The 251633-nt window shown below is 42.0% G+C and overlaps 2 protein-coding genes across 6 annotated transcripts in view; one reads left to right on the forward strand and one right to left on the reverse strand.

Moving 5' to 3' along the window:
- The window catches only part of ntm (neurotrimin), a 180424-nt gene extending 85109 nt beyond the window's left edge, over positions 1 to 95315 (forward strand). The window contains exons 2-10 of one of the 3 annotated variants that reach the window (XM_047043335.1): positions 38955 to 39045; positions 71534 to 71766; positions 80242 to 80367; positions 87450 to 87578; positions 88101 to 88221; positions 88702 to 88853; positions 89183 to 89218; positions 92034 to 92090; positions 92468 to 95315. In XM_047043335.1, the coding sequence (XP_046899291.1) occupies positions 38955 to 39045; positions 71534 to 71766; positions 80242 to 80367; positions 87450 to 87578; positions 88101 to 88221; positions 88702 to 88853; positions 89183 to 89218; positions 92034 to 92090; positions 92468 to 92574 (1052 nt within the window). In that variant the 3' untranslated portion in view covers positions 92575 to 95315. Of the gene's footprint in view, positions 1 to 38684; positions 39046 to 71533; positions 71767 to 80241; positions 80368 to 87449; positions 87579 to 88100; positions 88222 to 88701; positions 88854 to 89182; positions 89219 to 92033; positions 92091 to 92467 lie in introns of those variants that run through there. The other 2 variants (XM_047043334.1, XM_047043336.1) reach the window with 2 other exon arrangements.
- Positions 95316 to 103409: 8094 nt separating this feature from the next.
- Positions 103410 to 239818, reverse strand: opcml (opioid binding protein/cell adhesion molecule-like). Of its 3 annotated transcripts, none has more exons than XM_047043376.1 (10): positions 239738 to 239818; positions 238008 to 238112; positions 229873 to 230004; positions 180822 to 180897; positions 147965 to 148200; positions 138121 to 138246; positions 107310 to 107444; positions 106827 to 106947; positions 106017 to 106168; positions 103410 to 105786 (listed from the first exon to the last, which is right to left on the reverse strand). In XM_047043376.1, exons 3-10 carry the CDS (start codon positions 229931 to 229933, stop codon positions 105686 to 105688), a joined length of 1008 nt encoding a protein of 335 aa, XP_046899332.1. In that variant the 5' UTR covers positions 229934 to 230004; positions 238008 to 238112; positions 239738 to 239818; the 3' UTR covers positions 103410 to 105685. The 3 variants fall into 3 exon arrangements, with proteins under 3 accessions (XP_046899332.1, XP_046899333.1, XP_046899331.1); XM_047043377.1 differs by lacking the exon at positions 239738 to 239818 and adding an exon at positions 239207 to 239269; XM_047043375.1 differs by lacking the exons at positions 229873 to 230004; positions 238008 to 238112; positions 239738 to 239818 and having other exon boundaries at positions 180822 to 181521.
- Positions 239819 to 251633: the final 11815 nt, after the last annotated feature.

The raw sequence follows: 251633 nt of genomic DNA on the forward strand, positions 1-251633 counted from the left end.
AAAGGTTCTTCCTAGTAGCTATGACAGTAAGTGATCATTATGAGTGTCATTCCCCACACACACACACACACACACACACACACACACATACGCTTCTTTACGTCCATCATAGTTGATGATGACCATGGCACATTTTATACACACACATATTCCAACAGTATACTTCACATTACTCCTACTCACACACACACACACACATACGCTTCTTTACGTCCATCATAGTTGATGATGACCATGGCACATTTTATACACACACATATTCCAACAGTATACTTCACATTACTCCTACTCACACAAACACACACGCACACAAACAGACTGAAACAGAGCACGTCCGTGCAGGACCATGTAGTCCCCAGGGAGTTGTCATCTCCTGGCCAGCTGTGGGCCCACTGAGGCTACCCTCACTCCCCCAGAGGAGCCATACGTTTCATCTGAATGAATTTGATTCATTTGACTCTCAGTTCGAATCTCCCGCTTTTGGGTCCGTGTGAGTTAGGAAATTAATTAGAGGGAAATTAAAAGCAGATTTGTCACATTTAAAATTGAGTCTGGACCCGCGACTGCGGGCCTGTCGTTGATGCACAGTGTTGGAATGAGATACCGTTTTCTCCTACTTCATGGCTTTGTTTAGGCTTTGAGACGGAGAGTAGTTCTCTGGTAGAACACACTTGGTTGGGGTAATTAAAATATTAAAACACTTGAAACCATTGTTCTCACTTGGCATTGGCCTATTGGTAAAAACCAAAACAAATTCCGAATCGCAAAAATGGAGTCCATTGCCAGTCTAGTGAAGTGTCCCAGAGACTGCACACCACATTTGAATGCCATATCAGATGCCCATTAGTGATTGAGCTTTAGACTATCCAGACTATCTTTCAGAGTGCATTGTGGAGAGTGTTTTGTTGTTCCCATATTTCAAGCCATAACAAAATGGAGTGTAATTGGATTTTTTCAGTAAAGTGCGCCCTCGTGCACGCCAAAGGCAACAGACAAACTAACTCACATTCACATCTCTCCTCTGCTTTATCCCCCCCTCCTCCCTTTCTCCCCCCCCTCCTTATTGCTTGCATTAGCAAACTTTATCTTTATTTTGAATTCAATTAGAATTTTTGGGAAAAGGAAAACTATAAAGTGATTTCGAGAAACAGACCATGAAAAGGAATGACGATGTTTAAAAGGAGCATCAGTTACCCTGAAGGATAGTGAGCGTAGACGATGATTGTTCCGTCTTGGTGCCACATATCAGAATCACACGCCTAGCTAATGCACCAGACCGCTGCATGGACCATTATGTGCCGATTGCTTTATCCTAATGGGACAACGACATCAGGGTTTGCAGTTAGACATTATACTCCATTAGCTTCTACATTTTATTTTTAGTTGTGTGCTCTTCAGCGTTGTCCGATTCCACTGCGGTACTTTACAATAAATAAATCATACTGTAGGTGGTTGAAATTGTGTGAATCAAACACCTGCCCATGCTGTATATATCATTTATATCTCTCTAATATGATTGAGTCTGTAGTTAATTTCGCGGGTATGTGCCCATCCTCCATCCTCTGCTTGACTGAGATACTGAACATCACTTTTTCTTTGGTCACATTAGCATTGAGCAGACTAATCTCAGAATAGAGAGCTCATCATCTTATTCTGTTAGCTGGACTCCTTTATGCGTTTACACACTTGTACAGATGTTCCTTAAACCATTTGGCAGCAAAACGCATTGTAGAAAAACTTGCTGTCGGTGCACAATGTTTGATATCGCTGATCAAAGCCATGAAAAGATGCAGTTGAACCACCATGCTTTTAGCAGATAAACTTGTCTGAGAAAATATTAGAAAACGACCTTCTCCTTCTTCCCATATGGACACCGCTGTGGCTTCAGCCCAGCATGACGCGGAGCAGATAAACATCCTGTGTGGGTATCTTTATTCAATCTCTTGTTTTCTGTGTTTTCCGCCAGCAACCAGCTTCCTGGAAGCCTTCCTCCTCTCTGCCTCAGTAGAGTCACACGTCTATACTAGCCTCTCTTCCTGTGGGCAGTGCGACCCGCGTCTCTGCTAGCCTCTATTCCTGTTGGCAGTGCGACCCTGGGTGATGTCCTTGAGTGAGGCTTAAGTAAGGAGGTTGTATTGCACACAGTCGTAAAGGTTTAAAGAAGCCACTTGAGAAAGCTGAAGGGATCTGCTGGATGTAGTGTGGGACTGGGTGGGGGTGGTGGGAGAGTGTGTGTATGTGTAATGATTTGGGTGTGCATGTGCGTGTGCATGTGTGTGTGTGTGTGCTTGTCTGTGTGATTTGCGTGTCTGCTAGTCTGTGCAGCCGTTCAGAAAGTCTCTGAAAACAGCAAGACAGAAATATAAAGTGACGCCTTCTTTTAAACGCAATTCTCTTTTCATGTCACGTGTTGAGAAATCAGAACACCTCTCTAGGGATGGTTAATTTCAGATTAAGTTGATTTGGAGCTAATTAGGATTCATGAGGAACTGTGAGTAAATGTCTAGTGATATTTAAGAGGACTAGGAGATAAACCAAAACAAGATGGCCGTCCCAGCGGACTCCTGTTGACTCAAATTCTGTATCAGGAAATGGAAGGTTGACTGGAATTATAGAGAAGAAAGTAAAACGTTGACCCAAAACGTCTCAGAACGACAAAGGTGTGCTGATAAAAACCCTACGGCCAAAAAATGACTGCATTTATAGAGCGCTCTTTTCTACCTTAGCGGCACTCAAAGAACTTTACGTTTGTCGCCTGTCATTCACCCATTCACCCTGACTGAGGCTGCTATGCAAGGCATCGTAACCCTGCAGGGAGACCGTTTCTGAATCATCCCCCGATCCCAAAAAAGGCGTTGCAGGCAAGTCAGCGCATTGTAATGTAAAACGGCCTCACCACCGGTTCCTCTCAGACTGAATACCACACCTTACCATCACCCCACTGCAGCAAGCACTCAGCAACAACATTCTGCAGAATGTTCTGGGATCACCCTACACAATCACTTGAGCGGGACAGCCAAATCGATTGAGAGTACTGCCTTCCTGGTTCAACGTGATTGGCCGGGCTGTGCTGACTCGTGACCCTCCCCCCCTCCTCTCCTGTCTCTGTCCTGTGGAGGTGACTGGGCCCGGGCCGACGCCACGGGAAGAGAAAAAACAACAACAACTAAATGGATTTTCCATTGGTCTCCAGCCGGGGCCCGCGGCCTAGTGGGGGAGAGGACCTGCTGGGAGAGAGAAGGCCTGGGAGGCGGACGACTGATTTCAGAGCCCGCTCCACGCTCTCCCTCCTGCCTGCCTGTCTCTGTCTTTCTCTCTCCTGTCTTTCTTTCTTTCTCTCTCTCCTGTCTCTCTCTCTCTTTGTCTCTCTCCTTTCTTTTTCTCTCTCCTGTCTCTCTCTCTCACCCTCCCTCTCTCCTGTATGTCTCTTCCTCCCTCTCTCTATTTATCTCCTTCTCCCTTCCCTCTGCCTCTCTCTGTATCTCTCTACCTCTCTCACTCCCATCTCTCTCTCTCCTTACTTACCTCTGGAGAGGAGAGTGGACTAATGCCTAGCTAAATCAAGCTGTAGAGTAGGCAATGGAGAGAAATTGAGAGGTTTCCCAAATCCACCACCCCAATGAGCTTGCCAAGAATCTCTGAAGAATATTACCGATTCACTGTTCTCTTCAGTCTTTGAGAGGGGTAACTCATTATGTGGGCGTTGGAAAGGGCTTCAACTACACCATGGACAACAAACATTCCGGAACACACACACATTCATGTGCATGTGCATCTGACAAATAAAAGACTTGAACTTGAACATTCTGGAACACACACACATTCAGAAAGACAAACAAAAATTCAGAAACATACATGTACAGTGTGATGTCTTTAGAGAAATACAGAACAGGTACACACAAACTCCTCTCTTCACCCTCCTGATAAACGCCCTGCACTTGGGCAACCATGTCTGAAGAGAGGACCTTTTTCTGGTTCTGCCTGTGTTCACACACGCCGGATGACTTACTGAAACTGTCCCAAGCGGCCTGGCCTCCTCTGAAGATAAACCTGACCTTAAACTACAGGCCTAGCAGAGTGAGGTCTGAAGGCATGAGCACTGACTCGTGGGCATGTTGAAAAATCCTGTGAATACAAAAGAATATGGTGGAAACTATGATAAATATATGCGTAGGGAAGCCTTAGCCCCATCTGGTCCTTCCAGATCAATTTCAATCGAGTTTGTTGGGAGCTAAACAAGGCCTGTTTCTGGATGGGCTGAGATTCTGGATGTATCATTAAACCTTCAGTCTCATGTCCACCCCCTCTCTCCCCCCCGCCTCCTCCGCTCTGCCTAATGCTCCGCTCTGCCTCTCATATGCCTCCTCTCTGTCTAAAGTGTCAAATACACCACATTTCCCCACTTTTTCACTCCACACTTGACCACATTTAGACGTGCATAGTCTGCAGGTCTCTGGGTAGCAAATGGATCCCTTACACAGAGTCACGTAGTTACTGCTGTCCCACATGGTGTGACTACCGCCTTTGAGTGTTCCCATTTTGAGACTTTCGAGGGGTGAATCGAAACAGTTTATTCTCTCGCTGTGTCTTCCACACGCTGAGAGGTCAATCTAAAACCTATGCATGGTCTTATGTTCCCCAAGGCTGACTTTAGACCGGTGAAGCGTTGTGGCTGCATTAGGGATCAACCAAGAAAGCTGATCCCAACACCTTGCTGTTTATTATGCTGTGGATTAATACAAGTGCGGGGCGAGCAGTAAGCCTATTACAAAAAAAAATGTAGTGCGGATCATCTATATAGGAAATGACTCGTCTTTTCCAGGAGCGATTGTCAGATTTCCTTCCTTGTTTTTTCTGTGCTTTGAGTCGCATTCAATCTGTGAGTGATTTAGCAGGAGCATTTTTGGCGTGGCTGTGATTCTGAGATTTAGCCGAAGTGAAAAGAAACTCTACGCTTGCGAGATGTCCGAAATATGCTTTTAGAAGTCTTAAAAATCCGTTACGGATTCCCAGTGCCGTGATATATCGTACTGTGCCTGGCTGTGTCCGCATACCGTAATGCAGACAGCATCTGAATGCTAATGCCTTGAGCTGAGAGCTTCGTCTCTGTCCACAATTGGCTGGCTTTCATAGAAAGTGGTGCCATACCGCCACCTAAAGGAATATACAGGTCATTACTACTGACTGACTCGGCTTAACCCAAGGGCATTTGAAGAAGAATGGCACCAGACGGTTTTGTTCACCTTTATTAGTCCGCTCGACGCCCACAGTGTATATCTCGCAGAAATCTAAGCGAACTTAATGAAAACATTTACGGCGGGGACTTGTAAAACGTTAGAAAGCACTGTAAAACTATACACTCACGACCCTAGTTTTGACCTCATTAACAGGATAATAGGCACACTAGTGGGAACTGGAACGCTCCAGCCCTGCCTTGTCAGGCATCCCAGGGGAGAGACAGGGAGAATACATTTAAGACCTTCAACCTTCGCTATTATGCATAATTACAACCAGGATATTAGGAATTCAATTAACATTTCAATATGTCCACTTCTCCTTTGCTACGAAAGCCGGGATGTCGTTCAGATAAGGACAAGCTCAGTGTGTCTTTGGTTGTGAGAGAACCAGAAAAGCACATCCAATCTATTCTCCCATGGATGTACAGTACAGTCACCAAGCTGTGTACGTTTGCTTTGAACCATGGGGATACCAGCAAACCTAGTCTCTCCACAGCTAAATCGAAAGTAGGTAGGCTACTGTTCGAAGCCAAACGCAAACCCTCCATCAGTTCCGGTTTGGCAGCTTCTCTAACAACAGAAACCGATGCTTGTCCGGTTCTTTGTCGAGAATAGCAGCATAAATATAGGGTCTCTCTCCTTCAGCTGTTTGTTCTGCCAAGAAGATTCTCTGCCTGTCTACCTTTGTAGCTTAGCAACAGCGTTGGAATGTGCTGTGGAGTTTTCAGGTTGAGCGGAGGGTTAATGGACTGGGTACGTGGGACTCTCTCTCTCTCTTTCTTTCTCAGCCTCTCCCTCTCTCTTTACCTCCATCTCTCTCCCTCCCTCCATCTCCCCTCATATGCACCTCCATTATTATCTCTGATCACTAAAGCTAGCTGGAATCACTCTGTTTAATGGAGGGTGTTCACTCTTAATGACACATGCATCATGCTGGCCTTCATCACTCATCAGCTCTCGGCAGATGTCAATAAAGACCTGGCTTTAGGAAGTACGCTTCGGGTCATCTTACGAACACGCTGCCGTTGAGTGATTGGAACCGTATGGCCAGCACCAATTCTGTAAAAGTTAAACCTTCTATTCAGTCCCCAGAAATTACTTATTGAAAGCTCAACTCAAGCAGATTTACACTGTCATGTCTGGGTGAAGCAAAAAGTTCAATTAGAACAGAGAGGATTCAGTCTGTTAAATCAGCACTCAGCATTGATAGAGCAGCACATGTATGTTATGTTTCTGCTTCGTCATACCGTATGCATTTCGTACGTTTACATGATAGAAAACACGCTAGTGGCTTGTGAAGAGGGTCCATGCATGTGCTGTTTTATTGTATTTACTCAGAGATAAATAAATACTCAAGTTCAGATGTCTCTCTCACAGATGGCTTAGGAAACTCAAATCGCCACCTCCAGACACCAAGGGTTTTTTTTAGCCTTCAACTTTTAGGGGAATCTATTGTGTATTGCACTCAAACATAGATGAGAAGGAACTTCACGTTTCAGAACAGGATACACATGGAGACACTCTGACGCTTACCTCAACCATTCAAGTTCACTTCCTGAAAGGAAAAGAGCCACAAATGGTCCAGCCGTCAATCACCTGTCATTTCAAATCGATTTTAGTATCGAGCGGACGTGCTAACCAAAGAGGATTTGATGAAGGCGACGGGAGAGATGCTCAAATGGGCGTCCGAGGGTCTGTTTTGACAAACCACTAGGGTGAAAAGGAGGCGGTATTGAACACGGCAAAGTGAGGCGAGGTAGTACAGAAAGGAGCCTCTTTTCCCAAGCTCTCCCCATCGCGGCCTTTCACTGTGCTCAGCGGTGTGTCAAAGCCATTTATATCCTTTTGAAAACTCACCAACATTTAAGAAAAGGCCAGTTTGGGAAGCTGCACATTACAGTTGAGGGTATGTTTTATTTATTTTGTATTTATTTTTTAAGGGGGGAGGTGAATGCCTGGACATCCAGATATCACCGTTTTCTGGACATTAGCAAGTAAAGGTTGTGAGGGGAAAATAAATACCGGAGAGAGACACTTGATTTAATAGTTCATCAGCTCCATCTACTGTTCATGTTTGGGAAATGCCACAGATGAGTGTGTGAAACAGAGACTGCCCTATTATCCTTCTCATGACTCATATTCTGCATTACAGCATGTTAGTATAGGCTGTGATATGCTCCAATTAACCCAACTACATTGTTAAAATAAATCTGTGGGTTGGTGAATAACACGCTGGGCATGTTGTGGATGACACCTGAGTCACCTAGATGTAGGCGTTCTCTGTTGACGATTCAGAACGCTGCAACTCTTTCAGATACAAAAAAACGATCTCCATGCTGCTTTTGGAATTGCCAAGCGCTTCAAAATACAATCTGCAAAAAACAGTAACCTGCCAGTAGTCTTTAAAATCCTTGAATTGATTATCGTGCAAACCAGCGGCAGGCTTTGGGGGCACAATTAGGGGTGCTCAAATGAGGCCTTCACTAGCCCCTGGTGGCTATTGTGTATCTCTTATTGACCTGTGAGGTCACTACTGGTTTCCAGGAAGAAATCAGATCCCGATAATATGGATGCCTGAACGAGACTCATTGTGAACCTCAAGGCTTGGATTTGAATACTTTGGCAATGGATGGAATACATTTTAGAGAATCTGCTTGAATAATGATTTTTTTCTTCTTTGTTTCCTCTTAAAAGGAATGCAAAGAGGAAGGCTCAATTGAATATATGTTTTGCGTTATGTTGGTGGAAACACTTAGTGTTGAAGGTGGACGTTTATGCAGGCATGCAGTAGCTCCTGGCACTAGATGCATATATTGATAAGCTGGATGTATATTATACTTGCTCCAGTAGCTCCAACATTCATAACATATCTCTGACTACTAGCTTGTAAAGACTAGCTTGAGTTTTGCTTCACGCAATTTACTTCATACAATTTAAAAACCATTGCAACTTCCAATAATCTAGGCATTAGCAGATTCTCATTATGATTCAAATCAATGCCATTTACCTTTAGGCAGTGAGTTATACAGATAATCAACTGCTAAAGCCATAATGCTAATGACTAGGCCAAGAGATTCGTGTTATTTTTTATCTTCATCAGAAAAGCTAACTGTCTGGTCCAGCGAGTATTCAAAAATAATGTTCCCGTCAGGAAGTTGTGTGACCATCTCTCTGTACCCAAACTGCTATTTTGCATGGCGTTACTGTACGTGTACGAAGCCCAACGTACAGTATATCCTGTAACACACACGGATGATCCTCTTTAACTATCTTTTTGTTCTTTTCTCAATTGCAAAAGAAAAACGTCTTTAATGATTCCTGGCAGAATCCCCGCGCGGTTTGAAACAGGAATATGCTGAGAGTGAAAATAGACAACGCATTCCCTATGATTTATAGCAGAACCCTTGACACTCTCTGTACTAATGGAGAAACTATCGGAGAATCAGTTAGTGAAGTTCAATGGATTGTGGACTATAAGCATCTATCAGGCCAGCGCTGGGTTGACAGTTAGGAGAAGTTCAAAGTCTCTTCTTCTTCTCTTCAGTCAAGTTGAGTTTCACTCAACTTCTAATTGGGTCAGATAGTCGCTGCAGCTCAAATGTCTCTGGTCTATTTTGATATTTTTTTTTTTTGACAATTCTGTACTGGATCTGTAATATTGTAGTTTCTAGATGCTTGAAGTGGTAATACTTATCAGGAAGTGTGATACGAGGCAAGTAAGATGAATAACCCTGCATGTTTCAATCGACAGAGTTGGACTGCGATGATAACATCCACTGCGTCCTTCTCCTAAAACCAATCGTTTCTCCACTCTCCTGAGTCGCGATGTGGGGCTGTAAATTGCACTTTTCCAGGAAACCAAGATCCTTCTCCACAAATATCCCCTCCCCAGGTATGACCCAGAGGCACCACCCAGTCTCAAGTACCCACACTCCCAAGCACTTTCAATTGAATTCTTCGTTCCTCCAGATCATTTCCTCCAGGGACACCGAAGGAGACGGCCTAGTCCTTGTTAACACCGGGCTTCCCACTGGCTGCAGCCACAAAACCCCATTACTCCTCCACCTAATGTTCATTATCATTTTTTTTCCCCTTTCGGTCCCTTCGTTCGTTATTATGACTACTCTTCCGCTGTATTCTTCTGGGGCTAAATGTCAAATAAAGGAGGAGGGGGGGGGGCGGGCGGGGAGGAAGAGGGGGGGGGGGTTTCACTTGGAGGAAGGGCAATTGACACGAGGTGAGGTTTAGGTGTAATCAGCCGATGCCGGAGGTGTCTGGCAAACCATTGCCCCAGAGTAAAACAGCTTAATAACGGGCTCATTAAGAGAATAGTCCATCACTGATACGAGGTCCCTCAGGATGGACTAATTAAAAAGTGTGAGGAGAAGGAGGCGGGGAGGGGAGGGAGGCAGTGTCAGAAGGTGGAGGTGGGGAGGGGAGGGAGGCGGTGTCAGAAGGTGGAGGCGGGGAGGGAGGTGGTGTCAGAAGGTGGAGGCGGGGAGGGAGGCGGTGTCAGAAGGTGGAGGCGGGGAGGGGAGGGAGGCGGTGTCAGAAGGTGGAGGTGGGGAGGAGAGGGAGGCGGTGTCAGAAGGTGGAGGCGGGGAGGGGAGGGAGGCGGTGTCAGAAGGTGGAGGCGGGGAGGAGAGGGAGGCGGTGTCAGAAGGTGGAGGCGGGGAGGAGGTGTCAGAAGGTGGAGGCGGGGAGGAGGTGTCAGAAGGTGGAGGCGGGGAGGAGAGGGAGGCGGTGTCAGAAGGTGGAGGTGGGGAGGGGAGGGAGGCGGTGTCAGAAGGTGGAGGCGGGGAGGAGAGGGAGGCGGTGTCAGAAGGTGGAGGCGGGGAGGAGAGGGAGGCGGTGTCAGAAGGTGGAGGTGGGGAGGGGAGGGAGGCGGTGTCAGAAGGTGGAGGCGGGGAGGGAGGTGGTGTCAGAAGGTGGAGGCGGGGAGGGGAGGGAGGCGGTGTCAGAAGGTGGAGGCGGGGAGGGGAGGGAGGCGGTGTCAGAAGGTGGAGGTGGGGAGGAGAGGGAGGCGGTGTCAGAAGGTGGAGGCGGGGAGGGGAGGGAGGCGGTGTCAGAAGGTGGAGGCGGGGAGGAGAGGGAGGCGGTGTCAAAAGGTGGAGGCGGGGAGGAGGTGTCAGAAGGTGGAGGCGGGGAGGAGGTGTCAGAAGGTGGAGGCGGGGAGGAGAGGGAGGCGGTGTCAGAAGGTGGAGGTGGGGAGGGGAGGGAGGCGGTGTCAGAAGGTGGAGGCGGGGAGGAGAGGGAGGCGGTGTCAGAAGGTGGAGGCGGGGAGGAGAGGGAGGCGGTGTCAGAAGGTGGAGGTGGGGAGGGGAGGGAGGCGGTGTCAGAAGGTGGAGGCGGGGAGGAGAGGGAGGCGGTGTCAGAAGGTGGAGGTGGGGAGGGGAGGGAGGCGGTGTCAGAAGGTGGAGGTGGGGAGGAGATGGAGGCGGTGTCAGAAGGTGGAGGCGGGGAGGGGAGGGAGGCGGTGTCAGAAGGTGGAGGGCCCACCGTACTCGGGCAGACAATGGAAATGGGAAAGTTTACGCGGTCAGACAATAGGCAGTGTAAATTTCATTGTGTGCCTTATTTCTCCTTTGTGACGGTGTGTCGTGACCCGAGATAGACTGTGCGGGGGGCTGCTTTGACTCGTGCTTAAAACTGCCTGTGCTTAAAAAGTTGAAAAGGTTGAATTGGTACAATGATTTAGCTAAATTAGATTTTTTGTGTGTGTGCATGTGTCGGTCTTCCTTCCCCTCTCTGCGAGGGGGACTTCATTGTGTAGAGGAAGTCCTGTGTGCAGGTTAAGCTGCAGGTGTGTGTTTGTGCTTGTGTCGCTTCAGGCTCACGTGTTCCGCCGGCACATGTCGGCACATCAGCATGTGTGTGTGTTTACCGGCCGACCGTGTGTCTGACTGCCCACTTGGTGGCAGAAGAGCGTTTCTCGAACTGCGGCAGATTCCGTCAGTGTTTATTGTCAGAACATATCACAGGCATCATTTATCCATATCAACCAGAGGGCATACAGTGTGCGAAACTGCAGCTGCAGGAGTCATGGACGATCTGGATCCATAGCTATTGTATTTAATATTCCATGGTTTGGTGAATGACATTTGTATGGCTGATGAAACACTTTGTCGTGGTCACATTCATTAACGAGGACCCAACCTTCCAGTTTCATAATCCCCGTCATCAACTCTCTCTCCCCAATGCAGAGAAATACCTCCAAGGTCGAACTTCCACATGTCCACATTTACTTAACACAAAAGATGTACTCTGATAGATTCATCAATGTTCATCCGAAGAATGGACGTCGACAGTTAGTCCTGCATGACGTCGATCAGGGTTCGATTCCCCCATGGGCCAAAGCAGTAGATATTATAATCCACATGTCGTCCAACGCCATGCGACGACAGTGTGACTCCCACCAGGGGCCTGTGAGGACGAGGAGCGTCTAACGAGGACGAGGAGCTGGAGATCAAGGACATCAAACACTGATCCAGGAGATCACGTCAGAGTCCCAGACACTAAACCACACTGCCTACCTAGTTCGAGAATCCAGAAGAACTGTACTTAGGAGCAGATTGAAAGAATTATGGATTTATGTTACCAGACATGCCGAAGCTATGCTATGCTAGGCTACAACATGCAATGTTTATGGTTTCATATTTCATTCAACGCCAGTCCACCTGTCCCCTTGAGTGGCATCTCGATTCAGATTCCTGTTTGGTATTTGTCTCCACACAAGCCTGATACAGTAAAAGCGAACAGGAAGATATGCTCTTGTTGTACAACCTTCTTCCTTCAAGCGCCAAAACAAGATGGTGAGGGCAAGGTCTGTTCATACACAAATAGTTTCTCTTCTTGGGAGGAGAAAGAAAAAACTATTGATTTAATGACAACAAGCACTGGCCGCAAATCGATGGGGCAAAAGGAGGAGCTGCATTATGAAGAAAAAAGGACAGATAATATTGGATCACACCATCATCTCCATCCCTCTAACTAGCGTCCTTGAAATGACATCCCTTCACACTCCCAAAAGCTAAGTACTGTAGTTTAGTTCAAGCTGCAGTGGGAGTTTTTTTGTTTTGTTTCATTTGTGTCCTCAAATCAAAGATGAACGATTTTAAATGGCTTTATATTTGTTTCCAAGGCTTACAGCACTGCCCTTTTCAAACCCAACCGTTTCTGAGAGTTCGAAAAGTGTTGTCTCCCTTCCTTAATGGACGCCTGGTGGCCAGAGTCTTGAATAACTGTCGGCTCACCGTCTGAAATAACCACACGCAACCTAGAAAATATCCTGCTCCTGATTACAGAGCTTGTCATCACTGTCACTGTGTGTCAGTGGACATCGTGGGTTGTGAAATGTTCCCGGTGAACAAACAGCAGACGTGTTCTCTCCTCTCCTGTTTTCTTACCCATGAAGAAGAGCAGCACTCCTTCTCGAATGTCCAAGTGCTGAGTGTTTGATTGGTGCTAATTGTATCTGAATGACTGTGTCCAGAGCATACAAAACTGTAATGTGTATACAAGCTGGCCGTTGGTGGCATGACTGAAAGGTGTTTTCCTCACCTGTCATTTACATCTTACTTTCGCCCCCAAAACAATTTTGATTGACAACAATTAGTTTTTTTTTCCACCAGCTGATCCACCAGCCGAACAAAGAAGTACTTTCTCAACTCATCCCATCCACACTACTGTCAACACAGCTTCTGCCAGTCTAGAACTGTTTAAAATATGCTTTTTTGAACAACTGTACTCTCCCTGGTGGATTCAGGCCTGCCTATTTTGTGATGTAGAGTTATTGTTCCTTAAATAAAACAGTGATGGCTTCTGTTTGAAGCATCGTCATTATCATCACACGCAGACACTCGAAGATCATCTGTTCTGTTTATGACACCTTGGCATGTTTGCCTAACAGGACAATAGCGCCCCTAACAAGGAAAGTGGGACACTAGGAATGCAGAATGTCACTCTTTCATCTGTGACTTGACGTCAGCCTTAAAGTAAACACTTCACTTGTGACGATGTTGCACCTGAAGAGCTGAGAGTGCTGATGGCGTAAATTGACTGATACTACTAAACACAGCCAACCCAATGATGTCACTGGTGGTGAGGCAAGTAGCATAAATGTGAAAGGTATTACTTTCAAGAGTGACACACAGACACGTTTGTGTAGTAAACCTCTATTCACAGCAACGGCAGGTTGATATTCAAACCACTAAGTTCACAATGCCCAGTAGCTTGTGCTCATCAACACCCAGAGGCGTCCACAGCCTGGGTGAAAAGCAACACTCTCCCTCCAAACCTTTCCTGAGTGGTTTCCCACTGCATGGCTTATACCCAGGCACTTCACCCTCCCTGTGTTCCCAGAGCTGCCTAGTGCACAGGTGTTGGTGAGGAACAGCTTGCACGATAGCTCTGTGATATTGTGATGAGGCGACAGCCTAGGATGCTTTCGAATTCTGCTGCGGCGAGTCTGGGTTCCCCAGGGGAGGGGGGAGGGGGGGAGGAGGGAGGGGGGGGGAGGTTTCTTGGGTTGGCACAGCTGGCCGCGGCCCTCACCAACCGCACCACAGATGTCCGAGGGACAGGAGACGGTGGCGACCTCATCCCAGTGGCTTGACCTTGTTCGCCGGTGTTACCGCAGGTGAATGAGAAATGAAATGTAAATACTGGCTGCCAGGTTGATCCCGGTTGCACCTGGTCTCTCGTTAGGTTTCCTGGGAGTCTGAACCACAGATCGGCAGGGTTTGAGTCCTTTACAGAGCCGCTGATGAGGTTATGGGGCAAGGGTCTTTTTCTAGTTAGTCGTGGAGATGGGAGTGACATAATGCCCAGAGACAGAGGAGGGAGGCTGTGATACAGAGAGGAATTTGTACGGCCATTTTGTTTGGTGCTTCCAGAGTGGTTTGAGAGACGGCGTTTTCTAGGAATCGATAGATCGGATATGGACCCTGTCTGTGTGTGAGGATAGAAATATAAAGATGCCAAAAGAGACAGACAGAGAGAGAGACAGAGAGAGAGAGAGAGAGACAGACAGAGAGAGAGAGAGAGAGAAAGAGAGAGACAGACAGAGAGAGAGAGAGAGAGAGAGAGAGAGACAGAGAAAGAGAGTGTGCATACTTTATTTATAGCATAGATTTTTATGTGGGTCAACTTCATATTTGTCAATTCTTTATGAACAGAGAGCAGAGCTGTCTGAACAGCAGAGGGCTCTATGCACATTTTGAATAAAGCTCTACATTTTCCATTCTACACATTGCTACCCCAAACAAGCTGTTTCTCTCTTCTGGAGCCAGAACACATCTCTCCTTTCTGCAACCCTGCTGAACAACATTTGTTTTCACAGTATGACCTGTCAACACCTTCCCAACTAGCATACTTCAAAGAAAATCGAGGAGATCAAATCCACATTAAAGGGTGGATAGCAGGTGGATGTTGGGTAACTGTATTTTGTATTCAATATTTGTAATCTCTATTTGAAATAAGGCTGCCAAATTCTTGATAACCATTTAATGAGGAATTGGGAATGAGAGATTTCTTTTGTATTGCAAGGTAACCTGAACAGAATCCAAATAGTCTCCGGTAATGACAAATAATGCTCTCAACATGCTGATTGAAGAAATGCTTTCCCAATGCCAGCATGTTTAATATCTTGAAATCCATACTCCATAAGGGTCCACCAATGCAAGAGGCCCTTTCCAGTTTCCAAAGAGACAGAATTCACGTCCCAGGTTTTCAAACTGGAATCCTCACCGAGAATCAATTTCTTAAAAAAGAATTCTCCTATAATTCCCTTTTTATCAATTGAGCCTGCTCTCAAGATTGTCTCCAGCAATTTCATTACAGTCAATTAGCCAAGCTAGAGGGAGCGTCTGTGCTCAGCGACAGAACCGAGATGCACACAACATGCGTCACAGACGCTGCATGTTAAGCAGCAACGGCAGGCAGCCAGACGAGCATACTCAGAATAGCCGCAGACAGACAGCTCCAGGTTTTATTAAAGCCCCTAATGACACCAACGAGAAGGGGGTGACAGAATGGACTCTGACTCAAAATCGAAATGATGACTACTTGAAAATTACACCACAGCCCTAATGATCAGGAGAAGGGGATGGTTTCAAGGGATCTGTTTGTTGTGTGTGGGTGTGTGTGTGTGTGTGTGTGTGTGTTTCTGTGTGTCAGTAATCGATTCCTGTTTAGCATTCCTATCGGCTTGTGTCGTACCGTCATTAGAGGTGATCAGAGAGAAACCGATCTTTCCTCTGATTTTAGTTGTCTCCCAGGTTATTTAAATACATATTCTATTCATCATGGCCCCTGGTTATAATTAAATAAAAAATGATTTGGCTTCTATTACAGCTATTAGAATGACTGGCTTTATCTTTTCAGTTTTTACAGTAAATGCTCTGTCACTTGTTAAGAGGACTAAAGGCAATGTAATATAATATTCGTTCTTTTATCTTTCATTCTTTCAAATGCTTTTGTGTTCAAACAATTCCCATCTGGAGCTGCCGTGATTTTCTTTCAGGTTCGTTATTCGAGTCAATCTTAACATTCATAAATCAAATACATGCTGATAAGGTTATTGTGTGGGCTCTTCACTTGATACATTAGTCTTAATTAGCCAAATCTGTCTCATACCTTCTGATTATCACCAAAACGGATACTACGGAAGAATACCATTATGTCTTTGACATGGAATTGGCTTTTATCAGTTCCATCACAATAACATCAGCTTGTTGTTGAGCAGGTAGCTGTCCAGAGACTCTGGAATATAAGAGTTTCAGTGTAACACCAACTCATTTCCACCAAGATCTTTCCGGAACCTTGCGTCTCACAGTTTTTTTTTTTCTTCTTTGTTTGTATTTTTATTTTATTCCGCCGTCAAGTTTTTTCTTTTCTTGTGTCAGCCCACATCTGTCAGCACACAAACCAAGGCTGTTATGCAAATTGTTGGGGTCCATTTTAAGTAAAGTGTCGACTGGGGTTTACTTCAGTGAGATTTGCCATCGTTTGTTCCTTCCCCGTGCTGCACAGGATGCGAAGGTGCCCGTTTCTTGGGCTGTACCATAGAGAGCCGTGGCGACAAACTTTATTTCTCACACCAACCCCATCCCCCCTTTTTTTGCTCTTCATGAATATCTAGTTTCTTTTTCTTCCCTCCCCTCCCCCCCTCTATGACAGATTATGCGTCATGGTTTTTAATTGATCCCTCTGGGTGAGATTGTGAATGTTGGGGGGGAGAGTTTAGCCATACTGCGTGGTTTGAACCCAGACACTTGTGATTTTCAGGCAAACAGAAACGCTGGAACACCTGACTATAAACTGAATTAATTGGTTATACCACCATATGTGAATGTTTCTAAATATGTAAGTACTCTCAGGCACACAATATAGGGCTGCTGTTGTTAGTTTGTTTTGGTTTTTTTACAGATAGGGAAAATTGCTGTGGAGGACAAACTGTGTTGATTTGGGCAAGAGAGAGGGATACTGTGAGGGGGAGGGAGACTGTGCAGCACTGTGAGGACTAGATATTAGGTTCCGAACAGGAACAGTCCCCTCTTCATTTCATCCTTAATCTGAGGAGCTGGTGCTGTGTAGAGGGACACCAGAAGTTTAATCTGCTTCCTAATGCCAAGCCTCACCTACGGAGCTGTGTGTGTGTGTGTGTGTGTGCCTGTATGTGTGTGTGTGTGTGTGCCTGTATGTGTGTGTGTGTGTGCCTGTATGTGTGTGTGTGTGCCTGCCTGCCTGCCTATGTGTGTATTTCATCCCTGTGTACATATTTCAGGACATCCAGACCCTCTTTTCTCTCAAGCATGACTCATCAGTTTTGTTAGTCTCCCATCATGCCTCAGGGGTACTCGACGCGCTTCGTACCTCAGTCTTCCTTCCCAGATGATCTACGCTCATTAAAGGCACGCAGGCCGAGGCTGTATGTCAGCGCAGCGTCCCCTGTCCTTACCGCACGGTCCCAGAGAGAAACCCAATCTAACAAATCCTCTTATGAAGACATCATTCTCATATGATCGGACCCGCCATCCCTCCCTGACGTCAACTCATCCCTCCTCCTCCTTCCTGTCACAGCCGCAGCATCGATCAGAGACAGGGGGCCGCGAGGCAGGATGGGCCATGCGGACGACTCGTAATCCATTAGGAATATATTTTGCAAAGCATTTGGTTCAGGCCCCTGACACAGGAGGTATGCCGGTCAGAGTTAATGTGGTCTCGTTGGCATGCAGATGAAGGGTCGGATTCCCATACCATCAACTACAATAATTGAACTGTCGTCCAAAAAGCTGTATTCCCCCCATGCATACAATTAGCATTAGCCAGCTACACACCAACCTTCCTGCTATTAACCGCTCTTGTATGAATATATCAAAAGCCTTTAATGCCGTGTATATATATATATATATACTTTGTTTTCTGTCAGTATATATATATATATATACACATTTCAACAATCAACAATTCACACGCGTTAAAAAGCCACACCATGGTAACTGGAAATGACCTCAATGAACCCCAGAGTAGCCCAGATGATTTTAATGATGTCATTTCCCGTTTCTTTTCAATCTGACATGGCTGCTGGATGACTGATGCTGAACCCAGGGTGAGAGCGATCCCTCTGTGGGTGGTGACCGCACGTGACGGTTCAAGGTGAACACGGCAGCATCTGATACCAGGCCCCTGGGAGAGATACATGGAGTGAGATAGCATCTTGTTGGTTAGACAGACAGACTGGCTCTGCTTCAGGAAGATCGCTGGTGTTGTGGGAGAAAACACGACTCTTATTTTGGTCAATCCAGCAGAACAGTATGGGAGGGGGGGGAAGGGGGTAGTAAGCAGAACTGGAATGTGGAGATATACATGGTGCACATATGCTTCCTTCCGATTTGGACTCTCCAATTAAGCATCCCTGCTGATAACCTAATTATGTCACATCTGGTAATGAAACATCGTTAACCGTGGAATGTATACTTCCACAACTACTTGTGCTTTGTTTGCATTGTGTATCCCTTATTCACCATTCTCACACATTTTAAATCAGTCACAGTGTATAAGTCAGGAGTCAGGTGGCTGAGCGGTGGAGAATCGGGCTAGTAATCAGAAGGTCGCCAGTTCGATTCCCGGCTGAGCCAAATGCCATTGTGTCCTTGGGCAAGGCACTTCACCCTACTTGCCTCGGGGGGAATGTCCCTGTACTTACTGTAAGTCGCTCTGGATGAGAGCGTCTGCTAAATGACTAATAGTATAAGGGAGGAATAAACAGGGCAGGCTTTTGTTCAGTAAATCTAAAAAATAAAAAAAAGTAGACCAAGTCATCGGGCTCAAGGAAAGTCCAATAAATGTATTCTTGCCAGCAAGGAAAAAGGTCTGACTCGGTTCAGAGTTGTCTCGAATCTAGTTTTCATGCATGATTATTAATACAACATGGGTGAGAAGTCTCCTCCCCTGCATAGCAGCTGCCCAGTTGATGATAATGTTCTTTCTACGGGTGATAATTTAGCTCAAGGAACTAACAATGTTTATCGCAGGTTGCGGATGAAACTGGGAGAGAGACCTTGAGTGTTTCATATCTATCTTGCACGCCCAGAGTAGTTTTCATAACACATTATTTAGGTAGGAAATATTTCCACACCGTGTTCTTTTGGTGCAGTATAAAGGTTACATCCTTAGTTTCTCCTAAACACTTTAAAACCTTGCAGAAGCAAATAGCGGTTGCGAGTCCTTGAATTCAGCGTCTACATCAATAAAGTGAAGAGGCAGCAGATGAATGGATCCTAAATCTAAGACCGTGTCTGATGTACATCCAACCTCCCTCTTTTTATGCCAGGCATCCAACCCTGGCTTGTTGGAACACAAGGTCAAATCATTTTTACATTCCAGGCCATTCTCTGACCTTTGCTCAACTTTTTAGAGCAAAATTGCTTGTGCTTGTTTGGCTTGAATGTGATTAACACACATCTGTTTCACGTATTAAGTATATTATTAAAATAACTGTTCATGTCCCTGATATCTCGGGAGGAAAGTAGACGGTATTTCAGCCGTGTACCTCGCGAAAAAAGAAAAGAAACCAACAGAAAAAGTCTCTGGGAGTATTTCGTTGTCATGGAGGATTGAAAAGAGGGGGGGGGAACCCACTCCGGCAACAGTAACAGGAGCTCTTGAAGCGAATGTGTTCAGTCCTCCAGGTGGGGAACAAACTGACACAATCGAGAGTCCCCACGACTTCCCCCCCGACACTCAGCCGGGACGCGGGTTACGCTCTGGCATCCGCTCGTCTGTTCTTTACAAACACAACCGCTAGGAGACCGCCAAGACGGCAGAGAGGGAGGCCACAGCGCATACAAGTGATCCTTCATGATGTTATCCACGGGGTCGCTCTTCTCTCTGCTCCACGCTCATCTCCCTCTCCTGCATCTCTCATGCTTTATTTGATTTGTGTGTTTTTTACAGGGTGCAGGGGAAACTCTCTGGCTGCCATCTGCTCCAGCAGGCTCAAAAAAGCAACAGCGTCAGACTGTTAAATGACAGTTTTTTTTGTTATGATTATAAAAAGGTAAGAAGGGTCTTAATGGCAGCCGAGGGCCCCGATATCTCCCTCCCCTGTCTCTCCTCCTCTGCCTCAGCCCTATGAATACGTCTCTAATAACATAGATGAGGATCAGGCGTCGTTGAGATTCGTTTTCCAGGTCAGAGATTTTGGACCCGTCAGTTAGGGTCCCAAGGCTCTTTTTAGTGTGAACCTGGCTTGAGAGATTACATCTCAACTGACACACTGGAAGAACATCTCAAAATAATAGTCTAATGACACGTCTTAACCCAGATTACGAGTTTTTATCGCACCCCACTGAGCAGTTTAAAGGGGGGACAGCCAGGGGAGTTTTATTTTCCAACAGTATTTTCTTCTTTTTTTTCACAGTTACACAGACCATATCACACCCCATATATATACAGTGCCCTCCAAAAGTATTGGAACAGTGAGGCGAATTCCTTTATTTTTGCTGTAGACTGAAAACATTTGGGCTTGACATCAAACGATGAATGTGAAACCAGAGATCAACGTTTCAGCTTTTATTTCCAGGTATTTACATCAGGATCTGATGCACAAATTAGAAAATATCACCTTTTTGTTCGAACCCACCCATTTGTCACGTGAGCAAAAGTATTGGAACATGTGACTGACAGGTGTGTTTTGTTGCCCAGATGTGTCCTATTACATACATTATTCAATCAATAAATACCACTGAATGTCTACACTCAGGTTCAGATTGGGTAAGATAGGTTTTGTCTATGCAGACTGTATTCAGAGGTGAAAACAACATGAAAACCAGAGCGCTGTCTTTGGGTGAAAAACAAGCAATTGTGAGTCTTAGAGAAGATGGAAAATCAATCAGAGCCATTGCAGAAACATTGGCCATAGCCAGTACAACCATTTGGAATGTCCTGAAGAAGAAGAAAACTACTGGTGTACTAAGTAACAGACGTCGAACAGGTAGACCAAGGAAAACATCAGCAGTTGATGACAGAAACATTGTAAGAGCTGTAAAGAAAGACCCTAAAACAACTGTTAGTGAGATCAGCAACAACCTCCAGATGGCAGGAGTGAAGGTATCACTATCTACTGTTCGCAGAAGACTTCATGAACAAAAGTACAAGGGCTACACCAGAAGATGCAAACCACTCATTAGCAAGAAGAATAGGAAGGCCAGGCTGGAATTTGCCAAAAAGTACAGAGATGAACCTCAAAAATTCTGGGACAAAGTTTTATGGACTGATGAGACAAAGATTAACTTTTACCAAAGTGATGGAAAGGCTAAAGTTTGGAGAAAGAAAGGAACTGCTCATGATCCCAAACACACAAGCTCATCTGTGAAACACGGTGGAGGTAATGTCATGGCTTGGGCTTGCATGGCTTCTTCTGGGACGGGCTCATTAATCTTCATTGAGGATGTAACACATGATGGCAGCAGCAAAATGAACTCGGAAGTCTACAGAAACATTTTGTCTGCCAATTTAAGGAAAGATGCAACCAAACTGATTGGCAGAGCCTTCATCATGCAGCAAGATAACGACCCAAAACACACTGCCAAAACAACAAAGGAGTTCATCAGGGGCAAGAAATGAAAGGTATTAGACTGGCCAAGTCAATCTCCAGACTTAAACCCTATAGAGCATGCATTTTACCTGCTTAAGAGGAGACTGAAGGGAGGAACCCCACAAAACAAACAACAACTGAAAGCGGCTGCAGTGAAAGCCTGGGAAAGCATCAAAAAGGAAGAATGCAAAAGTTTGGTGACGTCAATGGGTCACAGACTTGCTGCAGTTATTGAAAGCAAAGGATTTGCAACTAAATATTAAGTCTTATTCACTTAAATATGTTTTAAGTATATCTGTTCCAATACTTTTGATCACATGACAAATGGGTGGATTCAAACAAAATGTGATATTTTCTTAGTTGTGCATCAGATCCTGATGTAAATACCTGGAAATAAAAGCTGAAACGTTGATCTCTGGTCTCACGTTCATTATTTGATGTCAAGCCCAAATGTTTTCAGTCTACAGCAAAAATAAAGGAATTCGCCTCACTGTTCCAATACTTTTGGAGGGCACTGTATATTATTGTGGTTTGATGTTATATACAGTAACCTTCCTCTGTCTGGCACATGATGGATGATTTCAATCTGTTGTTAAAACACTTCAAAGTCCTCTTCCCTGCATTCGAGCGCCACGTCCCTCCGTCGCGGTGAGAAGAGAAAACGGCATCATGCAAGCAACAGGAGGAAGTCAGGGAGAAGATGGATGTGGAGGAGGTGGTGTCGGCTGTCGTAGAGAAACACACCAGTCGACCGAAGGGACCGCGCCCCCCCCCCCCCCGGCCCCCCGGCCCCCCCCGGCCCCGGCCCAGGCTGCCCACAGCTTTTGTGTGTCTGTCTCATTTCACAATTCATCAGCCGGGCACAACTGTCAACCAGGCCTTCAGCTCAGCCGATCCATCAGGTCCTGTCAACCAGCCATCAAAACTGAGAGATGAGACTCCCCTGTTGGAATTCCATTAGTCCCAGAAGCAGCCGGCCACAGCCAGCCGGCCAGCCACCCTGTTCAGGTCTCAAAGAGATAATAAAACCATATCGGCAAATCAGAGCAGTCCCTTCCTCTCTCCGCCCATCCCTCACGTCCCCTTCTCTTTCCTACCCAGGGGACGTGCTGAAGCATTCGAGCTGTATTGACTGACATTATTTTTCTTTTCAATCCTGGCGAGGCTTCACTGTTGAATGAAATATTTGTGATTTTTCTCCTTTCCCCCCTTTTTTTGTCTTTCCTCTCTCCTCGTCAACACATCCTCTTTCAGGGCTGCAGGTAGTTTGGCCTCATCTCAAATGAGATGGATCGGAACTTGGTTTCGGCAGTTTGTCGTCATGATGCAGCTGTGCAGTAGTTCTTTGAAAGCCCAGCATGGTAACATCCCAGTAGTAAAATAATGGTACCGTATGGTCTAGATGTATAGTCCATGATTTCTTGTTGAGTCTTCTTGATCTATGTGAAGGTTTCCAGGATTCACGTTGTAATATTTAACAAGCAAGAACAGAACGGGCACATCAACTTAAGATGACACCATCTTGTCCGGCTTTTTAAGCTCACCTAAGAAATGCCTTGTGAGAAATCCCACAACCAGGATTCAAACTTGCAACTTCTTCATCAGCTGTCAGACGGTCTCCCGCTGGTTGGGGGTAGAGGTGTCAATCCCTGGGCTTGTAAACACACGCTGTTTCACTCCCACTTGTACAAGGGACTATAATGATGCTTGATTACGTCCTTTCTCAAAACCAGCTTCATCTGTCAAATTATGCAAATTAGAAGGGTATCATTAGCATAAGGCATTGCTTTTCAATAGCGATAAACGTAGTTGATCGATGCATTAACAGCATCGGAAACGTCATTGTTAAGTGGTTAAATCTTAAGAATAACACAGTGTTTGTGACAAAGAGGCATTGTTTATAGAAAAGAACAAGCAGTCCACTAGACGTTTTCTTGCCTGCAGTGCAAACGTCTTGTCTGCTTTCCGATGTGTGTCTGGGGAAAATGGGATAGTCTGACTCACTTTAACTGCCCACTGTGAGGTGGAATAACTGCCCGAGAAGCAAATATCATGGTTGTCTGCTAACAAAAATGGACTTCACCAAGGTATTAAAGAGAAGGCAATTTCACATCCGGTTTCCAATAAGACAAATAAAATCGATTGACACTATGCACAGGGTAAGCACCTGAACTATCCCACTGGGCATGCTGATAAAAATCTAAACCCTGGCTGCCGCTAATAACCTTGTAAATTGCTGTTAGGGCAGACAAAATTCAGCAATGCGCTAGTTCTCCGAAATACCAGATCTGCTTATGGTTCTTAAGAAGAATGCCACATATTTAATTCTGGATATATATATATTTTTTAAATGCATATTGTATGTGGTACAGTCTGAAATACAGTATAACACCTTAGCAAGGGTTTTCTCTTTAATACACAAATGATTCACTCATGTTAACCCCTGACTGTACATGGCGCCATCGAGACAGAGACAGACTACCTTCTCTGGTCAAGATGAAACCAGCCAATCAAAACAGCTGGTTCATAGGAGACTGTTTGAGCCCTGGTGTAACTTGTGGTATTTCCATGCAGAAGGTCTCGCTTCTATCTGAAGCCCAATCCTTCTCTGGAAATTGATTGAAGCAAATGTCCGATTCGCTGACTTCCTCACAATGCCCCTTTGTGACAGGATTACGTCCTCTCCCGATCTCCCGGTCTCTCCGTCCCGCGGTGCGATACCCCAACCCCTCGGAGCGAGCCCCGAGTGTTTAAGAGGGTGGAGAAGATGAGCAATGTTGTCTCGTCTTGGGCAATGGCATTACCCTTTTTTTCCCTTAATCCCTCAAATGGACCTTCAGGCAGTCAATTTGCAGGCAGCAGACTGTGAAGCGCTGTAATGATGGGTTATTGACCCATTTGCCGTTTTGGCGACGAGGGCAGAGGGAAACTTAAGAGTTCCTATTTTTCAGCCGTCAGAGGCCATACTGTCAGACTCTGCAGCTCTGTAGTTGAATACGTACATAAATTTCAATGAAGGAAGATGTGTTTTTTTGGGGGGGGGGGATTCTTTTTCGAGACACTTGTTTTGTCCGTGTAAGGGCCATCGACTTCACAACAGGATGTGGTGGAAGGCACTTCCTGTTGTAAAGTCGTGGCTGCCTTCACTCAGCCACTGGGCCTGTAATTGCATGCCAAGCAGATGGAAAAAATGCCTTATCATTATTTATATTGATTCATGCAGTATGTAATTGAATATGGAAGGTAGAAAAATCTAATTTGAAAGGAAGCAATGGTATAAAAGAAGGGTATGTATTGTCTTACATGTGATTTGTCTGTCCAACATCCCTTTTGATGGTTTTGGAGATGAACAGCGATGCTCTGTTATGGCTCAGGCCCAGTTAGTTTACTGCATCCTGTTGTTGAATAATCATTCAATTATACGATATTAAGCTTTTACTTATCTGGTTGAAGACATGACTTAAATCTTGCAGCAAAAAACTAAAACGTAATGACATCTATTAAAGCTGTTTAGATTCATTACCATTAAATCAATCACTATTATGGTGTCGTATCTCGTCTCTGTCTCTGTCTCTGTCTCTGTCTCTGTCTCTGTCTCTGTCTCTGTCTCTGTCTCTCTCTCTCTCTCTCTCTCTCTCTCTCTGTGTCTGTCTGTCTGTCTGTCTGTCTCGCTCTGTCTCTGTCTCGCTCTGTCTCCGTGTCTGTCTCCTTCTCTCTCTCTGTCAATTTGCTCTTCCACGTGATTCCATTTAAAAAATAAAGGGGGCAGAATATCACCAGACACATTTTTCTTCTGAAAAGTTGTTTGTGGAGACTGCCCTTCAAGCCCCTCCTCTCCCCTCCCCTTCTCTCCCTTCCTCTCTCTTCGCCCCTCCCCTCTCCTCTCCCTTCCTCTCTCTTCTCCTATCCTCTCCGCTCCCTTCCTCTCCCCTCCCCTCCTCTCCTCTCGTCTCCTTTCCCTTCCTCTCTCCTCTCCCCTCCCCTCCTCTCCTCTCGTCTCCTCTCTCTTCTCCCCTCCCCTCCCCTCCTCTCTCTCCTCTGCACCCTCGTCCTCTCAGTCTCTCCCACTCTCTTCCCTCCTCTTCTCCCCTCGTCTTCACCCGTTAATGCTGCTTATTTATCTAGATGGCCCTCTGCTCCTCCCTGACAGGAGGGGGGGGGCTCCTGGGGGCCCCTCTCTCCCTGCGTCTCCTCGTTCGCCCACTGCTGACACACCATGAATAAAGAAGCCCCTTCCATGTCACTGTCGTTAGAACCATAAGGAGGGGCTGACCTCCGGCCTTGATATGCATCGTGTGTGTGTGTGTGGAGGTGCACCCTCGCGCGTGTCGGAAAAAGATGGGTGCGGTCATGGTATGGATTTGTGGAATGGGTATTTGGCCTTAACAGATCACTATCGAAATTAACGATAACAAAATTATATATGTGCTGTTCATTATTCTCTTATTTCCAGTAGCACCAGTCACAGGGCAAACACAATCTCTCCCGGATAACCTGGGGTTACTCTTGTTGTCTCATGACATAAATCAGTAGAACATGATTGTGAGCTAACCGCGCTCTCACTGGTTCTGTGCTGTAGATTGATCTGGCTGGCAGTGGATCATAACAACCATGCAAGAGGGCAGGAGTGAGTCATAAACCCTTGGGCTGATATGAATAAACCATTGTGTGTGCGTGTGTGTGGGCTTTAATCACGCTGTAGGTCACAGGCTTCCATGCCAACCATAGGTTGAATGTAGCAACTGATTATTCCTCGCTGTTGGGTGTTGTATACCCATCAATATTGTCAACGTTCAGCCGAGGTTGTTTGGTGAATTCGGCGGTTGCCAGTGCTGGTTTCTTGTCTGGAGATTTCTGGGTGAACTGTAAATGTTCCGGAGGCCAGTGGGTCATCTGTCAGTGCTGCTCTGATAAGTTGTTTTTGAAAAACCACAACAAAGCTACTACCTGTATTTAGAGCCTTATTCAAAAGCACTCATCCTTTACAAGGTATGTTTTATGTTCAAGAGGACTTTTTAGATTTAGAGCTAAATATGGACAATATAAATCATGGACATAAAAAAACATGGACATTATAAACATGGACATTATAAACATGGACATTATAAACATGGACATTATAAACATGGACATTATAAACATGGACATTGATGGAGCACAGACATGCATCATTACCTAGCTCTCTGGATCCAGTTATTGTTGTTCTCAATAAGCATTGGTTCGTGGTACAGTACACTAATGAACAAGCCGTGCCATAGGCATACGCTCATGCTAGTTGGACAATCCACCCCACAAATCTTAGCATCACATGGAGTAAAACGCTGATTATTTTTATTATGAGATGGTAGTTTAATTGACAAAGACCCTCTATGCGTGCAGTAATATAGTGTGGTTACAGTATCCAGGGATGGTGTTGTTAACATGGAAAACCAGCAAATTCACTCAAGACTACCAAAATTAAATCTGTGTCAACTCAAATAAGTCACCTTCGTTCTCTGCTGCTCTTGGCTGCTTGGCTGATTACCCGGAGAGCGAGACAAAGTTTCATGTTTCATTTAATGGGCTGTGGCTCGAAGCAGTGGAGAGGGCTCGCACCTCTGCCTGTTAGAGTGACAGGAAATGGACACTAGGAAACGCAGGGAGGGTGGTGGTGGGGAGGGGGCGGGGGATGAATATCCAATTAAATTACTGTGACACTGGCCATGGTATGGAGGTGTATGTGGGGCTGAAACGCTCTGCCAAGCCCCTTCCAGAGGACCGGTTTCACCCCAGCCCCTGTGTCCTCAGTCAGCCTTGGGCCCGGCCTTCATCACGACCCCCCTCGCTCGCTCGCACACACGACATCGCTCCCTTTGATCACTTCAAAGCACCTGATCTACTGTTCGGACCATTAGAGCGAGACCGAGAGAGAGAGAGAGGTACTTATATTTATGTCCCTTTCAGAAAATTAACTGATGTTTTTTTTCCGTAGAAAGTAAAGGTTTGGGGCTAAGAGGGGGTGGGGGGGGGGCAGGCAAGAGGAGCTTCATGCAGGAGCACGGATCGATTTCTTTTCAGTTATCAGTTGGTTTTTCTGTGATTCTAGAAGCTGTTTATCGAAAGTGTGTCAGGTAACAGCTTAGAATGATGTCTGGATGAGAAAGGGGGGAGTTGGGGGAGGAGGATGGGGTGGGGGAGGGGGGGAGGGGGGGAAGGAGGGGGGAGAGGGGAGGAGGGGGGAGGGGGGAGGACGGGGGAAGGGGAGGGGGGAGGAGGGGGGAGGAGGAAGAGGGGGGAGGAGGAGGGGGGAGGAGGGGATCTGTGATCTGATCAGTACAGCCTTGACTCTGATCTACGAGTTTAAGTGAGCTGCTCCTCACCTTGGCCTGACTTTGTTGTTAGGGATTTACTACTCAGGAAAAAACTGCTGACTCTGTGTTTCTTTTAATTGAACATCACCCAGCCTACATCCTCCCCTCGTTGCTCACCATCCACCCCGGAAGTGCACCCCAAAACACATGGGAAAAACAGGTCAAGGTGATGAGGACTCATGTTTAGCAGACCGAGAAAGCGAGGGCAGCAAGAACAGGCCGTCTTCCCCTCTCTCTCTCTCTTATTTCCAGTCAAAACAAAACAAAACAAAAAAACAATGGTGTTGTGACAAGATGCAATCAGGTTCCGGCAGTCGCTTGCTGTCCCCTTGTTGAGTAGGGTCTTCTGTTTCCCCAAGCCTGAAATGATCGGTTCAGTGTCCGGCGTCAGTGTCCGCTCCGGTTCTGCCGGGGCTGAAGTCCGTGCATTATTAGAGGAGAGGACAGCTTGTCTGATATCTCTGCTGTGTGCGTCCTCCCCCTGCTGCATGACCATCACTCCTGGATGCCTGTCCTACCCCACAGCGGCCTACAGGTCTCACGACTCGCCATGCCTCCTCCGTGGTCCACAGGTGACGGAACAAGCTTGTTTCCGCCAATCCCCGTTAGCGTGTGGAGCATTTCGATTAGCAACAACGTGCACTTATCTGCGTGCGTTGTCGGCTGTTGTGTCACGGTATTTCAGGGATTATTCTAAATCTGCTGTGATTTTTTATTGTGTCATTGAAAACAGTTTGTGAGCTGTCTTGTGTTAAGCTGTGGAGAGAGATCATTGAAAGACGTTAAGTATTATTGCGGTGTTCTGTTTGTCCAGTACCCTTCAACGGACTCCTATTAGCGTTTGTCAAGCTGTCCGTTTGTCATTACGTTTATCAGAGAATGGCTGTAGTTATCGTTGCACATATGGCTGAAACCATCCAGCATAATCAGGTCAACATAACCTTTTGTAATGATGTGTATGTTGGCTGCATAAGGAGTGGGTTTGAGCACATTGTACACTGCGCTGAATAATAGCCTGTCTGAAAAGGCTTCGGAATCGAAGCCACAGAAACTATTCAGACTTCACTATTCAGTAGACTGACTGTGGGTCGTGGTTAACTGTAAAATAGTTATTGTGGAAATGACAAAAAGGCAGATTTCTAAACATTTCACATTGAAGGCAATGGAGGAGGAAGATGTACACACTGCATGTACACACATGTAAGGCACACTCAGCAACTGTAATCGCATTGTTTAATCCCAATTTATCTCAAAGCTTCGCCCCTTTCCATCCTCCTCTCCTCTATCTCCTCCATCCTCCTCCCTCCCTCCCTTCCTCCCCATCCCCTCCTCTCCTCCTCTACTCCTTCTCCCCCCTCCATCCTCCTCCCCTTTCCTCCTCTCCTCTATCTCCCCCCTCCATCCTCCTCCCCTCTCCTCCTCCTCTCCTCTATCTCCCCCCTCCATCCTCCTCCGTCCAAACAAACAAAACCTCCCACCTGATTGTTCAGCCTGAGCTGAACGCAGCATCTCAAGCCTCGCTCCTTGGCGTTGGCCACTGCCGAATCCACCAAGGACGGATTGGCCGCAGCCGAGGAGTGGCCCTGTGTGAGCCCAAGCCGACCCTAAGGCCTGGCCCCGAGGCCGGGACAGAATCAGCCGCGGCCAGCTTGTGCTCTGTGCAGTAAGGATTGGTCCCATCTGCCGAGGGTGTCGGGCTGTGCTCCACCCCTGGCTGAATGTTGGCCTCACTTCAGACAGGAGGTCAGAGACAGCACACCACTGTATGGAGTTCTCCAGTGACTGTGTTGCAATGGTGTGTGTTGGCGCATGTCGAAGTGGGGGGGGAAGGTTAGCTCAAAACACAGGGATTGTTGGTGTACAACTTTGACCTCTTTGACCACCATGAGTCCAAAATATTTGCAAAAAGAAGCAAATATTTTGGGTTGATAATTTAAAACAGAAACTGGTTTTGTTGTGGGTGATTAGTTAACATTTCTGTATGTTCTTCCTCCTGCTGGGGACAGGTATATTTACTTTATGGCAGAAACATATAATAAACAGACACATATTGATTTTCCAAGGTAATTAAAATGCTTTTAAGCATCTTAAACGTTGTACACAAGTTTCAAATAGAAACCCTTATACGGTAGCTTCAATTCCAAGATTAGCATCTGCAAGGAAGGTTAAGGAAATGATACAGCTTGAGGGAGTGTGTCTGTATTTATATTGTTTCCTTTTCAATTATAATTCCTCTGTTCAAGTTGTACATTTGAAAAAGGAGTGAGACGAAATATAACAGACTAAAGCAGTGAAGCGCAGTGAAGCGAGTCTTCAGTGGATGGTGTCAATTGAATGTAGAAGTGTGTTTGCAGCCACAGTTAAAACTCAGTAGGAAAGTAGGTCATGATTCTATTACAGTCATTTAAGATACGTTTGCGAGGCTAAAGAGAAAGGATATTGGTCCAATAAATATTCAACTGATACCACTGGGTCTAAGTAAACCTATCTATCAATCCAAACTGACAGAACCAAATGTGATGTTTGTAAAGTAGCTTTTTTGTGCCGATGAACAATGTTTTTTTTTCTTCCTCTAAATTCTGCCTTGAGAATCTCCCATTGACAGAACCAGTTCCTTTTCACCATCAGTTGCCAATCGGCAAATATGTTTTTAGAGGCTTTAAATTCCACCTTCCAGTCAGTGCAACAACTACAATGTCACTTAATTCTTCCAAATCTGATTCAAGGTTAAGTGTAATAGCCCTTCAGTGTTGCCGGGGTGTCTGTTGGATATGCCAATGGTCCAGACACACACACACACACACACACCTTCTTCAAAAAATAGTTTTACTTGTATTGACTGCTACTGGGGAAATAACATTTACCAGTTTATCAGTTTACCACTCCTCAAACCTGTTATATATAAAAGAGTAAAGCCTTTTTATTACCACTCCTCAAACCTGTTATATATAAAAGAGTAAAGCCTTTTTATTAAAAGTGCATACTTTAGAGAGTAGGCATGTAAAGATTACCTGCAGCATGCTGTACATTGTGTGTGTTTCTCAACGTATTATTCTTTCAAAGGTTCTCTATGGCAAGTTTCTTGCGCTTCTTCTGAGAAGGACTTTATGGAGTTATGGCAACTGGCTCTTAATAATATAGATGGATTATAGCTAAAGAAGTTTCCCTTTTTCAACCAATGCAGCACTTGAATGTGCAGCTTATTATGTGGTACAAGTAAAGAAAGGAGAAGTCAATAAGGGAAGTACAGGAGGAGCAAATTTGGAGAATGTTGTTTTAACAAAAGCTTGTAAGAAATTGTGATGAATGCAAGGGAAATTGAAGTATAGATCGTTTTTTAACAGACACACAGTTCACTCTCGGCTGCATTCCGCTCATGAACAAATCTCCCACTGTAGGTTCATATTTAATGACATGGCAGAAAGATAAACGTAGTTTCCAGGTACTTTTTTCGTGCTCTCTTGTAGCTTTGTGGCCGATCAACGGTGTACAACTTCATTTTGAAATGATTGATGTTCCTTCAACATATTTTTTTTTTCTCCCCGGTATTATAGAATGTGCCGGAAACCTGCACTGCAGGATGAGGATACAGTAGGGGATAGGAGGCATTGCGGTGTCGAGTTTTGTTCTTTGCAGTCTCTGCCAGGAAATAAACAACACTGTACAGTAGACCTGTCTTCAGTACAGTATAGTACAGCTCTCTGGAGTACAGTACAGTACAGCTGACTAGAGTACAGTACAGTACAGCTTCCTAGGGTACAGTACAGCTCTCTAGAGTACACTACACCTCTCTACAGTAACATCACACATGCTGCAAATGCACACCCCGTGTTTGCCCTGTGAGACTCTCATTATAAATCAGGGCTTACAATCTGCATTGCCTTATGAAAGGTGCGCTAGGATCCCGAACTTGTAATTTGATTTTGAAATAATGATGAATGAAGGAGTGGAACAGTGGAACAGGGAGATCTGGGAAGGTAATGCAATACGTTCCCTGTTATTGGTTTCCTTCGAATTCCCAAGGTGAAATAAATCCAGGGAAGATGCCTGTAGACAGGGCAGGTGTGTGTGACCACTGTGTGTTATTGCTTGGAGACTCACATGACACAGTGGTCTTAGATACTCATATGAAGATTTCCTGATTCCCCATTCTGCTTTGCCAATTACAGCTCAATATGGAAGATTATATTGTATTTGCCCCCGAAATGGAATCATCCTTTAGCCACCGACCCGGTAGATCAAAAGCCAACAAAAGAACCAACTCGTGGATTTAAGTAGGAGATGAAAAGAGACGAATTTCACCAGACAAATATCACCATCTCTCCCTCGTTCGTCCTCTGCGAATGAAGAGAGAGAGAGGTGAAGAGATGGAGAGAAAGAGGGTATTAAGACTAGAGTGTGTTTGTGTGCGTGTGTGTGTGTGTGGGGGGGGGGGGGGGGGGGCTAGTAAGACAGGTAAATCAAAGGGGGTTGTGTGTGGATTTCCTAAAGCCAAATTATTCACCCCACGGATGATCGGTTTTACAGCCCTTTTCCTGTATTTCTATCCCCACACAGGACGGCTCTGTGATGGTGAGGCCCCGTGCGTTCCAACGCGAGCCTCCGTCGTGTTTCCGTGTCAGACCCGGGAGTAAATCCCACCTGTCTCTCATGAGCCACTTTGTCAACCACAAAAAAATGAAAATAAACATTATCCCTGAATGTTTTAATGGAGTTCTTATCCATATTTTCTTCAGTGGGAGAAAAAAAGAAGAATAAATGAATTACTAGAATGTTTTCTCAGTTCATGGCCCCCCTTCACTGTGCTTATTTGTGCATTTGAAGACGGGGAGGCGACCTGAAAAGCGGGCGTTGGGCGGCTGTCTGTTTTCCAGTGCAGGGCTCTGCCAGTTCCTGTGCTAGTCTGCCTGATCCTGTGCTAGTCTGCCTGTTCCTGTGCTAGTCTGCCTGTTCCTGTGCTAGTCTGCCTGATCCTGTGCTAGTCTGCCTGATCCTGTGCTAGTCTGCCTGTTCCTGTGCTAGTCTGCCTGATCCTGTGCTAGCCTGCCTGATCCTGTGCTAGTCTGCCTGTTCCTGTGCTAGTCTGCCTGTTCCTGTGCTAGTCTGCCTGTTCCTGTGCTAGTCTGCCTGTTCCTGTGCTAGTCTGCCTGTTCCTGTGCTAGTCTGCCTGATCCTGTGCTAGTCTGCCTGTTCCTGTGCTAGTCTGCCTGTTCCTGTGCTAGTCTGCCTGATCCTGTGCTAGTCTGCCTGTTCCTGTGCTAGTCTGCCTGATCCTGTGCTAGTCTCGCATGTGTTTGCAATTCATACTACAGGCACCTCTGAACATGTTTCTCTGGAATAGATAAAGAAAGAAATAACAAGATGTCTTGAGTGTTTTTTTTCCCTAGCCTGGCGTGGTTCCTACTTTCTGCCTCCTTACCAAGAGTGTTTTGACAATTGCGGAAAAGGAAACCGTAATTGGTAATGTGTGGTACGATATGTCGTGGTGTTCAGAGTAGATTGGGGGAGATCAAGCATTTGCCGCTCGCGTTCTCTCTCCTTCCTGTGGTGCAATCTCATAACAGGCAAAACCCACAATCTCTCGGTTTCGATGATTTTGTCGCTATAATGCCATCGGAGATAGTGAAAAGCAATTAAGAAGGCCTTTGTCTCAGTGGAAGAGGTGAATGAAACTAAATATTTTCTGGAAGTGGTTGGGCGTGGGAGAAACACTGAAATGTGTTTGGTTTTTAATTTGTCTTAAAGCATATTTTTTACATGACATGTCTATTTAAGTGGATGTTTGGAGCTCAAAGGAGGAGCTCATTACTGCTCTTCCCACCATACTACTGTGTAGGGTCTCCATGGTGATTAGGTAGAGAGCACAAGTGGTAGGTTGTTGCGTTTTCCACTAAAACGTCCTCTAAACGCAATTTAGAGTCAATTTAGTCAGTCTACCATCACATAACTGTATGGATGGAAAAACAGCATTGTGTCAGCAAACAGTCTGTGTGCATGGTGGAATGCCAACTCTGAAAAACTCAATATGTTCACTTCACAGATCCAAGTCCAAATCAACGTTTGATATTTTTGGAAACAGTATTTAGCAGTACCGTTTATGTGGGGGTTCACACCTGGTAGCATATGAATTAATTCTCATCAGCACAATGACAAAAGCAGACGTCGTATCTGGTTCTTTCAAACTGACCTTGGATCCTGTTTTCCAGAGCTGAACACCAAAGTTGTCTGAAATCCCCCAGTCATCCTAGACCAGTTCTCTCCTGCGCTTCCTTACAGGCTGTCTTTGGAGAGCTCATTTGACCGGCTCACAACAACCAAACTAGGGGAAGACTCCATTCAAGGAACAAGCTAGGGAGGGATGTTGCGGTTTTCAATCAAAAGCACATTAAAGAGGGATTGACTCATCAAAGTTGAGAGATTACATGTGGAAACACTGTGCACTCCTCCACACACAAGTTGTATATGTTGTACACATAAAGCTGGCTATATATGGAGATTTGTTATTAACTTCTACAGGAAAACTTGACCTATCCGTTGCAATATGTTAGAATCAGAATGAGAAGGATTTTAAGAAAAGAAAGAGGTTAGAGTCAGACAGGCTAGGACTGGAAGTGACTCATTTTACACTAAACCAGGATGTTGTGGGATTGGTCACTCCTTTTACATTTTTTTCAATTGTAAAAACACATTTATTGTCGCTGAACCAATTATATAAGATTATAGTCGTTTTTGATTCATGAGAGCAGAGTCATAGATATTGGTAGGGAGGCTGCACAGATAAATAAATAACATGTTGAACCTGTCAGAGGCATAGCATTGAAATCAGCAAATAACAGTTTTGTTAATGCATCAGAAGTGGTTTACAATGTTGAGTCACGATTGATAGCGAGCATCACTTCCCCTCTGTTTGAAAATGTTTTAATCCCCAAACAGTTTATCAATGAACAGAAAGGAACCATATAACGAATGGTCGCTTGAATCCCCCCGTCTCAAAATGACACTTTCACAATGATTTACTGCAGAAGCCCTTAGAACAGCAGAATGTGTTTATTAAAGTGCACGCTGTCGAGGGATGCACTGCAGGGGGGCCTGTTCACTGGGTGGTGTTTGCCATTGGAAAGATTACCCCCAACAACAATCACACACACACCCTCCTGCACCCACCACGCACACCCTCCTGCCCCCACCACACACACCCTCCTGCCCCCACCACACACACACACACGCCTCCCGCACACACACCCTCCTGCCCCCACCACACACACACACACACACACACACACCTCCCCTACTCTACAACACACACACAAACACACTCACACGCCTCCCGCACACAGACACCTCTGTCCCCCTCACAGTTTTCTCATAATTCTCATGAATATGATCTCCTTCCATTAGCCCCCAGCTGTATTAGGCTGTTTACCCACATTACAGATGCTGAGAGGAAGACCGTGTTGTGATCATCTGCAGCCAAGACATCCAGACGTTTAACGGATCCTTCATCCTCCTCCTTACTAGAACATGCTTCTGCAGTCTGAGTCACTCTACAGTGTAGAGTCTACACAGGGCATCGCTTTGCCTCGCCTCCTCTTCCCCTCGGTCAGGTTAAGGAGAAAATAAGTAGTATGGGAAACGTAACTTCCTGTGGGGGGGGGGGGGGGGGGGGGGGCGTTTCTTCCTTTTTGCACGGCTCTTTTCCTCAAAGTGTTCGATGTGGATGTGTCACTGCAAAGTGCACTTAAACGGCCTTTTCAGTGGGCCATTACTGACGAGTGATGAGAAGTAGTTTGGTCTGTGTTTAGCATTTGATTAGAGTGTAATGGTCACTTCTTCTCTCCCCGAGCCCTGCATGCTAAAGGCCAGTGTCTGGTTGACTGCTGGAATCTGTTGGTTCAGGAGAGTTAGATGCTTGAGAATGTATTCCTTGTGAACGTGTGTGTTTGTGTGTGGTTTACTGAGTGTTTGAGTGTGTGTGTGTGTATGATATCAGTTTGTATGTGAGTTTGTGTGTGTTTACCTGTGTATACCAACAATGAGGGCCTATTTTAGAATATTGTAGGATGTTTTCTGTACGTGGCGGGGTTTGCTGTCTGCACCAGTGCATTCCAGTGAAAGCCTCCTGTCAACCACACACACTATCCTCCCTCTTACGCCTCTCCCTGTCCTTCTCAGAGTTCAGACCTAACTATTGTTTTCCTCCAGGAGTTTAAACAGTCTGCCAGACCTCTCTTCTGGTTCACCAACAATTAACACGAAAAACTAAAAAGGTCCTCAGAAGATCCACATGCATCTTGAGGCTTCGGTCTGGGTTCTTGAGCTTGTGTTGGAGGTTTGCCTCGAGGTTTCTTGCTCATGACATCGTTTGCGTTTCCGTGCCGACAGTATGTGTTCACTTGTGTGCGCCTCTGTGTTGGAACAGCGTGGAAACATTTTATGATATCTGAGGATAAGCTATATGTTTGGAGTTGTGTGTTCAGTTTCCCTAGCTATATATATATGTAATATTGGTCTTCCATAACAAAGTAGGATTAAATTATGTTATCGCCTGCTTCTGCTAAATTGAGAACTATTAATAAAACAATTATACGTCACTTTATTCAGTGTGATCGTATCAGATTAGTCCGTGTCCTAACTTGCCTAGTTTGGTTAAATGCCCTGGGACAGTATCTATAAAAAAATAACCATAAAAATAAGGATTCCCTTAGCACCAACCCTGGAGCCACTGTGTCCTGGTGTTTCAAAGGCGTATCTCAACCAAGATCTCATTACCCATAATTCCCTTGTGGACAAACACACATTAAAACATGGAGGCAGACCATCAGGATCTCTGAGCCGTCTGTAAGAGAGCAGACCTGCTAACGTGCTCCTTTGACCCCTGGCTGAACATGCCTCATTTCATCCACATCTGGTGTTAACCGTCGGTAATTACATCATAAAGCAGTTTTTTTCTTTTATTTACCCTGCAGTCTTTGAAGGGCCAAATATTAAAAAAAAAATGTGCAATTGGAAATCATCTTTTCTAGAACAGCTTTCAGTTGTTTCTTCAGCAGGAATTATAAAAGGAGACTAAACATAACGAGGGGAAGGCTCTAAGCTATTTCAGCAGCATTTCATCTTTGGAAAATACTTTTTTAATACTTTGTTAACATACAACTTTTCTTTAAGAAGTACTTGGCTTTTTGCATCCTTAGTTCATTATGTTTTCTAATGCCTTATTAAAGGAAATGCTAAAGCATACAGCAGACTTAGACTTTGGGTGTTCCAACTCTGAGTAAAAACCGACAGTCCCTGACATCCCCAGTGCGAGATTGCTATTGCCGCTTGGATTATAATCTCTTGGAGATTAAATATTTAAAACCGTGCTGTGTAGAAACAAAAGAAGGGAGAGAATCCTAACTGCAGTTTGGATATTTACAAAACATTGAGGAGTGTTGAAACAAGAGCTTGACATGCCAAGCTGCACAATCTTGAACCTTTTGATGTTGGCTTGGTTATATCAGAAAAGTGTATAAAATATTCTATTACCTGTGACTAATTTCTTGCTTTTGTTCCGGATGAATGGGATGGGTAATTATCAACCGTAGTCAACTTCTATAATGTTAGTGATTCTGAGTGTCTTTGAAGTTCCAAACGTATTGCTGTATTTTTGACATCACTTATAATGGCTATTTCAATATGCATCATCTTGTTACAGGAGTCTTCTTGAAGCTAAATGAAACATTATTCACTTAAAACAACTAAAGTGTGCTCTTCATGTCTGTAAAAAAAATTCCAGCTTGTTTCTTTGTGATGACAAGATCTTCATGCAGACATGTATTTTTAGGAATAGTGAGAAAATAAATCCATTTCATTTTGGCATTTGTTTGTTTGCACATCTCCATTCAACACATGATGCCTAGTCTGTCCTAATTGCCCGTTACATTCATAAGTAGCTGATTTGTCACCAAACTAGTCTTACCTCTTAATTGGCTGTTTTGCCTTTGTGACTGATGGACACAGGTGGTGGTGATTAAAGTCAATTAAGAAAGAAATAGGTGGTTGTCCTGGTTTGTTTGTGGTGAGTCCTTTAATATGCTGAATTGTTGTGGCAATTCTGTGTACAATATACAGTGTACTTCTTCACTGACACCAGCATGGCTGGGGGAACTCTCTCTCACACATACTGATTGGACATAAACACACTCCCGCCAATATATTGACCAAGGGCACTTACGGTAATGATAAACCACAGCGAATACAAAGCATTATTCTTGGGGATAAACTTCTGGTAGTTTATAGATACTGTTTACCCACAACGTCATCCCGTCGGTTAATCCAACCAAACAACTGGTCTGAATGTGCTTTTCCTATGTTTACAAAAATGAGTCCATTATTGCCACCAGCAAATAATTCTTAATTAACAAGTATCATTCCTCGTGCCCCTGTAACATCTGTACAGCTATTCGTCGCTGCTGCCATGGCAACCTTTTTTCTATTTTTTTTCTCCATATCCCCCCCACACCATCCCACTGCCGGATTTGAGTTATGTCAGGGGTTCTAAAAAATAAATAACCTCAAATGGCAGTGCCGTGCGCGTAGTTATGTGGGCAATTTGGAATCTATGAACCTTGGATTCGGTTTTTGTTTTAGAATGAAAAATGGATCTGCAGCTGAAACAGTTCCCCCCCAGTAGCATACACTGTGTACTTCAAATTCCCATAGGCTCTCTTACCTAGGAAGGTGCAACACCGTAATGCTCACCGATCGTGATATGCATTGACCCAATCATTAGAAACTCAGCTTCTTATTCAGACAAAATCATTGCGCAGTTGTTGTTGTTTTTATACGACACGATCAGAAATAGATTTATCTGGGTGAAAGTTTTGCAAGGTCAGAATTAGACTTGCTCTTTACAGTGTCCAAAACGGCAACTGATGCCCGTTCATTTTCAGTGAACGGGAGAGAGTGCGTGCTCACAGGCAGCTGCTGGACCTCTCGAGGAGGAACAGTAAACAGCTCCATTCTGTGAGCATAGAACTGCGCAGGGTCTTTGCTTGCAAAACTGCACCTGGGAAAGAAGATTTGGATTAACAGATGAACTGAATTAACTATACACCGCGCACGCACTCCACCGGACCGTTCACTCTTTGCGCTTGCTTTGAAAAAAAGGACGCGTTGTGTGTCGACACTGGGATTTTACAACGAAGATGGGTGTTTGTGGATATTTGACCGTGTCTTGGAAGTGCCTAGTAGTTCTGACGTTTAGGCTTCTGTTTCTTCTACCTGCAGGTCTACCTGTCCGTAGTCAAGGAGATTCCCAATCCGATAACAAAGTGATGGAAAATATAACCGTCAGACAAGGCGAGACAGTCTTCCTCACGTAAGTGTTATACCTACTCATTTTCTCTCTCTCGGTTACAAGCGTTTGAAAAGTAATCCATGAAACTATAGTTTGCTTTACTAATTGAAAGTCGCAAACCAAAGCGTGTTTAATGTAGGGTAAAATAAATCGACTCGAGTGGTGGTTTTCACCGTCATGTGCATGTGTCATTGAGGTGGATTCCAGGGGATTAGCCTTGAAGACACTTCATTCTGAGGCAATAACCCTTGACAGTTGTTAACAAGGAACTCCTGATGATCATTGTTGTGTAACAGCGCTGAACTAAGGTGGTCACGGTCCAAATCTTCAGGGACAGGAAAGTTCCCATATGACGGCAGTGAATCTCAACACAAGCAGTGAGGATGTAAATGTTTTAGTCTTCAGGAGAGGTAAAAAGAGATAAGAAATACTGTAGCGGTCGTTCAGAAACAATCTTAGGTATGTCAGTGGAACAGCATAGAGGAATGGATAACGGTACTTTAAAACGGTATGTTTAAATTGGTAGCACCGATACCACACGCAAATACTTTCGATTTATTTCTTGCATAGCTGTTCAATCCTGACCTGGTTTTAGTGATGACCCCTACGGACAGGACAACATGGCCTAAAAAAAATTCTCCAGCCAAAAAATAAGGATGCCACCTGCTTTTTGAGCAACCTCAATTAAACTCAAGATCCTCTGTTGAATTGATTACAGTGGCTTTTATGCCTTCAGAATGACCTTTCAGAAAGGCCCTATTGAATGGCAAGCAGTAATCTAATGGTAATTAGTATCTGTATTGCAGAATTAGGAATTGTGAAGTATTTTGCCTTGAAGATCATTGTAGTCATTTTTAGTTTTATGTCTATTTTATCTTTTTTTTTAATAAAAATAAAATATTATTGGATTACTGATTCTCGGACATGACCAAGAGTATATATTGTCTTCAGAGTTTCAGATTTTGAGTTTCAAATCAAAGTATTTTATCTCTCAGTATCCTGTCCATGTGGCTGGCCTACTTTGCACTCCTGATCAAAAGTAGTGTCACTCCACTGTACTGTCATTCACTCATGTTTAAACATTTAGTACATTCTCCATGTACACGGTGCTCGTATGAATGGACTAATATGTCACTTCAATCAAATGAATCATAACTGTTCAATACATTGACCTTATTCGAAATGCTGCAATCAGAACCCTGTTCATTCATTATTAAGGTAATACTTGGGCAAAAGTGTTGAATATTATATGTGGTTGTATAAGAGGCATCTGTGAACCCAGCTGTGTGTTCTTGAGAGTCAAGAGGCTAGAATTCTATTTCAAGAAGGAAGAGACATGCAATTGTGACAACAATTGTGGCAGCCTGCCGACAGTATTGTACATTATGTCCCTGTTTCAGAGCTGGGCTTTTGAAAACCTTGCAATGTGTCTCTTACGTTGTTGTGATTCGACTTTGGAGATTCTTTTCTCTCTCGGTGATGAAGATTCTTCCCCACTCATACAGTTGTTTGCCTAAATGTTGTCAGCTGGTAGGAAGAGTGTCATGAATAATACAGAACCTATTAGTAATCGATGCGTGCCATTATTGGTCAATTACCCGGTGAGACTTCCTCCTGAATGACCAATGGAGTATCAGTGAGTCGACCTATCAGATGTGCATGATTAGGGATTATGCAAATGAAGTCGTGATTTGGATGTCATGATTGGCAGGGGAAAGATGAAATTGCGAAAGGTGTGTAAGTGGACAAGTGATACAAAGTTTGTCACCTGTGAACAGCAAGATACAATCCACAGTGTTTCTACAGTGTACTGTAGCTGGCTTCGGTGAACCACTTGACTGTTTTATCATCAGATCTATAATCCAAGTTCGGAGACAAGAGAATAGAGCCGCTCATCCTGGCTGTCAACAAATCTTAATTGTGGGGTTGCCTTCAGTTGAGGAAAGCTGAGAGTAGCTATTTTCATATGGCAGTTGAGTCCTGCTGTTTTTCCTTCGATGGTTAGCGAGAGGAGAGGAGATGTGTGAGGGGTGATTCACAAAAAAATAACTCTTACTTAAGATGGATTCTGGTTGTTGAGGCTTCACCACTGATCTACACGAGGGGAAGCTCATGACCTGATCCATTTCATGATCATAACAATGTGGTAGAAGGGGCATGGTTGTACACCACCCTTCTCCTCTCAGATACTTCCCAACACTGTCATGGTTTGGGGAAATATGACACTATTTGTTTCCACCACCATGAAGGTGATTGTCTATTGCATTCGCCCTGTTGCTGCAAAGTGATACGATTGTCATTTTTTTCCTTTCATTATAAAATAGCAATGCAGGAAATCGGCCCCTGGACCTGACAGCATATGACAAGAGTTGGTGAAAACAGGAGCTGTTTTGCTCTGAGAAAGCTACTGTATGTTTTCTTCACTGGATGTGACATCTCGAATATTGTTATATCATTTTTTCTTAGTTGAGATCAAATCTACACTATTTCTTTGTATTTTTTGGGGGTTTGGTACAGTCAGGCAGGAGATTTGAGACTAGAGAAATGAGTGGCTTATGAAAACGTTTGTCCTTGGAAGAGTCGTTTCGGATTATTATTTCCTTTGAATGGTCAGTCGGGTTAGTTTTGTGGAAGGCTGAACATAAATAATGACGTGGGATTTCCAACTGTACTAACCCTCACATGTTTCGATATCATCTTTTCCCAGCCTGAAGCCCTTGTCCCTCTTGTTGATGTCTAAACTGTTTCTTTTTCTCTCCCCCCCCCGAAAAACACAGCTACTGGACTGAATCAAAGCTTTTCAATCTTCCAGAGGCTCTCCTCTCTGTCTCAAGCTCCTTTTTAAAAACGAGACCAGCCCCTATCTGCCACTCTGGTCTGTTTTCAGCGGTTCTCATTTCAACTGCAGCTCGAATTCAGTGTTTAAATGACTCTGGGGAGTTGCAGCCCTGCACAGTCCCAGGTTGCGCTTTGGTGTTTGCGCATGTGCACCACTAAATGAATTATGAGGCATTTTGTGTTCGGCCCCTTGCCTGTTGCAATCTGACAGCACAGAGGTTGAGATTAACACCGACTGTGGATGTCACCATGGTGACGAGGCTGCGCCAAGGGTGGTCTTAGTCTCTTATCTGCGTGGACAGACCCCCCCAGGCCCTGCAGTCATGGGACTTGTTCAATAGCGGGGGTACCATATCACCCTCACCTTGCTGATCAGCAGCTGCTTGACCCAGCTGGCGGGATTTAACGTCTGTGAGAATGTGCTGCTGCGGTACGAATGTGCTGCTGCGGTACGAATGTGCTGCTGTACGAATGTGCTGCGGTACGAATGTGCTGCTGCGGTACGAATGTGCTGCGGTACGAATGTGCTGCGGTACGAATGTGCTGCGGTACGAATGTGCTGCGGTACGAATGTGCTGCGGTACGAATGTGCTGCTGCGGTACGAATGTGCTGCGGTACGAATGTGCGGCGGTACGAATGTGCGGCGGTACGAATGTGCGGCGGTACGAACGTGCGGCGGTACGAACGTCCTGCGGTACGAACGTCCTGCGGTACGAACGTGCTGCGTTGTCAGGAGCCGCACACGAAAAAAAGAGTGATTTAACATAATGGATGTGGAGTATTTTGGTGCTTGCAGTGGTGAAGAGTATACACTTGGTGCCAGCTCTGCATTCCTGACTATGAACATTGCTTTGCCAAACCTTGTCAGCCACAAAGCTGTTAGACCCTTCTTCAAAGGGATATTCAATTTCTTCCCCAAATTACCTTGAGGGCAAGATTGAGAAGGTGATCATTTGATTTCACAGAAACATTTTAAAGATTCCCTTTGTAATTCCATTTTTCCTCACCTTGCATCATCTGCTCCAGTGTCTGTCATCTCCTGCAATTTCACAGATGTCATGTGAAAGGATTGGTCAACACAGACTTGGGGAGGGGAATGTAGTTATGTAGAACACAGCTCTTTTGAATTGGGCTGTGGAGACTGAAAGGATGTCACGCTGTACTAATACACTGGATTCTCCTGTGATCCTTAATGTGCCATACTGTTTCATTTTTGATGTGAAGGTGAGCTGGTTTTGTGTTGTCCATCAGTGATAAATTACCTGAGGTGTCTGCTTCCCTGTTGTGACCGTGAGATGGACGCTTTTCTTTGCCAGGGCAGGTGTCAAGGGCCTCTGCTATTTGACATTCATTTCCCAGATCTGTCTGGGAGCCAAAGTACTCCCCATCTGAACCCTGGCTTGAAATCCACTACAGGTCTTTAACTGAGGAGGTTGTAGATACGACACTAAACCACAGCAGCAAAACACACCCTGGACGATAGGTGGTATCGCCCCCCCCCCCCCCCCTCCCCGCCAAAGAGCAAAAAAAAAATCCAATCACCAACTTTTGAAGTCATTAACTCCTCAGGGTGTAAAATTTGAAATGTTACGTTCTTTAACGGGGTTATGTCATTCCCAGGGGCATGTTGACCAAACACGGTCACTGTCATAATTGGCTAGCTACCTCATGACACCTTTGCATGATTTCATTCCTTTAATGCAGTCCAGAGGAGTGGTTTGGCGTTGCCCTGGTTACTGCTTAGAATAAATTGCATTTTTCTTTTCTTTTTTTAAAGAAAACTGGTGCCAGTGTTTGACATCTGCTGTCAGAACAAATGGTAACATGCCTCATCAAGGAACCCTTTCGTAAAGCTATTATGAAAAGCATGGTGGGGATGTGGAAATGATGGTATTCTGGCAGAGATTTGACTGTACTGACCATATGTGGCAGGAGGCTGCTTTGGCCTGCATGCACACGCTTGCTTTATTGTTGATTGAAATAATCTCATATCTCCTGTGGATTACGCGACTCTGGGACATTCACTAAGGTTAGCTGTCCTATGATTTCACCACCAGCTCACCAGATTTTGCTTTCCAGGATAGAAATGTAATTAAGTGTGAGTGATTTGAAAAATACCCTTGTCAAAAATGTTCTCTTCTTATAAGAAATCATGTAAGGATTGTGCAGATTGATTGCATGCTCCAAAAGCAAAAACAACAATTGTTTGTGTCTGAAATGTCACAGACAGGCTTGTTTTTTTTTTTTTTTGCAGATCGTTATTATTATTATTATTATCAATTCCAGAAAGCGGATCACTTTAGATCTGAACTGTTCCTTGAGTGTTGCTGTACTGTTGGTTTCCAAACCTGATAGGAAATTATCAAGTTCAGCTTGTCAACCGCCTAGTTACAGGACAGAAGCTTTCTGTTGCAGGAGAGCCATGCTGTAGATACTGCTCCAGAAGATGTCACGAAGCGACGGTATCGGCAGCCTTGAGAACTCACTGTAAATACTGCCTGTCAAGTCTGAAAGCTACTTTACATTTCCAACCTTGTGTATCTAGCGGCGGTTCGCTACGCCAGTTTAAAAATAACCTCAAGCAGACTAAACGAAGCGCAAGATCTGGTAACTGTGCAGAATACGCCGGTAAAGATTAAACTTCCGGGGGCGTGTCAATTTGCCACATCAGCGTGGTGAAAGGGCGCCAGTTCACCCCCCTAGTGCAGGTGAGGGGTTAAGAGAGCATGTGCAGCTGGTAGTCCGTCTTTCTAAGCTGGGTGCTGGACTTCTGCCCAGGTATTAGTGGGCCTGTTGCCTTGGGGATGGGTGGGGGGAAGGGGAAGGCAGGAAAAGAGGTGCTGTAGATAATGTGCTTAAGAGGTTCACAGGCTGGCCTCTCCTTCCCCAGTAGGATGATCACTTTTGAAAGGCACACGGGTGTGTGGAGAAAGGTATACAATCTTGAGATGCACACATGCACACACAAGTCTACACACACACACACACACACACAGTGTATTTACCTACTCAGATTAGCAGGGGATTGGCTAGTCTGACTGACAGGCGGGAAGGTAATCCAAAAAAATAAGGGCAGCGCTGTATGCACCAAATACCCTAACAGTGCATTGTCCTCTGCTTTTAACAGCAACACTAAACAAACACACTTTACGTTACGGTTACGTTAACAATCATGCAACGAAGATAGAGGAAGACCCATAGCAAAAACACGGTAAGGACAAAGGAAATAATATAAAATGTAATTGAATGGGATTGTGTCAGCAGCAAAGGGTATTAAAAAAGTATAAGGAGGCCCAGTAGGGGGAGGGGTGTGAAGGGTGAGTGGATGTTAAAGGGCTAGTTGAACACACACACACACACACACATATATATATGGTACACACACTGACAACAAAGAGCCCTCTGCAGTGGTGTTGCAGCAGTTCACCTGCCTGTGAGCTCCACCCTCATCTATAATTAAGCAGGTTATGGATCGAAGTTCCCCCTCTTCCCGCCGTACTTATGTTAACATTTGTTGAAGACGGCAACCTTCCGCCCATTACCATTCCTAAACTGCTCTCCAGAGTCACACACAACAAGATCATTTGGCTTCCCGATGGTCACCTGAGTTCAAAAGTGTCAGAGATACTTGAGGAGCAATGTTTGGGGTCCATCCGTGTATGACAGGAAACCGGAGGAATTTAAGACATGATCTCCTCTAAAATGACATTGACATGCAGCTCTCTTGGCAACCGAGAGCTAGAGAATTCCCCACACTGTAGAGACTGAGGGTCTTATCTTTTTAACTTGTGCGGGGTTAGAATTTTGAATGCTGGGTACTGGCCCTGATGACAGGCTCATGCATGATCGCTTGAGTCTAATACTCCAGTATACATGGTTTTTCTGTGACCTCTGAATTCTATTGTTAAATCGTCCCACTTTAGTGATCCCTTGTCAGGCTTTTAAATTACTGTAAATATTTAGACGTGTGTCGAGTGCATGTTCTTCGGTTATATTCAGAAGCAAAGAGATACAACTTGTATATATGTACATATTGTGCCGGTGGTTATGGTTGTGTGTGTTGGCAAAACCCACATATATGATGTTATCTGGGCCAAATATTTGCATTGAATGTGTTAAAGGCAGAAACATGCCACATTCAGTTTCAGACATTGTTCCTGTAATACTTGGTTGCTGGTCTTGTTTACTGTTTGTCAATTATTGCCACTGGTAGCTTACAGTTTTGGTGAAATAGTCTAAGAAAAGTACCACGTATGTGGGTTATAAATAGTACATCTTTTCTGACAAAACTTTACTGTCTCCTACAGAAATATTTATTCCAAATATTGGCATGTCATTTCAAGATTTACAATTGCTAAACTGTACATGACGTTTTTTGGCAGCCAGTCAGTTTTCAGTGGGAAAATGGCACAGGCTGTAACCCTCTTGAGAAACAGTCGGACTAAGAGTTCAGGTTGTGCAAAGTGCATCTTGGAGCGTCGAGTTGATCCCCTCCACCTTAATGCACTCTGGGAAGGCCTCAAATCCACCATCCCCCTTCCTCCTATGTGGTATTATATGGAATAATAATTATGAATTTCCTTTACCATCACACACTCGTTCCTGTAAGAAAAAAGATGATATGATGCAAACTATGCTAAGGTATACGAGCAGTTTCTTCCTCTCTGCCGCATTTGAGCTAATTAGTCCCCTCAGTCTGTGCCAGTACAGTCTATTTGTAGAGTCAAGTGTCTTTCAAGTCCCTGGGAAAGCTGGGTGGCAAAGACGAGAGTTGACAACCGAAGAATCAATCTGGGAATTTTCACATCACAGAGGCCCTTGAGGCGGGCGACGGCAGATAAAAACGTAGTTGTCTGATGAGGATGATGAAGACCCAGGTGTTCCTGCAGCGCGCCTCTAATCAGCGAGGTCTCCTGGATGGAAACCTCCGGTGCTGTCCCAAGCCGCCTGCCGATGAAAGCCGTCTTTGTTCACTAATCAATGAGCAGGAGTTCCTGAGCCAGATCTGCAGCCTCTGCATGGGGTGTGTGTGTGTGTGGGGGGTGGGGAGTGTGGCTCGGCAGAATGTTTCAAACTTTTGAAGATGTCGAGTCAAAAGGGATGAATTTCAGTACGCTTTAAAGATTCAGCCTTTATTATCGATTGTCCTCTGCGGGGATTATTGACGAGTTCAAGCCGAACTATTTAGTTCTCTCACTAATATGTACATTTATTTTTTTCCTATTAATTGACACTGCCATCAGCATGTATCAGCCATAACCTTGTTTTAATGTAAAAAAATATAAACACTACCTTTAAAACAGTTGATTAACCAGTTTTGGTCTAATACTGTCTACTTGTAACATTCCCACAATAACTAACATGTCAGCACAACAGTGTTATTATTAAATGATCCTGTGGGTGCTTATGACTAGCAGTGTAGCTTAATGTACAAACTATATTTTATTCAGTATATCAACACTGCTTAATCCCCATGGAAAGCTCTCGGATCTATAAAAGTATAAATGGAACTCTGTTCAAGTTTCTCCTCATCGGAATCCAAAAACTCAGCTACTCATTCATTGTAGAAAGAAAATACAATTTTTTATTTTATTTATTTTACCTTTTTATGTTTTTCCACCACAACTAAGGATATACTTTTTCTTTTCTTTCTCTTCCAGAGACTATGAAACAGAGGGTTTTAGAGCTGTGTGGTTTGGTCTTCTGTGCCTGGTGCAGTACCAGGGAGGCGGTGTGTGTGTTTGTGTGTTCTTCCATGGAAGATCAGGAAGGTTTTCTAACATTGCCTCAGCCAGATCCAACTTGCTTCATGTAAATCTTTGCCGGTCCACAGCCAACGTTGGTGTGATTTGGGACGTGCCAAAGGATTGTCTATCACCTGCTCATCCTCACTGCCTGGTCTGAACTTTGAATATTTATAACTTGCATTTTTGTGTGTGTGTGTGTATTTTCTCCACACACACTTTGGGGGAGGGGGCGGTGGTTGAGTCTTATTTGTTGTGAGTCTATCCATCAATAAGAAAATGTAATTCGTACTTCATCCCCTGAACACAAATGGAAATTAACTATCATGGAAAAATCCAGTTCATGGGCGATTTGAGTTGAACAAGACACTGTATACCCATGTGGCCCTCTGCTTGGTTTCCTCTTGAAGGTTAAGTGTTTTATTTTTCTTTCTGCTTCTGTTGCATTCGTCTGGCTACATAATTACCCGTTGTACTTAAAAAAAAAACATTTCTCTTCCTGTTGCAGAGTCTTGCTCAGTAGAAACGGCTAACAGACGTCCTACCGCCAGTTTAGCCAGGCTGGTCGCAAACAGACCACTTAATGCCTGAATCTTAATACTCCAGCTCCCGGTGTCTTCGTTGCTGTGCTTTTGGTACGATTATTTTTCTTTGACTGTAAACCCAGTTCACATGACAACAAGAAGCCTAATTAAAGCTGTTCTAATGTGAGGTATACATGTATCAACGAATGTACTTCAAGGAAGAAAGTAAGGGTCAATTAAGCCATTACAGTGTAGCGAGGACCTTTATTTGCGCACTTGTGCAATTACAGACCTTAGCTGCTCAATTATTGCACAATTCGATGTTGCCATGTTTTTTGGGGCGTACATGCACAGTAATTATTGACATTATTATTTATGTATGATTAATAAATATATTTGCCACTGCATGACCATGAAAATATAATGGCTTTCACATAAAAAAAAAATCTCTCAATGAGCAAAAAATTCTCTGTTTTGAATGTTTGATAAATACACATTTGATAAGTACGCAATATCTGTGACCCTGTAGCTATCTTTCAGCGTGTGTGTGTGTGTGTTTGCCTGACATGTTTTTCAAAAGACAGACTTGAGATCAATGGCTACAGGGCTTTAAGGATGACCAGATACACTAAGCCAATTAGTGCCTGCCTGGCTTTGCAGATATCAATGATAATTGAAGAAAACCATCTGCACTTGACTAGTGACCAGTGAACTCAAATTAGAGTGTCTTGGGACTGTAAACTATTGCAGTTAGATTTTATCTTTCATAACATTCAACTCAGTGAGCTTGAGGAATCTGAACTCTGAGTTCACAACCAAGAATGGAGATGGGACGTGACCCATCTGCCTCTTTGATTTGCTTTATAAGCAGACAGAAAGACATGAGGTCACTATAAACACTGAAAACTGTTAGCACATTGCAAGCAACAGCTATGTAGTAGGCATAAAAAAACAAAATCTAGAAAGGATATAATAGGAACAAATGAAAAAATATAAAAAAAATATTGCGAGGTGCTTTACGAAAGCGACAACAAGTCAATCCAATATCTTTATTTATTATTTTTCCTGTTTAATTGAAAGAAGCAGAGGCCATCACTTCTAATAAGGTATGATAATGCCAAACTCAACAGAGCTGAGCCCTGCTCGACCTAACCACCTTTCTTGTCTTAAGCAATCGCCCTGTTTCAAATCCAACTGCACTTTCTGCGTCTCACCGATAAACAACACCCTTACCCTTCATGGCCCATAGCTTTTGTCTTACTTGTCAGTGGCTTGTCGACAAGAGAAATAAGCACCCGTTTTCCAACATTGTCTCATCATTACAGCTATTTACTCACTGGGAACAAGCGGGTTATAGCGTGTGGCATTTGGATTGAGTTTGAGCTATTTCAAATAAAAATACAATACAATTTCATATTTTCTCTTGTCAGTGTCTGCCTGAGGCTGCCTCTGCCTCTACGCGAAGCAGAAAGTGCCATTTTAAGCCCGGAGCCGAGTGTGTGGGCATAGGATCAACCCAAGGCGTGTGTCTGTAGTGTACCCAACACAATGCCATGAAAGCTGGAGACAAATCCAATCCTGTAACACTGTACCAGAAAGCAGGAACTCGTACAGGGAAACTGATAAATATAGTGGAGTTGAATCTCGTTAACACTGCATATAAATAGGAATGCGGGGTGCCTTCACACTTAGAAAAGTATTAAGGCACTCAAGGGACTTTATTTTCATTTTTATAAAAATGCTAAATATGGTACAGCACTTGCGTCAAGGATGAATAGGGAGCTAATTAACTGAAATGTTGTCTCAGTATGATAAATTATTAGCATAATACAGTCATTCTGCTTGCAAGTTTCCTGCCTTTTTCAATCATTGGTCTGACAGGTTTTTTAACATAATGATTCACTGTGGACATTTTGAACTTCAATCGATTTTTTTTTGTTGGGAAACCAATGGGTTTTTAAGCCCTAATTGAGTTCAGCTTGCCTAGATACAATTTACCTACAGACCTACAGTATAATTTTGGAAACTCGTTTAAACAAAGTTGTGGAAAAAACACTTAAGAGATACGATTAAGGCCATAAACTGCTTTCTAAACAGTACTGGTTTTGACAAGCACCAAGGGCAGGGCAAAACCTCTGGCTAAGGGAGCACAAGTCTGTGGCTCTAAAAGCATAACAAGTGAACACTTCTCAGCAATCTGGTCCTATCAGAAGGATGTTGTGGAGCTTTGTGGGAAAAATTATATATTTTGGAGTACAATGGAGTCACACTAGACTATTCCTTCTGCATATTTGGGAGTAACCTCAGAGGGAGGAAGGAACTCACCCTTCTAACTCATCCCTCCTGTATCAGCGTTAAAAAACATGGTTTGATTCTTGCATCTCCCGAGCTTGCTGTGTTTGTGAGGGTTCTGAAACAAGTATACTGTTATACGCTCCCCTGGTGTCGTCCTCCATTTTGTAGGACCATTTCACTCCTCAATTCCAGTCCTAGCACATTTGGCACCCTAGGCAAGATTTATCACTCCTCGTGTAACAAGGCTGTAGGGCCGTATCACTCCTCGTGTAACAAGGCTGTAGGGCCGTATCACTCCTCGTGTAACAAGGCTGTAGGACCGTATCACTCCTCGTGTAACAAGGCCGGGTGCTCTGTCTTATTAATGGGATGAAATGAAGGGTCGACATATAAAAGGGTAGAATTTACATTTGTAGACATGATATTCGGTGAAATTACTAGGGAGTGCTGTCATCTTGGAGAGAGAATCCCAACACACACTTCATCTAGCAAGGCAATTTACTGTTTGTTTTTTTACTCTTTTTGTTCCCCCCCACAGAGATTAGATTATCCGGGAAGTCATTTTCATGATTTGCTTGTAGAAGTATCTTCATTTAGTCCTCATATCTTAATATAAAGAGTTCTCTGGAATCATCACCTCGTGAAGTTGTGTCCCATTATTTGGCCAACAAAGCTAATTGGCAGAGAACGGGCATATCATTAGCGTTAACTGTGTGCTTGTAGACAACTTCATGTACAGTATAGACTATCTGAGCGCAATTTCTCGTATGTATGAAACTGGCATTGGGTAATAATGTAATATTTGCATTCACTGTGTTGTTTGTCATTGTCGTTGGCTTTTATTACATTTGCATTGAGTGGACTGGCGGCATTCAGCTGAACGAAATAGCATTCAATTGTACAATATTTCCAATAGGAAATTGTGGATTTTTTTGGTTAATATAAAGGAAATATATAAATATAACTGATTTCCTTTCGCTTGCGGTGCAGATGACACACATTTGGCATTTTCCATGCAAACATAACTAGCAGTGCCTTCATGCTAGTGAAGGACAAATCAACCTACTATTCAAATCTGTTGATGACGCTTTAAATACTGTTTGAAAAACAGCTGTATTTTCTGATTGCATCTTCTGATTCATCTGCCAAGGGAGTTACAGACAGTCGAGTTTTCCCTTTACAGTAAATCAAGTGTTTTTCCTCAAAGATATATACTGTAGTGTCAATACCTTCACAGTGCATTCGTAATTCATTCGGGAACTGTAAATATGTATTCAGCCATTTTATTAAGATAGGACAAGGCCCATGGAAATTGCAAGAAGGAAATTAATTGGGATTGAGTGTGTAGCATTGATTTTTCAGACTGATTTCCTGTTATTGGACCTTATTTATACAGGAAAAAACATAACATTCAGTAGGGTTTCCTTTTCAATGAGCCCTGATTACATAAAATTGAAGGCTGATACTCATTCCAACGCAATCTGACAAGCGGCAAAAACGGGCCTAGCGATTCTGAGGTGGACTGATTCGTGTGTGAGATGGACTCAGTCTGAGATGGCTGATTAGTTGCATTGGCACGTTTTAAGATGCGGCTGAATATACTGTATTTTCGTTCCAAAACATGGGTGCCAACTTGTTAAGTGGTGATAGTTTTGCTTCACATTTGTTTCAGCGCGTTGCAGGTTATCAAATGAAGGTACGCTCACGTTCACCCTGTGTTAAAGGGATCGTTTTGGCTTCCCACTTTTGGATTTTTTCTTTTTCTTTTTCATAGTCCTCTGTGATATTACCCGATTGATGGAAACACTTCAAACTGATGAAATAAATGGTAAATCAAAGGTTTGAGTTGAAGCAATTGAGTCTCTAATAACTCTTAATTAATCAGCCCCTGTCATGTTTTAATGGTTCAAGTCCGAAAGCAAAAGCAATTGAAGTTTGCGCCTGGGAGAAAGGTTCAAGCACTAGAATGATTTTGTACATCTTTTCAAACGCTTTATGAAGCAGCCATTCACTCTGGGAGCTAAAGCACACAAATGGAATTTGTTCAGTTCATCAAGCCTCAGTTGTTTGTCATTCCTGTTACAATTGGTTTAGGATCAAAGTAAATACATTTGAAGACTAATGCAGTTTGTGGTATTTCTAGAAATATTATACAGTAAGCTCCAAAAGTCATTGGACGTTGACATTTTATTTGGTGTTTTGGTTCTGTGCTTTTGAACTGTGCATGACAGATTGTCATATCCAGAAGGTGTAAAATGTCAGTTTTAGTTTGAGGGTATTTTTGTGCTTGTCGAAAAAAACTGTTAAAATTATGAAACATATTTCCCCTATTGTAGGGTATTAAAAGGCGTTTCACACAATGTCCAATGAAACAGTTCTATTTAATGTTTGCAGATTGTATATGCATTTGCATGCAAGGTCTGTCTAATATCTATAGTCCATGAACACATCACTAGAGACTGGATGTCTTTGACAGGAAGTGTTCTTCCAGTGAGTCACTTCAAGGCTTGTGAGGAATCCATATTCAACGACCGCTTGGTTTGGGGCATTTTACTTTACAGCTTCCTCCTCAGCATGGCAAATTGAGTTCACTCTAGAATAAGGAAGGATAAGGTACGTTCCGTCCACAGTACTTAGTTCCGGCGGTCTTCAAGTGCCTCTTATTTACCGTTTAACAAACTACAACTGGTTACTACGGCTTGAGAGTTGTTTGCAAATCACAGTCCGCCTTCTGAGGTTTGGCTTGTATACGGTCGAAAGATACATCTGGACACAAGTTAAAATGGGGAGTTTATTTGCCTTGTTTGATAGTATATTGATAGTATTCTGACTAATGCTTACTTCCTTGGTCTGGCATGTCTTTTGACACCTTAGCTCACTAGTGTTTTTGCCTGAACCTGATCTGAAGAGATCTGAAGTCTTGATGTGCATTGAAAATATGCTTGAAATGAACATTTTCCAAAATGTCCAAAGAGCTCAAAGACGGGACAAAAATGACTAAATATGTGGCCATTTTTGTGCTCACCGGTATCCATATGTTTCCATATGGTTTTTCGCGATTAGTTAAAATGTTGTAGTACAGGAGCTATTAGTATTAATCTTAATATGCTTGGATATGTCTTAATCACAATTCCACGAGAGCTTCAGTTGTTAGCCTGTTTGGTTCTGCTTTGTGACTTCAGTAAAACAACAACTACAGCAATGATGATTACGGCACGGCAATGAGTTAATTAACGCTCGTAGACATGTAAAGGCAAGTGGCAGTGAGGAAATATGTCTCTTTCTCCGAGGGATTCTTGGGGACAGCAAATCCACATGACAGGAAAGTAAACAACTCACTCTGGATTATATACCGTATTAAGATGCAGCATTATTCTTCCCAGGTATGTTGGTTCATGGCAGAATAGCTGAAATTAATTTATTCCTTAAATTCAGCCAACTAACCTGGAAATGTGAACAGTTTGATAAGTTAAAATGTTGTTTTACAAAATGAGGACTGCAAAAATATATTTTCAATTAACAATAGTTGCATCGCTGGGGCTTTTCAGCAAGCCTATAGACAACTTACGACTCTGGGGAATAGTCTTTCATAGGGTTGTTGAGTGTGTTTATCTGGCTCCAAATGTTCTTCTGCCATGTAAACAACCTCGACACAGCTCATTTTACACAGTAGCTACTAAGAGAGGAGAATACAGGTGCAAACGACCATATCTGTGTTTAGGAGACACTAAGAAGTCAGCTATTTGCTTCTAACGTCCTTACAGAGAAGCGAAACCTGATTATCCAGTCCTTGAAGTTCCTCGGTAAAAATTAGGCCCGTGAATGTATCCTTTCTGTATTTTTTATTTTAGGGTGGGCTGTTAGGAATACTTTCCTCCACACCACACATACATTAACCAACAGAGGGCAACCTCCAACTGCCAGTCTCCAGTTTGGTCACAAGACAATCTTTTTATTTTTTTAAATAAGGTTTATGTTTTCATAATGGCTCACACACGTTGACATGACATGAAAAATGTCGACCAATGTGTTTTCCTCTGAGTCATTTGTTGGATACTGTTACATTGTTCTGAACCTTACAGGGATGTAGCCTAGGAACGGAGGCACTCGGAAATTCATCCGTGCCCAAACAATGAAGCCATGTAGGAGGTATTGCATATCAATAAGTGCATCTGTAATGCAATCTTTCAAATGCAGGCTGTGAAATCAATCGTTCTTCCTCTCCTCTCTCCTCTCTGTTTCTCAAACAAAATCCTTATGGCCATCTCTCTCTCTCTCCTTCCCTCTCTCTCTCTTTCTCTCTCCTCAATCACTCTCCCTTTCCCACATGTATGTACTATAGAGCACGAAAACATAAGCTCATAAACCCACAGCTTTCTAACCCATAATGCCTATAACCTGACAATCTGAAAATAAAACACTCTGCTTAAGTAAACATGATGTCACTGAGGCTTATGCTGTCGAGAACAAACAAAATGGCCCATGCAAGATGCTCACATGCAGGATCTCTTCAGGGATATGCCCTTGCAACCTGCCCAGAATCTCTGTTGGGACTTAATATAATATATTAATATAGTATAATATTAATATATTAAGTATTATTTCTCGAGTTGATTGATGTGAGTGGAAAGAATCAAAGTTGATTTGATTGTATCTGATTACATAGTGAACTACTTGGTGTATGTATTACTTGTAAAGGGTTAAAAGCACCATAAGGCGTTGCCTAGGACTCGTGACATATTGCTAGCGCCTTCAACACCCAGGGGGGGACTCATTCACAGTTGCTTTAAGTAGTGTTGGTCATGTATTGTGAAGCATTGTAGTGCAGGGCTTGGATACCAACATTACAAGAAGTGGCGTTGTGCGTAGCAAGTACACCCACCCACCATCTCATTCATGTTGGCATGTCGCCCTAGCGTAGGTTTATCAACACGGCATAGTTACCTCTGTCCACTGTGGCCTGGGCTTTATCGCGAGGTCCCACGGACAAGAACAACCCTGACGTCCATCTTCCAACTGGTCTAGCGATGGGGGACGGAGCAGGGCTGGGTCGGTTAGGGTTAGGGGGAAGGCAGCCAGACAGACCGGCTGGTTATAGGAGCTGTTAGGGATCCCTGGAGCCCCCAGCCCCGCCAGCCCCTCTCCTCAAGGTTGAAGAGGAGAATTAACATGCGCTTGAGTACCATCCCTCTATGGAGTCCAAGGTTCCTATGTACTTCTGTGTTTTAAAAAGGGTTGTATGGAGAATGGTGAGCATGTTTACTTGATCAGACTTTTCAGGTTTTTGCCTTTTTTCAGACAAAGACTAAATTCTTCATTCCATTTACGTGGAATACTGAAAATTAAGATTCAACTGATATTCCCATTTACGTAAAACCAGAATTATGATGAACTTATTCCAAAACTAGAAAATACAAAATTCAGAATATGGCAGAATTCAGAATACCCAAACGGAAACAATACAGTTTACATGACCTTATCAAATTTGGCATATTGTCATTTTCATAAAACGTACTCGGTGTGGCTGTGTTTGTTCAGTATTGAGGAGCCAGTCACCAGCTCTTCTTGACAGTTGATGGTCACTGATTTCGTATGAAGCGGGTGATGTTTCTTTCCTGCGTTCACGCTCACCCGGGCTTCCTCTCCCTTGAGCCCCGGCGCGCCTCATTGGCTGCACAGCTGCTTCCCTCCCGAGCTTTGATCCAATGACCCTGAAGCATTGACGCAAGTGCAGCTCTATATCCAATCATAATCAATCCTTTACGGTGATGCTTGTGCCCCTGGGGCACTTGGGATATGGGGTTTGAGATAAGTGCTGCTTTCTACTTGTTGGCAGCCTCGATACAAAACAAATGGACTTCTCAAGGGTAACACTTTGGCATATCGGAAAGGGATGCAGAAGTTAACAGCTTCGCCCATACAAAAGGGATGAAGGCCATGCAGTTGCTGTTTGTTAGACTGCTAGACACAGGGAGAGAGGGCTTTGGTCGTGGGTTCTCAAAAGGACAAGTTTCGGGGTGGTTGTTGTGATGGAACTACCTTTAAAATGTAATGGCTGTTCTGCAGAATAGTAATCTGGAAGTGATGACCTTTGATTGCTATTTGTGCTTTTTTTATTATAAGTGATGCCTAGTCATCCAGTATCAAGTGTGGGTGTGCGAGTTGAGTGCTGCAAATATGCGTCCATTATTTACCATTAAACTGGTAACGCAGAATTTAGTTCAGTACTGAATCATATCAGAGAAATATACTGGAGAAACATTTTCCCTTTCATTAAAGTCAGCGTTATCTAGATGCCTCCCTGTTAGACATGTCCTGAGGCATCTTCAGCCATCACTGTGGGTGTATCTAACTCACCCTTTAATGCTTGTATTGTATTGATTACCTTACACCTGGTTGCTTAACCCCCTGCTACCTCACTTCCTTTCTCCGATAATGAAACATGTCAGCATTAGACAGATAAACAAGCCGGCTTATACCGTTCAACTAATATGCATATTCCCCAACCCTGAGGTTGTTTACATGAGCTGATGGCATCGTTGCTTCACTTCCTTGTCTTTTCTTTTTCTTTCAATTTTTTTTTTCACCCTAGTGCCTGAATCGATGTTAATCAGACCAGGTCTGAAGTCACTGTATAAGGGCCGACAATTGCATTTTATTGATCGCTGCCAGACTTATTTAAAACGCATATGGTATTATCAATATCTACACCTGGTGTATATAGACTAAACCCACACAAGGTCATGAGCCTGGCCCAGGGCAGCTGTTGGGCCGGTCTGTGAGTACTTGGCAGCTGAATAGATATTAATGGAGAGGACTAGAAGAGGCCTATACAATGCGTTTACAGACGGGTTCCATGTTTGCTTTGTGTGTGTGTTTAAAGTCCTCGCTATACCTTAATGGATCGTGAGGGTCATGTAGTTTTGAGAGATGAAAGGAATTCTTGGGTGAAACTTTCCTTGATGTTATATTAATTTTCCTGTAACTACATAGCAGTATCTATAGTAACAACATTGCAGTTGCATAGTAACTGCTATGTAATTATACTTCATTGTAGTTTAGAGGTATTAGGCAAGTTATTACACAAGTTAAACTTGCTATGAGGCAGGTTTCATTTTCAACATCTAGCGATATTATTTTACACAAGATGAGCAAACAATAATACTAAACAAATAAGGAGAATTTAAAAATATAATTCAGGCTGAGAGCAACACAGTAGCTGCTGCCAAAGGCTGGAAGGAAAGCTGGCAAAAATGTCCGAGTATGTAAATGCATTAGATAATAGGCTTATCAATATCACTGCCCCATCATTAAGGCAGGGATAGACTTGACTGTAATTACAATTGTGTATTACCTTAATCAGTTGTTTAAATGCGTCCTTAAGACGTGTCTGACATTTTAGCCTTATTCTTTCAGCTTCAACCCTGGCAGTGTTAAACGGTCTTGGGAGCAAATAAAAACATAGACTATAGCCTATATACGTCATTCACGTGTTGCACTGGCAACGTTACGGTAAGGTTGAACACATATTTTTTTTATACAAAGTTTGTAAAGTTTGACAAAACTATTTTTATGTGAGCATATGTAGATGAGAGTTTTCAGTGTGTGAACGTTTCATATGTGAATGTGTAAAGACAGTCTGAATTATTTCCTAAACGGCCCCCCATAGTTGAACATAAAGTTACGCACGCTAACCCTAAATCCTGCGCGGTAGCACAGGCCTCAGTATTAAATAGCCCTGATCATGTTAGCCTCTTAGCGAATGATTGACTATGATATAGCACACTGTAATTATTTAAAGCTGTTTAGGTTTTCTTCTGCTTAAAGGACTGAGTTAAGTACAGGTCTTCAACCCTCCATGGACATTGTGGATCTCTGATGTTGAATCTGTATACAAAATGAATGACACGGTAGGGTTGAATCGGTATACAAAATGAATGAAACGGTAGGCTACCCAGCAAACACAGTTGCCCTTCCGTTGCCGCAACGTTTAACAAACCTTTGTTGCCGCAACGTCATGTGTGAGCTGGGTATTGATTTATTTTCTGTGGAGATAATAACACGGACATACTCTGAACTTGTATTGTCTGTTTTCAATTTGCGTCTGAATTGTCAAAACCTTTTGCTATCACTTATGAACCGTGATATCCGTTACGACGTGATGCAGCAGGCTGCAGCTTTTAAGTCGTTTCTTGAATTCTCAGTTCTTCTCCAAAAATTGAAAGGGCAAAGAGGAATGTCAGGGCTCATGTATTATCGGCAATAGCAATTATCAGAATGAATGAGGCAGCAATTGCAGATCCAACCGTTCTACATAAAGTCCTGCTCATAATCCCTCCTCAAACTTTCCTCCAGCAATTATTACGTCGCTCCCCCCTCTCTTCCTTCCATCCCTCCATCGCATCCTCGTTTAATGCCTCTTTCATCTTTTTTTTCCTGCCAACTTTTCCATCATATTCATCCTGATTAAGAGATGGAAGGGTGAAACAAATTATAGGGAGGTCGTCGAGCCAATGAATTTACAGTTAAACGACTAAGAGGTAATGACTTGTAGTCAAACGCAACCTATCATTTGGTCATATCAGCGTTGAGTTCTGATATTGTTCTCTAAGCGTGCAGACTTAATCTTTTCTAAAGTTTTTTTTTTTGCCGTAAGATGAGGAGAGAGGATATGGTTGAATTGACGAGAAACGCCCTCAAACCGAATCATTCAAACTTTAGCGATTGTAATTATGATGGTTATAGGCGGGTTAGAAGTCTTACTATCATAATTGTATGAAACATTTTACCTGTTGACTTTCATGCAAAGAGGGTACGGAGATACTGAATATCATTGTAGGCTACAGCTCTTTGTGTTAAAAAAAACTCTTGCTTGCAATGAAAGGAAAAACGGTGTGCCTTCAATAGCGTCTGCAGTACAACAGCAAATATGCATTACAAAAGCATCGGCAATTCAACAAGGTTAAAAGGGCTAGTGGGAAATTGATATGGTACAACATTTTCCGTATTCCCTTTTGACATTCATCGCTTGCAAATTGCGCCGAGGCTTTGACCCCCCCCCTCTGTTTAGAGTCGACCTCCAAGTGAATTCCGCTTAGCGTGGCGGCACTGGTTGAGTTACATTATTTAACAGTCAGGTAGCACAGGGAGCAAATAAAAAGCAGTCATTTATCAAAACCTAGTCCCACCTCAAGCGATTACGTGAGCTGCATAGTGGCAAGATCACATAATTAGTCCTCAGAGTGCCGGTTGGGGGGGGGGGGGATCCCGGTGAATTGTGTGATGTAACTCACATATTCTTCCAGTTGTCTGAGGATCCAAACCATTTGTTCCTGAAATATTTATTATTTTGATTACATTTTCACACCTCTAACCAGGACTTGATGTAAACCACCTTATGCACCACTTGGAGTGTGATGACAAGCTATTTGACCAGAAATGACCTGTTATGAAGCGCTTAGTATTGGTAAGATGTAACTGTAGGCTACGTAGGCTACATGCCCAAAAGTGGGGTGACATGTCCTTGGATCACCTGTAAACAGTGTGGTGTTATTTTGCAAAGTTACTCTTACCCAGTCAGAAAAACAGGCCGCAAAAGAACAGCAGTTTACGCCAAGAGTTATAACAGAATGCAAAACCTTTTAGACTTGGACAGGTTTGTGCGCTTGGTCTCCACTTACCTGAAACATTGACGGTAGGTCAGGATTTGCATCGTGAAGACGCCCTCAGGACCGTTATCCTCCAATAGACACATCTGGCAGAGCCCTCGTGTTCCTCACAACCATCTGTTGACCACGTGAGCAGAAACTCTGAACGCTTCCATCACGGAGGTAACTGACAATCATTCTGACAAGGGAAAGCAAGAGGAGGATGATTTATTGAAACCAGAAAACTTAGCTCTGGTGCTTTTATCGGGAAAAAGTCAGTGGAGGCACCATCTCTCTGGTCAAAGTTGTTGCAAAGTTTGTTGTTGGTACTGTTATTGGTTTGTCGTGATAATACATTTTTAAACGAGGAGTTGTAAATGTTGCCTCCAATGTAAAGTTTTACCGCTTAATAACACGATTACACCCTGGCCATATTTACTCATTGACTTAAGCTTGATTGTCAACCCTGGTACACAAAACCATTTAGGTTTCAAGCTGTTCACAATTAAGTCTATGAGACGCATATTCATTAACCACCTACAGGGAAGCAGATCGCAGATAGTGATTGTATGTTCCTGAACACTACCACCTACCACGATGCAACTGTAAGAATATGTTATATTTGTAATGATAACATTGTTTGCGCTGCTTTTTGCTAATGACTACAGTGTGTTTGTGACTCGAAAAGAGCACTGCTGTGCTGATTATTCAGATTTAAAGATCCTATTTTGCTGAGGGAAAAGTCGTTATATTTGGGCGCAAGGAACCACATCTTGAATTGTAATCCTCCTAATTTTCTCGGTAGGTTGTGGACTGCTGACATTCAAATTTATTTTTCAATAATAAATTGTGTCACCTTGAAGTGTGATACGTTGTAACTGGCACACATTTTCCATGTCATTATCCTTGGTGGCATAGAATAACATTTGATGCAATATAACTTTATTTTCCATTTCTAGAAAATGTTTGCCTTTGGCTTCACAGATTGAATACAGTGTGAATAAAAAAAACAGCGCAGAACATATATAAATATGTAACGCAGGCCACCCACGACACATACATTACAAACACTACAAAACGACAAGAGTTTAAAACCAGTTCTCAAAGTGCAGTTCAAAAACTCTCAGGGTTACAATCTGGCATGCCACTTTATATGTACTGAGAAGAAAACAATGTTTGATTCTTTGTATGAAATACAAGGGCAGAACCACACTGTGGCCTGTTTGGTATCACACAGAACAACACCTTCCTTCCTCCAGGTCAATTTCCTTTTTAAATGTCTCAGAAGTGTCTGGAAGCTCCAGAGAGGTCATCTCCCCCACATCCCCCACCTCCTTTGCTTTCCCTTTCAATATTAAGGACTCTTAAGATGCTTAAGTGGACTTTAACCTTGTTACCTTGGCCCTTTCCCACCCTCAGCGATGCTAACTGCAGTGTGCAGGCATCAGATAAATGTCACCTGGCCGGTGGCCTCTAAATCTCTGTCCGACCCTGGGAGCTGACCTGGAGCCGCCACATCAAGATGTCAACTCAGGAAATACAACCGTTGGTCCTTTTGGGCACAAATTAAGTTGAGGGCTTCATGGGAGTTGCTTGAGAGGTGATCAGAGACATTTTATGTGCTGCTTGAAGCTGCTATATGCAATGGGGGAGATATATATTTATGTGTGTGTGTGTGTGTGTATCACTTCATATTGTGGAACTCTCAAGCACAAGCTTTCACACTGCAGTGCAGAAAACTTTTTTTATTTTATTTTTCACACAGCTGAAGGACAGCCCAGTTTGTCAAGCCTTCTCGATACCGTTTCTCCTTCTTCTCCCTCCCTCCTTCCTCTCCCTCCTAAGCAGTAGAGTTAGTTAACCTTGTCCACTGCAAACCTTCCTCGCCCCACAGTCACCTCCAGATGAAGACGAACCTCTCACGGCAACCAATTAGGCCATGTCATTTTTTTTCCAAGATGTGTGGGCCCCTGGTTTGATAGATCATGTACGGGGAGCCGAGGGGGAAGGAGAGGGAAGCAGCCAGGCGTGGACACGGGTCAGTCCGTTCGGCACACAGCTGGCCCCGGCAGGTCTTGGCCAAGGCTCTTGTGATCGATGGAGAGGAAACAGGGCGTCGGTTATTTATAGGATCGGCAGGCCATTAGACCCATCTAGCCGCTTAGCCTTTTGCTCTGCCTGGTTCTCTGTGCCAACTGGGAGAGAAGTGGGGATTTAGAACAACTGGCAAAAACACAATGTAGAAATCCACCCCCTTGGATTTCTCCCACGGTCCTTTTGCGGAGGTAAAACGCTGCTTTCCCATCGTGTTAAAATCGACTACGTTCTCAAGTCAAATGTTTGGTCTGAAAAGAGAGGGTTTGGATGTGCGAGGACAGGTGTCATGCAGTGACCCTTTTTATTCATTTATATTCTTGAGCGTTTGAAATAATCGCCTCTAATGCCTCTAATTGAGCTTGATCTAGATTGGCATGGGTCCCTGACGAACCAGGTTCACTAGAGCATGCTGGGAATTTAAACCCAGCATGCCAATCGCTCTCCAAGCCCCCCACCTCTACACGCCCCCGGACTCGATGCTTTCCAAGGACCCTAATGGGTATTATTTGCAAAGGACACCTTCATTTGCGGGTGCGTGTGTTCTTGGGTAGACAAGGTGATATTCAGCTGCAGAGCTAATCTGGGAAGTGCAGTGAGAGGTCTGCCAGACCCTTGAACTGGAGATGCTGCGACCGTAGACGGTCTGTCACACTTGTTTTTTTGGGCCCGACCAAAGCCAACCGATTACTTAATAGTTCATTAATTGCTGATTTATTATTTTCTATCCCATTCGTTTCCATTTATTTCACATCCTTCCTCACTTAAAAGGTAACAAGGTGACTTTCATGCTTCCGGTGGATGTAATTATAACACAATTACAAGTTTGTTCTACAGCAACAGATGTTATGGTACTAGTGGAGGTGTGTGTGTGCAGCCCATTGTTGATTGAATGCACAAAAGACACCATATTTAATGATGCATCGCAGTTATTTATGTTCAACATTCAATAGGGTTCTCCAAAAATCTATGTGTGTGTTTGTTTAAATCCAGAATCAAGCCTCTAATACCTTTGCATTTCCCTATTCACCAGCTAAATACAGTTAACTAAATACAGTTAATTTAGCTCCATTTTTGTTTTAATATTTCTCAAAGCATACTTATAAGAGCCATCTGCGTGTTAACCATCCTCAAGAAACATAAGTAAAAACCTGAACTGTGAACCAGTGAAAAATAACACAAAAACAACACAAAACTTAATTCTGTGAGTTCTGTTGCTGCCATTCCCTGTTAGTATTTACTGTTCAGGATGACTTAACCAGATGTTTCAACGCATAAGACAAAGTGCTGCAAGTTAACCCAACACACACAAGGCTTAAAAAGTATAAACAAAAATAAACTGAACCGACTATCAAATTCAGGGAAAGTCAATACAAGTCTTACTTTACCGCTTCATAGCAGGAGATCAAAAAATACAGCTTATGTTGCGTTTCATCAACTTGGATTTGTTAAGCGACGATTATGGGATGGAGAAGCGAGCTTCGTGAAACTGGGAAGTGTGTTTAAAGTATTAACTCTCACGGCGTGCGGTGAGAACAGTGAGCCTCCAGCCACGTCCAGAAGCTCTCCGGCCAAGCAGCTCTCCTGATCTGCAGGGTGGTTTTTAACGTTTGCGTGTTTGTGTGTGTGTGTGTGTGTGTTTGTGGCGTGTGCTTCGGACCATTTGTAGGGATGTGAGCTAACTGTCCTGTTTTTATGTGTCGATTTGGGGCACAGTGGGGACTGTGTGTGTGTGTGTGTGTGTGTGTGTGAGTGAGTGAGTGAGTGACTGTGTGTGTGTTGGTTAGGGATGTGGATGTTTCCTGGCTGTTTCAGTTACTCTGAGAGTTATCTTCATGGCTGCATAGTTCTGGAGAACAGAGAGACATGGTCAACACAAACACACCCTCACACACACACACACTCACAGGCACACACACAGTCTTTCTACTCACGGGGAAGGAGTACAGGAAGACTCCAAAGAAGAGGGAGATGATGAAGAGGAGGATGAACCACTTGAAGCGTCTCCACAGAACGAAGCGGAGAGTCTTATAGGGGGAGGAGAACCAGAGGAAGGAAGTGTCTGGACGCCTGGGGGGAGACAGAGAGAGAGAGAGGGGGGGGAGACAGAGAGAGAGAGGGGGGGAGACAGGAGTCACAGATGCAGGTTAATCAGTGATTGATTGGCTGACTCACTGTGGCTCCTCCCCTGCCGTGTGATTGGCTGACTCACTGAAGACAGCTTTCAGGGACACATCTCCAATTCCCCAAGCAAGTGTTATTACATTTAAGCTCCCTGTGAGACTAGAACATGCTAGCTCAATCCCGTGACCCCTGAAATGTGCTGGAAGAAACAGCTTTGTGTTGCTTCCATCCTGGACCGCATGCTGTAAGTTGGAGTGAAAGCGTTTGGGGCGTGCTGGCCTCCTCTTTAACACACTTTTTTTTTTTTTGTACAGTTTCACAAATGTAATTGTAGATCAAATTGTCATTTGATCTAGTTTTCATCTTATTACTGATCTTTATATCTTATTTTACCAGGAGGGGGAGGGGGGTTTATAGATGACCTATAAGTATAGTCTTTTGCCATCATCCCACAGTTGTCAAGATTCCCACAAGGCGTAGGACTTAGTTCTTCCAGGTTATCCACCTGGACGCCCTGTGGCTGGAGCCTTATTACCTACCGATGTGTTAGGTTGGGGGGGGGGGGACGTGTCTCCCTCCCCCCCAGAGCTGTCAAGGTAACTCACCCCCACCCCTCACCCCCCACCCCAGAGAGCAATCACCATAGTAACTACAGAGAAACTGGCTTGCGGGGTGTTTAAGGACGCGGTCACTGGCAGGGAATCGATGGGGTCAGACTCGCTCCGTGAGAGCTACCCAGTACAGCCGTCTGTTATGAACATCTTTTCATTTCAGCAGGCGTTGCGTTCAAGGCATTTGTTCAGATCTTTCGGTGTTGTTGTTAGGGGCAGGATCAAGTTCAGAGGAAGGTCTGGTTAATAACAGGGTTTCACGTTCTGAGCTTGTTAAGCGCGACTGTCTTCTGTTTATCACAAACATGACCCAATATATGCAGGACTGTGTGATCTGTGTTGCTATGCCAGGACATGCTCGATCTTATTTTGATAAAAATCTATCAATTGGGGTTCACAACCTCCATGCAACATACTCACGTGACATTACAACATGTTAAGTTTACACTGGTTTAACATGGATATTGAAGCGAAATGGACGTTTTTTGGGGTTGTAATTTCTCCTTCAGCCCAGAGGTTTTCTGAGGAACCTGATGAGAGCTGAAAGCAGAGGTTAGGGGGGGTGAAGGGTTCTTACTGATGGAAACTCCCTTCCTCTTTACCGCCTGACTGGAAAGGCCTGAGAGTTGGGTTTGAGTGGTGCCGGTGATTTCGGGACGCACGCTCGACGGCTTCATCTCTCTTGCTTTTCTCGGTGAGGACGTTATGCCAGGAGAAGATGTTGAAGGGGGTGAGGACTGATTGGATGAGTGACCGAAACACTCCTGTTAAAAAGTTTTGGTGGTCGTTCAAACTATTCAGCCTTCTCAGGAGAAACATGAACTGTTGGACCTTTTTTATTTTCTAAAATATATATTTTTAGAGCATTTCTGCTTCAATTGGATAGGCAGTGAAGTATGACAGGAAATGGAGAGGGGAAAATGCAGGAAATGTTCAGAGCTGGATTCAAACTCCTTTTGGGAACAGGGAAGATGGTTGTGTCCTTCCAGACCCCGGGGCCAAAGCTGGTGTTTAGAAACAGCTGGGACACAGCTGTGCCATCTTGGTTGCTGTGGTGACATGATCCTATAGGTCTTTATTCTTACTGAGGGACTGTATGGCTAAAACAACCAAGACATGTACAGTGGATGCATTTTGTTACAAAGCAATCATGACCACTGACTTTAAGCCCTGTTTACCCAAAGTATATGTCCAAGGTGTCCATTGCAGTAACTGGCATTTCATTGATTCTAAATCTCACATCGCAAAACCCTCTTGTAGTTATCCATCAGAATTCATGTCTCTGAGTCTGAAGTTGTCACATCTGGCAAACTGCCAGTTTGTTCTGCACGTTCAAGCGTCCCTGTCATAGCCTTTCTAACTGTAGTACTGCAGGAGTTTCCATTTCCACCTAGCAGATGGTTTTATCCAAACCGACAAAAAAGTTGAAGATCAAGGATCAGCAGTAGCGTAGTTCAGATGGCTGTGCTGTTAGGGAATCGGGCTATTAATCAGAAGGTTGCCGGTTCGATTCCTTGCAGTCAGTATCTATCGCACCTGTTTGTTGTGGTTCTAATCTAGCCGTATGCTAAGACTAAGCTCTTTTGGGTCATAACTCAGATGGTTCACCTAACAAGCATTTCAGTTGTTAAAAAGACGATTTAATTGGCAAGCAGAATTTTGTTGATTGTCCCTAGATTGACGTGTTAATTCACACGTTCAAGCCTTAACCTTGTACACATCCTGAATGTGTGAATGTTGTTGTTTCCTGATTGGTGATTGAAGGATCAAACTGCGGATCGTCTGGAGACAGGAGGACCCAGGCTTTCCTCTGCCTTCTCATCCCAGAATGAATGCACACTCGTGTGCGATCGTGAATCGTTTAACAGCTGACCATCATTTCATTGTACATACATTTTTACATTCAGTAGCTCAGTTAGGGCCTGGTGAAACGATCCCATGTCCTACATATTTGGCCTGAATTTTGTTTAGAAAGGTTTTAGACTAAAGTACGTGTAGTATATGTCATATGTTGTGCTCACATAAAATGAGATTACCTTTCAAATATCTATCATGTCAAGTAATTTTTCAATTAACTGGTAACTTAGAGCTACAACAGGTAACAAAATAAAATAAAAAGGAAAAAAAATAAAATAATTATTGTTCGGTCCTTGACCCTTGACCTCCAGCTTGAGTTTGATTGTTAGAACAAGGCGAGGAGGAAGGCAAAGGAAGAGAATAGTCTGAAAAGTAGCAGGCCGCTCCAAAATATAGCGGTTGACATTTCACCAGCACTGGCATGTCTGTAGCTAAACAACTCTCAAAGGACCTCATTAGCTTACACAACGCGTTTTTAGCCAACAAAACTTGAACTTTTTTTATTGCAAAAAATCGTAATTGTTGTATCTTTTAGGGCAAACCTTCCTTGGATGAGATTTATGTATTTGACAGGTGTTATTTTGTATACACATCTCTTGTACTGAAAAGCAGTCCCGAGTACGTTTTCTGAAATCATGTCATAATAATGGTATCTATTTGTAAGCATTTAAAACTGTGGAAAAAGAATTACACCCATGTCAAAACATGTATTTCCCAAAATATAGAATACCTTTACAAAGGTTTTAAAAGAATGAGCATGAACCGCCAACAGCCAAATCTAAAATATGTATAAGATTAAAAACGGTTTTGTGCCTTCCTGTTGAGAGCAGACCATTTTATCTACATATTAACCAACCTAAATTCATCTTTGTCTTTTCTAGATAAATATTGCTTCTGACATAGCCAAACGATAAGAAAGCATTAAACATGAACTCTATTAATCATCGCAGTGAACAAATTCTACACATAGCCTTCTAATTGTGAAGCAAGAGCAACCATGTATTTTTAATGATCCACACACACACACACATGCACACTACTGCGTCAGAGTGCAAAGTGAAAGAGGTTGAAGTTGTTTATTCCAGTGCTTAATTTTCACATCCTCCGCTCGAATCTGTGAATCCCCTTTCATGGCATTGAGAGGTTTGACATTTTATTTGGATTAAATTGGCTCGCAGTCTGTGCAACAGAGATAAGAAGAAATACTGTGGTATGAAATATTTATTCATTTCTTTATGTTGCATTCTGGGGGATTTGTAGGGGTTTTGGGTACATTCAGTCGGACGACCTTGCATAGCATTTCCAATAGCAGGGCTTTTGCCAACAACAACACCACCAAAGTATACCAGGGCTTTCCTTACTCCAGTGCGTTTCCTCTATACCCAAGAGTCCCCACACTGCAAATAAAGAAAAGGGTAAAACGATGTTTTAAAGGTGACACAGATCACAAAAGTTGTCCTTTGCTCAAAGGACGTGATGGAAGGGCAAAGGGAAACAGCTGAGATCATGCAGCTTAACTCCCCCAGTCTGTTCACCTCTGATCCTGGTGAGCTTACTTACTTATTGGTAAAATGTTCCGACTCCCAGACGAAGAACTAACAGTTTTAACTCGAAATATATTATTATTATTATTCTTCGGATGCGAGGCACTTGGACCAAACGGTTGACTTGAGGTGACATCATTTCTATTTTTAGACGAGGCTTAACTCCCTCGGGGACTTCCTAATGCACTGTAAGGCTCTCGCTTGCAACCTTGGACTTTTTGCACCCTCTGCTACGCACCCCCCCGGGGTTTCACCGGACACAAATCCTGGTGGAGGCTTTTTGGTAACAGTCACTCGGGACATATCTGTCACACTGTAGGAGGTTCACCCCCATGCTCTTCCCCAACAGGAGTGTAAAAATAGTCAGCGTTCTCGGCACATCAGAAAGGTATTATAATGTTTCGGTGACGGATGCCCTGCAGTATATCATAACACCCGGCATTCCGGTGGGAGAACACTCTTTTAATGCCGTTCTGTTACATCGAGGGGATTGGCTTCTTCGGTTCCCCTGGTAACGGGCGCCCTTGACGACTTCTTCTGTCATCTAAAAGGGGGGGGGCTGGATCGGCTAAATTTACTTACCTGGAATCCCTCGGGAGGGTGTAGGTTACTGGATGTGAAGTAAAGTAGTTCGAGGACCAGAACCGGGCCAGAGTCATCATGCAGTCATCAGGATATGGGTCGTGGGGTTTATGAAGAGCACATGCTGCAGCTAACAAGGTGGTAAGGACTTTGGGCTGATAAATTAGTCATCTTTATTCGTATTTAACATGGTTCTCCATAGGTCTCACAAGGGGTGCAGCGACGCCGAGAATGGTTCCATAATGGCGTTCTTTATAGTAGAACATGTGGAGATGTGGGGGACAGGCTTGAGGGGGACAAGCTTGTGGGGGTCAGGCTTGTGGGAGACAGGCTTGTGGGGGTCAGGCTTGTGGGGGACAGGCTTGTGGGGGACAGGCTTGTGGGAGACAGGCTTGTGGGGGACAGGCTTGTGGGAGACAGGCTTGTGGGGGACAGGCTTGTGGGGGTCAGGCTTGTGGGAGACAGGCTTGTGGGGGACAGGCTTGTGGGGGTCAGGCTTGTGGGGGACAGGCTTGTGGGGGACAGGCTTGTGGGGGTCAGGCTTGTGGGAGACAGGCTTGTGGGGGACAGGCTTGTGGGGGACAGGCTTGTGGGAGACAGGCTTGTGGGGGTCAGGCTTGTGGGGGACAGGCTTGTGGGAAACAGGCTTGTGGGGGACAGGCTTGTGGGGGACAGGTTTGTGGGGGACAGGCTTGTGGGAAACAGGCTTGTGGGGGACAGGCTTGTGGGGGACAGGCTTGTGGCGGACAGGCTTGTGGAGGAGAGGCTTAAGGGGGACAGGCTTGTGGGGGACAGGCTTGTGGAGGAGAGGCTTAAGGGGGACAGGCTTGAGGGGGACAGGCTTGCCTCTTCTGGGGAAAGTTATTTTCCCGTTGAGGGACCGTGGCTCAAATGAGGACACAGGGAAAGGCGATGGACCACATCTGCCAATCAGCAGAGAGGGTGTGTGTTCTGTGGGATCCCCTCCAAGAAAGTGTCACGTCACCCATTGATTGAATTTGCATGGGCAGATGTGTACACATCAAACACACACACACACCCATACACACACACACACACACAGGAACATGGACACGCACTGTCCTTGTAGGTTTTCTTAATGTCCTCTGATTCCTAATACCATTACAGACACACTGACAAAGTTTGAAAATCACTTTGCTTCATGCTTGTTCACCGTACATGGATTTACATTAGATACGTAATTAATATTTGTAAGTAATTAGTAGCATGAGGAAATAATTAGCCTTTGGATTTTTTTTGCAAAGCGAGTCAACCAAGAACACATTGTCCCTTTTGGAGCAGAGAAGACTCTGTGTGATGTAAATTCTGAGTACTCTTGCATAGTATTTTCACTGTCACACACCAAGATTATGCAAGACATGTATTTCAATATTGTGTCATCAGTTCCCTGCACATGCAATGTGTCTGGACTCCTCCGATGACAAGTTTACTGTGGCATATTAACTCTTCAGACATCTCTTTCACAGTGTGGTCCCTAGCCCTGATATGCCACCTCCTATCGATCACACACACACACATCTACACACACACCTAGACACACACACATCTACACACACATACTTACACGTAAACACGCTTACACACACACAAAGGCTGTTGTCTTCTTTTTCCATCATGACACCAGACATTCCCCTGGCAGACTATTATCCCCCTCTACTGCATCACCAGCCGAGCGCAAGTGACAGATGCCATGGACAAGAGTTGTGATGGCTCTCACCTTACACCAAATGTTCCCTTTATCATTTCCCTGCATTTGATTTTAATGGTTTGATGACGCAGTGCTTCCCTGTGAGAAACTTGTTTGGTATTTTTTTTAAGGGGTAAATAACGGTTCCCCTCAGATGGCTGAGCGGTTAGGGAATCAGGCTATTAATCAGAAGGTTGCCGGTTCAATTCCTGGTTTGCAAATTGACGTTGTGTCCTTGGGCAAGGTGTTTCACCCTACTTTCCTCGGGGGGAATGTCCCTGTACTGTGAGTCGCTCTGGATAAGAGTGTCTGCTAAATGACGTAATGTAATGTAATGTTGAGGTTTGACTGAGTTAGAAGCTGTGCTGTTGGATCAGTGTTGGAGAGCTTATGGTCCTGGAAAGACTCTCTAACATTGGCCTTCGTCCGTCTGACTGTTCTGGTCCGGTGTTCTGAATAAAAAGATGATTTGGGGGAATGGAGAAGGATGGCATTTCCCAGGCTTTATTGGACAGTTTTGAGTGTGTGACAGGAAAGGCAGGGAGAGAGAGTGAAGGGGAGACATGCAGCAAAGGGTCCAGTCCGGATTCGAACCCAGACAGGCTGCGGTGCAGCCTCAGGCTGCATGGTCCTCCCGCACTCCCGGTGCTGTTTAGGAGAGTCAGGTGGCTGAGCGGTTAGGGAATCGAGCTAGTAATCAGAAGGTTGCTAGTTCGATTCCCGGTCGTGCAATATGACGTTGTGTCCTTGGGCAAGGCACTTCACCCTACTTGCCTCGGGGGGCATGTCCCTGTACTTACTGTAAGTCGCTCTGGATAAGAGCGTCTGCTAAATGACAAAAAATGTCAAATGTAAATGTTTTTTAGCGCCTCATCTCTCTCGCGGTCGTCCCGCCACTCGACTTGTCCACTCACCCGTGCCTCGTCCTCCCCGTCCGCAGGTGTCCGCAGGGGGACGTGGTCACTCACACCGCCTGGCTCAACCGCTCCAGCATCCTGTACGCGGGCGAGGACAAGTGGTCTGTGGACCCCAGGGTGAGCCTGGTGACCCTCAGCCAGGAGGAGTTCACCATCAAGATCGAGAACGTGGACACGAGCGACGAGGGCCAGTACGTGTGCGCCGTCCAGACGAGCAGCCGGCCGCGGACCACGTCGGTGCACGTGCTCGTGCTGGGTAAACAATCACGCTCGTGGGACATCTGTCTGTCTCTGTCTGTCTCTGTGTGTCTCATTGTTTCCCACAGATTAGAAATCTAGTTGTGGCGGGCGTGGGGGGGGGGGGGGGGGGGGGGGGGGGGGGGGGGGGGTAGGGTTGTCCGACCGGAGGGGGGGGGGGGGGGGGTCGTAATAATTCCTTCGTTAATAATTCGCTACACAGTTAATTTGTTAATAATTTGTTACATTAAATATTAATCCAAAAAGATTCACACCTTCACAAAATTAACAACAACTAACATATCATTTCTGCATTATGCATGTATAGCAACGCTAGTGCTAAACAGCTATTTAACTGGTCGGCTCCATGACGCCGGGTAAGTAGCTAGCTCCTGAGACTTCTCACCAAAAGAACGAAGAGGAACCTTCGAGGTACCTAGCAAAAAGTAGCCTCAACTTTCCTCGACTTTTAGCTACGGCACTAATGCTGAAAGCTCGCTGATATAGCTGTCGGTCTTACTAGAACGGCGTATGTATGCATTGTTGCTAACGTGTTGTGACTGTGTGCATATGTGAGAAAGACGCATGAGTGACAGAGAGACGGAGGGAGAGCAGGGAAAAGGAAATGCAGCTGAACGAATACGCTGCGCATTTTAACCTAAATGGCGTTAAAAAAAATGTTTTACGAAGCGCAATATGTGGCGGCCGGTGTTGATTCTGTGGCGCACCGCCACAAATTAGTCTATGTGTGGGAAACACTGGTGTCTGTCTGTTTGTCTGTCTGTCTCTCTCTCTCTCTCTCTCTCTCTCTCTCTCTCTCTCTCTCTCTCTCTCTCTCTCTCTGTCTGTCTGTCTGTCTGTCTGTCTCTCTTTCTCTCTCTCTGTCTGTCTGTCTGTCTCTTTCTCTCTCTCTGTCTGTCTGTCTCTCTCTATCTGTCGCTCTGTCTGTCCGTGTCTCTCTCTCTATATATATATATATATATCTGTCTCTCTCTATTAGGCTTAGGGGATGACTGCATGGTCTGTGAAACTCTTAAATGTAATTTTGAGACTAAATTCACCAGCACAGGGCCATGTCTCAATCCACTGAACCTAATTACAGGATTTTCTGAGCCATATGTTCTGATGAAGTAGATAATAGTCTGATTAGGGGTGACCAATGATATTGGTCCTCAGTGATGCTGTGTTTTTTGTAATCAGTGGATCCTGAGTGAATTTGATTGATGACGCTGTCATTTCGGAGTATCGGAGCGTGGGGGCGGAACAGGGCAGAGCTTTGCAAAGCTGCTGAGGGGCCATAGTGCTCCGTGTCTTAAGGCACATTTTCTACCCAGCTTCTTTTAATGGCTTGTCTATTCATAAATTCCCATGTGTCTCGACAGTGAAAGTCAAATGAATGCAGTGCGCTGTTGTCTTTGCTCTGGACGCTGTGGGCGATGGTTCGTTTGGGGTAGTTGGAAGACAAAGCTGGGATTGTTCGTTTTTTTATGTCGTTGGGTGTTCTCTCTGCAGGGCTGATGTTGTCGCAGAGTGCCACACCAAAATGGCTTCATTTCAGAGACACTGTCACTCATAATAAAAAGATCCTCGATTCGTTCTGTGATCAAAATGAAAGTTAAACAAAAAAAAATTCAAGCTAATTGACAGATGTTGTCATACACCTGATTATTTTACTTCTGAATAACATCGAATAATAAATAATAAACCAATGCATGGTGTCACTGTATTTGCCAACCGTTTGGGTTCTGATGACTCTTAATATGTGGGCGTTAGGGCTCCTTTCCAGCTTAAGCTTATCAGCAAATAACTAATCATGAAATAAATCATTTCCATCTCTGGTAGATTATAGGTTGTGGAGTGTAGTTTGTTGGTTCAGGGTTTGTACACAAACAAGAAAGGAGAATACCATTTCCAGCCAATAACACACATTTCGCACGTTTCCCTTCTCTTGATCAGATACTGTGAGAGCGAAGCCCCATACAGACTGTATCATCGGCCTGTACAACATCGCTGATCTTTATCTAAATCTGTCATCTTGGAGTCCTCAGATCATTGTGTGGTTAATTGACTGAGGTCCTATCAGACAAGTGTGTGGTTATTTATATATATCTTTTTTGTTAATTCTAATTAAAAGACAGATTAAAAAGTACAGAGAGTCACGTGTTAGCCCGGCGGTGAGTGGAACTGCCCCAACAGGGGGTTGGCCTGGTTATTTAACAGCCTCTTGATTGCTTTGTTGCTAACAGTGAAAAAGACATGCTACCAACTAGGCCTGTTCCTACATTTACTCTCCCCCCCTTCATTTGGCTATGAGTTACGTAGGCCTACAGTTAAGCATTCAACCAAGACAAAACAAAACCTGTAAAGATACAAAAAGTATATGTTGCCTTGGTAACTCAAAGCAGACAGAATAGTCGGTTGATTGGGAGTACGCCCGAACACTTCAGCAGAAAAGGTCAGACATACAGCGGTTTGGAGTTCTCAAGCCACCATCTCACGCCTCACACTATTCTCGCAAACAGGATGTGAAGAATGAAATCATTTGCTATCTTATTGAAGCTTGCTTTGCAGCTTGTAGCAGGTTCTATTGATAAGAGGGTGACAGAGGCATCTCATCTTGAGTGTTTACAACCCACACACAAAACACGTTTTCTCCGGGAGAGAATTGGAAACATGCAAGAGCGTAGCCTACCTTCCCACCCACCAAACGAAGCATTGCCTTTCACATCAAGTAATATTCGTCACTGTCGTTTTTCCCCATCAGATTGCAGGTGGATGACAGTAACTTGGTCACTTAATATCATAATATTATAGTGAGATAATTTGTGTTTCAAAATGACACACCTGTCAGTGATTATCGTTACCACATCATGCCTTATTATTTGGCTCTGCATTTCCTGTATGCTAACTGTCTGAAATACTGTGCCTCCCAGGCCTTTTAATCAAGCTGCATGTCCTTTTGACTATAGAACAATTATCTTTGTAATAAAGAAATACATTACCTTAATTAAATGAATGCAATGTTTGCCTTGGCAAATAGACCATCCACAAATTGGTTTCAATTACATGTAAATTAAAGCCGCTAGCTCAAATCAGAGATGGCATTGGTGCTCTCTGACATTTTGCATTGCCTATACCTTTTAATGCTTTCAAGGTTAGCACATTTAATGAAACTTCTAGTTCCGACTCGTCACCAGGTCTCCAGTGATCGATGTCGTCATCGTTTTACAAGATTGCATGCTGAGGCTTCTGCTCGAGGTGTTGCAGCGGATTAACAGTTTGCAGCTTTCTCAAGGCGCAGCAGTCTCCGCTCTGAATCTCCATGTCAGACGACAAGCAGTTGCATCACCTGAGAAACATAATTAGTTTTAGACATCAAAGACACCTCGTGCGTCCTGTATTCAAACATGTATTTACTGTTGAAAGCTCGAATCTGGCGATGGCATTTAAATTTGCCTTGGAGATGACCCAGAAGCACATCATTGTATGCACCAGATGATCTGTAAGTGGCAGTTACGTAGTCACGTGTCTTTTTAATGGTAACGTTGCGCTGCTGATCGCACAGGAGAGCTGGCGGTGGCCTTGGTGTGTTTGCAGTTCTCCTGATGATGCATGGGTCCGGGACAGTGTGCTGTCATGGACACATACGCTGCCGTGATCATGTTAGCTTAGGCGGAAGTAACCTGGAGGAGGGTACAATTAGCTCTTCTCACCAGAGAGACTCGCCAATGATTTGAGATGTGGAGACTTGAAATGTATCCTTGAGTGGATGCAGTTCGGATGTTCCTCAGGGGATTGGAGCCAGCTAAATATTTTTTGTTGTGTTCTGTACAGTAGGCTACCTGCTAACATCCACATTTAGGTGGCAAGTCTAGAAGTAATTTGAAGTTGCATATTTGATTTTGATTCAGATTTTCTTGCCTTTACGTATGTTTGCAGCTCATGGTACCTTCCCCTGTCTTAACTTGAAAGGAGTCTCACCCTCGTTATTCTGAACTTTTACATAATTTAGGGGCACCGGGTAAATGGTAAAGAGTTATACCCCAAGCAACTTTTGAAACGCAAGATCAGAGCTTAATAGAATTGTAATTATCAAGAGCATCACAATTCAACTGTACCAGTAGTAATTCCCAGTGCATATTCTGTTAAATAAATCTGCAACAATATTGCAATTAGTAACGTAAGATAACACATGCAAAGCTCTGACTTGCTGAATGATCATTTTCACGATGAGAACGAATTGATTATATTTGGGATTGTGCATGTATTATTCCCACGCAAGCTGCATTCTCACAAGTCAAGTCTGAGATACATCAGTGAGATAGACATTGAGAGGCAGTGTTGGTAAAACTGTAGGGTTACTTCTGTGTCATGCTCTGTGACATAACCAGACTGGTCTTCTGTGGGTGGTACACTGCATCAGATTACATGCAGCAAATCTGCATTGCCTGATTACAAAATTTGCATGTAAATCAATGCCTTCAAGAGGTCATAATTTGAATGTCAAATCATCTGACATTTCCACAAGATGTAAACAGCGTTAGCCAGCTGGAGATCACTATTGTCTAATTTATAGAAAGGAATAATTGCGTTGATTTTCTTGTAGTTCCTTGTCTATTCTTTTCTAGTTTGAGCTGAAACTGAGTATAATGACAATGTGAATGAAATAGTTCCTGACATGTTTTAATGGGGAGTTTCTACTATGTAATTGGTGTAAATGAATGGAAACGACTTATTGCTATCGGTTCAGTCATGTAGCTGTTCCAACCAGCATTTTTCAGACTGTTCAGGAGTTAATACACCCTTGTAAGATTACATTTAGTCATTTAGCAGACGCTCTTATCCAGAGCGACTTACAGTAAGTACAGGGACATTCCCCCCCGAGGCAAGTAGGGTGAAGTGCCTTGCCCAAGGACACAACGTCATTTGCCACAGCGGGCAATTGATCCGGCAACATTCTGATTACTAGCCCGACTCCCTCACCGCTTAGCCATCTGACTCCCGATCTGATTAGATTATGTACTGCTGAATACACTTCATCATGTCAGGAAGCACCCACACGGTGTTTTTAGAAAATCTCAATTCCTGTAATTACTGTATCTCTCCTCCTGTAGCTCTGTGTAGAAAGCCACTGCTATCCTCAGTCTTAGAACGAGCCAGTCATACTGTATAGCAAATTATTTCAATTCATCATGGCAGCCTGTTGACTCTGGGAAGCCTTTGAAGCTTTGCAATACCCCATCAAAGTGATAGGAGGGTACAGCTCTATTAAAATGCAATTTAACATGCTTTACCTAATATGGCAGCAATGGAATACCAATCTAGTGGTAACCCACTATGCAGGGTGTTTTTCTGGCAGTGTGACAGACTGCAATATAAAAGGAAAAGCCTTTTGCAGTAAGCATTTTATTGGGTTTAAAAATGGGTTCTGTAGACACGAATGGTTATCCTCGTGCCTGGAAAATGTGGTTGGTAAAGATAGAAGAATTACATTGAAAGGCTGAATATGTTTGGAGTAATTGAACTATTGTCTGTCTCAATAGATTCAGTGATGTTTGTTGACAAACTGAAGTCAACTGCGATTGTAATGCTATTTTGCATTGTTGAATTCATTTTGGAGGGGATGAATGATTCGAGTTAGCACCTTCAATCTCCTTTAGTGTTGTTTTATGATAATGTCCTCAAGAGTCAAACATGAATATTTAAGCAAACTAGATTAAAACATTGGAAACATATGTTTACAATTTCCCCAAACATAAATACCAAAATTGTTGCCTCTAGGAAAAGGCCTAAGGTCAAAATCACAAACGGGAAATAACAAATAAGCAAACATAACATCTAAATAATTAACTTTGTGGATGCTTTGTCATTTATAAGGGTAGAAACAGGGATTATGTTAACATGTAATACATTATTTATGTCAGAAAGTCCTGCGAAACAAGTCCTATGTGACTATAAGAAGATTGAAACAGTAATGCAGCAGTTAGGACTAGTTCATAGGATGCGTGTTGCTTTGAAAATGCAACATTTTTCACAACCTGACAGGCTGAGAGAACCTAGAGAGAACAACATTTCATAATGGTTAACTTTCACACATTCTTCTCTTTAAGCACATGATGGATGCTTGAAAGACAGATATTGTGGTTTACAAATGTTTGATTTGCAGTTGGATAGCATTTGATGTATTTACAGTTGGATCATGTTTAGAATACTTTAGAAGTATATACTATTTATATACATGCTATGTGAGTAAAGTTATACTAATGCAATCTGGAAATTAAGATGTTGTTGAATTTATTCAATGTTAACTTCATTGAAGTTTGTGGCTAGGCCAGAAGAATGCACATTGATAACCCCAGCATGTGAGGAGGATAAGAAAAGTTAACAGCTACTTTTGTATTCCACTTTGTTTTCATTGTCATGGCTTCTTTGCATGAATCCTGAATCTGGAGTATTATCATCTTTATTCTTGGATATATGCTTCTTATTTTACTGAAAGTCTGAAAAACCTTTCATGAACAACACAATGTGCTCATGTTGGCACACTGGAAATTGAATTTCTCAGAATGTGCATTTCTTTTCAGACTCAAGGTTTTCTCTTACAACACTTAATCGTTTTCATTCATTTCACTTCCAAAAGGCTTACAAATTCTAATTATGACCTCAGCTTTTAGGTAAAACTGATCACACGTCCATATATATCATATACAGTCTACCGACACATTCAAGTTTTATAAACTGATACTGTAGACTTCTCCACATACGGTGGTCTATTGTTTAGTTGCTCTGCAAGGATAACATATACCAAAGGATGAGACCCTTGCCATAGCCCTTTAACTGCTTACTCAAAAGGACTGCAGCAATCTACGTTATCCATGTTAATTTGATATTGCTACTGCTGCCATTAGAATTATATTGTTGGTTTCTCTATCAAAAATGGAAATCATTAATTTAGAGGACAAAAATATATACACATCTTTCAAAACATGTGCAGGCATATATCTCTGTTCGGTAGTCACCTTGCTGTCAATAGGGATGAAACGGTACATGTTGGAATCTGTTTGGGGTGAATGACCAGTCTGTCCTTCTTGTGAAACCTCCATCCATGATAAAGAAATGGAACATGCCTTTGAAGAATTGACCTTCTACAGTTGTATTCATTTAGTCAAAGCTTTTATCCAAAGCAACACAGAAATTGTGGAAATGTTCACTTACAAGTACCAACAACCGAACAAGTTTACACTGCAAATAATATTAGTAAATTGTTTGTAAATTGTTCACCTTGTTTTGCTTCATAACCAAAACATCTCTCAGGACACTTCATCAAAATCACTTAAATTGGGCTCAAGGACTGGGTGATATTTGTGCTTTCTGATCTTTTAGAATTGCAGCACGTGTCCGTGTTTTGTGCAGGCGAATCTTTGAAGTTGTTGCATCTATAGTGAAAGCTGACATGTGTGGACAGAAATGTGTGGATAAACCTTGTTCACATTTGGCGACCAGGGTCACATTTCTCAGTCACATCCAGCCACCGCCAAAGCAAGTCTAAGACATGGAAGGAAATAAATAGTACAACACTGTTTTGGCCCCCGATAAAGTTTTGATGAATAACAAATAGCTTGTCTCTCTACCCCCCCCCCCCTCTCCAATACCATAAGGTTATCAAAAGTTTAAATGTTTGACGTTGAAAGAAAAATGTATTGTCAAGAAGGCTTGTTCTGACTAAATTCTACAGATCTTTAGAGGAAATCGTTTATTTTACATTTACATTTAGTCATTTAGAGAGCGACTTACAGTAAGTACAGGGACATTCCCCCCGAGGCAAGTAGGGTAAAGTGCCTTTCCCAGGGACACAACGTCATTTGGCTCGGCTGGGTATCGATCTGGCAACCTTCTGATTACTAGCCCGATTCCCTCACCGTTCAGCCACCTGACCCCGGCTTATTTTAAGCCTAAAGATGACAGTTAAGGGTTAAAGCTCTTGGTTTCATCTCACATGAAGGTGTCAGGAGGAAATCAGGACTCATCAGACTGTATGATTCCTGTCACGCTGTGCAAGTAATAACATCTCAGTTCTGTCTTGAAACGCCTGCAGTTCATTACTGTATGATTTGATTTTGGTGCGCCATTGTATATAGGCCAGTGTATCTGCAAGTGTATCGCAGGTTAGCGGGTAACAGTGTGCACCCAGGCCAAAACAACAAGAAGGCAAGAAGTGTTTAATAAGCCAGATTCCCTCCAGGTGAACAAGCCTATGCCACGGTTATATTTTGATTGAGGTGATGGTTGGGTTGAGGCAGAATAGCGTTGACCTTCAACTCTCAGTATGTCAGAGGAAGTCTGTATACAGGAATGCCAGTGAAAAGAAGTATTTTGTACCCCTCTGCTCTCTGGAAGCGTTCTTGATGTGTTGTATTAATCTTATACAGCAGTTGTGCCAGGATCAGTCTATCCTAGTATCTGACCGTATATTTTGTATATCTCTTTCCCACAGTGCCGCCCAAAATCATCAACTTGTCGAAGGATCTCGTGGTCAACGAGGGCGCGGACGTCACCCTGATGTGTCAAGCTGGTGGGAAACCGGAGCCGTCTCTCAGCTGGAAGCTGATCTCTCCCTCAGGTAGGACTGAACCCGACGCCAAACCCATGATAGCCACCTAATGTCCTCTTGACTGTTTCTCCAACTTGCATCTTTTACTTAGCCCCGCCTTACCCAAACACACACACACATTCTCTCTCTTACTTTCAACTTAACCTTTATTGCCCACTCCTCATTACCTCTCACACCCCTTCCAGTGTCTGTCTTGCTTGTGTACCGTTTGCTACTGTATACTTTGTTCACCTCTCATGTTGCTCAGCCGACATGAGTGACCTCCAGTGAACTGCATCACTCTGCTTTTGAAAGAGCTCATTACCTGTCGTTACCTGTCTCATAATCATTATTTCAGAGTAATGAGATGTAAGCGAAGAAACTAACCTCTGGGTTTGGGCTAATTAATTTGGATAATTGAGTAGATGTTTCGGTGGCTGAGGAGCAGTGTTTGTTGTTGGGAAATTTCACGTGCTTCAAATCTGAGAGCATAGACAACTGTTACACACGAACGCTTAGCCATGATGTCAACCTTGGAGTTGATTGTTATTCAACAGAAAATTCAATATATTTTAATACACTTCCTGATCTCCGTGGAAGACTGTGGAAAACAAACGAACGGCTGTCCCCCTCCCGATATGCGCACGCTTAACCAGCTGAATGAGTCTTGAATTTGTAACAAGTAACGCTCTCCAAAGGACCGTTGTGTGCCAGCAGTCCCCCTCTCCTTTGTGTCCCTACAAACATCTGGGAATTGAAATGTTAATAAGACAAGGATGTGACTGCCCTGTCTGTAAGGAGATAAGTGAGGAAGAGACGCCTGTGAAGGGCTTCCATTTGTAAAAGCGACGGGTGTTTTTTGGCGGAGATGCCGTAATTGTGCAGGCCCGTGCTGAAAAGATCAACTGTCACTAGCAGTGCCCGTGGCAACAGAGAATGGTTGCCTCAGCTAGATTCTAGGACGTGCATGTGTTTACCAGGCAATTACGATCTCACTTTGTGTCAATCAGTAGATGATAATACATGTTATTGATCCACAAGAGAATGCAAACCGCCAGTCGTAGCCTGATAAGTGCCTTGCGAATACCCTGGTTGGAGTCAAAGGGTTTGTAAAAATCACTATTATTTCATGACTACTGATTTTTTTCTTTTTACATGAAATACCATAGAATAGAACATGCTGCATGTGTGTTGTTTTACATTAATGATATATTGGAATTTAACTGAATTCTCCATAGGTTTAAATATTTAGATCAAGGTAATTTTACAACATCCACTTACTGTTCCCAAATACATCTCCTCCGTATATATGTATTCCAAGTTTACAGGTGATCACTTTTTGTGGATAAAAGAGATTACAGCTATTGGAAAACCTGTGTAGCACCACAGCTGGGAGTTCAAACCTGTCTCCTTTTGCATACCAGCGCTTGGTGTTCCAGCTGAACAAATAAGTAGATACCATTCTGTCTAATTACCAAAAGCTGCTTATTCAGTTATTCACTTCGATAGTCTCATCTCTCGCCCACACATGCAGCATAAAGAGAATCAGAAACAGCAAATGTATTTTAAAATCCCCCGTAAAGACATTGTGGGTTCTTTGTGGACAAGTGCGTCCCATTAAAATTCCATTAACTGCTCCTGTGCTCATCCTTCTCATCTGAGCTTGCTTGGTGTTTAACCGTTGGAGAAGGAGGCCCTTAAAGCCATGTATGTAATAGAGTATTTTTCTCTATTACATACCTTAAGACGTTTGGAGGTTCCATCCACCATTGTTTGCTAAATTTTCTAGGAGTGATTGACTCATGCACACTGTCAAAAGAATCCTTTGGTGAGCTGTTACATAATCTGGATGATAACAGGCCGCTATGTGAGACAGTGAGGAAGGAGATTTAGCAATGTGTTGCTCTGCACTGTCATGGTAAAATGAGTGTACCTTATCAATTTCAGCATTTAGTGATTCAAATATCCATGACCTTTTTTCTATAGAATTACAAGTTTTAGATTGTTTAAGGTGCAAACCACTTGAAAACATGCCCAAACCATCATAGGTATGACGTTAATATCCAACCATTTGTAGGGAATTAACAACAAACCACGCTGGTTTAAAACAAAAGCATGGAATCACTCATTGCTACTCCCTTATGATTTCCAGTTCCAATCAACTCGGGGACATTAGACAACTTCTAGATTTGTTGTAGTTTGTTCTTCCTGGGAGTTGATAGTTTGCCAAATCAAAAGCAATGGATTTGAATAGAAAACAGGAAAACTAATGGAAACCATTTCCATATAAATCAAACCGCTTTCAGAGGTTTCACGTTTATCAAAATATCTAATTTTTCTTTCTCAATGCTCTACACGATCAGAATACAAGCTCTGACAGACTGCTCATGTATATTAATATTTTTCATATATTTTTACAATCCCCAACTGAAAGAAGCTTTTGAAATTCAAGAAAAGTTTTGCTCTGCTCAAATCAAAACCAACTAAACAGCAGCGGTGGCCTATAGAATACTAAGGTCACAGGGTAAATACAGAACCAAAGACAAATCTAAATAAATAGTCTCTCCTGCAACATAGAATCCTTTCCTCCTCTATAGAATTGCACGAACGGATCCAGAGGTTTACTTCAGGGTAAGAAATGCTTTTAACAACAGATATTTGTGATATCTCATAACCCCCCCCCGCCAAAAAGTATACATACTACTCAGCACAGCCAACACTCAGAGCTGCAATCTCACCACACCAGTTCCTGTTCACCTGTTTTCTCTCCAGTAGCTTGGGGGGGGGGGGGGGGGGGGGGGTGCAGGTCTGTGCAGGTCCAGTTATTACAAGGTCTTTCAGCGTGGCAGGGGAGAAAAAAAAATAATACATAAATAAATGTTTGCCAGTAGAGCGGAGTTTGAGCATGGTGTGTGTTGTGGTTGTGTATCAGGCATGTGCGCATGCCTGGTGCGTGTGTATTTGTGTGTTGCTATGATCTATCAGATGTGTATGTGTGTGTGAGAGAGTGTGTGAGTGTGAAGACTCATGATATACCCCTGGCTGGGCTCTCGTGCAGTCCTGCTGCTGCCGGCTGCATCCCAGATAGACCGCTCAGAGGCTGGTTCTGGATCAGAGGAGATCCACCCGTCTCCCCCTGCTCCGCTACCTGACTGCCACGTGTGTCAAGGTCTGGAAGCCAGGCGGAACCCTGTCACATCCGCCTCAAATTAATATATACAAACATGACGGGTAGGTCGCCGTGGAATCCCACCAGAATCGAGTTGGCACACTTGATTGGAAATATTCATTGAAGTCGTTTTGTTGGCATTGCCGGAGAGCTTAATGTAAATTGGCGGAGCTCACTGGCATTTGATTAGTTTCTCTTGGAGGAGAGTTTTCCAGAAAGTTTATTCGCTAGAAACCTTTGCGACCTTGGTTTGTCATGGTCAGGGAGAAGAAATGTGGATTTGATCAATGTAATGCATGTGATAAATGTGTCTGTAAAGACAACCAGCTCCCATCCATCCAGAGGAAGCAGTGACTAGATAGCCAGCTCACATACCTGAATGTTTTCACCACAGGTTCACAAACCATAGCGCGTTTAGTCAGGAATGTAATGCACAGCTGATGCAGTACATCTACCTGAGCTTTTGTGTTGGATGGGGAAAAAATATGGAGTTTCTGTTAAAGAGAGATGGTTGCCTTGAGAGTAGCAAAGATTGCTAACTATGTAGGAGAGAATGCACCTGTCTCAACACGGAGAAATAAGTGTGAGTGACAAGAAATGCTTGGTTACCGGAAGAGAGGTCAGAAGTTACACAGTTCGTTTCACTTGTTGAATAGTTATTAATTTTCCATTCTTACCATCCTCATCGCAACCCACGATGTAGCAAAAAAATTCTGAGAATATATGACCTCCCCCCCCCCCCCCCAACATTAGTGACAGCTATGGTTTTCATATCGGATTGTAAGTTCCGAAAAGACGTGCTGATGGTGAAGGGTTTAAATCAAAGAGAGGCTGTCAGAACGAGTTCTCCGCAGTCGCGACGTCTAAGTAAAATAAAGAATGGCTACAGTACTGTCTTATTACAGCTCATTCAGTGCTGGAACCCCGAGCCATATTTGTGCCTCTCTGTTTGTTTTCATCAAAGAAGACCAGCGACTTCAAAGCACATTATAAAATGCTATATCTCCAAGGCTCACAACCAACCGAGGGGGAAAAAAAGACGGTATAAATTCGACATCTGCATATTTGTCACCTGCAGCAACCCCTCTGTGAAATGCCACTGTGAGAGGAGGTAGCTTGTGAACAAAAAAGCAACAGGCTTTGTTTGCACCAAATCCCACCTGAAAGCAATTCCAATCCGTTAAATTCCTCACACTGGTTTTCATATCTCCTCCCTCTCACAGTTTTATCAAGATAATTGGGTAAATAGCTGTGCCACACCTCCCCAAGTCATCTGGAGATGTTCTCTCTAAAGGCTTGTTCAGTTTTTCTTGTGAAGGAGACATGGTATATTGTTGAGGTCATGTGTTGAGGACATGCGTGCACCATGTATGGAGGACAAAACAGGATCAAAGGTTAAACGACTTAAACTTTGAACACGAGAATGCAGTGTAGACATTTCCCTATCGTTTTCCATATTTTTATTGTTTTACATCCTTTCTGACTGTCGTCTCTCTCTGTCCCGTTGGCAGGGCGCTACGATACTTGGCCCCCAAACCCCACAGAGAGGCCAGTGGGGGCTGGGCTGTACTCTGGGGAACCTTCTCCTCCTCTCTTCTTTTCACCTCCCTCCCTCTCTCTGCTGTCCCTGGTGGCCTCCTATCTTCTTTTCATCTCTCTCTCTCTCTCTCTCTCTCTCTCTCTCTCTCTCTCTCTCTCTCTGTCTCTCTCTCTCTCCCACTTTTTTTTATAAACATGGTTGTTCAGGCATAACAAACTTTTTTTTATACTTAAGCACTTTGAGATGGTGAGTATGTTTGTGTACGCGTGTGCGAGAGCTTGACGTGTTTGTCTTGTAAACGCTGCTGTGGCTGAGAGAGGGATCTGTCGTTCTCTCTCCACGCGCAAGATTGCGACGGTCAACTCGTGCCCTCAGGCACCTCCCCTCATCTTTTCACTGGCTTTACTGACACAGCGGGCGTTGGGCAAACAAGCCCAGCATGGGCAATAAGCAAGACCGCAGCCATACAGCTTCAAACTGACGCCTGGCTTTGCCCCCCTCCCAGACAAAAAGTGCTGTGGGAGACACTTCCAGCCATGCGCTGGGTTTTTATACACTTGGCAATAAAACGTCAGAGAACATTGATTTGGTGTAAACACCTCTTCCGGTCTTGACATTTCATCGCCCCGACTAGCTCCTTTTATTTTATTTGTGTTTTTATTTTGTAGTTTTTACATTAAAACCTTGTGCAGCACAACCTTAACAAGCTGGTATATTAGCTGTTACGTGTGTGGTTGTCAGACTTGGTGTCGTGCACCTCTATATGTCTAAATACCTCCCTCTAACTAACCCCAAACAAACTCCTGTTGTTCGAAACTTGCAGGAAAACTAAGCAACAACAGTCAAAATGTAACGTTTCTTAATCATATCCTTCTATAATAGTTTCATTCAAACTCAATAGTTATATATATATACTATAGTGGAGTTCATAGAAATACTTGTATTTATATGAACATATTTTGTGCATTGAACCAGTTGTGTGGGCATTTCTAAAGATTTGTATAACCAGCATAGCTGATAAAAAACATTTTAATAACTTCTGTTGTGAGTGGAACCAGGCATCCTGCCCGTAGAATCTCCAGGGGCAACAGGTGGCTTTATACTTCCTAAAAGAAGTACCGCCAGTTTAAAGAGGCAGTGGGTGTCTGGATTTGACACAGTAGCCTTGAAAGAACAAAACGAGGAAGGGGGTGAGCGAGGGGAGAGAGGGACAAGAGAGAGGGAGGGAGACTGAGAGAGAGGGGAGTAAGAGAAGAGAGAGGGAGATGGAGAGTGGAGTGAGATGGAGGGAGACGGAGAGAGAGGGAGATGGAGAGTGGAGTGAGAGGGAGGGAGACGGAGAGAGCGGTGACTCGAGCACCTGTGTGTTCCGGAGATCTCCCGATGCTTCCTGTCAGCTGATGCGAGCTCTGCAGCGACTCCTCTCATCAAGACCTCTCCCAGGTGCGAGTCGCTGTCGCTCGGAAACCTGACAAAGTGAATACGTGCGCATTCTATTACTGTCATCCGTGGCACAGGGGAGGAGGACGTTTTCTGTTCCCCCTTGATGTTGTCTGAAAGGATACCCACGTACTTGACGTTAAGTGCTGTACACAAAGGATTAGCTTTACCCCCGAAGCTCAAATCAAACAAGGGAAAAGTGTACACACTTTCTTTCCTTTCTTGGTTTTGGTGTTTGATTTGTTGACTGGATGTGTCAGTAGACTTTTTGTATGTGAGAGAAAGTGACGCAGAAACACAAGTGTGTTGGCACTGATATGATGGTTGAAGTAGAGGGGTACAGGAACGCTCACACTAAAGACACAGTCGTGTCTTTCTCTGGAAATGTCAGGTTGCTGAATCGCGGCGGGTGTAGGAGTGGAGTTTGTTTTGTGTGTTAAAAAGAAAAACCATAAAAGCAAATCACAAAGGAACTGAATGGATCTTTGGGGGAACACCGTCTTGAGGTATTATTTAGATTTGTAGAATCCGGAATTTAACTAGAGGAACAGTCTTATCTTTCAGAGATTGGTTCTTTGTCATCCATCACGTCAACAGAACATTGTACTGTAGATGTTCCGGTTTAACCTGCAATTGATTGAGACTTAAGCTTTTGTCTTGGTTAGCTGCCAGACACTGAAAAAGATTTCCTGTTTCTTAAAGTAGCTGGCTTATCAATTAATTATCTGGGCTTGGTTAAAAGCTGTCAAAGCTAGCAAAAATGATCGTCTCTGAAGCCGTTTGATCCCAGTTTGCCATTCTGGTACATGAGTGGTGATGCATGGGCCAATACTCTTTGGTTTCCTTCTCCTGTGGGAAATAAGCCAGGAAACAATTGTTGAGGCCAAAGATCTAACATACGCTACATGTTATTGATTACGTACAGGAAAACCCGTTCACTTCTCCCTCCTCACCTCTCCTCAGGGGACCTGGGGTCGGAGGAGGAGGTTCTGGAGATCCCCTCCATCACCAGACAGAAGGCCGGAACATACGAGTGCACGGCCGTCAACGACATCGGCACTGACGTCCAGACCGTGGAGATCACGGTGAACTGTGAGTCAGCCTCGCTTCCTGTCTGTGGGGTACAGTCATGTCTGGTTCTGTCGTTTATACAAGGGAGGGAGTCGAGTCAGATTGTGGTTTCGGTTTTGAATCTTAATCGCGTAAGTGAGTGTATGTAATTGTAACTAGTCATACATTAATAATCACAGGTCTGTTTAGAGTAGAAGCTTAGTCAAACGAAATGATATATGTTTACCGTTGGAAGAGTAGACATGTTTTTGATTTATTTATTTCACTACATCCTCTGATTTAGACCATGTACCAGGTTATCCATCTCTACAGCTTACATAAAAGACTATTATACATAAACATAAAAAAAATACATAAGCATTCAAAAACAGATGAACCGCAGCACTTTGTCAACAGACTGAAGGGAGTACAAACCATGTCCTGTCGTCAGCCATCTTCTCCCTTTCCTTTGACACATTGACCCTCTTAGTGACCCTTTCCTATCGTTCACATCCATGTTGCTCTGACAACCGTGCCCTCCCCTGTGCCCTCCTGCTCTCCCAGATGCCCCCAGCGTGTCAGAGGGCAGAGATGTTGGGGTGACTCTCGGCCAGAAAGGAGTTTTGGAGTGTGAGGCTGATGCGATGCCCGAGGCGAGCTTTGAGTGGTACAGAGATGACAGAAGGTAATTGGGTGTGTTCGTTTTGCGTCTTTGCTTAAAGACTGCTCGATGACTGTACATGTGTGTTCATTTCATCGTCAAATGTGTGATGATACTGCAGAGTACAGTTGTGGGTCGTGTTTAGATATCGCGGAAGACCTTAAAGACGTCCTCAAGTAATCTGTAACATACTATCGGCCTGGATAATTGATCATAAATTCAATATGGTCGGTTTGATATTCCATGAGATGGAATAACAAGGTCTCATATCTGGTGAACACTTAATTTAATCAAAAGATGAAAGTTGTCAAAGACAATCTGAAATCCAGTAAAAAGTCAGTACACTGTATCTTGATGCTATGCTGATTCATAAAATATTCTACAAGCTGAATAAATACAAATCCCTACCGGACTCCTTTCAGCAAGGAAATACCAACGTTCCTTGACTGCACGTAAAAATGTCAGAATAAAGAACTTAATAATTGTTCTATGTCCCCTTTTTAGGATTCTCAATGGTTTTGATGGCATTGACATCGAGGATTTAGGGCAAATCTCCAAACTGATGTTTTTCAATGTCTCCGAGTCAGATTACGGCAACTTCACCTGCATCGCCATTAACACACTGGGGAGCTCAAACACAACGTTTCTCTTGTATGGTGAGTACATGTGTTATCAGCCCTGCTGCAGTGGCACTAAGCGTATTATAGAAATAACAGAAGGCAATTATAAGCAGTATTAACTTTGCAAGCAGTATTTGAATACAAAGTATTCAGAACATATATACCCTACCCTAATGGTATTTATGATGGTGATGTTATCGATGATACCATCAACATCAGAATGACCACACTTGCCTGACCATTGATACATTCACCGGCCTTTTACGACATCCCAAAGAACGCTGTCAAGGTTTATTTGATGTTTGAGTTTTTTTGTTGCTTTTTTCATATATCGATATATGTATATTTGCTTTACTCTGTTGTAGAGGTAATTGAGCCCACTAGCTCAACACTATTGCAAGGTTAGTATTCCGGACTTGCATGTGTTTAAACTCCTGAACTCACCGTACACTAACAGCATGAATAAACACGGCCATTTTCACAGTCTGAATTTGGTTCCCATATCAGTGGAGTTCCTCCTGAGCATCCCTCCTCTTAACCTTTAGAGGAGTGAGTTCTAAATATTACCGACGCTGCCAGCAGAGTGAGTTATTTTTTCGAAACGAAAGCTAGCTAGCTTTAGTTAGCTTCCGTTACCTAGCAACCTAGCATAATACTCGCAGCAATGCTACTACCTGCTAGTGTTACTTGTTAGCCTCCCAATTGTAAATTTTGAAGCCATACTATAGCGTTTGTCATATCGTTTTTGTCTATCGGAAAATAGTCGGTTGGAATGTTCAGAATACTCTGTGGTACCCGCTTTCGAACAATCACATATATGTGACGCTACTAATTAACGGGTTAAACCGAGGTGGCAGGGATATTCGGTTGGTAATCCTGTAGATGAAATGGACCAGATCATTTGTACCACACTGCCTGAAGAAATGAGATGTGCAGATACTCACTAGGAAGCACGGCTGTTTTTGGACACAGTTGTTTGCTTCTTATTTTGTTTAAAGAGTTCAGACTGATCTGAGATGTTGCATCCCTAGTTTCTCGTGATGAAGAAGAATCTCATTTAAACATTTGTGGAAATGGCCAAATCAACAGGAATGCTTTTCTAATTGTTTTCCATTTTTCTTCAATCAACCTTAACCGTCTTGTCTTTTGCATGGCTTAATGTTGCATGTGATCATCATCTGTGTAAGTATTTTGTCTCTATAATTTTTTTTCGTTTGAGTTGTGTGTTAAATAGTTGTGTGTGTGTGTAGGGAATAGAGGCTTGTGTGTGAATCCTAGAAATGTCTGAAACGTATCCATTAAAATCACCCTACCTCTCCCTTTGTGAGTCAGTATCTGTTGTGTTTGTGTGCTTTTGATGTGCGTCTTGGCGACAGTAACAAAGGTTATTTGGAAACCACAGAATGATGGCGATTGTAGTGAGAGCTACTGAATGCTCTCCTTACAGTTAGCCAAGGCCCACACACATGGATGTAAAGCTAACGGGTACAAAGTTTACTAGTAGACAGATCAGGTATTAAATGTCCCTTGTAGTGGTAGGTACTTATGTTAGTTCAGTGTCACACATGTAATTCAAACGCAATGCTGGATAACAACATGGCGATCAAAGATAAAGAAAATAACGCATTACTGTACAAAGCTACAGAAACTAAGATACAGAGAAACAATACAGTAACATACAGTTATCAGGGATTTGATTGGATGAGTGGGCATACAAAGTGGAAGATATTTTACACGAAATCCCCCAAATTCTTAACCAACAATTTGTTGGGAGGCATTATGGGATGTGATGGTCGTAGTTAGGAGGAGCATCCACTAGTACAGCCATCTGTGGTCCCTCTCCTGCCACAAGAACAAGGACATATTTTAGAGGACAGCAGAGAATGTTCTTGACCTTGGCCTCATGTAAGGTTGGATTCCTAACAACAGCAAACTGAAATTGAGATGCAAAATAAAACAGTTGGATGTTTTCTTTTTTTGCAGTAAGTGAAACCAGGCCCTTTAACTGTACTTACTGGCTCTGATTTTGATTGTTAGAATGCACTATTATTCTAATTATCCACGTACAGGATTAGGATTAATCCACTGTGGCAGTATAATTGGATACATGTCCCAAAAGAAAAGATGGTGAACTCAATAAAATCCAAGGGAAATTAGAAGTCATTGTATTACAAGCTTCAAAGCGAAAACTCTAAATAATCCAGTCTCTTCCCTCTGTAATGCCTGTTTGCTGCAATATTTGTTTAAACGGGTCTTTAGCCATGTTGACCCACGTGACCCCTTCAAAGCCACGAAAGAGAGAAATCGTCCGACTCATAAAACACAAGAAAGATAGAAGATGTGCTTTGTTATTTCACGTTAAATATCAGTTTTGGTAAGGGACCAGCATTGCAGTCTCTTCCAAAACACCTGTCCCTGTTGCGCATTCAAAAACGCTTGGGCAAAGCCCCTCTTGCCCCACCATAACTATCAGACTGATTATTTTTCTCCTGCAGTTGATTAGGTTGTTTACACCAAGCTGCAATTAAGGCTGACCTGAACACTCGGCTAGTCTAGGTTTCTTCGTACAATAAGATGATGATAAGAGGTCAAGTCAACGAGGCGTATCGGCAAAGGAGGGAAGATAACAGCTGCCGTTGCAATGCAAATTTGCCTCCTAAAGTAAAAAGTAAAAGTTAAAACATTTAACTTTTACATAAACACTTAACTAAAAGTAAAAGTTAAAACATTAAGCTGCAGGATTAATCTGTTCCTGAACGAAAACAGTGTTGGGGCTTTGAGCACTTTGAGTAGCACTATTAACGAAGTGTGATATTTATTGTTAGTGAGAAGGAGCTCTCTGTATAATCACACCTTTGAGAATGCGCTTTTTTAGGTCTTTTAGGGGTTATTAACAAGAATTGATTATCTCAACAGATCTTGATGTCTCTAATAAATAATGATGTAGAGTCTGTTCATGTTTAGTTTTTGCAAATGTACCATCAACTTTTTTTTTACATTTTCGTGCGGAATTATACTGGCCACCAATCCACATGAAGTTGGAGGAGGGGGAGGGGTTAAAGAGGGGTTGCTAGGTTACGGTGGGATTTGTTAAGGAATCACATGAAGGATCCATGATGGGCAATATAATGCTGAATGCAAAATTGCTTTTTATTTTGTTATAACCACCATTTGCCACTGACCTTTATTGCAAATGAATGTCTCCTTTTTTTCTAGAGGAGTCAACTTCTCATTTAGCTTTGACAAGCTCTGAAACTTTTGCAATACAGTCAGGTTTGTAAATAATACGACCATTACCTCGCTTAACCCAAATCTAACGATTAAACATCCGATGAATAATTACCAATAATAGATCACTGACTTAGAAAACTTAACCCTTCTAAAATCTAAGGTTATTGAAAGTAGTTGTGTAAGAGAATAGATCGTTTTTTTCTTGTACAAGAGACGGTATACTTCTCTTTGGGTAGACAGTTTGTGTGATGGTTTATAGACTGCTGGGAAAGTACCAACACAGTGAATCATTTGTTGTCTGCGGATACGTTTATACAAGTCAATATATCTATCCCCTAGTTTAAACATGAGAAAGGGAAAAATCAATCTTGACTGCGTAAAATTGTCTAAGTATTATTTGGGTTCTCTCTTTTCCGCAGGACCGAGAACAGTTCAGGATGGAAACAGTGGGGCTCTGGGAATCCACACACACACGTCCAACTGTGTCGTGTTTGTCCTCTTTCTCCTCTTCCTGCTAAGGGTCTGAAGAGTGATGTCTTCATGCAGATTGTGTTTTCTCTCGCGTGGAATCGCAAACTGAACTACTACATAATGTCGAAGCGCAAAAAAAAAAGTATGTAACATACCTTTTTTTTTTTTTTTTTTTAAGCTGAAGATTTAACAATGGTTTCTTTCTTTTATTTTTATTTTTATACCATTATGGTATCATTATGGTATTATTGGTTTAGGGTTTGCCACTTATTGAAAATGTGTCACTTATTGAAAGTCTGTTTATACATTTTGTATCACAAAGTTTCAATGAGAGACCAGGTTATAGCAGGTTTGTGAGGTGATTGTCAAACATCTCAAACGTACATTGGTAAACAAAGAACACAGATTTCCCCATGAGGTCTAATGACCTTACGTGTGTTTTTCCATGTGCGTCATAATGTAAGTATTACAATTATGGTCATGAGAAAAGACATGTTGAAATGTTTCTTTTTCTGCTATTTTTTTCTCTCAGTTTTTGCTCTGCTAATCTATTCTTAGTTTAATTCCTGTTTTTAAGAAGGGAATATTATGAAGTTGTAATTATTTAGGCACAAGCCTGGTTTGATTCCTGTTTAGCTGGCGCATCTATACTCATGGTGTTGAGTGTATCCACTAGTTAAGAATGGATGAGCGTTTTTATTCATGTGGACATCTAACTTCAATAATATATTTCCATGCAACCGTCTGTCAAAGCAACCGGTGTGATAATTCTTAAGTTGTAACATATTGACATGTCATTTACATTATTTGTAGTTACTTGTGAATGGTTACTAATTTAACTATTTGTGTGTCAGAGTTAGGCCATGTCCATTATAAACATGGGGACAAACGTTGGTTTAGAAAAACCCAAAGACTACGTCACTGTTAACTGCAGACTTTGTCCTTCACTCTTTGGCTCAAACAGAACCTATAATTGGTTTGTGTTCAACCGCGATCTATGAACTGACTATGCATATTGTGCATATTTCGTCAGCAATTAGACTGCTACCACACTGTTTAATGATGTTTTGTAAGCTGATAACCTGGCTTTGAGGGGTTATCGGGCAGTCATTTATATAACCGTTTTGAACCTCCCAACATAAGTATGTCTACTCAATCCTCCTTAAGAACACACCACCTGCTGTAGTTGTAGGTCCATGAATCAGCAAACCCCTTCGTTCTGCAAAACAGCCAAGTATATGTGCTAATTTGAAACGTAAGACAGTTTTCAGTCTTTCATCCAGACTGTCGCTCCTGTGCCACATTGAAATGTGAGGTCTTGAACGCATTCAGTATCTCCAGACATACTCCCTACTGTGTCACGTACTGCCACGTTAATGTGAAGCGATATTCAGAAAGGCCTTCACGGATCACGTAAATGAGCGGTGGAATCGCTATCCTGCAGGTTCCAGTTAGGGTACGTCAGATACCTGAGTGGTCATCTCCCTTCATCTACTTCTTAACAAAGTAATGTTTGTGTGTTGGATTTAATATTACCAAACACAACAGTTGTGGATTTCATCAATAACATACACTTAACGGTGACAGACCATTGACAAATGCTTGGCTGTGGTTAAAGGGACAGTTCACCCAAAAATCTCAAATACATATTTTCCCTCTTACCTGTAGTGCTGTTTATCCATCTAGATTGTTTTGTTGTGAGTTTCCAGGGTTTGGAGATGTCTGCCATCTCTCTAATGTAATGGTACAAGATGGCACTCTGTGCTTGTGATGCTCAAAGCGCCCCAAAAATACATTTGGAAAAACCCGACAGCAATGTCTCTCTTCAGAAATCCTGACCCGGTTACTCAAGATAGTCCACAGACCTTGTTGTGAACAGTCTCAAGTAAAAAGTGACTGTTGGGTGAACTGTCCATTTAATGGGTGATTGCTTTGAGACCTATGCAGTACTTTGTCCAAATGTACAGGTCTGTGTATCTGGTTCACAAAATAATACAGAGACACAGATTCTGCAAACCGGTGGTGCTCATGATAAAGATAGATGCTGACTTTTTAATCAAAATTCACATATTGCATGATGGGGCCAGTGTTGATGTTTAGGAATGAGAACATCTTAACGCACATCACTGAAGATACAGCAATGCACAGAATGGTTAGCCCTTAAAACAAATATGTTAATAAATAAAAAGATTTGTATTTTGGCTACAGCACCACATACAGTATGCTATTTGAACTGATATTGTCTGTTTTAAGATATGATGGTTAACGCTATAGCTACTCTTTGTCTTGGGACTTAAGTTGAAGGAAAATGCTATGGGTAGATTCAATACAAGTTGTAATCATTTTGTTTAGTTTCAAAAGCAGATGTACAGAAAGGATTCAGGGCTTCTAGGAAGTCTCTGCTTCATCCATCTCTAAATACCTATTTCGATAATTTTATTTACTTTGAGCTTATATTGTACCTACCCTATAGTATAGTGCTGTTTGTGATGTGACGTGATATTTGTTTGATATGCAATGGGAATAAATTATTTTTTAATTTTAAGATATCACTGAGTTGAGATGGGTCTTAACCACTTGGGGTTAACAAAGGGACATGATGGAATTTCATGATCTTATTAATCCATCACAAATGATTAGCACAAACATTTCCCTAATAAAACAATTGCTCAAATGGTCAAGTCAACTCAAGGTACTCACTTGACTCCTGTAATGTAAAAGATGATTGGTTCACATGTATTTTCTTTTTGACGATTGTGTGTTCATATTTAAGACTGACAATAATAAAATGTTGTATCTAAATGCCTTGTTTTAGCCATATTTGAGCCCTAATGTAATCTCTTACATGGTTTTGTTCAAAAAATGTGTCTCAATTCTGTTTGTGACACAATGTTTTGAATTTTAAAAGGCATTGAATACTTCATATTGAAATTGAAACGCCACCGAATTTGTCGGTTTTAAATTCACCTTTTTAAAATTGAAATATGAATAAAATAAAAAAATGATCCCCGAATGTAATGTTCGAAAATTCTAATGGTGAAATTCAGATCCAACTTCAATTTATTTGGATCGAATTTGTTGGATGCATGTGGCATGTTCAAGCTGGTCAACAAGTAATATTTGTGGTGTTTAGTATTTATTTTATTTCATGGATAATTTTCTAGTTCGCTGCTAGTGTTTTAGCCTGGCTCTGCCCTTCTACGTACTTCCGCTCAATTTGGATTTTGCTTCTGTACTAGGTCTGGGATGTCGGTTCTGAAGTCGGTTTCCAGAAACAATTTTTTTGTAGGTCCAATCAGCGAACAGAGGGAGTGGCTGAGAACGATGACGTTAATGTCGTGCACTTGTTTGAGTAGTTCAGTAATGGCGGCGGAGAAAGATGCGAGCGAAACTATTCTGCGGTTGTGGCAACGCTGCCGAATATAGGTTAACGCCGGAGCAAGAACATTCCTTGCTGAGTTTTGTTGGTGGCCATGATGTTGTGGCCCTCCTCCCCACGGGGTTCGGGAAAAGTTTGATTTTCCAGCTACGGCAGCTAGCTCCGTTACAGTAGTGGTGAAGGAGTTGGCTAAGGCGAACGCTTGCGATTGGCTATGGCAAATCAGAGTGGCTCTGGGTGGATCCAATAGTTTTAAACTTCAACAGAGGACCCGCCTTCAAGGAAGTTAACGTTTGTCAATCGAGACATCCCAGACCCTCTGTACAAATGAAATGTACGAGGGTCTGGTTAGGACCAGGCTACTAGTGTATGCCATCTCTTAAAGATTACACATGTCCCAGGTTCGTCCTGGTCTGTTCCTGTGACAATAGCTGTGTTCGACTTAATGCTGTCGAACACACCTATAGACCAATTATTTGTTTGTAAACAATCGGGATGCGCGCGCACTGTGGCTGCAGAAAACCGGGAAAGGATAGCATTTTAAATGGCAAAAGGACCACACGGATAATACAAATAGTTAAATTTAAAAAGACCAAAAGCGTCGAGGAGGACATGCCTTTAGGAGAGAAAGCGATTACCCAATGATCTATCGCATCAGAATTTTGATTTGGGTCACGAAAGTCTTGAAATTTGAGTGAGAATGTCGCCCGGTACAGACCGCATAGTCCAGCGGCAACCATGTCTTCACGTCATGTCACAAAGTTCATAATTTTACAACATAATACATAATTTTACACATAACTTTTACAGTCAATTCTACATTTAAAAAGTCGAGCAGGGCAGCTTTCAAGAGATATGGGAATTCTGCTTTTAGTCAGCTGGTCCGATTATTTTTCTGATTTGTTTAAACTGGCAATCTGAGTGAGACTACATCCCAGTTACGCTGTTTTGACGTTAGCCTCAGTCAGACTTGCTCACTGGCAGTGTACACAATGTTGTATTTCACTCCATTCTACACCAGAAACGTCAGAAAGGACTGCCTAATGTAGATACGAGTCTGGTGAAGATAGCCAGAATTTCGGATTTCTTTAACCTGTCTGTTTCATTCGTCATTTGCCTGAGGAAGCGACCTCCGTTAGCCAGGCTAGTTTTGCCCGATCACTTGGACAGGCTATTTAAGGGTATCGGGGTCAAGTGACTTTTGTGCATAGACAAGTGAGCGTAAATGTATTTGTCCAAAGGCCAAGAGCCTCAAAAAGTTAATATCAAGCCCTGCAATCCAGTGAGATATATGATGACCTGAACGACACTCCAAGAGTAATAGAATGGGGAGAAGTTCGTCTTTTGCAACCCACATACGCAGTTGAGACTGCTTGACAGTTGTGTGACGTAGGGTGATAATTGGTAATCTATTGCTGCACCTTGCCGGTAAGAATAGTTGAATTGCGTCATAGCGCTTTACACAATCATGTTTTTCAACCAATCAGATATCAGTGTCGCAACAATCAAGTAAGACTAGCATGGCTAGTAAATAACGTCTTCCTTTTATGCCTCTAGGGTCTAGAAGGTCATTTAAAACGATTTTAAGTTAAACAAAACAACTCAAACATGGTGTAATGTACAAACTAACTGCTGTACCTGCGGGTACCTACATTATCTACAGTACAGCGAATCGTTTTTGACGTTATCCGAGTTATTGAATTAGGCTAGCTGGTGGAATTGTTTGCAAGAGCTAACCTAGTTAGTGCTAACTAGTGTAGACTAGCTCTAATCTAGCGGACGCCGGATACGGCATATGGTAGTGGAAAAACGGAAAAACGGGTTGACGGAAAAACTAAATCTGAAAACATTTTTTATGAAGTATATAACACACAAACGGGGCAAACGTGAAAGTGTCTGAATTTTGTATGAACTATAATTTAAAGCCTTTTCATTGCACCAGTTACAGTACGAAATTAGCCCAATCACTGCAGGGGTGCATAGCCTAGGTGGGGCTGCTACATACAAGCTTCTATGGAGAGCTTTTGTGCTTCTGATTTGGCTAAATTATATTTATTTCCTTCAAATTCATGGATAGTACAGATTTATAGTATATATAGGAGTATGCATTTACAATGTATTTTATTATACTATTGTAATTAACAAAAATTGGCTTTCAAAATGGGTCTTTGTAGTTGCAACCCTGCAATTTCTAACCATCCTGAACAAATATTTAATTCATGCTAACCCTCTGCAAATGAGGTCATCGGAATATCGATGTAAAAGAAAGAAACTAAGTAGATCATAATTAGCAATGACTTTGGGGTGGGAGGGAGCGCGAGGGGAACTCGTCCCTCAACACAGACAGTTTTCCAGTAATATTAAAGATCAAATTAGGGTGTAGTTAGCAACATGTACAAAAACTCAAACGGGGATTCATGTGCACAGCTATATGTTTGTAGATAATTAGGAGTTCTCCTGCTTGTATTTACTTGAGATCAGTGAACTCTTCTCAATCACTACTGCACAGCACAGCTGGCAGTCATTGAAGTAATACAGGCAGTCATTCTCTGCCTTTTAAGTCCTGAAGTATTAGCCTGGTTGTGAATCTAAGGAGTGCATCAAAACATATACTGCACATATCATAAAATATATGAATGTTTTTTGGTATGTGTCGGACAGTAATTGGGGCTTAAAACATGGACATAATAATACAGCCTAGTTAAATGTTGATCAGCGTTGACTATCAAACTATTGCAAATGCTGTCATAATGAAGATAGTAATCTCCCCGTTTCGAAATGATTTCACCATTATTACTTTTCAACACAGGCAGACAATCTCAACGGCTGGTACATTTTTTTGATTGGTCTGATAAATATTTCATCACAGACCTGTGTGGTGCTGACTGTGGGTAAGAAGATCACAGTCAAGCTGCACACTTTCTTTTATAAGAAAACCAAAGAGAGTACCATCTGTTCCGATAGGAACCAGGGTGTGGTTTCTTTCTCATAATTACAGAATGGGGATCGCACTCAGATGAATCAGGATTTTCATATTTGCACTTTCAAGTTTTTTTTCTCTCATGCGAATGGTAAAGGCCTGTCCATTTTCTTGGTGAGTGCTAATGATGTCTTAAAGGCTCTTCCTGTGTTTGGCAGCCCCAGACTTTAGCACACAGACCATCAAACAATCAATATTTCAAAAGACCGTCTGGTCCAAAACTGGATTTGTCATACATAATGTTTCAAAAATAACTGAAACAGGCTTACTGTGTGTGTACTTGTATAGTATTACGCGACTGAGGTGCAAAAGTGCTGGAAGTTAATGACCCCTGCAACGTTAACTGTGCCACAACAGTTAACCACTTTTTTCAAAGTCAGTTTCCTTGGAATAGCATCCGTGAAGTGAAGTAGTTATAGAGGGGGATCAATGCAGTATTCCCAAAGCGAAGTAGCTTCAGAATTACGCCACACTTCTCCAATATCAACACTTAGATGAGAGATACAAAAGGATGTCCTGTTTTGGTTTGTCTGTAAACTGAGTCTGACTTGAGTGTAGTGTTGTATGACAAGGAGAGCCATGTCTTAGGCACAGTATTCAGATGTGACCTGACATGTTGCCATTGAACACAGGAAATGTGCTTGCTCCACTAATTAATAAAAGAGATCTAGACTATAGCAAGACCTAAAAGAAAGATCTCAATGGCTATGCTATATGTAGCCTACATCAAACTCCCACACTCCAATTAATTAATGACAACGATTGGAAAAACATTAAAAACCTACGTTCCAAATGACTAAGAAATTAACGTGTCTTTGAATTCCGTTTCTATGCTTTATTGTGAGGTGGTATTTATACCGGGGAGATTTCCCTATGCCAAAACCACTTCAGAAGGTCAGGACACAGCTACATTCTCTGAGGAATAAGTGGATTGAAAATAGTATAATAATTAGCAGGCATGGCTAGGCATAATTAACTAGCACGATCAACTGACATCTCATATTGACATGGAAATTAATTTAGCAGAATACATTCCCTTTCCAAGTACAAATATCAAATTGAATTCCACCTATGAGAAAGCACAATAACCCTTTTACTGCACAGGTGAGAACTTTGTAGCAAGCATTGAAATGATTTAAAAAATATGTTTAGCTTTCATGCTGAAAGTCAAAGTCAGATCTATCTACAGCACATTTAAAAATAACCAGTCGGCCAAAGTGTTGAAAAATCAGCTAAGGCTAAATAAGACTCTTAATGGAATAAAGACGGTGACGGTGACTAACCTTTGACAAGCCCCTCCCTGCCTTAATAGGATCAGTTTATCAGCCCATACACTCATGATTTTCATGTGTTTTTTCACCACTGTGTTAGTTAAAAGTAACGTGTGGAAGTTTCAGCAATGTGCTGAATCTGAATGCTCTTAACTGGCGGCTAGTAGGCCTGAATATACTCATGTTTGCTCTTGCTGTTGCAAAGGCAGTAACCAAGATGCGTGGTACAGTACAAAATAATATATCGACCACTGAATCACTATGTTGCAACATACTATATTGTAAAATACACAGTCTGCATCATATACAGAACATCTGTGTGTCTTACAAACTGTATTTGTCGTGATATGAGAAGGCAAAACAACAAAACAAAAGCTGGATGTACATACAGGGTCCTCTGGGGAAGAACTGAAAACATGATTAATGATGTGACAGTTACCTACCTTGGTCCTCATTCTTTTATTCAAGGCCAACGAATGTGCTCAGAGCACAAAGGATTGAATCCAGGGAATGATCAGGCTTTGTGTAACATATTTTAACGTATTCTAATTTCCAAGTAAACAGCTGCCTCTGGTGTTAATGTCCCGGCTGGTAACCCATGTAGAATTCTTTATCTAAGGACACAGGACAGACCCAGGTGACCAAACGCAGCAACATGAAGCCTACAATTTGCATGAAGCCAAATGAATGTGAAAAGAATAAATTCATGAATGAGCATTTAAGGAGGGTTGGGTTTGTGTACACAAACTGTAATTGTTTAGAAAGGGTAATTTGGCGATTTGTTATGGAAGATGGGTCAACAGTGTGACACGGTACAATGGACAGTCATGGGAATTTCTGTTTAGACAAATAACTACAATTGTGTTGCATCTCCACTGTAAAATACATTTGTAAACTAGAGAGGGTAACATTTCTGAGGAAATTGTCAAGTGTGCTTGTGGCCATCGCATTTAATATCACCTCAAAAACTATAGTTTTAAATGAATATCAAATGTCCAAAATGTTCATACATGTGGAGAAAGAAAATAAGAATGTTTTCACGTTACTGAAATCATCCCAACAGTTACTAAAGGACAGACACACAGATGACATAATTATAGAAAAAAGTTAGATTTATTAGTGATGAAGATTGCATGGATTAAAAAAAAGGGTACAACACATATTAGAGGGTTCTTGTTTAATTTCTGCTTTTATTTTTTCTTCATAGAGACGGTGTAAAGGGACAGGAAATATAGAGACACAGAGAGAGACACAGAGAGAGACACAGAGAGAGACACAGAGAGAGACACAGAGAACAGTGTTTCCCCACACATAGACTAATTTGTGGCGGTGCGCCACAGAATCAACACCGGCCGCCACACATTGCGTTTCGTGAAACATTTTTTTTATCGCTATTTAGGTTAAAACACGCAGCGTATTCGTTCAGCTGCATTTCCTTTCCCCTGCCCTCCCTCCGTCTCTCTGTCACTCATGCGTCTTTCTCACATATGCACAGTCACAACGTCAGCACACGTTAGCAACAATGCATACATACGCCGTTCTAGTAAGACCGACAGCTATATCAACGAGCTTTCAGCATTAGTGCCGTAGCTAAAAGTCGAGGAAAGTTGAGGCTACTTTTCGCTAGGTACCTTACTCGAAGCTTCGTTCTTTTGGTGAGAAGTCTCAGGAGCTAGCTACTTACCCGGCGTCCTGGAGCCGACCAGTTAAATAGTTGTGTAACAAATTATTAACAAATTAACTGTGTAACTAATTATTAACGAAGGAATTATTACGACTCCCCCCCGTCTGACAACCCCCACCCCCCTCCCCGCCACAACTAGTTTTCTAATCTGTGGGAAACACAGAGACACAGAGAGAGACACAGAGTGAGAGACACAAAGAGAGAGAGACAGAGAGACACACAGAGAGAGACACAGAGAGAGAGACACAGAGAGAGAGAGACAGAGAGAGAGACACACACAGAGACAGAGAGACACAGAGAGAGAGAGAGAGAGAGAGACAGAGAGAGAGACACAGAGAGAGAGACTCAGACGTGCAGAAAGGGGTCCTGGGGTAGATTCAATCCCAGGCCGCTACGCTAAGGCCTTAGCCTTCTGGTACATGCACTTATCCGGTGAGCAACCAGGACACCCCAAGTGCAAATCTAGATCCTTAGTACTTATATAGTTCAGTTCACAACAATTAAATAGTTTCTTACTTGCACTTTAGAGGAACTAAACACCTCAGTTTCAGCCTTACTCAAAAAATCCAACTTTAATGGAATTTCTCCAAATGTTTTGTTAGGGTAGCCAGTATTTTTCAAAGAAGAAACTAAACAGAAAACCTTTAGCAAAGAATGTTGGAATTAAATGTGTTAAGCTGAGCTGGGTGTCAAACATAAGGTTTTAACAAAAAACAAAAATAGTTTTCTATGTACTGTATCTCTTCAAATAAATTGGATATGTCACTTTTTCCTCATTTAACCAAACATTCACAGTTTCACTTTGTCAGATAAAAAAACAGACTGCTTAAAATGATTTGCTATGTAATTAGTTTTCAGTTTGTTATTGTGAACATGTCAGCTCTCCCCAAATGGATAGTTTGTGCTGTGAGGTGTTCTGCATCATGACAGCTGTCATCGGGACAAGCATGTGATGTCCCTAATTAGTTACTTAAGATGTACTTAGGCGTTGCACATAATGAACACAATTAAACAAAAAAAGTAAATCTGAGTGGACGGTGTTGAGTTAATAGTCAGAGTTGAATTAATAACATGCTACAAATCATCTTCCTCTCCTTACCGCCAACGTTTTAAGAAGTGTTCAAAATCCCTCACAGCCTACCTCACAACACTGCAAACAAATCTGTCATGCCACTCGAAACGGTGATGTGGTTTAGTGAACCTACCATAGAGGGCACACAGCTTTAAGAGGGTTGCATAAACATTCCTAACACCTTTAATGTGTCTTAAATTACATTTTCTAACAACTTGAATTATGGCTGTGGTTGGGTGTCATGCCTGTACCTGACATGATAATCTTGTAACTGCTGTGGCAGTTTAAATTTAGGTTGATCAGGCTGTTTCTTAACATACTCTTTTCCAATCTCAAGCTAAGTTCATACTTTTATTGTAAGTAAAGCTTTGTGTTGATAGCCAGTAATATGAAAAGTGGAAAATTAATGTGTTCAATGATTTTAATTATTAACAGAATAGTAGTAGTCAAACTACCATTTGTGAAGCTAAAATATATTTCTGTCTACCAGAGTTTCAGGATAATGCAAAGTGCGTCATCAACCAAAAATGACTTGCATCAAACAACACTCCAAATCAATAAACAAGATGGAAAATGGTAATGTATCTATTAGACTAGAGGGTTCAAATTTTCATATTTTGAGGTAAATGATCGTTCACAAGTTACAGCCAAGAGGACAAAGAGGCGATCCCCTTTGTTACGACTTGTGAACGATCATTTTCAGTGTGTGATTTCAGAAATCACAGGTTATTTATTTACACGAACAACGTTTTTACAGCGCATACAAATGTAAAACATTGTAAAACAAAATAGTCAACAGAGTTATGCGTGGAGTCTTTCAGGATTCAAATTAATGCAATTTTTGTGGCCCGTCCGAAATATAGAGCCGCCAGTTGCTGCTTAAATAGGCAACATTTGGCATAACAGTTTAGTGTTTTTCTCACCAACTCGCAGCCTGTTATACACATTTGATAAATGCGTTCACGTTTCAAGTAGGCTACAATACAACTTTTCAGTCTTTATATTTTCCCAAATGCTTTTTTAATCTAACATGTCGTGTTCCAAACTAAATTTCGTATTTGTCAACAATGCTGGGCCGCTTATTCAGTTTACGTACCATGATCGAAACATCAGTGTGTTTTATGTAACTTTATCACATTTTAAAATATGTGTGATTTATACACGCTCTAATCCAATCAACATAGTTAATGGCATCAACCGTCACAGCGCATGGTAGTTGATGTACACTTAATGTAAAGGTTAACCAAATACAAAGATATAAAGTAGCTAAAATACTCTGGTACCATTAACATTTTAATAGGGGATTAAAACATTTTAATAGGGGATTAAAACAATGAAATGACTCAAACTTACTGACATCAATAGCATTTCCAACAATCTCTGATCAATACAGAAGTCTAGGGTGAATCCCTAGCTTTCGATTACAAGTAATACAGTTCATCAGGTTTTGCAAAACATAGGTGTCATTACAAAGATCACATCTGAACAACAATAAAAAGTACAAGCTCATATTTATATGCTGTAATTTAGTGCTGAGTACAAAGTGAACATTGCTGCTTAAATCAAACCAGCTACAGTTTTGATTTGTTCTTGTTCATAGGGAGAGAGGTTAGAAGTAGTCGAATAATTTGCTTGTGCATTTAATGTAGATGGGGGACATACTAGAAGGCTTTATATGGAATTTGCTAAAATGATTGACAGCAAAAATAAACTTTGAAAAGAAGGACTGGCAGAGGGGAAATAAATAAATAAAGACAATGTGAATAAAGAATTTACCAAAAATAGGAGCGTCTCACACTACATTTCACGTGTCAAAATAACACTTTTGAAACGGATGGCATAGCTTTAACACACACTGAAAATTTAACTTTTCTGATGTTGTATTCACCAACCCTTAAGTTTTTTTTCTTTCTTTTTAAATAAATAAAATACAAATCAGTGCTAGTTAAAGCCAGAATAACATGTTTTGACAAAAGCTGAGATCTTGGTGCCCTACAGTGACCCTAAATCAAGGACAGACATGAAATCATGATCATATCAATACTTTTTCAGATCAATTAGTACGATAAACACATGGAAAATGCCTACTTTTACTTCTATTACTCCATTTATACCATCAGCTTGCTTAGTATGTCCCAACACTTACTTTAAAACCATTTGTCTTTAGCTAGGCTGTTCATGGTGATACTGCCTCAAAAATGTCTACTTGTGACTAATGTCTGATTAGTGCCTTTAGCAGTTTTAACATTGGAAACACAGTAGTCACTGCTGCATGATTTTGCCTAAAATGATAGTACTATTCTTTACATAACATTGTTTATAGTGAATGGGGTTGTTACTTTGTTGCATACAACTGTAAAAATACAGTAAAATTTAACAATCACATTGCATTTTTTCCATATTTTGTCAACATAATAAAAAAAACATGGTATATTACAGATATTTAACAGGACATGACACACCAGTAATCTGAATTTACACCTCAATATCGGGCAAAAATCATTCAACTATGAAGTACATCACTTTTTTTTTTCCTGTCTTCCCTTCAAACATACAAAAACGTTAGGAAACAAACCTCCTATTACAGCTGCTCCCTTAGTTACCAGCCCACCCTCACCCCTGGCAACGGCTCATCGTCCGCCCCTCCAAAATCAGACGCAGAGCTGAAAAGAAAGAAAAGTGCAAACCAAAGGTGTTCTCGCGATTTCCTGTCTTCTTATCGGGACTAAAAGTTCATGTCTGTGGCGGATCCACACACTGACAAACTTGAGGTTGGTGTGTCAAAACTTGAGCAGGTACAACAACGCAACAGTCAGCAGGAGGCATAGAGAGCAGGGGGGGAACAGGGCGGCCTTGTTGACGTCATGCATGGCTCCAGGGCCTAGAGGAGAGACAGTCATGGTCAATATCAACCACAGAGCAAGGCCTCACCACACAGGGTACTGACACAAAAAGCAGCGTTCAAATAAACTGTTGTATTTTGAAACGATTTAAGACAAATACATTTCTGCGACACAAATTCCACGTGAAATAGTATTTACTATGTGGGATTATTCCTAGGTGTTTTTGTTGATCCAGGTATGAAGTTTTAAAACAGTAAATCTGACTGACCGTAGAGGATGATGCTGGCGTTAGTGATTCCCATCGTGTTCCTCGCAACACACGTGTAGTTTCCATAGTCTTCTTCTGATATGTTAAAGAAAATCAGCATGGTTTGTTTACCCTGGTTCTCGATCTTCACCCCATCTAGTCCATTGGAGAGCCTGCAAGAGACACATTCAAGTCACAGACCCTGTAGTTCAAAATACTCAACCTTCAACCAAGACTCACTGGAGAGAAAAAAACTAACTAGTACAAGTGTCCTTCAGGGTTCAAAACCCTACCAAGTTTACAGGAACCGCCCTCATAAGATACATACATCCATATGTAACTGTATTAAAACTGTGGGTGCACAGCACTGTCTGAAAGCCCAAAAAACCATGTGTCCTTGAAAAGGTCAAGTCTGTTACATGTGCAGCATCTCGCGTGACCTTGAACGTGCACTCAGTCACTGAGAAGAAACAAGCTTCACAAACACTCGACGCTGCTTGTTGAGCAGCTGAAGTCTGCAACAAACATCTTACGTTTTCTCAGTGGCTGCATCGCTAATATGACCATGGCTCACTGGACTGTGCCGGTGCAGAACAATATTCTTTTGCAAAACGTGCTTGTTCATTATAACTCCCCCTTCTTCTACAAGCTCAGAGGTTGTCCAAGCAACACAGCCCCATTGACAAACTAATTATGCGAGAATAATAATGCTTGGTATTCACGACTGTTATGAATAGTAAAAGATCTCTGTCATTCTGTTTCTCCCCCCCCCCAATCCACCCCCCCCCCCGCCCTAACTCTGATATAAGGAACAGCCTTCAAGACACTCACCTCCTTTCCTCCTTGTACCACTCAAAATCCGCTCTCGGCACAGCCGAGGCCTCACACTGTAATACTCCTTTTTGTCCCACAGGGGCTCCTGTACTTTTGGCCTTGGAAATCGTGGGTGGATCTGCATCACACAAGGCAGGGTTGGATTTTATTTTTCATCAAGTAAAGGATTTGAAGAGTTCTCTAGGATGAGTAGGGTGTGTTATATATGTCAGAGTTGTTTATACTGTCGGCTCTAGAAGGTTAGAGGGTTCAATTTCTGCTTGAAGTCTATTGGTGCTGAGGTAAGTTCTCTCACGGGCCACCCTCTGTGTGTTCTCCCACACTCACATGGGTTCCTCTGCTAAAACCCCCCCAATAAAAACATGCAGAACAGATCGGTGTCCTGCACATCTCCCTGACATCTGTGACACCCAATAAAGATTTCAGACCATAGACAAGCTGGTGGTGTGTGTGTGTATTCTGTGCAGTTTTGGTTCTTACAGTTGACGATAACTTGGACAGTCCTCACATCAGGGGAAGAGATGTCGTTGGAGGAGATGCATTCATAACGCCCCGACTGCTCCTTGGTCACCGCTTTCAAATCCACCACTTCTCCCTCGTTGACAAACATATGTCCTGAAAAATAGAACATGTATGCTTAAGCTGCATCAACAGCAAGTGACAGCATGCTTTCCAAAAACATAAACTGCATCACTCAAGAAGGCAAAAGGTATAACAGTCACAGGCAAGAACATCACACAGAAGACATCATAGAAAAGGTAAGAGAAAGATGGTAAACTACCCCTGGCTCTTCCCACATTAGTTACATTCACAAACAGATCTGATTGAAAACGAATCCTTATGTTGCTTTCCCCTGGATGCGTTGAAGCATAGAAAAACAGTGGAAATGAAATTATAAGCACTAATTGAATAATCAGAATCCTGTGCTCATGAAAAACATAATAAATGATGTTTAATTGCACAGGCACGCGTGTGCGAATGCGCCTGGGTGTGATAATGTGGCTAAAAAGGGAAAGAAAACATCTTTACTTGAGAGATAACCTAAACCCAATCAGTGGGAAATGTCACTTCACACAATAACTCTACATTAGCAAGATCTCATTATATTTTCCCCAGGCTCAGCCCCACAGCTCTACCAGTAGCTGATTTGGGATATTGGTGAGAAGGTTCTGGGCCGATCAGTGTGTAGCTTTTACCTCAAATGTGGGCTGGTGGGGCCATTGCGACTGGAATTACAGATAATTGGAACATTTTCATTACGCATATCTACATTTATGAGGAGAAGAAATTGGAAACTGAGCTATTGGCCATTACTTTTTTTTTTTTTTTTTTTTTTACTTTTTATGGTTGCAGGCAATGTTGGTTTGAGTGATGGTCAAGGTTATTCTCAAATAGTTCCAGTTTTGAGGGAGAATCTGGGTGTACTATTTCATCCATTACCCCAGCCAAAGCTTTGATTTGGCTGGGGGCCAAATCCAAAAAAACACATGTTTATACCTGCTGAATCTCTCAGATTGCTCTGTCTTATAAACATTCACCCCACAAGACAATTCATTATGTGTGTGTCAATCAACGTATAATATCAGCTAATGAGTTATACACTTAGTATAATTAATGTCATGGGCTTCTCCAAAGTTTTTTTTTATCATGTGTTCTTTTAAGATTATTATCTTGACCTTGTTTGATTCTAAAGATCTTTCTACAGACGTCAACACACCGTACGGCCATGACAAGCTGCACTTCCAGTATACTTTGATCCTTGACTCAGTGATGATATGTAGTTTTGTCACGGTGAGACAATTAATACTTTGTATGTTGGAAGAGTTTACGTTATTTTGCATAATCCTCTGCTTCACTCACCCTGTCCTTATTTTGCACACAACCTTGTCACAAACGCTACCATATATATATATATATATATATATTATATATTCCTTTTTCCCCACAACACTGCAGAAAAATTCAACAACTCGGGTATGCAATTAAGAATAATTAATGGTTGCTGAAACGTTTTCTGCTGAAGAACGAGTTGTCTTAGCAACCAAGGCTGTTACACTTTTCACAGTTGCTTTGGAGCACAGAGGTGGTCGTCATGCTAGTTCCTCAACATCTGAGAATGTGGAAAGTACAGGCACTGGAAATCATAATTTCTATACAATACATTAAACATTTTGTCATTTGTCTTATGAAATAGCAGGTACTTCTTAGATGTGTGGTTGCTTTTTGGTATGTCTTTTCTTTACTTGGTTTTGTCAACGCATGACTGGCACTGCCTTAATGGGATTAGGGCTACATTTCACATCAGATACATTTAAAAAATACAGTAATTAATCCACTGTTAATTAACTGTCCACTGTTAACTGACGTCTAATCTGCTGTCCAAGTCATTATCACAATTATTAGTTTCGAGGCATAAGAATGGTCTGTGGATTACACATTTTTTGACAGATCACTGCATTAAAATAGGTTCCATGGTATAAACTATAGTTTAGCCTATTGTTACTAATGTTGTACAAATGTTTCAACACAGGCTGTTCCAGTATCTTTTTTATTTTTTGTATTGAGTGAATTCTCTCTCTCCATCTACAGATTGATGTTTTTGATATCAAACATGCAACAAAAACTGAACGAGCCTTGGCGGTTGCAGATTACCTTTATGACTCTGAATGAACATTGATATGGACTTTGATACACTGTCAACACACACTAGTCATTTTACACACTGTCACATCAACTACTGGTTGCACAATCATCAATTTACACTAATTGTACCCTACTTGACTCTAGGTTGGAATAGGTTATAAGGTTAGTTCAGGATATTATGTGTATTATAGGGTTAGTTTACTGTATTGTTTATTATTTTGTATATTTAAGACGTTTATTATATTATATGTTAGCTTATACCTATGTTCTGAGTACTTATGTCATGTTATTCCAGGTTGCTTTGCTTTATCTTGTCCAAAGAATTTCAGTGCCCAGTCAGACCCCTTGTTGTTCTCTGCATCTGACAATAAAAGACTTGAAGTTGACTCACGTGGTAGGTGGTATATTAAGGTAACGCACCTAAACATAATGCATCATAGTGTACATGTCATGTGATGAAAATTGGCCGCAGACTTTAGGCTATAGGCTACACACTTTTCATTAAAAACGTAATCCATAAGACTACCATTAAACATTTTCTGGTAGTTTCTTGTAGTTTGGACTACAAACAGTAGCAGATTCACCTTCTGACTGAACATGCCACGTGAGGCCAATGAAACAGCATGCCTTGCAACAGGGGCAAATCTAGGTTCCCACTTTTGGGGGGGGCCAAGCCCCTAGATGAAACCTATAATTTTTCCTGTGACCCAGCAAAACTAGGGGAGTCTGGGGGCATGTTCCCCCAGAAGATTTTTTTTAAATATCATTTTAAATAGTGTCATCCAGTGTGTTTTAGGAAGCTAAAAATAAAATAAAAACGTTTTTCTTTTTTGTTTGGGGGGGGGCTAATGAAACTTGGGCTAGATACGCCCATACCTTGCAACATATTTACTCATACAGCGGACTGTTGCATCTTCTGATACTGTTAATTAAAATGCTAAACAGACAATGACAGTAACATGAAATGTTCTGTTCCAACACAGTGAAACATCAATGTTGCTTCCACAGTGCTGCCATAACAGTGCATTTTCAGGACTAGTTTGTTTGAGGTAAGGTTGACTGCCTGCAGTTGTTCCAGATTGTGTACCGGCGTCTAACACCTCAAAGCATCACATCCTCCTTTAATCTGCTAGTGGACCTGGAGGAACGGAACGCTGTTATCTTCTGTTTATCCAAGAAGTTTGTTTTCCTTATCACTGTTCAAAACTATTATCTCGGAAAGACGTAGAGGAATGTGTTCACATTTGTGCTAGTGAACAGATATCCTGTGTGATAATAATGGTTGCTAGCTAGCGTGTGTGATCTGCAACCAACGTTTTAATGGTAGCGCAGTGTCCGCTGGCGGCTTGTGAGATCAATGTCTCCATATCTCAGCGCGGAACAAAATGGCATGTTTGTATATTTAAATGTATATTCGTCGCAAACTGCTGTTCCTCATTTCCTCCTCCAGTACAGCTTGCCCTTCTCATGATAGCCGGCCACATTATTATGATTAGCATCAACATTACATTTTAGTCATTTAGCAGACGCTCTTATCCAGAGCGACTTACAGTAAGTACAGGGACATTCCCCCCGAGGCAAGTAGGGTGAAGTGCCTTGCCCAAGGACACAACGTCATTTGACACGGCGGGGAATTGATCCGGTAACCTTCTGATTACTAGCCGGACTCCCTCACGGCTCAGCCATCTGACTCCAGCTTAACTCAACACTCCTCAACACTCAACACTCGACTTGACTCAACACTCCTGCCTGACTCAACACTAGTGGCTCGCAATGTTACATTCAGGTGAAGCGCCGATGCTTGTCCAAGAGGTGGCGTTCCGCAAGGGAATAAGGGTTTTTTGGTTTTATGAACATTAACATGGGTTGCAATATTACACACATACACTGCCTCCCTCAGCAAAATAAACAATAAAATGATGTTAAAAATAAATGCCCAACGTGGTATTCTTAGCCTTTCCCTGCTCTGAGGTAGTAATTAACTGAGGCAGGGAACCAAGTTCTACTCAAAAGAATTCAATACAGTTCAATCCTGGCATCAAACCAGTGCAACAATCTTACTTTGTAATGTAGCTAATCTTTGTCCTCCAACGTCAGTTACTGGCTACGGCTGATAAAAAACGGTCAAGTCCTGTGTCAATTAAATCTAATTACTTTTTCAATTGTGATTATAGTTATACAGTCTTCTACTTTCGCCACTGAACTATGCAGTAGACTGAATAAGCCACTATGGTTATTAAATGTTTAAAATGTCAGTTATTAGTCTTTATTATCACATTTAGTATGAATTATTATATTTATAGACATACGTAGCCTACACACACTAGGGACTACTTGTGTACAAACTTCTTACTAGAGACATTTTGCCTTCGAATCAACCAATATATTGAAGAAAAGAAGTTCTCCCTAACAACCTTCAAAACAGACTGCTTTGAGAGCTGAGGAAGGTATTTCTGGCGTACCTGCAAAAAGGACCACACCACCCTTCTGTTCCAAACTGCAAACTACTTGGACCGCATGCTCTTAAAAGCTCAACCGGTCATTTGTTATGCTCCCCCCAGCTGGAAATTATCCTACCCTAATCCAACTGGTCACTATCCTACCCTCATCCAGCTGGTCACTATCCTACCCTCATCCAGATGGTCACTATCCTACTGTCATCCAGCTGGTCACTATCCTACCCTCATCCAGCTGGTCACTATCCTACCCTCATCCATCTGGTCACTATCCTACCCTCATCCAGATGGTCACTATCCTACTGTCATCCAGCTGGTCACTATCCTACCCTCATCCATCTGGTCACTATCCTACCCTCATCCAGATGGTCACTATCCTACTGTCATCCAGCTGGTCACTATCCTACCCTCATCCAGCTGGTCACTATCCTACCCTCATCCATCTGGTCACTATCCTACCCTCATCCAGATGGTCACTATCCTACCCAAATCCAGCTGCCATTTGTCCTTGGTATACAATACTCTGTCACCCCCCCCCCACACACACACACTTTCACCTGATGTTAGACCAACTGTAAAGTAAGGGCCTTGAAATAGACATAAAGAGTGCTCGCTAATAACGTCTGCAGGCTTCAAACCGCTCAAGCCTGGCTTGAGATGTCAACTCTTAGCTTCTGATATACTCTTGATGAAACAAGTCATTTCCATCCAGAGCCATTATGTGCTGCAAGTCCAACAGGGTTCCAGGGTTGTCATGGCAATGGCAGAAAAATCTAGCCCATCGTGCTGTGGTCTGAAGCCACATGAAAGAGCTATGGTACGGTATAGTGAAGGAAGAACAAGGTGTTCAAGTATGCCTACTGCCTACCTGACAAACTCAACAATCAGCACTGCAAACAAAGGCTCAATAGTTACAAAAGGTCTACGTACACAAGTCACAACAGGGAATGTTTTTACATTTACATTTAGTCATTTAGCAGACGCTCTTATCCAGAGCGACTTACAGTAAATACAGGGACATTCCCCTGAGGCAAGTAGGGTGAAGTGCTTTGCCCAAGGACACAATGTCATTTCAATGACCTTCAGATTACTAGCCCGATTCCCTAACCGCTCAGCCACCTGTTGTGTCATGATGAGGGACTGGTTTCAACGTCTCAATAACCCTCTCTTGCTCTGCCTCCGTGGAAGGCCTTCCTTTTCAAGGTTTATTCAATTTTTTCTCCTGTTGGGAGTTTTTCTGGGCGTTTTTCCTTGTCTTCCTTGAGGGTTTAGATTGGTTGAGGGGCAGTTCTATGGGCGTATGTGAAACCCTTTTATGACATGCTTGCGTGTAAAAAGGGCTATACAAATACATTTGATTTGATTTTCGTACGTTTGGTGGAAGTTATAACAATGAAAAACATTTCTACGATTTATGAAGACTTGAAAGTGTTCCGAGGAGAATCTTCCATGCATTGTTTACGAGCATGAAGGATGATTCAAAGATCACTAATGCATGTTTTTCTCTTCACGCATCTCACAGAACAGCCCTTTTAAAGAACGCTCGACTGAGCTTGTTTGTGGAACCCACAGAGAACCCACACGAGAGAGAACCACTCTCTCTTTTCTCAGGCCATGTTCCAGTAGAGCAAGCAAGGTATAAACAGATTTAAAATATTTCCGCTCCACGTCTGTCATTGAAACGGTTCTTGGCATATTAAAACCCTTCCTCTGAAACATTGTGTAGATTAACTCCTCCCTCGCTGCCCTTTCCTTCCCTGGCTGAGTAACAGACACAGAGGTCCTGTGGTGGCCCTACCTCTCTGTCACTGCCGTTAGGAGAAAACGAATATGAAAACATTACAGGATGACATTCTGTTCATAATGAGATTCCGGAGCGCTAATGATTTCATAATAAACCATTGACCATTATTAATGTTTGTCAACACATCTAATTGTGATATGCAATCATCCCTGGTTAGCTCATAATAGGTTTTCAAAGTGCGATAATGACTTTTGTCTGCGTAAACCAATTAAAGGATTGCTGACACATTATATGGGGGTAGTTATGCTTGAAGTAATGGGAGGGCACCAGTCAGTCCCATTTCACTGCGAGACAAAGTATTTTCAAAGCAGGATTGTGGATCCCATGATGCCAAACTGTTAACTTGTGTTCATTACACCTCACAGAATTTACTGTATATGTAGAAAAAAGAATACATGAATGTGCTTTGATGGTAAGATATATTGAGATGGCATGCTATGTTGAAAATGTATTTATCTGATTTAGTACTGTACTTGCTCTGCATCACTATTGCATGCTTCAAAAAAACCTGATGTATGTTATTTCAGGTCATTTGTCAAATAGCAAACTTTTCGTTCAGATGTACGTGAAGTGGTTGTTGCAACACCTTTTTAAAGATGAATCTCTACTATTGACCTATTGCAAGTCACCATCCATACACACACACACACACACACACCATATGATGATAAACTGGTGAAGTGCATTTCAGACATGAACCGTTAAAATACTGACATTATTGGGTGACATTGTCATGTTCTTTTTTCTTTTCCTTTTTCTCTCGTCATTAATGGTAAAAAACAAATCAAGTGTCCATTTGATTAATGGCATTGTGACATCAAGGGACATTAATGACATAGAAAGAAGCAGAATGATTTTGATTGCATATTGAGCAACTGTTCCAAATGCCAATAAAACAGTGGTGGTTACTATGCCCTGGTGGGGTGAATCATATCTCATATCACACACCACCCTCCCCCTTGCCCAATCAGCTTGTGGATAAGTAATAGGTCACCATGGTGACACTGTTCAACCTGACCAATCATCACCCTGGAAACCTTTCCTTGGTCTTCATCCAGGCTCCAGCCTGCCTCACAACAAATCGCCCCAGCGCATTTATAAATACATCTTCATTAGGACAGTCAGTCATAGACCAGACAGGGTCTAATTACAACTGGGTTTTGATTACTGACTGCCAATCAATTACTCTAATATAATGCCTCTCCCCAGAGATGCCTGGGAGAGTGATTACTGGATCATTGGAAGTCTGTCTCCAGGCTGTTGTGGAGGGGTTCATCTCAGAGGTGTAAACAGCAGGAGAGGAAGAGAGAGAGAAAGAGAGACACCTGACAGACCCTCCAGAGGGCTCTGCCATCCATTTTACCTCCTCTCCCTTTCTTCCTCCTCTGCTAGTGTGGACAGACATGTTTGGAAACATCCTTTTGTACCAGGAATAGGAGACATCAATATGATTTATGCACATTTATAGCCCAGCTGTGGCACTTGATAATTTGTGTGGTCTTTTTGAACTGAGTGAGTGTCACAGGCTTGCCAGTGGTGTTCTTGAATAAGCAAAGGGGGATGTTTGTATATTGTAAGCAGCCACCAATTTACAAACCAAAAAGGCTTCCAGTTCTTCTTCTACTGCTGATAATAACCTGATCGAGCTCCAGAACCACAGAAGCATTTGTATCTCGCCAGGTACGTATTTGGAAACGGCTAATCTACAAAACAGGCAAAGCTGCATGAGACTGAAGACGTAACTGAACAATTTGATTCCTGGGGTTTTTAAACATCATTCATTTTCAGACACTTCCAGCCTGATGTATGTATGTATATATATATATAGGGCCTATAGTTTTTAATACTGTACTTTCATGCCTGTCGCATTCTACAATTAAAGACGACGGGAGCGCTGGCGGCAACTGCATTTCCCCTCAAAAGGTCTGTACTTATCAGGTACCGAACCGGGAGCCCCACACACGCCGGAGACGCAGGGGGAAACGGTAATCCCAGGGCACGTGGTTGAACCAGCTAGTTAATCGCACCTGATGATAATTAATAACGAAGCCTGCAAGTGAGGCGTTCAAGCGACGAGGCTTTGCGGCGGCTCGCTCCTGCGGGGTGGAAAGGCACGCGGTGGGATCCAAGTCACACATTTGAGGTGGTAAGGAGGTAAAAGAATGATGCGATCTGGGAAAACGTGTTCTGTTCAGGCTTCATCAGGTATGCGACTGGTTTAATAACATGGAAAAAAGGGAGTGATTGCGCGTGAAACGCAGCATAACAGGGCTCAGTAATGACGTGGTGCGGGAGAGGTAATATGGTGGAGGGGCCCCTGAGACCACAACCCATTAGCCAGTGCTTCAGGGACCAGAGAGGTACAGTGTATTGAACTGTTCATTAAAAAATTGTATTTCCTCTGAATTCTACAAGAAAGGGGAAGTTGAGGAACACTGTAGCAAAGCTCGTGGGATTGTAATGGTTGTGGTTAGACTGGGAGAGAGAAAGGAGGTTAGAGACTATTGAGTGAACCAAGAGGACTGTCTGAAATCAAGCACATGAGTACAGTTGGCTCTCATTGAGAAGGCCGTCGGAATGCAATTTAATCTTTCAACTCTTAAGCATTCAGCACCACAGCAGAGCACAAACTGAGTGCTTTTAGTTGAATAGGGTCGTTTGTTTCGTTAGCGTTACAAGTAAAGATAGATATTGTACGTCATCCACAGTGTACCACACAACACTGCTGGTAAAGGACGACACCTGAGTGTGTAGCTCAAATCCACACATCTTCAACCAGGTTCCTCAGCAGCACTGGGAAAATAAAAAGTAACTTAACATTGAATTCTTCAAATAGTGAAAGCACCCACAGTGTCTAACTGAAAGCCTTGGAAATCCACATTTAACTGCATAATCGCCATCCCAATTAAGTCTCCCTCTTGACGTCAAAACGAAACATTGAATTTTAGTAGCTTAGCCTCAACTGGCTGACAGGCTGTGACTTTCAGGGAAAGTGACTGGAACCTGCGTTTTTATAACAATAGTCTGACAGCATCTCAGTGTGTTCCCTTTTCACCTGTCTTCAGATGGACCTGAGAGTCCCTGTCACCCGCTGTGGGGGTGGGGGCGACTGCTTCAGGACGTCGGCAGGGAGAGGACACCTGTCACCCTGGGCTTGTCACTGAGAGAGCTTTCGCTTAGCAAGAACACACGGGAGAGAAATGAGAGAGAAATGCGGGCTGGTAGTCTCTGAACTTCTGGAAATTCCCTGTGCCAAACCCAAGTCGTTTTATCAGCTTGGTGGAGAATTTAACTGTCTTATTCATGTGATATTTGGTAAATTGGTCACCCAAATTGTGAAATATTTTGTCAAAATTAGTTCAGTGTCTTGAGAACTTTTGAGCTTTGTGTTGCAGGGGGTTCAAAAACAGATTTTCTTTTTCTGCTGCAGCTCACTAGAACAGTAATGGGTCTGATTTAGCTTACCTTCTTCTGAAATCTAGTTATAGCACAATGGGAATATTAATGGGAATATAGCTAAAACCTACATGTGGTAATGTAGCACCTCTACAACCTGTAATCATAAATTTTACAACATTTAATCAATACTGTATTCATATTCTTCAAACATTGGCATGAAAGCAATTTCCCAAAATGTTACAAATGTTGTCTAGGCATAGACCTTTATCTACCCTATCAGTATCCGTAGCTAATTAACCAAGTTGCTTTCAATTAAACAACCCATTCGTATTCCACTACAGCTCTGGAGCTAACCAGAGCTATCAAACACTGCATGCATAACCACCGTACATAATTCAGTTATATTTAACAGGCAGTGTTCTTGGTTATGCATTTAACAATTCATAATTGGCCACTGACAATCATCCATTGATCTATCCAGCACATCTAAGACTGTCTTGACACGCAAGCCTCCCTCGACCATCTCAGGCCACTCTGCTACAGTGATAGGGTCAGGCTATTTATCTCTGTAAGATAACACCTTAAAAGACACATGGGCGTCCATTCACTGTAGATAAAACTTAAATAATTTCAACAAAGGCCAACAGAGGCTGCAGTCTTTACATGCAGTTTGAGACTTCCGAGACACCCCCCTCAGATTGAGGAAGACAAGTGTCTGGATAATAAAGCATGAGACAGATAAAAGTGACCAGGCGCAGACGGGTCAATACGACTTGAAAATAATACAGTTGATGAAAGAATACTATTATTTCAACTACTCCTTAAAACCCCATCAGTTGTCAATGCATTTTCTCAAACAGTGTTACTTTTGATATGGGATGTTTATATAAAAGTACTAAAAATAAATGAAAACGAGCGATTTTACTGAGAAAAGACCATAAATAATGCTTCTTTAGATTCCCACATCAAACATGCTGTATGTTGCCAGAAGCTAACAACAATCCAGACATGAGTTGAATGAAAGTCATTGTCTTCCTCTTTACTCCTGAGACAATATTTAACAATATTCCCTGAAGGGGGAAGGGAAATCATTATATAATTTTACCGTTTAAAGCAAGCCTTTTATGTTCTTTACATTGGCCCTAGGTTTCAGAATTGTTAATTAGGAAAAAAGGAAGAAAATAATGAATATTACTGACATCAAAATGTTTTTAGAAACTGACGCTTCTGAGATTCTCTAGGATAAAATGACCAAAGGGGAAATTAGCAAAGGAGTCAGTATGTGGGTTTTGGAAGAAATTAGCAAATGGGGTTAGTATGTGTGTTTTGGATGAAATGACCAAAGATGAAATTACCAAAGGGGTCAGTATGTGTGTTTTGGATGAAATGATCAAATGGGTTAGTGTATGTGTTTTGTATTAAATTACCGCATAAGAAATTAGCAAAGGGGTTAGCATGTGTGTTTTGGATGAAATGACCAAAGGGGTTCGTTTGTGTGTTTTGGATGAAAAGAACAAAGGGGTTACTATGTGTGTTTTGGATGAAATGAGCAAAGGAGAAATGAGCAAAGGGGTTAGTATGTGCATTTTGGATGAAAAAATCTAAGAGGTTAGTATGTGTGTTTTGGATGAAATGACCAAAGGGGTTGGTGTGTGTGTTATGGATGAAATGAGCGAAGGAGAAATTAGCAATGGGGAGTATGTGTATTTTGGATGAAATTACCAAAGGGGTTTGCATGTGTGTTTTGGATGATAAAACCAAAGGAGTTAGTATGTGTGTTTTGGATGAAATGGCCAAAGGGGTTAGCATGTGTGTTTTGGGTGATAAAACCAAAGGGGTTAGCATGTGTGTTTTGGATGATAAAACCAAAGGGGTTAGTGTGTGTCTTTTGGATGAAATGACCAAAGGGGTTAGTATGTGTGTTTTGAATGAAATGACCAAAGGGTTAGTATGTGTGTTTTGGATTAAATTACCAAACGAGTCAGTATGTGTGTTTTGGATGAAATGACCAAGGGGGTTAGTATGTGTGTTTTGGATGAAATGACCAAAGGGGTTAGTATGTGTGTTTTGGATGAAATGACCAAAGGGGTTAGTATGTTTGTTTTGGATGAAATGACCAAAGGGGTTGGTATGTGTGTTTTCAATTAAATGACCAAAGGGGTTAGTATGTGTGTTTTGGATGAAATGACCAAAGGGGTTAGTATGTGTGTTTTGGATGAAATGACCAAAGGGGTTAGCATGTGTGTTTTGAATGAAATGACCAAAGGGGTTGGTATGTGTGTTTTCAATTAAATGACCAAAGGGGTTAGTATGTGTGTTTTGGATGAAATGACCAAAGGGGTTAGCATGTGTGTTTTGAATGAAATGACCAAAGGGGTAAGTATGTGTTTGGATGAAATGACCAAAGGAGTTAGTATGTGTGTTTTGGATGAAATGACCAAAGGGGTTAGTATGTGTGTTTTGGATGAAATGACCAAAGGGGTTGGTATGTGTGTTTTCAATGAAATGACCAAACGGGTTAGTATGTGTGTTTTGGATGAAATGACCAAAGGAGTTAGTATGTGTGTTTTGGATGAAATGACAAAAGGGGTTAGCATGTGTGTTTTGAATGAAATGACCAAAGGGGTAAGTATGTGTTTGGATGAAATGACCAAAGGGGTTAGTATGTGTGTTTTGGATGAAATGACCAAAGGGGTTAGTATGTGTGTTTTGGATGAAATGACCAAAGGGGTTAGTATGTGTGTTTTGGATGAAATGACCAAAGGGGTTGGTATGTGTGTTTTCAATTAAATGACCAAAGGGGTTAGTATGTGTGTTTTGGATGAAATGACCAAAGGGGTTAGCATGTGTGTTTTGAATGAAATGACCAAAGGGGTTGGTATGTGTGTTTTCAATTAAATGACCAAAGGGGTTAGTATGTGTGTTTTGGATGAAATGACCAAAGGGGTTAGCATGTGTGTTTTGAATGAAATGACCAAAGGGGTAAGTATGTGTTTGGATGAAATGACCAAAGGGGTTAGTATGTGTGTTTTGGATGAAATGACCAAAGGGGTTAGTATGTGTGTTTTGGATGAAATTACCAAAGGGGTTAGTATGTGTGTTTTGGATGAAATGACCAAAGGGGTTAGCATGTGTGTTTTGAATGAAATGACCAAAGGGGTAAGTATGTGTTTGGATGAAATGACCAAAGGGGTTAGTATGTGTGTTTTGGATGAAATGACCAAAGGGGTTAGCATGTGTGTTTTGAATGAAATGACCAAAGGGGTAAGTATGTGTTTGGATGAAATGACCAAAGGGGTTAGTATGTGTGTTTTGGATGAAATGACCAAAGGGGTTAGTATGTGTGTTTTGGATGAAATGACCAAAGGGGTTAGTATGTGTGTTTTGGATGAAATGACCAAAGGGGTTGGTATGTGTGTTTTCAATGAAATGACCAAAGGGGTTAGTATGTGTGTTTTGGATGAAATGACCAAAGGGGTTAGTATGTGTGTTTTGGATGAAATGACCAAAGGGGTTAGTATGTGTGTTTTGGATGAAATGACCAAAGGGGTTGGTATGTGTGTTTTCAATTAAATGACCAAAGGGGTTAGTATGTGTGTTTTGGATGAAATGACCAAAGGGGTTAGCATGTGTGTTTTGAATGAAATGACCAAAGGGGTAAGTATGTGTTTGGATGAAATGACCAAAGGGGTTAGTATGTGTGTTTTGGATGAAATGACCAAAGAGGTTAGTATGTGTGTTTTGGATGAAATGACCAAAGGGGTTAGTATGTGTGTTTTGGATGAAATGACCAAAGGGGTTAGCATGTGTGTTTTGAATGAAATGACCAAAGGGGTAAGTATGTGTTTGGATGAAATGACCAAAGGGGTTAGTATGTGTGTTTTGGATGAAATGACCAAAGGGGTTAGCATGTGTGTTTTGAATGAAATGACCAAAGGGGTAAGTATGTGTTTGGATGAAATGACCAAAGGGGTTAGTATGTGTGTTTTGGATGAAATGACCAAAGGGGTTAGCATGTGTGTTTTGGATGAAATGACCAAAGGGGTTGGTATGTGTGTTTTCAATGAAATGACCAAACGGGTTAGTATGTGTGTTTTGGATGAAATGACCAAAGGAGTTAGTATGTGTGTTTTGGATGAAATGACCAAAGGGGTTAGCATGTGTGTTTTGAATGAAATGACCAAAGGGGTTCGTTTGTGTGTTTTGGATGAAAAGAACAAAGGGGTTACTATGTGTGTTTTGGATGAAATGAGCAAAGGAGAAATGAGCAAAGGGGTTAGTATGTGCATTTTGGATGAAAAAATCTAAGAGGTTAGTATGTGTGTTTTGGATGAAATGACCAAAGGGGTTGGTGTGTGTGTTATGGATGAAATGAGCGAAGGAGAAATTAGCAATGGGGAGTATGTGTATTTTGGATGAAATTACCAAAGGGGTTTGCATGTGTGTTTTGGATGATAAAACCAAAGGAGTTAGTATGTGTGTTTTGGATGAAATGGCCAAAGGGGTTAGCATGTGTGTTTTGGGTGATAAAACCAAAGGGGTTAGCATGTGTGTTTTGGATGATAAAACCAAAGGGGTTAGTGTGTGTCTTTTGGATGAAATGACCAAAGGGGTTAGTATGTGTGTTTTGAATGAAATGACCAAAGGGTTAGTATGTGTGTTTTGGATTAAATTACCAAACGAGTCAGTATGTGTGTTTTGGATGAAATGACCAAGGGGGTTAGTATGTGTGTTTTGGATGAAATGACCAAAGGGGTTAGTATGTGTGTTTTGGATGAAATGACCAAAGGGGTTAGTATGTTTGTTTTGGATGAAATGACCAAAGGGGTTGGTATGTGTGTTTTCAATTAAATGACCAAAGGGGTTAGTATGTGTGTTTTGGATGAAATGACCAAAGGGGTTAGTATGTGTGTTTTGGATGAAATGACCAAAGGGGTTAGCATGTGTGTTTTGAATGAAATGACCAAAGGGGTTGGTATGTGTGTTTTCAATTAAATGACCAAAGGGGTTAGTATGTGTGTTTTGGATGAAATGACCAAAGGGGTTAGCATGTGTGTTTTGAATGAAATGACCAAAGGGGTAAGTATGTGTTTGGATGAAATGACCAAAGGAGTTAGTATGTGTGTTTTGGATGAAATGACCAAAGGGGTTAGTATGTGTGTTTTGGATGAAATGACCAAAGGGGTTGGTATGTGTGTTTTCAATGAAATGACCAAACGGGTTAGTATGTGTGTTTTGGATGAAATGACCAAAGGAGTTAGTATGTGTGTTTTGGATGAAATGACAAAAGGGGTTAGCATGTGTGTTTTGAATGAAATGACCAAAGGGGTAAGTATGTGTTTGGATGAAATGACCAAAGGGGTTAGTATGTGTGTTTTGGATGAAATGACCAAAGGGGTTAGTATGTGTGTTTTGGATGAAATGACCAAAGGGGTTAGTATGTGTGTTTTGGATGAAATGACCAAAGGGGTTGGTATGTGTGTTTTCAATTAAATGACCAAAGGGGTTAGTATGTGTGTTTTGGATGAAATGACCAAAGGGGTTAGCATGTGTGTTTTGAATGAAATGACCAAAGGGGTTGGTATGTGTGTTTTCAATTAAATGACCAAAGGGGTTAGTATGTGTGTTTTGGATGAAATGACCAAAGGGGTTAGCATGTGTGTTTTGAATGAAATGACCAAAGGGGTAAGTATGTGTTTGGATGAAATGACCAAAGGGGTTAGTATGTGTGTTTTGGATGAAATGACCAAAGGGGTTAGTATGTGTGTTTTGGATGAAATTACCAAAGGGGTTAGTATGTGTGTTTTGGATGAAATGACCAAAGGGGTTAGTATGTGTTTGGATGAAATGACCAAAGGGGTTAGTATGTGTGTTTTGGATGAAATGACCAAAGGGGTTAGCATGTGTGTTTTGAATGAAATGACCAAAGGGGTAAGTATGTGTTTGGATGAAATGACCAAAGGGGTTAGTATGTGTGTTTTGGATGAAATGACCAAAGGGGTTAGTATGTGTGTTTTGGATGAAATGACCAAAGGGGTTGGTATGTGTGTTTTCAATGAAATGACCAAAGGGGTAAGTATGTGTTTGGATGAAATGACCAAAGGGGTTAGTATGTGTGTTTTGGATGAAATTACCAAAGGGGTTGGTATGTGTGTTTTCAATTAAATGACCAAAGGGGTTAGTATGTGTGTTTTGGATGAAATTAGCAAAGGGGAAATTAGCAACGGGGTTAGTATGTGTGTTTTAGAAGAAATTAGCAAAGGGGTTAGTATGTGTGTTTTAGAAGAAATTAGCAAAGGGGTTAGTATGTGTGTTTTGGATTAAATTACCAAACGAGTCAGTATGTGTGTTTTGGATGAAATGACCAAAGGGGTTGGTATGTGTGTTTTCAATTAAATGACCAAAGGGGTTAGTATGTGTGTTTTGGATGAAATGACCAAAGGGGTTAGCATGTGTGTTTTGAATGAAATGACCAAAGGGGTAAGTATGTGTTTGGATGAAATGACCAAAGGGGTTAGTATGTGTGTTTTGGATGAAATGACCAAAGGGGTTAGCATGTGTGTTTTGAATGAAATGACCAAAGGGGTAAGTATGTGTTTGGATGAAATGACCAAAGGGGTTAGTATGTGTGTTTTGGATGAAATGACCAAAGGGGTTAGCATGTGTGTTTTGAATGAAATGACCAAAGGGGTAAGTATGTGTTTGGATGAAATGACCAAAGGGGTTAGTATGTGTGTTTTGGATGAAATGACCAAAGGGGTTAGTATGTGTGTTTTGGATGAAATGACCAAAGGGGTTAGTATGTGTGTTTTGGATGAAATGACCAAAGGGGTTGGTATGTGTGTTTTCAATGAAATGACCAAAGGGGTTAGTATGTGTGTTTTGGATGAAATGACCAAAGGGGTTAGTATGTGTGTTTTGGATGAAATGACCAAAGGGGTTAGTATGTGTGTTTTGGATGAAATGACCAAAGGGGTTGGTATGTGTGTTTTCAATTAAATGACCAAAGGGGTTAGTATGTGTGTTTTGGATGAAATGACCAAAGGGGTTAGCATGTGTGTTTTGAATGAAATGACCAAAGGGGTAAGTATGTGTTTGGATGAAATGACCAAAGGGGTTAGTATGTGTGTTTTGGATGAAATGACCAAAGAGGTTAGTATGTGTGTTTTGGATGAAATGACCAAAGGGGTTAGTATGTGTGTTTTGGATGAAATGACCAAAGGGGTTAGCATGTGTGTTTTGAATGAAATGACCAAAGGGGTAAGTATGTGTTTGGATGAAATGACCAAAGGGGTTAGTATGTGTGTTTTGGATGAAATGACCAAAGGGGTTAGCATGTGTGTTTTGAATGAAATGACCAAAGGGGTAAGTATGTGTTTGGATGAAATGACCAAAGGGGTTAGTATGTGTGTTTTGGATGAAATGACCAAAGGGGTTAGCATGTGTGTTTTGGATGAAATGACCAAAGGGGTTGGTATGTGTGTTTTCAATGAAATGACCAAACGGGTTAGTATGTGTGTTTTGGATGAAATGACCAAAGGAGTTAGTATGTGTGTTTTGGATGAAATGACCAAAGGGGTTAGCATGTGTGTTTTGAATGAAATGACCAAAGGGGTAAGTATGTGTTTGGATGAAATGACCAAAGGGGTTAGTATGTGTGTTTTGGATGAAATGACCAAAGGGGTTAGTATGTGTGTTTTGGATGAAATGACCAAAGGGGTTAGTATGTGTGTTTTGGATGAAATGACCAAAGGGGTTAGCATGTGTGTTTTGAATGAAATGACCAAAGGGGTAAGTATGTGTTTGGATGAAATGACCAAAGGGGTTAGTATGTGTGTTTTGGATGAAATGACCAAAGGGGTTAGTATGTGTGTTTTGGATGAAATGACCAAAGGGGTTGGTATGTGTGTTTTCAATGAAATGACCAAACGGGTTAGTATGTGTGTTTTGGATGAAATGACCAAAGGAGTTAGTATGTGTGTTTTGGATGAAATGACCAAAGGGGTTAGCATGTGTGTTTTGAATGAAATGACCAAAGGGGTTGGTATGTGTGTTTTCAATTAAATGACCAAAGGGGTTAGTATGTGTGTTTTGGATGAAATGACCAAAGGGGTTAGCATGTGTGTTTTGAATGAAATGACCAAAGGGGTAAGTATGTGTTTGGATGAAATGACCAAAGGGGTTAGTATGTGTGTTTTGGATGAAATGACCAAAGGGGTTAGTATGTGTGTTTTGGATGAAATGACCAAAGGGGTTGGTATGTGTGTTTTGGATGAAATGACCAAAGGGGTTAGTATGTGTGTTTTGGATGAAATGACCAAAGGGGTTAGCATGTGTGTTTTCAATTAAATGACCAAAGGGTTTAGTATGTGTGTTTTGGATGAAATGACCAAAGGGGTTAGCATGTGTGTTTTGAATGAAATGACCAAAGGGGTTGGTATGTGTGTTTTCAATTAAATGACCAAAGGGGTTAGTATGTGTGTTTTGGATGAAATGACCAAGGGGGTTAGTATGTGTGTTTTGGATGAAATGACCAAAGGGGTTAAGTATGTGTTTGGATGAAATGACCAAAGGGGTTAGTATGTGTGTTTTGGATGAAATGACCAAAGGGGTTAGTATGTGTGTTTTGGATGAAATGACCAAAGGGGTTAGTATGTTTGTTTTGGATGAAATGACCAAAGGGGTTGGTATGTGTGTTTTCAATTAAATGACCAAAGGGGTTAGTATGTGTGTTTTGGATGAAATGACCAAAGAGGTTAGTAGGTGTGTTTTGGATGAAATGACCAAAGGGGTTAGCATGTGTGTTTTGAATGAAATGACCAAAGGGGTAAGTATGTGTTTGGATGAAATGACCAAAGGGGTTAGTATGTGTGTTTTGGATGAAATGACCAAAGGGGTTGGTATGTGTGTTTTCAATGAAATGACCAAAGGGGTTAGTATGTGTGTTTTGGATGAAATGACCAAAGGGGTTAGTATGTGTGTTTTGGATGAAATGACCAAAGGGGTTAGCATGTGTGTTTTGAATGAAATGACCAAAGGGGTAAGTATGTGTTTGGATGAAATGACCAAAGGGGTTAGTATGTGTGTTTTGGATGAAATGACCAAAGGGGTTAGTATGTGTTTGGATGAAATGACCAAAGGGGTTAGTATGTGTGTTTTGGATGAAATGACCAAAGGGGTTAGTATGTTTGTTTTGGATGAAATGACCAAAGGGGTTGGTATGTGTGTTTTCAATTAAATGACCAAAGGGCTTAGTATGTGTGTTTTGGATGAAATGACCAAAGGGGTTAGCATGTGTGTTTTGAATGAAATGACCAAAGGGGTAAGTATGTGTTTGGATGAAATGACCAAAGGGGTTAGTATGTGTGTTTTGGATGAAATGACCAAAGGGGTTAGTATGTGTGTTTTGGATGAAATGACCAAAGGGGTTGGTATGTGTGTTTTCAATGAAATGACCAAACGGGTTAGTATGTGTGTTTTGGATGAAATGACCAAAGGAGTTAGTATGTGTGTTTTGGATGAAATGACCAAAGGGGTTAGCATGTGTGTTTTGAATGAAATGACCAAAGGGGTAAGTATGTGTTTGGATGAAATGACCAAAGGGGTTAGTATGTGTGTTTTGGATGAAATGACCAAAGGGGTTAGTATGTGTGTTTTGGATGAAATGACCAAAGGGGTTAGTATGTGTGTTTTGGATGAAATGACCAAAGGGGTTAGTATGTGTTTGGATGAAATGACCAAAGGGGTTAGTATGTGTGTTTTGGATGAAATGACCAAAGGGGTTAGTATGTTTGTTTTGGATGAAATGACCAAAGGGGTTGGTATGTGTGTTTTCAATTAAATGACCAAAGGGCTTAGTATGTGTGTTTTGGATGAAATGACCAAAGGGGTTAGCATGTGTGTTTTGAATGAAATGACCAAAGGGGTAAGTATGTGTTTGGATGAAATGACCAAAGGGGTTAGTATGTGTGTTTTGGATGAAATGACCAAAGGGGTTAGTATGTGTGTTTTGGATGAAATGACCAAAGGGGTTGGTATGTGTGTTTTCAATGAAATGACCAAAGGGGTAAGTATGTGTTTGGATGAAATGACCAAAGGGGTTAGTATGTGTGTTTTGGATGAAATTACCAAAGGGGTTGGTATGTGTGTTTTCAATTAAATGACCAAAGGGGTTAGTATGTGTGTTTTGGATGAAATTAGCAAAGGGGAAATTAGCAACGGGGTTAGTATGTGTGTTTTAGAAGAAATTAGCAAAGGGGTTAGTATGTGTGTTTTAGAAGAAATTAGCAAAGGGGTTAGTATGTGTGTTTTGGATTAAATTACCAAACGAGTCAGTATGTGTGTTTTGGATGAAATGACCAAAGGGGTTGGTATGTGTGTTTTCAATTAAATGACCAAACGGGTTAGTATGTGTGTTTTGGATGAAATGACCAAAGGGGTTGGTATGTGTGTTTTCAATGAAATGACCAAAGGGGTAAGTATGTGTTTGGATGAAATGACCAAAGGGGTTAGTATGTGTGTTTTGGATGAAATGACCAAAGGGGTTGGTATGTGTGTTTTCAATTAAATGACCAAAGGGGTTAGTATGTGTGTTTTGGATGAAATTAGCAAAGGGGAAATTAGCAACGGGGTTAGTATGTGTGTTTTAGAAGAAATTAGCAAAGGGGTTAGTATGTGTGTTTTAGATTAAATTAGCAAAGGGGTTAATATGTGTGTTTTGGATGAAATTAACAAAGGGGAAATTAGCAACGGGATTAGTATGTGTGTTTTAGAAGAAATTAGCAACGGGGTTAGTATGTGTGTTTTAGATTAAATTAGCAAAATGGAAATTAGCAAAGGGGTTAGTATGTGTGTTTTAGATTAAATTAGCAAAGGGGTTAGTATGTGTGTTTTGGATAAAATGACCAAAGAGGGAAATTATCAAAGGGGTTAGTATGTGTGATTTAGATGAATTGAGAAAATAGAATTTTAATTTCTAAGGCACTTCAAACACAAAAGAGGACTAAATAAGGCTCAAGTACCTGTACCTGTACCTAAACTTGAAACATAATCAGAGCATTATAAAGAAACAAGTACTAAAAAACAGACATTCCTTCCTTGTTTTCATCAAGGTTCCTACATTTAGAGTTTAGAGTTATATGTAGACAAGGTAAACATGAAACCTCTCACAGTACTGTGTGGTTCTGAGGTGTTTTACAATAACAAACTACAAAACAGAAACAATCTTAACAGTCATGTTGCAGAGAGCAGGAGAGTGAGGTGAACCATTATGTTTATTTTAAATGGGTCTTCTTTAAAAACGACATTTGCTTGGGTTTGCACTTGCTTGTGACCCAAATGCTGTCTGAGCTACAAAAAAAAAAAAAACATTTGCAGCCAAGAAACTATTTCCACTTTCTTGGCGAGGGTTTCTAGACATTGACAGAATGGGGGCAGTTCAATTTGATATATGATGATAAAAATCTTGCTTTCTCAGCAGAGCATAACAAGTGGTATATTGAAAAATGGTTACACTTTTCTTTACAATGGCCTAATTATGGCAAGATAACTCTATAATTATGTTGAAGCCATTTGAGTCACTTTTAAATGAAGTCACTTGCAGTGAGGTTTGGATAAATAATGTGAAAACTAAACAAAACCCAGTAGATAGACGTTGCCTGTAATTGTCCCAGAAATGTAAATAAAATAGTTTCGCAGGAAGGCAGAGAAACGTAAAGTGCTGTAACAATCACACTGTGGAGCAGGCAGCAAAAATGATTTTTGCAGCTGACTCAGCAATACGTTTGGTTCTAGAGGCCCTTTCCAACTAAGGCACACAAACAGAAGGGGTATGATGACAAATTGATTTGGCTACAATCTCACTCCTGTGCTCATAGTAAAAAGCAAAGTCATCAAATAACTTTCTGATGGTTCAAGGTGTGTACACTGATACCGTCTCCCTGGTTTATAAATCCCTTTACAGAAAACAGGGTCGGACTGGCCACCGGGAGACTCGGGAGATTTCCCAAACGGCCGGTCAAATGGCCGCGGCATAATGCAAAAATAAATAAATAAATATTAATAATACACGGTCGTGGGCCGGTCAGTCGCAGTCCAGATCTGACAGGAAACAACGGTTAGACTTCCAAGAATTTTTGAACAAACCACCCTTGGCATCATTCGTTTTTCGACATGATGCCATCTAGTAATAAGATGGTCCTCATGGTCAATGAGTGACTGCTAAACATTTCTTACACTAAGTTCCAAGGAATTAATAAATACTCTGGGCGCACACACACACGCACACACACACCCTCCTCGCCCACCCAGTCTGACTTCATAATTCAGTTGGTGAATGCCTCCATCAATTTCAACACTCTTCTCGTTCATTTAAAATGCATGACCTTCTAGAAAACAACAGTCAATCAATGCTTCTTAGCTTCACGTGGTGCAGTTGTTCTGTTTCTCAAATCATTTTTTTTGTTTTGATTTAATGCGTTAAAAAGTGCCCTCGTGTAAATAAATGACAATTCATCAACATTTTTATTCCCAGCACCATCACTGCGACAAAGCATGAACAGTGAATTCTTACATGAATTCATAAAGTCGCCTCCAAGAAACCAGCTATGTATCCCCAAACTATTTTTTTTTTTTTTTATCCCAATAAAAGGGATGACTTATGCAAGACTAACTCCTTAAACACCAGCAAACACAGAGACTCATCCAGGGGCTAGAATGGATGCATTATTAATAAGTGCTGTTAAAAAAGCACATCTGTTTTTACATCTGGTGCACTGTTGAACAGTTTCAACCAGGTCTGGTTCCAGTCTGGTTCCCTGCTCCACCACACCTTGTGTTGAAGCCAGGAGAGGAAGCCAGGAAGAATCAGTACCTCTGGGATTTACAGCTGGAGGAAAAAGTAAACGTGTTTTGTAAAAAAGAAGAAAAAAATAATAGTTTTTACCTGTGTTTTTCTACATGTTTTGAGGAAGTGTTTGTCTTGAACGGAGTTGGATCGGGTTGGTTATAGCTCAGTAGTTAGAGCATTGAGAGCACGAGAGGTCCCAGGTTCAAATTCCCCCTGTATGTCGCTTTGAATAGAAGTGTCTATAGAAGTGTACATACAGTTTGTGGATGAGTGGTCTTGAGATTACGGCTTTTACTTTTCATAATGATCTGATATTAGACTAATTAAATGTAATTAATTGAATGGAATATGGAATGCAAATCGTTTGAGTCTTTGCTGATAGCCATTCCCTTGCTTGGAGTTTCATTAAGAGCACAACAACTTCTACTGTCTGCATTATAGTTCCAAGAAAGTGGGAATTGAATAAAGAACCTTTGCTTGCCCTAACCTGAATGAGACTAACTCTGAACCATGGCACTTTCTGCTGTCAAGGACAGAGGAATACAGTCTAGGTCCACATAACATTTTTCTTTTTTCTTTATTAAAATCATATTCACCCGCACATGCTTATAAGTGCACTAGTGTAAAAGCTTTTTCTGGTTCAAGGTTAAACTTGAAAATTCAATGAATAGAGTAGCACAATATATTGTGTGGCCTGTATACAGAAACAAACTTTAAATGGATAATATTCTGACGTAAGTGCCCAACTGTTTTCAAGGATAAAAAAAATAAAAAAACTGACATAAAATAAAGAAACAATGATTGAAAACGACAATGAACCTGGAAACAAACCACTTACACGAAAAAATGCACTCATCACGATTTCTGTTAAATTTGTGCTTCTATGTATGGAAGCTAGATGCAGCAATAGAGAAAACCAAGGACGATAACGAGATGAGGTTGAATTCCAAGCAGATCCGGGTCCTCAAGATGTTATTTCAAATCACACCTTGGGCGCTATTGTAACAGGCTAAGGTTTCATGAGATGTGTCCTTCATGCATACGTCTTTCCCAAGCCAGCAAGCCTGTCTAAAACCACACAACCACAAGACAAGACGGTAGTTGGGGTTAAAGAGGTAAGATACTGTGTTTATTTTTTCAGTGGTTTTTGATGCTGGGAAGATGCCCAATGGTGGATTAAAGTATTGACAAGTAACTGGATAAAAAAAGAGCCTTAATGGATTCACACCCTGCGGTCGAGACTAAGACTGTATTTCTTGGCTCACTTAGGAGACTCCTGGGTCTGGAGGACGGAGGACGGCAGCCCTCCCCATGCCCAACCTTAAAACAATGAGTGCTGGTTGAACCGCATGTACATCTACAGTGGGCTTACTTTCCTACAAGGGTCCTGTCCAATCAGACGTCTTACTTGAAAGCAGAACATCAGAGATGCTAAAAATGTCTAGCTTTCTGAAGATATAAACTCAAAACGTTTGAACATTTTCGCCTTTTGCTAAAAGAGCCCTTAAGTCATGTTATATTCAAGGCTGTACATTGCTGATTAGGATGTCCATTTATTATTTTCACACTCCTTCAAGTGCAGTAGTTAACACAGACACGCTTAATACAGATGTGTTCAAATGATTTAGTTTATGAATGCATTTACAGAGAGAGAACAGGCACAGGGGGGAAGTCCAGTTGAAAGCAGTTCTCCTTGAGAAATGTGCACAAGTTAAATTTGTAAGAGACGATTATTCAATTGTTTCCCACTGCCAGTAAATAAAAAATGCCCCTCTCTGACTCCAACTGTGAAATGGGACACACGGTGATGAACTAGCAACATTTTATTCGGAAATTCACTCTGAGGAATAACTTGAAGATGACATGTTATTAAGCCATAATAAAGAGCCTGGGATATGTGTTTGTGTGAGGGGCCAAGGTGCGGAGGTGAATGTGTGTGTGGGGGGGGCTAGGGTGCGGAGGTGGATGTGTGTGTGGGGGGGGGGGGCTAGGGTGCGGAGGTGGATGTGTGTGTGGGGGGGTTGATACACTTTTCATCCTAAGATCTTGCTCCTCTCTCCATTCACATGGAAACAAAAAGGAGGGGGGGGGGGGGGGGAGACACTCATGTGTCTGCAGTAACAATCCCCCTTCCTCATCCTCCTCTCTCCTCTCTCTCGGTTATTAAACATGAAAGTTGGTAAGTAATTAGCCGTGTTTGTAGTTGATTTATGATGCCGGATAAGGAGGTGCCCAGCTCGTCAGAAACACTTTGCAGCTGTCTTCTGGTTGGCGCGTCAAACACATAGCAGGTTTGGCAGGGACACCTCTGGGGGGAAACCGAAGCTTTCAAGAATTTAGTCCTTGACCCTCCATGTTCTTTCTTTCCTTCTTTCTCTGGTTTTAACAAGCTCTCAGCCTCTCTCTTTCTGTCTCTCAGTCTATTTCTGTCTCTCTTTCACCCTGTCTATCTAAGTCTGCTGGTCTCTCTCTCTCTGTCTCTGTTTCTCTGTCTCTCTCTCTCTCTCAACCCTTTTCATTCACACTACAGTCAGTATTAATCTTCTTGCATCACCGTTTTTGTGCAGTCGTGATTCAGCATGGTAACTAGCACATATGACTCGTTAAGAGCGAGAGAAGATGAGGAAAGTTGTGATAATTGAAAAGTACCACTTGTTTAAAATTCCACGTCAAAGACACAATGGAGCCTTGAGGAGCTTTGGAAACAACATCCACAACAGAAGAATCGCTTATTTCTCTGCTCTGTTGGCACCAGGGAATCATTTACCAGGGGGAGGTGTGCGCTTTGGAAAGTGGAGCACAAGCTTTAGTTTCAAACATCCTATTTTACACGCTGCATAATGGTATTAAAGTTAACTTCGAGCAGTACATGAATCTCATTAGGAAAATCAATGGGGTCTGTCATATGCTTTCAACATAGTTCAAAATCATTAAAAGATCGTTTAAAAGTAGGGCACACTCCTATGTATTTTGTGCGTAAGTAGTGTAACTGATATGACAAATTGTGATAAATACCATTGTGTTTGTTCACAGACACACTACAATGATTACTGTTAATAATCTTATTAACACAAAAGTTACAACACAATTGGATGTTGTTTGCAAAAGATTCTATTTCCCCCAAAATCTTGTTTGCATAGATTATTTAATAATTGTTATCTTGATACTTATGGTCACCTCCATTTTCCCCACAGTTACAGTCTGACCTAGAAAAATTCAGAAGACAGAAACAGGTCAAACTGTTTTCACATTCGCACAATTTAAATACACAGTTTTGTCATTCTCAGTGGCGGTGAACAGCAGAGAACTAACTGTCTGAGTGAAAATAATCTAATTCAGTGTCTGCAGGAACAATTAGACTTTTGAATGGAGTTGAAATGGCGGAACTGTTTACTCTGTAGAATGTTATTTACACATTATTGCTGCTTTAATGTATTTGATATGAATACACCCACATACATTTCTCATTACTTTTTGTGTTGCTTTTCAAAGTTCCAAATGGTTAAATGTTAAAGGAGATGGAACAAATACAATCTTGCTCCATATGCTTTGAAAAAGAAAAAGGACTGGCAATTTTTTTTATGAACAGCTGGCATCTTAAAAAATAATGTTTTGCATCAAGGCTTTGGGACATTTTGGCTGTGCCTAATTGAGTTATTATGATGAAAAAGGAGCTCTTAGTAATGCACTTAGTGAACTTTCTAAACCAATGGCCACAAATAAAGCCAACAGACAAATTAGCATTTGCAAAAAGATTCAGCTTTTTGCCAGGCCATCTTTGTAAATAAGAATTTTGTTCTTAATGATTCTGCCTGGTTAAATAACATTTTTGTTAAAAAAAAGTTGTTGGCCTTCGTTGTTGTGTCATTACAGAAGACAAAGCTCCTTCTAGACATGGACTGATGTGTCGTGCAAGATACTGAAAAGCTAATTTAGAGACACTACATTAGTACAAAGTTGATTTAACTAAGGCTGCATTGTCCTGTGACCTTCTCCTAACAGTCCCATCACACCCGCTCCAGCTATTCTCAGCCTCAGCCGGCGCTCTGTACTGCAGCAACTGTCGTGAAGCTCCTCTGATAGTTTTCACGCCCCCGTCGGTGCGTTCGGCCTGGACCGTGTGAACTCTGACACGGAGAGAGACACGGAAGTGTCAGGAGGAGGTGTCAGGAGTACCGTGAAGCGCCAATAATACATTAGCCAATGATACGTTAGCCAGTGATACGTTAGCCAATGATACGTTAGCCAATGATACGTTAGCCAGTGATACGTTAGCCAATAATACATTAGCCAGTGATACGTTAGCCAATGATACGTTAGCCAGTGATACGTTAGCCAATGATACGTTAGCCAGTGATACGTTAGCCAGTGATACGTTAGCCAATGATACGTTAGCCAATGATACGTTAGCCAGTGATACGTTAGCCAATAATACATTAGCCAGTGATGCGTTAGGCAATGATACGTTAGCCAATGATACATTAGAAATGCATATTTGTTAACATATTTTGTCGGCTACGAAGCATCTTCTTGGTGAAATACTGAAATGTATGTTTTCTCAAATGTAATCAACTTGGTAATTGTCAACTGAAAATGTGTAACACTGACTGAAGTAAAATAGTACAATGAGAACCAGTGTCCACTAGAAAGGGGTGTTTATTTCCATTTAGTGCCAGTGATAAGCAAAACGTAAAACAAAAAGTGGCACAGTGGCAAAAAGAATACGATTATTAGAATAAAATACTGAGGACAAAGTCTATTTCTTATTTCACCTTCAGAGACTTCCTCCCACATAACATAAGTGGGAGGGGTTTAAAAATAACTCCAATCAAATAACAAATAACTTATAAGCCAATTAACAAGAGACGCCCACAACAAACTATCAAGATAAAATGCTGGTAGAATAGTTAATTATTGCAAGATTACATTTACATTTAGCAGACACTCTTATCCAGAGCGACTTACACTAAGTACAGGGACAATCTTCCCGAGGCAAGTAGGGTGAAGTGCCTTGCCCAAGGACACAACGTAATTTGGCACAGCCGGGAATCGAACCAGCAACCTTCTGATTACCAGCCAGATTCCCTAACCGCTCAGCCACCCGACTCCAGATTATTTTGGGTTAGTAATTATCAGTAACAGACTAAACTTGACCTACACTCATACAAATGCTAAAGGTCATTTTACGTGAGCATGATCTATTTTCCTTGCAGTGGTGTTACTACCCGCCATATTTCACTGTGGGAAAACTCTTCTCCTAAACTTCTTGAGTGAACCTGTTAGCCATTTCCACCCCAATGATTTCACCATCACTCCCATGTCAACGTGAGCCCTCCCATACACTTATGACAGACATAAGTGTGCAAATGGTACTCCATACATTTCCCCTGCATGATAGTCTGATTGCCTCTCATCAGAAACCAGCCAACAGGCAATGACATCCATCAAGGTTGGCACGGGACTGTCAATCACATCCTGACATCCTGACACTGCCAAATTAGAGGGCAAGGAGCTAAGAGTCACAAACGACAACTTTTTATAACAACCCTCAACACATACAGACTATGAAGAATAAGAAAAAAGGGGTTGATGGACTCCTTGACTGACGGGAATGTGATTGACGAGCGTTGTCACGACGTCAATGTTGTTTCTCGTGATTCAACGTATCAGAGAGACGGAGAGGGCAGTTTGTCTCTCGTCGAGATGGTAGCGGAACTGGAAGGCCTCTGCCTACACACCGCACACACTCAAACCCTAAAATATTGAATACTTACATCTTATCTCGCTATGCGCAGTATTCACCTGTTTTCCACTAGATTTTGACAGTCCAGGTAATATGGACTCGTAACCTATTCATATGTTCATTATGTATTTTAATGGCTTGAACCGATCCATTTGGCTCACTACAATGTCCTTTGAACGCTGTGTTTCTTCTCATTCATGCATACATTGTATAATCCTTTTAGCAACCAGCAGCCAAGGATTAAGTGCACAGTGTTGAATAATTCACGGTGTCCAGATTAATTGAAGTGGGGCCATAGCCTTGTAGTGCACTAAATCAAGCTGAAACTGGGATTGATTAGGCACATATATTAGTTGGACGACAACAGGGCCTCAGTGATTACAGCCTCCCTTCGCCCTTATCCTGAACTTTGACTACAGAAGAACAAATAGGGGCAAGGTGTGTGAGAGGACAGACGATTATACTTCATCTTCAAATCAGTCTTGTTATGTTATTTAACAAACGTATTTTCTGGTTTTCGTTCAGATAAGAGAAGAAACAGGGAACTTTTAAAATAATCTCCTGAGGTGGTTTCCTGTCATTTGCCAATCCTCGCTGAGAAAGGTGAAGTGTGTTCCGCATCAGTAACCGTTCAAGTAGATTTCTCCATGTTCATGACACCAGTGAGTGTGAAGATCTAAAATTATATATAGAGTTGAATAATAACTACCAAATACCATGGCAACAGCTCCCTCGCATTCCCTTTCTGAATCAAGAATGCTATAATGCACTTGATGATCACTGATTTAAGGAAAGCTCTACGGTACATCTAAATGTGGTAGGATTAAAGAATAACTAGAATTAACTTGTGAAAAAAAAGTTATGGTTGAATGTATGAATATATAAAGAGTGGTCAATAATGGTAGGTGAGCACCAAGAAACCTTCTTGAGAAAAACCAGCCGGATAAATGCCACTTGGGAGGAAAACATTTACGTCCTCACAGCAAGGCTAGACGGCCCAAACATGGCTCACGTCTACTTTCTTTTCATTAGTGCTATACTCACATAAATGTCAAAGAAGATAACCTGCCATCTTTCCAGTCTGCTGGCATTAACACAAATACGTACACACACACACACACTCCCTCCCTCTCTGTGCAAAGGCCCACATATTGGTTTTCAGAAGTGATTCCATCTCTTCATATTTGCAGCTTTTGTTGCTGTCGCTTGTCCATCCATGCAGTTTGGTAATAACTCTTACAGTATCAACACAGTCCTCGCCTCCATTATTGTTAGTTCAGGAAACAAGATCAACATTCCAACGATAATGTGCTATCCACATTAAAGTTTCATTAACGATGTAATTAAACATTACAACAAATCTATGAATAGCACCATCTGTTTCTTCCATCCAGTTCTTAAGTCAAACGGTCTTTTGAGAGTGATCGTAGCGGACATTTCACATTTAAGTTTGCGGTAGATAATAGTTTAGGGTAAATATTGTCGGTCAGTCCTGGAATCCGCACGGTATTGAGGTATTTAAACCTGTCTGACTGTGAAAATTGGCACTGCTAGCGACGTACGGGGGGGGGGGGGGGCAACATCTGGGCTGTGGACGATCACGTTGCCCGTTGGATGATCACACAGACGGGAGGACGGGACACAAGCAGCACATGACACACAACGGAGCGTTTGGTGGAAAGTAAACCAAGGTTTTCAATAATAACATTCAACACGCGCACGTTCTACCACCATAGGCTGTCACACAGCGCAACAAACTATTTAAAAAAAAAATTCTCTGGACGACAGCCAAACCAGAAGAGTCGGTTGGAGCTTAGCGAATAGACTCTAGGTGAGTTATCTCTGTTGAATCTGATCAAACGTCACTATTGCAAAAAGATTAATGCCCCTAGCAGAATAGTACAGCAGCAAACATTGTTACATCAGACCTCCAGGAGTAATTATAAGCTGCTTCAACACAGCAGAATTCTCTGACAAAGCCATGTACTTATTCAGATTCAAACTGTTGCTTGCGTGGGCGATTATTATATGAAACAAGTGGTGTAGGTGTGCATTGGATGGGGGGTGGGGGGGATGGGTAGGCACCAACACAGTTTAGCAAGATAAATGATGTCATCCCTTTGACAACTCTGTTATGTATGTATATGTTTATGAGGTCTAGGCTATGACAGCCAACATGTTGCTTAATCAAACGCATGATTGATAATGTATCATTTAGGAAGACTAAAGATAACAGAAAATAGCAAAGAAACAAAAACAAACAAACTGTAGTTTTTTTTTAAGATGCGGGTGCAGGAGCAATGTTTGACTATTTGTCATGTTTGTGCAACTGTTAACGGAATTGGAGCATGTTCTGAAGAGCAAATTCATGCTAGAGTTTTAACAGGGTAGCATCTTACCTTTTGCAGAATGATGTTTCCAGATAATGTTGGGTTCTGGACGACCAACTGCCAAGCACATCAGGGTAACATCGCTGCCTTCATTAACCGTGACGTCTGTTGATATGTTTGTGATCTTAGCAGGTACTAAAGAAAGAGAACACAAAATAACATACATTAGTACAGAAAAACGATACGTACAGGGTTCCAGTATTTTTGTAGACAAACAAACAAGGTTCCCTTCCCCTTAAAAGTAACGGTACTTCTAATAGCAATGCACATTCAATTCACTTGTTAGGCAGTATATTTACGTATACATGCTGTATAATTGGGTCTTCCACGCTTACAAATCAAATAATACATCTAGTATCTAGTAATGAATTCATATTCATCTCATGCAATATCGGGGTAATATCTCAATTTGACATGATCAAGAAAGATTAAACTTCATGATTAAAAGCTCAAACACATTTTGATGTTGTTGTGTCCTATGTCGTGTACACAAAGCAACTGAAGTCGTAAGTTATTGTATAAGTTATTGTTGTCAATAATGATACTTTACTACACATCATGATCATTACGATAGATGAGGAATATAGGCAAGCTCTGCAGATTACACAATGAGTGATTCGCAGCTCTGCATCCCATTGACCTTTGAATCTACTGCTCTAATTAGCATGCATTGCTAATGTCACATTTTGGTAATTTGGGGCATAATGTTCAACCTACTTTTAAATGCCACTGAAGAACTTTCTCCTACCCTCTCATGATGTGCATATACTCAGACATAGTGTTGCTAGACAAGGTTTTTTGTGCTTCTTGTACTATCTGCTTATTCAATGGGCTTCTACTATACTGCCCAACTAAAGTCCTAACTAGGGCATAAGCAGTTGGGGTTAGGGATTCTGGCACCACTGATTGCCCCAAACTCGGCAAACCACATTTTTGTAACCTGATTATATAAAGAATAAGAAACTCGGACCCCATCTGACCTTTGGCAACCAAGTTTTCTGCCGTACATCTAAGGCAGGGAGAACAGACAGACTAACTGGCTCTGAATAGCGGGCAGCGAGGGCTGGATTAGCAGGAGGCCCCGGGTGCACATCCTTGTTCTGGGGCTTCCCACAGTGATAAATGAAGCAGCGTCTGTTTGGTACACAGGTGACAGTCCTCTTGCTTGATAATGTTGGTTGCTAGGCGATTGAAACATGGGCCCCTGTACTGGCGAGAATATGTTTCTCTTTTCATGTGAGCGCTGCGTGTGATTAATTGGGGAAAAAGTATTGAGGTGCTGTAAGTAAAGGGCAAAAACAGTAACCTATATGGATGTTTTCCGGTAAAGCTTTCTCTCTGTGTGGTGTAGAGGTATGTCTGTCTAACAGGCCTTAAGTTCCTTTATTGTCAAGGAATGACGAGGATAACCAACTATCCAATTACTCACTGGGCACTCAAGAGATTTTGATCTCTACCCACAGCTCTGCCTCTCTCCCTGGGGTTACAAATGGCTGCTCTTAATTGAAAGCTAATGTAAAACATGTTTTTTTACATAAGCTATGTTTTTTTTCGCAAAACAACTGGCTTCCATCTATTAACAAGGTGCAGGGTATGACAGTAAATTATACTCAAATCAAGGTGCAAGTTGTCACCCTCATCTTCCACATGAGCTGTAAACAGACCCATTTTTGTGTTTCCTCTGGCTTGGTGAGATAAAAACACAACAATGTTCTCAACCAAAATGTTTTAACGGCATTTAACAACGATCAAATTGGTGACATTTACTTTAATATATTAATTTAGCTGTTAGTTGGGGATATCATAAAGGCCCATGCTACTCAAAATGTAATTAAATAATATTTCAGACCCCAACATAACAGAAGTTACTAGTTGGTTTACATATTGACAGCAAATGCTAATTTGGTTAAAATTGCAGTTCTGGGTTTGCTGTACTGTTGTGGTAGTTGCAAGTTAGCTAGTATTAGCAAAATATCTTTTGGGGGATTATGAGAACTACGGGACATCATTGAGTGGAAAAAAACGGTGTTTCTGTCCATTTTGATCCATTGACATGCAGCCACATCAAAGGCATTGTTCCAGTCAATGTTCTCCAAATCTATTATTGATGTTCAAACTTCTCTCATTACTAATTTAAAAGCTGAACTAAAACATCAAAAGGATCACTCGTCAGTGAGCCTTTCGAACCCCCACCTCATTCTGAAAACATCACAGCACCACCTCGAGGTCTCAACCAACATGGAGCTCGTTGTGAATTCCATGGAGCACCTGAACCACATTCATGGAGCTATTGCATCTCTAAACACTGACCCTATGAGGAGGGATACAACACAGGGTCTTAAAGGGAAATAGGAAGAAAGAAAAAATGGATCCAAGCCCACGACCTGCTGGCTGCTACGAGGTAACAGGGGGATGCGCCTCCCTTTAAACTGCCAGGATACTCAGTTCAAAGACGACATTTCCCAGGGGCGTACACCCGAAGCTTCCCTGTGTTCTAGGGTGCTATCCAGATGACAATACCTCTATTGAAGTGAAACTTTACTGTTAACTTTGTGTTATAGTGTCATAATGGCATAGTGTGGTAAAACACAAACGTGCCTGATTGACTAATTTTGTTTTTGAAATATGGTGGTTTTGGAATTCAATTAGGTTGTGGAAGAAGCCACTGATGAAGAGGCTAATTTGGGAGGAAGAGGCTCTCATGCGTCGCAACTACTCCCAACACACACACAATCTCCTCCAGACACACACACAACCTCCTCCAGACACACACACAACCTCCTCCAGACACACACACAACCTCCTCCAGACACACACACAACCTCCTCCAGACACACACACAACCTCCTCCAGACACACACACACACAACCTCCTCCAGACACACACACACACAACCTCCTCCAGACACACACACCACCTTCTACCAAAACACACACACACACTATTTTGAGAAAATGTATTTGGTATGAAAAGCAGATACTTGGCTGAACATGTTAGCAAGCGTCAGCGATAAGACGTTCGCTTGAGCAGCGCTCACTCAGAAAGTTGCCAGTTATTATCAAGTTCCAAAACACATCAGCCAAGATCCGATTAGGGACTCATAAGGCCTTTTCTCAAATATTATCACGTTGAAAGGGGGAGAAAATTGCAACGGGAGCTAAAGAACTGCTTATTACATTTGTGACTGCAGTGTAGCCTGTGTGACTAACCCATCTAACTGTAAACTCTCATCGAGTTGCAAAAAGTACGAAGAATCGTTGAAGATGGATTACGTATATTCCAAGAATAGTTATGTCAATTTAAGTCCACACAAGATGTGACCTTTGGCCTTTCCAAAAACAACATTTTACCACAAGCTTGTCTGAATGTCGTACGACTTTTCACAAGCCCACGGGAGATGAACCATACCTCTAAACATTCGCACAATATTAAAATCTCACATGGCCGATAGATTCGTTTTGTGGCCTTTATCGTAATTGCTTAGCTGTTACCTCCAGGGGGTTATGAAGCTAAGTTGTTTGTGTTGTAACATGCTGAGTGAACATGGTCGTGTATTTGTATGGCAATTGCCACTTTCTCTCCCCTATAATACCATTATTAATGGGGCTGTGTTCATGGCAGGGGAATAAGATGTGGTTTCACTGCTTTTGTTTTAGTGGGTCATTTGACCCGCTCACAACATATTACAGGTGGAGGGGAAAGTGCTAAAAGTTATCACCATTGTATTAGAGAACTGCATTTTCCGACCGCAGTGAGTGGTGAGTTCGGTCTGTACTGGTAATAAAACTGGATGGACATGTTGGAGAATACATCAAGTTTTAACATGTAGGTTCAAACACAAACCAGAACAATGGGTTTTGGACCATCTGTACAACATCAGGAAGAGCAGAGTGACATGAGACATGTTTTCATATATAACATGTCATTAGTTGAATTGGAGAAGCAGGCTAGAAGAATTAGGTCACATCCCCTCAGAGCCCAGCAGGTATGAAATTGTTTCCCGAACAGTCGAGACAGGAAAATAAGTCCCTCTCTAATGTGTTATAGAAGCAAAGCTTATGGGGGTCTACTCACCAATTTCTATTCTCATAATGTTTCCTGAATATTTCAAATGCCTCATTACTTGCTTTGAGAGAAGGAGAAGAGATTTCTCCTTCACCCAATAATGACTCGCGAAGCTTATTAGACCAATGTGAATTGAATGAGAGGCCAAATCCTCATTTTTTTTCTTCCCCTCATGGTGAAGAGGGCTCGGGCCTCTAATCTAAAAGCACAGTCACATCAGCGCACTTGAAGAAACCAAAGAGGATAATCCAGTGTTTGGAGTGGTTCATAATTGAATTGAATCACTCTTGCCCTCCGACTCATCACATTGTTTGTGACATTTCGCTTAGGAGAAAGCCATACGTTTCAGAGAGGGCGTCGGAAAGGCAGCCAGAATCGACGGTTTCCCCACGAGACGTAACGCCGCCCTGGTGTGTTGCGGTCGAGTCGGACACCTTCTCTCGCTGATGTTTTCTTTTTCCGATTAGTCTGATTGTCATTTCGATTCCATGACTTTGTCCACACAGGGATTATGTGCTTTTCTGCGTGTTTTATGTAATTCTTGGACACCTGTGTGGTGTTCCAGGTCTAAACGGCTGGTTGAGAGGGGGTTTGTGTTTATTTACATTTAGTAATTTAGCAGACGCTCTTATCCAGAGCGACTTACAGTAAGTACAGGGACATTCCCCCCGAGGCAAGTAGGGTGAATTGCCTTTCCCAAGGACACAACGTAATTTGGCACGGCCTGGAATCGATCTGGCAACCTTCAGATTATTAGTCTCATTTCCTAACCGCTCAGCCATCTGACTCCCTCTTTATAATTGAGTTCAGGCACCCTTTCATCAGATGGACTCTCTACCTCTCACAGATCCCCACACGCATGTGATGAATAGCACAATATGTTTCATCTGAGTTTGTTATAGTCCAAATAATCCATACATTCATTTTATGTAGGTTTTATGTATTCCTCAAAAGTAGTTGTATGAGCTCAGGTTAATGAGGCCTGCAGGCCATAAACATCAAAATAGAAGTTCAAAACGTATAATTTGCACAAGACCTTAAGTCGGCAAAAATATCAAACACAGCATTAGATGACAACATCTATGAAAACTATCTATATTTATTTATTTACAGTCAGCTATAAGGGGGCGGGGTCCTTTTGGACAGGGAGGGAGCCCGGAATTAATTAACATGAAAGTGCCACAACAGGAGGGTTAATATGGGTAGCATCAGGCCATGCTGGGCTTCCTGCGGTCCAGGCCAAGCCTGTTCGCTGACGACATCAACACCCGAGACGACTAACAGATTAGTGAAGTCCCCTTTCACCTGATGTACCATGCTGTGCTTGCAGGCCGTGGTTTTCTAACGCTAAATGAAATACAGGAGCATAAATTGTGTCACTTAAGACACAAACTAATGTGTGAGCAATGTAAAGTTGTAGTGTCTGTTTTAAGAGCTGAAGGCTGTTTATCAATAAACTAAGGCTAAGGGTACAAACTGTCAACTAAACTACTATAACACACAACATTTCTGAAAAAGAATACAATGAAATAAAAGAGGAGTTTCTGAAAAATCCTCTCGCCATGTTAAAATATAAAGTGTGGAAAATCGAAAAATCTCGAGAGAAAAAAATACTGTGGATAATCATGAAAAATATCTATAACACACATTTCAAACGTATGTCAAATTAACTCGCTTGCGATCGCTAACCCAATCATATTATCCCGGTTAAGACAGACCCCTTTTGCTGATATATCCTTTAAAAAAACTCAAAAATCAGTTTGTGACCTATTTTCAAGGAACAAAAAATCTTCCAATTCAATTTACAGATAGACCCACATATTTTGGTGCAATCATCAGATGTGTGACCCTGTTTTGAACCATTCCCATGTGCAACACTCCCCTCTCGTCCAATTGGATCTTGGTGAACATATGGTCAGGCAGCCAAACTTCTGGCACCCCAGGATGCCCAGGCCGCAAACTCCATCCCCCTTCCTTCTCTCCTCTCACATCTGAGTAACTGTCTGCAATGGTGTGATAGCAGTGTTTCCCCCTGATATCTCGCAGGGTTATTCATAGCCAAACCACACCAGGACAGCCTTTGCTTGCAATCTCACAACAACACAAGAAGTCTAATTTTCTATTAACTCGAAGCTTGGATTGAAAATCAACACCCAACAGCCAAATTGGCTGCCCGTGTCAGTACAATACATGTTCGTATGAATACTGAGGGGTAGGAAAGTTGGAATCTAACCAGTTTACACAGCATGGGCTTGTAATTGCACAATAAATGAAATAAATCAAATTAGGAATATGTGTTGATCTAAAAACCATGGCATTATAACCAATTACCATCATTTAATTTTAATAATCCCTATTAATTATCCATAACAAATGTAACAATATTTCAAGGGATAATTGAAGATGTAGCAGGAGATTTCTTTCCATAGCAGAATTTGCACATTATCTGCTCTGTCACTTGCTATTGGTCTCTCCCTCCTCTGAATTGATATGTGGAATCCTATCCCAACGGTTCTGAAAAAATGAGCATTTTAGCATCCAAGTCGCAACAAGAAGTTGGGCCAACAACTTCTGCTCAACAATCCCTGAAAATTATTATTTCAGGCCAAACATTGCCACAGGGCCCAAGAGTTGCCAAGCTGGTTGATACAATAGCATATCAATAGGAAATTTTAAAGACTACAAACGTTACGTTTGAGTGCTTTCCTATGCTTGTCTATGCTCTGGACATACAGGATTCTCAGACCATTCATCGTGTGGGATGCAGAACACATATAACTTCCTAGCGATGGTCAAACTGACACACTGAATTCAATAACAAACAGGCGACCACATCCCAGTCTTAACAGCCGAATGTAGAAAATCCTTCCAACTTCAGCAGGCAACCTTCCTGAGGAACAGACAGCTCTTGGTACGGTATCTTGAACTGCAGTTGTTTCAAGTCAAGACTCAGTAGTGACACCACAGCAGCAGGTGCCCAGGATTCCTGTGGGGATATGTGGACAAGGTCACCGGGCTGATTGATGCTTGCCTCTGGAGTCCTTCTCTGTGTGCAAGTTAACATGGATCTCCATTTCAGTAGCAGTCCAGAGGTGAATGGCTGGAGGGTGCGGAAGGGTCCCACAGACCCCCACAGACTTCCTGATCTTTGTTGCAATAAAGGAAGGTTCCATTGGCAGGGTACTGAATCCATTCTCTAACAACCTCAGGGCAATTTCGAGGAACTGAAATGCGTGCCACATCCAATTCGAAGTAGAGTGCAGTCCAGCCAGATACATATCTAGTCAACTAAGAGAGATGCAACTTCAGTGTGGGAGATAATGGCTTCCTGCTTGGAAAAGGACATTCTGAACTATAACTAGGCTACCTACTTACTTGAGAAGTATACAGCTATATCATATGCATCTAAAGCATTCACAGCACTCATGAAGATAAGAATGGTTATTATGTGTCATGAAAGGCACATACAGGACAGAATTACCATGGATGTATTTTTCATTGCTTTGCATAATGCCATTCCTCGAAACAGAATATAATAGTTTCCTATCAATTTAACAACATCAGATGCGAAGATTGTGATCAATCCTTGTTAGTTGCAGTTTTTGAGAAACAATTAGCATTCAGGTTGAAGAAGACTTGATAGCATTTACTAGCATGCCTTCCATTCTGAACAAGACAGTTGATTTGACAGTTCTGCATACAATCATGTAATCAGCAAAATGTTTTCAATAATTTTGAAAAGCAACACAGTGGAATGAAACCTGAACATGATTTTGGTTGCATTGTGCATTATAATTGGACAATTGTTAATGGCATAAATACATCCCAGAGAAAGGTATTTATAATTTTGTAAATATGAAATATTCTTTATCTTATTGTAAATAAGTGTAAAGGAAACCTTGCCTCTATGTCTTGCCTTGGTATAAATACACATTTCAGCGTCCTGTCTGGTTCTCCTACAAAGTCAACTTAATTCTTTGTCCTCTACATAATAACCTCAATAGTCAATATTTCAAATGTATCAATTTTTTCATGCACACTGGTTTCCGCATTGATATGCATAGCGGTTGGAGTCATCCACAACTAAAATAGACCCAAGAGTTATCAAATGACATCTCAGGTTCTCCAGGACGAAGCGGACGAGATAGCCGGTGAGAACACAATTCACAGGAATTCACCAAAGAAATGTCTTGACATACTTTCTTTCGACTCAGTCTGGTGTACTGTACGTACACATTATTTGATACAAAACAACATGTTGTATTATTGCTGCTCCTAACCAATTCCATCAGGAAGGCAAAAAAAAGAAGCAAAAAAAGAAAACTGTGCCATCATGAACAAGTAACAAAAATACCCCAAAACCTTTCATATCAAAGGATTTCATGGCCAAACATAGGATGAAATATTTAAACCGGCACTGCTTGAGTGCTAGGGATCCTGTTGATGTGAAATCATGAGTCATATATCGGGTGAGTTTCTTAGACAGTCAGGAGGACTGCTTCTACAGCTTAGACAATCAGGAGAACTGCTTCTATGGGCTCCAGCGTACCTGGCAAGTGCTATCACGTCTATGACCTAAGTTTACTTAGTATTTTGTGGGGATGGATACAGGCTTAGTGAGAAGAGTATTTGACTACAGATGAAGAGATCGAAGGTTCAAATTGCCACTATGTATGTCTATTTGTATATAAAATGTGTATATTATTTTATAGAATATGAAAAAAGACAGTTAGGTACGTAATGTGTTATGTACACGTGTTTTTCTTCTGTATTTATGGCAGACACTATTTGGTCGTCCGATGAAGAGCTGGGATATGTTTAATACGTTTATTCACAACAGTTCTATAAAAGAATCATTAAGCTGCAGATATCCCTATTGATAGTGTTTGTAAATAACTTAAAACATTCATTTGTCTTGCGCTCATAGAGTTTTAATTTGATTGTTACCTAAGCTCAAACTAATTAGTGTACCTTATCTTGTAAGAATAACTAACTAGGCCGTGTTTGTATTATGCAGTATTTGTTCACTGTAATTAGTGTCAGGACTTCGAAACAATAAGGTTAATGAACAGCTGATAAACTTGTTCTATTGTCAAGTGCTTCCTTTTACCTCAAACCATAGAAATCCTTTCATAAAATCAACAGTTATTTACAATCCAAAAGGGTGGTCTTTCTCCCCAAAGATTTGTTAACCTCCCCTCCCAACCTCAGTGTCAGAGGCTTTGTAAAGGCACAATAAAACTCAGAAAATTACTCAGAATTACTGAACTTAGCTCAATTTCTAATTATATCTCAACTGAGTGTTCACAAGGGTCGGACCCCAAAATACATCTATAGGGCAATGGTGTTAATTGTTTTTGGAAACTTAGCATGAAAGAAAATTGATTCCACTGTAAATGATAACAAGTTCTGGTATCGACAGCTGATTTAGCAAGCTCTTTCACTTACAATGATCCAAGGTATTTTGCAGAGCGCTCTGTCCTGAATCAATATCTATCAACCATCTGAAATTAAACCAAGATTAAATCCTAATTTCATCACCGCGAGTCACGTTCGGCAAGTTTCATTTAATTACAACATTCCGATGTGGGAAAGTAAACGAGTTTGCTCATGTCTCTGTCAGCTGAACCGAGACTCAGAGACTGTCTGGGTTCAAACAACACAATCGCAGAAATCCAGTCTGTAAACGCAACAAATCTAGTCCCTTAACGAGCCAAATATACAATTCAAGACCCCAAAAGCCTTTATCTGAAACCTTCTAAACGCAAAACTACAAAGTAATCTTACCTTGGACGATCAGGTGAACTTTGGAGGATTTGGGTTTCTTGTTGGTGAGAACCGAGCAGGCATAAGGGCCCTCGTCGTGAACGTTCACGTTCATGATCTGGATGCTGTACTCGGTGACAGCCGTGTTCTCCATCAGCACCACCCGAGGGTCCAGAGACCACTTCTCTCTCCCGGCAAACAGAATCGTAGTGCGGTTCAGCCAAGCCACACGCGATACCTTGCTGTCGACAGTACATCTGTGGGTGGGGGGGGGAAAGACAACAAGGAAAATGTTAAGACACTGATTTCATTATCTGCATTTCCACATCCATGACATAACTGTTCATTCGATTTAAGATCTGAGTGATCAAGCCTTGTTTTTACAGATAAAGTTTCAGACAGAAACGCAAGTAACTCTTGAGAAACCGTAAAATATTTTATTTCGTAAATAAGTTATTTCTTGTGAGTCTCTGAGTGGTACCATGCTGCTTGAAATTGCAGCAGGTGCCTTCAAGCCATCTTTGTCAGCAACAGGGTCGCATGTTGTTCTTTTCTACTGCTATGTGGCAAATGCAGTAGTCAGACCCAATGTGAGTTTGACAGAACATTTCTCGTTTGATGATAGCAAATGGTTTGACACAGCACAATAGGCAGATCAAAGTATGGGTTTAAACGTATATACTGTCGTTCCTTGCTTTGTACAGGATATAGCAGTGTGCATGTAAAAAAAGAAAGAAAAGAAATACTTTTTCTTTTCTGAATTTATGGAATTTTGCTCACTTCACAGTTCATGGTAATTATGTCTTTGTATAGATCTGATGGGGAAAGAAAGGGAGAGGGGGGGAGTGGTGGAAGAGAGTAGGGGGGGTGTCAATATGTTCTTATAACATATTTTATGGTTTATCATAAATCTGTGTCTGTTTATAGAAACGTCTCAAGGCATCATTTCATACAATCTGCATACAGTTTGTGGACCACACAAACACGGTCGTTTTGTGAATGGACAGACACTATCACAGAACACTGCTTTAAATGTCAGCACCTGTGACAATTGCCAACTACAATTGGACGCCCACATTTGCATATCCTTCCTATTATCCTGTGGCAAGGCCATTTGGCAATCCTGTTCCACAATTTAAAAAATACAAATAAATAAGACCCAGCCTATTCTGTGTTCCTCTGTTGGCAAGGAGCCAGGTAACAAACATGTAATTTATATTCAGGCCAGAATATTCGATGCTAACCTCCATCCTAACCTTTAATCCAATGGACTTCACTGAAGGAATATTATGAAACTCATAATAAGCCTTCCATTGGCTCTGCATACCAAGCAGAGGCCCACATGAGAGAGCCAGTAGCTCAAATATAGTCGAACAGTGCTCTCTGTCAGATAATGCCACTGGAACTAAGAAGACTAGAGAAACGTGTGACATGGCACGCTCCTTGGACACTGCTGTAATTCTCAGGTTTATCGTGGATTATTTTATTTTTAGACAATGTTTTTATCTCGAAAGTCAAAATAAAAAACTTGAAACACAACTGGGATTCAAATATACTTTTTGTACAGTCCTTTTTACAAGCAATGTCACAAAGTACTTCACATACGCCCATAGAACTGAAATCAATGCTTGGTGACCTATGTAAACTTTGTAATCCGTTATTATACTAGTTGAGGGGATGCTGATACATTGAGAAGTTAAGATACCACAAAAGATGATATCTACTTACAGCCTGTACACCTCTTTGAACTATCATTTATTTGAAAACCGTAGTAGTCAGCCAACATTAGAACTGATCTAAGTAACAAAACATTACAAACTGCCATGAAATATTTGCTCTTTCATAGTCAAAGCAAATAATCATCTAAATCCTTGAAGCTGTGCAAATCATTTACATGCTTTCTTGCATTTGTGCTAAATCTAAATTGCCTCATCAGAAATTCCTCTGTGTCACTTGGGAGCTTGTAGGTGAGAGTGTTATGAATATTACTATTCTCTGAAAATGAGGCCAAAATCATGTTACAGTACTAATAATTCAAATGAATTATTCATTGAGTATTCCTCTATTCACAACTAAGGTCAAAGGTATTGAATGTGTATACACATTCCCTGAATGTTACTGTGTTATATCAGATAATGATAGCAAGCACATGAAAACCAATGACCATCTGTGTCGAGGATCATATGTGGTAGCTACAGGTAGCTCTGAGCAAACTGTTAATTTGACATAGTTCACCTCGTTCAATCAGGATGAAAAATTATAAATAAACATTCAACGCTTTTAACAGGTTTGTGTCAAAACAAGCGGAAACAAACAAAAGCATGGACGTGTCGAGTATTTTAAATCGGGTGTGATGGACAATAAAACGAACCATCCACATTGTGATGTAATGCTGCAGCAACTCTGATTATAAGCTTGTTTTATTCAGTACAGGTCAGGTATGATGCACAGTAGAAGTTCCCTGTCAGGACAGGGTGATGGTGCTCTAGGAACACAGGCAAGGCATCCATAACCCTGAGTCCAAACAAAATGATTACACTGTACTTATCCAATGAAATGGTGAGGGTCAAAGTTTGTGACTGATCAGTCAGTGTGATATTGTAACTCAGAGCAAGTATTCTGTTGTCACGACTTGACGAATCTGTCCAACACTAGAGGAGTAATTGTAAACTATTTTTCACCCCTGAGCATCCCCATGTTGAAACACGCAACATTACGCCAAAATATATGGGTTAACGATACAGTCAAATCTAAATACTGTAAGTATTATCACACAAACGCGATTTCATCTGAACTTCACACGCGTCGTTTTTCTAATGACATGCAACCGTGTCGGTTTGGGAAATGGTTTTCCTTCATTGTCCAGGCTGCAGCGCTTCGAGCTAAGCCTCCAAGTTCTGCTCCTCCATCCCTCGCTAATGACTGGGCGCTCGCACACCCATAAATCCTTTTAACTGAAGCGGACAACCACCGGGTTTTTAGAAGGCCCTATCAATTCTGTATCCAGAGACCTCCATCAAAAATATTCTGCCTGCTCGAGCATGCTCTACCTCCATGTGATGATAAGACCTCGATGATAAGTTCTCCTTACGAGGAGGTCTGAACTGTTAAATTCAAACACCAGACTGGAAATAGATACCACAAGACCGAAGCATATAGTACCTGGCCTAACATGTTCAACAAACACTCACAAACTCACGCAATCTGGATCCACGATCGTAAGGCTAATAATGTGTGTGGAATGAGTTGATAAAATGGCTGAAATTATGTTTGGGATTTCAACAGACTGACAAACAGGAGGTATATCAACATAACAGTATGTGATGTTAGATACAGTATGTGATGATATATAACAGTGTATCTCAGGGCCTCATAACATTGACATAGTGTAACTCAAAAATCTAAGAAAAACTGTCATTTCTAATGTGAAACATCCTTTTATTGTGTGATGAAGTGTTCCTGAAATTGCAAAGCTATAACATTTGTACATAAGGAGTAGTTGATATTCCTGATAACCTTGCCTTGACACATACATATGCACTATATGCAATGTGTATACATGAAGCTTAAAGTGGAGAAAGTATTTTATGTTAATTCTGCACCATATTAACATTCACTTCAGCAGATAGGCTGGATGAAGCCAAAACAAAATTGCACTTTAAGGATCACTGTCGTGTTCACACACTAACCCCATCTATGTCACTATGATTCTATTCCAGTATGTGACAAAATAAACTGTTTACTCTAGGATTTCAAGCTGTAATTGAATGCTTCTCTCTCTCCAACAGTATTATTCCGTCCGGAGTGAATTGGCAACTAGATGTGACAGTAGCATCAATTTATGTTCATTTGGTTTATAACAGGCACTATAGAGTCTGATGTAGTAAAATGCAAAGACTGATTTGTCTGTCGTCAAAATGTAATTTCCCTAGTGTCAGTTATGTATCCGCTTTCCATGGTCTCCTTCATTTAAACTTTCCAAACTGATTGACTCCCACCTGCTTCACTGGTTAATGGCACTACAGGGAAATCTACACCGTTGAACATTGTTCATGGACAAGTGCAAATCCAATTGTTTGATGTCTTGGAAGAGAGAAAAATATGCAAAATGTTAATCTGTAATAGCATATGTGAAAAAGTTAGTCTGAAAACGATGTCTCACAATTACGTCTAAAAAGGAAACTGTCCACTGAGATCTCTTGAATGACCTTGGGACATTTGGCCCACGGTGTTGCACACACAACAGTATTGCTGTTGCTACGGTTTCATAATTACGGATAATCAGTCATGATCAGTCGTAACACAGTAAAACAAAGTAAAATTACATGTCACTTGGCACCTGGTAAAGTTAAAGTAGTTAAGTTATTTCATGTGTGTACGGTAGCTTCACTCATTCAGGAAGAAGATTCCAATGCCTGTGATAAACTAGTCTACAAGACCTTACTTTCTAATGTAATGAGTGTCACCCTGTTAATAATTGCAGAGGCACCTCTCTAAGATATGAAAACTAGGTCAACAAGTACCAAGCAGAGGACCTGGTGATTGCAGATCACTATCGGTATCCGTAAACCAAGGTTCAAGAAAGAGATAAATCACTTCTGGTTGGAGGTGAATTGATTACTGCCATTACATTTCAGCAGTGTACGGGAGCAACTTTGTTGAGCTGATTACATCGGAGACATGTGAATGATCTCTCCTTACCTGGATAGACAAATATGATAGGTCCATGAAAAGCCTCAGGCCAAAATTCAATCATGAGTAATATTTCTGTGACTTCTCTGTGATAGGTTTCTGTCTGAAATGTTGTCATGTGTCATCAACATCCCCAAACCTCCACTTCCAGTCACACTGCTCCTGTGTCTGTGAATTATAATATCTTTCCTGTGTAAATACGAATCTTGTTGATAATCGCAACTGTAATATTGTAGACTTGGAGCCAGTTGTTCCTGTGTTGACTCTGAATTGTGGTTTCAGGAAGTTCACTTGTGACGTTGAGGTCCGTGCGCTTACTGACGTAACTGAGAGTGATCGAGTTCCAGTCCCACAGGAAATAGGCACAGCAAGCCTATAACGCTGCCAGACAAGCATAATCAGGTTAAATTAAAGACCAGTTTGCTAACAAAAGCCTTCGATTCTGTTTAAAATAATTAGTAATTGTCAATACAGCTAATTAGCAACTCTGTCTTTTGCAATATTGTATGTACTGAGGAAAAGACCAGAGCTGCTTCCAAGATCAATGACGACCTTACATTTGGTTATAAGTCTGAACTATGATTATGCAGTGCGGCTGCTATCAATAGCTTCTTTTGAGCATCTGTTAGGTGGCAGCTTGAGTAGCTATGGATTTGCATTGTGTTTGTTGTCCTTGGTTGAAACCGCTATGTTTGGGTGCAATATAAGTCTATGCCTGGCAAGTGAAACAGTCACGGAAATGACGAATGTTAGGTTAATTTGGTGATTTCTTTCGAGACACGCACAATAATAATAGATATAGATAGTTATAAACCTGATCAAATGCAATTCCCCACTGAGCATGAAATTTCTCTCACTAGCGAGTATATTTTAAGATCTTGTATCTTGTCTTGCAGTCCGCTGTCAGACTACCCACAAAACATAACGTAAACACTTTTTTTTCCACTCTTTCTAAAATAATCTAAAGTGAAACAGGCATATTTAACTGTAACCTGGCCCTTCTGTAACTCACTGTCATAACATTGAGTGGTCGCACCTAGCAGCCTCCCCACTTGAGGATCACACACCACAGAACCGTCTTGCCTTCAACACCTTACATGCTAAACATATCTATGTATCATGTCAGCAGCAATATGATTTATTACTCAAACAATCTGCATTCATAATGAACCCAACACAATCTTTTAGTTTTGTGTCAGTTAGACGTGTGGACAGTTGTTAGGGTGCTAAGTTTGGTCTTTATGCTTGTCATAACTGTTGATGCCCCTGGGACTTGACAAGGGTCAAGAATCGGAGGCGCAGAAAGAGAAGTATATGAAAACAAACAAAAAGTGAGGGATCTAATATTTCCCCCTCTTTCCTCCCCAGACTGTTTTTATTCACACAGCCTGAAATTTACTACAAAAAGTTTCTTGTGTCTGGAGGAGGCTTTCATTCTCCTATCTCTGTTTCTTTCTATAGATTGCTATCCATCTTTCTGAATATTAGAAAACAAAACCGTTTAAAGGATGACCTTCGAGTAGGAAAACCAGGCGAGGCCTTGTCTTCCATTAGCGGTCTGCGCCAAAACACAATAATGCCCCGTTGCAATATTAAACAGTGAGCTCATGCCATGCATTACTGTCCTAGTGAAACGGCCCCCTCAAGGTGAATAGGTAGATTGTTTAGCTTGCTGTGTTTGGCAACAGAGAGTGTAAACAACAACACGATCATGCCCATCTTCAACAGGGCTTGGTGTGTTAGGGAAGGTGAACAACTTGCATTTACAGAGGAAATGAATAAAAAGGAAGAAGAACATGAGGATGCATACAACTCTTGAAACGACCACACGACACCACTCCAAAAGAACACAAGTGAAACAACTGTTTTTTTTTTTATGTAGCTTAAAGAGATTTTGTCGTTTGTCGTCGTGGGAGGGCCCTCCCGAGTGGGATTGTATCGTTCCGACTGCGCAGGAAACACACTCAAATGCCTTTTTTATGTTCTTTGAATAATCCCTATTACGGAGGATTATCCCTATTATTACGGTTGATTGCACTATCCCAGCCTTTGAGCCTTATATGTGCTTCAATGCACACCGGAGAACGAAAGTGAGGTTTAAAGGCAACAGGCATCTAAATGAATAAGGAGCTCTAATGATAAAACACTCATTGATGCATTCAATTCAATATTCTGCATTTAACCTCAGAAAATACAATCTAAGGTACATTAAAGAGGAATTCTGTACCTCCGAAAAGCAAAACCATAATTTATTTTCGACTTTACCTTTTTGGGTGGTTATGGACTTTCGACAGACTATTTTTCTTATAAATATTACCTTTCAATCTTACTTAAAATCTTAAAACAGTGACACAGCCAGAGACAGCTTGTCATTTATTTTCAATAAGCTTGAGTTGTGGACAGGGGCTACTTTTTATTGTTGTTTTGGATGATAACATTTAGATGGGAATCTTACGGTTGGTCTATCAACTGTTAAACACATACAAGTCAGATGTGTATGAAAGCTGCTGAACACAAACTGTTCAGCAAACATAAAAATAAAATATTTCTTCACTATCGGTCATCCTGAACGAAGCCTACAGATGAAGCTGAATGCTTTTCGCAATAACTAACCGAATGTAGCTGTAATGTACCAAGAAGAAGGTAGCAAACACACTCCCAGAAGAACTGTTTAGGTCTACACAAATCTCCCCATGACTCCTGTCAGTGAATGGGAATTTAATTAACAAATGTCAAAATGGTATGGGATATTTCACAGCTACGATGTTGCCGAAAAAACACAACTGAACATCGTGGAGATGCATACTGGGAAGAAATCCATTTCCATTGACAGTATTTCTTATTTTGTCTTCCCTGACAAACCAGCTGTAAAGAAGATCATAGCTTTCTGGCTAGCCATCAGCGCTGCCTGTAGATTATTGTTTGTTATCTCCTCAGGGCTTGCATCTGAGTCTTTCTTCTGGTGAGCGTCGCAAAGCTGTCCACACCAAAAGACAAAAACACATTTTCGTATGCTGTAGATACACAAAACCTCATCTTTCATACAGGGACTTATTCAATGCTGATGATCCAGTTCTACAGTGTGGGCAGTATGTAGTCTGTGGCGATTTGTGGTTGTCATTGTGTGTAATTCACCGTTGTGTGACCGAATGTGATGTTTACCATTTGTAATGGCATGATTAGGCCTTTCTACACTATGAAGAATTTTATACCACTACTAATATGATAAATTACAATGGGCAAAGATGTATGCTGGTTTTTCATATCGGTTGATTTAAATCTGAAGCCAGGTGACTCAACACTGACTCTCTTCCTTCAAACTCCTACAGACACAGGTTTCACACAGTGTTAGACAAATGAGTAACGAACATGATAAATACAAGCCCACCATGGTGATAAAACAATACATGAATTGTATATCTAAAATATATTCACTAGTTGAACTAGACACTGAGCTAACAGCTTTCAATGGCACAGGGCTTAAGTTCACCATTATGTTTTCTCGGGCAGGTGAGTGGAACCAGATGGCTTTCACGGGCTGTGCATGCATATTCATGAAGACATTTTCCTCAGAGCACAAATGTATTAGTTAGACTTATTACTTGGCTCAGGTGTGAGGGAGGACCAGCAAATTATTTCTAACGTTTTCTAACTAAATCTTAAAACCATGATATAAACGATAAACAATGGATAATGAAAACCTAAAAGAGGAAGTGTGAAGTGTGAGCGGTGCGCAGATGGACTGGAATGTATGTCTTGTTGTGTTGATGAATATGTGCATGGAGAGATTCACAGGTCTCTTTCACGTTCAACCCACACAACCTGCCCACAAACCCGAATAACACGAGAGAGTAAAACGTGCTACCACTATTTTGTTGCATACTGTACTGTACGTGCACCATTAAAATATTAGGTGCTGAGCAGATGTTGTCATGCCTTGTACGGTGTCATACAGCTGGTGTCTGTTTTGATCCAGAGGCATGATGGTAAACGGAGGAGCATCGCCATGCCTCACACACGATTAGCCGCTCTGAAAAGACCTTTTCCACCCTCCATTTCCCTTCTCTCCTCCAAAGAGAGTGACAACTGATTCAGCAACAACCCCTATACCGGGAGCGTCAATGGGGAAAGGCAAAAAATCTGATTGGGAGCAATTATTCTAACCGAATCAACATGCATTTTCCCCTATCCTCTTTTACTGTGAAAACCATCAGGCAGTTTCAATTCAATAGTGTTCCATTTATGTCATGTCACAATAGAGTCCCCAGAACCTCTTAGCCCACACTGATGGCTAACTAGTCAAGAGGATGATTGACCTGGGAGAGGGGGGAAGGGAGGAGGGGGAGGGGGGGAAAGGGGGCGGGGGGGATGGAGGGAGGAGGAGGGAGGGAGGGCATTGCCAAACACGCAGCCATCAGCCTCCCTGTCGACAAGCAGGAAGGCCAGTCAGCCAATCAATGTGTACGTGATCACATGACCACCCGAGCTCCGCTCTCATACCCCCAAATGACTCACCGCGGCTCAGAGCGATGTCGTTCGGAACAAGGCCGCAAACCACACCCCAGTGCACTGGTGTTTACCTGGGGAAAACGGCAAAGCCGCACGGCAACCCTACGCTAAGATGGGAGGAGGGAGAAAGAAAGAATCGCACAGCGAGAGTTCCGAAGAAAAGAGCTTGTTTTTGAGGGTGTGTGGAAGCGTGCATGTTTACAATCCCAAGCTCATTAAACACTGCTGGTATGCGTGCTAACAAAATATGCAGTGGAGCGCAGAGGGGATCATGTGTTTTGGAAGAACCTTGAAATAGCAGTTTGGTGCTGAGTGAAAACTGTACGCTGGATATCGCATGGTCTAGTGGGACTGCACTGAGTTAAGTCAACTCTGAAAGGATATGTCGTTAACTTGATAACTGTCACTGCATACGATCACTTTCTCCTCTAAAGGAACTTGATTGTTGTAGCACAACAAAACATTCCCCGCTCTCACTCAATGTTGTAATTTATTTTTAACAGGGATAAATAGATATAACAGGAAGAATATGATATTCAGTTACTTACAGTACATCTCAACTTCATTATCTGCGTATACTCTGAAATTCTCATTAAAAGATTAAAAAATTAAGATACGACTCATGATAGACTTGGTGCACCTGCAATAAACGAGACCATAGTGATAATTATCCACTAGAACTTTATAGACCCTGAATCCTGCCAGGGTGCACTGAAATGTTCCATTTCAGTTGTCGCTGACACTATCAGTCCATCCAACCCTGGGCCCACTGAGGAGGAAAACAACATTACCTGTCCTGGTTGGTAAAAAATTGATGTTTGGGGATTTTCAATTCAGATTAAAGTAGATGCTGTATGTTTCTGTGGGATATGGCAAAGTGAAACAGGGACGGTCTCCACATTTCCCTCCAGGTCAACAAAATCGTCAACCTCTCTGCATCGATAGATTTGTAAAGGCGCTGTAAAAACAGACCTTGAAGTGTACAGTAAATCATTATGGATTTTTACGTAAGATATAAAATTGTTTAACTATGATTCAGCGAATTCCGCTGAAATTTACAACAGATAGAATCCCCAAATAATGGATAAAAAAACCTGTATTTTCCGAAATTACTGTACAGTTCGTAAGTTATTGTAACATACGTCTTCAACATTCAAATGCACATACTGTATGTACCATATGAAAATATTCTACGCCATCTTCTCAAAACAAATCCCAAGACATCTCTTTTAATTTGAAAATACAGTTTATAAACTACAGAGTCAGAAACTCTGTGATGGCATCCTCTTCAACAGTATCTGTTAGTAAACTCTTATAAAAGTAATTTTCTTTCCCCCCCCGACGGTGAGAACGTGTGAGTCCCTTATTCAGGCCTGACACCTCTGTTGTTTTTAGTTTCCAGACTTTACCTTATTTCACGGACATTCTCACAGCACTAGGGCCTCTCAGCTTTCAATCGCCACATCACTAACACGCATGAATGTGACGGTATTACCAGCAGGCCCTGCAGTGAGATGGTTGTTCCCGGGAGGAGATAACCTGATGGAGTTTTGATACAGCTGTCCATCATCCGTACAACATTATCGCTTTTTCTTTATCTTTCATGAATCTGAATTAGCAAAGGATAGGGGATGCGATAACTAGCAGCCTGCCTGAGCCCCGGGCCACAAGGACCACAGATTCACACTGTACCAGGGCAGCTTACAGACACAATGGTCACAGAAACAACGTTAAAGGCAGCAAATTGCAGGTGGAGATTTATCCCCTCTGAGAAAAGTTGAGGATATTCGATTAAACTAAGGACGGAAAAATGTGTATAGCCCTTTTTTACAAGCAGTGTCACAGAGGGCTTCACATACGCCCATAGAACTGCACCGAAACCAACCTAAGACCCTGGAGGAAGACGGGGAAACACTTCCCGGAAAACGTCAGAGAAAACCAGAGAATCTGGAATGTCTAATGTGTTGTGGTTATCATACATTACACTGTATATTAAATAGACTGTTGGGTTCATGATGTCATCATGTGATTAACCCTTACACCTCCAGCATCACCTTCATGTAATCAGTCTGTAAGGTGCAGCCTTCAGTGCTATGAAAGGGTGATATTAAAGATGATACTTCCTCTCAACATCACCAATCTTAAGTTTTTTATAGATTTATAGATAGCTAAATATCTTATATCATGATGTCAAAACATGGCAACTGCTCAAAAACATACAATGGTGTTGTGTGTGTGGGGGACAGCTATTATATCTTAGCTGTCAAATTCTGTCTCCTTAGCATTAGCTGGAAAGAAAAGGGAGGGATTGAGAAAATCATGAACGGGCAATACTTAATCTTGCAGAATATTAATTGATACAATTTTCAGCCTTTTTTTCCCAGCCGTTGCTTAGCACAGCATCCATGATTTTGTTACAGGGGGAGTGAATGGGTTGCAACGCTTGTACACTGTACATAACAGATTTCACTCAATTAACTGGGTAGCGCAGGAGTGCATGCTAAGAAGATTTGCCCATCTGCTCTCTGGAAAGCAGTCTTCCTTTTTTTTGGCGTTAACGACCTACCCATTTCTAGTGAAGAATGAGGCTGCAAGAGGTGAACTGGAAAGTGACAAGAAATCTATCAAGTGCACAGCCTAAAATGCACCCCCCCCCCCCCCCACCACCACACACACAAAAAGAGACAACCACACACGCAAACACACACACACACACACACCAGGGGACGTGTGAAACAAATAGCTGACCAAACATCAAAACAAAACTAAGTAAGGCTGTCAGCGTGCATGAATTCTAAGACAAAGAACATCACAGATGCAGTCCTGATGAAAGAACACAATATGACCTCAAATTGCTAAGAAACTCCCAGCATGAAGCATTAGCTTCTGTGCTCAACAAACCACATCGTCTGTGACATGACAAGTCATCTGGCATAGTCCTTTCTCCTTCAAGAAATACAAAAGAAGATGGAGTTTACAATTGTGTTATTATATTAGATTGAATGAAATTAGACTCGACTTTATTGTCATTGTACACAGTGCAGTACAAAACCAATGAAATGCAGTTCGCATCTAACTGGAAGTGCTAATTGCAATGGCTTAGAACAAATAAGAATAGCTTAACATTACGACAGTAGCAGTATAATGAGATTTGGCGAATTAAACAGATGTACTGTATAGATTGAACAGTTAAAGTTGAATCCATTGAAAATAGATTTTTTCCAACTGTATTCATCCCAAACTCTTTTCAACATGTGTAGGGCCAAACGTTTTGACTTCGACATCTCATCTCACGCCATCCATCAAAAACATGTTTCTTGACCCTTCTAACATATATATGTATATAGAACGCTTTCAGATGTACAAATCTTTAATGAGGAAAACAAGTTCTAAGGAATACATTTCTTTCTGCTTTGATCCTAAGTGAGCTCTGAACACAACCAGGGATTCAAAACAGAACTCTGACAGCAGCAGAATTCACGCTCCATGTCGATTCATAATTGTTTGGTTAGCAGAAATATTATATTTACATTTTCCCTGAACAATTTAAGAAAGCATCCGACCATCACTGGAAATGTGATTTATAGCGAGGCGGTGGCATTGTGGCTTGAATTAAGAATTTCTCATCATTCTTGGAATTGTTTTGGATGAGGTTTAATTTCTAAATGATCAGAGCCTCTGAGTTTGGGCCCGCAGTGAAAAGTGTTCTTTCCAGGACTTTAAAGAATACCAACGTTAAAGGTAATATCAGTTTAAACGTTGATTTATTCACATTTGCATGTGAGGCTGGTTATACATGGCGTTTTCGTAACACCACTAATATTCAACCTTGATTTGTGCATCCTATATTCCTCTCACGGCGTCAGAGATGAAACATGTGTCACTATAACTAAATGAAAAAGTTTAAGTTAACTTTTAAATATCACAATTCCACTTACGCCCAGTGTTACACAATAAGGGCAATAAGAGGGTTACTTATCTGTTTATCTATTCGAACATGCACTCAGGTAGGAGAAGCAGATTTAATATTAGCTCTGAAACCTGATTACATTTTGCTCACCAACCATATTCCAAATTATCTCTCCATGTCCCCTCTCCCCCCACAAAAAGTCACACATACACACAAACATTGACACATACTCACTGACACACACACATACAGCCTCTGAGTCTCCAGTCTTGCTGTCAGTCACAAGAGTCCTAGATAGGGGGACACAGCTGGGCCAAGCAGTCCTTTCCAGCAGTAGAAAGGCAAGCGTTTCTTGACACACACACACGCGCACACACACACAAACACAGAAACCCTCACACACACACATGGAGACACACAAACGTACAGGCTCACACACACAACCTCACACACACACACACACACACACACAACCTCGCATCAATAGAAATCAACAACGTAGCGTCTTCTTCCCTACCCAGAATGCTTTGCATGTTAATGCAGGCCTCTCAACATGAGAAGCTCCTGGGCTTACTGATCATCTCCCCCTCCCCCTCCCCCTACCCTCCCCCTACCCCCCCCCCCCCCCCCCCCCCCCCTCAGCAGGTTAAAGAGTCTTCATTTAGTCTTTTCTCTCCAAGAAAACCCCCTGCCAGCAGTCAGGCCAACGACATGCGAAGATTTTCAACACAAACAACAGTCGCGTCAGCCGCTGCATCCTCGCTCACACAGGTGTCAGAAGACCTGTAGGCCCCCTGCTGGGTTCCACATTTCAATACCCCACCCCCTTCCAGAGAATCATCCCAGCGCCCATTTTCCAAGATGCGGGGAGCTAAATCCTCAGGTAAACCTCTTGTTAGGGAATTTGAAGAGGGGAGGACTTTTTAGGAGAGTCTATAACCACTCTCTGCATCAAATCAAATCCTCACTGTGGTGCAGAAGCAGGGAGTTGAAATTGAAGGTTTTGAAGACTTCAAGGGGAATAAAAAGACTTGAGGATATTCCAGGGCGACACAAAACATTTCCGCCCGTTTGCTACGTGAACTTCACTCTAAAGGGGAGTCAGATGGCTGAGCGGTTAGGGAATCGGGCTAGTCATCTGAAGGTTGCTAGATCGATTCCCGGCCGTGCCAAATGACGTTGTGTCCATGGGCAAGGCACTTCACCCTACTTGCATCGGGGGGGAATGTCCCTGTACTTACTGTAAGTCGCTCTGGATAAGAGCGTCTGCTAAATGACTAAATGTAAATGTAAATATAAAACAAATACATCTGCAGATGTTTAACATGATTCCTATCGTTTATATCCTCATAACCTAAACCCACATCATTAGTCTTCTCATCCCATGGACTCCATGTTAGTCATGTTAGTACGAACGCCCACGCCACAGACTCTTAGAAGGTAGGACTTGGGTTGGAAACGTCTTTGCTATTCATCGCCCATTGTTAAGATCGCACTGTACATCATAGCAAAGTAACAAAAAACTGCTTATAAATTATTTGCTTATAAACTTTGTATATAGAGAGAAAACCTTTGGTCAAAAAGACAGAATGTTGAATGGTGTAATAGAATGAAAGCCTGAGCACAAACACACTCAAGGCTGTTGTGATCAAACTGGCAGTACCTCTGAATCACAAAAAAAAAGATCAATCTGCTTGGTTGGTTTTCTGATGTCAGACGACAGTAACACACGTGTGTATAAGATTCACACACAAACATGCATTTAAACTGTGTACCAAGGGAATGACCACCACACAGACCTCATTCCCTTAAAACCTCCCTGAACACACACAAACACACCCATACTGCAACAGATATACCTGACCCCTCCTGTGGGGACTGGGGAGAAATCGAGGACTCATTTTCTCTTTAATTACAGGCCATGCCACTACTGGAACAGAAACAACAGCTATTTCTCGTGCCCCTACGGGTTACCTAGGAGACTTCAAATTGCAGAAGATATCCACTGTTACTGTGTGGGACACACCTGCAGTGAAATGCTTGGTGTCCAGGTAATGACTCATCATTGTGCAATAACAATGTCAGAGGAAATAAAAGCTTCCCTGAAGTATTCAATACTCGCTTGTTAAACGTCGCTGTGTTTTGCTGTGTTGTGGTTACGGGGAAACTGAAATGAATCTGCCGGCCTGTGATTCTTTTAGCGATCACCAGGACAAAGATCCATTTTCTGCCAGTTGGAAGGTCAGGGAGGGTTGATTGGAGACAGTTTGATATTTGGAATACCTTCCAAGCTAGAGTTAATGGGCGGAACATAACCACCGTGCACTAGGAGAGTAATCGCAGGGTCCATTAACAGGTTGGTGCTGTGTGTTTGTTAGAGGTTCAGAGGTGGTGTACTGGGAAGCACAAGTTGCAGACTCCAACCCTATGCCTTGAGACTTCTCCAGGACAAAGGGCCATTAGTAAACCATGCTGCCATGAGAAATGGCGAATTTCACCTCGTTTTTTGGGGGGATTGAAGGATTGGCATCTCCTTACGATCTTAACTTGAGTCGAATCAACTAAAGCCAAGCTTGGGGGGGATGCAGTACTTGGCATGCCATGAAGATGGTAGACCGTCACAAACTCCAGTTTAACATGAATCACAAACCCCTAAAAACAAAGAAACAAACTTCCCAGAGTTTGAAGTGAGACATCAAAAAATGCCAGAGAAGAAAATATGTGTGTAACAGAAATGTGAACTGTCAACAAAACCATCAGATAAATACATTTCTCAGGTATGGAGAAACAGAAACTCCAACAAGCCAGAAGACCTGGTGAAGCTGAGGTAACAGACACGCAGTGGCCTGCTCATTTCCAGACTGCCACTCACCCACACCGTGCCTCTGAGAACTTCTTCTATGCTCAATCAAAGAGTCGCTCAACCACAAAGAACAAGTTAATGCCCGGGCCTCCACACATCTATTGTTCAGCACTGTCAGGTAGGACTGACTGGACGCCTGCCTTCGCGTCAAGGAAGCCTGTACATTCCTGCACATTCTCACTGATAATAATAACAAAATGTTTTCATAATTATCACATCATTAACATAATGTATTTATGTAGTAGATGATACTTCCGAAGTAACGTCCAAGGGGAATTGAACCTGCAACCTCTTGTTCGCCATTAAAATGGCCCAACCACCGATCTACAGCAGTCTCCACTACCGAGTGACCATCATGCTCTTTGTTTGTATTCGAAACCGACAGCGTCACTGCCGCTAAACTGGCCCAGATGGATTCGCTACAGCATTTGCATTCTGAGATTGATGAGGTAAAGCTTCTGAGAGCCTTTTTGTCGTTTGTTTTTTTCCCTTGCTCCCGAGTGTCTGTGCACACGTCGTTGCAGGCACTTACACGAGAGGATCTGGGATGGAGGATTAAACGACAGAATTCATTCTACCATCATACAACAACACGCGATGGAATGTGTTCAAGTGGATTTGGTAAACAATTCAATATACACTGGGGCTAATTACACAAGCTTGTTGTTGTGTTGGGGGGGGGGGGGGGGGGGGTAATGGCATTCAGGTAGACAAAAACATATTTGATATCTGTATGCTTAGAAAATTGCATTATATCGTTGTGCTGGGAACCTTTCCCCTGCAGTGATGCACAATAGAGTAAGATTGTTATAGTTTATAAGTGATCTGGGTTAATGGGTGCATTGTGTGGGTTAGGTTCTTTGTGCTCTGTGAGCAAACCTGGCTGAATACCTACAGACTGGCATCATGCATGAACACAGGAACAACAGTCTTGTTGGAGTCCTTAGATGAGGACTCGTTGAGTCTAATACTAAACTCACAAGGAGATAACACACCTTTATCTAGGACAACTACCGATAATGAAAGAAAAGAAGAATTTAAACTAAATATGACCAATGTACTTTCAGCATTCGACTGTACAAAGTGGAACAGCAGATACAATGGAATGAATGGCGGTTGGCGGCTAATCGGTTAGCTTCTCCAGTGAACAATCAACCGAACGGGCCAAATATTCGAGACAGTTCAGCCTCGGGCTGTAACTTGAAATGCGTCACAGGAATAGAGTGTGTGTGTGTGTGTGTGTGGGGGCATATGAATGGAGCCATCAAGTTCTCAGTCTAAATCTGCCTCCTCTTCCACAACTGTGAAACGATAATGGACAGGAATGCTCTTGGCAAATACAGACGGTGAACACAGTTCAATCTCTTTTAGCTCACTTTGCCCATTATGCTTAATTATCCAGTTTCTAATGTGTATAGTCCATTAGACCGGCGCACAGTAGCCAAGATGAGATAAATGCCATGGATATATTCATAGATATGCATTGTCTGTCTGTCGGTCTGTCTCTCTGTCTCTCTCTTCCCCCCCCCCACACACACACCTTGGACTGATTGTACAACTTATCCAATGTAATGATTTATTAAAGTGTTGCAGAGCCAAAACACTGCAGTTGATGGACAATATTGAGTGACACAGTCAGTGGGACAACAGCTCTCTTGAGACCTGCTGTCAAAGAGATCTCGATGCTCGGCAGCCAGAAATCCTATTTTAATACTCTTCAGTGGTCATTGTAGTACATGTTTGAAATCTGTCAAATGTGATTAAAGTACGATGCCACTAAATGAAAAAGGTCAACTAACAGTGACAGTCACACGGAGGGCTTTTGATGTCGTGGAGGAGACATATGTTCCCCGGCGTTTGGAGATCGCATCGTTTTGTAAACACATTTCATCACTCTGCAGAGAAGGACATCACACACACACACACACCACTTCCTGGATGAAACATTTGAATGGATTCTAAGTGCTGTTTTTAAAATGTCTGAATAAGATATTGTTGCTTGTGACAAAATGCATAACATTCATCGAAGAGGGCAGTGCCCTCGACTCCTGAGCAGAGAGCAGCACTTAGAAAACTGCAGTTTCATGGTTTTGCTCTATACATTTATAAAATAAATATATATGTGTAAGATATATACACACACAAAATAACACACAAATGTTTTATTATTTAATGATGTGCCTTTCATATAAGTGCAGGCGCATGTCAGTATATTTCCGCAATAGTGATGAGACTTGTACTCATCATTGAACTTAAGACATCTTATAATTCACTCAGCGCTAGCAGTGACAGGCGGTGCTAATTAAGGATAGATTACACAGATCTCCAACAGTCTCCATGTGAAATAGAGCCTTGGAAATCAATGAGCCAAACTTGACCACAACCCAACAGCACTTTGTTCCAAAGAAAGAAATCTGTTTCAAGGTGCCAAGCACGGATTTACAGTCAATATTGTCTTGAGGGCTCCTTTTTCATCTAGCAGCTTTGAAGTAGGCTGACACAAGTAGTACATCCGCATTTACTGTATCCTCTCTGCCAAAACTTTATTAGCCAATTTGAATGGTCACTGCACGGCTTATCTCATAATAACTGAAGAATTGTCCAACTGGAACCCGACAATCTTAAATGGTGTCTTTGTAAAGCTGAGTTTGTTTTACATGAAGTAAACAGAATGAGGTCCTCTAACAAAAGGACATTATGGTTACCCCAGTTTTTTCTGTATTTTTCATTTCATTTTTTGAGGAAAGACATGGACTTTAATATGTCTTTGGTCTGTGATATTCCCATCATCTATCTTTGCCAATGTCTCCTAATAAAATACAGCACTGTGCTACCCAGCAACCCCTGACACAGAAAACTGCCGTTCTGATTAGTTTAGACTCCTTCAAACAAAACTCTGGAGACACAACATTGATTTTTGCACCGGAGAGTAATTGATTAGTCAATGTTTTTACGTTAAATAATTCTCAGCCTTTTTGTTTTTCTTGAATCCCCTAACAAAACTCAGCTACAGTGTGAAGATGCAACTTAATTAGAAGTAAAAGATGATATAAGTCTACCTGCATTAGCCTAGCATGTGATTAACAGTTCCAAAATAGCCAGTGTCAACATAACACTTAAAAGAGGGTTACATTGTAAAATTGTAATAACAGCCATACATTCCGTACAGCAGATTTAAATATACTATTACATGATAGTTTTATGAGAACTACTTTCTCATAAATTCAGTCATCGTAACTACTATTGGGTGAAATAATTGCAGTGAACCTGCACAAATTTGCATCTTTATCTGTCGATATCCATCATCTGTCTCTGAAAAACAATGTCCTTCTCCTCAAGACAACGTCCTTATGACCCACTTAAACTCGTAAGTTTTCAATTTGAAAAGGTTCAGAGGGGCACAACCCTGGAGGGATTCTCATAAATTAGTCATGCTGAGCGATGATAACTTCATCTGCAGAGTACCGCGAGGAGGACTCATAAAAGAAGGCATAAAATAAAAATGTCAGAATCTACCATTGCACATCAGTCATTGCACTGAATCAAGGGCCGTCAAGTACATATTTCAAACAGTGGCTTATAATGTTTATATGGGAAATTGGGATTGGTGGAGAACTTCGCTTTTTAAAACAATCAGGCATTAGGTATATTTTAAAGTCACATTGTAGAAGTGGGTTGTGACCCGTGTAAGAGACCGTGAGAATCTTGTTCACCAGATGTTAGGTTATTATTGGCCTTTCTTGGTGTAGAGACAGAGCTGTTAAATGCCTCAGATGGAAAGTGGAACACCATCCGTAGTATCGTCCAAAGGTGGAGTGAAAAGGTAGAGTAAGCAGTGTGTTGAAATACACACATCAATAGAGAAATACAAGAACCTCAATAGAGTTTTCTGTATTTTTCATAAAGCATTTTATCAGTGAATTACTTGATTGAACAACTTCACTGGCATTCAACCTATACAAAATGTTGATGAGAATTTAATTTATTTGAACAAAGGGCAAAATTCCAGGGTTTTATCAATATTCTAACAACAAGTTTGAATATCAACGTGATCATGTTATTAGAAACATTATAATAGAACTCACTCCACACTAGTGTCTGGAGTGAAGCGTTGACAGGATAAACTAAATAAATGGAAAAGTTGTGTTGTTTTGGATCCAGCTGCAGTCAAGCGAAAGAAAACTCATTGAATGTGATTTCATATGGCTCTGGACCATCAGATCAGCATTGATTAGAGAGTGGAGACCAGCTGGCAACCTTGTACAACGCTGAATACAGAGATTGATGATATTTACCATGTTTCTACAAAGCTCTGAAAAGTACTTCAGAGGTCGTAGACATCTTCGAAATCGATATCTGTAAGACTGACATGTCAAAGTTGATGGAGGCATGATTTCAGTCCAATGTTCTTTTTTTTTCTTTTTTGTCTTTTGGTCTGAAATTGAAGCATCTGGTCGCAGGCACATCTATTCCCCATGTGGAAATGGGTTTCAAACAAACCAATAAGCTGGCAGAAAGTGGACCAGGGTGAATTGTAGATTCATTCATACGGTTAACTCGTCATCAGCTGGGAGAGACAGAAAGGACACTGCCACATGTGGACTTGGGCACAGTCTCATCTGGCTTGGAAACTCTCATCGCCCCCAAAAACACACAAAAGCTTACCACATGAATACCAACAAATAAATACTGCTGTATTCATGTATTCTGACAACAATATGAACAAGAGAAAACAATACACTCTACGTGTAAATTTGTTTCTCAATCGATACAAGACATCAAATATGTGTGCTGTATAGGAAACGTCTGTAGGCTCGGCGCACACGTGATGGTGCACAGGGGATCTGCCCTCTGGCACATCTAGCTATACAGTATGTTATCATCATGATGAAGCTTTCAACCTGTATCCTGTCCCTGTAAACCAGGGGTGTCGAACTCCGGTCCTCGAGGGCCGCTGTCCTGCATGTTTTAGATGTTTCCCTGCTCCAACACACCTGATTCAATTAAAAGGGTTGTTATAACGACCATTCATTTGAATCAGGTGAGCTGGATCAGGGAAACATCTAAAACATGCAGGACAGCGGCCCTCGAGGACCGGAGCTCGACACCCCTGCTGTAAACCATCCAAACATACACAGCGTGTTCACAAGAGCCACAGAAGGAGAATAAAGCAACGGAATTCAGATGGCATTTTTGTTCAGGTGTTCCGGAACCAGCACCTACTGTGACAAGCTTCAAACACGAGCACACTTTAAAGAATGTAAATAATTTAGGATCCTGCCAACTCCCAGTTTAGTTTAACCGTCTCCCACGTTGATACTAAACACCCCCTTTCTTTTGTTGTTCAGCGCAAATCAGGAAATTAACTGTGACCACCACACAACAAACCAAGCCTCCGCAGTAATGAGCATCAGGCGACGGAAATAAAGATAGTCTTGACACAGCCCTCGGATTTCCTATTCGTGGAACGTCACGTTATTTTACTGTAAAACCTGCTTGTTTCAGATAAGAAGCGTGTGCTTATTGTTTTGGAATCCGAGGAGATCTGATGTTTTGCCGTGGCATTCATGTAACCGTCGCACATTAATATTTAATTTCTCAGAGCACAGGCCCAGGAAACCAATGGTGCCTGACTGCTGACAACAGAAAAAGCAAGCAGTACATCGACCGTGGAGCTATCTCTGCCCCATCTCTGAGGGAATCTTCAAGGATTTCGATACACATCACTCTGAGAAACCTTGGCCTCCGTGCTCGAGCAGTGGTGACCTTTCCGGCGAGACGAGGAATGAAGTCAGCTGCAGTGATAATAAATGTAATTTTGCACTTTTCTCTGCCCCTTTTCCTCTCACTATCATTGAGAGGGAGGAAGATAACAGTACAGCAGTTAGGATAAGGACATTCACTTCTACAGTGTCTCCAAACTGGTATCTGTTTATAATGTATGTAGGTGATGTGGCTCTGGGAAGGATGAAAAATAACATTAATTCCAACAACAACAAAAATCTCAAGTTAGCGTCTAACCAGAAGGACAAACAGTAACAGCTTGTAATGTAGGACTAACTTCCCAGTCCAATAGTGCGTTGTAAGGATATGTGGGGCAATAAACAGATACACTGAAGCACAGATTAAATAGTTAAAGTGCAAAACAGTGCAGTGCAAAGAAATGTATAGGTGCAAGGTTGTGCAAGAGACAAGAGTCTGGATGTAGAGCAGAGATGGGCAAATTCAGACAAAGTTTTTCGGTACAAACAGTAAGACAAGTCATGAAGGTGTCATAGCTCGCCCTTGCCCTGCTGCTAATTTTATCAGATGTGCCGCTTCGGTTCGGAAGCACTATTATTTGCAGGACAAATGTGCTTCCCCCTTAGGCAGACAAATGTGTGTGATACACTCCACTGAGGACAACACCACACAGCCCTGCCCCTTCCTAGCCATAGATTCCCCTCCAATACAGGCTCTATAACCAAAGGGCACAGAGACTGGCCACCCCATGATTAATTAAACCACTATCAGCCTCTGTTCTGGTATTAATCTATCGAGGGCACCTTTCCAAAGCATCTCACCTGTCAGCAAATTACCATATTATTTATCATGTTTCCTCCCTAAAAGGAGACTCCTATCTTTTATTCATGGCTTCCTCTGGTACACACACCAAGGTCTGTAGGACCGCACTGCGTGAGCGGTAAGAAAACAACGGAGCCCTAACTATTTTTCTCTCCCTGTGAAGTTCCATCTCTCTCTCTCTCTCTCTCTCTCTCTCTCTCTCTCTCTCTCTCGGTCTCTCTCTGTCTCTCTTCTCCTTTAGGTCTAGATCTCCGTGGATGGGATCATCTTGAGGAAGAGAGAGAGTTCGTTCTCTGGGCGGATGTGGAGAGATCCCCCCAGCAGGTCGACTGGAGCCATCCCTCACCCTGACACATCGGGGCAGGGGGCGACCACTTCAAACTGCATCCTCCCGGCTGCCAGAAGGGGGGGGGGGGGGAAGGACCTTGTGTTGTGCCGATAACAAGTTTCTCATCTTTGTTCTTCTATTCTTTTTTTTTTCATTTATTTTTTCACCAAAGCTGCGACTGTGTTGCAGCTGCTCTGCCGTCGATGTACATGGTGTCGGACGAGCCGGCGGTAGATAATGACGGTGGGTAGGTGTCTGGGTTTAATTGCCATCATGTGACTTATAATTGTGAGATTGGGGCTTATGGACTGGTGATAGCATGTGGTTAGGGCTCCTAAGGTGATTAGCGGTAAGTAATGATTTACTTAGCTACTGTGCTATTTTCTGGTTGCAAGCATGTTTGCAAATCCCCCCCCCCAAAAAAACATCCATTACAACAGCAGGTTTAGAGAGATGGATCTAATGCTACTTTTAGGGTTCATCACAACAGGTCAGATATTCTTCCTACTTTCCAAAGAAATCATATATAATGAGTGTGAATAACTGCATATGATTGCAACCGATTTTTGACATGAAAATGATCCCCTTTTGTCTCCCTAGTTGTCATTGCTCTGGTGTCAATACTGAGGTTACTGAAGAGATGCAATCAACCCAACTGTCATTTAACCACCAGCAGGCACTTGAACTTAAGGATGAAATGCTGATAATGCCTGTTACTCCTAGTATAGTTCATCATACCGTCTTTGACAAACTATCTTTGATTTACCTGCAGCCCTGGCCTGGAAACAGCATCTAGAGACCCAGCCCTTTTAATTGACCTTGAGTCTGCAGCAAACACAGGATCAGAAAATAACTAGTGCAATTAGAAACTATCACAAACACACCAATGTACGTATATATATATATATTATTTTTTACTTACAAGAAATTCCATGGCAATGACAATATGATTATCTAGGAAATTACCCAAATTCAAAGGACAACATTAATTGTTTAAAGAACACTTTCATTAGCACAACACATACCTCTCTATGGTTTCAAATTTCTTATAAAAACCTGGTTCATGCATCTACATTAAGCACAAGTGGAAGTATGAATGTGAATTAATTTCACCTCAAACGTGAGTGGCAGTGGTATTTGCCGGCTGCATAGAGAACCAAATGACTGTCTTGCAAGTACTGTGCAGAAGGTTTGTCAGAAAAGGTATAAATTACATTCCTGGCACTTGTGATCTCTTTACTTCACAGCGACCAATCACAAAGTCAAGATTTATCTGGTGGTAAATATAAGATTGACTTAGGAAAGCTACAAACCTAACTGCCAAGCAACTTTCCCGACCAATTATTCATTAAAATCTAAAAATGTAACTGGGTAGGATTGACTGTGCATTATAAACAGATTGCCTATGCATTGCATTGTTATCTCTCCACAAGGAGAAATCCTTTGCTAATTAAACCTTGATGGACATGATACCTTTGACCTCAGCTGAAGGTTGAGTCTCACTTGCACTCAAAAGCAGTAAATTTCATAGGGTGATGCCAGGGTTGCTGTAAACAACCTGCCTTTTATGGCTCTCATTATTTCCAATGCCAAGTGAGGGACATCGAACTGCCAGTGGAGGAGAGAGCAGGACTCAAAGTCAGTACTATATATTTTAACGTTTAGCTGCAAACTGCTTTCTGTATAGGCTGCATTGTTAAATTGTCACGGTACAATGTTCGTTAAAATTGAGTCGCAATCATGTCCTTCAAATAAATAAAACGACACTTTCTATCAATGCGGCAATACAATCTGTCCAGAGAGAAGTGGAACGAGGTGTCATAATTGCGCAACACTCCCAGTCAGTATATGCCATGTAGATGCATACACCCTCTTATCTTCAAAGGAATGCAAATGTAGAATAATGGCATTGAAGTCCTATGTTTTATTTCATCCCATCTTTCCAGGAGCCCAGAGTCTCATTAATTGTTGGGCAGATACATTTTGCGGAGATGAAAAGGTGGGTTAAAAGCAAGGCCCACTCAGATTTGTTTACACTGTTGTTTTGTACTTCATCCAAGGTGTCCTTTTCCAGAAATTTCTTCTCTGAATATTTGCTGAAAAATATGTTTTATAGATTGGGAGTGTGACATGACAGATGGAAATTGCTAATTAACTTCATTGGTGGCTCTTTAATGCTGGATCAAAGTTCAACCCTCCCAAACTTCAAAGATACGTTCAGTACTGAATTCACATCAGACTGATGCACATAGACTTGGTGTAAACAAACACCGTGATCAAAATTACGATTGCATAACCACTCATTATCTCACAACAGCACAGTGAGAGGTGATGCAGATTGTCAAGCGATCCATAATTCTTGAAAAAGCAGACAGCTTGGGCTCTGTACTGTCGTCCCTGTTGGCAGTTCACCCCTTCCTGTGATCATGAACGTACATCCAAGTCTAATTGTGTCTTGAGATATGTTCCTCTAGTACACCTCGTAAAAATGGCTTCACAATCACGAGATGTTTTACAAAACTCAACAACCCTTTCTTCAGATGTTTCGACTTCTGTACCTGGATGAAAGAGATTCCACTTTTCTGATTGAACCTGACATTGATCATGAATTACTGAACACACCCTATAGATGCACCTTAAGATCACAACAACACACGATAATACCGGTTGACGTATGTTTGAAGACGAAAAAAGGATTTCTATCTACGCTTTCTATACTTACTGTGGAATCCAACCTAGACATTCTAGTTTGTATTGTGGTTCATTACAGGGTCACTTTCTTTTCGAGGATTTTCAGTCTGGGAAATTTGGGTCAAATAAATACAAGAGGCAACACATACTTGTTCTTCTACCTGTGCCAGGAATACCAAAACTGCTGTATGAGTGTGTGATCTCCAGTATCAGTATCAGATGGGATCTCCATACCTTGTTATGGTTGACAATGAAAATGGATCCATTGGCACAGAAGACAGGGTCATCTTGATGTTTGATTATTAACAGTAATTTATGAAAATGTATGTTTTTTCTCGTGTTCCGCTTTACTAGGCAACCGATTGAATCAACACATGCCACAGCTGTGACTGTGTGCGATATGAAACTTAACATTTGATGACTTAACATGTTGAACTATTTGCTCATGTTGATTAATGTGCGTTGTCCTTTTAAATAAAGAAATCAAAAAAGCATATTTTTCAATCAACAAAGAAAGCTTGGTAACATTATTCCGAGTTGATATCAATTTGGGTGTCATTTATTCAACAGTATAGTAATACAGTGCCATAAGGTCTACTCTGGAGCCTATACGAGAGGAGCCAGGCGTAGCATCAAGTCTAAGTCCTCACCTGGTTCGCAGTCTTACCTCACAAGAACTCAAATGTTATGTAGCTCTTACTCCTCTGATCCTTGGGTGAAAGGAATCACGAGCGCTGTAGCCAGCTCTACACTTCTCAGAGCTCCTTAATCTGACCAATTTAATTCCCCTTTCCAACCAAGATCCAGGGTTCCTCCTGGGGTCGTCCACATCAGGCTTTAACCCATGTTAGGCCCGTGCATCTCCACAAGGTACAATGGGTTCTCAAACATCAAAAGTTTGAAATAAGGGAGATTTTAAGTGGGACTGTCATTTACTTTTGTTTTCCACCAGCTGTGAATCTGATCATAAGGTGCTTTTCATATCATCCAGCATGCAGTCAGGACCTGGAAGCTTTTCCTTAACTGTAGTTTCTATGAAAAAGCAAAACAGGTGATAATAACGTGAGGAAGCTACATAAGACTCTTTCGTGGTTTGCTGGTTTCCACGGTGATTAGCATGGTAGTTATTACAGGTTTTGAGGGATAACGTCTGACAGTTGTCATGTGTAGATGTCAGGACGGTAAATTAGGGAATGATCTGTTAACTTACTTTAAGATGCAGATTCATCTAAAAGAAAAAAATATTTTTAGAGCCTGTATTACATACATCAAATGAAATCAAAATGGATTTGTATAGCCCTTTTTACAAGCAATGTCACAGAGGGCTTCACATACGCCCATAGGACTGCCCCCCAACCAACCTAAACCCTCGAGGAAGACAAGGAACTCCCAGAAAAACTCCCGTATTACATACATCCAAGCCTCTGTACCAGGCTGGTTATTTTCTTGACACCCGGGACCAGGATGTAACATTATCTGTGTTTTTCAAGTCATTCTGAATGTGCACTCCAATCTGGAGTGTTCTCAAAATACCTCACAAAACAATCGGTTTGCTGCTAAGTGAATTTTGTAGAACATTCATTCAGTTTTCATTTCACAAATTAGAAACCATGTCTCCTGCAATTATTCCAAAATATACAGGAGGAAAAGAAATGCGGTAGAAAGCACAGCTGAATAATGCCAATCACAAATTGTCTTTGGAGATAAATAGATTAATTTCTTGGGAGAGAGCTAATTGTAATAATAAATAATGATCCCATTGAGTATACTCTCTGATTTTAATTACTACTAACAACACATGCTTCAGTTACTGTTACCATAACAATCAATATGGCAAAAGGATATGTGCATTTAATCATTGTAATGGTTTTTAGTTTTCCATTCATCAAGGACTAAACCCATTAGAACCTTGTAACAGGTCAATATGACAGACATTCATACAAACATGAAATAGCCCCATACATCGGGACAGAAAGAAATGATGCACATGATGGGTATGGTGAACGTTACAAATCATTAATGTTTTTCAAAAACATTCGTAATGAAGTGAAACCGTATATGACCATATTTATCTTCTAATTGGTCTGGCTGGCTTCTGTGGTTTCGATCGACGTGTGTTTAGATCATTCTGAGGTGCCCTGAATGCACCGTCACACATTTCTCTGTACCTTTTCTTTATCTAAAGGGTGACATCCAGCTGCAACAGGACTGTGAAGCATTTCTTTCACGTATGAGTCGCTATACCAATCATTGCTGCAGATATTAAACAGACAAGATAAGTAAATATTGAAGCCTGGTCATTGTCCGTGAATGATAAACAACTAATCTCATGAGATGCCGTAAACAATGTGTGTATTCATGGTCATGAAGAAGAATGACAACCACAACAAGCAATATTCTGGTGTGCAGTCTAATTCACAGAGAGGAATTGGTGAGTATAAGCAATAAGTAATAATTTGGTATGGCTGATAGGGTAAATTGCTTTGGAGTTACAGTGAAATACAAACCAAATGTCACAAGTTAAAATATTCCTTCATACATTGTACTCCTAGTTAAATCTACAACCGTTTTGACAATGCTTGACAATGAGCGAGTTTCAACAGATTAACTACACCTTTTCTGATATACTTGAAGTCCTTGGGAGTTTTATTTTAGAGCACACTTTCACCTGTCATATAGAGAGGAAATGATATCACACCTTGGTATCACTGTACAGTGTTACAATTATTTCTCACACTTCCTCAACACTCCTTCCCTCTCTACATCTGCCCAGGGCTGAGATACTTATTGAACCCTTCAAATGTGTACAAGTCTCTTCTACTAAAGGCGGTGAAGCACATTGTACTGTCCCCAATCACATGAAACTTCTTAACAGCAGTAACGACCAGATAACTCCCAGGAGACATATTGATTCAAAAACGATAAACAACATGGGAGATCTTGCATCATACAATAGAAGTATTGATTTTTGGGATGCAGTGTACGTACAGAACAGCCATATCTCCCTTGTAGGTTTCATCTCAAGTTTAAATTTAGATACCGCATGCAATTTTCAGCATTTCCTCGGGATTCACGTATTTCACCTGTTTGCTATTCACGCACGCTGTTCACATAACTGTAAACGTGAAAGCCTTAAGTCTTAAGCTGGAGGAGATATTTGTTTAATTTGCATGGGGATGTGTGTCTGCTGATCTAAAAGGTCAACAAAGTCAAGCGCAGGAAACACACAGGAAAAACAGAAAGTGCAACGAGAGAATTATAGGAGGACAGGAGGGAGGGAGTACAGGCGGAGGAGAGGAGCATTAACTAGGGGAAAGTGGTATGAAGGGGGGGTGTTGCCATTGATGAGTATTAATGATGTTGGAGAGGTGCAGCTAAACACGCGGGATGAGGGCAGCTGAAGACACACTGTAATGGATGTGGCTTGCTAGTGGAAGAGGAGGATCTGGGAGGATTACATTGCAACGCATAGGTTGCAGGATATTAAAAATTAATGACTCCATCCCAGTGATTTACGACAACATGGGGACAGGGGAAACCTAACTTGTGTAAGATGGATGATGGAGCCACACTTACAGAAGACGGATGCTAGCTCAGATAACTGCTGTACTCCTTCATGGGCAAGTAACCCACCTGAAATGCATTTCCTGGGCTACTTTGTTCATCTTCAGGTATGAGGTCTTAAACGTTGGTGTGCTTCCTACCACACAAAAACAACTTCACAATTGTGATTTGTTACAGACAAGCTACCCTTTCTGATATTGTCATGAATGCAGAATACACTCAGAAATGCAACATCCCGTATTTCCATTAGAAATGTACTGAACTATCTTTTCCATTACTTGAAGAAAAAATAGATTTTTGCATGAAATGGTTGGTGTTCTTAGCGAATGTGATACTGACTTGCATAAATGTGACAATGCAATTGTCATTATGATGCTAATATTGCTATTAATGTGATTGTAAGAGATAAGGATAATAGGCATGAGCCAGTTTAATTAAACAGACACTCCATAATAGAAAATTGGTCGAGGACGGAATTATTAAATAAGTTTAGGTTTAGATTCATTTCAAGTCTCTCACAGTCAATATATCAAACACGTACAAAAACTATTTGGTAACTAAGAAACTAAGACAACTTGGCTTCAATCGCAGTAATAATGAAAGATTTTTGGCTAATAATAATGAATGAATCCTCCGCCCCCTCCTTTTCGTAACAATGAGATTGTGTTCTGCTGTACCTTTTATCGAGCCTTGCCCAGAAGGCTTCAGCTAATGACACCCTCATTTAGCCATGAGGGAGGTAGGTCCTCAGCATGTTCAACACTTCATCGGTGTTATTACTCTGAGTAATCTGAGCTCGTAAAAAATGATAACTCGCATCCAGCCAAGCTAATAACCGCATCAGAGACCGGCAAACCATCTGCTCCGTACTTTGAAGGCAGTGGGCAGACTGACCAAATTGAGGAGGGTGTACCTAGGAGGGTAAATGACTCCAGCTGCCAATTCTCATTGCTCTGTCATCATCAAGAGGCTTCTGTGTGCTCGGAAATTAAAGATGCAGCCAATTAATTGGCCAGCGATCGTTATCGGCAGATTATAGGCAAAAAATATAATAAATCAATTTCTGACAATTACTTTAAAATGGCAGGTGACCAATTGTGTAGTCTGAAATGGGTCAGTGTACCATATGTCAAATTGGGGCTCTTTCTAACCTGTCTGAATGAGAGCAGGTATTTCCTTAGAAGTAGGTACTTCTAAGGAAAAGTACTTAAACAAGAGCTGAGATTAGATCCATTTTGTTCCATTCATACCAGGGTAGAAAGTTACAGGTATGTCAAAATATCAGTGTTGGCAACAGCCATGTATGTTAGGCTATATGAACATAATTTATCGGTTACAGACCGAAAAAATAATCAGTGCATCCCTATCAGAAATCCTAGTACACAAGCAAACTTGACAAAATATACTGGGAGAATTTAGTTACGAAAGTCAACTTGCCAAAGATACAACCACAATTGACCGTTAACATACTATAATGTTCTTCTGAAGAACCTCGCTAACAAACTATATTTAGAGTCTTTATTCGGCCTACAATTAAACCATTTTAGATCATTAGCAAGCAAATAAAAACTGGAACAATATTGTTTAACCATATTGTTTACCGTGCCAACCATGTAGCCAGTTGGGGTGTGTCTCTAAATAACAAGCTTAGTTGCCAATAAGATTATTATAGACACTAGGGAATGGATCCAGTCTAGTTATCTGAATATTATTATTATTATTACATTATTATTAAGGCACCTACTTTGGTATTTGGGTATACATTATGATAACTTGCTCTATCAATTGTTGTTTAAGTGTAAACATGTTACATTTAGTCATTTAGCAGACGCTCTTATCCAGAGCGACTTACAGTAAGTACAGGGACATTCCCCCCGCAGCAAGTAGGGTGAAGTGTGGTTCCCAAGGACACAACATCATGTGGCACGGCGGGGAATCGATCCGGCAACCTTCTGATTACTAGCCCGACTCCCTCACCGTTTAGCCATCTGACTCCCACGTAAAGCTCACAAGCTGAGCAACTTGAAAAAACTACATGCAACAAAATGTACTATACATCAATGCCAGAGCAAGGATTATAAAAAGTGAGTTGTAAAAAATGTAATACGATAAACTACTCCAGCTTTGGAAAACTGTGGGCCTGCTTAATTTATCGTCAGAATAATGTTTACGTGTTGCAAAAAAAGGATTTAAAAGACATCATTAATTCCAAAATACAAGCCATACATTATCTATCACCTTGGGGAGGTGACGAGTGAATCATGGCAATTAACAGGATGAGATGGATATCACTTGGTGGCTATGAAGGTGTGAAGACCAGTCTGGGAACTGGACCAGAACGTTCTGCTCCACACCTCTCCGCTCTAACGCTGAATGTCACCAGAAAATACTGCTGTGAGAACTGAGAACCCCACTGTGCCTTCCACGGACGACGTCTCTCTGTCCGCTGTGTTCTTGTCCTGGCCCCAGGGCAGCATGGCTGCATTTAGACCTGGCAGATTCACTTTGGGTGCAGTACCGTTGTAAGGAGGTGTCACCAACCTGGTGCAATGGGCTAAACTCACCCCCTTCCGGACTCCCATGATACTCAACAGAAACTTAAATCAGGGACGACTGATTTAGAGTCCACTTAGATGAAGCACATAAACTGGAGTGATTAAATCCATGGCCACTACAACCAAATACCTTCTCAGTCTCCAATGACCATATAACCCAGACTTGAAGCTTGTCTCTGTCTGTGTGTTTCTGTATTCTAGAAGCATTCCTTATGAAGTACATAGTTTAAAGATAATATATATCTTGAATATCTCAGATTACTCAGTGGCAAAGGTGGCAGGGATGCAACAAATGAAACTACTAGTACTGCATGTGAGATCTGTGTTGGTTAAGGGCTTTGTCTCTTGGCATGTCGGCATTGAGAGGGGAGAATCGAAAAATGTTTATGACAAAATACAACAAAAATACATGCAGCGTTCAGTGCGGCAGTCAAAAATGAACAAGTCAAAATGCCATGGTGCCATCATTCACAGTGACTGCCGAGTTTTTGTCCTGGGGTCAAAATGGAGATCTCTTCAAGATAGCTGTGAGCGTCAGTATGAGACTCTCCCAGAGACGACTCTCTTTCACCAGGATGACTCCCACTTTGAATGGTGCCAGGCTCTAGCAAAACCGGGCTGGGATGTGACATAAGACCCACTTTACTCCGCTTCCCTGAGGCATGAATACACACACTGTCTGCACTCCTCCAAGTCTAGCATGAATTGAAAGATTCAGATGCGGGGGTGTTTGGCATCACACACTGCAAGTATGAGATGGGTGGCCACAAAGTTAAACCCTCCCACAAAGCTTCTCAACAATAAGAATAATCTAATGTCATTGTGCCAATACAGCAATTTACCTACTAACCCAGCCAGAGCGACAGGACTCAGACTGGGAATCCACACCCTACTGGGCGATCATAACACATGGCATATTTTAAAATGCATGAGCAAATCAGCAACGTGGAAAAACACTAGTGTCAATTTGGTTGCGCTGTTTTTGTGTTGCTGACAGCGATAACCAATTCAAGGCAATTCAGTGGGGGGTAGTGTTGTATCGTTCAACTATTCATAGTTCCTTTACATTCACAAACTGTTTTCTATTGAATTCCATTCCTATACGTATTTTGTTTTGATTATATCGAGGTGTGCTTTTACCCAGCGGTAGAAAAGTCAACCGATTCTGAGCAGACCGTAAGATTATAAATGTAATGACTTACTTTAACACGGCGCTGTCTCCCTGTCGGACCGTGATGTTGTCCTTTGATATAGAATCCCCGCTCCTCGCTGGCACTCCTGCAGGTACAAGGAACAACAGTCTTAACCCAACGACAACAAGGCATTTCCAGGGTACGACAAAATAACCACAAATGCCCATTTTCCGTCACTGCGGAACTTCCACCACAAAAAAAAAAGAAAAAAAAAAGAAAAAACTTAAAAACGTCAAATATTCCTTCTGCGACTCGAAACTGTCGATGATGCTGTTGGGGTAGACGACCTCTATTCGATTGCCTCAATGGAAAAAAACGAACAAACAGTGTTTAATCCCGAAAACCAAAAGTATCTCTCCTAAGCCTGATGACAAAAGCGCATATTCTTTATCGGGAAATTCCAAGTACAATCACTACTGGCTCCGTACAAAACCAACTGTGTGCGTTTTTGAAGAGATGCTGACGGTCTCCTCTGTTCCGTGTATTTTAGGCTGTTTGTAATCGGCGTCAGATGAATGCACACGCATAAATGCTGCAGCCGAGTATCCTCTTGGAGAGTTCTCGCATCACCCAGCACGGCAGTGGCTTTAGAAACAAGTATGAGTTTCCTCAAATCAGTTTCGGATCCTTATTTGTTAACCGAAGTACTTTAACTTCTCCGACATGCAGCTTCGACGGAATCAAGAGTGATCACTTCATATGAGTGGCCTATCTCGCACAGCCAGTCTGCAATGCTCTGCGCGCTCAGGTTATAAACCTCTCTGAATCACTGAAGCAGATAGCGCATCATGGCAACCGCTATTCTCTTAGAAAACGAACACACACAGTCGACTATCATCGTCCTTGAGACTTGTTCGGATGCTGATGACGAGTTTGAATATTCTAAGGTCGGCATTGTTAATGCATTTCCTTGATGATTGATTGGTTGGAAAGAGCCTCTGATATAGGGGTTAGTATTGGTACTTGCCCACAGATACCCCCTAATTTACAGATGCAGTTCAATTTATTCAGAGGTGGTTGGTAGGGAGTTATGATGATGACCCATGGGCTGAAAAATTGGGCGAAGATAAGAGTTAATTAAAAAAATACATCTGCCTGGAAAGCAACCTGACTCTACTAGCTACACATCTCAATGGCTTTAATTAAAACCTCCTTCTGACCTCAGCAAATGTTAAGATGTGTAGACTTAATTATGAGGGGAGGAGGGGGGAGGCGTTAAAGGTGAAACTTTGTTGGCAACCCTGTCCAGCTGATTAAGGGGACGACATTTAGTCACAGGGCTGTCTTATACTGCACCAGTTTATCACACTGACAAACTGGATCTTAATTCAGTCAACCTGCAACCTGCATCCTCTTCATCAGAAGTCAAACACACTATGTCTGAGCTTTCCCCACCCCTCACTGATCCTTCAAAACAAACCTGGCTGAGAGGGGCTGAACATTGTGCACAAAGAGGGAAACGAACGAATGAATAGGTACTGATTGTTGACTATAGACTAATAGATAATTCCATTTCTGGAATAAAAAGCCTACTGCCTCAATAAGTAATGGAACATTTTCATTCGTGTTTACACGTATCGAGTGTGCCGACGTCCTTGATGGGAATGATGAATAGAAGTTTTGGTCCCAGGAGAGATGTAACACACAGCTCTGCTGATCTAGGACATCTTCTTTATGACTTTCTCTGAGCGGAACTGAACTCAGATGCTAGTAATCGATACTGAACCAAGTCAATAAAATATCCTCAAAGACCTCAGAGTTACAACTAAAAATATAAACGATTCTCCAATCTAACCAAAATACAAAGGGGCATGTGAACAACATAAATATATTATTTATTTAATAAATAGTTCCTGTTGTCAACAGCCTGGCTATGACAGAAGACTAAAGTTGTTTGGCAGATGATTCATTTTACAGCAGCACAACTATCCTAAATGCACATAAATCTACTTTGCACATGCTGAATCACAGTAATGAGAGTGATTAACTGGTAGATAATTTTCAATGAGATTACACATCTTCCATCATTCCCTAATTAGGATTGGTATCATATTTGTTGTTGTCGCTAGTAACCAGTTACTTTTTAGCCACCCCTCAAAGCAAACAGAGCCAGTTACTGTACTTGAAGTTATGTAGGAGGATCCTGAGTTAGATTTACAGAACTGCATTTATAAGCATTTTTCCGTTTTTCTGTAATCGTCCATATTTGTCCTTGTATTTTCATTAAGTCCATGGTACATAGTCTTTTATGCATTTAAATTGTAAGTATTTCGTTTGGCATATATGCAAAGTGAGTCTTTTCTGTGCTCCAGGCCAAAATCAGTTTATATCCTTTTGAGGACAACTGTGTGTCTAATTTAAAACTGAGGATACAAGCTTGAGGTAAAATGCATTAAGGTGGGATCCACCTGGGTGAATTCTCTCACTGGAAGGTTAATGCATCCTAGTTAAGAGTTTTTTTTATTAAAACATTTCTCAGATGGAACTCATTCCTTAATTTAAAATGAATCAGCTTTCTCGGATCAAATTTGGCACTGGCATATCAATGACAGGTACAAGAGAAAGGATTCGAGCTGTAGAAGAAAAGGTCATGCACATTTTCACATCGTTAATCGTTCAATTTCAAGAGATTACAGTACTTTGAGAACCAATCACAAGCTTTCCTAAATAATTGATGAATTCTGGAATCCAATACTCGATTCTGAACTTTACCGCGGTAAATGTCGATATTTTGGACCCTCATAGGCACCTGGGTATCGTCTAAACACAACAGTCACGTGGCAGACAAAAGGGACAAAATGGAAAGAATGTGGTATCTTACTGGCACAATTTCCTTGGAAAGTCAGTGAGGTGATTTCATTCATAGGGCTTAAATAACTGAATAGTAGGCTTGTACAAATTAGAAATCAAGTCATACACGAGTAAGGTTGTGGTTACCCTTCATAACATGAGTGAAACACAGATGAACCAATGTCGGTTTGAACCACCTGTGTTTAAAGAACCACACACATCAAGATGTGGATTAAACCCACCAACCTACTTGGCCCCTGGACATGAAATTGCAATCTCAAACCCTTTAGTATCTGTGCATCTCAAAAACTGTTGAAAACAGCGATGTGTTTCAGCCATACAGAGCTCCTCAGGGCACCAATACAGTTATATCATATCTGGAGTGCAGTACCCAATCACAGAAGAAGAAGAAGAAAGGAGCAAGACAATGTAAACATCGGTACGAATGAAATCAAACGGCAAAGTGTATACATGTATCATTGAACAGCCGAGAGCATGATAGGCTTGCGGACTGTTATCCTTACAGAAAAACAGCCCTAGCCACACGGTACCTGTGCTATATTGTCTTATTTGGATCATCAAATGTAATGTAACATTTCGTGAAAGTGGATTAAGTAATTTGCCTGAGTTGTAAGCACTTGCTTAGAAGCGAAAGCCCTCTTTCTCTCCTATTTACATATTCGATTATCTTAACTCAATGAAGATGATTGCTTTCAGCATACTTCAGGATAATGCTGGTAAATGGCTCACTGGGGCTTTGCGATCCTGCCAGCGTTTGTTTGCTGTGGCCAGCCAAATGTAAAGCGCTGTTATAAAAAGTCTGGGGGGCACAATTACGACTGGCACTGGGAAGGAAAGCGTTGGCATTGAGAAGAAAAATGAGGCTCAAGAATTCCCATTTTTCTTATCTCCAGAAAGGTCGGAGAGGTCCAAGAGAGAGTACTCTGCTGTATCTCTCTGGAAGCTAACAATGACCCATTTCCATAAACGCTGAGCTCCGTAAACAATACTTGCTTGAAATTTTCAAACACCAACATTCTCGGATGCTATCATGTTCTCCCAACTGGGAGTCTTAAAAACCTGTAAGAGTCCGATCAGAAGGTACTATCAACATTGGCTTCAGACGTGATTATAGATGCATCACCAATGGTAATGAATTGATCAATAATAACAAACGTCATTTAAAAACGAGCCATCCTGCTTGATAATTGTTTCCCAGTGGGATTTGCTTGCGGTGCAGGTAATGTATGTTCTTGAAAGGTGCTTGCCTTGACACTTTTAAGGGGAAGCATTAATTAAGAAAAAGACTCAGTTGAATGTAGCCACACACACACAAATACAAATGTTGTATTACTTCAATATTGTGTACAGCGACAGTTGATTCAGGTGATCAGAGTAGATCCAACATATTCAAAAGATTCATCTGACATGAATCTTTGAACAAATCAGTTTACCACCAACACAAAAGGAGACGAATTATGGCTTACTTATCTTATCTGGCTGGTAAACAGTCTTGTGGTTGCCAACTAAGGATACAATGTGTTTGGAAGAAACCATCATGCATTTTCTTCCCTGCATCATAATATACTGGATTGGTACAACAGTGTGTAGGTTTGTCTATACAGCTGTTACAACACATGTAGGAAGATAACATTTTGGGGGAGAAATCAGACTTGAAAAGCTTCAGGGATCTCCAAATAAGACATGATGACGTCATGTCCCTTTGAATGTCAGGTTCAGGTACGCCAAAAACCTTTCAGCGCTGTATCACAACATCAACATTTCAACATTTATTTGTATAGCCCTTTTTACACGCAAGCATGTCACAGAGGGCTTCACATACGCCCATAGAATTGCCCTAAACCAACCTAAACCCTCAAGGAAGACAAGGAAAAAATCCCTGAAAAACGGAACTACAGAACAACATGACACTAGAGCTTTATGGACATGAAATCAAATAGCTGCTCCAGCATAAAACGGAGCACATTTCTGTGAGAGGCCTCATATGTACCAGTGTAGATCACTGGTTATAATTCTGCATTGACTGTAACTTCAGTTTTACACAGTGTGTGTGTGTGTGTGCGTGTGTGTAAGTGTATGTATACGTGTGTGTGAGGGTGTGAATAGAACAATATCATATTATACTCTCTGTTTAAATTCCTTTCTGTAATTGTCTTTGACAGAAGAGTACACCATTTCACTTCAAGATTGTTTTAACTGCATGAACTGGCACTTGAAATTCTTACTGCCTACTTCAGCAAATGATCGATTCATGGTTGGCGTTTTTGTCAAAATGGCTGAAGCCATAAAATAATTTGAAAGACATACAGTCTATAAACTGATAATTCCTTTAATTACTTTGGTGGTAAATGTGTATTTCTTGACACCATCAGCTTCAAAACGATCTTGGTAAACTGCCTCAACAACAGAATCTTCAACTGCCGCAACCAGGACATTAGTCTTGGTCGTTTATAAAATACTTGAAGCTTCCGTCAGTCAATGAGAGTCTGTGAAGCCACACCAAGATTAATATCAGGCCTAACCCTGAAATCTGAACGGGGAATGGTGACTGATGTCAGACAGGGAAGGACTTCGGCCGTTCCAATCCTTCACTGTCACAAAGTTTTGCTCTGACCAGCAGAACCATCCCTCGCTGACCAATTTGAAACTGACCCTTCAGGTCCAGCCGCAAAGATTGAAGAAGGTTCCGTTTGAGTTTTCCTTTTTTACAGCGCATTATTTAGTAAAATATGTACAAATTTATTATTTTTTATTACAGACTTAATTAGATTTTGAGCCGTACCTGCTCACGAGGGAGCGGTGAAGGGTCCTTTTCTCATATTAAGAAATCACAGAATTATCTCCGGATAATGTCCCCTCAGTTGAGTATTTTCTTTCAAGGCCCTGGACGTAGTTGTAATAATTCCTCCCTCCATTTGCCATTACAGAGCCGCAATCTTTTGAATATAAACATACACATGGCTATGTCTGCAGGGCAGTTGAACGGCAATGTGCTGAGGTCAATGTCAAGATGCTTCATTATAGCATGATGGAGAAAATGTGGTGTATTGAAAATCCAGTCAAGTAGAGTTAGAGCGGTGATAAGAATTCTTTCAAAAGGTTATGCCACTTATAATAAAAACGATGAATCACCTGTAATTAATAATGAATTCTTCATGCTTCAGGTAAATAATTACAGAAAGAATCCCTGTCAAACTGACATGTTAAATTAATCCTAGCTGACATTAATTGCATACACTGTACCCAGCCAGCACTAATTATTTTTTAAGAGTTATGCAAAGGTGCCTGAAGATGCAGGCTAATTTGGTCTTTGGAGATTTGATGTTGGTCTTTATTGTCACTGAAAATCTTTCTAGCTTTACAGTTGTCTATAAACTTCAACTATACTTTCCTGACAACTATACTATAGTATGGTTAAGTACATTTATTTTATTTTTTTTTCAAAGACCCACACCAGAGACAGCTAGGGTTAAGGGGCATGTTCTGTTCACCTTCACAAACAGACCAGGGCTTGCTGGGATAAGCAGATGTCATTTGAAATCCTGTTATTTAGTGACAGTTTGCAAAGCTCAGCCGAAACACAACAGGATGCTGGTGTTATTGGAGAGGAGGTATCCCCTGTTACCAGGGCCTGGACACGGGTCAGCAGCACACCCTCTACACGGGCAGCAGCTTTGTGTTGTACATTTACATTTAGTCATTTAGCAGACGCTCTTATCCAGAGCGACTTACAGTAAGTACAGGGACATTCCCCCGAGGCAAGTAGGGTGAAGTGCCTTGCCCAAGGACACAACGTCATTGGCAGAGCCGGGAATCGAACCGGCAACCTTCTGATTACTAGCCCGACTCCCTAACCGCTCAGCCATCTGACTCTCCACTGTTGTAGCTCCCATAGCGTTTGTTCCTCCTGCAGTGGCTTCATATACTGTCTGACAGTAGCGTAGCTCTCGTTATATTAGTAATACACTGAATGAGACCATGTTGAAATCAATGAAAATGTATGAAAACAGGACCTTTGAATCACTATTGTCAATTACAGGATTGGTGGGGCTGCATCTTCTGACATATTACAGATAATAACATAAAAGCAATACTGATGAAGTACCTTCATGTTGTGTTTACAATCCCCTAGCTGTTCCAGAAAAATACCCTGCAAACATTCGTACTGTAAGTACAAACAGCTCTAAAAACCCGCTGTCTATTCGGAAGTACCTAACATACCATCACATTCATCATAAACGCATTACCTTAATTGCACGGTAGCAGTGCAGGGAATTAAAACCGTCCCTATTTCAGTGGCCCATCTTTTCATGTTCACCGTTGAAGTTAGCAAAAACCGTACTTTAAACTGAACTGTAAAACATAAACCTGAATAACATTCTGGAATGGAATGACACTGCACATTTGCAGGACAAAAGTGATGTGGCCTTGCATTTCGTTCAAATAAACAAACAATACACAGTGCTGGACTCCTCCGGCTAACACGAGCATGTCTCTAGTGCTGTGACCTTGAATAGACAGGGAACACGACTAAACTGGTTGCCAAAAAATGTCAGATTCAATCAACATCTTACAAGAAATAACGGGCTAGTATTTCACTTCCTGTTCCAGTAAACCACTGTTTTTCTGCCACAAATGCACTACAGAAGAAATGCATATCTACGTAGGACTAATGCATTTGCAATCATTTGCTTTGTATGTTTCTGATAAGCCAAATACCCAATTACCACATACAATGACTTCTATTTTGTGGTTAGGCATGGGTATTAGTTGGAAGTGCAATATTGAAAGAAGAAAAAAACATGATGGTATCGCAAAAGGATTCAACACTGTAAACAAAGAACCTCCATGAGTTGGCATACTTGATGTTAGCAAACGACAGTTTGGAATGATCAGTTGAGTCCTTTTTTAAATGTATATACTTCAACACCAGTACGACCCCCACACTGACGAGGGTGGGCAGAATTGACCTAAAGTTTCTTATCAGCCCAGGCAGCAAAGGCACAGCCACCCCTCACTCTCCTAGGAACTCCACCTGCCAATTACTTGTTTACAGGGAGTGATTTACAGGCATACACAGAGACAACATCAGAAAATACAGAGATTACGGACCCCAGTTCTGGAAATATCTTTGTCAAGAAGATGTGAGATGTTATCACAAGATTTGATTTCAGATTTCCACTGCCTCTTCCTGTTACACACACACACACAAAACAGCAGGGTTTGTTTTCCATTAGCTTGTGACAATGCTTTGAGGAACCCCAGAACACTGCTGACCTTTGCTGATCAGACTTGTGATGGTTTTCAGGCTGTGTTGTGTTTCATGTTGCACTTCTATCTGGCGTTGAAATTCACAGGTAGATTTAAAAGAGGCTTTTGGAAAAAACACCAAAAGGTAAGGACAGGTTTATGCTTTATTAAATAAATAGCAGTTAAGATTAACATCTAAACAGATCTTCTCCAGCAATCCTGGAAGTCCCAAGGTTCATGCAAAAACAGTAGGCACTGTTTCTCATATTTGAACGTATTCACCTAGTCTAGCTTTAAAGTTTAAGTTTCTATCCTTTTCCAGCTGATTTCACAACTGTTGTGTTTATAAAGGATCAGTAAATAACAATTGAGTCAATCAGCAAGGGTTAAACTCTGGATAGCACTCGGTAGTCCCGCTAAATCTCCTTTCATACTGCAGGGCAGAGGCGGTAAAAGATGCAAGAACACTCAGATTATTTGTAAAGATTTCAGACAAGCTCTGGGAAACCTAGCGGAGCGTTGTGAGATGAATTTATGATTCTGAGAGATAGAGCGAAAGATGGGGAGAGAGAGACAGAGGAAATGAGTGAGTGAGCAAGAGAGAGAGAGAGGGAGAGAGAAAAAAAGAGAGAGAAATGCCTCTGGTTGTCTCCTTCTCCTAGTTTCCTGTCTGTTAAAAAGTCTAAAGACCTACTCCAGCTGCATAGACAATGAAGACTCAATTTACTAAATTCATGCAACTAAATTATGTCTATAACTCTTTTCACTGGTTCTCTACAGTATAGCGAACAACAATGTGGAAAAGAAAATGCATATACTGTACATATAAGTATATATCCTGTATATATGAGTATATATACAGAACATGTTGGTGCCTTTTGATAGCAGTAGAGACGTTTTAGATGGTTCACACTTGACGCCATTTCAACCATTTCACACAGGAACCATGTGACATATCGTCACATGCAAGGCTGGACGTCGTAAACGAGTCCACAATTAAAGCTGTTTTCCCATGATGACATGTCATTATGCGCTTCAAAATATACACTTCCCCCGTGCAAAGCTCGGTGAAAATGGACGAAGCCACCTCCCACACATGAAATACACCCAAATCAAGGAATCTGTAATGGCTCAGACGTAACATCATGGCCATCTGGCTGGTCTGTGTGTAGACCTGTAGAGGAGATCTTAGAGGCTGGGTGACACTGGGAGCTGCTTTGAAGGATGGGCTCTCTGTTATATTAGGTTGGGGAAATTGGAAAGCACTTGACAGATCCTCTTGATCTTCATTGACTTTCATCAAAGGCTGTGGACTGCATAGGAAGATTGAAAGGATTACTTCAGAGTGTTTTTAGGGCTTTGGTGTTAAATTAGTCATGGCTTAGAACACAGAGAGACTTCCTGCCATTTACGGACACACTTGTTCAGTATCGTGTGGTGCTGGAGGGCATGAGCTCGGTGGTTCGCTTCCCCTCGCACACGAGGGCTGAGATCGCCGTGCTTCTCCTATTGAACGCGTGCGAATCTCCCCCGTCTGAGACGCTGGGAGAGCTCGCAGGAGCTGGATGGATGCTCCGTATCGATGCGTTTGGAAATAATTGTAGTTGTTGTCAGATTAGTAAAGGCGTTCTGGGAAGGAGGTGTGAAAAGCAGTTTGCGGGTAGGAGCGTTCGGGGCCATAATGGAGGAGGAAGGTTACAGAGTTACACAGGACTGTTTGTTTAAACACACACACACACACACACAGTCACATTCAAGGCAGTATACTGTAAATACTATGGCGATATTTTGTTTGCTTTAAATAGAGAAATGTTCATTATCCTTCCTTAGAAATCCTCGAGTGGTGTATTGATAAAAGCACTGTTGTGCCCAAGAATGAAAGATGATGTTTCCTAGCTAGGCATAAATACTGTATTGATTACCCATCCGCTGAGATTTTGCCGCCATTTTTCTCTCTGTTTGCAATAGACTAGCGGTGGACAGTAATCACTCCACAGTCTCCTGGAAGTAATGTTGACCATTAGAGAAAGTCTGAAATAACGAACACAATATGGTATTCGATAAATCACCGCACTAGACTTGAGGAGATCTACCCAGCTCACTGAAAGATTTACTAAGTAGAGCATGGAATGATAGCCTTTGCTACTTGCAGGCCAGAAAAAAGGAAGCCATGTTTGTTTTTTTTGGGCCCTCTCTCTCTCCTTTTCTTCTTCTTCCTTAACAGAGCAACAACTTAACAATTAACTGCCGTTTGAGAGATGCTCAGTCTGTTTCCAACTGCCATAATCATACAGACAACAGGATTATGCAAAGTAAAGCCTGGCAAGTCCGGTTTCTTAATGAGGTCCTGGGGCTCTCTGCATATGCTCCCTAAAAGAGGGATTTGGTTTGGATCGACTTCTCACTCTCCCTGGAACGGAGTGAATGTCTCCTCTTCATGAGCTGTGCATGTAAATGGGAGGTGGATCAGCGTTGAACCTGACAGGAGACTGCCTTGCTTTTTAGGGAAGCTTGATCTGAGACTGTGGTATGAATGAATCCCCTGTACAGCAAAATTGTTTTTATGTTTACATTTTTGGAGTGTGTGTGTGTGTGTGTGGGGGTGGGGGGTGGGGGGTGGGGGGCAGTGACGTTCCTCGCATCACAGCTCAAGCCCATGTCATTAGATTGTTTAATATTTTTAAGTGTGGTGACCCTTCACATTAACTGCATATTAACTACGTAGTAAGTGTAGTGTGTCGTAACACTGAATGTAGTTACATGAATTAGCCAAATGTCCACTTAATGTAGCAGTTAATACAATTCTGTCAACTAATGACAATGACTAAGTATGACATTATAAATGAAAAGGAATATTTAGGACCCAGCATTTTATCCAGCATCTGCTTGGTTGACTAAGACACGTGAGGGGAAAACACAGGAGAAACGGCGAAGGCTCTTGGCCGTATGAAGCGACTCCAACTGTCTCCATGACAGTACCACGTTGTCACTGCGTTCCCTGCGCCCATCTGTCGGACGCTTACTAAGTGTCAAAATTATGTCAGAGATGACTGATGGTGTTTATCACAAATCAGCCTTGACCTATAAGACGCGACAAACAAACTGAACTTTCGACATCTCTGCGATACAAAAAGATAAAAAGAAAGAAAAAAAGAACGGACATCTACAACGTGATGCAAAGTTCAGATTTGTCAGGAGCGGAGTTTCTTACTCCCTGAAGGGATCGACCGAGGACAAAATTAGAAAGACAATACTTGTATAAGGTAACCTAATTTTCGCTTAGTTTTCGTCTCTGACATTTTCACTTCAGTTGCTTTTAATAGATCGCTGATAATAGTTTCACATCTACAGGTTTCTGTCATGGCTCACCCATTTTGAAGGTTTTGTCCCCCACATTGCGTGACGGTCATAAGTGAAACAGACTTAACGCAACCTTTTCAGGCCACACACTATGACAATAGTTTGTTTTCGGACTCCGGTTAAACTTACTGGTTATATACTGATATAGCCTAACTGATATAACTCTTTGGTTAACCTGCGCTTGAGCTATCCAACAAGATACATCATCTTCACCATAATCAAGAGACTGGACTGAGTCCATCTGCACAGTTTGGTCTCAGTCCCAGATCATGCAAAAACAGGTTTAATGTTCCAAATCTTCCCCTTGAAAACACAGCAATATATATCTGTATATCCTTCTTCTCACAAGGAAAGTGTATATTAGCATATATCTTTTCAATTAATCATGCTTATGTGTGTTTTGATCTGATGTCATTATGACATGTAAATCACAAAGGTTTTTTTTATTCAGTAAATCCTTTTGTACGGCGCCCTGAATACATTTTTGATAAGCGGGACCAGGAGGGAGATGAGAGGAATAGCCTTTCTCTAAAAAGAAAAACCAAGGAAAACCAAATTACTGCTCTCTCTCTCCTTCCCTCCCCCTCTTTCTTTTTGGTACCTGTATCCAAATCCCTCTGACGGAAAGTGATTCTTCTCTGTTCACTCTGTTCTTCTCTGATCTGCATCAGAGGAAGTTTAAACTTTTTGTTTTTATTTCCTCGCTGAATCACGTCGTCTGTGTGAGCCAGTTTTCAGACGCAAAGAATCTGCAGAGATGTGTCATTCCCCGCTGAGGCAAAATCTCTCTCAAAGTAAACGTGCATGGGTAATTTGACACGTCAAACAACAGCCAAAGTAGTTTGAGAAAACGGTGTCCTGTGATAAAAAGGGTGAATACTGAATACTCCTCCATTGTCAGTTTTATCTCACTCAAAACATTACAAATAACTGCGACCCACTTGTGACACTCAAACATGCATGTCTATCTACCATTGGTCGTCTCATCCAGTTCAAGCGTAGTATGGGATGTGGTAGATGTAGAAGAAGTAGCGATCATGATCCAGGCCACTGGCACCAGGTAGTGCATTTACATTTTAGTCATTTAGCAGACGCTCTTATCCAGAGCGACTTACAGTAAGTACAGGGACATTCCCCCGAGGCAAGTAGGGTGAAGTGCCTTGCCCAAGGACATAACGTCATTGGCACGGCCGGGAATCAAACAGGCAACATTCAGATACTAGCCCGATTCCCCACCGCTCAGCCACTTGACTCCCCTAGTAGTACATTATACAAGACACACCTTCACCCTCCCCACTTACAAACACTTACAGTGGAAGATCCTGGGGTTAAACCTCCACAAACACCTCTCAGTTATGACTCGTTAGGTTGTCAGGAAGGATCCAATGTTATTAAAAGACTTGAAAGAGGAGGGTAGTCTAGTATGAAGTTTTACACTAATAAACGATACTGTACAGCACGGTGTGATTTGTGTTTGTCTTGGTATCACACTCGCACAGTCCCTGTTGTGATCGTGATCGTCGGAACGGAGTGATTCAGTCGTGAATCACCATTTGATGCAAGTGTGCGTCGCTCGGTCTGAAAACCTTGGGTGTCTCTCTAGGAGAAGGAGGGGAAACACGAGAACATGACGCATCCCTCTGTCTCTAAGCCTCATCCAAGGCTGCAGAGTCCTCACCACCAGGCTGATGGGGAACACGAACGTGCGGGGAGATAAGTCCCGTTCCTCCCTGATTATGTCGGCAGCAATCGTCTCCTTTGTCTTCTTTCCCGGGGTTTGGGGGCCTCGTCCTCTTTAACACAGAAAACAGACTCCTTTCATAACCTGTCACGCGAGACTTAATGGCTTAGTAACACAAGAGAGACTCATTGGCTGGGCTGTCAGATTCTGCTTCAGTCTATAATATCATGTACCTCAACCAGAAATTCCCACACTGGGGAGGAAGAAAAAAGAAAAAAGGAAGAAAAAAAAACGACTCCAAAAGGTCCTTGCCGTAAACAGCTTGAATGTCCGGTTCTCACAATGATTTATAAAGATCAGATTCAGAGCTGATTCACCACCTGGCCTGTCGCAGAGGATCCCATCATTTAGAGAGATAGCTAATTTATGATCCACTCAAGGGCATTGTTTATTTAAGTACAGCTGCCCATGATGCACTGCAACGGCAGTCATTCTCTCTGGCAAGTCGATTAACCTCAGCAGCTACAAGTGGGAATGGAAGGTGCTAACTCCGAGAGGCTGGCCTCTTTCCTGTAATGACTGGAGCAGTTGGGGTCAAACCATCGCCAGCCACTCCGGAGCCAGATCCTGGTCTTCATTCACAACTAAAAAAGACACATAACTCACCAAGATAACACCCTCCTACATAACCTGGTGCCTATCAGCACCTACACACCAGGCTGGTGCCCCAAAGATAATCTCCATGGTGTTAATACTCTGGTAAGAGAATACATATTTCCCATATTTCTCTCTCTCTCTCTCTTACTCTCTATCTATCTCTCTCTCTCCCTCTCTCCTTCTTTCCCTCTCTCCCTCTCTCTCTGGCAATTTCAAATCACATTTGAGGGCAAGAACATTATCTGGGGCTATGGCAGGAAAAGGGCTGAAATACACCCTGGATATTTCCATTACGTGAGCCACCGTCGGATCCTAAATGTTAATTATAGATCAACATTACAGTGACAACCAATATATTTATATTTATGTAAATTAGACAAGAAAATATTAAAGCTGTGTTGCAGCAGAGTAAACATGACCAATTCACAGCTGCAGTGAGATATGATATAATAATCACCACGTGCAAAGGTCATCGCTTATCTTAATGAGATGTGTTTTTGAAATAAGTTATCAATACACAAATGCTTAACAATAGGTCAAGTCAGAATGCGAAATGTGAGTACAAGCCAAATGTAAGACAACATTTACACATGCAGTAAGCCTTTTTTTCCTACTTGTCACAACTAGTACACAAATAAAGTAGTTGTAATGTTACTATGGGTACTTCAATATTATATTAAACAATATAAAAAGACTAAGACAGTTGCTGTGTTTATCACAGCAGTTCACAAAGAAAGCAGAAAAACAACAATTAATTACATCCCCAAAGAAGTTATTTAGGCTAATTTTTGTTGAGTGCGACAACTATGTGTTTTCTTGAGTGTATCTTAAGACATAAACAACTCAGCTGCAATAATGTTGCAACGTAATTGCAACTTGCACTCTACGGAAAATAAAACCAACAACAGCCACGATATGATCCACAAAAGTATCCACAGAATTTCAAACCTGAGACAAGGGGAGCACAAATGTTAAGTGGGAGAACATTGTTTGTAAAAGGATTGACTAATTAGCCCAATACTACAGTGCAGGAGCTCAATTATCTCAGTGACACGGATCTCCCTGAAGCGAGCTCTTTAAACATCCCACAGGAGACTGGATGAAGGGTATGCATGGTCCCTGCATTCTATATGATTACTGCTGCTTGTTCTCCCAAACCTTTCTACCACCCCCAGCCCCTTCCCTCCCTCTCTCCCTTACTCCCATGTTCGTTAGTTTCCGTTCTCTGTCACTCACCGGTTTGCCATGGAACTCCCAACTCTCTCTCTCCCTCCCAAAACGCTCTTTTTCCCTCCTTCTGTCTCCCTCTCCCTCAGTGCTCCATCTCCCTCCCTCCCTCCCTCTCTCTCTCTCTCTCTCTCTCTCTCTCTCTCCCTCCCTCCTCTCCCTTCTCTCTCTCTCCCCCCCGCACGCTCTTTCTCCCTTCTCTCTCTCCTTCTCCCTTAGTGCTCCATCTCCCTCCCTCCCTCTCTCTCTCTCTCTCTCTCTCCCTCCTCTCCCTTCTCTCTCTCTCCCCCCCGCACGCTCTTTCTCACTTCTCTCTCTCTCTCTCTCTCTCCCTCCCTCCTCTCCCTTCTCTCTCTCTCCCCCCCGCACGCTCTTTCTCCCTTCTCTCTCTCCTTCTCCCTTAGTGCTCTCTTCCTCCCTCCCTCCCTCTCTCCCTGTCTTCCACCCCAACTCATCCTTTCCCATCAGATTAGGTGCAGCTGGGTCTGCCTCTTGGTTCTAATTGCTCAGTGGGGGGTGATTGACATCTGAATTGAGGACTGCCAGAAATCTGAATATTAATCGGGCGTAGGTGAGAACTTGTAGGTGTCTTCATGTCACATGCTCACTTTCATTAGACTGAATCATTCTGGAACCTTACCTTTCTGATCCCTCGAGGGATTATAAACAGCCTGTCATGTTCCATGAGATTTCAAGCGAATATTCCGAGCCGCTCTGGTCTTTTGAAGGAGCCTTGAGAATGAAGGGGGCAAATTGGGTGACTATCAACCAATTTTCGTTCTGTTGGCTGACACCGTCACTTCCAGCGGAGAGGAGAAGCATGATTTTTTTAACGTTACGTCAAATATTTTGTTGTAAGAGGGGGGTAAACCTTCATTCTGGGAGTTCCCCGGCTTGTATCAAGTTTGACAGCTCCACGGAGTTCACACGAGAACTATCTTCACACGAGAACTATCTTCACACGAGAACTATCTTCACACGAGAACTATCTTCCTTCTGAGCCAAAAAATGTGTCCATCACAGTTGTTTCTTGCAAAGTAAATTGACATTTTAGTCATTTAGCAGACGCTTTTATCACTGCAAAAGCTGCATTTTGGAAAGAATGTACAACAGATTGCTTGATATTCATCTCTTGTCATTTAGTGTTCATTCACAAACTGAGACCCAGTTCTGGTTACAACCTCAGTAGTTTGAGAACTTAAATCCAGGATCAGAAGTTTAGAGTTCTAACAGTGTTCCGGTGGTCTGAGTCAAGAAACGGTCTGTATTCAGCAGACAAAGTGCGGTAAACCCTCATCTCAGCTAGCAGCCCTGGTGAACAATAACAATATCAAACAAGCAGTGATTACAAAACCTCTGTGACAATTTATGTAAGGATCGTGTAATTTGTTTCTTATTTAATTTTCACTTCACAGAACTTCTCTATGACAACAATGTACATCTGGAGGACGTTGAATAACACCCCTCGAACGGTATAGCCTACTTCCGTTCGTTCACGCTGAACAGCACAGACCAAAATAAGACTGAGGCTGATAGTGCCTTTGTTTATGGCTCTATTGTAAATACACTCTGTGGGACGGCAGGGCTGTCTCTTGTTTGAACAAGGGCTATTTCCCCAGCTGTGATAAGCAAACTCAACATTTTGTTTACTGTGTAGTGTTTCTCGGAGGGTTTAACAATAGGGAATACTCTAATTGTTCTCTCTGGCTGTAAAAGAAAAAAGAAAAAGACAAGAAATATAGAAAAAAAAAGACACAAAGCAGACAAGATTCAATCGCGATCAATGGCGTGTTTATTCCTTGTCGGAATTGTAGGAATTGAGGCAAACAGACGGGTCGATTAATAAAACGCTTTCTGAGGCGGATGTTTGTCCGTGGAGTCAGCAGGGTCTGGATCTAAGGCTCACACAGGAGAAGATGACAGTTGGAAAGTTAATCCTCTGGAATAATTTGGTCTCTGAACTTTCATATTATCTGCCTTCTGCCTATGACTCAAATGCTTAAGCCTGCTTTGACAGGTGAATACCAGTCTGCAACCATCCGAATAATGTAATTGGACAAGAGGCACAACCTTTTTCAGCCTAAGCCCACATGGCGTGTAGTATGTGGCACTACAGTGGGGTCTTATGTTTTTTAGATGAAGAAGTTGTCGGCCATTTTGATTCTGCGGGCAGGTTGAAGAAGCCACACAGCAGGAATACGCCGGCACAGCGGCTTCCTTGGTTTCGCGGCACTGAGTGATGGTGGCTGGCATTATTTACTGTTAAACCGTCAGTACACAATGACAACGCATAGCTTTATTTAGTACGTTCCCTCAAGTATGGGAGAGAGACACACACCTGCTCGGCTAGGGACAGGAATTGTTGTTTATCTATTCAAGTGAGTAAATAAACATGTCAATCAAAGAAAATAAATAACAAAACAAGCAAGGATTAAATCCCCAATGTTTTACTGTTGGAAAAAACGGGATTGTTTCGAATGAAGAGTTTTTGCTACACCGGTTATGATTAAATTGAGGCAAGACATATCTTGTCCCTTGTTTGTCTGCTCAGGGTTAGCTAGAATGACAAGCACAATAACTATCTTATGTTTCAACGATCTCAATTGGGTGACACAGCCTTAAGTTTGCATAATGATTAAATCCACCACAACTATAATGTTGCTACAGGTATTTTAATTAGGGACAACTGTGTGTTTACATACAGTAGGTACAGTTTCAGGAAAGCTTCACTTTAGGAAAGGAGTCTTTTCTATCCTTACAACTTGTATTTTCAGTCAACACTTTGAAAACACAAAGGAGATGTGACAACGCCAATTTAAAAGAGTAAAAGTAAAGTGTTAACCGAAAATAATTTTCCTTCACGAAGATCCACTGTCTTAACACCACTGAAAACTGGTAGCACATATTGAAAGCAGCGTATTAAAGACCGATTTATCTTTCATTTTAACAATCCAAAAAGATGAGCCTCTCTTTCTAAAACACATTCATAATCTGTTATTGCATTTCCGTATTGCTGTATTCACATTGTCCTCCTCTCTCCAAGGCTATGCATGCAAATAAAACATGTTAACCTCAGTAAGACAGGCATGCTCCAATCCTGCCCATCATTCCAGATATCATTTTAAAACGACAATATTTCCATACAGCAGACAAGCGTCGATAAACAAAGAAGCTTAGCTGAAAGCTTTTCTTTTCTTTAACAGCAGAGCTGTGAGCTCACCGTCTCCAAGGCCCTGTCTCTAAGGCTGTCTCCCCGCAGCAGCGGAATCAAACGTACAGTGCCTTCCTCTACAGCTCCCACCTCACACATGAAGTAGGCTAAGGCCTTGAGAAGTCCCCCAACTTACTTATCTCAGCAGTTCGGCTGCACATGAAAATGCCCCATCCCTTGTGGACTTCAGTTTTAATGTACTTTTTTTTTTTTTTCAATGACCTGCTGAGCGTGTGAAAAGTTACAAAGATACTGTTTCTTGGTACAGTGCTACCCACTGCGAAGCTAAATTATAAATCGCTCTCAGCTGTTTTTTGATCTGTTACCAAGGAGCACAACTGATCCTGTTTTATTTTGTCCTGTAAAAGGTTTTCCATACATCCATTACCTAAACAACCTCATTTGAAATGATCTTATTTCCTAATCTGCTCTTTCCAGACAGCGATTTAATAATATTTGTGTTTTTTATGACGGTAGGAATAGTTGGAGTGTCACTCAGAGATTAAGGGTGTTAATAAATGGATTTCAAATAGGTACTATCATCAAGCCATTCCTCTTATGCACACCTGTTATTATATTATAGCGATATGCTATCACTACCTACAACATCCAACACATATCCCTGCACAAGACACCCCCCACTCACAACCACACTCGCACTGATCTCACTGGCACCCCAAGCAAACCGTCATATCGTTACCATGAGTTCCCACAGAGAGAGGGATTAGGGGACACTGTGTGTTGGACCCTTCCTGTCACTAATCACTGTCCAGCTCCCAGGACGCAGACCAGCCCCGTCTCTGTCCCCAAGTCACCCCTCAGTGCCACCCCTCGACTTCCAACCCCCAGCTAATTTCCGACATGCCCTCGACACCTTCAGTTTTCCTCCGTCTAATCCCAAACTGCCACTGGGCGGTCTCTTCCTGCCCTAGTTTAACTCTCACATCCTCCTCTCCCCTCTGATTGCACTCACCAACCAACCCCCCCCCCCCCCCCCGAAACCCTAGAACGAATTTCAATTTGCCTTTCATCGGGGTTTAGGGGGGTTCATCATGATTTCGCTGAGGACGCAAACAATTAACTACAAGCCGTAAAAAGAGAAGCTTGTCCCCTCACTCTCTCTGAGCAAACAGAGAGATAGTGAAGGGGGGGATGGGGGAGAGGGGGAAGAGAGAAAAGAGAGGGGGAGAGAGAGAGAGGGGAGAGCGAGTCCTAAACAGAGACTCCTTCTCCACCAAGTATTTATAGTTCTTCTTTCTCTCTCAGTGAAAGAAAATGCTAATCTGTAGCCGGCATCTCTTTGAAGTCTAAGAGGATACTTGAGGTGGTTTATTTGTGGTCATGTTGCAGGAGTCTAAACCCAGTCAAGCACCACCAAACGGCCCTCCGTGGACCGGACCGACAGCATGTTAGTCGCAACAAAAAAACAACAACGGCTGTGGCCTGATGTCGTGTTGCTTTGACGCAATGGTGCCAGATTGTCAATGCTTAATCATCAGACAGGGCAAACTTCTGAAAGCAACTCTTACCCTCTTAACGTGTTCTCTTCGTATTTCCTTAATGAGCAGTCATAATGAAATCTGCTTATTCCGCCGTCGTTTGATGCTTACGGCTCATTAATGACATGTCGGCCCGACATGACACTGCATTCTGCTTTAGAGCACCGGGCATGGTAACGCATTGTGCGTCTGCATAAGGATACACATTTTCATTTCAAAGACAAACAACAAATGCCTGTGCTGAGAACAACATTTGGAAAATAGGTCATGGAATGGGCTTTTAGGAGAGTGGATGGTGCTGTCTTGCCCCCTAGTGGTCAACTCTGTCATTGCAGCAGAAGTATATCCTCTCCAGGGCACATGGAGTTTAGACAATATAGACTCTACTTGTCAACAAACACTGGTGATTACAGCACAGCATTGTGATTTATAACTACAGTGCATAATGTAGCCATGGGGAATCAGATCAGTTATATATGCAGATTGCCTTGAATTTCCTGGTTTATGTTCGGGCGCATTGTGGATCTTATCAATCCTCAGGTATCGAGATCATGCTTTGAAAAAGGTTGGTCAGTCAAGAAAACAGATAACTGCCTCATCAGATCAAATCTTTGCATCTTTCCCCTTGTAAAGAGTCTTGTTAGGATACAGGCATGATCTAGTGAGCCATGCGTCTCATTTGACTAGATTTGAATCAGCTACTATTTCTTTGGGATCATTTCATATCTATCTGATTGAGATGACTCTACCCTCCCTGCGTGGTTTCTCAATAAGGCCCAAAGCTTTTCGTTTCTATACGACCAATCCCTGAACTAATTACAGGCCCAAGCCCCAGGAAGCTCTACACATCTCTCAATGATTACAGTGTTTACACAACTGGCCAAACCCGACACGTATTTACACACTTGTTTGCTTTCTTTTATGGCACACGAAAGGTTTCATGACTGATGATGTCACTTCATCACCACCACGGCATATGATTACGAAACGGATGACCTTGGAAGTCTACTCATGGCATTCACGGTTGTTAATCTGAAGGATATTCATATTCCACACGAAGAATTGCATGATGTATGTAAAGAGCCGTGCAAAAGGATGACTCTGTACGATTGTGCAGGCGTCAAATTAAATACATCCTGAGAAATCAAAATCCCTGTAAGCTTTCCAGTTCTGGTTTCTAGTCTTCCCCTCATATGAGGCTGGCAGTTGTGATCCTCTCTATGAATGTTGACACAAGGGAAAAAGGACAAGATCTCTTCTACCCCTCCTTTTCTCTTTCCCTCCCTCTATCTCCCTCCCCCTATCTCCCCCTCTCTCCCTCTTTTCTTCCCCCTTTCTCCCCCACTCCCTTTTCCTCCCACTATCTCCCCCTCTCTCACCCTATTTATCCCTCGCCTCCCTCTCCCTCTCCCTCTCCCTCTCCCTCTCCCTCTCCCTCTCCCTCTCCCTCTCCCTCTCCCTCTCCCTCTCCCTTTCCCTCTCCCTCTCCCTCTCCCTCTCCCTCTCCCTCTCACTCTCACTTCCTGTCTCCTAAGCCGTCTCCTAAGCCCCCCCATTCACACACAGACTGTGTGACTCTGTCATGTCTATCCAGTGGTGCTGTCATGCCACACCCACAGCCTGTTAGCAGACACACACAGTCTCATCTACGACATGTCTGGGTTTGACCTCCACAGAAGGCGGCCGCGGCCCGTCGTCAGGGACGAGCCGATCCCGTCGTCAGGGACGAACCGATCCCGTCCTGAAGATAAGCGCGTCGGCAGTCAGGCGGACGTTCATCGCAGCCGTGTCTGCGTGTTCTGCGACAGCAGTTTGGTTGTTTTGACACAAGCGCACAAGTCATCATGTGTAACCTATTGTAATCATCGCTTCATTTCTCCTGTCTGATGGAGTACCTTGATACGGCATTGACAAAGAGACTCTGGACAGCTTGCAACCTACAAGCACAATAGCTGCTAGGCTAACCATCAGAAACGTGATGATACGGGCCAAACTTTGACAAAAGAAACCCACCTATCTTATTTGTGTCAGCAACTCTGCCAAGTATCGACAAACTGGCAGACTTCATTATGAGAAAGTAAGTACAGTTCCTATCTGTTCTTATGTGCAGTAGAGTTAAGGTAAGGCACTGAAGTTAGCTTGCTGTTCTAATATGCCTACGTACTGTTTGACCAAGCAAGTACGCAGAAAAAAAATGAAAATTACGTTCATTATGTGAAGCTGTGTCACTTGTTATAGTGACCTTGTAGATGTATTTTCTCCTCAACTAAAATGTTAACAGTTTCTGTACAAACAAGCCTTCGAGACAATGTCGAGAGGCACTACAGTCCAATATACTGAACAACGCAATGCACGAGCACAGAAAAAACTAATTAGCAAGCCGTTTGATGGCTTGATCTCTATCTAATGCTCAATCATCCAACAAGTGATGCATATATAAAAATAAAACATTGTGCCATGTCTTTCTAATGACAAACAATTCATACAAAAGTATATTCCGGTATTTTCTACATCACTATACTCTTCAATTTCTTTAATAACCCTTAATGTTCTGACTTCCATGTCAGGAGTCCACCTAAATAACTGTGGATTAATACCCTTGCCTGTCTGCGTTAGATGACCCCCTGTGAGGTTTTTTATTCTTAAGTGGGCGATTGTATCTAACCTGGGGTTCCTTTTAGACAACTGGGCTGTTTCCACAATGTCATTACCGGCTGATGAAAGTGCGTGGAAATGATAGGTGTGAAGCTCCAGAGGGTCGGGTTCCTCATTAGAGGAGGAAGGCTGCAATCTTGGGCTCCCTGATTTCCATCGTATTATCTCCCAGATGGGAGGTCAGACGAGGAGATCCGTGAGTGGCGCTATCTCCGCGGCATGAGGGAATTGATTTGTTTATGGCGGGTTTGTGTGCCTGCATTTCGTGTTTTGAGTCGGAACACACCACGTGATCCGTTTATAGACGATAGAGAGAGTAGTCTTACCAACGTAAAATTATAGTCTGTATTGAAATCGCTAACCGGTCGAACATTTTGCAATAGGCGACTGCTTAAGCTTATAAACTATAGTTTAACTATTCTTTGCTCTCTAAAATACACGGACAAACATGACCATGCAAACACTAATTGACATGACCATTTTGTTTAAACAACAAAGATTATCCAACATACTCTTATAGCTTCTCTCACTTGTTCCAATTAGATTCGTGAAAAAAGTAAGGGGATTTTCAAATTTGGGAGTGAAGGGGTCCGCTTAGTCCGTCTGTAACCGTGGGGCAAAAACTTGAATTCTGAACAGTAAACACTGGTGTTTTTCCTCCTGTAAGTGATGTGTTGATCTGGACAACATTTCATATTGATAACAGCATTGCAGAGCTGCAGCAAATGGAGTTGGTTACCGTGGGTGACGACGTGCGGTGACCTTAACAAACAGTGATAAAGTGGAAATGGGGTGCCAAAATCAAAATACCATCTCTGACAGGCAGGCTCAGCTGGTAAGATTCGTCTGAGGGGAAAAAATGAATTGCTTTGTTGAAAAGAGCTACACTATTATATCTCCCAGACTGCACACAGCTCCCCTTTACCATTATGTGTGGCTCTACTGGGAACTCCCAGTTAAAGATATTTGTTGAAATAAAATTGTAGGCTACACTACGCCTACAAAAGCACACCAAGATTATTAATCTTTTACATGGCTTCACTCACAACCATACTCTAATATTTATTGTAGATTCACCTTATAAAACAACAACCTGACGATAACACGTCTCCAAGTAAACAACTTCAACTGACATTTACCAACACTAAACATGTTTTTAGAAACATTACTCCTTTCAACAGTTATAAAAACATAACTGTATTTTAAACTGTCGTGATGGCTCGTGTGTTTTTCCCTTGGTAAGATTGATCTTCTTGTACACATCCAATATCTCATCTCACCAATCCTATTTTTCCAGTCTAGACGCTGGATTTCAACCACGTGAGATGTCAATGATTTATTTGTTGACAGTTTCTGAGCTTTCAGACTGGATGGCAGTGACCAAGAGAGCAAATGCTAGCTTCAACACAAACAATGGGTCTTCGATATCCTTTTTCTGAAGAGTTCTTTAGTAACAACACATCTAAATTGCTGTTCACACAATGTATGAATGCAAGTAGCACCACATCGATGCAGTACAAATATGCAGGATGAAAGTTTTCTGTAAAATAGTACATGGTCTCTTTTTATTTCTTTTTTTCATTTTGCCTAAGGCCCTGAGGTTTTTTTTCTGCATTAGATTCAGATAACACGAGCAGTCAGAGATTGCACTTAATGAGACTAAGACTACTGCAGCAACATGCTGCAACATATTACAAGATCCATCTTGCAAGCAAACAGGGCCCTCTGCTTCTGTTGCTAAACCCATTTGTTTTCGAAGCTGTGCTTTTATTTTACTGCTTTGTCTACCGCGAGCATCAACAGAAGTTCTAAATATCCCAAAGTGAACTGCAAAACAACAATCTACTGTGATCTTTCTGTTCCATTAGATGACCTGTGTAATGACTCTGGGCTAATCGAGAACGGGGACAGAATTTCTAGAGAGGCAGAAGTGTTGCGCAACAGTGTTTTGGCAAGAGCATTAGTATTCCAAATGGTGACAAACATTAAGGAAACAATTTAAACCTAATGAGGTCTTAATAGCACTTGATAACACACACACACTCTCTCCGGAGGCCTCATAGTATTAATAAACTAATTCTGTCAAAGTCTTTGAGAAACTACTGAGGTTGTAACCAGAACTGGGTCTCAGTTTGTGAATGAACACTAAATGACAAGAGATGAATATCAAGCAAGAGAGAAACAAAAGTGACTTTAAAATAATAGCCGGAGGGAACGCCCATGGCTGGCCTTCGCCCTCTCTGAATAAGGCAGATATGGATTCATTCACCTTAATGATTTCCTGTGTGTAAATGACTCTGATTAAAATGCTGCAGAGAAGTGACTCCAATCTCACAGTACCCTTTGGAGACAAATGACGCCCTTAGCTGTTCCGGATGCCACATTTTTCCTTACTTTCTTACCAATAAGGAAGAAAGATGCAGTGGAGACAACATCAACTGGGTTTAACTAATTTGCAGACATTGGCCTCTCATGGTCAACAAGATTTGTTTTCTTCCCTAAAAACATTATACATATAGAAAATGTACAGATAATCTACATGACATTACATTTAGCCATTTAGCAGACACTCTTATCCAGAGCAACTTCAATAAGTACAGGGACAGTCCCCCGAGGCAAGTAGGGTAAAGTGCCTTGCCCAAGGACACAACGCCATTTGGCTCGGACGGGAATCGAACTAGCGACCTTTAGATTACTAGCCCGATCCCCTAACCGCTCAGCCACCTGACTCCCTAATCTAGCACAAGACATGGCATCAACCACAATTGTTTCCAGCAGATGTCACTGTAACATAATGTAAATTAGAATTCAGCAAAAACCCTGACTCTTGGCAACAAGGAACAATGCCCTTAATCTCCAAGTCTCTCAACCAAGCTTTTTAATGATCTTTTACATGACTTATTTCACATCCTACTTTTGGTACACTGCTATGCACATTTGAATGAGAATTCAAGAAAACATAACTTGACTTTGATAACCAACATAGGGTAACTCAATCATATTACTCACGACCATGTCCTGTCCTTCCAAAAGGTCTGATGAACTGTATGATTTGTTGGAACTAATCATTGATTTATTTCAGTCATCTTTTCACTGACGGAAGAGGTGATTAACTGCCAAGGGCGTCTTGCCATCGAAGAAAAGCCATCATTTGTTCAGAGACAAACGGGGAACACACCAGGAGTGTCATTGCTAGTATGTGTCTGCTAGTGAATATGCCAGGGGTTGGAACAGGGAAGTCACTTCTGATAACCTTTGAGGAGTATTACCATATTGTTCTGACCCTGGATAGTTATAATCAGTTATAGCTATAATCTTATAGTGCCAGATAAAGATAACCTACCTTAAAATGAGCAATTACTGAACACACAAATCAAATTTAATTAATAAACCTCACGTGTAATGATTAAACTGTGTGCTCTAAAATCAAACATAACTTTAGGCAGCAGTTCTCCATCGGGAACCCATTAAGACCATGATTGAAGCCATGACACAATCAAAGAATAAAGGAGAACGAGAACATTCATTTTCTACATTTCGTAACACCAACAAATGTAATCCCTCGTGTGTCTGCAGCTCTCTGTAAACTGAAGAACCCCATCGAGGTTTTGTCCATCTCTAAGGCAAATGTCATCCGGACAGGGAGAGAGAGAGCATGTGGTGAGTCGTCGTCTGAGCCCTGAGCTTCATGGTCATTTTAACTCTTCTCTTCCAGCACCACAACATGCACCATAGTGCATGTTGACCCTGGACATGGACAACAGCCAGAATGCAGTTGTGCCAAGCCCCACTCCCTTCCCCTCCTCCCACTTCCGTCTCACTTCTCTCTCCCTCCCCCTCTCTCTTCCCCACTTCCTCCCCCTCTCCCTCCCCCTCTCCCTCCCCCTCTCTCTTCCCCACTTCCTCCTACCCCCCTCCTCCTCCTGTCCCCCTCCTTCACCCCCCCCCTCCCATTCTTCTCCCCCTCTCTCTCTCCTCCCCCATCCTCCCTCTTACCCCTTCCTTCCACCTCCTCCCCCCATTCTCTCTTCTCCCATCCTCTCTTCCTGCCCCTCCAGGGGTGGGCATGGAAGCAGCACTGCCTGGCTTTTCATCCAGGTCCCATCAATCCTATGCTGGGAAATTGTATTAAACCGAGTATTACCTTGCCAGCTAAATTGGCAATGTAATTAATTTATGGGTGGAAATTAAGGTAATTACCATCCATGCGTGAGAGAGATATGAAGGAGTGGTTCATTAAAGGAGTGTGCTTGAGAGAAACAGAGTGCTACTCAATTAAGGACACAGCATCTTGTTCGTGAAAGCGCATGAAACATTCAGGGTACACACAAAAGTTGTATTAGCCAATTTAGATCAGCGCAAACAAACGGCAACTCCTTCAAAGCATGAACAAACGGTTTGAAAGCTGGCGGCCAACGTGTTGCTGTCAGTGGTTACAAGGGTGTCCTTCTAGCGCTGTGGTTTGTCAGTAACAACTGAGGAATGCCTAAGGCCTTAATCCCTCGTGCCGCCTCTATTTGAATGTGTCTTACTCTCCAGTGGACTATTGACTCTCGCCAGAGGCAAAGGCAGGTGAGGTAGTGTTTTTGCGCGATCAATCCTTTTAATTAAATCAGAGTGCTGAAGCGTAAAAAAGAAGGATTCAGCAGGAGCAGTCCGCTCTCATCTGATACCGTGAGCCGGAGAGTTTTCTGCGAATCAACGCCAAATTTCTCAATCACGTCTGCAGTAGGTGAAACTTTTCAAAAGAGAAAAATCTGCGTCGATAGTTTGTTGTTCCAAAGTGTGAATACTACTCTGGTGTACATAAAGGTTTGGGTTAGCAAATTCCACTAATATTGACCCATAGACATTGACTCAGCATACTGATAGTTCTAAGGTTCTTTCTCAATAATTTTTGTTATCTCGAGGGGGAAAGTAATGAACTTCTGAAACTGGCAGTTTTTCACACGCAGCAGGGAAGTGAAGTCCGGATCACAACGTTTAAAACATGACTATCTCCTGCTCCAGGTTCACCCCGTGTCTCCCTATCTGTCCCCCTCTGTCTCCCTATCTGTCCCCCTATCTGACAGCATCTCAGTGACCTGGCTCCTCGCTGCGTGGACGTTCACTGGGGGCTGGTGGTGTCTGTCAACAGCAGGAAGCAAAAAGCACTGCTGCTCTGTTGTTAGACTACAGGGGGATTTGAACCCGAGCAGTCCTTATGGAGGGAGGAGGAACACAACTCCATTATCAGAGCAGGGAACTATACCCGGGAGTCAGATGGCTGAGCGGTGAGGGAGTCGGGCTAGTAATCAGAAGGTTGCCGGATCGATTCCCAGCCGTGCCACATGATGTTGTGTCCTTGGGCAAGGCACTTCACCCTACTTGCCTTGGGGAATGTCCCTGTACTTACTGTAAGTCGCTCTGGATAAGAGCGTCTGCTAAAATGACTAAATGTAAAATACAATCATTACATTTATGGGTGAATTAGTGTAGGAATGCGCATATGTAAATATACATGGATGAAGGTTGTTCAAATTGCTTCGTTTGAATGGAATAATCCAATATTTCCAAACTACATCAACTGTGCTGCCTTTCCCACTTGGGATGTGCAGACCGCGACTGCTGAATGTTTTAGCTGAATATCTCAAGACGAAGCCACCTGACCCCACACAGCTGTGTGGATCCTTGATTAGATCCTCGTTCTCCGTCCAAACTGAATAATGAAAAGGCCACAATCTAGGAAACCTACTCTGCGAAATGTATATTCACAGGCATGTCTCTCCTATCTGCAGCAAGGGGCAGCAATTGGAAGTAACTTGCAATCTTTACGGCAATTATTGCTGATTGCAGTCAGTTCATTTTTTTGTGGATAATTATACAGGCAGACACTGCAAGCTTGACTAACACTGCCCACATGTGTCCGAGTTCTTTATTCTTCTAAGGCATGCACGATCATTCCACACCATGTTTTCAGGAAATGAGAAGGCTATTTACATTCCAAGTAGGCAACAACATTCACCTCACACACATCACAGCCTTTTCAAATTCAAGAATAAATATTTTTTTAATGATCAGGGAAAAAAACTATTACAATGGTACATTAATTGCATCTCTATGATGCAAACCTATTCCTATGCCTCCAATCAATGTTACAAACGCTAATCACAATAATGTATAGTGGAATGGACCAGCAGAGACTGCAGGTTCTGCATAACCAGCCAGGATTAAACAGATTAGCAGAAGAAAAAGACTCAAGCAAGGGAAGTCCAACAACGAACACCGGCCTGAGAGTCTCTGCACCTCTGTGTCCCTTACGTATCCAAAACACACTTTGATGAGATGCAATTAAGATAATCTAAGGTCTCAGACGCACAAAGCAATTTCTTATTTCAATCGCTACGTGAAGGTAAACGGCCTTGTGATTCACCGTCAGGGGGTCAGAAGTCTTAAACGAAATCAACTCCTCGACTGAAGGCTGTTCTCAGTCTCCTTGGTGCTTCCGCTGGGGGGTTAATCGACACCCTGGCTGGATAACCCTCTGAAAGGGAAGTGATGGCAGCCCTTTGTATCAGTACTGACAATAAATATAATGAAGTTTGCAAAGCAGTGAGTAATAGACATCTCTCCTAAGTGATTCCATTCGGCTGTCTTAGATTGGACCCTCAAAGGCTGGTGAGGACATTATCATGTCATCATACAAGTTAATATTTCATTTCTTTATCTCAGACCTGGGATATACTTTTATTATTTTTTACTCCCGACCCTGCACTTTTACAGGTGTCTCCTCTCTGATGTGATAAAGGGTCTTGCGTCGTGCAATCTCACCGATTTACCCCCTGTAGCTTCAGAGAAGAAACAGTTAGTTAAACTCTAGGATGTAAATTATTACAATAATCGTATCTAAATATTAATCTTTGAACTGTATCCAGTTTTAGTGCAAGAAGGTGTTCAAGGTATTGGATTACCGGATGATAGTTATAATTATTGTTTTATACTATGCGTAATTGGATGACTAGGGGTATTATCTACTGAATGTCTGTGGAAACCAAATGAAAGCCCAATTATTATTCATAAAATTCATTAAATACATGAAATCCTACATAAAGAATAAAAGAAATATAGTCGAGAATGATAATTTTCATTCGCATTGTTCAGTTATAGAAGGAAAAGCAATTACAGTATTTCTAACTATGATCGTTTTGTATTTAAAATCATTTTAATCCTGACCCGTTTGAAATATACGGCCAGTCGTTAAAGATGGTTTTCCACGATAAATGAGAAGGACGGTTTTGGTTCCAGCCAGAAGCTCGAACAAAACGTGTGCTATGTATTAAGGGCACAAGCGCAAGAACCAGGCTAATTAAACAGAGCTTCATCTTCAATAAACAGAAGGCATCAACGGCCAATACATTTATTAAAATCTGAGAGACATGGTTCAATAGGCCCCTCCATGCAATTTAATAGATCCATTCAATGTGTATAGAATATTAATACCATTAATAATTTATGACTCAATCGCAACGTCAGATTTGAAAGTGCAGCCCTGCAAGAAGCTGAATCGTCCATTCATTTATATTCCCACGACGAGCTCGGTTCAAGTGCTTTTAACGTCCACTGAAGAAAATGGAATGTCAATCGTCGACTCGGAATCTGTAGTTGAGGAGCTTAGAGAAACCCCAGTTCACTGGTGGCTCCAGTCACTTAAGCCGCGCCTCAGATCCCTGTTTCCGTCACCAGAAGACAGCTGAAGCAGGATTTTGAAGTGTAATCAGTCTGAAAACGCAGCTAGTTTGGGATCACTAGAATGGAGGCTGAAGGAGACATTTACATTGAGATTTTATCAGCATATTCAATAGTAAGAATCTCACACAGGAGGAATTATAGGACTACCACAACTACTACTTACACTCTTGCACTTTTTGGGTTTCATGTTGTTTAATTGTACTTGCACTTTTTGAGTTTCATGTTGTTTAATTGTAACTTGTTTAACTGCATCCTCTTATGGTTCTTCCCTTTGGCACTCATTTGGTTTTTCACAATGTATGCTTCATGTTTTGGCTGCTTGCAATGTTTGGGGCTACCTCGTAGTTATGATCAGTGACCTATGCTCTTTTGTAAAGCTCTCTCTTGGAAGTCGCTTTGGATAAAAGCGTCTGCTAAATGCATAAATGTACTACAACCTACAGTTGTGTACGGTAGCCTCATACATTCTAAATTATACTGCAAACAAACAAGGTTTATTAGCAGAAGCGTTTTAATTATTTGGTGGGAAATCCCAGCTCTTTTTGGCCCGAGTGGTTAGAAACCTTTGAAGAAAGCATTTTTCTTACAAAACGAGAAGGCTGAAATCAGTAGTTACTCCAAACATCCCTTTTTTAAGAGCTGTCACCGATCTATAAATGTGTCTTTACATAATGACTACATTATGTTCTGTCAGGGTTTAAGATGATGAAAAAAGCTAATATTGAATACTGCAATATCTCAAGCCATTAAACTTTTGTGTGGAAAATACACCTATAGCTCATTCTGACCTTTCTGCAGACTTTTCTGCAAATCAATTTGTCAATCTCCAAGCGTCTTGTGGTTATCTCCCTGTCACCATGGGAAGTCGAAACCCTTGGAACACAATAATTAAGAATGACAGAAACAGCCAATACCCAGAATGGATGGTTTTACCAGGAGAGACCAAAACAGAACATAGCAGAAGACCATGATTTAACAGTGCAAATAGTCAAATGCTTGAATTAAAAGTAAAGGCACTCTGTCAATTAAGTTAAGTGCTATCAGTCATGGATATATCAAATCAAATCGAATCAAATCAAATTTATTTGTATAGCCCTTTTTACACGCAAGCATGTCACAGAGGGCTTCACATGCGCCCATAGAACTGCCCCTCAACCAACCTAAACCCTCAAGGAAGACAAGGAAAAACTCCCAGAAAAACTCCCACCGGGAGAAAAAATGGAAGAAACCTTGGGAGGAGCAATTCAGAGAGGGATCCCCTCCTCCAGAGACGGTTGGTAAGAGAGAGGAGCAGAACACAAGCTAAACATAGTCATACAGTGTCAATGGGTTTTGAAACACCAAAATCCATTGTTCGGCTTTATAGACGTTGGATGGGACCGGGAAACTCGCTGTTGGCCGTCATGGAGACTGGATTCCGGGTGACGACCTGGTTCAGCGTTGGCAGACCGACGATCAAGCAGGTCCTGACAGCTCAAACCCCCCACACCACAGGGAATGTAATATTAATATTACATTTAATTCTAATGTTAATATTTAATTAAAATATTGAGACAGCTGGAAGGTCTTCCATTGCCTCAAAAGTTGCAATGTCAGCTGATAAGACACATCTTGCCAAACCGGCTCAATTCTGCCCCTCTGAGAATCGCCTGCTCTCATCTCGTGGTTGTCTGAGTCCATCGTACGGATCAGGAGTTTTCTGCATCTGAGTGACTTCATAATGGATTCTGTCAAGCCTCTTACTCGACAACCCAGCATGGTGACCTCGCATGCGCCTCTTAGCCAACGATAAGAGATTGAAGGCGTCAGACTTGCGTAGAGACGAGCCATGCAGAGATGTAAAGTTTCCACTAGCACTGAGTCCTCAGTCGTTAGGATCTCTTTACAGTTTGGATAAATGTTTCATTGATTTAAATCATAATACCCCATCATCAAATCATAATATTATATAGCCTATATATTTTTAAACATGCTGAACAGTAAAACACTAACTGACGTGTGAGGACATGTCGCGGGGTCGCGCGATCCAATCGCCTGTATACGGAAACGAAAACAAACGACAAATAAATACCCATCGCCTACAAATAATTAATCCCAACGTCAATATTATGACAAACTACTAAAAACGAAAGCTTGGCATTAAGGATGGGCGCTTCCATTTCCCTCTACAACACATCGCCTATTTTCCCCAGCCAGGATGAGTGCTTCAAGTCAGGTAAGAAGCAAGAGAGTCGTCTCGCCAGCCTAAACACGTGCAGCCCAGCTGTCACCAGACTGTTCAGTAAATAATACCTGCTCCCCTGATTTAGCGGCGGCACAGCACGACCATCTGTGATGCCTTATGAGATTTCCACCAATAAAAGATTGACTCTGCGGTTCCGTGACTTCGCTGACGCAATATGTAATTGTGGATCGCAGTGTTCTTTCTTCTCAAGGGCTCGTGGATTTGAGTCATGGCGTCTGACTCAGGTGAGACATGATGCTACGAGGCTCTCAAGTGTCATGCATTCGCCGTGAGATTCACTCATTTCTCACGCAACACCTTGTATTTCTCACACTGAGAAGTAGGCTAAGCCGGGATAACTCGGCCTGTACATTAATGAACGGGGTGAAAGGAATACGGAGGGAAGTTGATTGGGAGCCCAGTTGATATTTGTCTTGAATTATACAGAGTTAAATGTCACCAACTTAATCAGAAACATCACCAGAAGCAAAACCTGTGAATGTGAAATTTACCAACTGTACAGTCAAAGGGTTGTCTTTATCCAACATTATGGAGAGGACTGTAATCCATGCAGTATTAAAGTAACTCAAGTTATCCTTCCTGTGTAGGTGGAAAGCTACAGTAGTTTATTCTGACAAATTGGGGAAAGATAGTGTTGGCATGCTCCCCCACACACACACACCGTTACATTTTCAGGTAATGTGTCCACAATGTGCCTTGTTTATTTCCATAGCTACGCGGTTGCAGAGCGTTGAAAACACACTGCAGACACAAGCTTGTATTAGGCTACCTCCCATTATATTTACTGTATGTGACAGCTGCAGTAATGTGTAATATTGGGACATTTTCCCCTGAAAACTTAAGGCTAGCGATGTAAGGGACATCTCTAACACAATGCCCACTTCTGTTGTGGTTCATCTTGAAATGGTGACGTTCTGACATCACCAAGGAACTTACCGCCTGCATATGTCTCTTCAGGTTTATGTCAAATGTATACAGTAGATGTGACAACCAAGATATGAGGTTACGGAACATCCCTTTAATCTCTCCTGTCAGAAACCTAGTAGTCTAACCAAGACACTGCAACAGATCTGAATCAACAGTTTAACCTGTCTAAACATCCCTTCCGAGTCCTCAGTAATGGTAGATATTCGGGTTTGCTGGAGAGATTGCTGGTTGAACCCACCTCCATCCACACCCACGCCTCTTATAGTCACAGTGTGTTCATGTGCCTCCTCTGCACAGCAGGTTGTGCTGCCTTCACCTGCGTGGAGGACCTGGCTGAGGCTCTGGAAACACAGGTCTGCTACACCCAGCGCGCTGGCCTGCTGTCTAATTAGTGGCTGTAATCTGGGTTCATGCTGGGCGCCTCTCAGGGGACATAAAGACCCCCCCACTGGCTGCCCCAAGCCCAGCTACCCCCAGCCCAGCCGGCCCCCAGCCCAGCCTCCCCCAGCCCAGCTGACACGGACACGGGGCCAGACCAAAACCTGCCAGGCCACAGTGGTTTGCTACATCCAATGCAAGGAGCTAATACATGTAATTCCACTTACTTTATCCAAAAAGTATTGACAATCGTATTACTTTCTGTTCACAAAGGTTTTTCATTACGTCAAGAGACTGCAGCATCTGCAGCTGGACAATGCCTGTCTACAGAGGGCCCAGAAGGGGGTCAAACTAATCTGATTACCGGATTACGGTCAATTGTGTCAATGACGAAAAGGCACATCTTGATATTAGCTGTAAATGGAACTTGAATTAACCAGGGTGTGAGGTAAGTGCTTAGTGAGAGGTATTTGAGAATGTAAAACATCTTGTTTTTGGGAAGACTTTTCTGGGGGAAAGGAGGAAGCTGAAGAAATGGGATTGTCAGAAGAAAGAAAAGTCTGACATCTTTTTTTTTAGTTGAGAGCAAAGAGGGTGGATGAATCACTGCTGTTTCTCAAAGAAAGCAAAAACTTCCAGTAATGTTCAGAGACTGAACTGTTCTGTTTGTCTGGCTGTGTATGTCGTGTTACTCATGAACTTATTTACCACAGCAATGTTTAGCATTTCTAGTTTACGCTGTAAAGTGACTAGGTATGGATGGCCAAGTAGAACAATTGAAACTTTCATTTTCGGGTAAAGTTCACAATTGAGTGTCCTAATTCTTTAGGTTGTCTTGGGGAAAATATGATATAAATATTCATTGGATTGGGAAAACAGATCCTATTTACTGCTCCCACTTCAGGAATGTCTTCTTTTATTTTAACAAGAATGTGCCCAGATATACATTTCCAACTGGCCATTCATTTCCATAAAGTCAGTTTTAGCTGTATTTCTTCCACTTGCAAAAGTATCCTGTCTGATATCTTTTACATAGTGTCTGACAGTGCTGATTTCCCAGGAGTCATATTATGTAACCTGTTAAATTGGTTCACAGCCCCTTGAGTAATACACTACATCTCCCACTGGTACCTCGAGTAAAACCTCACACACACACAAACGCATGCTCACGACACACACACACACACACACACACAGGACATATGCACCCCTTCCTGTGACTCCCTCAGCATAAATCATCTTGAGATCGGCTACGACTGCAGCATCAGACTCCCAGTGTGCAGATGGTGCACAGAGGATCTAGACCCTGCCTTTCTCCTATTCACACTCCCTGTGTAGGGCTCTATGCCTTGCAGTCGCAGACACGGTTCACATTTGAAAACCATTTCTACTGAGGCTTGTCCTCATCCAAAGACCATACAAATACACACTTACGCAACTACAACACGTTGAGGGTCTCTGGAGAATTGGACCAGTGTGGCGGTACATCCACAAAACAGTCTGTTCTGTAAACCACATCAAAATCTTTCAAGCTTTTGCACACTGCTACCCTGCTCTGCTGAAGGACACTGCATTTCTGAAGCATCTCGATCTTTATCAAGATGAGAGGGAGATATGCTACGCATGCCTCGTTTCAAGTTCCAAGTTTATTTGACGGTTGTACCAAGTAAGGGTATCTTAAATGGTTGGTCCTGCTTCTCTTGCTAGAAAACTATCTAAACCTATAATAAACAAGCCATGAAACAACACGAGTTACTATTAGTGCAACAGGTGCAGTCGATTCTAATAGCATACAGGGTATAACAATTTTTTTTTTAAATCATAACGAATCTGAGTCAGGAACAGCCCGATAGTTCTGTGGACGAAACAAGGTCGTGAATATTAACCAAGCCGTTCTCTTGATGCATTCGTTTTCCTGACCTGGCTTCCGCCACCCTGCCTCCATCTCCACTTCTGTGTCGCTTCGCTATTGACTTCCTTCAGCCCAAGTGCTCTCACACTTGACACTGAAAGTCAGGACTATTCACACCCTCGCACACCAAGGGCTGTGGTCTCTCTTGAGACACTGATGGGGTGTCAGAAACTGCAGCGGTTTGTGACAAGGTCAGTCGGGTTTCGCATGACAGCCATTCCCAGGGACTTTGTATGCACGTGAACCGAGATCTCCTTGACAAAGCATATTGAGGTTGTAGCCGTCTTGAATAGTTACATTATACTGGGTCCTAAAAATTATGAGTTGTCATAGTTTTTAGTAGAGCTCCGTAGGGAGGTTACTGAAGAGAATGTTATTTTGATGGCTGTGATTGTAATATACTTTTATGCTAGTGGAAAAAGCAGCTTTTACTGACAAGGTTACAGTCAGCTCTGGCCGTTATGTGTCAAAATACGCTTGACATAAAAAGCTTCCAGATGCTTCTCCGACTCCAGTTCGAGCATTTGGCCGTGCACCACTGGTGCTGAGCACCTTAGCTACAAACGATGCTCTGCTATGCTGAAGTTAAACATTTACATTTAGTCATTTAGCAGACTGCTCTTATCCAGAGCAACTTGCAGTAAGTACAGGGACATTCCCCCCGAGGCAAGTAGGGTGAAGTGCCTTGCCCAACGACGGCGGGGAATCACCAGCCCGACTCCCTCACCGCTCAGCCATCGGACTCTCACAAACATGATGAATCGATCTGTACCCCTGACACCGTCTACAGGCCTGGTTCAGAGGTGACTTTGGGTTCGTATGTAGGCAGGGCCCCTTGACAAGGTCATCCAAGTTCACCCATGCTGAGGTTGTTATCCCTGCTGGATAATGCGGTATCATTCGACAGAGCCAGGGGGAAAAGGTATGTCATTATGGGATCAGACATGCTGGAGTGTTTTGACACAAATCCACAGAATTGACTCCTGACAGACAGACTGTGTTGGAGCACAGCTGCTGACAGACAGACTGTGTTGGAGCACAGCTCCTGACAGACAGACTGTGTTGGAGCACAGCTCCTGACAGACTGTGTTGGAGCACAGCTCCTGACAGACAGACTGTGTTGGAGCACAGCTCCTGACAGACTGTGTTGGAGCACAGCTCCTGACAGACTGTGTTGGAGCACAGCTCCTGACAGACAGACTGTGTTGGAGCACAGCTCCTGACAGACTGTGTTGGAGCACAGCTCCTGACAGACAGACTGTGTTGGAGCACAGCTCCTGACAGACTGTGTTGGAGCACAGCTCCTGACAGACTGTGTTGGAGCACAGCTCTTGACAGACTGTGTTGGAGCACAGCTCTTGACAGACAGACTGTGTTGGAGCACAGCTGCTGACAGACAGGTCATGTTGGAGCACAGCTGCTGACAGACAGGTTGCTGCATGCCCCTGATAAACCTTCTTCATTCTTCTGCACCTGACTCAGTCCATGCACCTTCCCCCCCCGTTGTGAAACTCTTAACATTTTAAGCTTTTACAGTTTCTCAGCCACTAACTCGTTTTAGAGTTTCATAATGAAAGTGTGTAGGGCATTCAAGCACAAAATAGTTTCAAACTGAGGTATAGAACCCACGATAATTCATTGAATAGCGTGCAATGAAAGTCTTGATGTTGCGATGAATAGGGGGGGTCTAGCTTATGAGGCTTGTTGGAAAGGGAGTAGAAGTCTGATGAAAATGTAGGATATTACTGATGTGCTTTCATTGCGTCCTTGCATATATAAATCGAAATATCAGATACATCCTCAGTTCGCTGGTGATCTGTTCTTCATTTTTTAGTAGCAGCGCTCCCTTGACAACACAAGGAAATATTCCACAAAGTTATCTAGAAGTATAGGAGATTAGGATTAGATTAATCCTAGATTAATCCCCTTTTATGACTGCAAACCTTGCAGCTAAGCTCACATGGAGATCTGTCGCAGATCTTTGTCGTCGCCCTCGACAACACAAACAAACTGAGCTGAAGCCACGCTGAAAAAACTCTACGTCTAACAAAATGTAATCTTGTTTTTAGATTTTAAATCTAGTTTATGTTGACAACACATTGTTTTAAGAAATGCTACTACTGTCCTGCACTGGTAGCCAAATGTCTTTTTTTTGAAGCATAATCAAACTCATAATTCATATTTATTCACTTAGATTTGATAGGGCATGTTTGCAGTGCATACCACGGTCGTTTTGATGATTCACGGTTACAGGATTAACCGTCGCTAACTGCTTTGCTTCCCTTTGCCACGACCAAGTCACAACACAGCTTCAGCACAGAGCAGTGGACTGTGTCATCTGAAGAGACACCAGAGACTCGGCTAGGAAATGAGCTAGGAAATGAGCATCTGACTGCATCTAGAATAATCCCTGGTTCAAGGATTGCACTCATTATAGAATTCATCTGAATGTAATCTAGTTGCAAAGTCATTTGGCTTGTTCCAGAAACCTTTCATACTCTGGGAAAAACATGTTTTACCCCAAAAGGAAGACAACATTAATAAATATATCAACACATCATTATACGCACATGCCCCAAGGAATTTCACGGCCTTGCATGTCACTGTTGCAGTGCTTGACAATGACAACGACAACGGAAAGAAGCCATTCTGCAGTACCTGTCCCACCCTGCCCATCCTCTCTGTAAGAGCGGAGGGACCCTCGATACAAACATCATCCCATCTCACGTACAAGTATCACGCTGGAACATGTGACTTTAAATATCACCTGTGAATGACAAGTCAGCACTTGTGAACAGCTGGACGTATTACCAAGCAGTGTTCCTGAGGTTAACAGGTTTACTTAATTCAGGAAAGCCCCTGGTGACTTAAGGAGTAGATTCAAACACACACACACACAAAGCTGTTCACAAGTGCAGTCCAAATATTCACAGGTGAGATTTAAAACAAATATATCATGCGTGTTTGGAATGTGGCATTCTTATTGAGGGCTAGGGATAACCATGGAACCATTAAATCGAGGTATTTTCATTATAGCTGACATTTCAATCTACTTAGAACATAGATGTCGACAGATGTTGAAAAAGGAATGCCTAACATCAGGAAATATTGCTCGGCCAGCCACAGTTACGACAACATGGTCTGTTACTTATTAGTGCTATGTTCTTGGCGTGAAATGACTCACTATACCACTTCATATTTATGTATCACTGTAGTACAATGTAAAGACCCATCAGAAAAGCTAGAATATTTTGTGCAATTTATAATACACACCAGTACAGAACCAGTAACTCTACGGTAATCTACACTTAATGCTCTTGGAGACCATGAAAGTAGAAGGAAAGATAGTCGTTTAATTGTTCTAGAAGCGATGCATGATTTCCAAATATATCATCTGCAGTATGCCAAAATGCCATAGCAGGGTTGTGAATATTTACATTGTCATTTTTTATATGAATAGTTGATATGATTTAACAGATCTTCATCCAAATTGAATAAGATACTGTATTTTCCCTTGGAAGAGGACCGTTAATGGACAGGGCTAGTTTCCCCAAGAATATGATTGCTGGAAATGGGGGGTGGGGGGGTGGGAGAAAAATTAAAATCCACGTACTCCAATTTGGAAGTGCAATTTCTGAAGTGAGAGATTTGTGAACTCTGCATACCAATTGCCTCAGTGTAAAAACAGCTCAGATTGCATTCCGCCATACAATATATGCACATTCTATATATGCACATTCTAATGAGCATGAAACCTTATTGATTTGCAAAACTTCACCAGGAGTGTTCAGTTTGGACCTTTCTGAGTCAGGTCGCTCCTTGATACACTAAATCAAGGATCACTAAAAACTCCAACACACTGTAAATTCAGGCCCAAACACAACCACACAACATCAGCTCACCCGAGCCCTAACCCTGCTCGACTTTGCCCAAGAGTCCATGTTCCTTTTTTTAGGCGCCGATGACATCACCACCCTGAAGGAGTGCAAGCTCCACCAATCAGAGAGCCTCGCTGCGTAGAGCCCTGTCACAGCATAGCCAGTGGTCACACGGAAACAAATGCATCCTGACAGCTGAAAATAAAAGACCGGCTGAATGGGCTAAAATGGGATTCGCTCGTTTTTCTCGTCGTTAAGGAGCAAACTGACAACTTTCTTTGCAGCACGTTGATTATAGGTCCAAAAATGTACTTGGGTTTTGTCGATGAGGCAGGTTTATCAATTTTTTTAAGTCTTGATTCAAATTAAGGTTGTGTTTTTACATGCTTTTAGATATCTGAGAGGATCGGTGCACTAGCCAGAAGTCTATCTATAAAGTGCAGTTGCAGCAATATGTAGAGTAGATGTTGTGTTCTTTTATGGCTTCCATGAATGACCTTGCACTGTGGGATGGCTGAATGACACCCATGTGTAACATAAAGGATCGTGTGTCAGCAAATAGGAGAGCCGTCTCGTTGTAGCAGACCAAGAGGTTGTTGTTTCATCAATAAATAGTAAGAAAGAGACAGAGAGACAGAGAGACAGAGAGAGAGACAGAGAGACAGAGAGACAGAGAGAGAGAGAAAGAGAGAGAGAGAGAGAGAGTGAGAGAGACAGAGAGAGAGAGAGAGAGAGACAGGGAGACAGAGAGACAGAGAGACAGAGAGAGAGATAGACAGAGAGACAGAGAGACAGAGAGAGAGATAGACAGAGAGACAGAGAGAAAGAGAGAGAGCATTAATGGCCAGTGCTAGCCTCTGAAGTGCCTCTCTGAACCCCCAGGGGAGTATGATAAAGAGCCATGTGGTAGAAACATGTACAGTAAGCATAATGAGGAATCCTTTCTGTAGACAAGCACACGCATCATTTCTACTGGAAGCATAGATGTTAAATAGTTCAACACATGGGTTCTTGACAGATGGTTTAGTACGTGTTGTTGGGGGGCCACGAACATAGTAAGTTGAAAGCATGTCGATGCTTCAGTATTACCATTCACCAGAGCGTCTTTCCTTTGATGCTGTTTCTCAAGGTGGCTGATAACTTAACCTTCCACAAGGGGCTTTTTAAAGATCCACCTTCGTCACTTTCGTTTCCACCCAAGAATGCTCACCTATTCTCTCACCCCGTTTCACAATTTACACCTTGTGAGGAAAAATAATTATCCTTTGAATTTCCCTCAAACTTGATGAAGGTGATGTCACATGAACTTCCTTTTCATCTCCTGGTGCAGGTATCACACCCTGCCTGCATTAGCAACACTCACCTTGCTGTCTGAGCAGACTGTTATTAACACCAATGACAACAAGGACTACAGTTGTCTTTGAAAAACGCAACAAAGGTGGACTACACTTCATAGTGTTAGTCGACTGTTAACCCCTCTCCCCCCCTCTCTCCCCTCTCTCCCCTCTCCGAATGATTGCCAGGCAAGCTTGACCATTTCTTCCTCTATGATTAACGTCGCTCGAAAAACCTGCAAACAAGTTCAGTTCCAACGGCAAACGCTCACTTCTGAAGTTGGCCTCGTTCCCGCTGTCCTTGAAGGCTGCTTTAAGGCAGCAGATGTCAAGATTGGATTTTGAACAAATAGCCTATTCCTGGCATAACGACAGTTATTTTAGCAGGAAGTCTTTTCTTCTGAGCCTGGCTGCACGTGACCCGAGGGCTGACGACACCTGGAGGACATCACAATGTTACAAACTGAACAGCCCAAAAGGAGCTGAAAGGCTGCTTGTGGTACAACCACATCTGACCCGGTTATGTACACAAACTAAAAACGTCAAATGAATGATTCCGTTTTTTAAACTCTGCTCTTCCTAATGTATGTATGTTTTTTTTTTCGTATCTTTATCTGAGTAACTAGTTCATGATTACTGTCCTCAGATGTTTTATGTTAAATTACTCTGCATATAGATTACAATCTCTGTGTATAGATTACATTTTGTACAATACACAGCAGGTTATGTTCTACACAGTGTTGCCTTGACAACTTTAACTGTAAAAGATTCAAGAACATTATGATGACCAAACACCATCTTACTGTGAAAACTAATGTAAAATATTTTGAAAATAATGTCTTCACTGTAAATAGACTACTTGTCAAAGAACAGCGAATACATACTTAATTCATTTCAATGTGCCTGTCTGTCTGTTTGTGAGATGAATTGATGATGATGATTTCTGTGTGTGTGTGTGTGTGTGTGTGTGTGTAGTTAGTCTTGGAGGAGTGCTTGAGGCCTTTAATCCTTCGGGCAGGGTGCCAACCTTGTATGCCCCTGCCATTGCTTCCACACATAGCCCGCTTGCTATAAATATAAAGCTACATGATTAAGCTTGCAAGTTGGATAGAATAGAGGAAAGGGAAATGTAATAAATCATTTAAGGTGTCACATAGTAGACTTCTATAAAATATGATTCTGGTACCTGTTAAATATACTTCATACTTGCCCAGTAACAACATTCTGGGTTGTCGGAAAAACATAATTCTGAACCTGACAAAGCAGAAGGGAAATAATCTCTGAAATATGACTAAACAAACCCACTACACAGCCAATCCCCCTTTTACCTTCTACGGAGGTAAAACACATAATCCCAGACGTTCTGTGGTCTGGAGAAAGCTTTGTAGCTCCTCCAAGACCACTTCAACCTCCCAGTGGCCTCTCAAAAATCCTTGTAGCTTTTGTACGGCTAACAACAACTTCTTAAAGTCCTTTGAAAAAGCATCGTAGCTTCTCCTGGCTTCCTAACCTCCACCTCGGAACACTCTGCGGCTTCTCCTTGTCCACATCCACTTCCTGGTGTCCTCTGGTTCAGAGAGGTCATCTGGAAGGGAGCATGGTGTGATGAGCGTCATGCAGGCAGGCAGATGGGGCTGGCACTGGGCTAGTGTGTCTGGCAGCAGGGGTCTCCCTCCCCCCTCAGTTACCCAGCCTCAGGACCTCTCGAGGCTGGGTGGACAGCCGTGATGCAGATGCTGCGACTGGAAGGTGCTGTAACTGTGGGACGCTGGAAACACAGTGTGCAGACACTCACGTTTGTGTCTCACAGCTTCGATTCGATAAGCGCTATACACACGAGGGCTGCATGCTTCCAGGCAGGATGAGAGTCCTCAACCGTGCACACATGCACAAACACACACACTTACACACACCCCCCCACACACATGCACAAACACACACACTTACACACACACCCCCCCCCCCCACACACACACACACTTCCCCACACACACACCCACATGTTCTAATAGAACACATCTGCAGGCAAAAACAGTAAATCTGTGAGAGAGTTGACTCGGTAAGTAGCGTTAGCAAACAATTTGTTGAGGACACGCCCCGTACACGCCCTCGGGGCTAGGTCAAACAAACATCAGCTTTGCTTCAAGTCAAACCGAGCCGTTACTCTGAAGGGATTCAAACAATCTGTTTACTCTCATCATAGCCCTCCTTTATGCAACGTCAGATCAGTGCGAATAACCCCGTGTTGTCATGTAATTACCCCACTTCCTACTAAAGTACTTTGGGATTGCTCTAGCAATATTATTCTGAGACGAGGGAGGCTTTGCCAGCTACTAATAAGATAAGCAAGGATGTAGCAGGGAGAAAATAAGGGAGAAAAAAAACACTGAGCTTAAAATTAACAGTGTCCTTAAGTCGGACAAAATACGTACGGAAAAATATCAAATTTTTGTTAGAAATCTCAACGTGAAAATGTCTTGTTGTTTGGTGCATTTAATATACTGGCTGTCTTTGTAGATAGCAAAACATTTCCAGTCAAAAGTCTCCAGCTAAAAAAAGCTGGTACACAAGAGAAAGTTCAAATTGATTTGAAACAGAGTTGCTATATAGAATAAGCAAAAAATGCATTATGAAATCCATATCTTATTCTACTGGTCCCTTGATAATTAGAGCAGTGTTCACTAATCCCGTTAATGCAAAAGCCCTGTAGGTTTTTGGCTCGGACTCCAGTTTGTACCAAACTCAGTTTATGTTCTCTGCCAGCTGATTATAAAACTTCCCAGTTGGGGCAGTGGCCCACGGATGGTGTATCTTTGAAAACGCAGAGTTGAAAAATCCTAACTTACTGCCACAAAAATATTCATGAAAACTTGGTGTTGTTGGCCCAAGCTACTTATACATTCCCTTTTTGTATTTCCTGACGAGCTGATGACATTACCATATCATCAACATTAACCATCTCTCTGCTGGGTGTGTGTGTCAGAGAGTGCTTGAGAGAGTTTTTGTAGACAGGAGTTTGAAGTGTGAGTCAAGAAAGACAAATCACAAGGAAGAGGCTGCAATCCTCTAGAGCACAGAGTAAACGCTTCACAGCACCTTGAACATCTAATTCATTAAGGAGCCAGTGAAGGCTGCAGCTCACAGTGACCTGCTGAGATGGGCTTCTGTCCTGTCAGACTATGTGGAAGTCACTGCTGGGACGTCGGGCGGTTGATTCCACACAATTGAATCATCCTCAATAAAGAAATCCAGAAAATAAAAAGCTTTGTTCCGCAAATGTTCACATCTTGTCAAGATGTGAACATCTTGAACAAGAAGAACTTCTTCTGCTGGTTACATTTATGCATTGTATAATTAATGGTTAATAACAGCATCATCCGGACGTTCGCAAGACCCCGTCTTCGAGGCAAGAGAGAGTCGGCTCTTGCCGTTAGCGGCCAATAAGACGACATGTAATCCTATGGGGATGACCAATCACACAAGCCAGTCGTCTTTATCAGTTAGGCAGCCAAAGCAGATCCTCTCAGTCTGGAGCTAATTCTTCGTCCATTGTGTAAAATTCTAAATATTCAACCTCCTACCAGCTAGAAAGCATCCTATAGTCAAGAGAAAAGTGTTAGATGTCAGAGATGATTCTATAAGCATGAAATACAGGGGAGTGGAACTAAGCAAATACTGTAGGATTTATACTATATTTGAGGACAGGCCACTCATACAACAATTCAATTCCAAAATAGCACATTGGGATGTATATTATGATGTGTTATGTTCATGTTAGCGATCGTGTACAATCCCAGCTATTTCCTGTAACGGCGTACAAGTGACATTTTATGTTTCAAAGGAATTTCATTTGGAATAATGAGACCGCATAAACGCTAAATCATTATTTACTTGAATTGGGAGAAGGCGTTAGACAGATCGTATCAATAATAACAAAAAATTAATAAAAGGAAGCATGCTTGTAATCAACAGCTAATAAGCCAAAGCCTTGTTGTCAAAACAGATTGGATTTGCTGATCATCCTAATCCATCACAGCAAGTCTTTTGGATCAATGAGCATATTCTCCAGTGAGAAGACTAGGTAAAATTATCTTTGGGGTAAGTTTGACAACTACTGTAATTCACTTGTGATAATCAGATTTGGACATTCATAGCCTATTGAAACGTATAGTGGATCAAGGACTTAGGAAGGAGAAGTTATAAAGTTAATTTGTGGGAAAAGTTGCACTCTTCAGGAAGTTGCCAAGTTTACAGAAAGGGCTATATCGTAGAGACACAGGCTATGGGCTACTGTCTAAACATTTTGGTTACGTGACTAACCGGTAAGCCCTATTGGCAAAAAATGTAATGTACCATACAAATATGGAGATGGCTAGCTTTCAAAACCACTACTCAATAGCAGCTTGAAATGTTAGGCTACTCAATTCTGTCCAATTCCACGTGGTACTTTTTAATGGACAACCCATCAGTGCTTAATACAATGAAGATGGAAACAGGTGCTTATTTCAGCTAAATGAATCTGTCTGAACCGCTGATGAACAAACATGCACAGGGGAGATCTTTACTGTGGGCTCCTCAAAGACTTCATTAGATCTTTTTTTTAGTTGTTGGTGTATTTGAGATGCAGTTATTTCAAGGCTCATTATGTTACAAATAGCTGAGAGAGCAAAACATTGTTCTGCAGTTGCACAGAGCTGTCAAACATAATGAATTATGTGGAGACTACTCAACTGATGCAAAAGGCTTTGGGAGTACCAGGACTCTCTGGCACTAATGCCCTCAGTACTTTTTGTCATAGAAAATTAGTGGTAAATTGCCCATCCATACGTTTGCTTCGACAGTAAGCGTCAGACTCTAAGAATGCATTAAAAATAACAAATGGTGAAGCCAGGTTAATGATTTTACTTAATTTGCCCTCTCGTGTTAAATTATGGATTCTAGAACTGACAAATGTGGATTCTGCTGGAACTCAATATTCCGTCTGATCTTGACAGAGGTGAACTAAGTGTCCCGCCTGAGGGCTGTCAAACTGCAGCCTTTCCAGCCAACACAGGCTTCTCCAGGGAACACCTACTAAAGCAGAATGCAGATTGCTGTAGCAACGTAGCCACAACACGCTATTTCATGACTTATACAGCTGTATATCAAGGTGCAATGACAAGATCCTTTATTTGGGTTAGCATGGAGAGACCGTTATGGAGGCAGAATCCCTTCGTGACTTAGGGGGAACCAAGTCTGGCTCATAAAAATGCATCTTCCCTCATCTGACCAGATGTCTCAAGTCTCCCACAAGTCTGCTGTCAATGTAACCAACTCAGTCATCCCTCCACCAGTCCGGCTGTTCATGTAACTAACTCAGTCATCCCTCCACAAGTCTGCTGTCAATGTAACCAACTCAGTCATCCCTCCACCAGTCCGGCTGTTCATGTAACTAACTCAGTCATCCCTCCACCAGTCCGGCTGGTCATCTAACTAACTCAGTCATCCCTCCACCAGTCCGGCTGTTCATGTAACTAACTCAGTCATCCCTCCACCATTCCGGCTGTTCATGTAACCAACTCAGTCATCCCTCCACCAGTCCGGCTGTTCATGTAACTAACTGCATCAAAAACGATCGTTATCTCTGTTCTAATCCCAAGGTCTTCCAGACCAATGCTACAGCTAACCAGCATGCCGACACAACACAGCTGACATGGCTGTACTGCAGTGTTTTGACCTTGTATGGATGTAGCATACAGTTCAAGACTCAGGGTTTTGACCTTTGACCTTGTGTGGACAGTTCATGACAGCCAGTGAGGGACTTGATCACAGTGCTTCAGCGTTGTCATTAGCAACGACAACAAGGACCACCAGTAGTTTTAACCTCAGGGTCACCCTGAGGTGTGTGTGTGTGTGTTAGTGTGTGTGTGTGAAGATCAGCTGATCTGAAGGCTTTATCTGTCACTAAGGAGTCTTATGACGTGACTACACAGTTGGGTGTGAGTATGGTCAGTATTTGGTCACTTCTTCATTCTCAATGTGGGTTGAATACAAATGATTAGAACATATTAAATATGTGGGCGAAAGCTTGATAGAATTATAAAGCCTGGATGGGATAGTGTGAAATGTTAACATTCTGTATAATGCTAAAAATAAAATCTGAAGAGATGTGTCACACATCAAAGGGCACAAAACAACACATGAAAATTGCGTCAAGAGAGAGTCAGAGAGAGAGGAGAGAGAGAGAGATAGAGAAAGAGAGGGAGGGGAGAAAGAGAGGGAGAGAGAGAGAGAGAGAGAGAGAGGGGGGAGAGGGAGGGAGAGAGAGAGAGAGAGAGAGAGAGAGAGAGAGAGAGAGAGAGGGGAGAGAGAGAGAGAGAGGGAGGAGAGAGAGAGAGAGAGGGGAGAGACTTCACAAGTAGCAGCTCATCATGACTGCTGTGTTGATATTATTTATGGAGAGGATGATTTGATGAATTTGGACAAGGACTCGACCTGCTGTAGGCTGTGACACAAAACCCACAGAAAGGCCAACAGAGCAGCTCACAGTCTTTGGTTGCTTTCACAGAGTGACCGTGAACACGGCAACACAACGGCCACTGAACGCAACCTCAGTCGCTGGGCTAATGAACAACTCACGTAAGTGGATTGAATTGAGATTGTTTTCTAATTGTTCAATGGCTGCTGCATAGAAAAAGTAGGTGTGCTGTTTGTGTGTCGTACTAGGCTGAAATGTTACTCAAACAATATTTGACTTGGTTTCATGCATGACAAATTGCGCATTTTGATTCAACAACATCCTACCGAGACTCCTCGCTAGCAAAAGAGAGAGAGAGACATCCTACCGAGACTCCTCGCTAGCAAAAGAAAAGCATGGCTAGGCTGAACGGGCAGAAACTCGGACTGTGGGTGCAATTCCCTCCAGGCCCCTGTGATGTCATCGGTGACCAGATGGGCACGCTTGCTAAAGCTGGACTGAGAGTGACCTCACAGCAACGCTGTCTAAAGTGGTGCCCATCGCACACCACCTGCATGGCGAACAACTTCAGTTCCACCAGAAGCCTGACCTTGTGTTATCGTTGCTAATAAAGGTCTTGCGACTGCCCCCTAGTAGTTACTGGGATTGCTAGCGCTGATTGACTGTCGTTGCTAAATACTGTGGATGCACTGTAGGGAGGTCTGAATATTACATGGTTTCTCCATGAATAAAGGAAAATGGTTGATTTGCATTTAGTGAGTGAGTGAAAGTGTGGTAAAAAGTGTAACTACTTGTAGTTTAATGCATTCAACGTTAAACCAATGTGAATATCCTGAAAAAGAGCTGGCACAATTTATTACCCTTGCAAAGTAGCAGGTATGGACAAGAGGAAATTAACTCCAATCATCCATCTACAGGATTGAGGCTTTTGGTGGAAATTCACCTGATTCTGTTTCAAGATCATACATTTTTCCCTCATGTACCTTAAGGCAAAACTGGGAGCTCGATTAGACTGGTGATGGAGCTGTGCTGTTTAAATTGGAACCCTGAGCACACGTCTCCTGGCAACATCAATTATGAAACACAGAATCCTTCCTATGCCTTGATTGATATATCCATGTCCCTCATAAACACAGTCAAAATCTCAGGCTAAAATTGACACAAGTAGTCTAACCCTTGAAACCAGAACCTGGACAGGACCACTACCCCTGAGTACAGCTACAATTGACAATTTCATGAAATATCAGAATAATCTATGTTAATTCAAGCGAACGTGATTTAAAATAACCTACGGGGTTGACAGTTTACAATTTAACTGACATGTTCAAACGTAAACATTATAATACCGATTTAACCGACACGATTCAACTTCATCGTTATAACAATTGAACTGATATGCTTCGAAATAAATAGAACAATCTAACTGACAAGCTCCAAATTAAACCTTATAACAGCAAACCCAGCATATCAGGACAGACCGATGTAACTTCCCCCTCCCTCCGATGTTTAGTCAACCTCTCAGTAAAGTCCCTAACAGTGTGCAGTCCCTGTTGCTCTGTCAGACTCCGTCTGCCTCAAAAACACCGGAAGCAAGTTGTCCTTCTTTACATCGGGGACTCACTCGTTAAAGACCAACATGTCAGAGTCCATAATGCCCAGACCAACTTTTTCTATGAGGTGCCTAACCACGTCCATCCAAGAGGGATGGATGGAGGGAGGGAGGTTAGAGATAAACGACAAGGATGGAAATCAAAGCACAGCGCACGTTGCTCTGTCCAGACTCTGGCTGTAATATGTGCTCTACTTCGCAGCATCAGCAGTAATGAGGAGGAGGGGGCGGGGGGGCTTACCTGGGAACAGAAGCAGGGCAAAGACCCACGACAGGATAAGAAAACACACAGGATTGTACATTCTTCCGACTGTGGTTGTTGATGCTTAGACCGATAAGGATGAGTACTTCTTTATCCTCTGATTATGTCTTTCTGAAATGAACATACAAAAATAAAACTCTTAATGCAGGGTAGTGTTTTAATTTTCTTTCTTCTTTTTTTTTCCTTCTCTCTTTTCTAAGCCTGCTCTACCCCGTTCTCCCGAATCCTGTTTGTCGCTGAAGGTTATTTAAATCCAGTGCAAGTTGAGGCTGTATGCAACGCGAGTCCTCATTCAGTATTCTGTCTCCCTCTCATGCTGTCTCTCACACAGGCTCCAAGAATACTGTGAACTGGGAGAGAGAGAGCGAGAGAGAGAGAGAGAGAGAGAGAGAGAGAGAGAGAGAGAGGGAGAGAGAGAGAGAGAGGGAGGACCCGCCTTGTCCCTGCTCCCATTGGCGGAGGCTGTCGGCTATTGGTCAAAAATTCTGTTCAGTGTGCGTGTGCGAGCTGGTGTGTGTGGTGGGGGGTATTGTATTGTGTGCAGGGCTACTTCAGAATACCTTCCAGAATGGAATTTTGGTTGTGCTGTGACATTCTCTCGATGTGCCTTTTAATGAGCAGACTCGAGAACTTGGAGCAGTAAGCCACTGTCTCCAGAAACACATTGGTAATTTGACAAGGCTGACAGATTATTCCGTTGAACAGTATCAGATGAGAGTGCCACTGGTGAATGGGATGTTTTGCTCAATGGATAAATTACAAGGTGACATTGAAGTCCCATCCACTGCCCTACTGGGTTTTCTTGAAACGGTCATGTTCAGTCTTCACTGGCCTCTTCAAACCAAGATGATATGACTGATGTAGAAATTACCATAAAATCCTTACATTTGATTTCTTAAATGCTTGGGAACATTATGAGAACGTTATCCAATGAGTCGTTTTGAGATAATTGAGTGAGCGACCTTGAAATAAAAAAGGTTACGATGTATTTAAATCCAGCGAGATACGGTAATATTTGAGATGCAATCCTTTTATTACACATCTGTGAGAATGGTAAATGAGTCTAAATGTGTTCTTAGATGTTACTCAAGTCTAAAACATCGCTCATGTTGGAGGTGTTGTGGATCTGTACAAGAGTGTAAATTTAACAGACAGTACATTTAGCTGCTCAGCAAAATGTCACAAAAACAGATAGCTTTTTGTTAAGGTTAGGTTGGGCCAAAGTGAAAAGACTCTATAAACCTTTTGCTCTATTCATTCAGATGTATCACCTTTGTATTTAATGCCTCATATCTCACTACATAACATCAATAATCAAACTTTAAAATGAAACGCTGTGACTTTTTGTACATGGAAACTGAATGCTTAACTGTAGACATGGAAACCAAGGTTAGATGAAGTTGAATAGAAGGTGAACTAAAAGGTAGAACTATTAGTTTTTTTTTTTACTGAGCCATAAAGTCCTGACCACAAGAATAATGGTTTCTTCACCTTCCCATCTTGTCCAAACCGTGTCTGTCACTTGTACAATATGCTGCGTATTTGCACGTCTACACTAACTGTGACAGCCCTGTTACTGATAAAGTCTGGTCCAACCAATCTTTAAAAAAAAAGATAGCGTCTTTTCGTTTCATAGTCACATTGTAAAATTGTGTAAATGATGTACAGTGACAGATTCATCAGGCATTTTGAACAATAAAAAAAGAAAAAGAAAACACTTGGATGATTTAGGCTGGAGCTCCTCCGTTAGCGTAGCTAGCCAGTCCTCAAACAGGAAGGGATCGTCGTGTTCACCAACACGTTATGCTCTTCAGAGACTGCGTTTTAGGCGTTGAGATCAGTTATTCATGAGGGCTGCAGAACACTCAGGACCCATCACAGCGATGAAGATTCGAAGCGGCAGGTTCCACGAGGTGCAGAACTCAAATAACTTTCTGACTTTAATCCCTGAAGGTTTATCTTGTATTGCGTCTCTGATGTGTTCGCTGAAGGATGTAGAGGCCAGGACTCTCAGATTCCGGTCCTCGAGGGCCGCTGTCCTGCATGTTTTAGATGTTTCCCTGCTCCAGCACACCTGATTCAAATGAATGGTCATTACCTGGCTTCCACAGAGCTTGATAACGACCCATTCATTTGAAACGGTGTGCTGGAGTAGGGAAACATCTAAAACATGCAGGACAGTGGCCCTCGAGGACCGGAATTGGAGAGCCCTGATGTAGGCCATGTCTATATCTAGCAACCAAAAGGTCACTGTTGAATGTTTGACTACGTTTTACGAGAGACAAATACTTGAAAATGCATTATTCAACTGTTCAGAGCATCTTCTTTGAATGCTTGGTAATGGATGAACAAGGGTTTAAATCACAGTATAGGAACTGTTGACAAGTCATAAAACAATCTGGAGGATTGCAAGATTTTCAACCTCCTTCGCATTTGCTACAAATATATCATTGTAGCTAGTTCTTATGTGAGAAAAAATGTGAAAACAGTAATTAACGCAACAAATCAACCAAAGCTGTTATGAATACGTCACTCCTTCTGGCTTCTTGTAAACATTTAACCTAATTATAAATCCTTCTAATAATATCATTAATGCAACATAACAACATCTGTCCATTTGGTATAATGTGTATAGGTCCTTATTGTAGATGCCAGTGAAAAATAAATATTCCTCCAATTCATTTGGTTGTTTCAATTCTTCATTTTATAGTGTGTATAAATATCTGCTAAGGCTACCGCAATACTTTGCTGCTACCTCATTAACTGCTGTCCTTATATGGTCTAAGCTTATTTGCCGAATCCTGTCATAGCATGTTATGTTTACACTATCTTTTTGCAGTGTTTGTTTGTCCTGTTGCACATGTTTGCATCGATATACTCAGGTGTTATTTAAGTCTATGTAATTCAGAAATACATGTAGTCTCATGCATGTCTTTGTTTTTGCGTGTAGCACCATGGACCTGAAGTAAGGTTGTTTCTTTAATTGTGTACTGTACCATCTATATGACAACCAATACTGATATGGAAAACATATTGATGCCTTCATAATACGTACTGGACTGCAGTTAGTGTTTTAATATGTTGTTTAACTGTTGTTGACTATTACTGAAAATAACACAGCCTGGTTATTTGTCTACACTTAAACTCAAACAGCTCTTATTTCATAAATCACTAAATGTCAGACGTTTTAGATTATAAGTAAAACATGAATTGCTTGAGAGTAGAGACTGTAATTCCAGAGCTACACAATATGACGTTAATGTTTACGACATCGTTCCTCATCCAGACAAAATCGATAGCCAAGTCGATAGCAATGATGTGAACATAAACATAGTTGATGTTTAAACACACCTTAATTAACCTTTTTAGTCTTTAATACGGCATAGGCTCAGACAAACAAAACACAGAAAGAAATGATTACAGGTCTGTTTGGAGAAACTGATGAAGCAATTATAATGGTAAACTGATTACACATTTAAAAAAGCAATTCTCAAATCAATTTTGGATATAGTTATTTACATAGCGTTTATACTCGGATTACTTTCTGGGTCAGTATAATCAACTTGTAAAGTTAGCTTTAGGGTCATTTAATATGTTGCAGACAAAAGGAAAGCAATCTGTTTTCACAAGATTGACATCCTGCAATTTTGGGGTCTTGCAAGGCTCGTAGTTTGGGATTATTTGCCAAACTCTTTCCTTCTTGTCAAACAGAAACTTCTTTCATTTTGTCTTGTCGATCTCAGTCAGGCTAGTTCAACTGCATCGTTATTTTTAGTTTTCACTCAGAAACAGAAGATCGTCGAGGGAGATGTTTCTTTGTGAAACCTACTGTTAGACAACGTCATTATATTATCCAATCAGCCTTATAAAATAACGTCAGGAAATTATTCTTTAACATTCAGCCTTGTACTGCATTATTGAATTATACTGGAACAATTTAATTCTTGAGAATCAACCCATCTGTACTGTGTTAGTCACTTAATTCAGTCATTTAGGTAGTTAAGTTGTTAATTTGAAAGATGTGGAATCACAAAATGTGTATACAGAAGCCTTAAATGTATAAAAAAAACAGATTATTCTAAACATGATTTCAGTCACTTTCCCTGCAGCACAACTAACGAGAGAAAACGTCATCAGAGCAATCTTCTGTGTCTATCACAGGTGGCAATACAATGGAGTCAACATCAATTCATCCAAACGGTGCAAAAATTGGACCGGGCCGTTTTGAAACAGGGCCATTTCGTACGTGCCACGGGGCTTGCAAAACTTTTCCCAACCCAATTACACAGTCCCAAGAAGAACTCAGGTTAAGATGATGTGAAACAAAGTTTGTTGAAGCACTTTCAAACTCGGTTTACGCCCAAGGGAAAGAAAGGGAAGAGGTGCACCTTGGGAAATCGTTTTTCTCGGAGGGATGCGAGTTCTCCTCTGTGGATACAGTGTAAAGGGAACTAGTTGAAAGAAAATTACACTCATAAATAGGCCAGAGGCAGAACTGTCCATATGCTAGGCATATTTCTACGCTCCAAACAATTATTTACACGAAGAGGGCCTGACATTAAGGATCAAATTAATATTCTGTTTTTTGGGAGAAGAATTAACTCGACACAAACGTTCTGCCTCATACTATTAAGGAATGTTTGTATTCTCACTTCATAATCCGGAAGGTTTACCACACACACATACACCGCCTAACCCTGGACACACACACACACACACACACACACTGGTGACTTAACAGTATAACACTACTGTCTACTGTCAAGTGCATAGGAAAAAGCATTCCAGCACGCTGCTATATAACCTAACAGAATATCTAAATAGCCGACTTTGTTCATGGTAGAAAATACGTTTTCAGAGGCAGTCAAAACAATCTCACCTCGGTAAATTTCAACAATAATGACAAACGTGAAAGTGGTCAAGTTGACCTTTGACCTTTAAGTGGACACTGACTGTGCTGAAGAGGCGGTGGAGATGACTGTCTGGAGACTGAGAGTACCTGAGGATGGTTGATGTGTCTGTGTGTGTTTGTGTGCATGCACGGTTTAACGTGTACTGTGTGTGTAGGATGAGTTTGCTGTGTGTGTACATGGGTGTTTTTATCATGTTTGTGTCACATTCTTCACAGGGGACAAAAAGTCACACAGTTTGGAAAGTTTTCAGGTCACCCTTCCACATTTTGTCCCCTAGGATTCGTCATAAAAAGGTCATAAAAATTTGATATTTGCATTTGTTTCATAAATTCACAAAACTAGAAGAAGAAAAAAAAATTGGTTCATGTAGGTTGACAGGAATAAATAAATACATTTGAGGTTGGTGGGAAATCATAATACATTCGATTTCATTTTCAATTAAGTCTGAACACGGACAAAGAAACGTGGTCTGAAAGAGTTTAGAATGGATGGGATATCTTACTTCAGTCAAGTAATTTAATTTAGAGTTGACTGTAGAAATGGAGTTACTTGGGTCCCAGGTATACTGGGAAGATAGGAAGAACAGAGACCCAGACACAGGAATACAAGACTGGGCTGCCTTTGGGATAATTGCAAGCTGACCTGCAGATCCGATGCTTTGATCCATTTGGACGCTACAGTTCATGTATGGCCCTGATTGGGTATTAACTATTACCCAGTAAAAAGTCCCCATTTGGAATTTGCAAAATCTGTTTAATTAGAAACAGCATTAAACACTGCATTTTGAAAAACTGTGGACACGGTTTACTTAAACCGTGACTTCAGGCTAATGTGGACAGGTGTCAATTTAATACTCTTAAAAGGCATCTCAAAGACATCAATAACATACTGTCTCCTGTCATTATTTAATCTCTAAATAGTCTCATTCAATAATTGACCATAACCATGAAGGGCATGCATTAAAATAATTAACTGATTTTGGTGGCTTACTGGCAAAACAACAGCAAGCCTAGCGAGTCACATTAAGACACACACACCAAGTCTTCCTGTCTGAGGTAAATTATATTGAGAAAGCGATACAATAAAGTTGTAATTCATTAGATGGTTAGATAAAAACACTGCCCCTGAAATAATGAAATTAATATTCATATTGCAAATCCATGACAAGAACAAGCCCCTCAGGGACAAGAGACAAGCCTTTACGTATGATTAATGCTAATTCATATAAGGAGAGCCCTTTTCAATTCAATCAGAACGCATTAAATGAAGCCTGTAATTGATTAATCTTGCATTGTTATGTCTGTTATCTGTGAATTGTCCTTGAAGAAATCTGTACTGTCTATAACGAACACGGGCAGTTTAATAGCTTTTGAACTGTTGATAATGGTTCTCTCTAGCTACGAAAACACTCTGAAACATTTAACCAAGGATATAAGGTAAATAACGCCATGCCAAAACTACTGAGAAGATCTCTTAAATTAATGGGGGTTGAATTCATCTGGGTGACTCACAGTTGCCTCATTCCCTCCTGTGGGTCTCCTGCTCTGTGATTTGACACGGGACCCTAAAGCAGGGTTTCTCTTTCTCTCTCTGTGTCTATCTCTGTCTCTCTCTCTGTGTCTCCGTCTATCTGTGTCTCTCTCTCTCTGTGTGTCTCTCTCTCTCTCTCTCTCTCTCTCTCTCTCTCTCTCTCTCTCTCTCTCTCTCTCTCTCTCTCTCTCTCTCTCTCTCTCTCTCTCTCTCTCTCTCTGTGTGTGTCTCTCTCTCTGTGTGTCTCTCTGTGTCTCTCTCTGTCTCTCTCTCTCTGTGTCTCTCTCTCTGTGTGTCTCTCTCTCTCTGTGTCTCTCTCTCTCTGTGTCTCTCTCTCTCTGTCTCTCTCTCCCTGTGTCTCTGTCCCTCCCTCCCTCTACCCCACTCTCTCTCCCTCTCCCCCTCTCTCGCTCCCTCTCTCTCTCCCTCTTGCTCCCCCTCCACAATCTCTCCCATGCATGCTCGTAAGAGTCTTGACTGATGTTGACTCCAGAGGGGAAGAGATGGCCTGGTTTCAACATTCCCCCCTGTTGGTGCCGGGGTAGCGTCAGTATTTACTGGGAGAGATACCAGAGGGTAAATATACCTGACACCTAATGAAAAATACACTTAAATAGTCCTTCCAGGCAGCCCTATGCCAGTTGACTGACCTGGTCGCAAGCTAATAACTCCGTCATTTAATGAGCAATACTAAAATCTCTTAAAACCTGAATCTTTAAGAGCTTATTGCTTAAAGGTTAGTAAAACAACATTAAAACAATGCAACCCTCCATTGAAGACATCAAAATTAGCTATTCTTGGTTCCAGCAACAACAAGAACACCTAGGAGGGTGTTTCTTATCACAGAGGGGCAGACTTCTTGTAATCTCATTTAGTCTTCTGTAAAATCCCTCTCGCAATATTCACTTCACTACAGCTTTATTGCTGGACTCGGAAACCGACACAACGGGAGTTCGTCCTCAGATAGACTGAAAGGGCAGCACGGTACTGTCAATCTCCCCGCGGGGTTAAAAGTGATGAGCTCTTGATCCATCGCGGAGCTGTTAGCTCGATTCTGCCCAAGCTGCACAGATGGCAGCCAGCACTTCATTATCGTTCGGCCCCGCGGAGAGAACCAGGACAATCTGACAAAAGGTCCACTCGAAATTAGAAACAGCCAGAGTCTCTGGTACGATTTGACACAACGGATCGATCGCCTGTTTGGATTTTCAACAGGTACAATTTTGAATCCTTACAGGTAGGCTTGGGGGTGAGGGTCTACAGGTATACACAGAGTTTTTGACTTGCTAAACAGGATGTGGCTTTGCTTCATCACTTATGAAAGATGTATTTCTTGAATATATTACACTTTCATCATATCAAGTATACATCTGCATGAGAATAATTGTCATGTAAATGTTCCCTTTGCTAAAGAGAAATGTAAATTTCCTGAATGTTTACACAGTAGGCTCATGAAATGTATTCATTTTCCACCAATACAATGAATAATAAAGCTCACATAATTTTTTTTTGCAATTGTAACATGTCGAGTCAAACAAAAGGCACATGTTGTACACCTGACTTCGTAAACCTAGAACACAGAAAGACTGCTTTGCTCCCCCTGGAGGTTGAAATATGAAGGTACACTTTTGCACACAAGACTCAAAAAAAGATAAAAGTTTAAATGTTTACGTCATGTTGCGGTAAGGTATGTTCAGAGCCATGGCCACCTGTTTCTCTCTATGCCTCTGGGTAGGCTACATTGACGTACGTAGGACGTTTGGGTCTATCAATCCACTGAAAGAGAAGCATAAGGAAAAGTGTTTATTTGACACATTTCTAAAGAAACCTGACAACATTAATGTAGGTAGGCTAAGTGTTAGATAGTCTTTATGTCAGGCATTAAGAATGTGTTAAGTGTTGTCTTGCCAACATAGGTAGGTTACCCAGAATGGTCCCACTCAATCGCCAGAGGTTCTGAATTATGTTTTTGAATGATTTATGATTAACAGATAAATAATACATTACTAATAAATAATTATTTTAACTGTCAAGTCATTTTAACTTCAGCATTATGACTTGAAAATGTGTCATATTGGAAACTGATTGTCTGGTGCTGATTTCACTAATTGGGTCAGATTTTTTACTCATCTTCCTCCTCACTTTTCAACAAAGTTACGTTTTTGCCATTGACGTCAGCAATTACATATTTCATGTCATTCTGATCCCTGTATTCTGCCTTACTGTCAGACCTGCGAAACACGCTCAGAATAACAGTAAATGTCACATTCAGCCATTAGGAACTCGGCTTGAAAATCCACAGGTTGTCATGAAAAACTCTGATGTTTCAATGCCTCATGCCTCAGTGGAGAACCAGGGAAAAACTAGCCCGGTCTTGTCGTTAAAATGGACGGTTGATTGACGGCTAATGAGCAGTTAAAGCATTGAATGGCGAACTCACAGCGATAGCCGACGTGGCGTGGGCAAGTTCGTTAAGGAGCACTTTGAAAATAGCCTACATTCCTGGACCTCCTGCAATCCACGAGGATTAACGATTTATGTCTCTTTTCCAAGTAATGCAGTGCCTGAATTATAGAAGTGTAGCCGGACTTTTAATTGGATGTCTGACGTCGATACTTGTCCAAAACTCGTCTTATTAACCGCAAACTATGTGAGACCTGCATCAACAAGCGTGGTGTAGAAGCCTGGACACTCAAACTATTGTTTATAGGGGACATAGCCTGTAGTCTTTGCTCGATTTTGACACGACATTAGGTCCAGGTAAAATTAGCCATCTGTTTAAATGATCATGCTCTATTGTATGCAAAACAACCTCTATCCGTATAAACTTTTAGCACAGTTGAAACACATTACTATAGTTTCGTACTTACTGCACCATGTAATGGAATTTACAGAACAGTACACCTATAAATCACAATCTTTATGGTAAACAACACAAAATATTCCACACCCTGCACGCCAGCATGCCTTTGAGGAAATCCTTACGTAATTTGTAAAAGCCACTTTGGTCAATGAATATTATGCACAGGCACAACTAGCCATAATTAATCTGGCCCGCGAAAGAGGCAGATGGAGCGAGAAATTGTAAAAGCAGTCACTTGGCAGACTCAATAGAATGTTTAAGGAATTATAATTTTCCCCTCACAGTCAATAAATTTTCCTCGCCCCCTACAGGAGTCAATGTATTCCATTTGAATGCATGGTCACTGCTAGGGCAGAAACAACAACACCAGGGATGTTTACACGATGTACCACACGTGTGTATGAGAAATATTGCACATGCACAAGAAATACTGCACATACATCGTCAAACCGTCTCTTCCGGAGACCTCGCTGATCCACAAAAGTTTAAGGGCCAGCATGCATTTTCTGTTTGGGCATGGAGTTCTCGAAAAACTCACCGTCAACTGCAAATCTCATCTTTCTACACCTAGAACAATCATCGTATGGCCTTGAAGTTCAAACAATGTGGGATGGCTGCCGACTTGTGCGTTTCCAAACTATTAATAAAGTTTTAGTCTTTGAACGTAAATGAAGTTTTCTATGGTGGGAATCATTGGTGAACGAACCTCATTAAGATCCAGATTACAAGCTTGTAGAACGATTTGTCTAGTTTGCTGTTACAGGGAACAATATCTATAGAACTGACCTCGTATTATCGACCTAATTTTGTATTTACAAATTATATTCCTGTCTATAAAATTGAAGTCTTGTGATAATCAAGTTGTGGATTCCCAGATGGCACAGCAATACTATAACAAACGCAATGCAGCTAATGAAGACAAGTTCAATCAGGCTATGAAAGAAAACCTTGCATTGAATGGCCTTTTAAATGACAATACTCAACAGAAGAAGATATGCCACTTCTGTGCAACGTATCTGGAGACTGTCATTTGGAAACGATTCTAAGTAGCAATGACAAGTCAGGGTGAATGCTCATTAACAGTAAATAATTATCAGGAGTCTATGCGCCACGTCGATTTAATGTCCCTGTCAGCAAACTTAGTTAACTTTAACATCTCCCAATTAACAAGTTCCAACAATAACCATAATAATTGCACCCTCCTGTCTCACCTGAAAAAATATGCTTAAACATACATACACAGTGCAAAAGTTTTTGCAAAATTGCTCTTTTATACTGCCGCACAAACACAGAAGACAAAAAAATATATATGTAAGACAATATTCACAAAATCTTTGGTGCCAAAGACTTCTACACATCACTGTTTGTTTACATTTTGCAATTAATTACGCCCCACTCATGGTAACACTAATCTTCTTCCCCTGAGATGTTCGTATGTTTCATGTTCGTTTAAAAAAACGAACTTTCCTGTAGACTATAATGCAGCAATGTAGTTTTTAGGTTTACATTTGACTTGTGCGTTTCAGCATTCAGATGTCTCCCAAGGGGTTTTAGAATGAGCTGCATGTGTAATTATATTCAGCAGTTTCATTCTCAGTCAAATTTACACAAATTAAAGGGATTTACCATGAAAACACTATCCTGCCTCTACCTAGAGCGCTGTCACATCGCCCCAGGTTGGACGTGGTGTAAATTGAAATGAAACACTGATGGAGGATAAACATCAGAAGCTTCTTTTTCTGTATTATTATTTATTTTTTTACCAAAAGTTGTTGCACTCTCAGAAAGCAGGATAAACATACACTTGGTTTGTTGTTTGACAGAAACACGCAACCGAAACGAAGGCGCATCTGACGATGTGCCGTCTCCTGTGTCTTAACTAAGCCAGCACGGAAGGAAACATTCTCAACCAAGTGGCACTCCTGACTAGCGACCTGATTTTGGATGTCTTCAAAAACCAACAATCAACTGCATCGACAAACACCGTAATAAGATATTTTCTCTTTGAAGAGGGAAAATAAGGGTTGTTATGGCCACATGAGAACAAAAGGCAACAAAGCTATTTACGCCGGCTTTTACGATAGATAAAAGGCAATCTGTGAAATTCTTAGTTAATAACATGCACAACAGCCTTTTGTACAACAATCTACTAATTATGTGAGACGGGGAGGATATGACCCATTTATTTTACGCATCTGCAACCACTCCCAGACGCTACAATCCACAAATGTTTCAAACTCCCAAATTGAGACAGATGACAGAAAATACAGGAAGAAACAAGGCAGTGGCGAAAAAGGAACTCCATGGACAGACAGCGCTACAGACAGCGCTACAGACAGACAGCGCTACAGACAGACAGCGCTACAGACAGACAGCGCTACAGACAGACAGCGCTTCAGACAGCGCTACAGACAACACTACAGACAGACAGCGCTACAGACAGACAGCGCTACAGACAGACAGCGCTACAGACAGCGCTACAGACAGCGCTACAGACAGCGCTACAGACAGCGCTAGACAGCGCTACAGACAGCACATGGGGTCCCTGTGTTAATGTGACCATCCTCTCAAAGCACATTTCATTCATCTGTCATCTGGACTCAGTAATTAGAAGGCGTATGGGATGACAGATTGTCTCTAATCACTCTCTCTGTGAGGCACGGGTCCCTACTGTGGTACAGACTGACCGACTGGGGACAATTAGTCCCTGTCAGAGGAGGAGCCAGTCTCAACAAAGCCATCTTTGAAACCGTGCTTCTCTTTGTCCAAAGCAATGCAATCCTCATCCATTTGCTTCAACTAGGGAAAATTCCCTTCATAGGGGCCGATGCTTTTTTCAGATGCAAATCAAAATCACCAATACTACTATGAGCCATTACGGTGGCTCATTCCTATGAAGTATTGATGCGCAATTGCTCACAAGCACAGAACCCCCATTAAAAAGAAACCAAAAAAGCAACTTAGTGTTCTACATTATTAATGTTAAGAAATGCCCATTTGTCTTTCCGGTATCGAGGACATAAAGGTCATTAGCAGATACTTAGACTGCTCTGAATACGACCTCCTCTCAGGGGAAAGGTCGATAGACAGCCACTATCCTGCTAGTTCATCTTTCTCCTTCACGCTCTCCTCCGATTGCGTCCATGTGGCATCTCATCTATGGAGAGAACAGTCTCCTTGGTGCACTCAAGGGCTGCTTGTTGACACATTCACTGACACGGGCACGGTGAATCTGCCATCTCAAACATTCAGGCCACGTTAGCTACAGCACAAAGACTTGTTCATTTGCATGGCCTTCATCCTTGACGACGACGCCTGAAAATCTAAATGAAAATAATTTATCTCCTCTCCTTCTCTGCACTGCATCACTGGCTTAAGGATTTAACTTAATTAGAGGGGGGTGGGGGGGGCTGAACCACTTTTACTTTCAAATAGTTCAATCACAATCTGAAGGCCACGATTAGCTGCCTAGATTAGCGATATTGTTTCTGAACAATGTTCCTTTGTTACTCTTATATTGGCACAGTCTTGAAATCAAAGGAATCTCCGTGTGGGACTTGCACGTAGAGAAAATGAGTTGCACAGAACTGGTTAGTAGCAGGAACCCTAACCCTAACCACAGATATCTACAGTATACTTAATACCATCTAGCTGGGGTGAAATCAACATGTCTAACCTTTTGAAGACCTTAATGAAGGTGCCATGCGTCAGTGTGGTTAAAGTGATGACAACTGCCCCATGTGTATGAGGAGAATACCTTTTATTTGTCTTTCTACAGTCACTTATAAGTTTACCAGAGTGGTTGAACACAAGGAAATAACTTCATTTATCCCGCCCACGTGAAGGTGTACTACTCACACAGGAAGACACTCATTTCCTCCCATTTTGCCACAGCCATTTCTAACATGACAGTAATCCTACAGTACAGTGACTACAGTACCCAGAAGATGTAAATTATGTTCTGTGTACTTATATGTTATGTTATGCCAGGTGCTTGCGTTGTCTTGTCGTAAGAATTTCAGTGCCCAGTCTGACGTTGTGTTGTTCTGTGTACCTGATAAATAAGAGACTTGAACTTGACCAGAAGCCTTTGCGTTTTTTTTAACACAGCTGTTTTACACTGAATATAGCAACATTTCTACTTCTAATGTGACACCGCTACACATAACTGACAACCAAACCAAGAAGCAACCACAGTATTTAAAGTGGGTTTAAATGTGTTTACGCATCTATATTTTTTCATTTAGCATCTCTATAGGTCCCACCTATACAGATGCCCATCCTGTACATGCATCTGATTTCATCAAAAGTTCCAAGATGATATGACCTGAATCCAGTTAGATTGATTACAAAGGTTCAGTTTAAAAGGCACCTTCCAGCTGAGTGCTTGCCCAAGCTGTTCCAACTGCCAACGAGACCATTTATAATTCCCCACAAACACTGACCAGGGGTGTGCAGTTAAGGGCTGGCACCATTTAGTGGTAGCAAGCCTGACACTAATATTGCTCCACTAATCATTGTCAACAAGTGTGACAAACATTTGCAAATTGCTGCCATTTGTTGGTTAAACACCCCCCCCTCCATCAACAGTGGTGTTGGTGAGAGGTTCTCAGTTTTAATGAGTTTTAGTCAGTCCTGGTTCTAGACTAGGGAGGGAGGGATTTTTTTGGTTGTGTAATGCTGCCTCTCTCCTCCTCCCCATTTAGAATTGAGTCACGCATCCATTTCAACCATATTAAAAAGAGGTATTATCTGTGATTAGATATGCTAATTGCGTTTTATACATTGAATAATTAGGAAATGTATAATTAAAATGTAATCTGATTAAACATTGCCATAATGAGTCCAACGGGCATTTTGGAAGAAATGTAATCTGAAATTTAAGATTTAAAACAACACACTGAACATCAGGCAAACATAGGATGCCCAGTTAATCATAAATCAACACTTTTGAAAAATGGTGAAAAACATCACAAACACCCAACATCACAAACACCTAACATCACAAACCCCCCAACATCACAAACCCCCTGACATCACAAACACCCAACATCACAAACCCCCTAACATCACAAACACCTAACATCACAAACCCCCCAACATCACAAACACCTAACATCACAAACCCCCCAACATCACAAACCCCCTAACATCACAAACACCTAACATCACAAACCCCCCAACATCACAAACCCCCCAACATCACAAACCCCCTAACATCACAAACACCTAACATCACAAACACCTAACATCACAAACACCCAACATCACAAACACCCTAACATCACAAACCCCCTAACATCACAAACACCTAACATCACAAACACCTAACATCACAAACACCTAACATCACAAACACCCAACATCACAAACCCCCTAACATTACAAACCCCCTAACATCACAAACCCCCTAACATCACAAACCCCCTAACATCACAAACACCCTAACATCACAAAAACACAAAACATCACAAACACCCAACATCACTAACACCACCCAACATCACCAACACCACCCAACATCACAAACACCCTAACATCACAAACCCCCTAACATCACAAACACCTAACATCACAAACCCCCTAACATCACAAACACCTAACATCACAAACACCCTAACATTACCAACACTGACAGACTGAGATGACAGCAAGCCCTTCTCAATACCAAGCTCAGCCCAGTGAATGTTATCTAATCACTTCTACAGCCACTGTTCCTAGAATAGGTTTCCCAGGAGCTTGGATTCATGCCTGTGGGTCTCCCACCAGCCTGTGGAGCACACGGACACTCCCACTAATACACCTGATAAGTGTCCGCTCCAGGGATAGTGGAATTCAACAATCATTTCTCAATGGGGACAACTGACCTTCAGGCAGGAAAAAACATTATTACAAGTTTTACTCAGGAGAGGAAGAGAGACTGACTCCTTGGCTCCCCAGATAACACTAAGAATATCTCTTCCTGTGTACTCTAGCTGTGGTTTTATTATTTGAATTGTGTATTTGTGGTACGATGGTCATTCCCATTCAGATGCACCTCAGACAATGTACACGCAACAGCTAAATGTAATATATTTAAAATAAATGGCACATCTCTTTTCAATCAAAAGGAGTATGAATATCGTATCAGAAACAGCTTTATTTGCCAAGTAAGTTGGCACAAACAAGGAATTTACTATGGCAGGAAGGGTCATAGGGTAACCATGTCATTTTAAATATAAAATGTAGAAAATATAAAGAGTAGAAAAATTAATTACGTGCAAGCAATAAGAAAGGTTGGCTCTGCATTTCAATAGCCCTTATTAGGCAATTCCATTTAGAACACAATGGGATTCTAAAGCATGAAAATTGAAGAGGCACCATTCATTCCTCAGAAGTTTTCCTGTTCCAGAGATTAGCAAATTCCTACAAGTGCACCATTCTGGAGCGCAAAGTTACCATTTTAACAAGACAAATACTTTGCCAGTTTTGTGTACAAGGCATGTTAGAGACCAAACAGGCTCAAAACATATCGTACTGAAGACTTAAATGGAGTCTAATACCTATCATTAAATATACCAAAGAAGATGTAGGCAGATGTTCCTGATTGTACTGGGAGACTCTGTATCGCAGAGGGCTGGGTCTTCCTGTCTATGCAGAATAGCTGACAGGAAAAAGCTGTTATTTGTTCACGCCAGAGTTCGTGTGGTATAAATCAGCATTGCTAATAGATTTTTCACCCAGTGATGTGTAGACGCCTCCTGCTATGCTGAGACTAATGTACCATAGCTGCCAGTCGTCGCTGTCTCACCAAACTGGCTCCTCATGGAAATGGCAAATTGCATTATTGTACACAAAAGTATTTTTTTGTGGGGGTGAGTGGGGAGGGGCATGCGGGGGGTTTGAAAGAATTAGTTCTAGAAGTGCCTGTAAACAGCTCACAAAAGGAGTCGATGGAAATTTGAGGAAATAAAAAGCACACTGATGTTTTGTAAATATTCCTATCACAGCCGACACTGTCAACATGAATCCCAGTCACAAAGGGTTTCTATCCATTCAGAAAGAGGCTTGGTGAGAGATAACAGGCACAAGTATGTTCTGTTTCTTTATTTGTGGAATCTGAATCCCACCCTTGTCTATGGATGGGATCAGATCAATGGATAATAAGATCTTCATTTGAGTAGCTTTTGGAAAGGTAATTATGTTGGACTGTCAACGCAAAAAGGTTTTGTTAACAAAGTTGGAAAAGTGACGCAAGGTTCCGGAATGATAGTTACTCAGCAACAGTGCTAACATGGTTCTAACATGAAGTAGAAATGTGTTTATGTGCTGTTAAAATACACAGATGAAAGTCTATAGATTAAGATTAATGCTTAGGCTTTCTACAATAAGCTGTGAAACAATAACCCATTTCATGTGGTAATGGGTCATTTGAAAAATCTATTACTTTCCTACCCCTGGGCTATGGGACTAATGACTACATAGTATTTATCATGGGTCTATAGACCATTATTTATTAAAAACAAAAGCAAGACTTTTACTATTTAATTAATATACTGTAGCCACCCTTGTTCTGCAAAATTTCTTTTTCTTTCTTCTAATTACAAGCTTTTGTCTTAATAAGCTGAATCAGTTTTTAGGAATAATAAAATGCACCAGCAACAACTTACATCATGGGCTACATTACCTACCGCGCACACAAACACTCATACAGAACAAACATCACAGATATATCACTTGCTCTGCAAGTAAATCGTTTGAAGAGTTTACGGTACAGGTTGTAGTTTCAGAAGGCACAGGAGGGCTGTGAGGTGGAAGTTGTAAACAGGCAGAGGAAGGTTTTAACACTAAAACAAGATCGACGTTCTTGCATTCATTATGGATGAGGGGAGACCGTCAATCTTGCATCTGCATCGCAGTTAGAAATGAAGGACTTGTTCAGTTTAGTACTTAAACAATATGATTGGATTGGATGTTTTGAACCTGTGTTTGCAGTTGATGCACAGGATAAATAGCAAGCAATTAAGGGTAAACAAACTCCCTAAGTGCTTGGAGCAGATCTGCAGATGTCTGTGGATGACGTTGGTCTTCTCTGGAAGGTTTTTACGCAAAGCTTAAACGCAAACCTCAGGCTTTTAAGCAAAGCTTTGTATATATAAATGAGCAGGACTGAAAAGGACCTGTGATGTGTTTTGTCTTCCTAGTAAATGAATAAGCATCTAGCGAGGAGTTAGTAAGGACAAAGATTGTGACTGCTGAGCCAGTTTTGGTGCGACAGCACTTCCTGGTGGAGAGGATGTGAAACACATCGATTAACAACGCTCCTTTAGTGGAGGGGGCTGCATCATCACTGTGGTTGTCATGGAGGCAGAGATAGAGAAGCTTAAGCCAACAGCGAACGAGATCTTGAACAACAGACAGATAAGGAAAATGTTTATAAGAGATTATCTTTAATAAATAGCGATAGTAAAGAAAAAGCGGACGTGAAACACAAGGGAAATGTAGTTACCGCTGTTAAAGACTTGTGTACTTCGAACACACACACACTTAATCATCAAATCACCGGCTGTCTTGGGTTTGCTGTGTAGAAGGCTACACATGTCTATCTCCTTTTATCTGGTTGAAAATGTCATCGTCCAACCTGCCTCATACTGTCGCACAGCAAAGCTTTGGAGGATTAAACCCTCTTCTGAAAACACACATTTATATGTATGAATGTCTGCCGATAGCAATGGAACCATTCGAAAATTCCAATAATGCTAAACTTTTCAATTTCATCTTCTCGGTCTGTGCTGAAGGTAACCATGCCTTACTGGAGACAATTATACACATACCAGTTCAGTCGCTCTCTAAATCACATAATTGTGAAACATACTGGAGGTGGGGAAAACCTGAACTCTACCCGAGGTGAAACATCATTCAAGGACAGATATTTGTACCACAAACCCAGTAGTGTCATTCAGCATGAAGTGGAAACCACAGCATGAAGACGGCTAATTCAACTAAGTGTCATTTTTTGCTCAAACATCAGCTGGTTGGTGTGTGTACCAAGTTAAGAGGATATGTAGGTCAAGCAGTCTTGTGTGACTCCCCGACGAACACTTGATATAATCACCAGGATAATTACATCAAGAACACTACAAAATCACTTGAATACACTGACCTCTGAATCTTTGTCAAGTCCCTGACAAGATCTGTAACATCTACACATTTCTATCCCTTCACTGCAACACACTTAGAGAACACACACACACACACACACACTTAAAGAACGCACACAGACTTCACAGCAGTCTAAAAGCTAATCAGTCGTCGTTGGCTACTTTTGTTTGTTTGAGCGCACAAACTACTCACTGAGTGGGGAATCTGTTTTCATTGACCAGCTCTCTGCAAACAAGGTGAGCGGCATTGATGGAGTCTGGGAGCGAAGGTCACTGACGTTTGCAGCCTTCGAATGTTTCACTTCATCAAGTCTTTCCTTCACATCAGCTGCTCATCCGGGCCATCACTTAGCTGGACTAAACGAAACACTAAACAAAACACTAAACGAAACACTAAATGAAACACTAAATGAAACACTTTAACCAACAACAATGGACCTTGACGGCAGCTCTGTCTTCACACTGGCCTTAAGACTCGGGAAATAAAACTGTGCGATGTTTTGTCCACCCTGACACCTTCTCCTACACCCACAGACGAACGGAACCGCACCGCAGTCAATGAAAAACACACTTCTCTTTACAATCTCTTAGAAACTGCACATTTGTAAAGAACTGCTATTCATTCTTCATACCGTTCAAAGGAGCACACAGAAACAACTGTGGCAAATCCTGACTCGACATGCAAGCGGTTTGTCATCCCCACTCTCTCATTATCACCCCACCCCCTCAAGATCCCAAACATCCATCTTAATTGGACGCTCTTTCGGCCATTTGTGACATGACGCCCCAGAAGGCATAGATCATTGCCACACACAAAAGAGACAAACAAATGACTGGAAAATAACAGGCCGACTATTCCCCGTTCACACTCAGATGGACGTGCACAGGAGGAAGGGCAGGCCTTGGAGATTCATCTCCTCTTGTCTTACTTGACAGTGCACACCGAGGCGGAAGCTTTTTTCCTATTGGCTGGTTCACCTTAAACTGCAACTTTAAAACGTTGTTTTTAACGCGTTGTATCTTCGAGGGAATACTTGGTGACAGACGTGCTGAACAGTGCATGCTGTAGCCATTTCAAGTATTTTCCATCTATTTTCTCATCTTTCTTCATCTATATTTTCTCATCATTTATTATGGTATATACTCTTAACCCATGCTTAGCTAGAGTAGAGGAAATCACATTGGGACACTTGAGTTAACATCTGTTAGCGCCCCTATTGAGCTCTAAAATGACTTAATGTTGCCTCCTGGTGGCCACAGAGTATTCTAACTGCTGCTTTAGTAGAAGTTCCCATTGAGCTACTTAGGTTTTTGCTTCAACACTAAACACATGTTGTTCCCTTTAAAAAATAAATAAATTACAGTTTGGACTGACTGTATATCAAACACAATATATTTCAACTCAGCTGTAGTAAGTCTGTCTTCCTGTCTATACTGGCCATTCGTTCATCCAGCACAGAGGATCGCCCTCGTTTCAGTCAAGAATAAATTGAGTGGAAGTTCACACAACTGTCCACAAGAGGGAGCGAACACCTTCCTAGTCTGCCGTAAATAATTCACCTGCAACTCGCTCTACATTCTCAGCACAACAGTGACGGTGAGCAGAAATACCGGACGCTTTCGTGTTCGGAAAGCTAGCGCTAACGTGTTCGTCCCTGAAACCAAATATTACTGCTAAACTTAGGATACAATAATGATATGTTTAAAAATGGTTGTGTCAGTACATTGCCCCTCAGTGGCTGGATGAACCTATTGCAGCGATATGGGCATTCATACATCCATCCATCCATCCATCAAACAATAACCCATAAAAAACAATTGGAAAGATAATTACAGTTGCTACTGTGATGTTGCTGAATTGAAGGATGTCTTCTCTCATTTCTATACAACACAGTTTGTAAATTCTGTTCAGGGAAAACAATCTTTGAACAACAGAAAAGCACATCATATAAATAAAGGTGTACTGTGAAAATCCATCAAGAAAAAGTGTGTGTTTGTGTGTGAGCACGTGTGAAAAGTATATTACTTTGTCTCTCGCTCCCCCACACAGGAGGAACAGGAGAACGAGACACTGGAAATCCTGAATGGTGTCATACATCAGGGCATTGCAGAGGTGTGGAGGTGTGTGTGTTCTGGTGTGTGTGTTCTGGTGTGTGTGGGCTGGTGTGTGTGGGCTGGACTCATCAGGGCATTGTTAAGGTGTGTGTGTGTATGGGCTTGTGTTTATAGGAGTGTTTGTAAAGTGTGTGTGAACCTTGTTAAGCTGATGATGAAGTTAGTCATCATGGTTCCTCCCTGTTGAACTCTCCTCCTCCACACACACACACACACACACTCTATCTCTCTTTGGTTATTCTCAGTTGTAAGGATAATTGTTCAGTAACCCATACTTTTCCAAAGACCTGTACTTGTTACAAATAGCACAAAAAAAACTTGAAACTTTCACAAACAAGCCCTCACACACAAAGGTTAATTTGGAGCGAGCTGTGCACACACACACACGCACACATACACAGGCAAGCAAACACACACACAAAGCAAACACGTACACACACACACACACACACACACACACACACACACACACACACACACACACACACACACACACACACACACACTACTTCAGAGCAGTAGTGTGTCAGCAGGGTGTGATTTGGCCCCTGGCTTGTTAAGAAGCCAGAGAAGAGAGCAGACTTAACAAGCTCCTGCTTCCTCCTGCATCCCTGCTGTCGCTATAGCACCCTTTATGACATCTAGGAAACACAGCGCTTTCATTGGTCCTCTTACTTCCTGGTCGTCTGGCTCATAAAGGCTATGCAGAGCAGAAACATGCACTGTGAGATGTGTGTGTGTTCAAGATTGTGTGTGTGTACGTATGTGTTTAAGTGTGTTTGTTTAAGTGTGTGTGTGTCAGAATGTGTCGTACTTCAGCCATGCTGTGTCCATCCACAGTGTGCTGTGTATTCATAATCAGAAACGCCTTAGCTACTCAGATGAACCTAAGCCACAGTGCTGTAAAGAAGCGCAATGTGTTGTTTTAACGGCACGCTAACAACCCCACGGCATTGTGGGTAAAGGTTTTCCAACCAGACTAGCCACCCGGTGCCCAGGCAGACAGACAGAAGTGTTTACACACGGACGCTTCCAGAATTGTGTTTACAGCGTTTGTTTTGTTTGTCAGACTAGAACGCAATCAACTGGGTTACAAGCTAATCTGTAAAAGTGGGATGTTTTCAGGTTTATTTGATCGTTAAATATTTATGCGGTATGGAAATATGGTGGGACTGTAAT

This window comes from Hypomesus transpacificus, chromosome 20, assembly GCF_021917145.1.
Source record: "Hypomesus transpacificus isolate Combined female chromosome 20, fHypTra1, whole genome shotgun sequence".
In the NCBI taxonomy this organism is placed as follows: domain Eukaryota; kingdom Metazoa; phylum Chordata; class Actinopteri; order Osmeriformes; family Osmeridae; genus Hypomesus; species Hypomesus transpacificus.

Excerpts from the sequence above, each read along its gene's own strand:
- opcml (XM_047043375.1), bottom strand. The coding sequence starts at position 180,979 with ATGGGCATTTGTGGTTATTTTGTCGTACCCTGGAAATGCCTTGTTGTC. Across the intron at positions 148,201-180,821 it reads GGAGACAGCGCCGTGTTAAA|ATGTACTGTCGACAGCAAGG; the intron begins GTAAGTCATTAC and ends CCCCACCCACAG. Across the intron at positions 106,948-107,309 it reads TGTCCAAGTTATCGTCAACT|ATCCACCCACGATTTCCAAG; the intron begins GTAAGAACCAAA and ends TGTGTGATGCAG.